Source organism: Neopsephotus bourkii, unplaced genomic scaffold, assembly GCF_033783945.1.
Source record: "Neopsephotus bourkii isolate Nb327-2 ecotype Australia unplaced genomic scaffold, CSIRO-AGI_Nbou_v1 NB_1825, whole genome shotgun sequence".
Lineage (NCBI taxonomy): Eukaryota > Metazoa > Chordata > Aves > Psittaciformes > Psittacidae > Neopsephotus > Neopsephotus bourkii.
Genome location: NW_026902298.1, coordinates 9681950 through 9970307, shown reverse-complemented (window position 1 = coordinate 9970307; position 288358 = coordinate 9681950). Strand labels below are relative to the sequence as shown.

At 39.7% G+C, this 288358-nt stretch overlaps 7 protein-coding genes across 22 annotated transcripts in view; 4 read left to right on the top strand and 3 right to left on the bottom strand.

Moving 5' to 3' along the window:
* The window catches only part of CELF1 (CUGBP Elav-like family member 1), a 64506-nt gene extending 31540 nt beyond the window's left edge, over positions 1-32966 (bottom strand). For 8 of the 14 annotated variants that reach the window (XM_061343641.1, XM_061343640.1, XM_061343642.1 and 5 more), the window contains exon 1: positions 1352-1437. In XM_061343641.1, coding sequence (XP_061199625.1) covers positions 1352-1422 — 71 coding nt within the window. In that variant the 5' untranslated portion in view covers positions 1423-1437. Of the gene's footprint in view, positions 1-1351; positions 1450-5939; positions 6040-14713; positions 14755-32136; positions 32241-32803 lie in introns of those variants that run through there. The other 6 variants (XM_061343651.1, XM_061343652.1, XM_061343650.1 and 3 more) reach the window with 6 other exon arrangements.
* A 109-nt stretch (positions 32967-33075) lies between these two features.
* Positions 33076-35553, top strand: PTPMT1 (protein tyrosine phosphatase mitochondrial 1). The gene is made up of 4 exons (XM_061343665.1): positions 33076-33335; positions 33407-33487; positions 34036-34227; positions 35346-35553. Exons 1-4 carry the CDS (start codon positions 33165-33167, stop codon positions 35484-35486), a joined length of 585 nt encoding a protein of 194 aa, XP_061199649.1. The 5' UTR covers positions 33076-33164; the 3' UTR covers positions 35487-35553.
* Positions 35554-35736: 183 nt separating this feature from the next.
* KBTBD4 (kelch repeat and BTB domain containing 4) lies at positions 35737-43613 on the bottom strand. The gene is made up of 4 exons (XM_061343639.1): positions 43457-43613; positions 40569-41189; positions 37957-38063; positions 35737-37376 (listed from the first exon to the last, which is right to left on the bottom strand). The coding sequence occupies exons 1-4, from the start codon at positions 43473-43475 to the stop codon at positions 36516-36518; spliced, it is 1608 nt and encodes a 535-aa protein (XP_061199623.1). The 5' UTR covers positions 43476-43613; the 3' UTR covers positions 35737-36515.
* On the top strand, positions 43569-48858 carry NDUFS3 (NADH:ubiquinone oxidoreductase core subunit S3). Its single transcript, XM_061343664.1, has 7 exons — positions 43569-43701; positions 43797-43862; positions 44994-45091; positions 45359-45508; positions 47158-47283; positions 47575-47694; positions 48613-48858. Exons 1-7 carry the CDS (start codon positions 43656-43658, stop codon positions 48778-48780), a joined length of 774 nt encoding a protein of 257 aa, XP_061199648.1. The 5' UTR covers positions 43569-43655; the 3' UTR covers positions 48781-48858.
* Positions 48859-53697: 4839 nt separating this feature from the next.
* FAM180B (family with sequence similarity 180 member B) lies at positions 53698-58473 on the top strand. Its single transcript, XM_061343320.1, has 3 exons — positions 53698-54242; positions 56441-56520; positions 57100-58473. The coding sequence occupies exons 1-3, from the start codon at positions 54155-54157 to the stop codon at positions 57541-57543; spliced, it is 612 nt and encodes a 203-aa protein (XP_061199304.1). The 5' UTR covers positions 53698-54154; the 3' UTR covers positions 57544-58473.
* A 1790-nt stretch (positions 58474-60263) lies between these two features.
* C1QTNF4 (C1q and TNF related 4) lies at positions 60264-80264 on the bottom strand. Of its 2 annotated transcripts, none has more exons than XM_061343317.1 (2): positions 79967-80264; positions 60264-61801 (listed from the first exon to the last, which is right to left on the bottom strand). In XM_061343317.1, the coding sequence occupies exon 2, from the start codon at positions 61794-61796 to the stop codon at positions 60705-60707; it is 1092 nt and encodes a 363-aa protein (XP_061199301.1). In that variant the 5' UTR covers positions 61797-61801; positions 79967-80264; the 3' UTR covers positions 60264-60704. The 2 variants fall into 2 exon arrangements, with proteins under 2 accessions (XP_061199301.1, XP_061199300.1); XM_061343316.1 differs by having other exon boundaries at positions 80024-80261.
* Positions 80265-167813: 87549 nt separating this feature from the next.
* FUT8 (fucosyltransferase 8) lies at positions 167814-287352 on the top strand. Of its 2 annotated transcripts, none has more exons than XM_061343785.1 (11): positions 167814-168054; positions 192128-192204; positions 227104-227528; positions 234706-234821; positions 234954-235119; positions 241983-242097; positions 249116-249353; positions 272653-272899; positions 274093-274269; positions 281704-281854; positions 286304-287352. In XM_061343785.1, exons 3-11 carry the CDS (start codon positions 227326-227328, stop codon positions 286619-286621), a joined length of 1731 nt encoding a protein of 576 aa, XP_061199769.1. In that variant the 5' UTR covers positions 167814-168054; positions 192128-192204; positions 227104-227325; the 3' UTR covers positions 286622-287352. The 2 variants fall into 2 exon arrangements, with proteins under 2 accessions (XP_061199769.1, XP_061199768.1); XM_061343784.1 differs by having other exon boundaries at positions 234951-235119.
* Positions 287353-288358: the final 1006 nt, after the last annotated feature.

Genomic DNA, 288358 nt, shown 5'->3' with positions numbered 1-288358 from the left:
GTGGGGCAAGCAGAACAGTATCCACACAATGATCCCCACTGCCCCTAGTCTCTTTGTTGAAGAATACAGGTGGCCGCCTTCTACAGCAGTCAGCTCTCTCCATCACTGCTTTTTCAACTTTAAAGACAGGTTTTGACCAGCTTATTAACACATTAAACAGCGTTCTGCTCAGTGTCCATCTGCAATCATATTCCCCCCTTGAACAGAATTTTAAAAATTCAGTAAAACAGGATTTCCAAACCAGGTAACATTTAGTTAATTTCCCCGTCAATATGCTGATGTTCAGAGCCTAAGGAAGGACTGATGCCAGGGAAAGCTCATGATTTTGTAGCTGTAACAACAGACATGGAATCACAGAATGGTTTGGGTTTGAAGGGACCTTAAACTCATCCAGTTCCAACCCCCTGCCATGGGCAGGGACACCTTCCGCTAGAGCAGGTTGCTCCAAGCCCTGTTCAACCTGGCCTTGAACACTGCCAGGGATGGAGCAGCCACAGCTTCTCTGGGCAACCTGTGCCAGTGCCTCAGCACCCTCATAGGGAAGATTTTTTCCCAATATCTAATCTAAATCTATCTTTTTTTCAGCTTGAAGCCCTTCCTCCCTGTCCTGTCCCTACAGGCCCTTGCAAAAAGTCCCTCTCCAGATTTCTTGTAGGCCCCCTTTAGGTACTTGAAGACTTGTAAGGTCTCCCCTGAGATCAAAAGCAACAAAGCTTCTTACTAGAAGGAAAGGAAATAATCATAAATCCTTTTACCCCTCTCTACCTTTGCACTCAGAAGGGGTGAGCACATCTCCAAATAGTGAAGGCAACCAATACCTTTTACAAAGAAAACCAACTGGAAACATTTACCCTCTTCCAGCAATAATCTTCAGCCCTGCCTTCTATGCCATGGGTAGCTGCAAGAGCTTAGCATGGCTCTTATTAATTGGGCAACTCTTAACATGATCTCTACAGTACTGAAGGAATCTTTCATTCCTAGTTAAAAGGTCTAGTCTGGAATCATTAATAGGGAAGCACAGAAGTTGTTCTCCCAACGACTGATTTAAATAACTAACTTTATAACATCAGCACCTGTAGCATACTATAAGCAATACTGCCAAATAGCTTTATTCCTCCTTAGCCCTCATCCCCAAACTTGTAAAGATCATTTTTTCCTCTTGTGCAGGATCCAACATCAACTGTCAACACCCAGTGGGATTTCTTCAAGAAAACAAGCTGCAGGCTCTCCTATCTCTTTCCCCCATGTCGTTCCCCACAAGGGGAGCTCATCCGACAACACAGGCTTCAGAGACAGCAATTCCAACTATCACTTCAGTTATAAACTTAGACATGAAGACAGAAATACTTACACAGGGCTGGCATTCAATGAGCAATGGTCCACCATCATCTCTGGGAGAAAATCCAACTTAAACGCAGCCATCACCTCAGTCTGTGACAAACTACTAACACTAAATCAGTGTACTGCCTAACCCCCAAACAATGCCACTTCCAAAAGTCCTGCAGGTCTTAACACTCAGTCACACAAAAAACACTCAAACCACAGAAACAGAAGCTTGGGGAGACCAGCAATAGACACCACAGAAACAAGGCTGGACTGGGAAAGGGACATGGAATCCCAGATTAAAAAGGGGATGTGACCATGTGAAGGGAGGCTCAGCTTAATACACAATGAAAGTGCTGATGCATTGGGCTTGTTTTGTGCAATTTTCCCTGGCGAAGCAGTACTGAGTGCACTGTCAGATAAACAGAGTGTCAGATCCATGAAGATAGCAATGGGTAACAGAGCAGAAAGAATACAAACTACAATCTTTCCATCCCAAACTAACTCCTTGTCTCCCAAAGAGGCAGTCCAAGGCCCTGAAATTTAGACTGATGCTTTCTGTCACTGCCAATATTAAGGTATGAAGCCAAAAAGTTTCTTCACCATCATTTCCAATGTCCAATTTTACTCTTTTTACCTTGTGCACTGTTTTTGATACTCTCCTAACTTCTAGGGAGAACGCTACCTGGTTCTCTGAACCTGCCAAAACAATCACAGCTAAGAAAATTTGATTATTGAAAACTACCACAGAGCATCAAAACCTACTCCTTTATAAAAGCAAAACATACATTGTTCTGGAAATAATGCTTTGCCTATCATTCATCTATAAATCCAGAGATATACAGAGGCTATAGGTGATAAAGGGGAAAAAACTCGGTCATTTGTTGAAAACTTATAATCTTTGAAAACACTGATCAGCACATGTTCTGGTGTCCTCAGCATAAGAAGGACATGGAGCTCCTGGAACAAGTCCAGAGGAGGCCATGAGGATGATCAGGGGACTGGAGCATCTCCTGTATGAACACAGGCTGAGAAAGTTGGGGCTGTTCAGCCTCGAGAAGCTGTGTGTAGACCTCATAGCAGCCTTCCAGTATCTGAAGAGGGCCTATAAGGATGCTGGGGAGGGGCTCTTCATAACGGACTGCAGTGACAGGACAAGGGGTGGTGGGTTCAAACTTAAGGGAAGTTCAGGTTAGATATAAGGAAGAAGTTCTTTACTGTGAGGGTGAGGCATTGGCACAGGCTACCCAGAGAAGTAGCAAATGTTCCATCCCCAGCAGTGTTCAAGGCCAGGTTGGACAGGGCTTGGAGCAACCTGCTCTAGTGTGAGGCCTCCTTGCCCATGGTAGGAGGTTTGGAACTGGATGATTTTACGGTCCTTTTCAACCCTAGCTATTCTACGATTCTACATCAGCTGCTTCATCTTATAAAAGGAGTAACATGTTGTTCAAGGAACTGTGAGATGTATTTACATTACACACCTCTTGTTAACTCTCCAATACCAAATGACTGGGGAGATAATCTGACTAATACAGGAATCATTAGGAGATGCAGAAATATTTGACTGCAGGGATCAAGTGTTGCAGAGGCAGCTGGGTGTGCCTGAACACTCCAGGAGGGATCAGTAATTCAAGTCCAACATGAATCCAGATGAGTTTTACATATACAGTTAATATACCCACAAAATAAACTCTTAAAAGCATCAAGGAATGCATGCTGACGTGGGTGTGATTGCTTCTTTCTTTTCTGTCCATGACTGCAACATGTACCTGCAGCTAGGCTGGCCAGTACATACAGCTTGCTTTACACTTGCACAGTTACAGCATGTCAGTTACTTTCATAAAGAACTGTTTCCAGCCTCTGAAAAGGAACAAAATAAACCCAAAACAGAAACATTTCTGATCTTCTGCCTATAGTGGGTTTGATTAAAAGCTTATTAAAAGGAGTTAGGCCTGGTAATATAAAAAGATCTGCATGTTACTGCAAAATAAGAGAAGACATGAATTTAACACACATCACAGAATTATAGAATGGTTTGGTTTGGAAGGGAGCTTAAGGCCATCGTTTCTCTGTATTCCTCCCAGGTTACCTGTTCTTGCTTCCACAGTCTTCCACAAAAAAGGAAATAGGCTTCCATTTTGGTCTGGAATTTGTCCAGGAGCTACTTGTTCATCCACACAGGTCTCCTGGCGTTCTTCCCCAGCTTCCTCTTTATTGGGATGCATTATTCCTAAGCTTGGCAGAGATGACTGTTGAATATCACCCAGCTTTCCTGGGCCCATCTTCCCTCTAGGGCTTTAATCTGTGGTACTCTACCAAGCAGCTAGGGCCAAAGTCTGCTCTCCTGAAGTCTTGGGTACCAAGCTTGCTTTATACCCTCCTTACTGCCCTAAGGATCTTGAACTCAACCATTTCATGGTCACTGCAGACAAGGCTGTTCTCGAGCTTCACATTCCTCACCAGCCCCTCCTTTCTGGTGAGAGCAAGGTGCAGCACAGCCCTTCTCCTTGGTGGCTCCTCTACTGCTTGGAGAATGAAGTTATTATCAACACATTCCAGAAACCTCTTGGATTATTTATGCCCTGCTGTGCTGTCCCCCATGATTACCAGGGCTTATGAACATGAGGCCTCCATCCACTCAGTCTTCCTGGTTGGGTGGCCTGTAGCAGATCCCCACTATGTCACCTGTCCCTTCAATCCTGACACATAAGCTTTTGATTGGCTCCGCATCCATCCCTAGGCAGAGCTCCATTCACTTCAGCTTGCCACTGACACAGAGGGTGACACCCCCTCCTCATCTTTCCTGGCTGTCCTTCCTGAAGAGCCTCTATTCTTCCATCTCAACACTCCAGTCATAATACATCAGATATTCAATAGTAACTGATTTATGCATGCTCTTACCATGTTTTAAATACAAGAAACTTTAATGAAAAAAGTGTGAGCTGTCTGCTAAGCACCACTGTTAAGAGCATGCAAATAAACACTAAGGAACAGAGGTCAAATTACTAGCTTTTGGGAAATTACTCATATCTACCTTCAGACATATCTTACATCCTTCTCACTTGAAAAATGCCATGTTGGGTAGTGCACATCATATTCAAATGTTAAACTAAGCCTAGAGCCCACTTGGTGGATTTGTCTCAGATGAGCCCACAAAGAGAAACGCTTCAGATTTACATTATTAGGACAGCAGAAGATGCAGTGGTGTTCTTGCCACTGCTCATGTAGATCTGCAGACCAACACCCTAAATTCTGAACCTAGCTGTGAAGACCAGAATTTATTCCTTCTGGTCATCTTTAGTTTTTTAAGCAGCCAGTAAAATACCCCAGCAGCCATGCCCACTGTAGGTCTGATGAAAGATGATGCTGGCTCAGATGTCAAATTCCTGCTGGCTTCCAGATCCATTCTTTGACTGTTTCTATTCAAAGGATAATAGAAACAAGTCTGAAATTCCAAGATCTATGGACTGTAGCTACACATTTAAACATGGTGCTAATTTGACAACATGAACATTAAAAACTTCTACATACTACAGATTAAATCTTTCTTTTCATGCTTCTGAAGTCCTAAATTAAGCTGCAGAATCTATTGCTATATATGCTCCTCAGACTGTAGAGTATAAATGCTAAAAGTTTTGCTTTTAAGTTTACAGAATTACACCCCATCCTAGCGCATAAAATCTAAAAAAGAGAACCCAAACCAAAAAACAAACCACAAACCCCAAAATCCTGTGTTGTATCTTCTTTCCTAAGTAAGCCTTGGTCATTTCAATGAGAACATATCTCTGAAAGCTAAAGATAACACCACTTTTTATTTGATACAGTCTGAACCTCAGACAACATACACAAATCTGAAGCTGAGGGACTACTGGGATGGTGAGAGCAAGCGATGGGAAAGGATGCAGGCTACGGGGAAATCAGACACTGTGAAGCTCTGAAGGAGACAGGTCCTAGAATAAACTTCCCCTTGGATTATCTATGCATATCCAGATCCCTACAGTGTTGCTGAATTGCAGTTTTGGTTTAGAACAGATAACCCCTAAGTTACATGCATCAAAATCCAGTATTTGTCAATATTCTGTTGTTTGTCTGCTGATCAAGCAAGCCAGTGGTCAGAACACTTTCTGCACATGTTGAAAACCAAACTGTCTCCCCATGTCTCACTGGGTACAAAAAGCCTCCACCTAATTGCCAAATGGCAATTTCTTCCTTTGCCAACCTTCATGACAGTTATGCATTGTGGGTACACAAATCTGGCACATTCAGAATGCTGAATTTATCATTAAGATACATGAATTTTGGGGCTCTCTGCAATCTGGACTGAATTAACCGAAACCCATTTTTATTTATATGAAGTTTTTGTAGAAGTACCCAGGTGAAGAAAAAGGACAGAAGGGGATGACACTTGCCTTTTACCTCAGAAATAGCAAAGTTCTACAGTGTTCTCTCTTACGCATTTATTTGAGAGCATTTAATCCCTCCAGACCTAGATGGATTTTCACAAATCAGGTAAGTAAATTTTATTCTAAAAATAGCTTATACTCAGCTTTTTTCCTCCCCTTCCTCAAAATGTTTCTGCAACAAGAATGAGGTTTAACAATGTATTTTTGACCTACTTTGCTGGCCTACAGGGTGTAACTTCTACTCCAATTTATCCTTTGAAATCTCAAAAGGAATGAATTCCCACCTGGAGAATCCCAAGACTCCCAGACAGCAGATGAAGCAGCAAGTCACCTCTCCCTCTGGCTTACAGGATGAAGTTTTCTCTGCCTAAGCACTCTAAGAAAGGCAAAAAATAAAATAGCAGCTAAGTGTACCCTTTTATTTAATAGTAAAGACAAATGATTAAAAATAAGTTATAGAAAACCTATTTTATAAAATGAGGGAATTAAGATATTTTCTAGAAAAGGAGATAAAACTTTGCACCAAAGTTTGCAAAAAATAACAATTTTGAGCTTATAAAAAGATTGCTATATGCATCAAAATACTGCACATAAGAACTACCACCTTCTAGCTAACATTAGAAAGGAACATTAGGAAGTAACCTGAGCTTTAAATACAGATTAATCAATAATTATTAAGATTTTAGACCCATCTGTCTAATGTACATAGTACTAGGCATTATCAGAAGGAAACCACAAACCAGACTGTGTCTGCTATGGCAGCTCTCAAGTTCTTTAGTCAGAACTTTCTACTTTTCTAAATCAAGATAACCAGTGCCAAAACTTCATGTTAAAATATATATGGAAGACATAATATGAAGGGGTTCTTAACTAAGCTGGTCAGAAAAGACCTACTGTTTGAACATGCTCTTTCAGAGGCTGTATGTACCATGGCCAATAGGCAGAGCGTTTCAGAGCTACCTGGATACCAATGGACAAGGGCAAGACTCGAATGTTCTGTTTTGACCATGACCTGACTTAATGCAAAATGATTAGGATTTTAATGCCTTGACACATTTACTGCTCTGATAAATTCATCTGAATAGGAACAGTGGATTAAAAAGTTTTCAGGAAAGAATGCCAGTATAAGTCTCGTGTGTTGTTTCCTTTAAAAACAAGCCAATAAAAATCCAACTGAGCTCTCCGTAGCAGATATCTACTATTTCTATTCATGAAAATACTTCTACATTAGAGCACAGACTGCACAAAGGCACCCAGTTCCTCTTATTTTTTCCCCATGCTGCGTTCATTAGTGCAAAGGCACTTCAAAGGGCACCAAAGTAGTCTAGAGCACCAGGTCTTTAGATAGGCCCAGTGACCTTAAGCAGTCAGTTTGCTGGAAGAGCAAAAGTAAAGTCCAGGAATCAGCTAATCTTTGACCTTAATGTAACACACAAACAAGTAAGGAAGACTCCTATCCACAGCATTATCCACATACCAACACGATGCCAAACATTTCTGCTTTGACTGCCACGTTTATTTATCTGACCAGTTTAGGTGTCCCTCCTGCTTCTGTTTCAAACAACAAGCAAAGAAGTGAATGCACAAATCAACTGTAAAAGGTTGTGTAGCTATTACCTTCTTAAGCAGCTAGCATTGTGAATCTCACTTTTCAAATGACAGCTAAAACCCCAGAATCTTAATGATTGATACAACAGCATTCCTCTGAGGAGGAAAATACATGTTATTTCAAAATACATGTTATTTCACACTGAGAGTTGATTTTTGGAACTCCTTGTTGGCAGGATAGAGCAGATACAACAAACTTAAACGAGTGCAAGAACATACTGGACAAGTACTTGGAAGAGACTCATCAGAGGCTACCAGACAAATCACAAGTTTGGTTCTCCTTAGCTGAAAACAGAGAGGCTGAGAGACCACTGAGTCAGTTTTGTGGTGAAAACAAACACCACAGATTAACAGCCTTCATAACTGGCAAAGATAGGTCTGGAACAAGCCAAAGAGCATGCATTTGTGTTGGGACAAAACAAAAAGCATTAGGGAAAAAAGGAGATGTCCTGTTAAAAGTACTCAAGAACTGACCTGTACACTTACTAGGTAAATGCTAATTAGAAACACTCCGCTGTTATCAACACTATATTCAATTGCTTTAGTAAGTAACAGCAAACCCACCACCCTCCCAAAAGTACATAACAAAAAACCCCAAACCCACACCCCTGGACTTGTTACAGGAAATGCCACACCACAGAGAGAAACCACTTTCCCCTCTTTTTAAAATGCCTTGCAATTGCTTTTAATATGCCACTATATAGCTGACAGACAAATTCCATATCTTATATACACAATATCTGGCTCACTCCTGAGGAAAACTTACACCAAATGGCAGACAGTAGCTCTGCAATACAAGAGCTCACCTACTACCTACCAGAAAATACATTGTAACATCTCCTCAAATCTGAGAAGTCGCAAGAAGATCCTGCTCTGCCAGTAACTTCTAGTAACAGGATGAATAACAAGAACTCAGGAGCAGCTGATTTATCAATTTTATAGCAGACTTATCTCTCTCTTACAGCAGATGAATGAAGTTCACAAACCTTAGGACACTGGCATCCAAACTTCCTCAGTTTTCCTCACCTCTCTGACATACTGTCCATTCTTATGCTTTCCTGAGAGGGGACACATGAATATGCTAATGGGGCTGTGGGCACTGGAATTCTGCAATATGATGACCCACAGCTCTGCAGACAATGATCTGCTTCTCTAGGGCAGAACAGCTGCATGATGCCCCCCTGAGTTTCACTGTCTCAGTGCATAGCTGTCAGCTAACAGAGCAGGCAGGAGGCTGCTCACCCGGGGCTTCACCCACTGCAGCTGTGGCTGCTACTTCAGTGATGATACCACAAAGACTTGCACAGGCATTACCAAAGAAATGGAGCAGACTGGCAGTGAAACCACCTCCTGAAGATAACCTCAGATACCCTTCTCCATCCATAAAATTTCTCATTACCCTATGACAAGGAATAAGGAAGCTGACAGCCTCCAAAGCCCTAAGTTTGAGGTTACTTAAATATTTTTGCATTACTCTGAGATATATCACAACTATTATTCCCTGTACCTATTTAATTCTTTTTTACACAGAGTCAGAAACTCCAAAGAACTTCAAATATTAGAGTTTGCAGTAGTGCCATTTACAAAGCGACAGACAATGTTAGTAAGTATTTACCTGGGTTTTTCCAAAGGCAGCCAGTATTCACCTACCCTGTTTTCAAGTACAAACATTAGCACCAGAAATCAGCTAATGCTCTGGTAGGAACATCTTTGACCTGCACAGCATTAGGATAGCAGTCCACTACATCAGCACAGTGAAATAAGTAAGAGATGCTCATGTAAGTAAACTCTTCAAATTATAATATTTTCTTAGAAAGCCCATCTTTTCTTTGGTATTTAATTCTCTTTTCCTTATGCCTGTTCTTAATAATACATGAAACACTTCCATTAATCTTCACAGAAATCTAACATAAAAGGTACCTGGATTGTTGTCTTTCCCTTACTGTGACAGACAGTTTCTCTTGCTAGCTTTAAACTTCAGTTGTGTATTTAAAGTTCTCAACTGTGACCTTCAGAATAGTGATCTGAAATGCACGTTAAATACTTGTGTTTCCCAGCTAAACTTTCTTTATCTCGCATATTTCCATAGCTTTATTCAGATGAAGGGAATGGAGAGGGAGATGAAAATCAGCATTATCAGCTATTTCTTGGTAGCAATGGTAGCAATAGTGAATTAAAAATAAAACCAAAACCCCACGACACAGTAAAACTTCCTGTGATGCAAAAATGACAGCGGAAGCCTGGCTGAGAAGATACTGTATGGAAGTTACTAGACATGAAGCAAATAAGTAGATGAACAAATTGCCAAAAGATCAAATAATGAATCTGGAACAATAAATGCATGACAACCTATTAGAGCATCTGCACTTGTAGAACAGATAAGAACAAGCCTTAATGCAGGCTCCCTAGAATAATTCATTTCAGCTACTCACAGACGAGGAATCATCACATGTTTTTCCCTCTTTGCAAGACATTTTACAATTAATAATTGATATGAAGAAGCAGCATTGATGTATGAATCCCAGGACAACTGCTTTTAAAGCAGAAGCATATAGGTTTCTTTCCCTCAATCTATGAAGACATAAGCTTTAAAACTAACAAAACAACCTATAGAAGATTTAATCCTTTTACCCTATCTGTAGGATGCGCAGGTTTGTAAATAGGTATGAAATGTGTATTTGGGGTACTGCTTAAGCTCTATGGGAAAGTTTGCAACCAAAAGTATCAGTTAAAAATTACTATTTTCTGTAAACATCTGCCAATATTCCAGCATAATTTGAGAAGCATTTTGGGTTTTTCTTATCGTAGTGCTAGAACACACCACCACTTATGTCACGCAAGAGCAAATCTTAGGCACCCAAAAGAGATCTGAAAGACCAGCAGACACTTTAGCACTGTAGATAGAAAAAAGTTCCTGAGGAGGAAAAGTGGCTTTGTCACAACAATAGTAAGAGGAAATAATGGCAGCAGTGTGACACAGAACAGGAGACAAGGCAGGAAATGAGAGTACAAGAAGTAAGGACATGCATTTCTATCCTGTGAAAGTACAGAGAGCTACTAAAAGCAGACAGGATGGAACAGTTCAGGAGCAGCAAGGTTTGAGGTTTCCCCTGCCCCCTCCCTACTTCCTTTTTTGTTTATTGCCTGAATTCAGACCACCGGACACAGAAACTATGGATGACAAATCATATTTGCACTTCAACACTTAAATCTACAGTAGATGAGAATAATAATACTAATGCTTGCAAGTTATCATGCCCTGAAAGCAGAGGTACAATGTGCTTACACAGCCTTTCCCCTCCTCTCTCCCCAAATACTGTCTCTCAGCTTACAAAAATTACGGGGTTTACAACTGGCCCAAAGCTTACCTTCAGCTATTTGAGCTTCTTGTTAAGAAACAACCCTGCAAGCAATTATATGGAACAGAATACTGTGTAAATACAAGCACAAGACCTAGAATTGTGGTTTCAAATAGGCCTGTATTTTGCTTTCTTTTCCTACGCTATGGGAAAACACAGATCTGTACTTAGTCTGAAAGATGCACTCAGAACAAGCATTTTGTCACCTCAGCAGTATTTGCCTGAGAGGTTTTTAAAGAACCAACTATATATTTTAGGTTAGTTTTCTGCCATTGAAACAGACCCAGAAGTTATTCTGCTAAGGAGCTGGAAATTCACTGGGTCCTGGAAAGCTCTGAACAGTCTGCTTGTCTGCAAGCCAAACATGCCACAAAGCACTACCATGAGCAAAACAACTACATTTACACAGAGAATTGCTGTGTGGTTGCATATTGGACCCAGGAGAGACTACATATTCTGTATAGCTATTCGCTATACAATTCCAGAACAATACCACATATGAAGATTGTTGCATTACTACAGTGAATCAAAAATGCCTTTAAGGTTTATTGCAAACGAACACCTCATGCATATATAAAGTAAACCCTAAGAATTGGACAGTTAGTTTTTGGTTTTTTTTTACTTAAAAAATGTAACACGCCACCTTAACTTGAAGGAACAAATGTCATATTATGAAATTATTTTAAAGCCTCTCCTTACTGCAATGCCTTAGAATAGCAGTCAGACATGCTCATAAATCTTCCTAAAGTATAATAGTCTTTTTTTTCCTTCCCCTGTTAAGTTTCAGGGGAACTTTGGGACTAAACAAAGCACCAAGCCTCAAGTGTTATTGTTCCTTGCAGCCATCAGAACAGCTATGCAAGCCATTTTAAGGCGTCCTTTAACCTCAAATTGTTTCTAATAGTAACAGACACAAATAAGAATCAGTTAATATAATAGTACAATAAAAAAAAAAATCACTATTTTTCTTTCCTTTTATCCAGATGAAAACTTTTTGTTGCATGTTACCTTCAGAGAGTTCAAATGCAGCCAAGACAGCTCCAGGAGAGCACACTTTGCAGTTAAAAATAGCAATCACTGCAGTAATAATTTCCACATAGTGCATCAATGCAGAACATGATTTCCCCTAGCTCTTGGCACAAGGCTGCAAAGGTATAGCTCCAGTACTGTCCATGATATAGAATGGGTTGTAGTATCCCTGGTAAGGGAAACAATTCCATCTACCACATACATTGTGGGGTAGAAAAGACTAGCAGAAGAAACAAGCTAGCTTTTAAGCTACACATGCAGGACCATAATCAAAATATCAGAGTATGTCTCAGATATATATCTAAGCATTCCTAGCCCCTAGAGACAAAAGAAAACCAGTCTGAAAGATGTACCTCAGTATCCCCCATCAGCTAAGAAAATACAGCTATGCCTACTAAAAATTTCCTCTTCAATAAAGTCTAAATAACCATTAGATTAGATAATATAGTAGATTTCAACTTCAGGAAGAGCTAAGCCCAGAAAGAATGAAGAACACTACTCTGATCCGGAACAGTCCCTCCAAACAAACAAATCTACTTTCCTACAATACAAATGGCTTTAGAAGTATTGAGAAAGACTTAACTTATGGCAGAACACTCAATTTCCTTCTAAGACAAATCTACAAGTGTTTTAATGATCATTTTCATTTCCATTTCCATTCCACTCCTTTCCATGTTAGAAAGGGCTCAGACCTACAGAAATTGTTATTTGAACACGGACATCTTCCAGGTAAAACCAGGTAATTGCTATTCTTCATAACATTCCTGCAGATCTGACTCAGTGGTGTTTTCATTAGACCTTACCTTCAGGAAAACAACAGGATCACCTTAAAGGAGGGGCAAGGCAGTAAGAACAATATGAAAACTAGAGTGCTCTCTATTCACAGGGCATTTAAGCAGTATAAAGGCATTTTTGTCCTCCAGTAGAGTATAAGCATAAGGATATGACAAGAGGTACATACACACAGAGGTAGGAGTTCCTCAGTCTTGAACCCCACAATTCTCATAAAGCACTTCAAATACTTGACAGAAGAGTAACATTTAATCTGTTCTGGCAAAGTGTGACATACAAATATCCAAATCCAAAAAGCAATCCTGAGCCTCAGAGCAAACAAAAAACTTGTTTGCTTAAAGACAGCAGCTATCAGAAAAGTGGGGAATGAAACCAAGTGCTCTTTCAAAGGCTGATTTCTTAACTCAAAGCAAAGCTGACTCCTCAATTTTACTCCCTATACCAGACCAGAAATGGAATGCCATCAGTTTTATTCTGAAATACCTTTGTGGAATTAATTTATGGAATTAATCACTATAAGAGGCATTTCATACTGGGATGCATACATATTTATACACTGTTATCGGATGTTCAAGAAAACAATCTGCTTTCGTTTGGACACCTTCCTATGTTCACATTAAAGCAGATGAATTAAACTTCTTGTTGCTCTTAAGATGAGAAAACACAGCTCTTTCACCTAATGGAAGTGTTTTTGTGACTTATTTTCAGCAACCGTAAGAACTTTATTATTTTGCTATGTAAATAATCTGATTATTTTGTTAAGTAATCCAAACCTATTGGTTTGGACCTGTGTTTTGTAATTGGCAGGATCCCATCAGTTTGAAAACTAGGTCTAATCACAGATTAGTCTGTCTCAAAAGATAAAAACTCTTCAGACAAAAATACAAACATAATGACCAGTATTCTTTTTCCTGTCTTCTGTGTGGTCCTAACTGAGCAGCAAAGGAGTAGGAAGGGCAAAGTACCTATCACCAGTCATTCAAGACAGAAATTGAGTGTTTTGTAACACCCTCAATGCATCAAGACCAACGCCCTCAAACCAGTACTTCCAAACACAAGAGATCTATCACCAGTTCCCTAAAAATCCACTGAAAAGGAAGATGTTCCTGGATTTCTTAATCTAACTTTAGCTCTTTCTACCCTGATGAGTAACATATGGAGAGACAGGATATCCTGCACTTTAAAGACAAATTTGATTTACTTTCTGACATAGGCATGCCTATATTCTTTCCAATGTATTTATGAAAAACGTAGAATGTTTTACCACAGAAGAAAACAAGCGTTTCCACAAGACGGCATCAAACTCTACTCTCCCTGGTTGTGTACAGATTAAAGCACACCTTAAATATTTCTGCCATAGCAGAGATGAATCATCAGACCAGCAACAATCACCCCATTTCGAGCATGGTAGTGTTACTTAACACAGCAGTTACAGGTCATTTGGCCTCAGAAGTGAACACAGGCGCTTCAGGTGCACAACTACAAACAGTCTGATCTATTCTTTTGGTACTCCTGTGACCACACACCAACTCGTTTCAACTTGCTAAACCACAGAAATAACAACTTAATCACAAAAGAGCTTTTTATTGTATTGTCAAGTTGATTTTGTCTACCATGCAAACTACTGCAAGAAGCAGCATAAGCAAAGAAAACAGGACTACTCACAGTTAGTTGGAAACCAAGTAAGAGTAAGGGGGACTTGTCTCATCTGTCCTATGAAATCACAACCTTCCTGGACTTCAGGCATTAAGAAAATTACACCATAAGACCCCCACATTTGGCTCCAAGGATTCTCACATCAGACTAGATTCATAATCAATTCTGTCCCAGATGAAAAGAGGAATTACACACACTTTCAATGTTTCATGTTCTACAGAGTACTTCAGAGTTGCTCTGGTCCAGAAATTGCTAAGACAACACACATTTCTACTCTGTAGTTAGCAACGTTTCTAGAACTATTATATTATATTAGAAATGGAGCTAAAGCAGCCTATTGTCTTGGTACCTGCAGTCTTAAGTTAACACTCCCAACCTCTTTCAGCAGTACAAAGGCAAGAAAGTGTGAAGAGTTTCAGGTTGAGGGAGCACTGCTCACTGCAGTGGAAAATGACTGCTTTCATCACTGAAAGTAAAAGCACCTTCTCGAAACCTCTGAAATGAAGCTCCAGTACATGACTGAGGGATACAAACTGTTCGTACCTGCAGCTATGCACTTTCCTCTAGCCGTTCCAGTCTTCAGTCTAAAACAGAGAAGGAAAAAACAGACACTGAGTACTCTGGAGTTGAAATTAGATAGTAACAATCATTGCAACATGAACTCCACCTAGTAAAATGCTGAAGACTGTGAAAGTAAAGCATATTTCTAATAAAATAAGTCATCAAAAGGTAGTAAAAACCCTCATTAGACTGAAAAATGAAGTTACACGTTTCAAAAATATAAAGAAAACATGAAAGGGCTTAAAGGAAAAGAACTGTAAACATGACATGGCTGAAAACAGAAGCCTCATAGCTTCCTAGTAAGATTCAGTAGACTTATCCTACCTGTCTGGCTTTTTGGCTGCCATGACAGAAGCAGAGTTACCAACAGCAATCCCCACAACCCTAAACTCCTGTATTACATTCTTCTGACAGCAGCAGCACCAACAGATGACAGACAGGTACTCTTATGCAAGACAAAAACTTATGAGAAAGCTCTTAATTAGGGACCACAAAGAACTAACACCACAAGGGAAAAGGTGTTATTTCTACATCTTAAGCAAATCATCAACCAGGAACATCACAGATTTTCTGTACAAAGACCTCGTAAGTAGGTGACACTACTCTCTGCTTCAGACTTCTCTTTGCAGATTCAAACGGCCCCACAACACAAAATAGCAGATATTTAAATACAAACTTTGGATTTTTAATTATCTTTCAAAGAATTTCTTCTCTGCTTTCTGCTAGGTTAGTTTGCAAAGCTAACCTCATGGTTGTCTAGCAGCATTTTACAGAAAATCCACATCCGTTCACTTATCAATAGCTACCAAACCAAAAACTGCATCTGTCTGCAAGAAGTGCTATACAAGGCTGAGCTCCCACAATTTCACTGCATTGCAGGCCCCTTCGTAACCTCTGTCCTGTCTTCTTTGAGAAGTGTGGATAAGTGATCAATATCCTCATCTAACTTTTATTGCAATATACTTGGATATTTATCATGTGTACTAATGCACTCTTTTCCACAGGGAATCCTCTTGAGGATCTTTCATTGCTATTTTGTAGTAATTTTCAATTGTTCTAATTTCTTCCTGATTGGAGAGTTCAGGTTAGATATAAGGAAGTCCTTTACTGTGAGGGTGCTGAGGCATTGAACAGGTTGCTCAGAGAAGTGGTAAATCATAGAATAGTTAGGGTTGGAAAGGACCTTAAGATCACCAAGTTCCACCCCCCCTGCCATGGGCAGGAACACCTCGCTCTAAACCGTTATCACCCAAGGCCTCGTCCAGCCTGGCCTTGAACACAGCCAGGGATGGAGCATTCACAACCTCCTTGGGCAGTGTTCAAAGGCCAGGCTGGACAGAGCCTTGGGAAACCTAGTCTAGGGCGAGGCATACCTGCCCATGGCAGGGTGATTGGAACAAGATGATCTTAAGGTCCTTTCCAACCCTAACTATTCTATGATATGATTCTACACTTTAATAAAGTGTTATACCCTCTAAAGGAACAAGGAATTCTAATCACAACAGGTATTTTTTTCTTATAATACTTAATAAGAAAAAAAAAATTCAATCCATGAATCCTGAGAAAAATAACTTCATTATCTAAAATATAAATTTTCAAAGTTATGGATTCCTCTTCTCTAGAATATTAGTGCAAACTGACTACTGGCCAGGGAACACTACAAGCTTATTTTTTCCTTTTCACAATAGCACTCTGGATTAAGAAGCTCCTAGTAGGGATTGAAGCAAACATGTAACCTGAGGACACCTCCTTCCACCTCACCCACATTCCTTTGCCTTTTTGAAGTTTAATTAAAGAATATTTGTTTATGGCCAAAAAATGGTCTCAGATTCCTGCTAACAGACCTGGCTTCAAAACAACACGTAACACAAAATTGTTGTTTTCTTCCTTTTAAACCCCATCTTTGCCAGGTATTTTAGCCCTATGGAAGTTGCCATAAATGCCAAGTTGTATTTCTTTGATAATCAGCTTTCAGAAAAAGCTGATCTTGTAAATGCTTAGGAATATACTGGTAAACAACTTCTTAACATTAAAAAGAATATGCCCTTTGCACATGTAACTATGGAACACTCTAGAGAATTAATTCAAAAACTTCAAAGGAACCAGAAGTACAGCTCAACATAGCCAGAGGAACACATAACTCTTGGATACCTTTGGCAAAAAATACACACCTCATTGAATCAAAGGCAAAATCCAGGACAATAAAAACTTTTAAAATGCAAGCAGCAAATCTGACAACCACCTCTAGAAAGCCTGGGAGAATGCTCTTAAATCATAAACGTTTCTCAAAACAAAACCGGTTTAGCATGGCTCATTTCACTGCATGCAGAACATAAATATACCGAATACTTTATCTAAGTTGATACATCAGGCAAACCTGTCCCAAAGGCCAAAAGCCTGAAATCTGTATTTCTTCTGAGAAGAAACCAGGATTTGGATACCTCAGACCAAGGTATATATAGCTGGCATGCTGCTAGCAATGTGTGTAGCATATAATCACAGAACAGTTTGGGTTGGAAAGGACCTTAAGATTATCTAGTTCCAACCCCTGCACAGGCAGGAATGCCTCACACTAGACCATGTCACCCAAGGCTCTGTCCAGGCTGGCCTTGAACACAGGGATGGAGCATTTACCACTTCTTTGGGCAACCAGTGCCAATGCCTCAGCACCCTCGCAGTAAAGAACTTCTTCCTTATATGTAACCTGAACTCCCCCTGTTTAAGTTTAAACCCATCACCCTTGTCCTATCGCTACAGTCCATGATGGAGAGTCTCTCTCCGACATCCTTATAAGTCCCCTTCAGATACTGGAAGGCTGCTGCGAGGTCTTCACACAGCTTCTCTTCTTGCAGGCTGAACAGCCTGAACTTTCTTGAACAGCCCAAACTTTCTCAGCCTGTCTTCATATGAGAGGTCCTCCAACGTGAATTTCTTCAAACAGCAGATTCACCTCACTCCAACATTAGATGCTGACACTGAACTTTTTCATACATGAGCATAGGTTCTTAGTGGGGACAGTAAAACAATTTACAAGTGTGAACTGGAACACCTCATCACAGCGTCTGCAAAGAAGATCCTTCCTGAAGTTGCCTACACCTAAAATGTTGTATCTGAATAGAGATGTCACTTCCAGATTCTTCTGTACAGAGCTGAGAGGAGCTATGACACCACCCAACAATTCTATGTAGAAAAACAAAGGTTTACCATGTAGATTTAACACTTAGACCTGCCAGATCTAAGAGGGATAAAATACACTCTCACTGATGAGCAAACAGTTGTAACTTCTGGTATGCAATATAATATAAATAGAAGTGCAGCTGGCAATGAAGGCAAGTGCCTCTAGCCACTAAGTACTTGACAATGGATATAAGCCCTATAAATCCAGTCTCACCAGCACCCAGGACCATCTGTAAGAGAACACTGGATCATTTAATGGATTCTGATCAATGAAATTACTGCCGTAGTCAGCACTTGTCTAGATCAGTTAGTTCTGATTTCTCATTACACTTTCCAGGAATTCATGTTTGTGGGATGTCAAGATTACCACTGACAATTAAGGAGGCTAACAGATAAAACAGACCACATAGCTCTCAACCTGATATATCCTGGCGTCTGCAGTCTCTCATATAAATCAACATTCGGTCCGGACTCACTGAGGATTTACACAGTTTAATTTAAAATACCACTATGGACAATAATAAAAAGCTGGAAATATAAAAGTAACTATTTCTGTGAAAGAATCCGTAAAAGGGAGGTAACAGTGCATCAGAGAGTGAAGGAGCAAGCGCACTACAGAAGTCAGATTTCAACTAGAGAAGCCTGTTCAAATCAGATACATTCCAATTACTGCAGGGGCTCAGGCCACAGCCCACAAAAACTACGTCGATTTCTTCTGTCATTTACTTATGAGACAGCAAGGCAAAAAGAAACTCCTTTAGTGCCAAAAAACTTATCAAGGAAGCAGCCATACTTCCTTATCTAAGAAATATGCTGCTTCTACTGCAATGTTTGCATCACCCAAACTTCTCTCAGCACCAGAAGCTACTCACTCAATGCAAGCAACAGCTGCCAGTCACTGCAACTGCTCACTTCACTTGAGCGAACAAGCTAGAACACTAGCTTTCGAACAGTGTTCTCCTCAGTGCTGCCAACACAAGCACTGATGTGCATACATATTAGCAGACAATCTGTGCAGTTAATAAGTAGATTGGTTGAATTACAACAGCATGTTCAACTATCAGAATGTAAGTTTGTTCAACTTAAGACACAGTAAGAACAGAATGAATAGAAGAGGTGCACATTTTGGGACCACTGCAGATTAAGACAATAACAAGAGAGGAAAACATTGCAAGTGCCATGCTACAACTTACTGTAACCAGGATATCATAAAATACTTCAGATTTGGGAGGTAGACCATATCTGCAATGTCTCTTCCATGCCCGTCAGTAATTATACTTAAACATTTCCAAGATCCATCATTAGTCTTACAATCCACAATGAAAGTGTCAAGAGACACACACTATGAGAACGCAAAACAATCCTATGGTCTACTATCGAAAACATGAGACTGGAGCTTAGAAGCCATCAATTCTCTCACTAACTATGGGACTGAATAGCATTGGACAAGTCACCTGATGGTCCTAGGAGTTTTTGGTTTTACAGTTTTATCATTTATTTATTTTCTTTATGAAAAGGTGTTCTGAGAACTAGTGACCAAATGTATTCGATATGAGCCAGAGTATAATCACATTGTTACAGCTGCATCTCAGCTGAAAACCTAATAAAAAAACTTCATTAAAAATTTCCACAAAACATTTGGCTGTTAATGACAAATTATGGCATCAAGGGACTCTCAAAAGACCTCAAGAGTTGCAAATATAGGAGGAAGATACCAACACAACATTTCATTTACTTTCTGAATGAGGATCCAAAATACTCAGGAAACACACATTCATGTTTTGCTTTATGGATACTGTACACGCCACAGGAAGACTTACCAAATGTAGCACAGATGTTTTTGTCTTCTTTTGGGGTAAGAGATTGAGGTGTAGAGAACAAAACCAATACCCTCAGCTTAACTGCTAAGCTTAGTTCTAGACTTGAACTTTAACAACCTCATTCATCCCAGCCACAAGATTCAAACACTAACACCTTCACTTACCCATCATTAAAGGCAAAGTAAAAAAAAGTCAATGGGAAAATCATCCCTGTGCAGACAGTTTACACAGTGTTAGAGTAAGTCTTTTTTAATGATATCAAGGTACTTCTTTCTTTTCACTGTGCAAAAGAGAGTAAAATCAAATCCAAAAGGAGAAAGATGTATTGCAGGTCTCCTCACAAAAATCCTCAAATGTAATTGCTATTCTGTATTATTACACCTAAAATACCAGAAGTGGATACAGGGCATATGATAATTTCCAGCATCTGCTGCCAGTGTCAGAGGGAACATCTTTTCGAGGTGTCCCAATTTTGAAAGATCAAACTGCACACAAAATCCTGAGTAGGTCTGAAATCCTGTATTTTCAAAATGTTTAAGTATAAACATCTGTAGTTTATTTCAGAAGCACAACTAAGAAAGACTGATTTACAATAAGCTTGTATGTGCCTCTTGCTTGGCTCATTATTAGGCAAATACTTGCCATGAACTCTACCATTGCTAAGCCTGCAAACCAAAGAGTAAAAATATACTCAATTACTTTTATTTTGAGTTTGTTGTTTTTTTGTGGGTTTTTTTTTTAATAGGCACATGGACAAATCCTTTGCAGAAGTAAATGGATACAAATCTCAAATTACACTCATTTACTTCTGCAGAGAACTGGAGTCAAAGCCCTGTTTTAAGGAATGAATATTGATTCAAATCACTTCCAACAGCAAATAACTTTCATTAACGCTTCAAGAGATTTAATATTGGGTGTGTAGAGCTGAAGCTTTAAAAAATATTCTGTGCTATTTTTTTCTTCAAATACTGGCATTGCTGTGGGAACGTTCACTTAGGAATGTCCTGACTTTGTTCAAAAACCCAAATGAAAGAAAATCCAACCATTTCACTGCAAAACAGTTCTTCCTAAGCTTCTATTTGTCACCATTTGCAGCATCATTTAATATATGCTTTAGTTTCTTTATTTTGCAGTATTTACCCATAACATCTTTGTGTAGAATCCGAGTCATACAAACCACTGTAAATACAGAAAACCCCAGAAAATATGATCTGCATTACTTTACAAGCTAATACCTACTGAAAACACATCAATGCCTAAGCACAGTGAGCACCTTGAAGCACCATTTCTCCCTGAATACCATTCACAAATGTAATGCCATCCTTACCATGAACTCTTCTGTCTGAAGAAGCTTAACAATTTCCTAGTTAGAAACATCTAAAGATGACTATTAGAATGTCTTTCCTTTTACTCCACAAACTACCCTCATGGCCCATTTTGAGACACTGAGACACTCCCTCCAGGCTGCTTGCCTGTAGTGATTAATGCTCACTGACTTCTGCCAGCTCAACTTTGCTTGCTCCTCTCTCTTCCCAAAGCCTCAGAAACCCTTGCTGCTGTACAAGGCTGGATCAGTCACCCGATCTTAGACTTCAGCTGGGTGGAGGGAGAAGGGGGTGGGAAGGATCAGGAGTGTCAGTACACTTTGCCAAGAACTAGAGGCTCAGTACTTGCTTATAGTTTTATGCACGTAGTTTCAGACGTTCCTCACTTACACACTTCCCCATCAATTCTTTCCATTCACTGTTCCTGGAAGGCACAGTGTGACATCAGCTGGTTTCCACTGCTAGCAGGAGAAGACTCCAGAAACTTTATGACAGAAACAAGTGCTATAAATACAGTTTTGGCTGCATGAGGGCTGAAAATAGACAAAATCCTCTAGCATACCTTGCTGGAGTCCCAGTGTTTCTATACCTCTTATCTAGATTCTGGAGATACCTTACACTTCCTGAATCAAAACCTCACATTAACTAAGTAGCACATTACCTTCTCTCTGCCTCACATCAGAAAAGTTCACCAATTTCTTTCCAAACGAACAGCAGGCTTCTCTGTACAGCAGCATCGAACACAGTACGTATCAAATACCACATTCATAAAGAAATGTTATGACAACATTCAGTACCTCCCTAAGAAGCAAATGATACGTGCCACAACAGGTAACACATGCAAACAATTCTTACTTCATTTTTTGGGGCTGTATTACTAGATGGGACTGGCTATAAGGTCTCCATAAAGATTACATAGAAATGAGGTAGAAATACAAAGGAATATATCAAGGCATTTCTAGTATAGATCCAGTTTAAGCCAATGCTCTTGCCTAAGGAACAGAACACAACTCTGATCACCAGCTGTCCATCCCCGCCTCTGTATAACAAGCCTGAGAGAGGAAATGATCCAGGTTGGATGTAGCCTACCAACAACAGGAAAATGGTAGTTTTAACCCAGACATGCTCCCTGATTCAATTCACTGCACAACCACACAAATGCTCTTGGCAGTGTAAAGGAAAGGGGAAACACACAAAAGATAGAACAAGTCTCTTTCAGAGCCATACTGGCATATGCTCATTCAAATCACTCATGAAACAACATTATGAGATTTAGGTGCTGAATTTCACATCATTAATTCTCTGCTTAATCCCTTTTAAAGGCCTCAAATTATAAGGCTTCTACTTTTGTTTGGAAAACACTATACTTGTAAGAAACATATGAATCTATCACCTTTACAGTTGTAAGTTTACCTAACTTCAAATGACACCGGACTCGATTCCAAATACCCATCACCTTGCCACACCTAACCTAACTTAATTTTTCATTGCATGATTATGACATTAAAAAAAAGGAATGCTTCTCATAAAAAAAAAAGCAGTGAGGTAAGAATAAAACAAAAAATTATCCCTTCCTGTGGGATTTCAGCACCTTCAGAGGATGTCAGACAAAAGTTAATTTCTCACTTGCCTCCAACAATGACGAAACCTTTCCTGCAAACAGGGTAACAACACAGTCCATCCTTACAAAATAAAAGATTTAAAACCCCTAGTGCCATTCTACAGCCTGGCTTTATCTGTCATCTATTCCATGCACTTCATGAAAATATTTCCTTAGTGTTCTACCTATTTATTATGACATCTTTCACAGAATGCACAAACTATTTTCTAAACATGCAATAGTTCACATACAAGAGGCCTTTGAAATTGCCTAATCATATTCCTGCCACAAGACTACAAGCAACAGTTAAGACTTAATAGTTAAGTATGCTACCAGAAAACACTTTAGAGGAACTGATGACCCCAATCACTGGCACCAAACGGTACAAAAATTTGCTTTTAACTGGTACTGTAAACTCAGAAACAGTTTAGATTATGTTTTGTCACTTTGCTCTGGCTAGTATTGAGAGGATGTCAACTGGAGAGTCAGGAAGTGGAATAGTGGGAAGAAAGGCAGGTAGAGGCTTTAAGAGGATGTGAGAATTGGGAAACGTATCAGGGCAATGAAGACAAAAATCTTAAGACCTCAGAAAACTGCATATTCACAATGAATTCCATAGGTTTTCTGGATGAAGGACAGCTACCACAGCATGTCCCTGTTAAACCAAGAAGGATCAGAAAACAGCCATACAACAAAGTTGCTTGAGTTAAAGCAGTTCAAGAATGAGATGACCCTCTGTCACACATCCATCACAGTTCCCTGCCTGCACACACAGTGCAATACAGATACTGCCAGCAGCTGAAATTCCCCCATTTGCCTCCAAAACTTGCTTCTTCCAAATTCAAGATACACAGCTTTCTTGGGAGGAAAGACACTGAAGACACTGCAGTGGTACAAAAGAAACACTGAGTTTATGGAACATGGTCCTCAAGAATGATTTTAGCAAGATGCTGCCTTCTGTTTCTATTTCACAAGTGAAATCATGTTTTCCTTGTTCAAATTTAAAAAGCAAAAAGTGAGATGCCTATTGGCTTAGATATTCAAAAGGGAGCAGAATTCGTAAGCAGACAGCATCATCTGAAAGACATAAAAAGTACCCTATATAACCTCTTTCCCTTTTCTTCCCTCTCATCAAATGTATTGCCAATGCTAATGGTGGATACAGTTGCTGCCACTATTTAGAGCACCTTTCTACTACTCAAAGAACATCAGATCAACAGTTAACTACAGTGTCAGCAGCTAACAGACTTCCTTATCTGTTTGTCCAGCTGATCTATTACTTAAGAAAAGCAATTGTGAGTAGTCATCCCAATGTGTGCAGAGCTTTAACACAAAGTTTATGCAAATGACCAGTCAGGGAAGCCTCAGTTACAGTTTCCAGCTCTCCCTAACAAGGCATTTCCTACAACCTCATCCCTCAACACTAGCTCCTTATTCCAAACAAGGCTGGCCAGGGTCTGGCTCCTTATTAATTCCCCTTGCCCATAACAAGCAAAGACAGCACTCAGTTCTTCCAGGACAGGATCTAGCTTTCATTAATCTTCATGGCAGACAGTAACAACAGACCTTTTATGGAAAGCTACTGGCTTATCACTTCCCAAAGCAGGCAGGGGCATTAAAATCCTCATCCCAGCAGACAGCAGCTCTTCTGCAGGTTCAAACTGTATCTGAAGCGAATGCCACCCACTCCATAACTTTCTCTGCAAGACAAATGCCTTCCCTCCTCCACTCCCAAGCTCTAAACTCCCAGCCTGGCTGAACTTCGTTTCACAAAAATAAGGAAAACATCCACAAATAGATCACCTTTCACTTGGAATGCCAGTCCTGCCCAGAGACACAGACAGACGCAACAACGGAAACTGCAAGCCCTGGCTCTCAATTGTGCTCAGCCAATACAGCATGCACACACGGCTGGCCACACTGCCTGGTTAGCTAGCGTGCTGTGCTGTACAAATATAGAAAGCAGAAAGCGGAACAACCATTTCAGCAGAAGAGATTCTGCTCAGCTCTTAAGAGGGAGGAGCAGGGCGCTGAACTGGCTGAACTGCTTTACCCATACATGGTCTCTGGAGGAGACCACTGCTAAGACACGTTCCTTTACACATGCACCCTCTCATGCACTGTAACACTGTGCAGGAGATGAATAAGTGTACAGACTTACAGGAGTAACTGTTTTGAAATGAGTTCCAAGTCCATTTTGCTTGAGCCCACCTTAACAATGCAGGAACATCCAATACACTTCATTCAACAGAATCTGGGCAGCAACTCAGACACAAGATAAAAATCTCCCTTCCAGGGAGTCCCCGCATAGAATAGTTAGGGTTGGAAAGGACCTTAAGATCATCTAGTTCCAACCCCTCTGCCATGGGCAGGGAAACCCCACACTAAACCATGCCACGCAAGGCTTTGTCCAACCTGGCCTTGAACACCACCAGGAACGGAGCATTCACAACCTCCCTGAGCAACCCATTCCAGTGCCTCACCACCCTTACAGTAAAGAACTTCTTCCTTATATCAAGCCTAAACTTCCCCTGTTTAAGTTTTAACCCGTTACCCCTTGTCCTGTCACTACAGTCCCTAATGAACAGTCCATCCCCAGCATCCCTATAGGCCCCCTTCAGATACTGGAAGGCTGCTCTGAGGTTTCCTCGTAGCCTTCTCCACACTGAAAAGCCCCAACCTTCTCAGTCTATCTTCATATGGGAGGTGCTCCAGTCCCCTGATTATGCTCGTGGCCCTGCACTGGCATTTCAAGAACTACTGAACAGGCCAGGTCTTCCTTGTTGCTTTTGGGGGACATCCACATACTAAGCTCTTGGTTTGACCTTGCCTCTGGACCCAAATGGAATTAGAGCAAACTTTATAAACCCTTCTTCCTTTTTAAGTATTTTCCTAAACCAGCAAGAATGACCTTTCCAATTAGCTGATACACACTATGATGGTGACCTGCTGCTTTCCCAGTAATTCTTTTGTATTTAAACACTGGCAAAACTAAACCTTTTTCTACTTAAGAAACAGAAGAAACCCACTTCTATGCAGCATCCTATTCTCTTCCTTCCTTCCCCTCCCCTTTTCATGTTCTGGCACAGAAAGAGAGAACTGAAAGAAAACCCAAATCCCCAGGTATTACAAACGGAAAAAAAAAAAAAAAAAGGTAAAGGCACACTCCCTGATTTTTTCTAGTACACATGTATGAAAGTCAGCAAACTTGAAAGCAGTTTTGTTCATACATAAAAGCCTAATTTTTCACAGGATTTATTACTGTGTCCTCCTGCCTGTATCTTATACTTAGTGTATCTCACATTTATGTGATGATATGAAACAATCATACAGAAGCTACCAGAAAAATTCTCTCATACAAATAAGTGGAAGTTGTAACTTTCAGCTGTATTGCTAATGTAGTAATCAATTCAGAACTCAGAAGTGCACTAGTCAGGTAGTTCTGTTAATGTGACTTGCAAGTACATATAAACATGCTGGTAATTTAACCAACAATCAATCTATCAATCTTCCTTAATTTCTCATGACTTGAGATAATGGTTTAGACTCCCTGCAAATTCTAAGCATACTCAGAAACAGCTGCATGCCAAGGCATATTCTGAATTATTCTCCTCACAAAACAGGCTCAACAACGGCATCCTAGTCAGCTCTCCTGAAAGCAGTCATGAAATGCCTATTAAACTTAACCTTGAATTAAATGAAAAACACTTTAAAACCCCAAAAAGTTCTAAAGCAAATTCTACATCAGAGAAGCTTCCACACTGAAATACAGAGAACACCACCTAGATAGTGATCAAATTCTGGCATCGAATCACAGAACAGTTTGGGTTGGAAATGACCTTAAAACTCATGCAGTTCCAACTCCCTGCCACTTGCACGTACACCTTCCACTAGACCATGTTGCTCTAAGCTCCGTCCAACCTGGACTTGAACATTGCCAGGGATGGAGCAGCCACAGCTTCTCTCGGCAATCTGTGCCAGTGTCTCACCACCCCCATGATGAGGAATTTTTATATCTAATCTAAATCTATCATCTTTCTTCTTGAAGCCATTCCCCCTTGCCCTACATGTCCCTGTTAGAAGTACCTCCCCAGAATGTAATATAGGTGCTTTACTCCATGAATATCAGAATATTCTCACATATTTTTCTTTAGTCACCAAGCATATGATCAGATTTCTGAGCAGTCAAACCTACATCAGGAAAGTAACTATACAATCTTTTTTTCCCCCAAAAAAGATTTTGCATATTGATAATTTTCAATGGTAATATAATTTCTAACATCACTTACAACCGTGAAAGGAATCTTTACTGCTTTGCTCATGAATTGTACTAGACATTGCGCGGTCATAATGACAAGCAAGACAAAAAAAAAAAACCAGCAAAAATACAATTCTTCTCTGAGCTGACATATCATCAAGATGTACGGGGGTTTTTTATTTAGCAGTTTAAATGAAAACCAGGAATTTTTGGAAGGTAAATAACAGGAATGCACAGGTGAGTTTGCAACAAGATTTTGAGATGATGCTCTGCTTAGGAATCTAGGACTATAAATGAGAAAATTACTTTTACATTGTGTTGCGCCTATAGGAAACAGGAGCTAGATGTGACATTCAAAATGTATTCTTCCCGAAAGACCTGTATTTCATTGCCCTCTGAAGAATCATTCATCAACGCTCTGTCTTTTAAGGTTTTGCAGAGATATTAAGATGCCTGGTGCTCATCCTGCAAATCTCTACATATAGTAAACTAAGGAAGATGCTATCATTTTTGTATGTAGCCTTGTCTGCCAAGTACTTCATTCAAACTACAGTCTTCATAAAAAAACAGCTCCTCTGCTTTGGAAAGACCAAACATGAATGTTCCTTTTCCAAAAGATTCTGAAGGATCTGTGGATAAAGTGTATATGTGGGAATATCTTTTGAACTGCATAGTTTGAGGCAAAAATAGCAGAGAATATTCCTGTATTCAGTGAAAACCTGAATTCTAAATGATAAGGTGCTTGAAGAATGATAGTTTTACTTTGACATGTGAAATACTGAAATCTAGTGGATAAGAACTACATTACTTTTGTGAAAGGTGCAGTACAAAACAGCCTTTAGACAGAAGTGAAAGAAAGGATAATTATAATGAAGGGGGGGGGGGGGGGAAGCCAAGGTCCTGAAAAGCTCTAATTAATTTCAAGTAAAAAGAATGTAAGACATCACAGAACTTCACCTGAGTTCTTGTAAGAATTGGGAGAGCAGTCAGTTCTGAGAAAACACAGAGCATACAGCCATAAAAAACCAAAACTGTCTGCAAAGGAAAGCCTGACAGGTATCATACTGCCATGACACTGCATAGTCAGTGAACACTCATCCTTTTATCCACATGCTCATTCCAGGTCTCCTTGAGGTGTGCTGCTGAAAAGGGCAAAGTACCCGAAGTGCCTGATCATTTGGCACGAATTTCAGCAGTATCTAAGCCAGTTATTCCAAGTTACATTTACAAGTAATTTAGTTAAACCAGTGTGAAAATCCCCCAGAGATATGATTTTAAGACCAGTTTATATAATCCTGGTCTTCCTCAAACTTCACCACTGCAATCCACATCATTAGATCAGTTATAAATCCACTCTAAATCGACAGACTCATTACCAAAACATGCAGTTTGTCAGTTTTCCACCAGTACCCTGCCTCTTAACAGAGCAGCCACTTAACCAGCATATCTTTCCTAAAAATGAAACAAAGAAACAGACCATGAGATACCAAGAAGATGGAAGACAGGAGGACAATATGCATACAGAGACAGAGAAGACAGCATGTGGAGGATGATTCTGGCATAAAGCTTTCACACATGTATACCTGTGCCACAGACTGTATCACCTAAACTGAAATTCTTCACTAAGAGTTCAAGACTTCTGTTCAGTTATCTAATTGCTCACTGTTCATCCTGAATTCAGTTAGCAACAATTCTCTTTTAAAATGCACAGAGCTAAGATGGCTGGAAGTTTTATGCTACTCAAGATGTCAGGCAGAAGACTTCCTCTACCTGGGATGATGACTGTGCTGTACTACACTGCTGTCAAACAAATAAGCCTGCTCTGTTTATCACAATTCAGACTTCTGAGCTATTCATCCCTACAGCAAAGCCTCTGCAGACTAATTTGCACTGCAGCTTTAAAGTAGTTTACATTTTCTCCCTTGCTGTATCCACATTTCCTGCTTTGACCTAACACATATTTCAGCTTTACATGCTTGAATGTCACATCAGGTACAAACAGGATGATGCTCAGCTGACGTTTGGGAGATCTCCTCTTGAAAATGTGAATGCTAAAGCGCTTTCTTTTCAGTGTTAAACATAAAGTATCTGGACAGGACAATCTAAAGTACGTGTAGACAGAAACAGCAGAAAAGGTGGTATCCTGCATTTTTTTTCATGTAACACAAGGATCTCTAATGACAGGAGGAAGGACAGTAAAACCACTGGTCACTTTTCTCCAATCAATATCATCTCTCTTGCCTCAAGAAATCTTGTTACAAGATCACAACTCAAGATATAGTGTTGTGATACTTTAGGAGAAATACCTATTAGAGGACATAGATAAACTGAGAAAAGTCACAACTCCCATTCTAATAAACCCTGAAGTGTTTTGCTTTGCTTTTATACTGTTTTTCTTTTTTCCTGCCAAATAACTGATCAATGGATAAACATTATACTTTCTTGCCTGAAGGCAGTTACCAAGGCAGTGAATAACCGCACACAGTCTCGGGGAATGATAAACTAAAGGACAAGAAGCAATACTTGAACATGCCTACACTGAAATAAAACATTTAAGACATTCATGGGAAGACTGATACATAAGAATGCAGATATAGAAATCTGAGTCCATTGGATGATTGATGCTGTGCAAAACTCATGACTTGGAAAACTGGCTGCCTCATGGACATACCTGCTGAACAACAGTATTTCAACAGCTAGAGCTCTGGGTTCTTTATAGATACCAGAGTTAGAGACTAATAATCAGGAAATCTCAAAACCAGGGAGAAAGTGTATCACTTCCCACCCTGCTTAAAGAAACATGGAAGAAAAAATTTAGAGCAGCCCCTCTGATGCAAATTGTGGCAGGAGACCCAGAAAACAAACAGACGAAATAAAGCAGCATAGTAACTGATAACTGCATTTCAGAAAAAGACGCAAGAAATAGTTAACATCCAACCTGCTCATAATAAAGTTTCTTAAGTTCAGTTGGACACTGGATTAACTCAATGCAAGTCTAAATATTAAGATTCACATAAACATCTATATTTTTTATGAAATGCAACAAAATATTTCAAAAGGAAAGTTACACAGTATTATAAATATTTCTCTTATGTCCAAGTGCCACAATTTCTTGTGCCTTCAACATAAAAAGGACATGGAGCCCTTGGAACAAGTCCAGAGGAGGGCCATGAGGATGATAAGGGGGCTAGAGCACCTCCCGTATAAAGACAGGCTGAGAAAGTTGGGGCTGTTCAGCCTGGAGAAGAGAAGCTGTGCGCAGACCCCACAGCAGATCCCCCTAAACATGGGAAGTTCAGGTTAGGTATCAGGAAGAAGAATGATTCTATGAATTTAGAATTGTAGTATAGTTAGGGCTGGAAAGGTTCTTAAGATCATCGAGCTGCAACTCCCCCGCCATGGGCAGGAACACCTCACACTAAACCATGTCATCCAAGCCTCTGTTCAACCTGGCCTTGAACACTGCCAGGGATGGAGCATTCACAACTTCCCTAGGCAACTCATTCCAGTGCCTCACTACCCTTAAAAAACTTCCTGCTTATATCCAATCTAAACTTCCCCTGTTTAAGTTTTAACCTGTAACCCCTTGTCCTATCACTATACTCCACAATGAACAGTCTCTCTCCAGCATCCTTATAGGCCTTCAGATACTAGAAGGTTCCTATGAGGTCTCCACGCAGCCTTCTCCAGGCTGAACAGCCCCAACTTTCTCAGCCTATCTTCAAACGGGAGGTGCTCCAGTCCCCTGATCATCCTCGTGGCCTCCTCTGGACTCGTTCCAACAGCTCCATGTCCTTTTTATGTTAAGGACACCAGAACTGTACACAATACTCCAAGTGAGGTCTCGTAAGAGCAGAGTAGAGGGGCAGAATCACCTCCTTCAACCTGCTGAATTTGTTTCATGTGATTCTTCAAATGATGTAAACAGTATTTGCAAGGAATCTCACAAATTATGGATTACTGATGAGATATAAAATTATTGCATATCCTTATGCATATTAACACAACTTTCTAAGCCTGAATCTATTATTTTGTTTCATATTAAAAAAGAAGCAAATATGTAAGGGAAAGCACATAACTAAGGAGGAAGTATCCAGGATTTATTTTTCTCTAATGTAATATTAGAAACTTTGAGAGGGAAAGGAAGAACACAGTGATGACTCAGAAGGGGTGAACGCACTCCACAAACAGCATATACTTTCCAAGAATAAATATCAGCAATAATATTGAAAGTGAGCATATGCTGAAAGAGAACACTAATCATCTTCAAAAATAAAAATAATCCTTCATCTCACTGTATTTTTAAATTCCTGTTTAGGAATTTTACTTGTATACACACCTGCACCTATGTCCCTGAGCAGATACAAGAATACTGAGATCTGTGCTCCTGCCCTGGGGACTTTTCATCTGCAGGAATGCAACTGAACATACTAAAGTTGGAGGATTCACGTTACACCAACCTTCATATTTCCTATCTCAGTGTAATGATGTAAGCAGAATTTTTAAGCATCTACCACAGCAGTAGTATTTCCACAATGCTGCTTCTTAAAGGCTTAGGTCCAGACACAACTCTAGGAAGTACACAGTACTTCATGTAGAGCTGCCAACAACATAGCTGAGGGTAAAGAAAAAGAATCTGATGGATTTATTATAGATATGCAATGCCAAGTCAGTGCAGCAAAATCTATCTCGTGAACTAATCTGCATAAAAGGATACAGAAGAAAGCAAAAGGCACCAGGACATAATATAACAACTATCACCAGTACAAAGACTGGAAGAACACACAGAGAAATGAAATTCAGAATAAATAAATACACGATACTCAGAAAGTCCAAGCTCTTGCAAACCAGAAGCAAAACATACTTCAAACATATAAATCCCCCGCCCCAATTTTTCTGACTCAAATAAACTTCCCGTGAAACACACCTGATGGCCACACTCAAGCAGGACATACAAGAAAGCTGCAACATTTGATAAATGCTCCCTGACAACTTCTGGCAGAAGGGAATGTCTCTGTCTTAAGGGTGAAAACGGCTGGGCTGCAATTCTTTAGGCATTTATAGGAATTAAGGTTTAATGCTTTATTATAATGCTGCCTCTCAACTACCTATTCATGAGCAGCCCTATAAAAATCTCATGCTGCTATCAGCCTTTCCTGCTTCTTCACGTATTTATCATTCATTTTACGTTCTGTCTGTCCTGGTTTATGCATTTCTCTTCTTACTTTATTCCCATGGGGTCCGTCACGCCTTCTCACGCTTGAGACTGCAAATCCTTACACTGTGCTCAAATTCAATCCCCCTGCTTGTGCTTCTCGCACGCCCGAATTGCCTCGCATGCCATCAAACGTTTCACTAGCCCAAAAGACAGACCTCTAATGTGCCCCCAACACGTAACCGCACTGGAGATTAAACCCCCGACCGCTCCCCAGCGCCCGAACCGCCCAGCTCGGCGGGCTAACGGCGGCCGTAGCCCGGGGGAGCCTCTCCCCTGCCCCAAGGCCCGCTAGGGCCCGCCACAGCACCCGCCCCCCCCCCGCCCAATGGCGACACCACCTCGGACTGCGCTCGTACCTACAGCGCCCCCCGCCGCCGCCCCGAGGCCCGGCGGCGCCCGAGGCGCTGTCAGCGCTGGGATCAGATACAACCGGAGGCCTCCGGTTCCGGGCCCTGGAGGGGGCTCCCGAGGGGGCGGCCACCACCCCACTCGGGGTGGCACACACACAGGGCGGCGGCGCCCCACCGGGCCTCTTCCCTTCCGAATCAGGGGTAGGGGAGAGGCGAGCGGGCGGGAACGAGGCGCCCGCCGCAGAGGCTGCCACTGCGGCCCGGCACGAGTGGCCTCACGGCGGGAGCCCCGGGGAACGAGGTGAGAAGGAAAAGAGCCGTTACCTGCGCGATGGAATCGCAGTCTCCGCGGGCTCGGCTGGGCTCGGCTGAGCGCTGTCCCTGCCCGGCCCGGCCCGAGCTCCTCCTGGCGGCCGCCGCCCTCACCTGCCCCCGGGAATCCACCCGCGTCCCGCTCCGCTCCCTGCGCCGCCTCAGGCCGGCTCCGCAAGATGGCGGCGCTTCCGGGAGAGACCACAGCTGGATGGAGGTGGAGGGGCCGGAGCTGTGAGCCCGCCCCCCTCCTACCGACCTTGTACTCCGCGCCCCGCCCGACACCGCCTCACTGCGGCTGCAGGCTCCCCCGCCTCCTCACGCTCAGTGCGCTCGCCCGCCCCTCAGCCGGCGCGGCGCGGCGCTGCCCGCGATGGGGCTGGCGGAGGCGCTGGGCGCCGGCGCGGCGCGGCTGCTCTTTTACCCAACGCTGCTGTACACGGCGGTGCGGGCGCAGCTGCCCGGGTCCCGCCGGCCCTGGTTCCACCGCATCGACGGCGCCGTGCTGCTGGGGGCGCTGCCGCTGCGGGGACGCAGCCGCAGGGTAAGGCGGGAGCGGCGGGGCGGGGCGGGCCGCGTGGGACCGGCAGAGCTTGACGGTGACTGTGCCCGTAGCTGGTGGCGGAGGAGAACGTGCGCGCCGTAGTCACCCTCAATGAGGAGTACGAGACCCGCTTCCTCTGCTGCTCCGCCCAGGTGAGCCCGGGAGCTGCCGGTGCCCCTCAGGGTCTCTTGCCGGTCCGCCCGTCCCGGAGCTGGCGAGGCTTTAGCCGGGATCCTGACAGCGAAGACGCGGTTTTTTCGTACCTAAGCCAACTTCTAACACTGTGCGAGAGGCCGGTAAAAAGTGAGGATGGAAGGGAAGTACTAGAGCTGCAGCGGCGGAGAGGGAAGGGGAGCATTGCATCTATGTACATCACTGTGCACGTACAAGAACACCTTTTGCCTCGGGACGAGATCCCAGCTCCCCTCATTTCCTTCAGCTGAACCACACCTTTTAAGTTCCCTTTAACTTCTCCTTTCTGATAGCCCGCACTGAAGTTTTCATACATCTGGTTTAAAAGAGCCATACACAGAGTGGTTCTATTCTATGGAATGGTTTATATTGACATTAAAAGTCTGCTTACAACCCCACTGAATTTCCCAACTGTCTCAACGGGTTCCAGGTTTTCTTTCTGGAACTAAAAACAACCAACCCCCCCACCCCCCCAATTAACTGATCAAATCTGCTATGTCCATTTCAGGAATGGGAGGCAATGGGAGTGGAGCAACTGCGTCTCAGCACCGTGGATCTAACTGGCGTCCCCACCTTGGAAAACCTCCACAAGGGTGTTGAATTCATTCTGAAACACCGAGCCTGTGGTCACAGTGTCTATGTGCACTGCAAGGCAGGACGCTCCCGCAGTGCCACCATGGTGGCAGCGTATTTAATTCAAGTAAGAAGTATTCAGTGCTAAATGGGGTTTATTTTTGTACAGTCTCAGCAAATACATCCAACCATTACAGTTTGCTTTTGCTTAATAAGCCTGACCATTAATAAGCAGGCGCATTAATGTTCTGTGGAATCATAGAACAGTTTGGGTTGGAAGGGACTTTCAAAGGTCATCTAGTTCCAGCCCCCCTGCAATGAGCAAGGACATCTTCATCTATATCCGGTTGCCCAGAACCACATCCAGCCTGGCCTTGGATGTCTCCAGGCATGGCACATCCGCCATCTCTCTGTGCAGCCTGTGCCAGGATTGTACCACCCTCATTGTGAAGAATGTCTTCTTCACATCCAGCCTGAATCTCCTCTCTTTTAGTTTCAAACGATCATCCCTTATCCTAACAGCAGCTGCTAACAAAGTCTCTCCCCACCTTTCTTATAGGCCCCTTTTAAGAACTGAAAGGCTGCAATAAGATCTCCCCAGAGTCTTGTCTTCTCCAGGCTGAACAACCTCAACTTTCTCAGCCTTTCCTCGTAAGAGAGGTGCTCAATTACATGTATACACAGACACACAGGCACATGTGTATCTACAGCTCTATACATACTACATTTCTTCCCTCCCCTCTAGGTACCTTGATTTTATAGAGTTTGGACTGGAGCCCCAGTTTAGGAGATATCCAGACTCGGACTGATGGTTTGTAGAATGTGACAAATGGAGGTTTTGAATGGTACTTCTGTTCCTAATTCTATGGAGAAACAGATTGAGATGAGAATAGCAATTCACTTGTGAGGGTAGGTTCACTAAGCACATAAACATCAATTTTTGTTCAGATTTTCTCCTTGGTTAGCTGAAATGGTGAACCTTTCTAAGCTTTTCAGTAAATAGAAATCAGGATTAAGAGAAGTGAATTTGGTTTTCTGAGTTCCTGTATGGTCTCTTTTTAACTGACTTATTTCATGAACTTGCATTGATGTTCAGTCCCCGCTGTGAGGAACATGAAGTAAACAAAAGGGGTAAAGCAGCAACTTTTCTAACAACTCTAGTGTTGCCTGTAGCCTCCAGAAAAGCTCCATTAACTCACGCAGGGAGGGAGTGTATTTTCACTTGCAGGGTTTCTGCCTTTTCAGCTGCATCACTGGAGCCCTCAGGAAGCAGTAGAGGCTATTGCCAAGATCCGTCCCCACATCCTCATTCGGCACAAGCAAGTCCAGGTCCTGGAGGCATTTCACAGGAATGTGATTGCTGGGACAACTTCAGAGTGTCAGTAAGATCTACCAAAATCTCTGGTTTGACTGCTTTAAAAGAAACTTACATTTTAATGATTTATGCATTGAACCTTTTGACCACCAATAAAATTTTTACGTATATTACAGTAAAGTTTCATGAAAGCCTTCTTTCCTTATGGCAAATACCTTCATTCTCTTGGAGCCCCACAGTTCTCTCCCACACACAGTATCAGTGCTGAGCTGACCTGCAATCCACAGAAAGTTCTATATTTGCAGCAAAGGAATAGGAAACTCTCAGCAGAGACTTTAATTCCTACCCAAAGGGTTACAGTGCCAACAGAGGGGTACGAGGAAGTGGTCTTAATTCTGTCTTTAATCAACACTACATTATCATTAGATGTTGGGATTCCCTGTACAACAAAGGACGCCAGTGCTCATAAAAACCATCTGTGTCTTTATGCTAGGTGATGACAGAGCAGTAAGCAAGTTGCCAGTTTGTTACCATTCCTCTAGGAGAAGTGCTGAATAATGAAACCTACTTGGGGTCAGCTCTGGTATCTGCTGTAAATATTTCTGCAGTCCCTCCTTCTGAAATAGGGAGGAATGCTTAAATGGATGTCCTCCCTGGAGGACACAGTGGACATCTAACTGTGACTGACATGGCAGCAACACGCAGTCTCCCAGGCAGTTAAAACCAGCAGTTTGGGCCAAGGAAGACATTGTCCGTATGCCATAGGATTTGTTACTGGCAGATTGGTTCCTGGCTAAAAAGGCCACTTGCTGCCGTTTGGGCCTCAAACACAAGCGGCTTGTCATCAAAGGATCAAAGTAATAGCATTTAGTCCACCTGAAATCTAAGATGCAGCCGTTCAACTTTAACAGTGCTATGTAACAGAAGAGGCCCACAGCCAGAAAGCCTGTACTTACTCTGCACAGTATAGAGGATGGGGTCTTTACTGGATGTTGTGAGCTCATAGTAATCGGGACTGGTGCTGAGTGTGGTAGGTGCCTCTGAGCTGCCCAGCAGAATACCATTGCTGCCCTTTCTGTCACTGGGCCTGTTTTTCCTGCTCAGGCCAAGACAAACTGCAGGTTAGTGAGCAGCACTTTGATGCCACTTGTGACTGTTACAACAGAGGTGGCTGGGTTGAGTTTAAAAGTATTTGCGTCACCCTTTTTATAGCGATCACGAAAGACATAGATGCTGCCATTGCAGCTGGCGATTTTCCAGAGGGATGGTACTGAGCTCCAGGCATCTGGCAGGCATAGCCGGGTAAAGCTATCCAGAAGGGGATTATAGCACAGCAGTGAATCCCCCTCGGCTACAATGAACACCACATCCTTGTGTACAGCAGCATGCATGCGGCCTGCAAAAGGCAGTACATATGGCTTCACATGGCATTTCTCTGTGTTGGTATCATAGCACTGAATTAGCCGAGAGGGCTTGGTGAAGAAGTCCAAGTCATTTTCCTCCCCACCCAGCAGGTAAATGACACCATTAAGGTTTACACCTGCAGCTCCAGAAACTGCCACTTCCAACTGGCTGGTCTCTGTCCAGACATTGTCTCGTACTCTGTAATATATGACAGCATTAGAGAGAGTGTCCTGCAGAGTTTTCCCCCCCAGTGAATATATTGCATCCTTGCTTGGCACAGAGACGAGGGTGTGTTGGAGCCTGTCACGAGGCAGAGGAGCACACCATTCCCAGTCTATGGTCGCATTGTTGCATTTCCACATGCGTCGTGGAATGGAGCCACCGACGACATACAGGTCACTACCGTGTTTGCAGGCTGCGGTGATCTGGTGACACAAGCTGTTCTGGCCACTCACGCTTATGGAGTCATCATCAGCACAATGCAGAGAGACGGCCAGTGAATGTGTACGTGATGACTCCTTTCCAATCAGGTAGATGTGAACATTTTCTCCTATCACCTGAGAGAAAGAAGGAGTGTGTCAGCAAAACTTGAGCTGTTTACACAAACAGCAGCGATGCTCAAGACACAAGTTTTCAGCTTAGGACCCACCTGTGGGCCTGAGGTGTGTGATCTGCTTCCCAAGTCCTGCCACCCAACAGCTTTGGAATTCAGATCCACAAAGTCTTTTCAGTATACCAGTCATATCTGACATAGCAGAACAGCAACAGACTTCACTGGAACTCAAAGGTCTGTGGTTTAGGTAAGGCCCGGTTACATCAGTGAGGGAGTAGAGTTATGAGGGGAATGCTCAATTAGGATTTCTGAATGGTCCCTCTGGTAACTGAGCATCTGGTGAAATACGTTATCTGTGGCATTGCTCCAATCACTACTGAAAGCAGCCTCAGGTTACATTAAAAAAGCTGTCAGTGGGGTTACTATCTGTGACAATGAAAGTCTTCCTCACACAGCACCACAAACTTCAATGACATTTGTATTTTGGTTCTTTCAAGTCACACCTGTGAGCAGAATACCCTGCCTTGGGAAGTGTGAAACCAGTAAGTGCTACACCAACACCGGAACAGAAGGGCTTTTTATACCTTCAGACTCGATCGCAGTGTCTCCGAAAAGCCCGCTCGCTCCTCCTTGTTGAAGTTGATCCAGGTTTCTATGGCAACTGTTGGATTCTGAGAACATGGAACGCCATCTGCGGTTTGGGGACAGAAAGGCATTTATTGTAACTAGACAAAGGTGTATGTACTCAGGAACATCCTTTTCCTGTGACTCCCTTCCCCCACTCCCACCTCAAACCCTGCTTTCTAGAGAGGGAAAAAGGATATAGAGACCTATAGATTTTGTCAAGTGTGATCTGCACTGCTAGCCTGATGTCTACATGAAATTAGTTTGGATAAGTATCAGAAGATGGAGCCGCCAGATCTTAACCACTTTGGATGAGTTTCAACAAAAGAACCTGTGTCCAAGAGGAAGAGCAGGAAAGAGAACTTAAATGCTTTGGGATAATGAAAAATACTTTCTTATTTAAGCATTTAGGCAAAATTTCTCTTATTTGAGAATCTCAGCAGCTGCCTTTCTTTCTGGCTGGTCCTAGAAACCCAACTAGCAAGTCATCTGCAGAAATTTTCCTTCTCTGAGCAGTCAGACAGCTGACCCTCAAGACTGACCATCTGCTGTTGCTGCTATCCTCTTAACGTTTGGAAATCCCCAATGAGCTACTGTAGCTTTCCTTAGCAGCATGACTGTAGGAAACACACAACAGACTGCATCAGATTTCAGTGTTTCCAGACATAACTGGAAACTTTGGTCATGCCACAAACTATTGCATCATTGTCATCAGTATGTTACCTAGAACATTTTAGGTATTTACTTCCAGCTTGAAAGCCAGCAATTACGTTTTATGCATTGAAAGGTTTCCTTATGAAGGCTTTCTGATTTTGCAATCTGCTCTCACAACAAACCTTGAATTCAATGATGCTGAAGGCATCAGACAAATTCCAACACTTTTCTTTATACTGGAGGGAAGAGAACAGAGTGTGGAACAAAAGCAGGTATTTCAACTCTATTAGTAAAGGGGATTTCCATAAGCTATCCATTACACATAGCGGCTAAATGGAAAAACTGATTTTGAAATAGGTCCTAGAGTGCAACAAAAGCTTAATAAATTACTACTTCATTAATTTTAATCCTTGCCACTAATAGCTTCCTCTATTTAGTTCACCATTAACTAAACAAAGATGCAGGAACTGTGAAAGAAAAATTTTCCTTACCAGCAGTAGGAGTATATTTCAGATTTCAATCCATTTTATGAGCTAAGTTTTGGCATAAATAGTGAGTAATGTTATTCTACATATGGAAATAGCTGATGCATGAAAAAAAGTTTTATTGAGCAATTATTTTAAGTTAGGACCACAAAAACTGAAGGCCATAGTCCTAAAAACTACAGTTGCTACATGGAATTCCTAGGAAGTTAAAGGTTACTGACCACTATAGCTTTATTTCATGATTTTAGGAATTTAGTTTTTCTTAACAAACTCACAACATTGTTTAAAAAATTCAGCTAGTCATCAAAACTACTCTAATTTTATAATAGTTTTCTTGAGCTATCAGTACGTGTTCTCAGTAGGCTTCTGACTGTGAATTTCTTTAAATGCAATAGAGATAATACAATGCTGTATCTGTAAAGACTCTCATCAACTTTAGAGGCTACTTGAAATCTTGCAGACAGATTTGCCAGTATTCCAAAGCAGCCAGTCATGGCAGGTTTATTGCCATAACAACATATAAAACACATGATACACAAACTGTTTACTCATTTACAAAGTTATTTAATTTAAGCAAGAAAGGAGCAACCTCTCTGCTCCCAAATCCATCACATTTGAATGTCTGAGCTTCTTCTACATCCTTGCTTCCTCTATCAATGATACATAAATGCACAAAAATGAAGTTGTGACTGTAGCATCATAAAGAGTTTTTCAAGCACTTGCTGTACCTGCTGTGGCAGCAGAGAAACTTTAAGGATTGGTGGCAGTTGGACTAAGTTTTTGATGTATTAAAGCATCCTTCACAGCACTGAGTCACTGCATTATTACTGGGGAAGGCTATTACCTTGACAAGAAGGGTAATTACTGTATTACCTAAGATGTTACAATGCCTCTATTTCAGGCAGCTGACTGCCTAGCCTGAAGAATCCTAACAATTATATACAATTGCTAACAACACTAACATAAGTCTTAAAAATATAGCTTGTCCTCAAGCCTTCTTACAAATGCTGAGTTGTTGCATTATTATGTTAAATGATTACAAACTAAAGAATGATACTTTAATAAAATGTCCATTTCTGGTAATGCTTCTTTGGTTTACTTTTAATGCAAACCAAAATACAACAAATTGTTGAAAGTCACTAAGTTATGTTTAAAAAGCCTGTAATTTATCTGACCTGTTGACTCAGGAACTACTGGGAATTACCAGCATCCTCTGTGCCCCTTTTCTATAGTTTAGATGCTTCATGTCCAGTAACAATGAATAGTTTTTTTTTTCTCATCAGGTTATCCAGAATGTTTTGCTTTGCTTAGCTTAGCCAAGCCTCTGAATAGACAGTGATTATGAAAGCTTGGATCTTTCCATCTATTTTGTTCAACCCCTAATACACTCTCTTTCTACATCCACATGATGGCTAGTCCCAAGCACTCCTTACCTGTAAGGATGTCTGTCAGTAGGCGGAGAGGCAGGTGTAGGAACTCCTCTGTGTCTTGCAGTTGAGACAAATGTGACTTTGCACAGTGTTTGGCAGCTGTGTAGAGCTCCATGTCACTGTGTTGATCTGCCAACCACATGACCTGCAGACAGTTCCTAACCTGCACCGTACGGGCCAGAAAACGGGAGCACTCTTCAAAAAGGGCAGTCAGCTGGTACATGTCTGCCACTTCGTAGGTTTCCTGCAACTCCTCTGCCCTCAGCTTTACAGTCCCATGGTAAATATAGTCCACAAGGAGCTGAAAGACACTCTCACTAACATCCTGCAGCTCAATCACCCGGTTGTGGGCCTCCTTTAAGTTGGAAGTAAACATAGAACGAAAAAAGCAGCTCTGAGCAGAGAGGACCAAGCGGTGCAGCTGGAATTCTTTGCCTTCCACTGATATTGTAACATCAGCAAAGAGCTCATCCTCCAAGCATAATTTCATAATACCCTGGGCCACACGGCCTGAGTGAGAGCGGTCGGTGAAGGTGTAGTTCACAAAGTAGTTTTCTTCTGCAGAGGAGCCTCCAGTCTCTTCTGATGAATCCATGGTGCTGCACAGATCAGACCTCCAGCAATCTGTAAAATCACAATAATTACATGTCTTTCTCCACTAACAAGATTATGCAGGGTACAGGGAAAAATCAAACATATTGGTAAGAGGCCAGCATATTTATGCTGAATATAAATAGTGCAGGCAGAAACTTCTGCTTGAACTTCAGAATCTCAAACAACAAATGAGAAGTTGGCATGATTAAAATTATAATATATACCAAACTTCCAGTACAGTGAGCATCATGTCCCAGCAGAACTGGGAGACGTGCATAGCTTTTCACAACCCATTTCACTAACACAATGAAATGCAGCAACAGTTATTCAAGTGGAAAGACCAGCAACCATCCTAGGCAACTTGGGAAGCCAAAAAAAAAAACGTGGCAGCACTATAGCTGGGCTAGATGGAAAAAGGATTACAGTATCATACTAACAGAGAGCACAGACAGCAGTTCATATCATCAGGAGTTAATTACCATCCAGAACCAACACAATGCAGTGGTATTAATAAGTGAACTTGGTTTTACCCAAATGATGCATGAGAAGTCTGCCGGACATAACCACCAATCCTTCAAGCTAACCAAATGAGATAACTGATGGTTACACCCATTTCGTTAATGTGCCAGACACCTTTAGCATGCAAAATAAGCTGTCAGATGTTCTTAGCCACTTTTTCCCAAGGGGCAAGAACTCAGTTTAAAACATAACACCTCTTACTAGGTACCAGAGATTGTTGCAGAGCTCCAAGAAGACTGTGGGTTGAAAAACCTTCTGAATCAGAGAAGGACTCCTGTAAAGAGCTGCTTTTTGACATGGGTCTTGAAAGTATTATGAGCAAATACGTGCCTGCCTTCATTCACTTTATTTTAACACCTCAACTGTCAGCCATGGTGACTCATAGCACAAACTTCTTCAATTAATACTGAACATGATTTCCAGTACAGTGGTTCCCAAACATGGGATTCTTCTCCAGGAGATTTACAGTTATTCTTCCAGGCTTTATTTGTCAAACATGCAACTTTTTACAATAGCTGTGCTTAATACAGGAAGGCTCCTCCTTCTTTGCTTGACTTCTGTTCACAGAAGTCTACAACCCTAGAAGTCCATCCCATCCCTGACGATTGCCTGCCTTAATCATACCTTTAGTGTGAATTTACAACAATTCTGGTCTGTCTGAAAAGTACCTGTATATTAGCCTGTAAGAGACTGGGGAACTGCAATTAGCACAGAACACACAGGTACTAAGTACGAGCTTATGCTGCAGATGGGCTCCCACTTCAGTTAAGACTCTCAATCCCAGGAAATCAAGGTGCTTTGCAGCCTAGCATGCCAAAGTGACCACTCAGAGCATCAGGATATGGATGGATGAACCACTCTTTCCTCTTGACATAGCAGAGTCAGCTGCCTCCACCACCCCGTGCAATTTCCAGAGGGCTAGTGCCAAGTCACTAAGGAAATGCCAACAACAGCTAAAGACTACTGTAAACCTCACACCCTTCTTTGTAAACACAAAGCTGCCCTTTGCATCCATGGCATCTCCACTACAGAGAGGTGTAGGAACAGTAAAGTGTCCCATGAATCAAAATCTTACACTCCATCGGGAGTCACCACTTCCCTGGGGAGATTATTCCAATGGCTGATTATTATCATATTATGAAAAATTTTCCTCATGCCCAACCAGAATCTCCCCAGGAGTAACTTGTGCCCATCACTCCTTGTCTTTTCCATCTAACTCCTTGTAAAAAGTGAGTCTCCACTTTCTTTATAGCCACCCTCTAAATACTGGGACGTGGTGATAAGGTCTCTCCTAAGCCTTCTTTTCTCTAGGCTGACAAGCCCTGCTCTCTCAGCCCTTCCTCATGTGGCTTCCCACTCCTTGCATCATCTCTGTGGCCACTCTGTGACCCTCTCCAGCCTGTCCACACCTTTTTTGCATAGTGGGGACCAAAACTTAACACAGTATTCCAGATACGGCCTGACTAGAGCACAGCAGTGTGATAATGACGGTGTAACCAACAGCAGGCACACCTACTGCTTTTCCTCCTTGCTCCTAACAGCGCCCGGGATCAGCGAACCCACATACACAACCGACAGCGGCTTCGCGCTTGGAAGGCTGGGGCGAGGGGGTCTGCTTGAAATGCCAATTCCCAGGAAAGCAAAGCCCCCCGTTACGGCCACATTAACGCCATGGAAACCGCTGGCGAGCCGCCTCGACCCCGCAGCTCTGCTCCAGCCCGGGGCCATTCGCACCCTCCGGCGGCCGCACCCCCACAGAGTTCCCCGCGCTCACCCACCTGCGGCGCCTCCCTTCATGCCGCCGACACGGGAGCCTGATCCGCGCTCCGCACCCCTCGCCCTGCGCCAGGCGCCGCCAGCCACCCCCCGCTTCCGCCCACCGAGCCGGAAGCGTCCCCGAGAGGTTCCTGGCGCGCTTCCGCCCCGCGGCGCTTTCCGCTTCCGGTCCGTGTCCTTGCCCGTCCGTGTCACGGCGGGATGCTGGTGGCGGCGGCGCGGGGCTTGGCAAGGGCCGCGCTGCGAGGTGAGGGCTCCCGGGGGGTAGCTGCGGGGCCAGGGCAGCCCAATGGCCGCGGGGCGGTCGGTCGGTGAGTGAGACGTGTCCGTTTCTCTCTGCAGCTGGCGCAGGCCCGGCGGCGGCGGTCCAGGCCCGGCTGACGGGGAGCTCCGCCACAGAGACTCGCCGTGAGTGAGGGGGAGCGAGGCGAGGGCCTTGCGGTTGGAGCCGTTGGTTGGGTTGGGAGCAGTGAAAGAGACCATGTCATGGCGCTGTTACCTCCCGGCTGCTCGTCTTTGGGGTGCTTGTCTGCCCTCAGGACGTTCTTGTGTGGTGGAACCTTTTTGATTGTTCTCACTGGGAAAAATGAGCCCTTGGGGAAAAGCTTATAGCAGTGTTGCGACAGGATGAGGGGTAGAGGTTTTAAAAGAGAAGAGATTCAGGCTGGACATGAGGAAGAAATTCTCCACAATGAGGATGGTAAAGCACTGGCACAGGTTGCCCAGAGAGGTGGTGGATGCACCATCCCTGGAGGCATTCAGGGCCAGGCTGGATGTGGTTCTGGGCAACCTGATCTAGATGAAGGTGTCCCTGCTCATTGTAGGGGGTTGGACTGGATGACCTTTGAAAGTCCCTTCCAACCTAAACTGTTCTATGACTCCTCTTGTGTCCAGTTAGAATCTCCTCAGGAATAATTTGTGCCCATCACCTCTTGTCTTTTCCGTGTGATTCCTTGTAAAAAGGGAGTCTCTGTCTTGTTTGTAATCCTGCAAGTTCTGCCAGCCTTAAGTGGTGAAGCTAGAACTGGAACACTTGATAAAATCTGCACTTTTAAATGGCTAAAAGACCACAATCTTCCCCTTAGGTACTGTGGTATCTTCTGTTATCCTCTTGAAAGGTTTTGATTTTAGTAGGTCTTCACTCTGAAAATGTATTTTGCAATTGCTGTAAATCCATCATCTTGTGCACCTTTCCTTCTGCTGTAAAGTGCCCAAGGCAAAATTGTTTAGCACTAACAGAAGCTTCCTTCCTTAAAGTCTCTAGTTCCATGCTCTGTGTACCACAACACATATATGTAGCTATAGTCTTGTCTCTGTTGCAGCATCCTGTATATTTTACTATGTTGTTTTTAACTTCAGATTTACCATAAATAAACATTGCAGGGTACCTAAACCTGAAGCTGCCTGGTTTCTGCCAGAATTACTGACAGCTAGACTGCTACAAGGGATTTGTAAGTCAGGGATAGGAGTTGCTGCTCTTCTTTCTGTAGCTTTCTGTATTCCCTGCCATAATTTTGGGAACTTTATTTTTCTCCTTAGCTACTGTCAGACCAAAAAATGAAGTAGAACAGAAGCAGCTGTGTGCTTTTGGGGAATATGTGGCTGAGATTATGCCCAAGTATATCCAGCAAGCACAGGTAGGTGCTGTTCGAGAAGTTATTTTCGTAGGGGGGACAGATCTTGGTGAACATACTACTTTTTTGTTAGCTGTTTTCAGAAGGTGCTCCAGGGAAGAAAAACGGTCAGAATTGTATAAAGTTACTGCCATTATTAAGCCCCTTTATCTGCTGTCGTTGTGTGTCTGCTGTACCATATACTGTCTTTCTTTGGGTGTTCTGCTGGATTCAGCATAATGCTCAATCCTGTTGGTGTTTGTGCTCATGTCCTTTCCACTCTTTCATCAGGTGACCTGTTTCAATGAGCTGGAACTTTTGATCCATCCAGATGGGATCATTCCAGTTCTGACCTTCCTTCGAGACCACACTAATGCCCAGTTCAAATCCTTGGCTGACTTGACTGCAGTTGATGTCCCGTCTCGGCAGTATCGCTTTGAGGTAAGAACTGCTCATAGGTACAGGATTTGGAGAGTTTCACAAATGTTGGTGGTTGTGGGTGCTCTTGCAACTCTGATCACATTGTTTTGCTTCCTGACAATGGAGAAAAAAAATCTACTCTGAAATGCTGGGTTTTGTTTCATCTGTGGATTGTGGAAGCAGTAGCAGAACTTATAACTGCCTGGGTTCTTAGTCTGGTTTTCCTTTTGTGCTCTGCTGAAATTCTCTCTCTTGCTTTGGTTTGGTTTGTTTGTTTTGTGATTTGTTTTGTTTGTTCTGTCTTCTGTTTTGGTTTTACCAAATTGTCTATAGACTTCTTTCTGGCCAGATGTGAACTGGTGCTCGTCCTTCTTCCAGTTAGGCTTCTCAGCTGCTGTTATAGTTTTAATCTTTAAAACAAACCAAAAAAGTATTTAGTTGCTTTAAAAAAACATTGCCTGAAAGTCGGTACCATACAGGACATGAGGCAGATTTTCAGTAACCTATCAGAAGACTTTGGGCACTGAACTTCCAGTTCAGTGACTTTCAATGAATATTGGAGATTTGGTTCCCCCAAATGCTTTTGAATATCTCAATTTACAGCTTTTGAGCTGCAAAAGAATTGCAGCTGCAGATTCTTCTGACTTAGCATATGGTCTTTACACTATTAGAAAACTTTGTTCACATTACTGTAGTTTAACTTAGGAAGATCTTTAAAAAGCAGTGGCACAAAACACCCGGGACTCGTGCTGTAGAGGCTGGCTATGGTTTAGGTAGCCTTATGGACGAAGAGACAGTCTGACTTACTGTGTCTTATCTGGGCAGACTGTCTTTTGGGCAAGAGAAGTAAATTGGTAGACTTTTAGTTTCCAGAAAATAAGGGTAATGAAAAGTAGCTGATTTGTTTCCCTCCTTTGGTTTATCTTGTGGGATTAAATCATTTACAGCTGCTCAGAAAGCGAGGGGTGACAGGTTTGCCTTAGCTATATTAGCTAACCAGATGGCTTTTGTTTTCAGATGTAGCTCCTTCTTGCTTTCCTAATAACAGCTTTGACTTTTGGTAACATATTTTGTGATTAGGCAAAAATCTTGAGAGTTGTAGAGAGAGTTTCTTTAACTCAGAGGCCTCTTCACAGAGGCAGTATCAAACAAGGCTACACAACTTCTTACAAAGGTTTGGGGTTTTTTTCAGTCTGCTTGTAGTAAGTATTCCTGCCCCCCTGCACTGGAGCTTCTAGTAATCTTCCTGAGCAGCCTTTTTATTAGTACTTCATCACCAAAAGAGGTAGAAGTTTTCCTTCATATCCAACTTACCTACTGAAAATTAAGGGTATTTCTTCTTAGCTTTCCCCACTGGATGCTGAGAGTAATTTTTGGCTGTTTTCTTTGTCAAGTGTCTCCCTCCCTTCAGTATTGTCTTTAAGATTTAGTGTCTCTCTTCAGCTCTTCGTCAGTCATGTTTACCAAGTCTCACATGATTTTTGTTGCTCTTCTAAGAACCAAAGTGTAAACTGTTGGAACCGCAGTTGTAATACTGTCTTTTAGTGCCCAGCACTAAATGTGTTTCTGCTGATAAAGAGTATTTGAAATAGTCTTTGTGTGCCTTTTCTTATGGCAAAGAGAGCCATAAATGCCATACAAGACCAGTGTCTTCCCCTACTCTGCTTCAGATTGTGTACAATCTCCTGTCTCTGCGGTTCAACAGTCGGATCCGGGTGAAGACGTACACTGATGAGCTGACACCCATTGACTCAGCAGTGTCTGTGCACAAGGCAGCAAACTGGTATGAAAGAGAGGTGAGTGCCACTGTGCTTGGGAGCAGAGTCTTTGTGGAGAGGGGCTGTGTTTTCCTGATTAAACTGACTCCCAGGGCCCTGATGAAGAAAGAGGGAAGTGTTTCCCTGGCTGCGTTTTCAGAATAGGAGATAAAAGGGTGTTTGATTTGCTTTGGAATGAGTTCCTGCATCAGTTTTGCTGGCACTACGCAAAGCTGGGCATGTAACTAAAGTTTTATGGACGTAATACATGATGGTTTGGGTGTGTTTTTTCTCTAATCTAATTAATTTACTTGGCTCTCTTCCATTTAGGTGTGGGACATGTTTGGTGTTTTCTTTGCCAACCACCCTGACCTAAGGCGAATCCTCACAGACTATGGGTTTGAGGGCCATCCTTTCCGGAAGGACTTTCCACTCTCTGGTTACGTGGAGGTAGGAGAAATGCCCATGTCTAAATTTATCAAATCTCTCCAATACTGTGCTCTCTGCTACTGACCATAGTAATATAAAATCCTTTTCCAAAAAGCACTAGGGATATTTCACTTGTGTGTATGCCATAAAAGTTGTATAGATATCTTACATGCAGATTTGAAGTCATCACAAAGTATCATCTGTAATAATCTGTATCATCTGTCTCAGCCTAAAGCCAGAGACATGGAGCAGATTTCATGTAATGTGTACCAAACACAATTGTCAGGCAGGGGAAGTGCTTCTGCTTCTAGCATGTCTTCTGGAAGATTAAACTTTCCACTGCAAAACTGGAGATTCCCAGAGGAATAAAGGACCGAACTGGTTTTAATGCAGTTTTGAACTCCACTTTGTTGAGTTTTTGTAGGCCCAGATTATAAAACTAGTTGAGGTATCCTCACTGATAAAGCAAGCTGGTCATTACTGTTGGTACTCACCTGTGTTTCACCCTGTTTGCCTTTTTGTCCCATATTCTGAGCATTATGATAAGAAACACAACTGAAACCTAACAGCTCTATTATAAAGATTCATGAGGGTAGTCCCCAGCTATGCCAGGTGGATGGGCCACCTTATTTCAGTGACTCAGGAGAAATTCCTTTGTCATATGACAAACTGAATGTGTTATTCTATGTGGACTCATATGGACTGTAGGCTGGGCTCTCAGGGTCATTAGTCAGGACACCTGAGCTATGTGGTAGCAAAGAGAAGGGTTTTCCTGTAGAGTCCAGAGATCTGTGACAGGGGCCTGTGGCCTATCCATGGCATAAGAAGTAGGATTCCCTTTACTGGAGGGTGGTGTGGATCATTACTGTATACAGCTAATAGCAGAGATGCTGTGGGGACTGTGAAAATGATTGGTCTGTGTCCTTTGCACTATTCTAGGTGCGGTATGACGATGAAGTGAAACGGGTAGTGGCAGAGCCTGTGGAGCTAACTCAGGAGTTTCGCAAATTTGATCTGAATAGTCCTTGGGAGGCATTTCCTGCGTATCGTCCAGCTCCAGAAACCCTGAAAATAGAAGCAGGAGCCAAGAAAGAAGATGCAAAATAGCAGCAGAATGGAGCGGATGCTCTGCACCATCCTTTCTGTTCTTACATAGTATTTATGATAATAAAAATTGATACGAGAGTCCTGCTGTTGTGGTCAGATGAATAATGTTGTTTTCAGTGAAAAGCACAGGGTGAGAGATGCTAATTTACAATCCTGATAATCCAGCTGGTAGATGTTTATCTGCTGCTTCAAGCTGTAAAACACTGGATTTGTCTCTTTTGGTTTGCAAATTGAGTGGAGTCCAGGAATTCCCTGTGGCTAAATGCCTTGTGTGCACTGCTTCTGCTAACTGTCCCTGCAGGCATAAATCATAACCTGAGCCCTGTACTGAAAGCAGCTGTTTAGCTTAAGCAGTGGGACAGCAGTATCTCAGCTCCAAGATGGGTGTTGGGAAGAAGCTAATAATATACCAAACAGGCAAAGCTTTTGTAAGTGATTCTAATACAGTTATTAGGACAACACAAGACGTACCTGGATACAGAGCAAAACAGTTGCGGAAATCTCTGTGTTGTTTCCATGGGAGTAAGGTCAGTGCTTGTTCTGGCAGAATGAAGAGTTGCAGGTAACTTCTCACATGCCACTTCTCATCCTGGCTTTTTCTTCACAACTGGGAGTCCTTCTCCAGCATCTTCAAACTGCTTTTTCCTGCAGTCAAAAAAACCTCTCTTCCCTTGTGCCATAGATGAGAGTATGCCTTTTTTATCACTACTCCAGTTATTTTGAGCTGTATGATATAATAGCATTACCACTATCTTCGCTGTTGTGGAAAATCTCAGCTGTCTCCAAAAAAAGTTGGAAAAACACTGTCTCAGTCCACCCACCACCTGTTTGAATGGGATAACATTACAGCAGTCGTCAATTAATAATGTCCCTTGTCCTTAGTCCAGAAAATGCATAACTCAGTTCTGTGTTAGGAAGCTGAGTGACTTCATTAAGATCTCAAAACTATTGTATAAGAGATTCATAAAATCATTCACAAGCTGTTTGTAGAGATTCCCTGCATCATTACTTAAGCTTTTAACTTCTAAAAGCACTAACTAAAAAAGGGGTTTTGGGGAGGCTAGAGTATGGGATGGAGCAAGGTGTAGGACAATAGTCACTTCAATTAAGGAAAAAGAAGGGACAAGTACTCATTGTAACTAGAATGTGATCAGTTTTCAAGAACAAAGAGCTGAACTGTATGGTAAGAATTGGGTCTCATGTTTGTCTCTTTCCACCCCAGCCTTGTAAGCATGGACTCCTTAAATTCCTTTCTTGTTGTTTCTCTAATTTGCTTCAGGCTGCAGTGGCAGGCAGCATTTGGCATGTGACTCACAACAGTGGTCTCTAGTTAAAGTTAATAGCATTTGCCACTCACCTTCAAAGTTAAAGCTCTACAGGAAAGAGAGAGGAACACAGATCAGCAGAAGTTTGGGGGTTTATACAATTCTCAGCTTCGCTTTGGATCTGACATCAATTGAGCTGATTAAATAGGAAACGTACTTTTAGTCCTTGCTGCGACATGTTCCACAGCTGGTTCTGTTTTCTGGTGCGGTGGCTCTTTTTGCATGCTGATGCCTATTGCACAAGACAGAAAATTCCTGGCACCACTTCTGTTGCTGTGAAAATTCTTTTTAAAGCACATTTCCTCCCATGTTCTCCCTCCCTCATCCCAGGTTTTCTGAGGCACCGTGCCAAGTCTCATGGTCTGTATCATGTAAAAAATATGTGTTTCCCAGTATGTTAGGTCAGAAGACTGATGGTGGCAGGAACAGAAGGAAAACTAACATTTAAACATGATGTTTGTGCAGAAGGAGAATTTGACATCAAAAAATGTTAGACACAATGCCCTGTCAAGTTAAACAGCATGTAAGCTTTGCTGAAGAATGTGTGCACTGGAGAACTAGCTAGCCCTGTGGGGACAGGCATGGCTCCAGCAGGTCTTTATTATGTGGCATAGTTGCTAATGGACCCAAATCTCTTCTCATTAGAGAAGCCTGGGAGATTACGGAGAGTGCAATTTACTCACCCAGATGCATTATCTCTGGGCACAAGAGGTTGCACGGCCTTGCAAAGTACTGCCAATGCTGGCACGCTACCTCCTCCACTGCTCCACAGTGTTATAAGGCATTCTTGCCTATAAATCCTGCTTTCTTTAGGTTCCTTGTGGCTGGTGGGCATTTGCTTTATGCTAGGCAAGGCTGTGGTCAGCTTGGTCAAGCACAGAACTGTCTTCCAAATCCTTTATGTGCATGGCCAGTTTTGCCTGGGCTGGATTTCCCAGCTGTAGGATGTTGGATGAGATGTAAGTCAGATGTAGCGGGTTTACAGACACACTATTCAGAAGAGAGATTTTCTGGTACTGTGGGGACTTCAGGAGATGACTCACAGTCACCATGTTGAGCTTCCCCAGCTGAGTAGGTTTTGCTGGTGTTTTCCAGAACTCTGGCATTTCTCCCTCCAGCCAGGCGAGCAGTCTCTCCTTCCTGAGGATGTGGCTATTGATGGTGTCAGGGTATCTACCTCCATCACAGCTACACAGTCTGTATGGGCCCTTATAACTGATCTCTAGTCAAAACCCAGGTGGGGATGTCAGCTGGGCCTTGCACTCCTGCAGAACAGAGCTTATGGGACTACTGAGGGACAGGCTGGGTGACAGCATGCTGCATACCACCCATCCCACTGTATCCCATGATCTTTCCAAGTTGTGTGAGGCCTCTGGGGAGCTCCTTTTGTGCAGTAGGTGCAGTGGGATGAGGCCTTCCCTGTCACTGACACACAGCCTATTACTCCTTCAAGCAGTGGATGCCACTCATAAACTGAAAGAAGTCAGGGAAAGCGTTTGCATAAGAACCAGGAGCACCAGATCTGGAAAATAACAGTGGAGGTCATGTCTGTTTTATTGTCAGTGCTTCACTCCTGCTTTCCTCAAGGTTTTCTTCCCTTTTCCCTGCCAGTGACTCAAATCTCACCTTCTCTGCTAGTCATGTATGTCCTTCCTCCTTCCCTTCTTTCCTCAACCATCTTCTCCCCTGAGCACCTGCCAGACAGAACCAGGCTGGGGGCCATGGTCTTCCCTAAGTTCTGGGCAAGAGGTTAGAAGCAAGAGATTTCTCCCATTCTTTTATTTCCCTTTTGTGAAGATGCTGCCCATCTCCCTGCAGTCCAATCTCAAAGAAACCTTCCCAAAGAGGCTTTTTAGGTACTGTACTAACCACACCTCGTGTCTCAACCAGCATCCAGACAGCTCCTGCGGTTTACAATCCTTCGTATCTTGTTCCCCTTTCCCATCTCCTTACTTCAGGAGGTTATGGTGGAAAGAATGGAACCAGTCAAGGTGCCCCTGCAGAAACCTAGCTTGATGTGATGTGTTGAAACTGTGTCTACAACAGATGGTATGGGCAGGTGGGGTGCAGAGGGGCAGGGTTGTGCACACTCAGCTGTGAATACCTGGCAAGGACAGGATCCATCAGGAGGAGCAGGCTCACTGCCATTGCAATAGTACATGCAGGGACCATGTGCAGCTGTCAGAAACCCTGCTTGTTTCTGTGTACCATGTAACTTCTGCTGCTTGCAAATAACTAAGGGATATCTTTGCACTCTGCAAGTGCTTTTTGATGTGGGATAGTGAGGAAATTCTGCAAAATTCCCCTAGATCAAGGCAGCATCTACCACTGATTCTTGTCCCCTGTCTGTCTCTGTATCAGTCCGCTAAGCAGAGCCTCTGAACCTCCTCTCTAATCTCTCCCACCATCATGGTCATCCTCCTCTAGGCACTTCAGCTGCAAGCTGTTCCTAGGAAATGATCCTGCTGACAAAATCATATATGGCCTTTGCAGATGCTGGCCAAAATCCTGGACTCCTCCTTGTGCATGCTAAAGGGAAGCGATTTTATGGTCTATGAGGTGCAGGGGCTTTTTGCACAGTGACTTCTGGACAAAGGCATGTGTACGCTGCAGATCGTAAGGGATTCTAGCACAAAACAGAAGGCACATCCATCTCACTGCACAGATGGGTCACCACTATCTGCCTCTTGAGTAGCACGTGATTCACAGCTTAATGAAAGATACTCATCCCAGAGGAAAGGGATGCAACTAAAGCATAGGCAGGAGAAAATGAGGAAAACTGAAAGTGTAGCCTGATCTGAAGGTAGCCAAGGTTATGACAGAAACATGTCTTATTTTCATCCAAATTGAGGGTAAGAATGGCTCTGAGTATTGAGGGCTCTGGGTATGTGAGTCAAATCTGGGACTCTTCCTTTATGTGCTGCATTTCTTCACAGCTGGTGTGGGTCCACATCTTGCCAGGTACAGCTGCAGACCCAGGAAGGTTCAGAAGACAAGCTGCCTTGCAGGCTGCCAGCTTACCAACTGGAACATCATCCCTACCTTCAGTAAAATATGTGGTGACAGTAGTCACTACAAACTGACACCCTGTAATTTGCTGAGAAAGGTGTGAGTATCAGTTTCACCCCCTCTCTTTTCTGGGTTGACTTCTTTCCCCCTTTAACCTCAGGGAGATGGTACTGTTACTTCTTTATACATATCTATTTGTATAACACTGGCATCCCAGAAACTGTTGGGGAAGCCAGGACCATACTGTGCCATGCAGAAGAGAAATATAGAACAGCTTGACTGGGGATTGGGCCCTAAGAAAAGTGCAAAGATGTGTAGAGAACATCGATCTGCTGTGAAGGGAATCAGATGTAGTTTCAGCCTTGTAATTCACAACATCTAAGGAAAACTGTTCTTATCATAACCCCCAAGTCTTGTCACAGGAAAGGACGACGAAGCGCTAAAGCCTTCCTGGCTCTGATCCGTACTGTTTGCTATACCAAGTTCTCCCTCTGGGAGGTTTGATACAGAACTGAGCAAATGACGTTTCTGCTGCCTGTTTGTATGTTTTGGCTGCTATTGCGCTTCCATGAATCATGGATAAGCCTGCTGGCCTTATCTGTTTGTGACAGTTTGGGGCAGGTTGCAGAGTCTCAAACTCAGGAAAAAGGAGAACTGAAAATGAAGCCAAAGAGCCTAGCAGAAGTGTCACACAGATGTGACAGAGGTGGAGTGCGGATATGGAATGGACCTCCCTTCTTCGAAGTCATTTGTGTAGTGCAAATGATAGCTTCCTACAATACACTGCAGTGGGAAGGCAGTCTTTGGAAAAGAAGCTTAAACGATTCTGCCAAAAACTTCACAACAAAGTCTTCCAAGTTTCCAAAATACGATGGAAAATATCCTTCGGGGTCAGCAAGTTGAACTGCAAGCCCTTCCCAGGACTGTAACCAGGAACACAGAAAGATGGATCCGTTCCAACAGAGGCTGCTGGGACCAGAAGCAGCAAGGGAGGACACCGCTGCAAACAGCCTTCACTCCACGCAGGGCACTGTCTGTGCATGGGTGGGAGCAGGGCTGCTATGGCCCCGGAGCAGGTCAATGCCTGGCTGATCCTGTGCGTGTTTGCTGGATCCCAGAGGCTCACAGGTAGGAAATGCACCTGCTCGGGATGTGGCTTCTTGGCTTGGGGAATGTTCCTGCAATGCCAATGGTGTGAGACTGCCTGCTTCTTCAGGCTTTTTGACAAGGGCAGGTAGGGACAGGGCAAAGGGGAATGCTTTAAACTGACAGAAGGGAGATTTAGATTAGACATTAGGGAGAAATCCTTCACTGTGAAGGTGCTGAGGCGCTGGCACAGGGTGCCCAGAGAAGCTGTGGCTGCCCCATCCCTGGCAGTGTTCAAGGCCAGGTTGGACACAGGGGCTTGGAGTAAGCTGTTCTAGTGGAAGGTGTCCCTGCCCATGGCAGGGGTTGGAAATGGATGAGCTTTAAGGTCCCTTCAACCCAAACCAGTCTGGGATTCAATGATTCTAAATATGGTCAAATCCTACAGCTGGCTGTGCTGACATGGGAGAGATCTGGAGTCCCAGATCACCGGGGGAGGCACTTGTACCTACTTGTAGGGTAAAGCCCTGCTGCGATGTTCAGTGGCAGGGGGAAGGTTTTCTTGGGTCTGCACTGAAAAAAAATCTGCTTCTGCAAGAATTTTTGTGGATTTTCCAGATGCTTTTTGGGAAAAACAAGCAAACAAACAAACTAACAAACAATTGTTGGATGCTCAAGTGAACGAAGGACATTTTTTTCCCATCTCCAGAGGATATTTATGTTATTATTTCAATACATTATTTGTTATGATTTGTTTGATGTTTGTTTTGCTCTACTCAGGGATCTAACAGTGCACATACTGACGAGACCGTTACTAAGAACAGCATTTTGGCAGCTAGTCACCAAATACACTGACTTTGAATCCAATTGTATGTAGAGGATTCAATAGAGAGATCTGTGAACCTAGAGGATCAGTTAGCAGAGAGAAGCCCTGCAAAGAAAGAATCAGATGATGCAGTATTTTTACCTGAGCTAAAAGCCTTCCTGGCTCATCCACGGAGGAGTAGGAAAGAGCAGCTACATCTCTGCTTGCATTCCAAAGCCACGGCTGGCTTGGATCAGGGAGCCTGCAGCTGTGCAGAGAAACAAATCTCTGCAGCTCTGGGGGTGGCAGTGCGCTTCTTCAGGCAGCTTGTGCATCTCCCTGGTAAGCTTTAATCAAGGGTGGAAAGTTGGAAGTGCAGTTTGTTAGTGGTCATCACACACACATGGTGTTCAGTGATTTTTCTGCTCTCTATAAGCACCTGCTGACCTTAACTCTGCAGTCTTCCATATAAACTATCCCTCTTTTTTATATAAAAAAGCTTTAATCCATACAAAAATATTTTTAAAAAAGGTGTCTGACAGCTTATATTTTATATGAGCCTCTTCCATTTCATGTTTCTTGACCTTAAGGATGAGTCTGTAGGGTCTTGGCTACATTACTATGCTGAGCAACAGAGAAGGGAGGGGATGCAGCCTCCCTGTCACAGTCCTGGACTGAGGCTGCTTGTGTCTCCTTTTTCACCAAGAAGGAAATAATAAAGGCAAAATAAATGCAAAAGCTAAAGCACTAAAAGTGTTATTTGATGAAAACTTAAGAATTCTTAGGATTAACGTAACTTTCATATTAGTAAACCCCCATTGCTCTCGCCTTGTATATTTTTTCCCCTTTTAAATGATGTGGGGTGGCCCAGCAAGGAATTATCTGGACATAAGAGCCATAATGCATCTGACCAGGTTTCTTTGCCCCCCACACTTTGCCTGTGCTGGCAGCAGATGCTCAGGGAAGTATAAAACCAGGATAAGCATCAGGGTATGTCTCCACCAGCAGGTTGAGGATCCTCCCAGCACCCTCCTTCCATTGGGAAGTGTTGCTTTCTCCAGCAAAAGCTGCCAAGCAACCAAGCCCCATCAGTTCAAAACCCACCCATTCTCAGTGTGAAAGCTTCCTTCCTGCCTGTCAAAGCAAATTCCTTTGCTGCCATTGCCTTAGCTCTGTTGGCAGGATTAAGGGCTGTCATATCCAAAAGTTACACTTGCCTCCCTTAAACACTTCTGCTTGTCCTAAAAGAAGTGTGTTTTTTTTCTCTTAAAAAGCTTGTTTTGCTTATCAAAATCCCATGGTCAGCATCTGTCATGTTTGGCAAGCTGTGAGTGACAGCTCAGAAACATTGAAGATGTTATTGCGAACCAAATGACAAACATAAACAGGAAGGGCCTTGATCGTGCGCTACCAAACTCTGCCTGATGTCTTCCAGATGAACATCCTTACAGCAGGGATGGTGCCGGCGCCAACACTCCCCATCGCAGCCCAGAGGATGCGGACATCGTGTTAGAGGTCTCCGGGGTGGGGGGCCCCTGGGCCATGGCACTGTTAGTGCCCATGGTCCCACCTTCCTGTATGTAAAAACTCACACGTTCTGCTTGTTCTCATCCCTCCTGGATTTCGGGAATGCCTGGAGAACACCTCAGTGATGCCCTAATGCGTTTGTGTTCCCTTCCATTGTGGGGTGCAGCTGAGGGGGGCTCTTATCCCCTCCATGGCACCTCAAACCTCTGGGGTGGGACAAGGACCATCCCCATGGGATGGGTGACTTCCCCAAGTGGCCAAGCCCCCCTCCCAAGGCAGCTGTGCTTGGGAGCTGCTGTGGGTGGGAATACATCAGGAGATGCGGCAGGGCGGGAGAGAGCTGATTGGGTCCCACAGGGACACTGAAGTGTGGGGCGGTCAGAAAAAGGGTGTGGGGCTGGCAGAGAAGGACATGGAGTGGGATGAGGCGGGCCGTGGGCAGCGAGTCAGGGAGCAGCCGCCTGTCGGTGTGGCCTGAGATTTAGCAGCGTTGCAGATGGCTTTACAGCTGGGTTATAACTGGCGGAGGGTTTGTGCTGGGCTTCACGTGCTGCTCTTCTCTTCCAGATGCTGTGGGGAGGGCTGGATGTTCAGGCCAATGGGACAGTCCGGCTGCGGGATGAAGAGCTGGCCTCCCTGCGCCCGGCACGGTGGTTCATGCATGTTTTAGAGGAGGAAGTTCCCAAAACACCGGCAGAGATTGAGCAGCACCTGAGCTACTATTCACTGACTGATACCCCCTTGCCTCCAGTGGGGTTTGACCGCCTGCTTTTCACCAGTGTTTACTGCGCCTATCAGGTTCGCTCCACGCAGGGTCTGGATAAAAATCTCTGGATTCGTTTTTTCTCTCAGCTGGTGGATGAAATCTTTCGTGACCTGTGCAAGGGGCTCTGCCCTGCAAATACCACCCTGCTCCTGGCTTCCTGGCCCTGGAAGGAGAAGCCTTCTCATTTAGCATCCCTGAAACATCTCTATCGCTCTAACCTGGCCAGGACCAAGAGAAACACTTAGTAAAGGAAACTACCATAGGAAAGGACACACCTGACTTCAGCTGCATCCTTGGTTATGTTGGTTTCCACATTATTCAGGACTTTGTGCAAATACACCATACCTTTTTGTCCTGCTCTCTGCGATGCGCTGCCAACTCTAAAAGGATTTCTGCACAAGCTTTTAATTTTAAGTTAAATAGGACAAAACCATAAAGTACATTTCACTCTCTCCTTCTAAAGTGCATTTCACTCCTTTTTGCTTTTGTTCTGCTTGTGTTTTGGGTTTGAGTGGGCTGTGCTGAAGGGGGCAGTGCTATTCAGATGTGTTATCTGTCTTCATCTCTGATGCTTACTGGAGAGGTGCCCTGGCAGTGTTTTTCCAGGAAGTCACACTCCTGTCCTAGCTGACTTCATTTCAGATCAGTCAGTTCAGCCTCTTTATATTCCTGCTGTGGTCTCAGCCAAATACAGCATCTTTTCTCCTTTCTTTTAACCAGCAAAGCAGATTTTGTTGTGTTTCATGATATAGGTCACCTATTTAATTTCCACTTTCTGCCCATGTGGCATCACATTTTATGTGTCCATAATAATTTCCCATCTCAACTATTCAATTTTATTTAAAAAGAAACCTGAAAATATATGTATTCCGTGAAGCATTCTAGCATTTGCATATCATATTTACACATGTAGTCTGCTTTGTGTCAGTTATTGGGAATATATCTGGAATATACTTCCTTAGGGCTCATTTAAATTCCTGAGGATTGTGACCTAGTTATTTCTGGAGCAGATTTTACCTCTTCTATGAAGTTTATTTTGTACAGCTATGGCATTTTACAAGCCGAACATAATAAATATGTGATTTCCATCCTCAAAATGAGAAATACAATCATTTTATAGAAAGAGATCATTAACTTTTCTCTGTCTAACACACTGCAATGTGGAATTAAATAAACATAATAAGGGGTTTGATTTTTTTTGTTTGTTTCTACTAGGTTTCCTGCTGCCATTGTAGGTACATTAATTTTGCACATTCATTGCACGTGCTTAGGTGATGGCATCCATAATTCTCTTTCTAGCAATATACTCTTAACTTTCCATGCTCAGCAAAGGAGGCATGTGCGAAATTCAAAGTGGGAATTGCTGGCTTTTGCCTTCATTAATCTTTCTCCAAGCCATTGTTGCCCAACAGATGGAGAGGAGAAGTGGCGAGGCAGGAATAAGAAGCCTGGAAGCAAGATGTTACAGAGCATAGTTTTAGAGGTCAGGTTAGGGCTCTGACAGGAGGAGACAGATTTACACAGTCCATAAAGCAGGTTGGCTGTCGTTTTGTTGTTGGGTTTTTTTCCCAAAGGATGTAGCATTTTATTTGAAGTATAACCTCCAGTAAACCAGTGTCCCACCTAATGTTCTTCTATTCTTATGCTGTTTTTCACATACCTCCAACCACTACCCTTCATCCTTTTCCCATGTATGCCCCCAGTCTTTAGTGTCTAGGGTACGTACATAGTGATAAAGGCAGGGAGTGGCTGCAGACGAGTTCAGTTTGAGCAGAGAGTATCATCAAAAAGCCAAGAAGGGATGGCACTGGAATAAAGGAATATTGTCTGGTTGGAGAATGTATTGTCTGAGCTATGTGAATGTGTGAGTAAAAGCTGAGAGGGTTGGCTTGGTGACCCAGATGCAAACACACCCTTTTGAATTCAGGATATTGTTAGGATCAGTCTAAGAGCATTGCTATGTGTTGAGCAGATTATAAATTAAACTTGAGTTTAATAAGTTTTATGCATGCTCAAGATGATAGAATGCTTTGGGTTGAAGGGGACCTTAAAGGTTATCTAGTTCCAACCTCCCTACTATGGCAGAGACACGTTCCATTAAACCAGGTTGCTCCAAGCCTCATCCAACCTGGCACTTTGCAGTTTATGTATTTGGGGAGACAAACCAGGGTTTGGCTCGATGGCAACAGCATCAGTCACACTGTGATGAAGCCTCCAGCCTCCTGCTTTCCTACTTCCCTCCTGGATCCTGCTGTCAGTCCTTACTGCCCTGTGGGAACATGCCAGGGGTCTCCAGAGCCACAGTCCCTCTGCACAGCACTATGGTTTGGCAAACACATTGTGTAAGAAACCACTGAATACAGATGCTGAAAGTACCACCTGATGGTGCCTTTGATCCTGTTTGCACTAGGTTACCAGTACAGCAGACAGCAGATCAGCCATATCCTTGTGTTCTTGTGTTCAAGGAGCTAATTTATGGGGAATATAATGCCCCAGCAGTCAACATTGACATTGCTTATCACACTTATTATTCTGAGCCTGCTTCTGACCCAAATATGAAGGGATTTAAAGATACATATTTTATTCTTCTTACTTACCTTGTTTCTGAGCTTTCAGAGGATGCTCCATTCGTAGATTTGAGCCCTCATCCTTTACTACAAGAGCTAGAAGCCCACTTCTTGGTTTGTTTCTAAATGTATTATTTTCATTAAATGGAAGCTGAGATTCTCAAAGAGCTTCTTGACTCAACTGATGTCAGATTAAGAAAAGCACCAAATATTGGGACATTTGTGTTAATATTGTAAGAGGTACCAACACTTCACACACATGGATGATAAAAAAGTGTGCACGCAGACTGGCTCAGTAGCACATACTGCAGCTGGTACAATCACCATGCTGCCTTCTCTCCTGAGCTGGTACCTCAGCTGGTGACAAGCACACAAGTAAAAAAAATTCCAATCTGAGAAAATTTTACATATTTTGTCTTTTTATTACATTCATTTTCGTTACATTTATTCCCTCCCCAGATATGCAAGGAAAGTGACCGTATCCTTTGCTTTCCGGATGCTGGGGATCTGCAGGAACATTACTGCAGTTGTTCTTTGATCCTTGGCATTTCACTACACTGGCCCACCCCTGCCCCAGAAAACTACCTCATGCTTTATGCTTAAATCAAACACTAACACAGGACACACACATACAAACTATAAAGACCTCTCTGTGGATGAATGGCAGACACAGCAGTGACCCTGCAGAGAGGGAACAAGCGTGCAGCATAAGGGAAGCACTGGACACATGATAGCATGCTCAAAGTAGAGGACGATAGTTGAAGAGGAGCTATACCCAAGTTCATGGCACCTTTGCTTTTCTTGTGCTCCTTTCACATCTGTAATTAATTATTTGACCCTTAATTATTTGAGCTGAAACCTGGAAGCTGCTTTGGCTGAGCCTCTGAATAGATCAGGAAGCCTGTGAAGGTAATGTACTTGCCATGGTTGCTGTAGGCACCATAGCCATCGTGCTGGTGGCTGTAGAGCCAAACCGTGTCCCCATATTGCAGTGGCAGCATAATACTCTGGCTCTGCATCTCGCGCCTCTTGGAGTGGTTGTCATCATAGATCATGGCCTGCACCTCATTGTGGTTCTTCATCAGTTTCACTGACATGGTCTTAAAGGGCATTTTGCCGATGGTGAAGGAGAAATAGTAAGCACCGGGTATACGGCATGTGAAGATGCCAGTGGAGGAGTTGAAATCTTTCCCAATGTTCACAAACTCCGTGTCAAATGTGATGGGCTCATGCTGGGTTTGCTTGTCATCTGTCCCCAGGAGACTCTGTGAGCGGGCAACAGAGAATGCAGAGCGGGGGTCTTGTTCCCTGCTTGGTTGATCAGATAACATGCGTGGCTGTGAAACTTCATTCTGCTCCCTGGGAAGTTGCTGAACAGTGTGATGGTGTGGCCCTACTTCTTGAGAGCTAAGAGCATTCTGGAAGAAGGCAGAAGTGTCTGGGTAGATTAGGTAGCCGTTGAAAGTTGTATAGGGACCCACATTGCTGTAAAGAGCATACTTGGGATCTCCATGTAAACGCAGCCAAACAGTGTCACCGTAGTCAAGCTGCAGCATAGCGCTCTGACTTGCTACCTTCCGTTCCTTGCGGTGATGTTCATCATACACAATCACTTGCACCTCATTCTTGTTTCTCATCAGCATGACCGACAGATTCTTCTTTGGGTATTTCCCAACAGTGAAGGAGAAGTAGTAGGCTCCAGGGATCCGACAGCGGAACAATCCGGACTTGGGATCAAAGTCATTGCCAATGTTCACATACACTTTGTCGAAGGTAATGACCATCTCAGAGCTCCCTTCCATGCTGCTGGTTCTGGCCACAGAGAAGGCAGAGCGAAATTCTGTACTGGTGTCTGCTGGGAAGCCATCTGTAGGCAGAAAAATCATGCAGCAAAGGAAGCCAAAGAGAACCTGGACCTTCAGTGCCATCATTGTATCTGAAAGGAAAAAGAAGCATATTTTATCAGGAATCCCATTAATTTAAAGCTCATTCTCCAGTTTAAACCCAGACCTGAAGTTTGATAAACAACGTGAAGTTCTATGTCCAGATACTGAGGAAGATTCCTGTGCATTCCCTGATCAGTGTGTAGGACCATACCTCAGTTCAGATCCAAGCACCGTTCTGATATTTTCCTAGCAAGAGCTGGACCTTTATTCCCTGTACTTGTAGGAAGAAAAACAATCTTCTCATTTGAAAGCCTAGCTATCCTACAGCTTGTCTGCAAAACACTGTGCTGCTCACAATGCAGAGGGATCTCAGAGTGTGCTGGGGCTTTGCCAAAGCTTCTTTTTGTAGTGCTTTTATTCATAAGACCAAGGATGAAACAAAGCCCTACACAGACCCTCTATTATACAACTGAGATACAGCTGAAGGGCAGGAGGAGAAGACATATGCTCTAGAGATTCCCATGCAGATGCCATTGCCTAGCACTGCACTGGCTGTTTTCATAGGATGTGGAAGCTGGAAGCCAAGTAAATTGGTAGGGCCCATTATTCAGGCAGACTTTACCATGAATCTGCAAAGATTTACACTGTGAAGAGTGTAAAGAAACCAGAAGAAAAGAGAATGTTTAGGGAAGGAAGGAAAGAAGACAATGGAGAAAATGAATGAAATGGGAAAAAAAAAGAAGGAAAAGAAAAGATAAATACATGGCAAGTCTCTTGAAGTATAGAATCCCTGAGAGAGCTAAAATCCCCCAAACGGGAACTATCTGTATCTGGAGAATAGACCAGAAAGAAGAAACTTTGACCCTTAAAACAGAGGGGTAAATAAGAAGCTAATGGGATTTTCTGCTTCCAGTTTCTGGGATTTTTTTTGTTTCTGGACTGAGGCCAAAATCCTCTATTAGTGCTTTCAGGATGAAAACAAACCTGCCAGTCATTCCAGTGAGAAGCTCCTCTTCCTGTCACCTCTCTGTGCTTATTAAAATATCATTCAGGCTGGGAGGCAACTGCCTGGTTTGCAGTCTGCTCCATCTGTCACCCCAGAACTGGGGGCTTGCCAGCCTGCAAACAATGAATCCACAGACCAGCAGAACAGGAGCAAAACGTGCTACTCATTGGGAGGAGGGGTGAAGGCAAATCCTGAATTAAAAAGGATAAATGGGTAAAAACCTGAATCAGATGGGTTGGGCTAGGAATAAAGTAAAGCCGATGGAATCCACATAGACTGTGAGGTGGTAATGATGTCCTCTTTTGACAAGATCTGATACCTAGAATCACTCATCAAGCCAACATGAATCCAGCTTGACCTAAAGTCCCTGCTCTTTCACGCTTGGGAATAAAATCGAAATGCAGCTCCAATAGATATGAACTCAAGAACTAATTAGATTCTCACTTAATTACATGAAAGGGACACATTAGCAAAGACAAAAAGAACTATTCATCCATGTGCCAATTTTGCATTAGATTACTTCACTCACAAATATCTCAGTATTTTCCTCCATGCCCCAGATTTCTTTTTCCTGACTTAACCTGCTTCTCCTGAACATCTGTGAGACCCCTTGGGCTGCACTGAAGGGTGCTGAGACAGTTGACTCATGTCATATGGAGGCCACTCTCCATCTTTGAAAGGTCATGGAGATCAAAGGAGGTACCTGGTGACAGGAGAAAGGCAAATGTTGCACTCATCTTCAGAAAGGACAAGTGAGATGACTTGTGGAAATACAGGCCAGCTGGCCAGTCAGCCCCTCACCTTGTTCCCTGGGGAACTCATGGACCCTACTTCTTGGAATATATTTCTAGGCAAAGGACGTGACATCTAGTGTGCATCGATCAACTTAGGATAGATTGTGTCTAATAAAGCTGATTGCCTTCTTGTGAGAATAGACAAGTGGATGTCACCCACCTTTTAGCAAGGCTTTTGTTACAGTCTCCCAGAGCATTCCTGTATCCAAGTTGTGATGTTACAATCTAGATAACTGGACTGCTAAATAGGTGAGAAACCGGCTGGGTTGATGGGCTCAAGGGCTAATGTTTCATCCTCTTCAGTATTTTTTGGCAATGACCTGGAGGAAACAGAATGCCCACTCATCAACATTGCAGACAGCCCTAAAACAGAGGGTTTGTCAATACACTTGAAGTCACAGCTGCTATTCAGAGGGACCTAGGCAGGCTGGAAGAACAGGGTGAATGGAAATTCAGCATGGATGAATGCAAACCCCTGTACCTAGGGTGGATTAACCACGTGTGTTGGTACAAGCTGGTGATTAACACTGGGAAGCAATGTTACTGAAAAGGATGTGGAAGTTCTGGAGAACAATAATTTGTGCCTGACTTAGTGCTGTGCCCTACAAGTGATGAAGGCTAACAGAGCACTGGGCTGTATCAGCAGAATGTAGCTGGTAATCAAAGGCAGTGATTGAAGAGTGCAAACTCCCGAAGAGACTATCCAAGATGACTGAGGTCTGGAGCACCTGCCGTATGAGGAAAGGCTGAAGGAACTGGGCTTGTTTAACCTGGAGAAAGGAAAGCTTTGGGTGGATCTACTAGTAGAATTCCAGTACCTATGAAGAGGTTACTGAGATGACAGAGCTCAGTTCATTGCTGATGTGCATGGTGAGAGAGTAACAGAGAATGGTCCTAAAATACAAAGGGCTCTGGTTCAGACCAGAAATAGCAAAATAATTTGATGCTGAGGGCAATTAATAATGGAACACTCTGCCCAGAGAGATTGTGAAATCTTCATGCTTTGGAGTTTTCAGGACCAGTATTTATTAAGCTTTGAGCAATGTGGTCTGCATTCAGTGTTGGCCCTGCTTTCAGCAGGTCAGAATAGAGACCTACTGAATCATGATTCTTGATTCTATAACTGATTCCTATAGCTACTGCCTTCTCACAATTGAAAATTTGCTTCCTACTAACCCTAGTCATGACACTTGCATGGGACAAACCAGCTAACAACAGGTCTGACAGACTTATCTTTCACACAGAAATTAATTTAAGAGAGCATTTTCAATAGAACTATTAAGCCACAGATAATTGCCATGTGTCTGCTTCCATGCTGTCTTTATTTTCCCTCACTTGGCCATTTAGCTTGTGTGCTCCTCAGGGCAAAGACTCCCTCTCTTCCCATGTCAGTAGAGCATTTGGCTATTTATTGCTGCCATTTAAGCAATACTAAAAGGCCTGAACATCTCACCAAGAACTAAACCCCAAACTGTCACATTGCGAGCTCAGCCTCTGGTTCAGCAGTATTGTTTTTACAGAGAGCAGAGTGCTACATTTAGCACAGCAGGCTCATTTCAGCTTCCAGCACAGAAAACCTAGCCCTAAAGGCAAACTTATAAGGGCTATTAGATGTTACTGATTCATACTCATCCATTGCTATTCCAGTGATCACAGTGGTGTGGCTGCATGGAGAACCAGGATGACTGTGACATGGCTGCACACTCTTGAGGCAAGAAAAGACAAGAAAGGATTTGGCATTTGCATTTTTAGCCACAGTATCAAGCCTGGTTCTAAAGCACTGCCTGTGCTCCACAGCTCTCAGTGTATCCCGCAATCAGTGAATATACTGCAAGCACATCACCGCAGGCCAAAAAAAAGCACAAAAAGAGTTTAAAACCAAGGAAGAGTTAATAAGCTCTGTAGTGAATCTGGCCTTATGTTTCTTCAAATGACCACTATCCTTGTTTCTGTGCTAAAGCTAGTTTCTCTGTAATAAGGTCATTTAATAAAAGTTGGGTCACTCAGTTACAAGACTCTCTGCTGCTGCATTCTCTTATTTATCAATTCTTCCCAGTAACTTACTGGCAAGTCATTTAAATAAGGCAGTACGATGTTCTTCCATTAGCAAGTTGTTTCCTTGACAGCTCCCACTCACCACTTTCAGGACTATTTAAATTCTTTATCTTTTTTAAATAATTCAGAAAGTATCTAAGAACTGCCTTTCACAGTAAACTAGCCTAAGAATAATTTGCCAGTCATTAGGAAGACTCAGCTAGCACAGGGCTACCATAAACAAGAGGCAGCTCATGACAACTCTTGGACTTGGGTATTAGTGCATTAAGTCTGAAAGATAAAGCTTGCAAAATGCTTTCTTGCTGCCCCTGCAAACGCTTCTGATGCTCAAGTCTTTTACTGAAATAGCTTTCTTCCAGCAGGGAAGAGAGCACCAGGAATGCGAGGCTTGCCATGGACACTGTGGGATCAGCACTCAGTTCATGCTATGGCATAAGTGTTGAAACTTCAGAGTGAGGTGAAAGACGCAGGTTAGAGGTGAAAAGTGGGTCTTCAGCATGGGCCACACATTGCCATACATAATAACACAACTGTGTTATTCTTATTACATTTATGTATGAATCAGGACCCTTTGACCCCTAGCTTACCATTTCTTATTGTTCTAACACCACAGAAGGATGCACTGAAGCTAAGCAGACCCAAGGGACAAACAAAGTATGTTACTGCCTTTATACTAGGCAGTACCAACAGGGACAGCAGCCCATAGGGAAGAAGTCAAGGAACCAATTTTGGAATAGAGGGCACAAAACACGTAATGGAGGTAAACAGCTCTCAAATGCACTGATATTAAATTTATGACCTGAAAAGAAGGGGCTAAAATGTCAGCAACTGACATAGCAGAACACGAGTTGCAAACCTATTTTGAAAAGAAAGAGGAAGAATTCACCATATGCATGACCCAGGAAACTTTAATAGCGTTGTGCTTGCTGGAGGTGGTTTTTCTGTCCTGGAACACAATCAATCCACCAGTGGAAAGACCTTTACTCTTCTACTGAAATCCATGGGTTTACAAAAGGCCTTTCAATAACAGAAAGGTCACCCCATTTCTGCACTTGTAGGCCAGATCTTCCTGCAAAACTCACAGGGGTTTTCTTTTTGTTCCAAAATATTAATGAGCTAGATTCCCTAGTCCTACCTTAGGCAAGAGTTCTTTAATTTCAGTGGGAGCTTTACCCAGAAGAATGAAGTATGAAACAGAAGCGAAGCAGTGCAGTTGGATGAACTGTTAGTAACAGTTCTTAGAATCCTGTAAGCTGCCAGAGCAAAGCCCTGCTCTTCCTAGCTCTAACTCTAATATTTAAGGACAGCTGCAGATGTTTCTATTATTTGAATCAGTGAAAGCCTGTGTAATGAACAGCTTTCTTGGACTACAGTTAGCAAGACTTTTTTCCCCAGATACCACATACTGCCTGTTCCACTCATCCGGTACAGATTGAAAGCATCAGATAATGATGCGAATGCACCACTTCTTCCAACATCAAGCAGAAATTAATTGTAGCAGATCCTCAAAAGCACAATCTGTATAAAGAGACTGTGTGACAAAATGAGGGATTCATGTGCAGATGTGTCTGCTCTCTGCTTTTGATGAATGTGGGGTTTTTGAACTCTGGAACAGTCCTGAGAGGTAAAACATTGTCTGAAGTGTTTAGAGTGCTTTTTGGAAACTAAGCCATACTTTGAATGACAGAACTGTATGGTATTAATATAGAAAGTACTTAATGTAAAATGTTTTCTTAAGCCAAGGCAGTCCTTTAACATAATAAACCAGCTTCTGTGAACTCAAAGATCTGTGGAGAGATAAAAATCTTTTGAAGTGCCTCAACTCCAACCATAATCAGGCAAAGGAAATGGAGAGGCTTAATTCTGGCACAAACCTCTAATGTTCGCCTGCACTTCAGACTATTAATTAAACCTGCTGTATTTCAACTGAAGCTCTAACAACTCTGTTTAAGCTAAAATGATGACACATGGCAGGATGTATATTCACTGATCAAAATGGAAACACAATGGTTCTGACATTAAGATTTTTCTTCCTGTAGCATCATTGAAGGAAATCTGTTATGCACAGATGAAGTGCCAAGCTGACACACCGCATCTTCTGTTTTGGCTACTGTGTGTGTTAAAAAATACATTGATTTAGTCAAAGTGGTGTTTTAGTAGAGAAGATGAATGAATAAACCCTACATGGGAGAAAAGAGTTATTCTAACAGACTAATGCTTTAATATGTAATAGAATTTTTTACATCCTTTTCTAAATGAGCAAATTGCACATGTCCAACTCTCCACCACGTACGAACTCCTCAAGAAAACAAGACTGCAGAGCAAAGAAGCATGCTCTAATACTGAGCAAGAACAGGAAACATTGCTAGGAATTTTGAGTTTAAACTGTGGCTCATAAAATGCGTTTAATACTAGAAAGGTGTTCTTCGCATGCAGTTAAACCAACTGTTGATAAGCTGTCAGTGAAATCACACCTGAAATAAGTAGTGAAAAGTGCTAGCCATTGCTGGGAATTTCAGCAATAAATGTGTTTTGTGAAAGCAGAGGCCAGAGAAGACTGTACATCACAGCTTCAGAAAGCCAGAAGTCTGTTGCTGTGCAGTGTTTAACACAGTTACCTTTAGACATAAAACAGAGACCATTTCAAAAGCAGGAATTTTTGCATGGATTCAGTTACAGTAATGTCAAAGTTAAACCATCCCTTTTCCCACCCCCAACCTAATTTCCTTTTTTAGCCTGATTTATATGTGCATTTCTTTCTCCTGCTGTGCACAAGAGATGCTGAGCCTGTGGAACAAGGCTTTGTTGAAGCATCCTATCTCTCCGGAGGAACCACACTGCTGCACCAGAAGGCAAATTACACTGGCATAAGGGATTAACAGAGACAGTTTGGCCTGGATTACCAGGAGGTATTTTGACAGGTAAAAGAAAGTAACTGACACTTTGGCAGCATATGCCATAAGGATCTCAAGACAGAGACAGAGGCCCAAAAGGCAGGCTGGTCAGTGAAAAAGCTAGCTCTAAAGAGAAAGGCACAGAGAATGGATCAGAGAGCACTTTCATTGTTCTGAGTGGCGGGGCTGGAAGCCATGTAGCAGGAGGACTTATTCACAGAAGTCCTGGGGTATTTTTGTTTTGGCTGTGCAGGTAAAACCATAGGAAGTGCAGGACACTGCCAGACAGACAGCCCCAGCAACAGACCTACTGGAGTGACAGACACCTTCGGAGGAAGGATGCTGAGCACAAGCAGCGCAATTCAGGCTATTCCAAAGGCAAATGGGAAATTATTGGTTTAAAATTAATAACAATTAATTACAGGGGTGAATTAATTTTAAAATTTTCACCTGCCTTAAGACATTTAAACTATGGCAGTCTGCAAAGAAGCTGGTAGGCTGCTGAACTGCACATTGCTGGGCTCTGTAGAGGAGCTTTTAAAAGATGCTTACAGCCTAGAAGACATCAGATAGAGACATGGGTAATAACAAGCAAATGTAGCATAAGGTTTCTTATTTTTACTTTCCTATTATAAAGTCTGGGGAAAAAGAAAACCCAACAAGCCCTGCAGGACTAAAGGTGCTAAAATGAAAGAGTCAGCAAATAAAACAATACCATTTCATTATGATATAGTTCATTTCTGATCAGCTGGAATCAATAACTGAGATTCAGTTGTATCACAGTACACAAAGTACCACAGTAACACGAATACCACAGTAGCACAAAAGGAGAATGTGAAGAGGATGGTAATGGCTATACAGATCATGTGAGACTCTATTAAGAGTCAATGAGGGAGAAAGTTTAGAAGTGTTTGCAGATGTAAGCAGGGTTGGACACAAAAACTGGGAGCCTAAGGAGTATGCAGATGGGTTCGGCATCACAGGCTACTCATGCAGTTTTTCTCTTTCAGTAAGAGTTTGGGCAGGAAAAAGATAAAGATTTTTTCCCAAGAGCAGGTGAAGCATGGGGACTTTAAAGGGCTGGTAAAGAATGAAAAGGCTGTCTAGACAGCCCCACTGAACACAAGCTTGTTCTTAGGTTTTCCTGAAGTGATGGTGTAGCTCACATCCTTAGGGACGTGTTTTTTTTCCCCAAATACATCTCTGCATTATAGTCAGTAGTGTGAACTGAGCTGTGAGTGACAATGGAAACAACAGGTTGGCAGAAAGACGCTAGAATCACTACTCTGGAATCAGCTCAGGTTCTAACCCCTTTATTCTTTCTGTTTCATTGTTACATACTGTAGCTCATTTTTTCTACCCCGCTTCCTTCCAGTGAAGGGAAATTTAGATCTCAGGATATTCCCTAATCCTTCTGCTAAAAAAATGAAAGTCTAGCAACACTTCAGAGACTATTGGTAGTTATTCACAGTATTTACTCTAGGTAGGTATCTACAGTATAGGTAGTTCTTGGTTGGTTGGGGTTTTTTAAAACCATACTTTATGTATCTAGGCAGCAGCTTCCTTTAATGCAGCTGAATGAATATTTCCATCCTTCAACCATGCAGACTAGATAAGAAAGTTCTTATGCTGTTTTCAGAGTCGATGCCCTAGTTGTCAGTTTTCTTTTAATCCTTAGTTGTAATGAATACTTATAGACATTGAAGGAAATTTCACCAGGATGAGAGTAAGTGTTCCAGTTAAACACAGGCTATACTGCCTTTCCTCCCTGTTCCATACTGCCATTCACATGTCCAGTTGTTCAGCAGACCTGTCAGATACAGCACAATCAGTTGGGAAATATCCTGCAGTGATCCTTTCATGTTCTCCTTCCATCCCCTCATTAAGAATGAAAACATCAGTTTAAAGTAGTTTTGTCAAGGAATTCATAGGAATCTGTGGAACCTCACACCCATGAAGGTGCACTAAATGGGAAAGTCATTTTGACTGTCTATACATTACAGGTACATTACAGGAATTGCAACTTTGGTCCTGTCGAAGACTGTTTTACACATGATTGTGGAGATCTTATAAGAGGTAATGGAACTTGTGGTGTACTCTGAAAGTGTGTCCATTGTCTTCTCTGTAAATAGCTTTATATCCTCAATTTCCTTTCTCTGAATCTGTGCTCCTGCACTTTTTATGAGCCAATGTATGAGTTCTATTTAACTGTTACATAAGGTCCTAATAAAGAAAAAGGAACAAAGTTTATATCTTTCATGTCTGTTTTCTTCTCTAGCTGCATATCCACACCTACTCTTCCCCTCTCTCACCTGAGTGGTCGCATAATTCTCACCTTCCTTGGAAGTCTGTGCCTGCAGTTGTTGCTTCTAACCCGTTCCCCCACTCTCTGGAATGCTGCCCTCCAGTCATTACTCTAAGACCTGCTGCATTACCAACCTGGGTAAAAGACAGAGGGGATATGCTGGTTCTTGCTTGTTGATCATCAAATCACAAGCATAAGCCTGTGGAGTCCAGTAGTCATCCCCTAAGGGGATTAATGGATAGCTGAATGCCAGCTGGGAGTACAAACATTTTCATTTGCGAGTCATGTCTGAGCTCACTAAGAGTTGATTGAGGAGTGCAACCAAAGATGTTCACAAGTTGGGTATCTCTGGTCCCCCTCTTGATTACCTGCAGTTAACAGAAAATCTGCAGAAAGGGTGAGATTCAGCCCCCTTTGCTCGACAGATCAACTTGTAACATTATGTTTTTTCAATGGAGACATAATTGCTTTGGTCTTTTTGCCCATCAAAGGCTGCACTACAACATACTCAGAAAATGTCACTTGCTATTGACTGGTATTCCTGACAGTAGGCTTTGTGAATCCATCGGAATAAAACCTCTATTGGTACTGGGGCATTTCCCTACAGGAATGCTGCTTTCATTGGGGGTTTTGTTTTCGTCTTGACAGGTAAGGCAGGAAGGCATGCTGTCTTTTAACACCTGCCACCACACTCACCCAAAAAATCACATTAATTTCTTTTCATGTCCTGCTGTTTTATTACTGTGAAGATGTTCAGAGAACACTGTGAATTGCACTGCAGTGCTGCTCTACACTGCCAACATGCTGCAACATCTCAATTTGGAAATTCACTGAGCTCTGCTTTAGGGAAGAAGGTGATTAAAGGCATTAAGATCTGTGCATCTTCTGTCTCTGCTTTGACATCTTCCTTTCTACTCCTCCTCTTTCTGGGTCAGAACACAGGCCTGGAGCTGGAGAACTGGGGAGAAACAAGCATCATGCACTCAGCACCAAAGCAGAGGCCAGTATTATTCCAGAATGAAAACTCTGCCAATCTCTCTCTGGGGAAAGGAAGGTGTCAAACTCCACATAAACTAATGAGTCTTTTTTCTGGTCCTGTCCTTTAATTGTCCAATCAGGTTGGGCAGAGAAGAGATTCAGAGCAGCCCTGTGGAGAAGGACTTGGGGGTGTTGGTTGATGAGAAAATGAACATGAGCCGGCTTCAGTGTGTGCTTGCAGCCCAGAAAGCCAACCGTATCCTGGGCTGCATCAAAAGGAGCGTGACCAGCAGGTCAAAGGAGGTGATCCTGCCCCTCTACTCTGCTCTTGCGAGACCTCACCTGGAGTATTGTGTGCAGTTCTGGTGTCCTCAACATAAAAAGGACATGGAGCTGTTGGAACAAGTCCAGAGGAGGGCCACAAGAATGATCAGGGGACTGGAGCACCTCCTGTATGAAGGTAGGCTGAGAAAGTTGGGGCTGTTCAGCCTGAGAAGAGAAGGCTGCGTGGAGACCTCATAGCAGCCTTCCAGTATCTGAAGGGGGCCTATAAGGATGCTGGAGAGGAACTCTTCATTAGGGACTGTAGTGACAGGACAAGGAGTAGCGGGTTAAAACTTCAACAGGGGAAGTTTAGATTGGATCTAAGGAAGAAGTTCTTTACTGTGAGGGTGATGAGGCACTGGAATGGGTTGCCCAGGGAAGCTGTGAATCCTCCATCCCTGGCAGTGTTTAAGTCCAGGCTGGACAGAGCCTTGGGTGAGATGGTTTAGTGTGAGGCATCCCTGCCCATGGCTGGGGGGTTGGAACTGGATAATCTTAAGGTCCTTTCCAACCCTAACTATTCTATGATTCTATGATTGCCGGACAATATGAGTTGGTAGACAGATCAAGAAACAATCATACAAAGAATAATCATTGTATGTGACCACCCCAATATTTGTCACCAGTCTCTTGAGACCCAGACTTCCTCTGGGTGATACATTAAGTTCTCAATTAACAATGAAATTCTGCAATATAAATAGTGCTCTTCAATATTGATTGCTTGTCACGAATCAGACACAGCAAATTGTCATCCCAGTGGCATGCTTTCTTTTATGTCTACAGATACACTGTTAAAGGTAGAAAAGTAAGTTAGCAAAGTTATTCATTGTCACAGGATCACAGAATTGGTAGGGTTGAAAGGGACCTCTGGAGACCGTCTAGTCTAACCTCCGTGTTTGTTAAGTCTGACCCTTCACAATCATCAATGTGCAGTGGTCTTTCCTGACAAATCCCTTGTAATGAGACCTTTCTAAGGAATGCCTATAGCAGTTGGAACCTGGGCTCATGCAATTTTTTAGCCTCCTTTAAGCCCTGTACAAATCAAGGTTTCACAGCTGTGCTTTTGAACTTGGATTTTTCTGTGACAATCTGACAGAGAGGTGATGCTCTCCCTAGTGCAGAATCTACTGCCCTGGCTGGGGGGACAGAAAGAAGCACTTGCTTCTCCTCCATGCACACACAGTTTTGCAGAGTTTTCCCGTATCTGCTTTCTGGCTCTATATTGTTTCCAATACTGAAAAAACCTCCAGCCCCCTCATAATGGCAGTAGAAATCCTCGTGTGACTATTTCTGTAAAACTCCATCTGCACTGGGAAGCTGCTGGTAAAAGGCTCTGGCATTACCATCAAAAAGCGCTGCTGGACACTGCTCTTCACTCATCAGCTCCTCATTCACAGTGAGAAACTGCTCAGAGCCTGTCAAGTGTTCACAGATTTCAAGCTCATCTGCGTGACCAGCCAGTTTCCTCCTAGGCAAAATTGCCTTTGACAGCTTGAAGCTGCTGCCTCTGATTTTTGCTTATAGGAACAGAATTTTTCCAACATATTGAAGTGATGAGTGCAGGAACCCACTGGCAGGATTTATGGGACTTTTAGACTCTAGCTGGACATAACAGAAATGAAGAAAAAAGAAGAAATGAAGGATACAGCTGCTCTGAACACTACCGTGAAGATGCTTTTTTTAAAGCAGGCTTAGATATCATTACATTGCATTAAATATGCAGCTCACACTGACAGAAGTGCCATTTGCAGTAGCCTACACAATTTCCTCACAGCCACACCGACAAATTTCAGCCAGGCACCTTAACGTTCACATTCGGTTTATATTTCAAACCAGTGCTCCCTCTACTCAAATACCTTCCTTCTGGCTACTTCTTTCAAACACCTTTCCTTTTCAAGACAATTATCAACAGCTTCCAAAAGGAGATGAATATCTACAGAATCCCCTCCAGCATCTTCAGTAGTTTTCTGCCTAGGCTGCCTCGCATTTCCTCCCAAGTTTCCTAGAGAACAACCCTCCATCTTGTTGCTTCTTCCCACTAGTAAAAGGGAGAGCTTTTTTTACATTATCTCCTTCCAGAACCATGTTGTTCCAAATCTGAACCTTCTTTAGCACTGGGTCACAGTAAGCCTTCTTTTAGATGCCCTGTCTCCCAAATAAAAGCTGAGTTTCATACACTCATATGATAAGTAAAGAAAGCAAAGAGAAGGATGGGAGAAGGAGCAATCGAACTCCGTCAAAGAAATACAAGCTAATGTGAAGCACTGGGTGGAGGGGATGTGAATTTACTTTAGAATATCTGGGGCACCAGCTTTCCAAGCAAATTGTTTCTTTTCCTAAAGTGTTCAAGCAGCAATGGAAGATGTGGGCAGGGAAAAAAAAACAATCAGAGCTTATATAGTGTCACAGTTTGTGCTCACATGTCTCAGAGTAAATCAAAGTATGAGGATTTCCATGTATTTATGGGTAATTCCAGTGTACGAGTGTTTAAATGACACCAGATTATAATGTTAATACACAACAGATCGCTGAGCAATAGCTCCATGAAAGCAGCCTTCTAAAAATCACAGCCTGATTCTTCATTTTCTCTTTGTACTGTTCATTCAAAACAGATTCTTTCTAACAGTTGCTTTGCAGCTTTGCAATCCCAGAGTACCTGTTTCCAAAGAAAAAAAATCCCGTTACTGTTGGTATAAAACCCACTTCCACTCCTCCCAGTATGTCTTTAGCTTCTCCAAGACCTTTTCCTTTTGCCTGCGTGGATAGATCTAAAGCTTGGGGAGAGAGGAAAATCCTTCTCCCTTTAAAGGATATTTCTTTGGTTGGACTCAAAATGTGCTCTGTTCAGGATCTTATGTGCAGCTTTCCACTGCAGCATCCAAAAGAAATGATTACTGCTCTCATTTCTACCTGTCTCCTCACAGAGATCCATCACTTTTTCACTATGCACAGGGGACTGTCTGTTCCATTTATATTAAACAATATATGCTATACCATGAATACTACAGGGCCTAGGTTTTCTCTTCCTGGAGAAATGCCTAAAAACATCAGTTGTAGACTATGCTTTATTTTAATCCTATTTTGATTTCAGTATTTTATTTCACTTTATCTCTAAAAAAAGGTATTTTTGGACTACAGTCATTTAAGGAGTAAAATACTAGAAGATTTTGTATTTTCAGCTCAGATCATTTTCCTAACTGCTAATCCTCATTCATTTTTCTTCTTCCATATAATTGTTTTCAGCATTTATAGACTCAGCCAAGCAGAATGTCCTGTTCTCTATGTCTTCTCCTAAAAGAGAGACCTTTTTTAACCATCTTCTACTAAGCTTTTGCTTTTCTTTCAGGCTCTCTTTAGAAAGAGCTACACTAAGTTCTTGGTGCTGTGCTACCCCTGGATAACAGAAAAAGACCAAAACAGGGCCAGCAGACAGCTTTTATTTCATTTACATGAAATGAGGATGTTGCCTTCATGAAATGATAGACGTATGGTCTAGAAGAGAATTTCAGATGTCAGATAGTTCAAGGTGCATTCCCATGACACATCTAGCCTAATTTCATTCTTCACAGGTAATTGTCTAATTTACTCTTATAATTGTCTAACTTACTCTTTACAACCTCTCCAGACCAAATATTCAACAGTTTTTATTATCTTATGTCCTAGAAAATTATTCCTGCATTCTAAAATAATCTTTCTTTCTGCTCCTTCTTGCTTTCTGCTCCATTTACCATAAGCCCAAGGAAACGATCATTCCCTCCTCTATTTTGTGTCTGAAGACTGAAATATTCCCCTGCAGCTTTCTGGTCTTTGGGCTAAATGCTTTCAGTTATTTCAAATCATCTCACAGGTCATGTTTTTCTGACCTGTGATGCCCTTTTCTGGACTCTCCAATGAATCACACCTATCTCAAAGTGTAATAACCCAAACCTCACACAGCTTCCAAGCTGAGGCTTTAGCAATGCTCAACAGAGCAGGAGGATTGCTTCACGTGTCTTCCAGGCTATATGTCTTTTATACATCCTAGCAAGATGTTTGTCTTCATTTCAACAGCATGACATTGACTCATGTTCAGCTTGTGATCTATCATAACACTCGAATCCTTTTCTGCAGAGTTGCAAGCTCGTAATTTACTTCTGTCTCGTGCTTATGCAGTTGATTATTCCTGCCTTATTGTAGTACCTCACATTTATCCCTACTGAATTTCACCCAGTTCTTTTCCTAGCAATTCTTCCAATTTGTTGGAATAATTTTGGATTCTCATCTTTCCTCCAGCACATTTCAAATCTCACAGTTTGATGTCTCTGGCAAATGTGATACACCCACTCTTTATATTTACCATCCAGGTCACCTAAGAGAACACTGAAGAAAAGCAGATCCAAGTCACACTGACACAGCTATCGTATCAGTTTTAAGCAGCTTGAGGTTTCTCTGAGGGGCTGGCACATGGATTATGAGCTCTGAACCTTCTGATATTATTTAAAGAAGATCTTTCTGTTCATAAAATCATGTTTACCCAGTTTATAGTCTCCTTCACTGCTATGCCTCATGCCTCACCAAAGCAAATATTTAAACTAATGTGCAACCACAGTCAAGAATCCTAACTTTTACTTAAAAAAAAAACCCCAAACAAACCCAAATTAAATCTCTTACTCAAATATCTTTTAATAGGTAAAATGAAAAAAAGCCGATTCTGTTAGAACCTGCTGGAATACGGAAATAAAGAATGGGAAAAATGTGACCAGCTCTCTTCATAGACTTAGGGATATATTAGGAATGTCATAATTTATTACATTCACTGCAGCTACACCAGCAGCACACACTGGAAGGGATGCACCCAATCAGTTAGTTGGTTAAGTGGACTAAATCTCTTCTTTGCATTTGCCCTTGACTAAAGGACTCCAGGTTCCTTTCCTCTGAGCTCAAATGCCAGCTGTGGTGGTCACAAGCAGGCACATAAGCAATAGAAAGCCTTTGTGTGCATAGGAATAAAGATGATGTAGTATTCCTCCTGACAACAGTGGCTTCACTGTCTCATCTGCCTCTGGCTCTCATTCCAGTAACCATTACTCTAGTCTTCCCAGATTCCTTAACCCAATACGGATGATTTCCCTGGCACTGTGGCTGAGGCTGTTGCACAGTAGAAAACATGCATGGGACGAATTAAGCAGCTGGAGGCTAAAGAAGGAGAAATAGGACTTTGTGAATTCATACTGTTTCCCAGTGGGACCCTAGTAATCAATTATTAGCCTCTGGAGTAGCCACTTACTGCTTGCTCTGTGATCATCTCCTGATTCTGGCAGTGTTACCTCTGCCGGAAACCTCAGACCTTTGATTAGGTGCAGCAGGAATTCCTCCTTTGTTCTCTAACCTGTATGGAGGAAATATGCAACCAGAGAGAGGCTTTACAAGGACAAGAAAGCATTCAGGGGGAGACAAGGGATTGACAAAACAGCCACCAACACAGCAGTTGTGTATTACTGGCTTATCTCATTGAACATCAGGCAAATTTCCTTTCCTGGGATAGGAGCAAAGGAAAAGATAAAGGAAAACTGAGAGGAAAAATAAAGTCCTGACTTCAGCTTGAATCTGCTGGGCCATGGGATGTATACTAAATTTCCGGGTGTCATTCAACAAGTAAAAGAAGCTTTTAATCTTTACTGGGTGAAAATCAGAGCCAGTCTTTCAAATATTGTATGATGAACTATCAAACTGCCAAGCCTTAACGTGTCTTTGAAGGCTGTAAAAAGAACCTCACCCATACAGACTAGTCAGTAAGCTGTAATTCTAAGGCAAGTGGAACATCAGCTCCCTTAACTGTGCACCTTGGAATGGAGCATACACTTCATACTTTGAGCATTTAAAAAGATGGGTGAATGGAAGAGCTCAGGAGTAAAACCCACCACATCCTAACGTATGACCTTAGATGCTGGTAATGAAGACCTAGACTTCAACACTTTAAAGCCTCTAGCAATTTTAATCCCTGTTTTTTTGCTCTTTTCTCATGCCTTATAGTCTATGTAGAGGTAAGCATCTCTTGGAGGGAGACATTTCTTGGCTGTTAATATTATATTCTCAGAGGTACTCCCCACCTTGGAAATCTTATCAAATTAGTTCATTTCAGTGCTTTCTGCCTATAACTAACCATAGGAATGTGGAAATTCTAACACAATGACAGTCATCACTTGAAGGCTGACTGATGTTCTTCTTCCACTAGCTCTTGCCTTGTTGTATTCTGGTCTTCATATTACTGGTTGCTAAGCACAGAAGGTTCAAACTATCTTGGCTCTTTACACCTTAGGCATGCCTCTATGTGCCTGTGTTAATCCAGGTTAATATTTGATACAAGAGTGAGTGTTCCAAAACCAGTAAACTTGGCTGCCCTTTGGAAGTATATCTATTATTAAAATGGAGACTATAAAAGCTATCATGCACCTACCTGACTACAGGTCACAGTATAGTTATCTTGTATTTTCATAAGTATAGTTGCTGCCATTGTGCATCCACCCAGCCTCCTATGGGAAATATCAATGGTACTGAGTGTATCAATGAACACTCTTTGGAGAGCACAGCACAATGGACAGATGATCACACTTGCAAAACATAAATAACAACAAATGAGATTCCAAGTGTTGCTGCCAAATCTCTTGTTCCAATGTATTTCATTTCTCTACCTGTTTCTTTACCCACAAAATAAGAAACATTGATGACACTGACAAATAATCAGATTTAAATCAATTCCATGTCAAAGCCATAGGTTCAACACACGTACTTAGCAGGCATTTTGTACATGGAGAAGAAATGTACTTTGAAGGCATTGCTTCTTCCAGATGGAAAATACAAAACTCAAGTGTAGAGCCTAGTCCACTAACCATTCAGTACTCTGAATTATAGCTTTTTAGAGAGAAACAGAAGGAAGGTAGAGGATAATGCTGCCCTACTGGGGATCCTCATTCTTAATGTGCCTTTTACTGCTATAAATTAACCCTTAAGAACAATTAGAAAGCAAACAGCTGCCATATGCCTCGATAGGACTGCAGCCTCATTGGCAAAGCATTTCAAAGTCTTGTTACACATCATGTCCCTGGAGAAGAGAAACTGCAGAAGGTTGCAATAGCATCAGAATGAATAATTCAAGCATGGCTCATTCAGTGTGTGCATAAACCAAAGGGTCACAATGCTGCCTTCTAGTCAGCCAGCAGTGCAGAAACTCAAGAGTGCCTGACAGAAACATCACCTGGAGATGCTGAACCGCTTCCCTGGGAGCTCTTAGGGAGTGGGTTGAGGAGATGACTGGGAATGCCAAGTACACAGAGAAGGATTAAGCTGCATTATCTGACAGAAAATCGCACATTATAGTCAGTCGCCTACACGACTCTTGGGAAAACCCCTGGGACTCAGTTCCCGCAGGAAACTGAAGATTAATGCTATTTCCCACCTGAGAAACTGCCCCTGTGAGAATTCTGCACTATGCCCTTGCTCACGGCCGGCCCCGGGAGGTTCTCCAACCCCGGCTCCATCCTAAGCGGGGCCAAAATCTCATACCCTTTCCCACATAAACTCTATTGGAAATCGCAGAGGTGGTGGGACCCCCTATTGTCCAGCCTCTCCTGGGAACGGAGCGGGAGCGCACCCCACCCGGACGACCCCGCTCCCTGCCGCCGCTCCCGAGGGCCACGGGCTCGGACACCGCAGCGCGTCCCGAGCGCCCTTCTTCGCCACGGCCCGCGGCCGCCGCCGTGAGAACCCCCCCGACGACCCTTGTGCGGCGGCCGGGGCTCCGCTCCGCACCGCCGGGGACAGGCCCGCCCGCGGCCCCGCTCCCACCGCCCCTTGTCCTGCCGGGGAACCGCGATCCTCACCCCCGGCCCCGCAGGTGCAGCCCGGCTCCGGCAGCGCCCGCTCCCCGCGCACGGTACCTGCGGCCGCCCCGCGGTGGCGGCTCCGCGGCTGCGGTTGGCGGCGGTTGGCAGCGCGGGGCTGCGCACTGACAGCTCGGGAGCCGCGGTGAGGGCCGGGGCTGGGGAGGGGGTTCGGGCACCCGGGGCTCCGGCGCCGAATCAGTGACGGGAGGAGGGCCCGGAGGCGGGCGGGAGAGGGGAAGGGGAGGGGGGGCTCGGAGCCCCTGTCACAGGTCGGTGATGGGAGGCGGCGGCGCTGGAGTGAGACAAGCGGGCCCGGCTCCCGCCGCCTTGCTGGGAGCCGGCGTGGTGGGATAAGCACAAGCAGCGGCGGAGGGAGGCGGGAGGGGAGCCCTGCGCTGCTCCCCGCCCGCGGCTGGCACTGACCAGGGGAGCGCGCAGTGAAGGGGGGACGGCTACACGCGGTAGCTATGGGGGACCGGCTGGGCCGCGGTGGGATCATGGGCGAAGCCACCCTCGGGGCAGCGCTCCCAGCCCCGGTGGTCCACGGGCAGGTTGATGGGGAGAGGTAAGGGTGCTCGTTAGACTTGCTTTTGTCTGCCCAAGACCGTGTTCATCTCTGACCTGCTCCTGCTCTGGAAATTTGTGAGTCCAAAAGCCTGTCTATAGACCAGCTGTGTTATTTGGTCCAACAAAAGCTCGTATCTCTCTCTAGAAAGCTTGGCTTGATCATCACTCAACGACAAGGCTATTCCTTTGAAGCTTGGCATTGATTTTTGCTGACAGCAAAATAGCAGGCTTTTCACATCGCCGTTCTATGCTGAAGAGCAAATTTGAGGGTTTGTAAAGCATGTTTTTTGTTAGCCCTGTAAAATCTTATGCTGACTTTCAAGAAGAAGATGTAGAGATCTGAATGTTAAAAGAAGTTCCAGTTCTCCAACACCAAAGGTCTTTCATTCTCTTATACCCACCTGCTATGTAAGGAATCTAGATGCCACTGTGCTCCCCTCTGAGTATAGATGGGGCACTTCGAGATGGAGCTTCTGGAGGATGGTCCAGCTTTTGTTGCCCTGTGTTGGCATGTTCTGCTTTCCAACCTCCGCCTCCATTTATCGCCTTGTAGGATGCACCGTGGCCTGCAGGGGACTGTTGCAGCAAGTGCTGTACTTGTATACTGAGTGTTTGAATCTGTTTTCACATAACCCATTTCCAGTCCCATCCCTTCCTCATGAGGTGTCAGAGCTCAGCTGCACTCCTGTATCAGTCACTAGGCTAATCCCCACAATAGACAGGGGAGAATGAACAAAAGGAAGAAGGAATAGCTTTTCTCAGAAGAACAAGTCCAACAGATGGAATGGCCAGAAAGTGATTTGCTTTTTAGTGCAGGGATGCAATTTATGGCATAAGAAGAACTTCCTTCCACTCTTTTCCCCAAATAGCTTGTGTAATGTGATGTGTACATCATATTAAATACTTGCCACCATGCAAATCCTGCCTAGCTCTCTACCCACCAATGTCTGCATTGTCCCTATGTTATATCTTCCTCCTTCTCCCCTCCTACAGAGCAAGGATGATAAACAGAATGAGACATGAGAGAGTTGGAGACTAACACTCATGTGGTTCTAGCAACAGCTGTCAACTGAACAGTGTATCCCGGATGGGCTCACATCCAGCTGGTGCTGCTGGCTAAACATATTTTGTGCTCCCTTAACAGCTTCTTTGCACATTTCAAAGGACAGATTACTCAGTACCTAATGTACCGCTGCTGGAGGAATGAATGGACCACTGATTCCCAGGAGATGAGAACGCTCATCCTGAGCATAGCCTAGACAAATGCATTGCTTTTAGTCATCTAGCAGCAATGAGTAATTTGACAACAGTATGATACAATTGCCCTTCTAAATATCTATGTTGCCACTGGGGTAACATATGTGTTTGGATTGAGTACTAAAATACTACAGGATTACAAACTAGCCATATGTTTTGCATTGTTCTGCGTAATCCGGATGAGCTGTGCTCTGCTCTTCCTGTATCAGATGTGCCTCTGCCAGTTGCTGAGGCTATAGTGCTGCATACACCTTCTCTGCCCCAGCTGATAGGAGGCAGAGGGCTCTACCTGGTAGCAGCCAGTGGTTTTACTCCTTGTCCTTGGAAAAGTGTTGAAACAGAGCAGAGCTGCTTTATCTGTGAGCTCCTAGGATGGGGCAGGAGAAGAGGTTTTGTGAGGGGAAAGGACTACATTTCCCAAAAATGAAGAAAGAAGGAAAAGTGCTGGACCTCCTGGTGCCTTCACTGCAGGTGGAAATCTTCCTCACCAGGACACATCCCTGGAAGCCCCATGAATATCCTGGAATGCTTTTTTTAGTGCTAGGATAATGAAAATTCTCCTCGCATAACACATTAATAAATGGTAGCCTTGGAATTGTAAGAATCAGTGTTACAAACCACGGTTCAAGACTCCATGGAAGTGAATGCTGATATTTAAATGAAACTGATTTTGGCTTTGTTTTCTCATTCTGGGTATCTTTACTGCTGCCTTCCTAATCAGAGAAAAGAAATAGCCCATGTGACATATTTAAACCTTGTTCCCATCCTACTGCTATCAGACTGGAGGCTTTCTGCTGCTAAGCTGTCTCTGATGTGGCCTTATTGGAGAGCAGACCTTCTGGTCTTGATGCATGCATATTCCTTATTAAGAGTTTTATTGCTGGTAATCAATATGTGCCATATTTTTAGTCCTTGATTTGTATTTATCAACATGAGAAATGTCAAAGCGGGAAGTGATTCAAACAAGCCTCAGGATTAAAAAGAATACACTAAGAATATATGAAGACTCACTAATAGGTAAAACAACTTGTAGCGGGACAGTATAAGTGTAAAGGAAACAAGTCTATGGTTCATTATTGATGTGGCAACAGCAGTGAGATGCCTCAAAATTCTGTATTAGGCTGCTGCTGGTTTATGTATTTGTTACTAAGTTGGAATAATCAGCTGTTAGCAGATGGCATCACTTGACTTACAGTGAAGTGTCACCAGCAGAGAAAAGACATCATCAATGACTATTGGGGGCAAATAACTAAAAGGATTTTCTGAGAGCCCACCTGCAAATCCTGTTCTTGGAAATGAAGGGATTTGGTGAGCTTTCATTTGGTTTGCTTCTTTTCATGGTCGGGGATTCTGGGATTCTGTATAGTCTGCTTCAGAGATCTGCATTCAAAGCTTGAGCCTTGGGGTCATTGATCATATCAGGTACCTGGAGTGTGTTGGAATGGCAGAAAGCCAAGAGGGAAGATATTCTGGGTTTGCTGACATCTGGAGTAGATCCACCTAGAAAGGCAGATCAGAGGGAAACTATGGCTACATCTGCAGAGGAGTTGACCTATGCCATGTGCATGAACGAGAAGGGAACAACAGTTGTGACCAGTGCTGGATATGCCATTTTCCTTCTTTTGCTAATTGAAAGAGATTTTGGATGCATGTGATACAAGACAGAAGAAGTTCTGTTCATGTGATTGAAGTGTAATCCTGGGTACAGTAGGAACAAATTAATATTCCTTGAATGATTAGTTTTGGAATCGCCTGCAGGGGTCACAGCCAAATGGTCAGCAGCAGAAATCCATGCAGCTGACTGGCAACTTATCACATGAGGTGAAAAAACACCTGGAAAGCATTCAACTTATCGAACAGGTGTTAGACCCTCAGCAAGTTACCTACGGAGGAACTTGTCTGGCAAAATGTAAGGGAAAATTGCTGGAGATATCTGATGGGAGCTCTTGCAAGAGGGTGAGCAATAGCTGCTGGTGACTCCATGACAAAAAAGGCAGATGAAGCCAACAGCACAGTGATAAAAGAGCAGCATGCTGCAACTTTGCTGTATTTGAGAAACACTAATGCTGGTCTTTCTCACCAGAGCAGCAGCCAGGAAAACACAAAATTGACAACGGAAGAAAGAGGTAGAAAACAATACTGTTTGAACTCAGTGTATGGCGCATATAAAGTGTCAAAGAATTAAAGGAGAGGAAATATTTCACTTGTTTATCTTCTAATGCTAGAGCCTGAGAAACAAGGGTAAAAAAAAGACAATTTTTGATGATAAAAAGGAATTTGATATAACTGACAACACCAAAATGTCAAAACGCTTCTGACTGGAATGTTGAGCGCTCACATAACCTGTGTAGGAAGGAGGGTGTGGTATAATTCCATGAAATTTGAAGTTCTGTCAAGCTTTTCAATTGGAGAAAATGTGAAAAGAATGGAAAAAAAACCCCTTCTCTCCTGAAAGGAATCAAGTATTTTCCCTTATATTTGAAGAAGTTAACACGTCTGAAAGGTGTACAGCTCTGAATTCCACTGGGACACCTACAGACACATGGACAGGCCTTGTATATACCGAACAACAGATAAACTGACACCAAACCCAAATCTATCTAACTCAGTTGGGAGAAATAAGCAAGCAAGCAAGAAAACAAAGCACCAAACATCAATTGTTTTAAAACAGTTTGCTTAACACCTAATTCTTATCCAGCTTCCAAACAAGAAAAGAAAACCTTTCCGGGTATTTGCTTTCCCCTTTCTTTTTCAGCCTTTGTCTCTTTTGCTTACAAATGTTCTGGATAATTTAATCCTTTTCCATATTAATAGGATACAAGCGAATATCATAACCAAATCTTAAATGCTTATATTTTACAGCATTGTCTCAGTATCAGCTGGACTCATAGATCTTTTTACAAAACTATCTTCTGTATCCAAATGAAGACATAATTCTGTATTTTAGGCATACCATCAAACCATATTGAAGTTATCCTGTCCTCAGTGCGTACTTATATATATATATGTACCTATATATGTGTACCTATATATATATGTCCCTATATTTAAATGTACATATATATATGTCCCTTCAGTTTTTCTGCAAGTCTCTTGTATTAAATTAGATTCTGAATTATGTGTGTATTGACCCACAACAGCTAAAATTACTTTTCAACTCTGAGCTGTTTTCCTGAGGATCTCAATATTAAACTCTTCATCCTCGCTCCAAGAGACTAACTGGAACATGAGTGAAAGAAGCTGAGACGAGAGCAATCTTTTCAGTAACTAAGTTCTTCAATATTTTAATTTGACGATTTGCATATTATCAGAACTCCACCATATTCCTCCCACCTCTGTGGGGTTAAGATTTCATTTTCCATGTTTTTTAAATTCTGTGGATGGATGAATTTTTATTCCTACCAACTCTGCTTTAGGCATCATTGGGATTCAGGATCTCTCCTTACTAGTTGAAATTCTAAAATAAACACCCTGCCAAGCTACTTTTGCTCATAAAAAAGGCTTTCTGAGCCTCTGCAAATAATAGCTGAACAAAAGGAAGCAGTGCTGGTCTGAGCAGTAAACTCTCATCTTTTGCAATGTTTTCTTGTCCCTCGCATGTATTCTTGAATGTTTCAGGATGAATATTTAGGCTGTCATGTGGCAACTCACATTAGGAAATGTATTTGTCTGGAAAATAGTCCAAGAAAAGAAAAAGAATTCAATTCATCGCCTGGATGAGTTCCCTGGTCCTCTTCATTGTGCATTTTCACAAGCTGTTGTCCTGGCATCTGTCAGAAATTAGGCATGGACAAGGACAGCCTGCGGCAGTGTTGCCAATAGAAGACATAGCTCTCAACCAGCATCCTCCAACACATGCACAGCCCCCTGCAAATACGCTTTTAGGTCATTGTAAGGCTTATACAATCCTTCTGGATGTGCTTAGGTAGCTCCTTCAACTGTCTTACATGGCTGCAAAACTCCCCTTTACCTAAACCTGATCACAGGCCGGTGATCAGCAGGCATAAACACTCCAGCTCTTCAAGATAGCCTGTTCCACTTCCACAGTTCCCAATTTAGCACTTAACTGTGTCTGTTGAAATAAGCTACCAGTCTGCATGTGTGATAATCACATTATTTTGAGTGAATAATGACACAACAGAAGTGTCTGCAATAAATCAGCCCTCTACACTACCCTGCCCACTCAACAGAACACAGCCATAAGGTCTCATTTCTTGAGTGATGATTTCTTCATTATTTTTGGTTTCAAACAGTGCTGTGAAATTGCAGACTCCTCTTTCCCTTCTTTGTTAAAGCTAAATTTGATTGGACTGCAGATCTTTGTAACAATGTCCCAGGCATTCACTACATGTATGTTTCTGAAGAGTTGGAGATCAGAGGGCAGCATCATCCTCAACTCATCAAAAAAGAAGAACATATTTTTTGAAGAGACCTACATATGGAAACCACCTTCTCTGTCATTCTTGAGACTTTGGTGCTATGCAAGATGGCTCCAAGTAGGCTTTATCACTCAAAAAAAGAGTTTTCCTTCAAAAGGTTTCCTGCACAGCTACTATCTTGGGTAAATTATATGTATTTAGAATCATAGAATCATAGAATAGTTAGGGTTGGAAAGGACCTTAAGATCATCCAGTTCCAACCCCTCTGCCATGGGCAGGGACACCTCACACTAAACCATGTCACTCAAGGCTCTGTCCAGCCTGGACTTGAACACTGCCAGGGATGTAGCATTCACAGCTTCCCTGGGCAACCCATTCCAGTGCCTCACCACCCTCACAGTAAAGAACTTCTTCCTCATATCCAATATAAACTTCCCCTGTTTAAGTTTTAACCCATTACCCCTTGTCCTGTCACTACCATCCCTAATGAAGAGTCCCTCCCCAGCATCCTTATATGCCCCATTCAGATACTGGAAGGCTGCTATGAGGTCTCCACGCAGCCTTCTCTTCTCCAGGCTGAACAGCCCCAACTTTCTCAGCCTACCTTCATACAGGAGGTACTCCAGTCCCCTGATCATCCTCATGGCCTCCTCTGGACTTGTTCCAACAGTTCCATGTCCTTTTTATGTTGAGGACACCAGAACTACACACAATACTCCAAGTGAGGTCTCACGAGAGCAGAATAAAGGGGCAGGATCACCTCCTTGGACCTGCTGGTCACACTCCTTTTGATGCAGCCCAGGATACGGTTGGCTTTCTGGGCTGTGAGGGCACACTGAAGCTGGCTCATGTTCATTTTCTCATCAACCAGCACCCCCAAGTCCTTCTCCGCAGGGCTGCTCTGAATCTCTTCTCTGCCCAACCTGTAGCTGTGTCTGGGATTACTCCAACAAAACTTGTTATTTATCTCAAAAGGCACAAGCAGGTACTTTTGTCTTTCCATCTGTGCCAGCTCCTCTGTGTGCAAACAACAAGCTTCACTTTCTGAATGAAAATATATTCCTGATTTTCAGATCTCTAACTGTACTCATAGGATGAACTTAACACACATTCCATTCATTACAATTCATGAATAACTTTCTTTTCTTGTTAACCATTGAAAAAAAATATTGAATTACAAACTGTATTCCATTTTCTTACAAAAACCCTATGTAATTGGACAGAAACCATCATCATGCCCAGATTCCTTTGCAGTTCTGTTCCTGCCCCTTGCAAAAGACCACAACGTTTTTGATTTGCTTCTCCACTGGTAAAGGAAGCTTTATCGTATTTCTTGTATGTGATAATTTCTAGCTCTGTACATAGTATTTCCTTGTGTTAAGCTGTTTAGAACATTTACTGGTCTTGTTGTGGTCCCAAATCCTTACATTCAAATGTTTGATGCCTTACACAGTATTCTCCAATCTCACATGTAAATCATGCAGCCTCAGGTTGTCAACTATACAATTTTCTAAGCAATTGAGACATACAGAGGTTGCATATGAAGAAGTGATAGAAATTAAAGTGTGTGTATTTTCACTGTGCACTGCCTAAAATGACAATGAACACGGTATTCCCTCAGAATGCTAAGTGCTTAATATTCAATGAACTGGATGTGTATTGTAACCCTTTTTCTCAGTAAAAAAATCAGTTTCTCTCAAAGAAACAACTAATATCTGGAGAGAAACTTCTTTCCCATTATGGCTATTCTAGATGGCATCTCTTGGACATGTTCACTCCTGTTAATTGTTTGAAAATTAATTTCATCCCCGTTATCTACCTTCTTTGGATATGTCTTTATTATACATAAGATTTCTCCAGACCAAAGCATTGAGCTCAGAAATTCATGTTTGTATACCTTAAAGCTAAATGATTTTAAGACAAATCTGTTCTACTAAACTAAAAAACACTCATCTTGATGTGTACAATGCAGCGCACCTGCAGAGCTGTGCATACTACACTGACTAAAGTTTTACACAGGCTGATTTCAGTGTTTCTTTTGATCACCAAAATATCCTAAACCTAGTTTCTCCTATAATGCTTGAAACTATTGTTCCAAATTACTTACATACAATGGCCCATAAAGCTCAGCCTCCCAATCCAAATGTCTCCAATGAATTAAAAATAGCCTGCGCAGTAGCAATTGAATGTCTCCTGTGCCTACTCCTCACAGGAAGCAAAGCCATTCTTGATGAATTCTATCAAGTTAAGCTGCAGCAAACAGCAGCTTCTTTCTCATCATCCAGCTGTACTGCTATGTTAAAATTCCTGCCAGCTACATAAAAAGTCTGTCCCTCTCCAGGGTGTATCGAAGTTCAAAATAAACCAAAACACATCAGTTCTGCAATATTTGTCTCTCCAGTTCCATGGCCAAAGGCAACCTCCCTGTAAGGTCTGTGTTTTCTCAATAATTTCCCTTTCTTTAAGACTTCTGTAAAATGCTTTTCCCTCTCTTGCTTCACAGAGGCAATTGCTGAGCAGAGGAACCCGGGTACTACTTCTGTTAAGCCCTGCAGCTCTCTATATAACTGTGGGGAAAAGCACGTATTTCATGTGGTAGGACCTTACTTGGATTGTTAAAGATAGGTGTTCGACACTTACCAATACACACTATTATGTACTTCAAGGCCAGGCTGGATGGGGCTTTGAGCAACCTGATCTAGTGGAAGGTGTCCCTGCCCATGGCAGGCGTCTGGAACTGGCTGATCTTTAGGGTCCTTTCTAACCCAAATAATTCTATGATTGTATGATCTATCTCTAACATTAATATAGCGTTTTCTGATACACTCGCATAAAGTTTACATTCAACGGCGTTTACACATCACAAAACCAGGTTTGAGGCAGGCCAGGCAAGATGTTTCTTTTTAAGTGAAAGGACATGCATTGTTGGCTAAAGTGCTTTCTTATTACCTCTTACCCTCCCTCTCCATCCCCTTTCTCCGTGCGCACAGTGACAACGGTGTGTTTGTTGGTGACTGATGCCAGGGAAACAGAAAAGCATCGGATGACTCCTCTCTGTTCTCTGTTCAAACCATTTGCCAAATCCACTGATTTCTTGTTTGTCTTTGCTTTAAGGACTACACAACAGCTAACCACACAACTATGTATGACTTACATGGCTAAATATGCTTCTGCTGAAGTGTTCAGTGCTGATTTACTTGTAAGTTCTGCAACTTTTTCCTCAGCCCTTAGCTTAAGGCACACAAGCCCTAGGGCCTATACTTTAAATCCTGCATGTCCTGTCTAGTTCATGTCCCAGCTGCCAGCAGGGCAGCCTATTCTTAGATCTGCTCTATGCTGCCAACACTTGCAATACAATTATCAGTAATGGGTTTTGCCTGTCCTTGAGCCTGCTGCAGAGTGACACTAGAAGCTTCAACTTTCTCATATAACTCATCCCTCCTGGGGGGAAAAATAGTATAAGGAAAGCCAAACGGTCTAATTAGCCTCAGCCTCACGGTCTGGAAAGGACAGACATCAGACCTGCTTGCTGCAGGAAGCAAAACGGTTCTTTCTCCATCTCCTCAGGGTCTCATACTTTTCCCAAGGGAGTGGAGGTAAAAAAAAGAGAGAAAGAAAGAAAGGACAAAGAAAAGCAGATCAGTGTCTCCTTTTGTACTTCTTTTCTCCTCAGAAACTGGGAGTTGTTTCTCTTGGCTTGTCTCCTCGTAGTGCAGCAATGCAGCAAGCAGGTAACAGATGCAACAGGATGGCTGGAAGGCCTGCAAGTGCTTATCTGTTAACACAGGAGACTCAGTTACCAGCTGCCAAGCTTCTGGAGAGGGCTGGCTATGATTCTATGATCACACCATAAAGAATGAGGTCAAGACTGAGGCAAGCAGAGAAAAGTCAAGATTTTTCTACATCCACCTTGGAAAATCTGTTCTTTATATCCCGCTTTCCTTTCCTCAGCAAAACATAAATGCTGTTTATAAGTGGCATGCAGGAGCTGTCACTGAAAAGTCTTGGACTCTGATATATGGGATTAGTAGAATGCTCATCGTGCAAGTAATTCCAAAGGCCTCTGTGGAGGCTTCTGGTGGAATTAGGAGCAAGCCTTCCTAAGTAAGAAAATCAGAATCCATTCCAAAGTAGAAATGATTATAAAGCTTCCTTTCATAGTCTATAACTAAGGTATGATTACACTAGAGAAAGAGATTAAAAAGCTGAGGATGCTGGAAGTTTCATGGAAAGTCAGTTCTGCCTTTTTCTTTACATATGCGAATAGTACATATTATTTCCCCTTCTAGCTTTTGTCTTTTTAGTGCAAGGATTTGGCTTTACATATTTACTGCAGACTTGAAACAGGAACAAATGCTTGACACAGCACAAAACCTAATGTTGTGTGTCAGAAAGTATGAGCGAATAGATGGTAAATACAGCCAAAGGACTTCTGGAAATGGACAAACTTACATCTCAAACTCAATGGAATGTCAGAGGCTTATGAAAGTTTACTAGGTAGACACTTGAAAGCTCAACCTTTGGTAACAAAACTGCTTCAGAAAGAACACCACATTCTGAGACTCAGAATCACACATATTAGAAAAGAGAAGAATTAGGAGGGCAATTGGAAGTTTTAAGAATGTCTGGAATGTGACAGAACTACACCTTTTAGCTGGCCTTTCCTCTGACTGAAATTGAACGGAGAATAGTTTGTAATACATTAGCATCATCTGCTGGATAGCCCAGGGAATACAGTTTGGATGCTGCAAGACTAAATGTGATACAGAGCATTACAGTATTTGACAAGCCACCCAGAACAGGCAGAACAGCTCAAACTCCTTGTTATTTTTTAAACATCTCACATTTGCTTTTCTTTCTGGGACTTTTTCTCTCTAAAACATTAGGATGGAATAGGGACTTTCTGCCTAAAAAGCCCTAACTTCATGTAGTGTAAAGTGCTGTGCTGTAACTAGGAACAGGAGACATTCTGAAATTACAATATTGGCATTTACAAAGGTAGCACTTACTAAAAGGGGCTTGATTGCTTCAGCTGCAGAACAATTTGAGCATCTTTACAAAGAAACCGAGAAAAACAGTTCAGAGTAAGAAGGCAGCAGTCCAAGTCACCTTACAGAGGAAAAGAGAAATTGGATCGTGCCAGAAAACATAAAGCATGGTGGGAAATAGAAGTCTTGAATGTCTTGGCTGTGAGGGATGTCAGACATTAACCTGGCAGATTGAAAGAGGGATGCACTCCATGTGTGTGGAAAGCTCATTAAAAAATAACACCAGCAGAACTCTACAAGGTTTGTCCTGAATCTCTCCACAACTGAACAGATGTTGAGAGTCATAAACAGCTGTAACAGACACAGAGCAGTGAATGTTTTATTACTGGGTGTAATTGTTTGCAGGGTCAGTGCTTTGTTCTCAGCAGCAGGCCCTGTGCCTCACAGAGGGGCAGTGATGCTGTGGACTGAACAAGTTACCACACTCGGGTAACTCGGGTACCACACTGAGCCTGCTGCAGCATGAGGCACTTCTGATGTTACAGAGGAGCCATCGAAGCTTCAGTGCTGCTGATTCTTGTAAGAAGAACTCTCATTTTTGGGGATTTGCATTAATCACTTGTCTAAAATTGGGTAATTCTGAGGGATGGGCATTTTCTTCTTCATGCATAGAGAGATGCTCAGAATAAGGATGCTTATCCTTTGACTTTTCCTTATACCAGTACAGTTATGGCTCATGGAGGTTCAGAGAGAGTTAAAATGTCATTTCAGATAGCTAGATGCTACCACAGAACAGATGAGGACATCTTAGTCTACTATCATCTGTGTCAGAAAACAATTATTATTACTGTATTTTATACTGTGATTGCATTGGGTATAAAAATCCCAGAAAGTATTTATTTGAAGTACTTTACTTTCTAAACACAGGAAAAAGCAAGCCCATAAATGCTGGAGAGGAAAATGATGTCTTACAAAGTCATAAACTTGCATTATATAACACTGCACCACAGCCCCAGCTACTGATCAGCTGTGTCTTGAGATGAAGCACTGTGGTCTTCAATGCTCATGAATATACATAAACAAATACAGAGCCATTTTCTGTATCTTGCAGCAGAAAGCTTAACTTTATAAATATATTAAGCTTTAATAAAATTATTTTTATGTATGTCTTAAACTTTTGATTTCTATGAATGCTTCCTTATTTTTTATGTGTTTATTTGTATGTACGTATGCTGACATTAGCAGCTAAGACTAAAATCTGTAGGAGCTGAGAATGGGAGGCATCCAAGTTCTGGTCCTTTGTTATGTCACCCCAAGATCCTTGTAAGCCTCCCCAGCCACAGCTCACTTAAAGAATTGCTCTTTCTCAGCATTTTTGCTACTCTTTCCATTTATGCCTTCCTTCCAAAGTTCACAGAAGCTTCACAGCCTCATTTCATTTGAGCCATTTATATATGGCAATATAGCAGGCAGAGAGTCTCAGCCTTTAAACACTTACAGCACTATTAACCATACGGAATGACAATACAGAAGTGAATTCAACAAACAAATGGTTAGAAGTGAAGAGTAAGGGGGGTCAAGTAATAATAGCATGAGCACTTTCTGAGCCTGTGATTGTGTAGTTTTCTAGTTGCCTAATGTACTTAGATGCTACTTTTTCATATAAGGTGGCAAAGGTGAATTGTAAAAAGGGAGCTAAAGGAGATGCTCTTTACATTTTCCATGAGCCATCTATCATGTATCAAGTTCAATGTACAAAGTAGTGAGACAGCAGTACAATCTGTGGAATAAAACAAGAGTTGGAGACAATGGTAAAGTGAAGGGGCTGATCAGTGATGGTGTATGATAAATGCATCATTACGGAGAAGGGCACTTAGTTCAAAGTCCTGAGTAACAGAAGCAGAACCTGGCATAGCAGAGGAAGAATAGCAGGAGATTAGCAGTTGAAGAAGCGAACTGTGAAGAACATAAAGTCATCAACATTTTGAATGACTCTGAGCATGTGTGGCCCAGGAGCAGAGATTCTATTTGTAGTGGAAAAAGAGAAGGACTTGTATGACAGGTTTTGAGATTTGGTTAAAGAATAGGAGGGCAGATCTTAGAGATACTATCAAGGTAAATACGGCATGGTAGCTTGAATGTCAGAGCCATATGAAATCGTGACTACATACCTGAATGGCTAGGAAAGTGACTGAATCAGTGTGATTGACAGTGAAAGGATATTTAAGTCTTGATCAGCTCAGGTTATGAGCAAGCCACAGAGAAGCCAAAGAGAGGACTGCACAGGATTGGGGTCAGGAGATGGGAGCTAGATTTTTGATTCTCTGGGTTGAAACCATGTCACAAAGAAAAGAGCTGATGTTATGGTTAATAATCGTGTTGGATAATAGCTGAAAAAGAAAGGGAAAGATTATTCTAACAGTTCAGATTGTGAACAAGTGGGGAGAAGCATTACAGGAGGAAATTAAGGTGGACAGAGGATGGAAGGTTTTCAGGAAGCAGGGAACAGTGGTCTTCTTGGAAGCTTAAGAAAAGATGAATTGGGTAGGAGTTGGGACCCTAAGATTTCCTTAGGATGGTTGATCTTTTGAGGTTAGAACACAAAAGTTCCCCTTAAGCACCAACTGACACCTCTCTATCATTTTTGAGGGTGTGACCTAACCATTCAGTCCTTCCCTTTTTCTTCAGAAAGGCAATTAGCATGAGAGAACAAAAGGAAAAATAGCTAAAAATATAGAGCGAATCATGGAACATCATATCTACCAAATTTCACAGTGTACTGCTATTGCCATAGCAACCCTGGTTGCTACATTACTGCAAGCTGTTTCTTTGCTAAATTTTCCTGGAAGCTTTGCCAATTTTCAGTTTGGTTTCAACATAGATGACGTTTAACAAAGAGCAACTCTGAGAAGTCACATTTTGCCTCCTTCTATTTCTTTTTTGCCACCTCTTTTTATTCCCCTTTCTAAGGGATAAATTCATTAGGGAAGAGTTTTAGGATTATAGTTAGAACCAGTCCATATTTTAGATTTTGGAAATATACAGATGATCACTTGTCCATCTGACATAGCTCCGTAGAATGTAAAACCAGAATGCCTCTCATTTTTCTTTTAAGAGGAGAGATAGGATGATTATGGGCATCTAGAAGGGCCAATAATGCACTCATGTGGAAGATCAAAACCATTGATTGATTGAGAACTCAATCAATGTGTGACAATTGAAATACAAGCTTGTTAGAGACAAGAAGAAAAAGTTATTGTTTGGCTTGATCCTTGGGCATGTCAAGCCAAAGTCTCACCAGTCAAAGAAACAACTGTATGAGTTACCGGATGCAGAAAGAAACTTTCATGCTTGCCATCAGCATACACAGAAATGAAAAAAAGGATGTACAATTGATGTGTAATCTCTTTGGCTTTGAGAGAATAAAAATACCAAGTTAAAAATAGAGCTGAAGGCAGTGCTTCTGGTACACAGAGATGCTGGAGTCAAAGCTCTTAACCTCTTAAAATATGACTCAGTCATTTACATAAACTTATCTTGGGCAATACAAATTTAATTCTTGCTGCTACATCACACCTCCGAAGAGCCTGTGGTTAAATCATAAAAAAAGGGGTCAGTAATTTCCTTTCTCCTTTTTTTGCTACTCCCTTCTTCTGGATCATAAAGAGGAACTCTGAAAGATGTATTTTCTCCTTAATAAGCAAACACACAAACAGGTACAGAAATGAGAGCAGCTATACAAAATGTATGCATAGCATCCCTTGAAAGAGTTTCTATATGAGTGTATCTTTTGGTGAGGGAATCTGGTATCACAATACAGGTAGGCGTACAGTAGTAGACTGAGAGAAACTATGGAGTGACTCAGCGACTGAGATCAGAGACTGAGTGAGTTCTGGGATAGGTTACAAAAAATCATAATACTGGAAAGGTCTAAAAAAAGAAAGATCTCCAAAGCTGTAAACAAGAAGCATATTCAAATATGAGCTCTTTTAAAAGAAAATTATGTATACACCCACAAGCAGGTCAGCTCTGAATTACTAACTTCATTTTCAGCATCAGGTTAGGAAAAAATATGAATATCTTTCATATTTACAAATCCCCTCTAAACATATTAAATCAGTTTGGGGCAAGCTGTCTCAAAGTTCCTCACATCTATTCTCAAAGGAAGTTCAGTTGCCCTTGAGCAGCTGATATACAATGGCTTATTGTCCCAGTGCCTACACACATGCTGTTTCCTAGGAATAAAGTCTAAGAAGCATCTCCTCAAGACAGATATCTAAACCGAACATTGGATTCCCGTTCCTGAAGGGTGAAGGAGAGGTCATTTTGCATTTAAATTCATCTCTCCAACTCCCTCGCACAATGAGCAGGATTAATGCTGTGGGATGATGAGCTGTCAGGCAAAATTAGAAATCCCCCAATACCTTCCAGGCTTACAGCACATGATGCAAGACCTGTTCAGGATTATTAGGAAGGGATCCTGGGGTGAAACTTCTGTTGTGACTACCTTTTCCTAATGAAACATATAAGGAAACTGGAGAAACATGTCAGGTGTTAATATTTCAAAGTGTATTAGAAGTGAAAGGCGAAGATTCTCACAGGCTCAGACAGTTTGTGCCTTCTTCTTACCCCGTGCAGCCATATGAAATTGTCGCAATCCCTCCCACATATTGTCTGCCTCAGTGAATATTTCTTGTCAAACTATACGGCCAGATGACAGTGCGATGTAAAAGAAAAGGAAGGCTTCCAGGAGAATTATCCAGCCAATATATAGGTGCTTTTCCTTTGTCTTTTAGAATTGTGGCAACTTTGAGGGGGAAATCCTATTTATGTAAATGTTAGTCAGTATAACATATCTCAAGTCACACATTATGAGTGTTCTGAAGGACAGAAATGAAGGTTTCATAGAATCATAGAGTAGTTAGGGTTGGAAAGGACCTTAAGACCATCCAGTTCCACCCCCTGCTATGGGCAGGGACACCTCACACTAAACCATCTCATCCAAGGCTCTGTCCAACCTGGCCTTGAACACTGACAGGGATGGAGCATTCACAGCTTCCCTGGACAGCCCATTTCAGTGCCTCACCACCCTTACAGCAAAGAACTTCTTCCTTATATCCAGTCTAAACTTCCCCTGTTTAAGTTTTAACCCATTACCCCTTGTCCTATCACTACAGTCCCTGATGAGGAGTCCCTCTCCAGCATCCTTGTAGGTCCCTTCAGACACTGGATGCTGATCTGAGGTCTCCACACAGTTTCTCTTCTTGAAGCTAAACAGCCCCAACTTTCTCAGCCTATCTTCATACAGGAGGTGCTCCAGACCCTGACCATCCTCATGGCCTCCTCTGGACTTGTTCCAACAGTTCCATGTCCTTTTTTATGCTTAGGACACCAGAACTGTACACAGTACTCCAAGTGAGGTCCAAGTGTGGTTTGTCTCACTGGAATTCTCCCCAGCACACCCTTATCTAAAACCGTGGTGATTTTCCCTTTAACTGAAATAGGAACTAGAAGGTTTCTCCATTTGACCCAAAAGGGCCAAATTCCAGGTAGAGTAATTCAGAGGTCTCCAAATCACTGACTGCTCTTGTTCTTTTAATCTGTTTTTCTTACACAACGATCACATGGCATGAGAAAAGAGCATCCCCTTACCCATTAAGAGGTAGTAGCTGGCTAGGGAGTCAGCCTGGAGGTCCTTAGCAGGGGGAGAGGAATGAATGTAATTGCAAACTACTAAGCCAGCAAACCACAGTGCTCTTTGTTCAGCTAAGCAAGTAGAAACCGGGAGAGCAATCTATCTAGAAGTAAAGGGAGTGGAAGAAAGGAGGAAAATCAGGGGCACAACTCTGTAGGTCACAGGCCCCATTATTTCTGCTACTGGTAAAACAACTCATTTGCTGAAAAGATAGCAAGCCAAAGCCTCTTCTTGGTGCTTCCCTCACATTTTGGAGTTCTTTGATGTAGAGAAGTGAGTAGAAATGCAAAGAATGTTCTGCACTTAATGGATGGCCCTTACTGACCTCCAGAAACATATAGAAAATCCAAAGCAATCAATCAGATTACCTCTTGAACTGGAGGACAATTACTGTGATCTCCCTTTGACATTGCAACTTGTGTTTTGTGCCTTTCAGTCCTCCAGTTCTTTGGGTAAATAGGTTGAAAATACATGAGACTTGATCTCCCATCATTAGAGGACCGCAATACATTCATGTAGGCGGATTTGCACAGACACACACACGCTACTGCAGCACTAACAAATCTATAGTGCTTGAAGTTGTTCTTGTTTGAATTTAATACACTGAATCAAAGCAGTAGCTAACTTCTGAGTTAAATTGCATTTTTTACCATACTGGTGAGTTTTAAACTGATTTTCCTAATAGTGACTGGTTCCCAATTATATACAACTGTATAATTTTGTATACTTGTAGATTTAATAAATATATAAAATTGATCAATAGGTTTTAAGACAAACTACAGCAATGCTTCTTGAACTGCTGGTAATTTTAAGCAGTTACAGAACTTATGGAGTTTATAGTCTGATTAAATACTTGAAATGCTGACATTTTAAGAGCAGTATACAAAAGGAACTTATTACTAGTTTCCCCTAACAACTTTTAACCTGGAGGGGTCCCTGCAGGTTTGGAAGTTAGAAAAGATTCAGTATTAGATTTCTCATTTAGAAACTCACTTAGCAAAGGTGTGCTGTTAATCAACTACTTAAAATTTAGTTTACAATGCCATTGCATGGCAAAAAAGAAGTCAAAATATAGAGGAAATCAGGAGGTGTCAAATTCTAATCTCTCCCTCTTCCTTAGTTTTGAGAGACCTAGTTGATTTATGTGATTTTTCTGACAAGGCTAATAGAAAACACTTGATGAGATTATTGTCCTCTTTTGTTCTATGTTCATAGGGGTCTAATTCTGCCAGAGCCAGGGGACAATACGGAGCCTTCAACAGAGTCTAATCTCTGCCTAAGGAGAACCTCGATGATACTTGTTCCCAGACTGTAGCCCTTCCTAACTGAATCTGGTGTCTAGGGGATAGAGTCAGCCAAAATATTTCACTATTTCATCCAAAGAGAGGAAATTTTTGGAGGAGGTACCTACAGCAGAACAGTTGGTGTTAACGGGGGGCATCATCACTGAGCATTTCCATCATGCGTAACGTAGTTTAACAAAAGGTTAGGTGTGAATTCTCTGAGCTCCAAGCTGAGGAAATCAAGGTTCACTTCTTTCTTTGAACTTTAAAAGGGAGACGCTGGTTTCTCTCATCCCTGTAACTGTTTCCTGGCTGAAATGGGCAGAGGAGCTTGGCCCAGCAGTTTCCGAGGACCTGTGCAACCCAGCAAGGCTGACCCAGACCCAGTGGAGCAGCCATGGGACACGGACAAGGCACAGACCCATGGGGCAGAGTCTTCACCAGCCAGAGCCCAGCCCCACAGCCCTCAAGCCAAGCAGGCAAGGCAGAGCCAAGGGAAACAGCCCAGATCCGAGTCAGATCTTGAGATCTGAGAGCACAGAGCACCGGGCAAGCTCACAGAGACAAGAGAGTTTCCAAAGCTGAGCTGGAAAGTCTGTCTGCAGGGTCAGGGCCAGGAACAATGGCACCTGTAGACACAGCTATGGCAAAACTGGGAAGAGACGCATTTATAACAAAGCCCAGGCCAGGACTGAAAGCCCAAACTTGAGATCAAATGCAAACCCAGACCTGCAGAGCTCTGGGTCTAATAGCACACTGGCCCTGCCAACTCAAAACTAACCTCATCAACACAGGAGTCATATAGTGTCCCTGGAAACAAGTGTCCTTTTATCAGCACTTTGCATGCAGGCAACAGAGGTTCTATTGCATCCTTCTGCATGTGCGTGTGGTTATCAGTCTACCAGCCTTGGGAGCTATCTTCTGTCTTTGACACTATCAGTTAAAGCTGGTTGGAGGTGAGTGGATGTCACATAAGGACTATTATGGAAAGGCTGCTTACAAAAAGGGTATTAGACTGGATCACCCTTATCTAGGTTACTAAAAATTGTTAAATTGAATCTTGGATGCCTAAGGCAAACACCACTTGTTTTGCTAGTGCGGGCCTAGATAGCACACAAGGTGTTGCCTTCTTCCCTAAAACTGGAATTCACCAGGGCAATAGCTTCCTGAACAAAGGAAATTTAACTGATTTTACAGATGTGTCCTTTAATAATTGATGCATTTCTAAGACAGATCATGTGCAGCATGAGAGCTTGCTTAGAACCTAATTTCTGGAATTAAACTTTGTCAGCTTGCTGAACAAAAGAAGTGAACTCCTTCCCCTGCATGCTCTGTCTCCAGCGGCACAAAGAAGAGATGTGGCTCTAAGCGGCCTCACTACACCAAAGGCTCTCTATGTTCTGCTTTCAAGATAGCTTTATCCAGGCTACATTGTTAAGTCAGAGTGGGACCAGACCAAGTGCAGTCAGTCTGAACCATGAGCATAATCTGAAATTACTGCTGTTCTCCTCAGGACGTGCGTAGACAGTTTCTTACCATTCCTCAGCCTTTACATGGTTTTACTGAACTGTACCTCACATAGAACCATAGAATAGTTAGGGTTGGAAAGGACCTTAAGATCATCCAGTTCCAACCCCCTGCTATGGTCAGGGACACCTCACACTAGACCATGTCACCCAAAGCTCTGCCCAACTTGGTACCAGAGTGACTCTGATGCACTGAATGGATGAGACACTGGAAAGCTATTTTCCGAATCCACAGAGATGGGGCGATGTAGGGTATTTAAACTTTGGGAGTGTTAGAAAATACGGACTTTTTGTGTTATGCAGGGCTGTCAGCAAGTGCACTTGACATGGTTTTCACATTGCTATGCTGCATTTCCTGTACCATGCAGTAGATGGCAGGAGCCAATCAAAAAATTTCACTACAATTTACATAGAAGGAAATAAGTTGCTCATACTTTGTTAGATTTTCATATTTAATTTAAAACAATTTTACAGCTGCCTTTTTACATTTTGGGGTATTCTTAATGCACATAATATTTCTTCTGTAAAGTTTTATTTCTTTTTAATGTAACTTGTATTATTAAAAGATTAGTCTTTCAAACTTGTGTTGATGCTTTTTTTGACGAGTTCTGAGATTCATGAGACAAGCTTCACAGTTTTCTTAACTTAAACTACGCTTAAGGTTTTGGTGCTATGATGTGAAACATTTACTTCCATGTTATTTGCATTTGATTCCATCACTCACACTACAAACAGCAGAAGAGAAACATGCTAAGGCATTACAAGAAAAGAAATAAAGAACATATCAGAGCTAACCATAGCAAGCACAAGTCCAAATACTTGGTTGCAAAGGATTAAGCTGCCCCCATTTAATAAAAAGAAAATGTTTTATTTCCTGTAATCCAGATTCCTAATGAAAGACTTATTTAAGTGATGTGCAAACCTGTAACTATGAAGAGTGTAACAGTTCATTCTCAGAATTAGCTGTCCCTTACATCTTGCAACCCAAAGGGATCCAGCAGAGAAACATAAACAAGGATTATAAGAAGTTCTTTGAGTTCAGCTGGCAGCCTATGGTTCAGCTGGCAGCCCATGGACTGTGCAATACACCCAGCTCCTCTCTGCCTCCTGACAGGAGATGAGTGTGTGTTTGATAGGGTGAGCTGTTTGCCCAACCAGCTGAACATCTCAGCTTATCCTTGCAGAGGTCAGGGGCTTTAAGACTGAGTATCCATAGGAAAAGAGAGCGAGGATGCTTAGAACCCCTGTGTAGCCTGTGAAACTGCCATCTGTGTTGCTTGGGGAATTGAACAGTGGTGCTTAAAATATGAAAGAACAGGCAGTTAAATGTGTAGGTACAGAACCAGGCAAGGATTAAAATTAGTGCTATTTTCACTGAATCTGGAAGTCCTGTAATGCCATTATTTCTAGTTTATCACGAGTTTATCAGTTATCTCAGGTGTGACTCACATAAACATCTGGCTAAAAGGAAGAGCTGTCATGGCCCCTTTTTTGCTGTGAATAAACAGAAGTTCCCATCAAGTGGATTACCTGGGGATTGACTATTACTGTAAATTTGCCAATGCAAACTTAACTGATGAATTTAGTTTAATGTGAATAAGGAGCTCAAAAGAAACCATTTCCACCTCGAAGTACAAAGTTCTAAAACATGCTTTATGTTAAACACCCTTGCAGCCTTGTAGATAAGCCAGCCCGCTCTATCAGCTCCCAAGACACAGCCTTTGCCCCCTGCAAAGGCTTTGGCTGCCTGCGCCCATGCCCTTGGTAGCAGCTGTAACCTTGCGTTACAGACAGTGCATCATCTATGTTGTGGCTATGTAGCCTGGCCATGTACCTTCCTGAGCCAGATCCACTTATCTGAATCCCTGGGTTACCTTTGATCTGTTACATCCCTGAAGTCTTGTTTAGCAGCCATTTGATTGTTGGCTCATTCTTCTTAATGTCACCAGACCTGCTTGGGTAGAGGGCATTGCCCTGAATGCCTTGCTGTCACCCTCAGCTCCCAGATCACCTTCCCTTGTGGAGCAGCTCTCTTCTGCTGCTCCCTTACATCAGGTCACTGTAGCCAATTCCTAAGGGTCTTTTCTAGGGGGACAGTGAAATGCAAATATAATCCTGATTACAGGAAGTGTAGTTACTTGTACCTAATAACCTACATACTTTCAGCAGTGTACCAGAGCAAATCAGAGTTAATAAAACACTTGAGAAGCTGCTACAAGTGCTCATCTTAGACTGAGTCTGATAAATCTCCATGATAAACTGAATAATCCTGGACGGCACTGTTTTCCAGCCAGGATCCCAATACTGTTTTGGTTATTTTGTAGCTCAGCTGCTGAAGGCAGAAACATATTTCATTCATATTCTTTGTCACATAGGAAGGTACCTGTTCTCATTCTTACGCTACAAAGAAGCTGTAATGTATTTCATCTAGGCAAAGGGGAACAAAAGATGAATGCTTAAAGCTGTGATTACTCCTCCTCTAACCTTTTTGGGGATGGGGAGAAGAGGAGATATTTATTTAAATCCCATATGATAAATTTATTAGAGCTTCAGTGTATTATTAGCATTATTAGCTTTAGCAAGAGAATGCAGGTTTTGGAAGATGAGAGAACAGTTGTTAACATGATACAATGGAGTAGAGCTGAGGGCAGACCTCAAAAGCTTCTGATACATAGGGATGGTATTTCTCCTGGGAGGTGTAATCAGTGACAGTCACATTTATTACACTATTGAATTTCTATTAATGATTGAATGACTTATTAGCTCAGTAAGGTGCTGGTCACCATCTGGTACACTGAGTTGTACAATCAGGCACTACTGCTACAGTGAGTTTACAGGTGAAAATGTACTTCTTTCAGCTCCTCAGGTCCTCTGTTCCAATGAGGTTGTACAGGTCTCTGGCCATAGCCCTTTCAAACTCTAAAGCTTGTCTGTCAAAATCAACCAAATATACACAGATTCCCTCACAATCTCTTTAAATATGGGAGCCATCTTCCCCCAAACCTCACAATTCTTATCTGTTGCTACATGTAATTGAGGCCACTACGATTGGAGCACCTGTGAGACCAAGATACTGTGAAGTCTCAGAACTAAAACTGGCTCATCTGTTAACAAGTGAAGTTCAAGCCCTTATCAGACCTGTTAGATAAGTCTACAGAATACAGTACTGCAAATATGATGTGATTTTGGCTTGGAGGCTACTGTCTTGGTTCTTATTTTGCAGGATTAAGAGCATGGATTGAGAGCTGCTTGGTGACCAACAGGGGGAAAGCTGGTGAGGAATGCAAGCCTTAAGGACAACCTTGGCTGCAGTGACCATGAAATGGTGCAATTCAAGATCCTTAGGGTGGCAGGAGGGTTGGAACTATGTGGTCTTTAAGGTCCCTTCCAACCCAAACCATAATAAGATTCTCCGATTCTCTGACGCTACGATGAGGAAGGCTGGAAATGAAGTGGATATCTTGTCCTCACTTCCAGCTTCTTCTGTATCACTGCTGTTTCCATGCCCTTCAGCATGGGCCAGGACAAGTGTGGTTCGAAGGATTACTTCTTTTCATTGGTGAAAGTCATCTCATCTGGGCCTGACCAGATGAATGTAACCTATTTGCAGACATGGTTCCAGTCATCTCATTCCTTCTAATATTTGCAGACCAGGTACCATAATCCCAGTTTTACTATTTTGATACAACTATATCAGACAACCAGATATTACAAAACCTTTTATTTCTTGAGCTAAATCGAATGGTCTTGTGGTACAACCATGTGTGAGGCAAGTAAAATGTTCCACAAATAGGCCTTTACGCTACAGATCCTTCCCCAAAACCCTTACATACATATTTAATTCCCTTCCTTTGGCACTATGTGAAATACCCTCTACTCCACAGTTTCTTCTTCTACCACTTTCTCAAAACTACAGTTTGCCTGGATACAAGATGCATATTTAACAAGCTTTTTCAGAACACATAGCTTTCTAAAGGTCTAATGGAAGTGGGGAAAACTGTTTAATGAGACCTGAAGGTAGCCTAGAGGCTGCACTGACCAAAACATCACATTTTTAAAAGAACTTGCTTCCTTTGTCTAGTTGTGATCTTTCTCTCCAGCCTTAACCTTCCTCACCTATACTTAGATTCTCTCCTTTTCTCCCCACCTGGGTCGACCTACATAACTCCATCGATTTCAATTGCAAAACAGTTGTTACTGATTTAGCCAGATAGCTACAATTTTGTCTTTAGCAGCCTATTATAACTGCTTTGTGTCAGACTTACAGCATTTCTAACCTTATATCACGAGGTCTATGGGAAAACCTTTCAAATTCAGGCAGACATCATTCTGGGGGTTAATGGGTCATTAAGTCTGGCTCAGACTGTGTGAACTTGGGGGGAAAAAACTGCAGAAGAAAGCAGGGCCATTTGCAATGTATTTGTATCACCCGTTATAGGTATTTGTAGAAGCAGAAGTAAAACTCACTATATTATTTTCAGATAAAAACTATTTCTGATTAAAAATAGTTTCTTTATGTCTACAAAACTGAAGGGCTAATGGATGAATTTCACCTTATGCTTCCATCGGGACTGCTATCCACAGAGCAAAAGAATGAATAGAAGACTATCTCTACTTCAGATTTTTTTGTATCTCTAAACCAGCATTAAAATGTCACAATCCCACTGCAGTCCTGTTCACTTCAGAGTTTTCCCTTTTATCGCAGCAGTCCGTAGGTTTGGGATCTTTGCTTTTCTTGCCATTGTGCACAATTTAACACCACCATCAGAGGAGGACAATGATTGCGCATTACAGAAAGTTTTTCTGTTTCCAGCTTCTTATGCCAGAGTGCAACTGAATATGTCAGTGTTTTAAATGACTCACTTGACTTTTTGAGGTTTCAAAAAGCTGTCTGCTCTTCCTCTGGTAATAATTACAGGCTGTGGCAAAAGGGCTCACTTCCTCTGAGGGGACTATATTTACAGACAAATGCAAGAGAGGAAGGACTGATAAATTTCTGTTTCATTTTCACACCCCTGACAGGTCACTGCCCAGTTTCTAAGCTCAAGGTTGGTGTTATTTAGACATACATCAGCCCCTGGCACAGGCCAGAGGTTTAACAGATCTTGGAGAAAAAAAATTGTTTCATGCTTTTATGGGTGATCTCTCCAAATCAGGGCAAAGGCTGAAGAAGACGGGATGTGTGCTGCACCACCCTGAGGGGCAGAGTCACCTGAGGGAAAGCTGAGATTCAAGCTAGCTCCTTTGGGAGAACCCGGAGGAGCAGCCAGAATAACTGGCTGGGAGGCATTTGCTTTGATATTCTGTATGCCATTATCTTGTCTTAGAACTCAGAAGACATGAACAACCCTTCCCAATGCCAAGGTGGAAGGGAGGATCCACAAGGCATCAGTACTTCTTATAAGAGTCATAGGTGCTGTCTTTACCCTGTGAGAAAAGAATCTCCCAGTTGCTTCTCTGCCCTTTGGAGGAAATGGGAAGTCCTCCCTGCATCACAGGAGTATGACAGGGAGGCAGCAGCTCAGGAGTCCTGTTCTCTAATTCAGTGGCAGGGAAAGCCTGAGGATTTCCTGGTGGGGCACCCTGGAGATGCCATTCCCTATTCTTTTCAAAGCCTTGGAACACTTCTGTCCATGTCTGTGGTGGAGAAACATAGGAAAACAGCGGAGTGTGAACAGCTTGCAGGAGGGTACTGTTCTGCAACTGGCTGTCATAGCTGTACAAAGGCAGCAAAGTGCACCAGAGACCAGAGGTATGGGTATCTTTGGGGCAAAGAAATCCACAGTGCACCTGAGAGTTTTTTTGAGCAGTAAATGGACTTTCTGTGTCTGTGCACTTAATGTATCCATGGCTAAGACTAAATATGGCTCACGAGTAGTTTCCTGTCTCTGACACAAGGAAGCATGCTGTGATATTTCTTGTCTTGTATCTACAGTACAGATACCTGAAAAGCAAAGAACTCCAAGGCTTTCTAGCTGTGACCTTTTTTGACACTAACTTACTTCTAAATGGTATAGCCTTGAAATCATTGGGAATTATTTTTAGAAGCTTAACAGGAATAAGAAGCTCTATCTCTGGACAGGAGCTCGGACAGCGACTCCTGATTGTGCACTCAACTCTGGCTTACTTGGAATCCATGAGCTCATAATGTTTTCTATCTCTATTTTATAGTAATTTTATGTTTCTTTGTGAGTGTACAAAATATTACTTGGCTAGTGCTTGAAAGCTTTGTTCCCTGTGTTGTCAGGTTGTCTTCCCTCCACTTCTAAAACTGCCCCATTTATTTGCTTCCCAGGATTTCTTCTTCTGTAATCCTTTCTTTCCGTTCCCCCTAGCAAGCAGATCATTTCTATAGCTAAATTCACTGCTGCCAGAAGACCTTTTCAGAGCTCATCTCCAGTTCTGTTATGATAAATGCAAGGTGCAGGTTTACTTTCATTTATATTCTTTTTATGTTTTATTTCCAATTCCAAGCTCTTCCAATGCCTGTTTATATGCAAACCACCTCTGTTTGTTTGCTGATACAAAGCTACGCATTATCATGTAGATTATTCTTGGGGGTCTGGTTAATGGAAGGAACCCTCCATTCGTTTACAACATTCACTATCCCCAACCTAGACTGTGACTCCTCTGCAGTGAACGCCTGTCATATGGAGGTGAAGTGACCTCTAGCAAGTTCACGCTTGTTTCCTGTAAGCTTGAACCCTGATTACTGAAAAAGCCCTTGTATGCTTTCCACCCTCATCAAACACTCCTCTCACGTCAGATAAGTTCATTTATATCCATTATAGATGAAAGCCCCAGCTATTTGAGGATCTTCTTCAACAAACTCTTTTTCTAGCATTTTTTTATCCACTGGGTTTGTTATAAATGTTGCACTACGATAGATGCTGTCCTCTTTTCTCTTCCTCCCCTTGTAGCAACTTGCCAAAATGGTAACTCAACCTCTTGCTGTACACTTTTTTCTCCTTGCTTCCTACTTATGTAGAAATATAGGGCCATTTAATTTTTATGCATGTATTTATGGACACATTAGCTTTCTTAATTAAGCTATTATTTTATTTTAAGAGGATACCATCACTATAAAAATCACACTAAAATGTTAAAGTTACCAGCTAGCACTAAAAGAATGACAATTATTTACTTCTCATCATTAGCAGTGTTTCTTTTTTCACCCATCTTTGGGTGTCCATGCTGAAAATAGACCACTGAGTTTCACTTCTGCTTAAGACTTTACTTCTTTATTCTTTTGCATTAGGACAAGGTCACTTAGGACAGGCTGCAAACACAGTGGAAAATTATATCCACATTAGATTTTCCATGGAATTACAGAGTAAGTTCCCAAACACTGTTCTATGCATTTCAGGTTTTACGGAACCAAAGTCTTGGCATTTTACCAGAACATTAAGCTTTATATTATCATCCAGAAGGTGTGGCCGGCTGCCTGTAGCTATTATATTTCATTGCACCAGAGGAAAGAAAACAAAGGTAAAGTGAAATCTATTTTAACATTATCTCTGACTTCCTGTGTGTGTCTGAGTTGTAACATTGAGTGACTACATGAGAAGTTCCACTTCCTTTGGATACTACTGAGTACAAGCTTGTATCTCATCCAGAATAATCTCCGCCTCAATACAGGTTGGTATTAATTATATCTTCAATCTTTCTTGCATTTGCTAAACTTTGGATAGCAACTTGGCTGCGTAGTAGGGGCTTATTCAGCCAAGGAAACCAACATGGCAAAAAACACCCGCACAGTTTGAGCTATTACAACTGGCTTACTAAATCTCTGTGTTGAAATGCATGGGACATATAGGCTGGTGTCATAGATATAGACTTGATCTAAAGCTAAGTCAGGGGCTTCCTTGATCAGCATCTCTTTGCTTAGGTCTGCTGGTTGCTTTCTACATGATGTGAAGGAAAAATAAAGAGCTGCAGATGAGAGGGAGTGATTGCTCTTGAAATTTTCTCCTCTGATTTGTTAGTTTAGCATATCTCCTCACTCTCTTCCCCGCCTGTCCTGCAGCTGGCCTTGACGTCTTTGTAACTGAGTTGGTTCTCACCACAACAGCAGCACCAGAGAAACTGTTTTGAATCATCTCCATTTGATGACAGTCACCCTGTCCATGGAATTCAAGGAGACAAAGTACCTTTAGAAGCTTCTGTGTAGTTCAGCAGCACCTAAAACCTCCTGGTGTTCAAAGACTTTTGCTTATGGAAGTAAAAATTACACAAAAGTAATACTGAAGCACATTTGTCTGTGCACGGGCAGTCTTTAGTCTTAGCAAGAGTAACACTCTCACATGGCCTGTAAACGAGTGATGGAAGTGCTGACAAGAACATATATTTGCCCTGCCATACAGGCTACTGGAAGGGTAAGTTTCACTTATCTGATTCATCTCATGTGCTTATATTAAGCACATTTAATAAAGTAATTCTTCATATGTTTGAATAGAATGGAGGCACCATAGTGTATTTGGAACTTTGTTGATATTGGGAAGACAGATGGAGGATTTGCATAACCCATTAGCAAACATCAAAGGCGGCGAAGGACCTGCCCCTGCCAGGTATACTTTCAGCAAAGGCATCTTCCAGAAATGCAGATCTGAGTGTTCTCACTCAGAGTATATTCCCCGAGATCTCTTTTGCTGTGGAAGGAGCTCTTTCAAGTTTGAAAAGGAATTAGTAAGAACTGATTCCTGTTTGCTGGTTTGATATGTACCAACCAAGCCTGCAAGAATTCCAGATTTGCTCACACTGAAGCAACTTTTTCGTTTACCACCAGCTATAGTTGTATGGATGATGCTGAAGCTACAGAGGAATGCTTTTTCTGTAGAATATAAATAAGGGGGGAAATATGGATTTCTTGAGTAGGGTGATAAACAGATCAATACTACATGAAAGAGATATTGATGGGTATGAAATTTATGTAGTGAAGCATGCTTCTTTTATAATTTCAAGATTAACAGAATTTCACATTGGAACTTATATAGGGAGATTTTATTTAGTATAAAGAGAAATTTTACAAGGGTGGTCAAAAGAAAGCAGAGATTTAGAGCACAAACTGGAATGATGTCAGCACCTTAAGGAAGAAATAATTAAGTGGGCATATTACTAAAAGAAGAGTGAGCAATTATCCTACAGCACAGAGAAAAGAAGTAACTGCTGAGGTATAAACTAGCCATCTAGGAAAAGAAAAATGTAATGAAATGCGAAGCAGCATTTCATTCCAATTGGAAGGAGCAATCAGGTAAGATACAAGGCAATTCAGTATGATACACATAATTGCTTCTGAAAAGAATAAACAAAGAACTGATCTATAGTGATGAATACCTGCACAAATCAGAGCAAAATCTGGAGGGGGGCTTGTTTTGAGGATGACAGAAAAATGCATTTATGGCTAACTGAATTATATTGTAAAGTCATAAAGCTGGTAGAACTATTGAATGCTGTTAGAACTATTGAGTGCTGATTTCTGAGATAAAATCAGAGTCTGCATGACTCTAATACAAAATTCAGATTTCCTGATTGTGTAGATCTGCAAGATGAATATGGATTTTATTTTTCAGGAGACCTCCAAATACTAGATGTGTACATAAAAATGGTAGAAAAAGAAGTCCTGCAAGTCTTATCTGGCAGATACAACAAACCTTTTAAGAAAACACAATGGTAGAACCAGTTTTTCCAAGAGCTACAGAATAAGTAGAATAAGTAGAACAAATCTGATTTCTCATGAATTATACACTTTATACTTCTAGGTACTACCTTTTCCTCCCAGCAATAGCCCTAGCTTTGTGTCTCGTTCAGAGTGGATGGCTTTGAGTGATTTGCTGACAAAGAGAATGTGTAATAGTTCAGTTCTTCCTGCCTCTCCCTTGGGTTTCTCCTGCCTAGCACGGGACATGCATAAATATAATTACCCTTGATACTTCCACCAGTCTTTGAAATTTAGATGACACCAAACCTAAGTCCCAACTTATATAATGAAAGACAAACAAACAGCTTAAGGGAGAAGTTGGAAAAAATCTTTGATCATCATAAATATTGTAATATCAGCTATTGCTCCTGTTGTTAATTGGGAACGTCAAGGATTATTAGGTACATGGGGAATAAGAATTGATTCCTCAGATTCCTGGCTGTAGGAAAAACCCCAACAGCCTACTTTGCAAATTCCTGAGATTCTTGGAACAGATTGTAGGAACAGCAGTGAAAGTGCTTACTATAAAACTGCATAACAATATGAAAAGCCGTAAGTGCCAATGGTTTGTGTTTGTCTTTTCGCATTCTTGCCAAAGATCATTTTTCACTCCAAGGACATTACTGAAAAATGCTGACTATGAATGCTAAGTCCCTACAGCTACTGCTCAGAAGAACAGGCAGAGGAGAAAAGAAAGAGTTTAACGTAATCAGTTAATGCCTTGGCTGGTCCTCCTACAGAAATGTAAGGAATTTTGTAGTGGGATGTATCCTCCTATCACCCTTTCACAACATTGCTTGACTGACCAAGAACTTGTACTAAGAAGATTTTATGTTGCTTACCTTCCAGTTATACCAAGGATGGTTACAATTTACATGAATTTTCTGGATGTCAAATATCACATTAATAAATTACCACTCTACAGCCCACGGGTCAGTACTTCTGAATTTCTTACAGCTGATTCAGTTTCTTACGTTAGTTAACTGAAGAAGCCGTTTCTATTGCTCCTGAATGCTCCAAAAGGAAAAAGATTCAGGATTTGCCAGATGAGTCACCAATGAAAACAAAGGAAGTTCACAACTGGTTAACATTATACAATGGAGAGCAAACCCTATTTAAAACTTCAGCCATTAGTAGTTTGTATTAATGAAGGGCCCTGATACCTAAGTTGATTAAGGACTGGTCCATGGCAGCTCTTGCAGAGGTGATAAATGTACTTTTAGATATCTTGTTGTATATCACAGAGCTAAGCCTTTCAAGAGCTGGAATTTGACACTGCAATTGTACAGGTGTTAGTAAATCATTGCATGTCATCGCCAGAGAGAAGTAAAGATGACAGCCACCATGGGATAGGAAACAGCCTACCTTACATTATATATAGTGAACTCAAACTGCATTGAAAACTGATTGAGTAGTGCAAGGGATACTTTTCATTTTCCTCTTTTATGAAGAACAGTAAATCTATAGGAGAATTGTCATGAGATGTTCAAATCTACAATATTAGCAGTTAGAGCAGGGTATCCATGTGCCCTGTATAACAAACCTAAAAGTCATTTGGAGCATCCTGAGTCTGCACAGAAGGATGCCAGGCTGACATGGCATAGCAGGGGCTGGCTGGGGAGAGACTCCCCTTGGAAATGAAGGCCACTGCGTCGCTCAGAAATTGAAAATGGGATTTCTGCACCCATGGGAAATAATTGCATAGTAAAAACCCCACAAAAGTAGATCTCAAATGGTGATAAAGAGTTGCTATTGTGTGATCTTTTGTGTAACAGAGAGTTCTGAAAAGTCTCCACACACAAACACTGAATCAAGTCACAGGGTGTGACCTGGCCTGATGGTGAGCTACATCTCTATGGAGTTTAACTCATGTCTCCTTGGTGAAACACAGGACAAGGGTCCTCTTCTGCAAACATCACCTTCCTACCCTCATGATCAGTTCAGCATAAAACCCTCAGGCACCTACATCAGCGAAGCCAGTCCACAGGGGAACATAAAAGTGAGACCCAGGAGGGAAATTTTTCACTGGAACAGTGCAATTTGGAGCACACTGGTGAGGGATGAGTGCCAGGGTGCTACTCTCAGAAGAAACACAGCAACTAATGTAGTGTCAGCCCCTCCCATGAGCCTGTCTGAGACCAAGCCATGCCACTGCCTCATAGCAGGCCTTTCATACTGCTCCCAGCTCTCCAAATTATGTGGTGCTATTCCCACATCCCACGGCTCACTCAGCACAGCCATTCATGATGTGCTGCCAAGCCAAAGCACATTTTTGCCTCTCTTCTCCCCATCATCTGCTTCAGTGTCCATGGTGTGGTTGGAGCAGGAGAGAAATAGGGAGGGAGGGGAGAGCAGATGCTCCATCTTGTCTCAGTCATGTGGCAGTGCATGGGGAGGAAGATGAGAGGATGAAGAGGAAGAGGGCAATGATAGGGAGAGAAGAGCCAACCACTCAATCCACACAAGGGATTGAGAGTGGAGTGGTCCCCTGAAGCAATGGGGCAGTTTCTGCTCCCCTTCCCTCACCACTGGGTAGAAAAGCTCATCTACCCCATGGACACCATCTAGGGGGATGGGGAGGCAGGGCAAGGCTGGAGCAGGGTGGCAATGTTAATACCACTGTCTAGTTTATGGTGAGATCCAACAGCGTGAGTGTATGCACTATGTGCCCCTTCCCTCAAGGGTCTGGTGTGGCAAAAGGGGAGAGAGCTCTTCCTGGGCCTTCCATCCAGGCCCCCTGCCTTGTTGCACCTCCTGACCCCTTCCCAGTGGATCTGAAATCACCTTTTCCCTTTGCAAAAATCACAGAGAAAGATGGGGACAGATGTAATGCTTAGTTGCTGGCTGGGTTTAAACCACAATAAAACCACGGCTGAAGTTTCATTACTGTTCCTCCTCTCTTTGTGATGCTGGAGCAGGTTTCTCTAAGGAAAAAACTTCCTGGAGCAGGTTTCTCTAAGGAAAACCTGAAACAAGATGTGCCTGGCCACCCTCCTGCCTTTCTGAGTGGCTTGCAGATTACTTCTGGGTGCTGGGATATTCACTTCACAAATCCTAAGGACATGTCTTTTCATTGCTAACCCTGTAACAATGCAATCAAAATAGTGCCACTGCTTCTGCTGCCCTTGTGGCAGGCTAGCAGTGTCTGACTGAAACAGGTCAACCTCCCCCAGCTGCTGCTGAGTGCACTGGGCAGGGATTAAATGAGCTACATTGATTTGGTGTGGCAGGCATCCCTTCTCCAGCTATGAGAATAGGAGCACAATTAGAGAGACACTACAGAAAGTGTACTATAATAATCTGTGCTAAGAAGGACACACTTTGAATGTCCAAGAGCGGATAGATATTTTGAGATGGACTTAGTTAAGCTATTGCAAATCTGTGCATAAAACCCTAGCAAAAGAGTAGTTCCAAATAATGGGAGATTAGGAGAGGTAGCTGCTTCCTATTAAATGAGTTTCTATAAAAAAAATAGTTGTCATCTGTTTTCTGCTGCTTTCCTACAGAGAGAAAACATGGCAGTGTTATGGTACAAAGCAAAAACGTTTCTAGACTGAGCTGAAGGTTTGATTGCAAGCTTTGTGCAGTTGATTGGCACTGACAAGCAAAAACATGCTCAGCACGGCATTGGCAAAACCATGCAATTGATGATTTACAATACAGATTCAGCCTTTCAGCACAATTTACTTGGCTTGCAACCCCATCCCTAACGTTTCCTTCCTGACGACTCCTTGGATATGGGCATGTGCCCCACATTATGCTGTGGAGGTGTGTACCCACTTGTCAAAACCACATAAGGACGTGGACACAAATGTTAGCCATGTGAATGGGATATGTTTGGACTGTGTTCAGTGGGAAGGAGATGTCCATGCTGTAGGAAGACTGGCTTCTAGCCAGCGGTGGGAGAGCTTCATACTGATTTCCATTGGTAGATGCTGGTAATTTCACTGTTTTAGCAAAAAGACCTGATACAGTTACAGCTTCTTGTGTCTGGATGTATAGTGTGAGCCTACATTTATCTTTGGGTTTCAGCTCTCCTGCCAGCCCAGCTGCAGACACGTAGTTAATTATTTGTGAGGGAGAAGGAGAAATTAAAGTTGATTGGACAAACTGGTGGCTAAAATGGTCCCTTCTGTGCTGCTGGCTGTAAAAACTAGTGTGTGTCAGCCATTGCACTGCTTAGCCACAACATGTGCCTCCAAAGAGCAAGAACGAGTAGATTGTGACCTCATTCGAGCTTCAGCTGATAGAAATTCATGTCTTACATGCCTGATAATTTAGTCCAATATTCAGAATTATCTCAAGAAAAGTCTTTGAGGCACCATAGAGAGTGGATGGCTTTATTGCCTCTGAAGCTAGTCATGCCAAATGACAGGTGGGCTTCTCAATGGGGGGCAAACGTAGACTCCTGTAGGTCCTGCTTTGTGTAGAAACCTGCAATCTCAATTATTTTATTCCTGTGTTGTTGATAGCAATGAGGGTGCTCTATGTGCAGGCAGGAAGGCTTCAGTTGCCTTTACTCTCTGTGCTGGTTTAGGCTGGGATAGAGTTAATTTTCATCACAGTAGCTGGTATGGGGCTCTGTTTTGGAATTGCGCTGCAAACAGTGTTGGTAATACAGGGATGTTTTGTTACTGCTGAGCAGTGTTTACACAGAGTCAAGGCCTTTTCTGCTCCTCTCCCCATCAGGGAGCAGGCACATCAGGGACACAGCCAGGATCACTCACCCCAACTGACCAAAGGGATATTCCACACCATATGGCATCATGCGTAGTGTATGAAGCTGGGGGAAGAAGAAGGAAAGGTGGGATGTTCGCAGCTATGGCGTTTTGTCTTCCAAAATAATCATTGCACATGATGGAGCTCTGCTTTCCTGGAAATGGCTTGAACACTTAGTTGCCTGCTGATGGGCAGTGGTGAATGAATTCTCTGTTTTGCTTTGCATCCATACACAGCTTTTACTTTACTTGTTAAACCCACAAGTTTCCTCACTTTTACTCTTCTGGTTCTCTCACCTGTCCCACTGTGGGGGAACCTGTGAGCGGCTGTGTGGTGCTTAGCTGCTGATTGGGGTTAAACCAAGATACCTCCATAGATACAAGTAAGTACTGCTTTGAGGCTGCTGTCACCCACACTAAGCTTTCTGCAGGCCTGCAGGAAGAGGCAATTGCTGTAATACTCTCTTCTCTAACCTTGGCCACATTCTGCCTCCCAATTTAGGTCAAGGGAGCTGGTGAAGATTTAGCAGGCCGGGCTTACACTGGTTATAGAGGCTTTTAATGCAGAAAGCATTTCTGTGGCTTTTTTTTCCACCCATCATTGTGGTCCCACCAAAGACGAGCTGCAGCAATCAGCAGGTCCCAAAGCTTGAAGAGTAATACTTTCCACCCATTCCAAGTCTCAGCATGGAAAAGTTTAGAAAAGCAGTGTGGCCTCCTCATCTTACCATGATATCTGGGAGGCATGCATTAGTTTTCTGACTTTGTTTTCAGTTAAGGCAAAATCCGTCTGTGAGATTTTGATCCTGCTCCATGTGTCAAAGACTTTTCCTGTAACACTTGAAAAGCTGATACCAGTGTAATGGAATGTCTATCAGCTGAAAGGGATCTTTATCTCTCTTCTGCTTTTTGTATTTTCAGGCATATATGATTGTTTTCCTAATTTGTATGAAGAGACCCCCTCCGTGCTTAGCTGAAGTAAGACACGAGCACACATTTACCTGGTCATGCCCACCTTAGGGTGGCACTCAGGCCTCTGACTCTGGTACCTGGTAGCCAGGGAAGCAGCACGTACAGCTAATAGATGGCTTGTGGCACCCTGCTGACATGGTGATCTAATGCATTGGAGACAGGCATCCTTTTGCAGTATTTACTTTCTATAAGGTGAGTGTGGCAACGGAAGTGTGATCGTTGTTCTTTGCCTAATTCTCATCTCCGTGTGTCAGCAGCCTGTCCTTCACCCATTCTGACACAAGCCTGAATCACTATTTCCAGAACTTTATCAAATGTGTTTCTTACGGGTGAATAAGGCTGTCATTCACCATTCTGATACCTGCCTGTTGGGTGATAAAAAAAATGCATCCACATATTTGTGCTAGAAAATAATACGTTGAGCAAATCAGAGCTCAGCTGGGCTGACATATATCACTTGGGAAATCTCTGCTGATGGAGTTCTCCATGTACGTATCAGGCATTTTGGCTTCGCACTGCAGTATTGCTTCCCTTGCATCAGTCCCTTGCCCTGAATTTTTCAAGGGCTCAGAAGATGCTAAGCAGTCGAGAAGGCATTAGAGGATAGAACAGTCTAGAAATGCTAGCCAAATAATTGTAAAAATCTGAATATGTTTGGTTGAAAATCCACATGGAATTCATATTCCTTGCCCTTGCCTTCAAGGCTGTAAACAACTCTGCCCACACATCTTTCTGCCCACAAGCCCACATGCTGTTTTTGCCAAACTTGTCTTTCAGCTGCTCCTTTTGTGTCTCTCCCACACAAGACTTTTTGTGCTGGGATTTCTCCCCACCCCAGGGTTCCCAACGTCTGTGTTATATATGTATGTATATATATTACATATGGTTATATTTTATATATTCATGTATTATCATATGCACATATGAAATGTGATCTTTCAATTATTCCTTAAAATTGACATATTTCCCCAAGGTGAAGGCTTCACTACTCCCTTCATTTGTGATACATGAAGTTATACCTGAACAAGAATTTCACGTGTGTGCTTTGTAACTCTGGAGAAAGGATTGCATTTATGTTTTTCTAAATTACCACATATGCTTAAAGTGACATATACATGATAAGGCATAATAACAGATGCAAGCGAGTTACTCACAGTCCCTGAACTTGGAAGGATGACTAGCAGCAGCCTGAAGCTAAAACCCAAAATGCTTAGGATACTTGTCAGGGAAAGTCCTTAGCAGATGTTTCAGTGCTGCGGGTAACGTTCTGGTAGCACAGGGAACATGCTGGCAAGTGCTCCAGGAGAAATTTATAGAATAAGAACCTTGAGTGCAAGAATCTGTGCTGTGCTTTGCCAGTGACATGCTGCTGATGCCAATCCTGATGGGGGACACTGGCAGGGATACTACGAAGAGGTTATCTGTGTATCATCATTTCCCCACATACAGCTCTGCTCTGAAACTGGAAGATCTGCTGACTACTCATTAGGGTTTTTTATGGTGTGTGGGAGCGCACTGATCTGGGGTTTCCCACTGCAAGAACATCTGGCTATACAATTCTACCTGAACGCTTTCACCTGGTGCTAAAAGTAATGCACAAACTGAATGGGAGATTATTACTAAAATATACTTCCTCTCACCAATCCTTTCCTTGTCCAGTTTGGCAACACTTGAAATACAATTAGCCTTACTGTTTGGTCTATGCAGTTGTTCGTGACTTGAAAAAGTCACATTTATGTAAGCCTCTTCAAAGTACCGAGAAGAATGACCATAAAGCCAGAAGGCAGACAAAAATACTGAGGAACCAGTGAAGTAGCTGTCATGTATCTGGTCTTGCGACATGAAGTTGACTGTTCAGGGTGACCACAGAATCATAGAATCATAGAATAGTTAGGGTTCGAAAGGACCTTAAGATCATCAAGTTCCAACTCCCCTGCCATGGGCAGAGACACCTCGCTCTAAATCATATTACCCAAGGCCTCGTGCAACCTAGCCTTGAACACTGCCAGGGATGAAGCATTCACAACCTCCTTGGGCAACCTATTCCAGTGCCTCACTAACCTAACAGGAAAGAATTTCCTCCTTATATCCAATCTAAACTTCCCCTGTTTAAGTTTTAACCCACTACCCCTTGTCCTACCACTACAGTCCCTAATGAAGAGTGCCTCCCCAGCACCCTTATATGCCCCCTTCAGATACTGGAAGGCTGCTATGAGGTCTCCACGCAGCCTTCTTTTCTCCAGGCTGAACAGCCCCAACTTTCTCAGCCGATCTTCATATGGGAGGTGCTCCAGACCCTGATCATTCTTGTGGCCCTCCTCTGGACTTGTTCTAACAGATCCATGTCCTTTTTATGTTGAGGACACCAGAACTGCACACAATACTCCAAGTGAGGTCTCACGAGAGCAGAATAAAGGGGCAGGATCACCTCCTTCGACCTGCTGGTCACGCTCCTTTTGATGCAGCCCAGGATACGGTTGGCTTTCTGGGCTGCAAGCGCACACTGAAGCTGGCTCATGTTCATTTTCTCATTGACCAGCACCCCCAAGTCCTTCTCTGCAGGGCTGCTCTGAATCTCTTCTCTGCCCAGCCTGTAGCTGTGCCTGGGATTGCTCCGAACCATCTCCCTTTAAGGGCTTTAAGAAATTTTTCAAACACTTTGCGTTAGAAAGGATATTGTGGTTTTGGTTTCTGCAGAACCGTAATTGGATTTATTTTTTTGTGAAATTAAAACCATGTGAAAATTTGGAGCTGAGCAACTTTGCATCAGTGCCCTCAAGATTTCTGGTAGACTATTTTAAAACTACAGTTTGGTTTTGGACCCTTTAATTTACATTTTTCCCCTGCCATCACACTTTACTACAGTTTCATGAGCATGTCTGTGAGTATGCAATCTTTGTTTTAATGTCCATTTTCCATAAATAGTAACTTCAGAATTGCAACGCTAAGCATTCAGAATTAGAAAACCTAAGATCAAATCAACAAATTTCTTTTTCCAGAATATGAATCTCCTTTTGCTGACCCTGTTTACACTCTCAAGGTCTCTTGCCTTTAAATTATGTCTGAAGCATGCTCTGACTCCGTGGGGAAAGATGTGCATCCCTGTGGAGCTGCAGTGAGTCACTGTCAAGAAAACTGTGTACAGGTCTCTCAAAAACATGAGGTCTATTTTTGTATAGGGTACAGAAATTAAAATGAACTGAAAATGTTAATGTGAGATCATGGAAGCTGTGTCCTTCTTTTTGGGAAGTTAGAGGAAATTTTGGTAAAATGATCCTCTGCAGTGTTGCATGCTGCATTTCTGGCACACGATGGTTTCTGTAGTGACGTAACAGACTGCAGCTTGGTCTAGTTCAGCCACAGTGGTACACATTGCAGTAGCTGTGTTTTGTGGCAAGGCATCAGTTCTCTGCCCTGCTGCATTCAAGTGGAATGTTTCACGTTTCATTGTGGTTTAAGAACAGTTTCACTTAAACCAGCTGCCATATGCACTGAAAAGCAGTAAGACAGAAAATGTAAAGGATAGTTACCCAACAGCAGCCAGGCTGCTGAATTGGCATATTGCGAAGGTTGGTTCCCTTGCACGTTACAAAAAGAATAATAGATAATCCTCTGAGATACTAAACAGTATTATTATTTGATTTGAAAGGACTTAAATTTGCTGCAGTCCCAGGCAATGGAAAAAGGAAACCCAGAACCCACCTGATCAGAGCCACCAGGTGTATCAGTTTCTGCAAGGGTCCTCAGAAGAGATTGAAATTTGACTTTTTGCACTATCTCTTAATGTATAAATTTGCCTGCAGCTTGTGGGTGGAAAGAGAAGAGTGGAGCTGAGCTTCAGTAATCTCATCAAGAGGTTTCCACAATTTGAAATGCTGACACCTTAGCAGCAGATACTAATGTACGTATTTCACCCTGGTGCAGAGCAGAAAGCAGCCTGTCAAGTGATGCGTGGCTTGTTGTACTGCTCTGGAAGTAGTGCAGGAAAAATATACAGGTTCTCATAAGAACATTTGTTGTCTCCCTTTTCTTGTTCTCTGAGCTAATCAGGGGTTGCCTGTAAGGCTCCATATTTCAGTGACATTTCTGTAGCTAACCAAGTATCAATTCAGGGCCTGCCTTTGGGGAAAGCATAAAGATTGGATCATAAAGTTGCTTTGCATGCCTCACAGATAATGCTTCCTTGCCTGTATTCGAAATGTTAAGACTGAAAGGTGGCAGACGAGATGAGCCATGAAGCCTGTCCACCCAAAACCTGCAACAGCCAGTGGTGGCAACTGCCACGTGATTGCTACTGGTGCTAAATCTGACAGTAAAGATTTTACATTTGGGTATAGATCGGTAACCCACATGATGCTACTACTTTATTATGTGGTTACAGACACTAATGCTCTGTGGCTCTGTTTTCCAGCTGTGCAATAAGGTTGTTTTGTACTTTATCAGCTTGTGGTGAACTGTAACTCATTCTTCGTGCGCAGAACTTTGATGGCCTCTTGAAATAACTGAAGAAATGCCAGGTATTAGAAATACTTAGGTGAATAACTTTATCACACCATTGCCCTGCCAATTTGGTCTTTAGCTGTGGTCTCTGCCTAATGCTTTAGAGAACAAGATATAATATCCCTGTTAAATGGAAATGGAGAACAGTGTGCAATATAATGTCCCTGTTAAATGGAAATGGAGAACAGTGTGATATCTACATGCTTCTGTTGCTCAAAATATGTCTGGAAATTATTTAGTTAGTTGATGAATGGTATTGTCAGCTTGCTTTTATGCTAATGTACCTTAAAGACTTCATTTTTGATACTCCTTCTTTTCCATCTATAATAAGCATTGTCTTAAATGCATTCCCTGCTTCTTACTTGAGATGCCATTTGCCTGCTTATTTCTGACACTGAGGTAAAGGTGAGGTGTCTCAGCTGTGAAGTCAGGATGCTCCTGTGTAATGTGTTTCCTGACTTGGTCAGAAAGCCTGGACTTTGGTGATATATAAGCTGTGGTTACACAGTCAGTTCAATCTAGCACAGGTCCATGCTTGTCACAGAGAGTGGTAGTCCCCCTATTTCCTTTGCTTCTGGAAGTGTTTCTCTGTCCCCCTCAATAAGGCACTAGCACTTGTGTGGCCACATAAACCAAATCAGGAAAGTTATCTTGTTAAAGTCTTTCCCCTTTCAACCCTTGCCCACTCCTCTTCTCTTCTCTTCTCTTCTCTTCTCTTCTCTTCTCTTCTCTTCTCTTCTCTTCTCTTCTCTTCTCTTCTCTTCTCTTCTCTTCTCTTCTCTTCTCTTCTCTTCTCTTCTCTTCTCTTCTCTTCTCTTCTCTTCTCTTCTCTTCTCTTCTCTTCTCTTCTCTTCTCTTCTCTTCTCTTCTCTTCTCTTCTCTTCTCTTCTCTTCTCTTCTCTTCTCTTCTCTTCTCTTCTCTTCTCTTCTCTTCTCTTCTCTTCTCTTTCTCTTCTCTTCTCTTCTCTTCTCTTCTCTTCTTCCCCTTCCTTCCTTCCCTCCCTTCCCTCCCTTCCTCCTCCCTTCCCCTTCTCCTCCTCTTCCTTCCCTCCTCCTTCCTTCCCTTCTTCCTTCCTTCCTTCCTCCTTCCCTTCTTCCTTCCTTCCCTTCCCTCCTTCCTTCCTTCCCTTCCCTTCCTTCCCTTCCTTCCCTCCCTCCCCTCCCTCTCTCCTCCCCTCCCTCCCTCCCTCCCTCCCTCCTCCCTCCCCTCCCTCCTCCTCCTCCCTCCCTCCTCTCCTTCCTTCCCTTCCTTCCTTCTTCTTTTTTTTTTTTTTTTTTTTTTTTTTTTTTTTTTTTTTTTTTTTTTTTTTTTTTTTTTTTTTTTTTTTTTTTTTTTTTTTTTTTTCCCTTCTCTCCCTCTTCCTTCCTTCCTTCCTTCCTTCTTCTTCTTCTTCTTCTTCCTTCCTTCCTCTTCCTTCCTTCCTTCCTTCCTTCCTTCCTTCTCCTCTCTCCTCCTCCTCTCCTCTCCTCCTCCTCCTCCTTCCCTTCCCTTCCCTTCCCTTCCCTTCTCTCCTTTCTTTTCCCTTGTTTTGCCTTGCCATGACTTTTTCTGCTGCACCAGGTACTTGATATAACTCACTGTGTACTTTCTTGGGCTCTTATAACAAAACAAGGGACATGGTGGGAGTGTTTAGTGATAATGGAGGTAGGCAAGACCATCCCATTCAGCACTGGCATGGATTTAGGTTATATTAACGTGACTGTGTAATCACAGACAGAATCATTATCGGGTTGATGCTTTCCATCCCTGATCTTTGTAGAAGAAGCAGAAAGCTGTAGGAAATGCTGTTGCTGGGGACAGGAATCAAGACATTCTTGCTTTTGATCCAGGAGTTTCCAGGATGCTGTTGAATATCCGTATTGATTTAGCCCTGAATTTAGTTAAACTGCAAAGACAAGCCTGAAAGGATGGTCCCTAGACTCAGCTGGGATGATTGCGATGGTGTGAGGGTGAGCAGCTATTTTAAAACATGATAATTCAATGTATCCAATGTGCATTAACGGGCTTCTTCAGATTTCTATATTGAATTTCCAGATTTCCAGAATTTTCAGATTCAAATGAACAGATTTCCAGTTTGAAAAGCAAAGTTGCCTCGCTCCAGGACAAGGCAATGACAAAGACTCACGTTACATAGGAAAACATTAAGAACACTTAGAAGAATTGTTTGGAGCCTAATTGTAGCTTTGAAGGATGGCACTGAGGATCTGAACCTTCTTATTCCCTTTTACTGATTTGGGTTTATTTATTAAATCTTCATAGCTGTGTGGGTTGTAGGTAGGTGTTCATATGCTGTCAAAGAAGTAGCCAAGGACAGAGAAAAAATGAGGGGACTATCAGAACAGTCATTAAGGGAAACCATGACCAGTTGCAGATCTTGTCCATGAAATGCTGAAATGTTTCATGCCCCTAAACTGGAGCACGCAGGGTTATAGTGGAGCTGATGGAGTAATTAAGAGCTAAGCATGTTGAGGGTGTTTACATACCAGAATGATATGTATATACAGCTCAGAAGACTAGAACTATTTCCAGAGCAGTAGACACATAAAGGAGAAGCTAGACTCAATTAAGAAGAGTAATACTTCGGCTGGGTGTCTTTCTTGATGAGCTCTGCTGTGTTGAAAGCAGCCTTCGAATGGAGCCATTGTTCATTATATATAGGACTTAAAAGGCTTCAGTGGTCTGGAGGGATCAATTGGAAACATACAATAGAGAACAATCTCACAATAGCAGGGAGCTGGAAAGCGTCAGCAAATGACTGTTTTCTCACTCCAAAATTACAAGCTGCTCACAAATTCTGGGAGAGACTGTTAAATGGTCCCTAATAGAGCAGTTGCTCCTGTAGCTAGTCAGTTTGCTCATCTAATCATGATAAAGGCATGCAGAAATTGCAATTGGTTACATGTCTTAATTTCTCCCAGCTAGCACACAGCAGCATAGGTTTTTGCTTCAGAAGTACTGCTGCTACAAGAACTGTCGTGACAGGGAGAAGTTTAACACTTGAGGTACTAGTCTCCAGATATTTAAACGGACACTTAAAAACAGAACATGTCCAACCCGCCTTACTTTTTGTTCCCCAATCAACATTTATACTCTATAATTAGAAACAAATACTTGAAATTCTACATAATGCTTAAACAACTAATTGACCTGACACTCTGGACTTCCTGTGTGCTTTCCCGAGCTATGCTTTTAAATTATTTACCAAAAAAATGGTAATAAACCATAAAATATTAAGCAGACTTTCTACAGAACATAAGTTAGAGCGTTTTATTTAAGTTGAAAGTGTATTAATTTCTCAGACAATCAGTATAACTGCCAACATGACCAAACCCGCTTTGTGAGTCTGCTGTGTTTCCTCTCAAAGAGGCTTTTTTGCTGCTGTAGTGTATTACAGCATTCCAGCTTTAATGTTGGTCCTTCTTCACTGGGACGTATCCTGCTGTGCCTGACTATAAAACGTTGAGCCTAATAATGTAAATGTAAGAACATAAAACCAGTCATACTTGCTCAGACCAAGAGTCCGCATAGGTCAACGTCCTGTTTTCAACAGTGGTCACAAGTAAGTGCTGCTTAGGACAAAAGACAAGGCCAGTGAGCTTGGAGGAAGCTGGTGACCATAAGTGGCTTTAAAAGATGCTTTCCTCTTTGGAGAACTATGTTTGGTAGAGGAGCTGGGCATCTTTTAATGTGTTTTCCTATTAGAGAAAAAAACCCCACAACTTTTCATTGTGATCCCAAATGAACTGATCATTGAAAACCCGTACCAATGGTAGTTTACTGGAATGGCCCCCTTTAATTCTTAAATGCATGTGTAGCTCCCATTTTATCGAAAGATAATAGTCAGCTTCTGTGGTTTGAAATAGAGGTTGGAGGCTAAGAGCATTTTCTAAGTAATCAGTGAATATTCAGGGTGGGAAAATGTGCCTTGTAATTCCAGCCTCTCAGTGGCCTGGTTTTGTCCAAAAGTATTAATGATAGATCTTCTTCTTGAATTTACTTTCTGTGTGAATTCCCAAGAACACCTACTGTATGAGAAATGCTTGTGTATGTTTAGCTAGAAGATAATGCTATCTAAAGAAGTCTGACTGACTTTTTGTCTTCCCCCTATCTTGTGAATTTTGAGAGCAGCAACTATTTATTCTCTTTCTCAGCAAGGTAATGGATCTTACGGGTGGCAGACATGATAACCTCAAAAATTACTACTGTTTTTAGAAGGCTGAATCAACAATCCTTAGTAGGCATTTATAGGGCTCTTAAAATTGCATGATACTGAAGAATGTTGAAAGTAATGTTGCTTTTATTTAGTTGGTTTGTTATCCATGTCCTTTACCTATGTTTGCTTTCACCTTTCATTTTAGATCGTTGCCTACATTGTCTCTGTTGTGTTCCCTGCTCATTCTTTCACAGGCTCCATAGGATCAGAGCTACAGTTGCAATACTATACTGATTCTGAGCTTTAAACTTATAACCAATACAATTTTTCCCTCTTTTTGTACACGTAGCCTGAAAGTGTTCCTTCTCTATCAATCAGTATGTGTACAGGGACATCAGGAAAGGTGATGAGAGTTGAAGTCCCAGTATCCTCTGGGTGACACCCCATTCTAGGTGTACAAAAATTTGCAAGAGGGGAAGACTGGTTAACTGGGCTGTTTATCCAATAAAATTAAGACTAAAAGTTATTGTGATGGAAGAATCAGCTTAAAAAGAAGTTAGTGATAGAGCTTCGGAAGGATCAGTTCTGGAATCTATCTGATTTAAAAGATTCTCTAAGATACTGACACAAACCCAAAATTATGCTTATAAAATTATTGGTAGCCTTAAGTAGGGAGATGCCATCCAGGGAGGTTGTGAATGCTCCATCCCTGGCAGTGTTCAAGGCCAGGTTGGACGAGGCCTTGGGTGAGATGGTTTAGTGTGAGGTGTCCCTGCCCATGCCAGGGGGTTGGAACTCGATGATCTTAAGGTCCTTTCCAGCCCTAACTATTCTATGATTCTATGATCAGGTGACAAACTAGGATATGGTACAGAAAGAATCAAATGACTTCAAGTATCTGTGTCTGAGGAACAGGTTGATTTTGACTTTATTTCAAAGTATTATGTATAGAATTAAGAACCGGAAATTTTGGGACACCCTCAGAGCTCATGTGTTGGAAATAATAAAGAGGGAGAAGGATGGAAGACATCTGTGAGTTGTCAGTATAATACAACCATAAAAAGAGTAAGTGGAATTTTAGAACTTGTCTCAAGCAAGTGAAAGAAGAAATAAAGTATTAGCAGTAGGGTACAAGGCATGACTTTGATGACTACTGAACAAGCATGTTCAGGAGACAAGAATTAAAGCAGAGCATGATGAGGAGAATGGAGAGTTTATAATACAAAGGGGATTAACAGAGTTTGGTTTAGCCTCAGTAAGCCAAGGACAAGAGGATGGAGCTTCTGGAAACCCACAGTGGAGTATGGGAAAGGTAGATATGAGAGAAAGGGTCTTCCAATTAAAGGGTTATTGTTGACTTTAGAGCTGGTAATACAAACTTGCCAAGGAAAACTGAACTTCTAATTTCCAAACCTCTGACAATCAGAGCAGTGACATTTTGCTGCAGTCTTTCAAATGGACTTGTGGGACGAGAAAAACAAATGGTTTTACGATGAACTGTGATCAGTTTGGAGGAAGGCTGTATTATACGGTTATTGCAATAACACGGACCATTAACAACATCTTTATCTTTCACCTGACATTAAAGCGTCAAATAAGTGTTTCCAGCAGCAATGGAATCAATGAAACCTGGTTTCCCAGAGGTTTTTGTCTTGGGGTAGGACTCTCCTGCAGACCCTTTGATGTCTGAAAAGAGGCTACTCGCTGCCTATCCCCCAGCAGGGGCATCCCTGAATTTCTCTACCTGGCTGCCTGGTTTCACAATGCTTGTAAGAAATCTGTACCCTCTGATGAATTTGGTTGGAACTCGGTAACAGGTTTTTGGAAGAGATGGGTATGAAGATTTTGACTCATTTCCTTTGAAAACCAGGCCAAAACCCCAGAGCTGTTGTGGGAATAGTTTTCTTATGTTAGAGGTGATTCAGCTGGAAGGCTTAAGCATCATCAGACACAATTTGCTTTCCAGTAGAATAAACACTTCACTGCTGATAGACTTACAAGTAATGGGAAATTGCGTAAGCAACCTACTGCTCCCCACCGGAGTTCTTGCTCTGACAACCTGGTGTGCTCTTCAGATGCACAGGAAGAAGCAAATGATTCCATAACAAAGCTGGGTAGCTTACCTTCTTGACAGAGGAAGTGTGGTACTGGTTGTTCTTTGGCTCATGATTCATCTTCAGGGCTAAGAAACACAAAATCCAGAAAATACAAGGTGGGAGGAGAAGGAATTGACAAGTCACTGTACTTGACTAGAGTTATTACTTAAGAAAAGGCTCATGAATGAAGCCTTAAGGCTGAAAGAGTTGTGATTGTTCAGCCTGGAGAAGATTCTGGGGAGACCCTATTGCAGCATTTCAGTTCTTAAAAGGGCTTATAAGAAAGATAGGGAGAGACGTTTTAGCTGGACTTATTGTGATAGGACAAGGGGTGATAGTTTTAAACTAAAAGAGGGAAGATTCAGGCTGGATGTGAGGAAGAAATTCTTTACAATGAGGGTGGTAAAACACTGGCACAGGTTGCCCAGAGAGGTGTTGGATGCGCCATCCCTGGAGACATTCAAGGTCAGGCTGGATGTAGTTCTGGGTAACCTGATCTGGTTGAAGATGTCCCTGCTCATTGCAGGGGGGTTGGACTAGGTGAGCTTTGATGGTCCCTTCAGATTCTCCTATGATTCTATAAGCTGCCCAGAAGCTGGCTGCCTTTTTATTGTGAATGAAAAATAACTCCTTTAAAAGAATCACTTCTGGCTTTGTTTTCTCTTACTGCCTTTTAATTTACAAATGCCTGGTTACAGTTCATGTTCACATGGTCCTATCCTAAACCACAGAAGCTCATTGTCATTTTTAGTGCTTTTAAATGAAGCCTCTGTTATTTTTCAAATCTCCTGGACTTTACACCAAGAGAAACAGATGGAGAAAGCATTACTTCAAAAGCACTGATATCCAGCACAGACACTGGAATGCTGAAACCTGAAGACATTCCCATTTGTGCTTTTTCATCTTGCTGCCCAACCTGTCTTCCTGCCTCCTTATATCCCTGTGGCAAACACTCTCAACAGTAAACTCATAAATGCATGACTGTTATGTGTGAAAGAGAGTATGGAAGGAAGGAGTCATGAAAGGAAGTATTTGAAGGGACCTAAATTTATTCTTTGGTAGATGAATGTCAAATTATAGCCTGAAGAATGTAGGTGGAAAAGCAAATGGGTTTGGTAGGAATAGTTATGAATACAGGCTGTATGTTCCTGGCTTGGAGATTGCCAAGCATCCTGAAGTCTTTTTTGGTCAGGGATCAAATGATGTGGGAATGCAACTGATTACCTGTACCCAGAGTAGGCACTGACAATGCACAAAGTGCACGGAAATGCTTTGTGCATGACAACTTTTTGGTGCTGGTTGAGAGTTAATGCAAAAGAAGTATTTCTGCTCACACACAGCAGAGGTACTATGTACATGGAGATGATACGCCTGTTTTGCACTGCAGCTTCAAAGCCTTTATTAAGACCTGTTCCTGCTCCCAGTGCAGTTGTGGTAAAAACTCCACTGACTTCATTGCTGCAGGAGCAAGGAATAACAGCTTCTTTCTGGGGACAACAAGAATTAGTAGTAAATTTGCACTCAAACCAATATAAGCAGATATTATTAATGTTTAATGCTGCATGTCTTGTATACACAGTAGTCCAAACAATTTTGAGATGCTAAGCAGCAACAACAAGCCTTTTAATTATTCTTTCCTGTCATCCACTTAGAATCATGTGGGAGTGCAGCTGTCTAGTTATAGAAGACCTTCTAGGAGATACTGAATACTTTACAGACACAACAGACTACACTGGCTCCAGTTGGTGTCAGAGTCTGATGCTGTCTGAATTTCTCTATCTAAGGCTTCCTCAAGCAACTTCATTCTAGTGCCTTTAATAGCAGCTCCAGCTCTTGAATCAGCTTTGTATCCACATTCCATCCTTGCATATCTGCTCCCCCAGAAATGTGTTTTAATCAAAGCCTCTTCTCACACAAAAAAAAAGTGGTCATTTTCTTTCAAAGATAATTGCCTACACATAGGCTGTAAAATGTCACATTACCATACAAAGACCCTTTAAGAAAACACTGAGCCCTGCTGAAAGCACATTGTGTGCTGAGAAGACTCAGCTGTCTTCTGTATTTAATAACGTTTAAACCTAGTTCTGGGAGTCTGAAAATGCTTTAGCAGTGCTCAGCTTATAAGCCCTGTCTTGACACAGAAACAGACCACCCTTGTCAGGAGTACTTTGTCCCTCTTTTGCAGCCAAAAAGCCTGAGATAAGGCAGTTAAATGGCTTGGTCAAAGCGCTGTGACAATGCTGGGTAGACAGATCTGGGATACTGCCTGCAAATTCTGTTGTTTTGTTGGAAAGAATTTCCCTCCTGCTGATTTCTCAGCATCCTCTGTCTTTCTAGAAGGACTCTGTATGGAAATAAACCATTATTTTCATTCCTGCCATTGGGCCGTACCCGCTGCCAGAACCTTCCTGGTCACATAACTACCCCTGCAGTGTGTTTCAAAGGATTATACAGCAGGGGTAGACAAAGTGCTAAACAGATTCTATTTTCCTATAGACAGTATCAGAAAGGAAGAAGGACAATGAGAAAAGCAGGGGAATATCATGAAGACAGGCACAGCAGCTCGTGAGATGAAATGTCTTTTGCTGGACTTGAGTTCATCGCTGCAATGCTGCAGATGCAGCTCAGAATTGGAGTTAACTCTCCAGAGCTGTAAATGAACATTAATTAGAGCTCCTTTGCAATAAAATGGGATCTCCTCATCCATTTTAAAACTGGATGAGTCAAACTCCAGAAAAAGGAATGAAGAAAATAATCCCTGCTTTGGCAGACATATAGGCGGGATGTTAATTAATAGGTATTGTAAATTTCATGACTATTTGACAGTGTCCTTCAAGCCCCTGCAGGATTAATCAGTGAAAAGCCTGTAGTCCTATTGCTTGGGCGTCTAGAGAATACTTCTATACAGTAGCCAGGAGGAAATGTCCAGACATGAATACTTCATCAGACGTGAATACTGCACTCTTCGTTTTGATTCTGCCCCTGACTTTTCAGTCTAAGGTCAATATATTTCAAGTCAGAAACTAACATTAAGCAACCTACATTCATATTTGGAGAAGTCTGCTGCATGGAAATCTTGCTACTTTTATATAGAAGCCTTTCACATAGATTTAAATACCACCACTAGGTACCAAGATTTTGTTGTTATTGGCAAAAATAATTTTTTTCTCCACAATCCACTCAGATTAATGATGACAATACTTGAATAATTGCCATTTGGGCAGATTTAGGACTGCAGAAATAACTTGCTATGCTGGCATAGACAACTCAAGGACACTGGGGGCTCAAAGGTGACTCTCTGAACAAATATACAGCCCACCAGGGATACTAGCAGCCCATATACTGTGTAAGGCCCTGTTTAATAAGCTTCTAAGGATATGTACGTACTCAAAAGACTGTGGTGCAGAGATCCCCAGTTCTTAGAATTATAGAATGATTTGAGTTGGAAGGGACCTTAAAGCCCATCCAGTTCCAACCCCCTGTCAAGTGCATGGACATCTTCCACTAGAGCAGGTTGCTCAAAGCCCTATCCAACCTGGCCTTGAACACTGCCACGGTTCATAACAACAACCGTACTAACCTTGGAACTGGAAGTGGTATAGCTCCGTGCCCTGCCTAATCAAGCCTGCTAAGGTAAAAGCTTGCAAGGCTCCCCAGTCTCAGAGATACTTCTCTGCAAACATATGAGGAAAACCTAACTTTCCAGACATACTTGGGCTAGAGCTCTGTCGTACAGGGTAAGTGATGTGCAGTGATCAGGAGGAGCCACAAGTGGAAGGAAGATGGAAATGTCTCAAATCACATATGCATCTGATTGTGTGACGGGGAAAAAGTGAAGTCTTTTCATACCTCAGCCAGGACACATCTACACTGCCCTCAAACCAGTGGCATGTTCATGGAGACTTTCTAGCTAGGTTTAAACCACCTCATTTTGCCGTTGCTCCAATGCAGCACAGAGCCTAGTATAAGCTCATTTTCTTCAGCTCCTTAACTGAGTTTCTCTCCCATTCCGACTGCTCTGTGAGATCAATATTGCATGCTGTACCCAGCATAGCTAATTTTAAACCTGGATGTATCTCTGTGCTAAACATTAGTCAGTGGGATAGCTGTATCAGTGTGGCAAGAACACCTTCCTGTTGTCGCTTGTAGTGCTCAAGTCTCTCCATGAGAACAGAATCTGCCACAAACAGGAGGCAACAAGAGCTCTGTTATGGTTCATTAGGAACAACGAGCCTGCCCACATCCCGTCTGATATGTTGCTGTTGTATTTTTGTTGCTTCCTGTCTTATTTCCTCCCCACTGATTCCTGCATCTTTGCTATACCTGATGTGGTACACAGCTGAAACCTCTGGTGCACAGGGTCACTACTTTAAGATGCCCAGCACAGTTTGGAGCATGATCAGATACTGTGCTTGAGCTAAGCCCTTCTTATGGTAAGAAGCTCTTCTTCTGATCCCTGTTTGTTTGATCACAGCAATGTGAAGGTTGATCTAGGTAAGAAATCTTTCCACTGGGAAATACTGTATTTCAAATGTGAATTACACCTGAAAATGAACGACCAGATTTTCAGTCCCTAGCAAAATCCCTTTGAACAAGAGCAGTGACATGGAAGTGCTCTCCACACCAGCTTCGCACCAGCCAGCTGCTGTTCCTGTGCCATCATTGCTTGAATAAGCACAATAGACTTAATTTCTGATTTCTGCCTTTGGCTTGAGGAATACATTGAAGATAGTAGTGAGGGGAGCTAGGACAAACGGCAGTCTAGCAGCCTAAGGTTAGAAGAGCGATCTGAAAGGAATCTGTGGATGGAGTGCCCTGAAGCTTTTTGAACAGGAGCTGACCCCTGCCCACTCCAGGGTTAAAAGCTAGGAAAGGCGTTACCTGCCTTTGATTCCTGTGCCAAAGTGAAAGCTGATGCACTCAGCCAGAGCCTTTAATTTCAGAACCAGTTCCTATTTTGCACAGAACAGCACCTGCAGAGTCAATAGTTCGGCTAAAATGGCAGAGACTCATTGCTGTACTTGGCTATAAATGTATCATCAACTAGAACCAGGTTATTTCCTAAACGGTATTTTCCTATTACAGCACTTAAAGGGCCTAGTGGGTGGAAGTGATTGTTTAAAAACTGATTCTGACAGGCGACAGCTCGTTGTTTTATATGCTTTAAAAACATCAGGCTTAATAACAACTGACATCTGCTACCAATGAAACAAACCCACAGACCTCTTCTTCTGAGCTTTCTCTCTAATAGAAGCCAGTGTGTTCTTCTTTTGTATACCATTTCTTCAGTGAGATAATTCCTTTTATTTTTTTTCCTTTCTTTGTATCTGGACTGAGAGCTGAGATGAAGGTTTCTGACTAAGTTATGCTAAAACTCATAATGTTTGCTAGTGTCTTCTGCAATCTAGATTCAGCAGTGAATGGGAATAGCATCCTGAAGAGAACAGTATGTTCAGAAACACTGTATCTGTTACACTGCTATCAGGGAGTTTAAATGAACATGTAAATCTTGAATTCACTTTACAGGTGAAGATCATCCAGACATACATGAAGATGAATGAAGATACAACCACTCTTCGCGTGACAGTATCAGCCATTTAAAGACTCAAAAAAGATGATGGTGTGGGAAGCTAGTGTCTGAGAACTTCCCTTTTCTCTACCTTTTCCCAGACTGGCAGACAGCATATATGTTAATATTTTAATTTCCAAGAATTAGTACTTTTAATAAAAATAAAGCAGATGGCAAGATCCACCGTGTTTATGAAGTGCAGTTTGCAAGAACAACAGTTAGCAGTAAGTGGCATCACATACATGTTGAAGTGGAGGATCCTTAGAGTATAACTGAGCAGGAGCAGCCACATGCACCACACATTAAGTACAAAAGCATGTTTTCAACAGCCCCAATGGAAGCTTGCATGTTGGTTTCCAAATTAGTATGTGAGGCCTTACTATTCTGTGTGCCAATAGCTTGATGTATTCATAAAGCAGAATTCCTCTCTGTCCTGTCCTGTCCCCCAGCTGTTCTGACAGCTTAGCTGTTAAGGCCCTTATCTAAATAGGTTTTATACAACATAAGGTAGAAATAACAAAATTTATTTTGCTTGGAATAAGCAAATAAATCTAGGACTCCAATAGGAAGTCTAAATGAAACGCCTGATGGAGAAAGAATTTTTCCGCCAAACTTACTTGCTATGAGTTTCTTTTTGCAGACAGCTTTCATTGAGGGGAAAAAAGCAAATGGCTGAACATTTTTTCAAGCAATAAAATGGATTTAGAAAGTTATTTTTGGTCCATGGATTTGTCTGTCAAACTTGACGGTACCTGCACTGTGCAAAAGGGCAAGAAGGGAGGTCACCATGTCTCAAAGAAGGTGTAGGCTAATGGAAAGCCCAGCCTCCAGGGGAAAATGGGGGAATGAAGCATCTGCTAGTCTGGGGAATTGTGGTCTGGTATTGTGCTAAGACAAAGCAAAATACTCCGCTTCAGCTTCATGTTTTTGAATCTCAGATTTCACTTGGGGAACACTGAAATGCTTCATATTCTCATCTCTAAGGAGAAAGAAGCAGGAATGTTCATAGTCCGGCAATTCTGAAAGCCCCAGTTCTCCATGAAAAAAAACCCCAAACCCCCAGTATGTTTGTAGAAAATTATCCGAAGAGGGAACAATATTCTGTCCAGCCTTTATTCCAGTAGGAGAGTGTTAAGTTAGCTTGTGTTCAAGTAAGTGATGAGCTAAAGGATTTACAGCCTTCAGAAAGTGTTTCTCCAACTTGGACAAAGCACTGTGGGGAATCCTGTAGAACTAATAGGCAGGTCTCAGAAAAAAGTCTGGAAACTTTTCATTCCCCCTTTCCTCCCCCCCCCCCCCCAAAGAATAAAAAAGATGAAAGGAAAAAGGAGGTCTGTAATCGGGTTTTGCTGTCTTTGCATGGGATGAAATCTTGTAGACACCAATGGAGCGCCAGCGCAGGAACCCAAACCCGGTGGGGCTGTTTTTCTCAGGACAAAGCTTCTTTCAGAGAGCTATTATTTCTGTTTGGGAGTGTTGTGCTCTGTCAGTGAAATCTTCATGTGCTTTATGCATTCTGCTGTTTGTCAGCGAAACTGCTTCATCCCATGCTTGTCACCCGGCAGGACTCAGGCCCAGCTCTCCCCTAATGCTATCACCTTTCAGTCTGTGACTGACAAACTGACAATCACGTATTACTGTCAGCATTGTGGCTATGCTGAAGTATTAAAAGCTCTTTCTTGTTCCATCAAAGGAAGAATTAACCTTTTGATCTATTTTACAGCATTCTGAACCCTGGGTTGTTTGTTTCATGTTAATGAAATTCAATCTTTGTGCAACAGCAGAGGCTTCTTAAGTCTTACAATTCCTCAGCAGAGGCTGGGAATGGAAACCCGATCTCACAAGTATGGTCTGAAGCCTTGTTGTCAAGGTCAGTCAGCCACAGGAAAAAGAATAGAAATGGTTTTCTGTTTCATTTTTGACTGTTTATTGGATAGAAGGGATTTCTTTCCCCTCATATTAATCACCTTAATATTAGGTTTATAGCAGTCTTATATGCAGCCTCTTGTCAAACAGTTGTCTCAAAGCAATCCTCTGAAAAGGTCTTCTACTGTTAACTTGCATGGGAGTATAGCTGGGAGGTTTGTGCTGAATTAATTAAATTAGGGATTAGTCTAGATATTTCTAAAATGTGCATGTATTTGGTTTAGCTCTGTATATCAAGAACACGTGTAGAACAGGATTACTGGTACCTTTCTTGAACGATGCTGATAGATGGGCTTTAGCCCAAGAGTTGAGGATGACACAGTGGAAGAGTGATAATAGCATTAGATTCCTTCACTGATCATTAAAATAGTAGAGCTGGGCATGAAAGATGCTGGCATACTCCAGCTGGTGGTGCACGGTTGTTTTCCAAAGCATAGTTTGCAGTGTTATACCATTCAGTGTAACATGTGAGGACCCTGATTTGCTGTTTGCAGCAATTTTCCTCAGCCCTTTCCCATGTTCACATCCCTTGTGTGGGAGACATGCAATTTCCATGATGTCAGAGCACGCCTCGTGGCTTGCACAGATCAGTTCTGTGCTTAGGTGGGAATGTGCTATGCTTGCAGGATAGTGATTTCATAAACCTTTTTGATTCCTTTTTTGTTTTTGATAGGCTGTGTCGCAGGCAACTTGGCAGTTTATGCACTCATAAATCCTTGTGCTTGTAATAAAACTATTGAAACCAAGCTTTCACAAAATATGGTTCAGATAAGCCCAGAAGCATTTGTAAGCTTTTTTGGAACTTCTTTTGGCTGCCAGACTGGTGCAGACAGGTGGCTTACTGTGCAAGCATGTGAAAGGGAGAGAAGGAAAGAGAAGAACAGAGTTTCTAATATGATTCTAGGTATCATCTAGTTCTAGACAGGCTGGCAATGCTGAGAGATTAGCTTTCATCCCAGTATATTGGCACTTGGAGTTCAGGCTCTAAGCACAAATACGGAGGCACAAGCAGCGTAGCAGCAAGACGAAAATAGGACTGGTTTTGTGCCTACATGAATAAGCAGCAAGACTTAGTCTCTGCTTTACAATTTAAAAAGTAATAAATTGTATGAAGCTGGGTATGGCTGTCATATTACCCCTTGTGTACAGATGGAAATTGAGGCCACAGAATGGGGAAGTGACTTGCTCAAGATGATACAGCAGTTCTTCAGCAGAGGCTGGGAATGGAAACCTGATCTCACAAATATAGTTTGGAGTCTTAATGTCAAGGTCATTTGGCCTTGTCTAAGCAGAAAGGAACTGCGGAAAATATAACATAAACTATAACATAAATAGTTATAACACAAATATAACAAAAATATAACCAAAAAACCCCCCAAATAACAAAAATATAACAAAATATAACAAAAATATAACATAAACTATAACATAAACAGTTATAAATATAACAAAATAAACCAAAAATATAACAAAGTATACCATAAACAGTTGTAACATAACAAAAATATAACAAAATATAACAAAATATAACATAAACTATAACATAAACAGTTATAACATAAATATAACAAAATAAACAAAAAATATAACAAAGTATACCATAAACAGTTATAACATAACAAAAATATAACAAAATATAACAAGAATATAACATAAACAGTTTAATTCTGAACTGTTTATTGGGCAGAATCGCATTTTTTGCCTTACCATTAATACTGCTCCATCAACAATGCTTTGAAACAAAATACTTCAAGACTGTCTGAAATTGATAAATATTTTGTTGGCTCGTCCCATACTGTACTGCTATTTTTTCCTTCTTCTCAGTTTCTTTCAGTGTGAAAAGAGACATTTAAAAGCTGGTATCGAAGCTTGATTTGTAGACTGTAAAAGCAGGAGGCATTTGGAAGGTTACATCGATACTGTGTGGGATTGTTATTCCCAGCGCAGTTCATTCTTGTACAGAAAACTAAACTCTAAATGTGCAGAGGATACCAATTCCTTGTTTCACTAGTGACAAGATTTTGCAGCCATCCTAGTAGCATGGCCTTTAGTCTGCATGGACCAGAGCCGCAGGTCAGAGGTGCCTCACCTGTTTTAATACTTCTTCGTGCCTCTGCAAAGCAAATTCACAGGTAGAGAGACTGAATGTGGTATAATGGGCTTCCACTCATCTCTGCTTTCATTCCAACCCAGGTCTGGACTTTTGCCTCTCTTAATCCAAACAGGCAAAATCACTGCTGGGGAAGGTCAGCTCTAAAGTGAGAATTTCAATAAAAGTTAACAAAAGTTTTTGTAAAATGTGTTTTCAAATGACAGAACTTAGAGCCCTTTTTCTCCTGGCATGTCTCTAGCTTTTTGGCCCAGACTATGTTTGATTCTCTATTTTCATTTAACATATCAATTTCTTAAATAATTACAGAACTTATACTGACTTGGAGTACTCTGTGCAGTTCTGGTGTACTCAACATAGGAAGGACAGGAAGCTGCTAGAAAAAGTCCAGAGGAGGCCACGAGGATGATCAGAGGACTGGAACACTTCCTGTATGAAGATAGGCTGAGAAAGTTGGGGCTGTTCAGCCTGGAGAAGAGAAGGCTGCGTGGAGACCTCATAGCAGCCTTCCAGTACCTGAAGGGGGCATATAGGGATGCTGGGGAGGGACTCTTCATTAGGGACTGTAGTGATAGGACAAGGGGCAATGGGTTAAAACTTCAACAGTGAGATTTATGTTAGATATAAGGAAGAAGTTCTTTAGTGTAAGGGTGCTGAGGCACTGGAATGGATTGCCCAAAGAAGTGGCAAATGCTCCATCCCTGTCAGTGTTCAAGGCCAGGTTGGACAGAGCCTTGGGTGACACAGTCTAGTATGAGTCACCCCTGCCCATGGTGGAACTGGATGATCTTAAGGTCCTTTCTAACCCAAACCATTCTATGATTCTATTACTTCACTTGTAGTAGCTACTTTGAAAGCATATCTACAACTGCAATTTACACCTGCAAACCTCAGAATAAATAAGGATGTCGTGCCTCTGAACAGTTTCACCCATGTGATAACACAGTCCTAAATTAATCTGAGTAACCAGGGTAATGAAGGGAGTTGGTTTAGATCTGCCCCACTAAGCTCATTTTTCTTCGCATCGCTTTGCATTTTAACTGCAAATTGAAGCACTTGAGTGGGAAAAAGAAACAGAGATACCAAGTAAAAAATGCTTTAGTTGAGAAACGAAAAGAAAATGTTTTTAAAATAAAAGTATATCTTTTTAGTCATTTCCAATAAAACATTTCTGTTGTAGTTACTATGATAGGCATTAAAACAGCTTTCTACATGATTAAGACTACACATTTGTATATTAAATATATCTGTCCTCTGTTTCAAATCATATGAATACTAACATAAATTGGTATGAGTATTTAACCTTTTTTTTAAGCTTTCTGAGACCTTTATTATGGAACAGACCATTTGCTAGTATGGAGGAGGTGAAAATGCTTTGGAAGGGAGGCAGTATAGATGATTAAAGAAGGGCTACCCAATTCAGTTATTTTTCCCTTGGAATGTTCTTTGCTTCTTTTTGTTTGATACAATCTCTATCAAAGCTTTTCCACAAGTTTAGTGTTTCTGCTGCCTTGTCTTTTCTTTGCAAGTTATACTACCATTTTTGACCATTTTGGAGAGTTTGCTTGGCACTGTTCTCACAGAATATGTCAAGTCTTCCTCTATTAGATGCTGTCCTAATATTTTTTCCAGCAATATACAGTGGGAGCTGTTGCCTGGGTCCATGGTTTTAAGATTGCTTTTTTGTTTTTTTTTCCTACAAAGAGCAACAAAAAGAGTAGCTTCATGATGCCCATCTTAAATCTCCTGAATGGGCTGAATCCCAATACACACGTCTATAAGTCCTGTTCAAGTTCTGTCTCGAGCAATTTTATATTGCTTTCAAGATGGATTTTCAAAATATTTTTACCAGCTAGTATTCCCATATCGTATGTAAGAAGGAAAACCAGACTGTTTTGCATTTCATATAGACATCTGGGGCAATATTATGTATTTTGTGAAATAACGATGGAGACATGCACATTCTGTAAACTAGATAGTGCTGAATCCTGTGTGACGGTTAGTTTGGAAGCAAGTATTCATCATCTGCATGATCTCATCTCAGTCTTTTGCTGTTATTTCATATTTACAGTCTAGACTAAATAACTTAATAGTTTTTATGCAGTTTGTCTTTTAAAACCAGCTATGAATCATATGTTCTAGACATAATCTTGATCATGGAAGCTTCAGCCCTTGCATTATACTTTCTAATGAAGCTAGCCTGGTTTGTTTCTTGTCTGGAAATATTATAAATAACGTAAGCAAACAGTATACATTTATATTGAATGCCACCCTTTCTCTTTCCCTTGCCTTTCCCTTCTCTCCTGATAAGAAACCATCTGTTTCATACAGTTTCTTTCAGTCAATATATAAAAGTATTTTTATATAGATATATATATTTTTACTCAATAGCTTTTCTCTTCTGTAACCAATTAGTGAATACAGTTTTAATTACCAGGTGATATTTCAGGGGTGCCAGAATATTGGAGGAAAAGCCTTGTAATTGCTATAATGAGAATCAGTTTGCTATTTTATGATCCAGTCATAACTGGCTCTTAACGCCTCATCCCACAGAGATCAGATACTCAGGACCATAATGCATTATTAGAAATCTGTTATCACTGGGTTTTCCATCCTATCCTCCCTGCTTTTACATGCTCTAGGTTATTGTGGTTTATTCTTGGCCATTGGAATATTTCTGAACCATTTCTTTTCCTTTTTGGCTCAGTTTATTTCCTTTCACCAGAGAGGGACAAGAAGTTCATTTTAAAGTCTCTGGATTTTAGCAGGTAATTCCACCCACTTGAGCTTCTGCACAGGGTTCTAATGAATGCCTTAATATTTCATTGAAGTTATTCTTGATTCTAAACAGTGAACTGCTGCTAAAATATTTCATTTTATTATTGACTACATTCAGCAAGTGTTCAATCTGTTTTTAAGTGTTTCACGGGCCCAACATTAGAGCACTGCAATATACATCTGATGAGGGTTTTTTTTGCTCAACAATTACTTACAACCTTTTAAGAACGATTTCTGTGTTTATGGTGCTTATTTCATAATTTTATTCAGTATCTCTGAATGTTAATGATAATGGTGGGGTAACTAAGTCAAACCATGGAGATAGTAAGGATCATTTTTACCTTGTTCTCCTGCGCAATGATTTTTATTTAGCTTTTCAGCTTTTTTCCCCTCCAGGATAAGTTTTTTGTAGTTAATTTTGATCCTCATTTGAAAATGTCTCCTCAAATAATTTCTCCAAAATATAAAGCACCTAGCACTGATAGCTAAACAGTTTTCTTCTTCATCTTCTAGGTGTGCCATTCCATATGGAGAAATAAGAGACTGTAGTGATAGGACAAAGGGTAATGGATTGAAACTTCAACACGGGAAGTTTAGATTGGATATAAGGAGGAAATTCTTCCTGTTAGGGCGGTGAAGCACTGGAATGGGTTGCCCAAGGAAGTTGTGAATGCTCCATCCCTGGCAGTGTTCAAGGCCAGGTTGGACGAGGCCTTGGGTGACATGGTTTAGTGTGAGGTGTCCCTGCTCATGGCAGGGGGGTTGGAACTTGATGATCTTAAGGTCCTTTCCAACCCAAACTATTCTATGGTTCTATGATTCTAAATCCGCTTTTATACTAACCAAAAAGCTTCTTTCTTTCATAAAGCCTTTCAGGTGCTGTTTCACCCATGTAAGTATTATTATGTATAATTCTCAATCACGGCATTTTAGACTTTCTCATTTACATTGAAGGAGGAGGTCTATAAAACTCCATTAAAAAATCCATGTTTGGTTTAAGTTTAAAAATAGCATCTTTGTGACAAGCTGATGATCAGCAAACCTTCTGTCACCAAAGAGTGAATTGTTCTTACAACCAGGGAGCTGATTGTATCTCAGACATTTTATAGCATTTACCAACATATTCATTTGTTCAAGAGTCTCCTCTCTTTTGTTTTTACCAGTTTCATTGTCTTGCTGAGGTTCACCTAATGCCTCTTTAATTATACTAGAATCAGGGCATTCTGAAATCTGCTTCATACTACCCCTTGCAGCCTAACAAACCTTGATTTGCTTGTTCATTTTATTTCCTAAAATAGTCTAGAGCTGTGAATATCCTTACTATAGTCTGAGGACTGTGAGGTCCTCAGAAGCACTCTTTCCCCAGCCAGAGAAACAAAATCATAGCATCACAAACTGGTTTGTGTTGGAAGGGACCTTAAAGATCACCCAGTTCAAACCCTCTTGCCATGGGCAGGTAAATGGGATATGACCAAAAAAGCAATACAAAATGCAACTATATGTGATGTTAAAATTCAGCCCTACTGCTTACCTGAGAAAATACTGATCTTATATACAGATAATGAAATTATTTTTCTGAAGCATTGTATATGATGCTGTGGTTAAGGTTTGTTTAAGTTGGATTTGTGAGCACCAACAAGGAAAAGAAAGTATTTATGAATGGGAAACACTTGACTTCATTGGTATCCGGTATCTTGCAACAAATACCTGGTTAATATTGACAACTGACACAGTTAATTGTCAATTGTCCCAGTCAATTGTCACAACTGACAAAGATCCAAAATGATCTAGAAGGCTGAAATGAAAATATTTTAACACTAATCATTAGTCACTGTAGAGATGATTCCATCTTCAAGTGACAGTTGAATGGTTATGTGGCAAAAGCTATCCATGATTTTCTTTGTATTAGCTTTTCTATACCTCTTTAAGATAGCTCATATGAATGAACAATTTGCTTTTCTTACCTAAGTATGATTTCAAATAGAACGTGCAAGCTGCTTTGGTACGCAGCTCTGGGCTTGTCAGTCTTTACTGTCAGATTTCTTTGGGAAGTTCAAACATGAAGCACATTAAGCTTCTAGTAAAGACCAAATCTAGGTAATCAGTTTGGGTAAATCACAAGAACTCATTTGACTTCAGTTAAAAATCTTGGTGTCTAGGTCTGATTCTCTTGATGCCCTTGTATTTACATATTTCAAAACTGGGAGTTGCAGAATCCCACCTTATCATGATAGTAGCTTCTTTTTTTCCTTGTGAAATGCAAAGCAGTGGAGAATTAGGTCCCAGCTTCCAGTCAAATTTGGAAAGAGGGAACAGCAGTGGGAGACAGCTTTTAAATATATTGCAAAGTAAAATAACTATAATGCACTCTTCATTTATTTTTCATCACCTTCCTTGCATGTGTGAATAGTCATACTGAGGCATAACTATATTTAAGCCTTGGTTAAGTCAGCTTCTGTCAACATAAGCTGTAGAACCAGGCAAAGACAGTTAAACCTCACGCAGGAATGGAAGTGGTTGTAGCATGAATTACATCAACCCCCTGCCTTTCATGGCATAAAAACAAGACCAGTGCTGCAGTGCCTGGGATCTGACCAGGGCCAGGGCTGGGGCAACCAAGGAGGGCATTCTCCAGTGGGCTTTTGGTTCATAAGGTGATATCCTCTCCCAGCAGGAAGTCAGGTAACAAAGCAACCTCTCACTCTTGTGAGGGCAAAACCCTGTGGACGAACAAGGGCACTGTTGACTGAAGGAAGCCTGACTCATATTTTTACTGCAGTAAACTGGAATACCAACAGGGTGACTCTGTGGTTGTATTACTGCTGTTCCTACCACTGCAAAGGCTCGAAATGTCAGGAACTGGCAGTCCATCTAGGTCTTAGTAACATTTCTATCTTCATACACTTGTAAATTTAATAGTGATGTTATGAACTGAAAGTCAGTTAATTCTTAACCCAAATAAAGGAATGATAAATTATGTTGGTACGGAAGCAGTGTAATAGATTCTTAATCTGCATACAGTTATTAAGAGATATATAAAGAATAATTGACAGGCTTAAAATTGTGGCTTGTTTCTTCCCATTCTCCTACATGAAATAGCATGGAAAACAATTACTTGGTGAATGAGAAATTAGCAAAAAGAAAATCTCATAGATCTGAGAGGGATGTTTGAGTTGCTGGCCTAATGTTGCTGTGTTTATACAGAGCCTCTCACAAATCCTGACCGATGTCATTAAATGACCTCATAGTGGAACACCACACAAAGCTATTTTAAATGTAAAATTGCAGACTAGTAGTGCACTAACTGAGAATAAAGCCCCAGGGCAACCAGTCATTTTTTTATCACAGACTTCCTGTGGAAAAGTTCCCTTCAGTGCTGTTTGTGACTGTATATTCCTCTTCTCACAGTGAGGATAAAGTTTTCCCTAGCCCACCATGACCTGGCAAAAATGTTACTTAGCACATTAACACAGTTCTGAGGACACAGAATGCTAATATTACATATTATATAATATATACTTTATATATTATCTGTTATGTATTTTATATATTATATATATATTATGTATTTTATCTATTATATTATATATTGTAATATGCTAATACTACTTTGCATCATCTTACTCTTTAATTTCCAGATCGGTGAGTTTGTCTATTACAAGACTCTCCCAGAATGGTTAAAAGCAAAAATGTCTCTGTGCCCTTATGCAATTCCACCATTGTTTCTGTAAAGGTCACTACATTAAATAGAAGCTGCAGTGATCTTTACGAAGGCAAGGGAACCTGCCTAAAAATGGTAAAAGAGCAGCCACACACACAGGGTTTGGTAACTGTCATCCAGTGAATGAGTTCCTTGACCTCTTAGGATACTTCAGTATAATGTCACCTTGGAGTGGGACTTGGGTTTAAACCAAGTAGTAGTTACTCAAAAGGTACAAAAATTCAGAGACATAACCCAGTCAAAGAAGCAGGGCCTCTGAAAACCTTCATAGTGATAAACTTCTCTGTATGGGACTAGGATGCCAGTTCTACTCAGCTACTGCTAAGGCTGCTGAGACTGTGTTTGTCTTCCCTAAAAACAGCCCACAGCTTAAAACCACCAGACTCCCCTTCTTGTTCATACGGCTCCTCAGATACCCAGCCTGCAGACTCCTGGTCTATATCTCTGGTCTGCTCTGTGAGACTGCTGTGAGACCTAAGACCTTGACCTGTGGCCTCAAGCTATGCCTGGTTGTTGCTTCCATACCTGTGAATCTGGGAGCATTGAGGCCACTTGAAGACCTCCAAGAGTCCAAACATTAATCGTAGAGCCTAAAATGTTTAAAATCCACTATTTGGGGATCTATGAATGGTAATTTTTCAATTTAAATGTTGTTTTGTAAAGAAAATGCTGCCCTGCTGAAGGGACAGTCAGTCAGACTGCTAGCATTAGGAACTTGAGTTGTCCCATGCTGGAGACAGTGTTTAGACCTCACATTTGACTGGAGCTTGTTTACTTCATATTGACCAGATATTAAAGGGCGAGAAGATAGATACGAGTAGGCAGGAGTAGGTCTCTTGAATCCCACATTGTCTGCCACATGTCCTGATATTTAGGCTCTTGTTTGCCATTTTTGTGCACTTTTTAGAGAAGATACAAAGATCGCATCTCTATTCTAGCTGCAAGGGATAGCAAATTTGGAAATCTTCATCCAGAAAGAACATTAATATTAAACTTCTGGAATTCCAGGGTATTGTTTACCACCTAAGAAGGATAAATACTCCGTGCTTCAGTTTACCTCCAGTACAGGTTGCCTTCCTCTAAGATGGGTACTAATGGGAGTGTGGAGGCATACTTCAAATGGTACACAGCAGAGCTGCTGCAGGACCAGGGGCTGGGCGCTTCACCACCTTCAGAGAAGTGTCTGTAGACAGTAGGTGCTTCCCAGTACTTGGATTTGAACCTGGCATGAGACAAGAGCTGCTACTGATGATTTGCCTTTAAGGGGCAAAAATGCTGCTGAGCTTCTAGTGAACTGCCTAACCTATAAGTTTGGGACAGCTGATTTCATAGAATCATAGAATAGTTAGGGTTGGAAAGGACCTTAAGATCATCAAGTTCCAACCCCCCTGCCATGGGCAGGGACACCTCCCACTAAACCATCTCAACCAAGGCCTCATCCAACCTGGCCTTGAACACTGCCAGGGATGGAGCATTCACAACCTCCCTGGGCAACCTATTCCAGTGCCTCACCACCCTAACAGGAAAGAATTTCCTCCTTATATCCAATCTAAACTTCCCCTGTTTAAGTTTTAACCCATTACCCCTTGTCCTATCACTACAGTCCCTAATGAAGAGTCCCTCCCCAGCATCCTTCTAGGCCCCCTTCAGATACTGGAAGGCTGCTCTGAGGTCTCCATGCAGCCTTCTCTTCTCCACGCTGAACAGCCCCAACTTTCTCAGCCTATTTCATTACAATAGAAACCTAAATGAGGATTTCTTCACATACATATCTGTGAAGTAACATGCCAGAGAATCCTACAGTATAGAATTGGGCAGAAAGTGTAATTAAAACAGCTTGCCAGAAACATGTTTCAAAAGAACACTTTTTGTGACTGTACAAGTTTCAGTAAATATTCCCCAGGAAAACTGAATACAATAAAAACTAGTTTGGAATAACTTAATTGCAGAATTTTGACTACTAATGAACGTCTTCTGTTACTACTGCCATGTGCTGTGATCTGATAAAAGAGCTGCGTTTATTTCAGAAGTAATGAATTGAGGTTGCTGCTTTGTAATGGCTGAAATATTTTATCTGCTTTCTAGATCAGTGTATCTTCTGTGTGCATCATAATGAAAGTAGTAATAAAACCAGACAACACTTTGATCTATAGAAAGTACTTGTTGCAACGAGTAACAACGTACTGTTCTTATAGGTTTTTAAAATGAAGGAGTATCTGTGCTTCTCCAGGAAACTTTTCCTGACTTCCTTTAGAATTAAACTGTAAAATAAATACAACTTTCTTTCTAGCACAGCATAATGTCAATGAGACAAAGGTTAAGAAGAATTCTGCACCAGCACAAACGCTGCGTTTGCAGCTCATCTCAGCGTTCCTGCAGGAGGCAGGTAGCAGGGAGATTAAATGTTGGTACCTTTTCCTGATCAGATGCATGTAACCAAAGCCCCAGCATCTTGTATTGACAGCTTGCCTGCTGTTATGAGACACAGTGTGCTACATGCCGGACCCAGATGGTACTGCCCAGCTCTCCTCAGCCCCATGGCAGGGCTGTGGAGGGGTGGACGTTGTTTCTGTTTATGAATGAGCACAACTTGGCACTTTTTACCACTCTGTTGGGTGAAAAAGATTTTCTTCAAAGGCTGCTGCAGAGTGCAGCAGGTCAAGAATTGCTTGCCCTGTGCTACAGGACTCTGAATGCAACCTGCTGCAATACTGGAAAGAGAACAAGAGGGTTAAACAGGGTAGGAAGGAGAAAGAGAGGATGGATTTCTGAACTGCTTCAAACTGGGATAAGAGGCAAATGTTATTGTTTTGATGAAGGAGAAAGTCAATCCTGAGGCATCAGCCAGCTGAAATGCAAACCAAGCCTCTTGTGTGATTCTGGGAAAGAGAATAATGTTGCTAAGGAGAAACTTAGCTGCAAACAGGTTCGTACATTCTGACAATGATGGCTATGGGAGAATGATTAGGGTTTCTTGTGGTGGAGCTGAATCTAAGACCCAATTAAGCAGAATAATCACAGAAACTGCAGATAGAGATGATATGCATGAGGTGAAAGTAAACGTTGCTTTTTTTCTGAGTGATTTTTGCCAGTTGTTGGGAGTGGCTCCCTGTCCCTGCTGGAATGTATTTCAGTAAGCTCTCAAGTGCTTCATTTTGCTCTCAAGGTTAGATTACTTGAGGGCATATATTTGTCTGGTGTATGATTAGGCAATGCATTTTCTAGTGGCTAGAAACTAGAAGTAATATCAAGATCACATTTGGTAACCAAGGGAAGAAGATGGCAAAGTTTATAGGTATATCTGTCACCTGCAGCTTTATCTCATGCACATCAACGTAGAGGAACAAGAATAGCAAAGTCTGGTGACAAGCTTGTACCACTGCTGTCACAGGTCTCTGGTTACATGGAAGTTTCAGCCTCAGCAACCACCAACCGTCACCAACATCCTCTCCACCATTGCACAATCATCTTTCCTTTTGTTCAGACCAGCACGAGCGAGGTGCTTTTTGCAGAATCATGTGTGTACTATTTGTAGGTAAAGGACTTCTACAGTTTATTTATAGGTAATACAGTTAATGCCATTTTGAAAACAAGGAGAAAAGCAATATAGACAGTAGCAGGTGTGACACTAATATATTATACTTAGCGATTGCATTCTCTTTTAGCATAATGTTTATTAAATGTCATGCTTGCACACAGTTACTCACTTTTTTGCTATTGGCTTGTGGTCATCTATGCCCTGTTTGATTTTGTGGACTTGTTAATAGTTACTTGAGACTTTCTTCAGGGAGCTTAATTCGGTTTATTCAAATACCCATAGTTCTGACTGTGTTTAGGTGGGGATTTTATATTGTTCCACCTCCATTTCCTGCACAGCTGTACGTGCTTCTTGCAGACCAAAGATCTGTACAGTCCTATCTGTTTATTGATTACAAGGTTTACACTGCTTGGGAACAGGAAGAAAAACAGCAGAGTCACTGGCAGGAGGAACACTTTTGTCCAATTACAGTTGAAAAGTCTTTGTCATTCGTCCAGTTATACCCATCACATCTTTCTTTCTCTTAGAGTATTCTGGACTGATGAGCCAATATAGCTTCCTTGGTAAGTTACCCCATTGAAGGCCATGTACTGAACACAATGTCAAGACTCCGTTAAGCACTGTGTGTTCTTCTGAGCTATCTAACTGCTGGTAAATACTGTTTTTTTTTCTGTGTTAAACACCTGTCTCCTATATATATGAAACCTAGAGCTGCCAATTCATTACGAGAATTGAGTGTGAGACCCATGAGACAAAGCACATGTGGTTATTTCAGCACACAGATCTCTTTCAGATAGCTCTGAGCAAGCAACTGTATACTTGATCCTTTATTTCTGTTTTCTCATAGACCAGAATCTTGCTATAAAACCCTTGTCAGAAAGCTCAATATATAACACTATACACATAAATAATATAGGGAAAGTGTTTTTATCTAGAAGAATGATTATATCTATTTATAGATACCTGAAATGTGCGATAATAATGGTAGGCACTAGATGGTAGTAGCAAAGATAAGCTTACAGTTCCACAGTACTCACAGTTCAGGGTTGAATATCTTTTCTGTATTTTCCATTTTGTGCTTATAGCCTAAAAAAAAAAGATAAGGCCCCCCCCCTTTTTTTTTCTTGTAATAGAAATATTTCTTTCTAAACTACAACGTGATACGATAAGACGACATTGTAGACGTGGTCTATGTGAGACAGATACTGAAAGCAATTAAGAGACACTGTGTTATATCAGCTAACTTCTTTCTGCAAAGTAACACAAGGGCAGCTCCTGCCAGCTTGTCACTACAAGAAACAAACCCTATGATCTTAAACAGCTTTCAGCATCTGTGTTTCAGTGGTGCCTGACAGAGAAGTGAATCTGGCTTTTATCATCCTTGTGCAGGCTGCTGTAGCGTCACTGTGGCTAACCTCAGATGGTGTCAAGGACAGGACATTCCAGTAACCTCAGGACAGAGAAACGTGACAGAGCAAGTCAAGAAACGGGATACTATAAATAGGGAAAGGGAGGACAAATTAACTGAAGAAAGCTTTTGGAAGAAAAGTAACTCTTTTTTCATTTTGTATTGACTTTTGCATGTTCAGAAAGTTTGGGTTTTAGTGAGGCTGTGTCCAAACAACGAAGGATTTTTCTCCTCCCTGCTGTTTCCAAGAAAAGGCATTTTCTGGTCTATGCATATGTTAAAATAATTGGCACTGCCTCTCAGAGCTTGTCCCTCATTTACAGATGGTGAAATGGAAGTGCAGTAAGGTGTAGGTTAAAACTTTCAAAACTTCTATTGAATTGAGGAACAAATATTCAGTCATTAGATAACAGTGATGAATATTTGCAGCTTACTGACTCAGTTTGCAGCTGTGTCTGTTCTGCACTTTTGCTGATATGGCCCAGAGTCAGGCAGAAGGTCCTTTCCCCTTCACATGAACTTCATTTCAGAAGACTCAAGTCATGGTAGAAAGATTTTATGTCCATTATCAAATCAGTGAAGTGTATGGGAGGATGATGCACAAATTGCCAAGTGCAAAAACCTTTCAACAATTCAAGATGATTAGGGAACCTATGATCCTGCAAGTAGCAAATTTATGTGGCAAGCCAAGGTGGTCAAATCTTAGAAATACATATATGTTTTATTCAGACTCTGAAAGGCACCGTTTTCTGATGATTCCTTTAAGCTGGAAGTCATGTTGAAAAGATGGGTCTGCAAATATCAACACATGGGACTTCTGAAATGAAGTATGATCCTTGGCAGCTGCTGACTGAAATTGGTATGGGGCTTATTGGGCCCAGCACTGCCCACATCCTGAACAAGCAGCTGTGACCTTCACTTTGCCCAGTGTCTGCTCCCTTCCCAGGTCTCGATTGCTGGGATGGGTCTGCCTTCTGGATTGCCCTGTGGTTCCAGAGTTTCTGGGCCTCTGAGCCAGCTGGCTGCCTTGTTTGCAGTGGCTCAATGCCTGGCAGTCCCCTGGAATCCCACTCCATGATTCATCAAAGATGCTGATCCTGGTGCTGGTACCAGCCTGCTCTGGAGAAGCCATGTCTTGGAGAGTTCACAACCAGCTTTGACTGATGATTAATCAATAATCCCAGGAACACTGATGCACAGACACATCATTATCTCTAGTTCCCTTGCTGTATAATTGCCAGACATAATTCAGGATTTCTCTTATGAACAAAGCATTTACCAGTTAAGCTCCACCTGCCCCTTTGGCAGTATCCGCAACACAGAATAGCTGAGTAGGCTTGCCAGCCCTTTCCAGCCTTCCTGCTCAAGCCCTGGCACACAGTTGTAAGGCAAAAGTGATCTAATGCCCATTACTCAATTTTCTTCACACAGTTCATCCTTATGTCAGTTTATCCTCTCCCCATATCCACATCTCTGTCCTTGGCTGCCTGTGCCTGCTGCCTTCTGTCCCTTCAGTCAGATGGCACTGCTGTTTTTCCCACTGCTGCATATGCTCACTTTTCTTCCCATCTCTTAACTTTCTCCTTCAGCTCACTGAGCTCTCACCTGCCTTCAAGCCTCTTTTCTGTATTGCCTGTCATTGGGAAGCAATAGCTTCCTTTTCCCCTTCCTTCTTCAGAACCTGCCAGCCACAGTCTTTGCACATCCTATCCCTTACTCTCCTGTTTTTCAATAGATCGCTTTCTTCTGCCTTCTTCCCAATTCTCTATTAGATGCTGTCTCAATCTATCTTACCTCTTCTTTCCCTGTTTGTCCTGAAGCCATAATGAAGTCAGTTTTCTCTTTGTCTTGCCTCATTTCCACTCAATAACCACAACTCGTCTTCCTCTGGGATTTGTTCCACTCAATTTGTCTTATTTCTTAAGGCTTATTTGATTCAGCTATGTGTATGTTTATGTGAGCATCTAAATCCAATGACCCATTTTTGAAGCCATTGGTAAGCTGAAACCTCAGTGATAACAGAGTGAAGGCCTTAAAAATACCAACTGCCTACAGTTTTCATGAAGATTGATGATGGGGTGAAGAAGATCTGCACCTGCCTTTACTGCTGGGAAGGCTGCAGCTTTTGCTCCATCCAGTGACTGCACAATTATGAATTATTATTAATGCCCAACACCTGGAAAAACTTCACTCAGAAGTCACATTTTCTTGGACAACATAAAATAAAATCACAGACACAGATTTGTAGGTAACCAGATATCAGGAACTCTGTTGCTCACAGAACAGAGCCGCATGCATTTTTACTCTTTCTTGTGACATTATACTCAGCGTTCCGTTATTTAACTTTGAGGTCTGTCTTTCCTTTTTATTTCAAATTTACTTTTATCTTGGTTGACTTCCTTAATCAAAATGTCTCATACCAATTTTCAGTCACTCAGGTTTCTGGTTTGACCTCCATTTGTGAACCCATTCTTTCTGCATCTTGACTTCATCTTCTCCAAGGTATCAATCTTCGTGTCTCCAAGTTCTCATTTATACAGTGTCTCCTCCCTTAATGCTTCTTCCTTTTCTCTTGTTTTCTACCTGATCACTCTTCACACAAACACCAGTTCTTTAGATTTGTAGCTGCTGGTGATGCCATCATCCCTGAGCACTCCCGATTTTTCCAGGAGGGAAGGGAAGGATAGAGCATGTTTCTGAAACTTCATAAAACTAATTCATAGCCACAGTGAAAATTCAGCTGCCCTTTTATCACCCTCGATAAATTTTCATGTAAATGTTCACATTTCTGTCACAGGTACAAGAAATCTTTCTCTTGATACAGGTTGAGATGCAAATTTATTGCTAAGCCATGTAAAGTTATTCTGCACCAGAGTTTGTGCAATGAAAAGGCTGTATGCCTAACAAGTCATGCAAATGTGATTTTGCTTGTTTTATTCTCAATGATGTTTCATTAGCAGCTAATACAAAAAGAATGGTGGGCAATGATGTTGGGACCTTCTGAATAAAAGAATATCAACACTTGGCATGGAAATACTTCTAGTAAAAAACAAGAATAGAAGTTAAAAAAGAAGCAGGATACACTGCTCTTTCACCCTAGAAATTGTTTCAGAAATACCAACAATGAATTCAAGTCAGCATTTCAGAAGTAAGATCCTAAACCACTTGCAGTGAGAATTTCTTACATCCCTAAATAAAAACACAACTGATGGAAGAAATCAAAGATAGAAGTCTTTTATAATTGAGTGACAGATGAGAGGCAGCAGAGAAGCAAAGTGTTCTCTAGTGGGCCTGGTTATGAGGGATGCTCCTTATTTTCAGTCCAGGAGCACATAGAGCATTCTCTCCAGCAGTTTTCAGTCACTGTATTTCATAAATCCCAGAGACCACACACAACTGTCTGCATAGGATTAAAATTAAGATCCGGTACTAAGTGAGAATTTGATTTTGCCCTAAACAATTTCTGCAGAAAATGCTGTTAGTAATTTTCAGCCTGTGAAATATTGCAGCTATAGCAATACTGCAACAGACAGCTTCATTTCCACAGCCAGTAACAGCTCCTGAGTGACAGCAGGTACAGCTCCGTTTCAGACCTTAATCGAGCAAAAAGAAATCAAGCAAATAGGAATAAGGAAATTGCAGCTTACATGTGTACTATCAGAACAGATCTTGACTCTTCCACTAACATGAGAGAAATGCACACATCTTACTTGACAGGCAGTAACCCCAGTTATGACCAACAGGTGGAGAGATCTGAAGTACTCTTTTTGTTACCTGGATTTTAGTCTTCATGTCATAGCTAGGCTAGAACAAGAAAGCTTCTCAAAACATGTCATTTAATGTATGTGTCAAAGCCTATTGTGCAGATAGCTTTAAATTTGTAATACATGTCTGCCTTGTAGTGTAATACTGTTCATGTAATTGCCATCAAACTTTAGTGTTTTGGTCAAACAGTTGTTTGTTAAGTTGTAATCTACTTATGCAGTACTTGTAGGGAACTATGAGATTCTCAATCTATAACAGAATAGCTTATGGCAGTGGATTGCAATTGGGGATAATATCAATAGTTATATAATTGCAATGAAGTCTAGAGACCTTCCTCAGGTCACTGTTTTCTAGGGACTCTACAGACAAGTAGCTAAAAACTGCCTATTTCAGTTACAAGAAACATTAATTGTATGAAACATGCAGGAGAAAGAAAAAGCAATTATGGCTACATTTCAACACAGTTTTAAAACCCCTAAAACAACACAAACCAAGCAGGTCAAAAAGGTCTACCTATTCTGTCAGTGAGAATCTTCCAAATACGAACATTTCAAGCAAAAACCATCAGAAATTGCAGACAGCCCAAATCAGCTACTGGGAAGAAAGTGTAAATTGCTTTGTATCATCTCAATAGCATTGATTTTGCACCTGAGTTATCACAATGTTCGTATTTTCCTCCAGATTACTCCAGTGAAAACACTTCAGAAGCACACTTGCCTTATTACCTTAAATTCTTAGGTCTCCCCAAAACCTTCCCTGCCCTGGGTTAAATGCCAAACCTTCCTTTCACTTGATCCATTTTGCTTTTCTCCAGTTGTCTTTCTGTTGTTGATTCCAATTTGCTAACATTTCTGTTTAAGTAGGTGGGATTTTATTCAATAAAAGGTCTCCTGGAAATCAAGTGAAATGCAATCACTTAGGTGGAATATTCCCCCCCAGATCTTCAGTAGCAGAAAATAAAGCAGTGTAAACCTCTGCCATTATCTCATTAAAATCTGTTTCTGCTTTCAGCTTATAACCTCACTAAATTAGCATTAGAGGAACAGACCTTTATGTTAAATTCATTGCAGAGTTGTGCCAGTGGACTAGCTGCTTTTTAGTGGTCCCTCATTGCCTGTTTGCACAAAATTATAGCAAAACCCTGAACGGTAAATTAAAATGGAGCACAACCTTTTTATGTTGAACTTAAAGCAGTTGAAAACTTAAGCTTCCGTAGCACTCCATTATTATTGCATAAAGCGTGTTTTCCAGATTTAAAACTCAGAATGATTGATTAATTAAAAACAGTTGCAGTAATTAATGTGCATGTTAGAGGAAGCCAGGAATTATTTATACAAAATTGCTTATGGTTTATTTTAGGGTGCATATAAGAAAACTTGATATACTGACTCTCTTCCAGAGCTTCCAACTGCACAAACTAACGCTGTCTGGGTGTCTGAGTCTAAATTACTCCCTGCAGTAGGTTTTCCTGTTACATGCAGCTCTGTTTCTTCCAGTAAAGTTCTGCCTTGTGTGTATTTCATCTCTATTTGTGACCCAGCAGTTTATGACCATGTTATCCTCTTGCTTACTACTTCTATCCTTTTTGGCAATGAGCCCCCCTTTGTCTCCATGCATATTAATATATTAATATAATATAACACATTGAGACACTGTAGGAAATGGAATCTCTGTCTAATAACTATTGCTACAGACTACTGTGCAACCCATGCTGCAAAGTGTGGTGAATTCAATGGCACTTCACAGTATTTAAGCCACAGTTTTTGCCCTTTGCATGCCATGTACTTTTTCACAAGGGCTCTCTGGGTGATAATCCTACAAAAGGCCATAATAAGACAAAGTGTCTATACATAATTTAGGACTAAAAATTGGTAAGAGGATTTATAAAATAATAAGTTTTATAGCACTTCAGCTCTTGCCAGTTCCTGTTTTACCTGACATTCCATGCAAAACCAAGGGTTACCCAAGCCCATTTGAACAGTTACAATATAGTGCTAGTTTGCACAGTCTTTTAACAGGATCTGCTCTGTAAAACTGATGTTATTTGACAGCTAACCTGCAAATGGACACTGACTTGAAGGTGAAATGACTGAAATTACTTTTGTTGGGGTTTTTTCTTATCATTATAAATAAAATTATGGTCCATATCAGGTTGTACCAGAAGGACAAAGATTTTAAATCACAGTTTCTTTTGTTCTTGCTTGTGTCTGGACTGTTCAGGAACATATGATTGTGTGGAGGTCAAGCAGACCACTGAATCTACTTCACTATCACCACTTTGTGTGAGTAACATCTCTTTGTGCAAGCTCCGTTTTGAGCTGATGAGTTGATGTTGATGATACCTGCAAGAGACACTGTAGATTCTGTGGGAGATCCGTTTAATCAGAACACATATGTGTCTGAGCACGGATGCTGAATGGAAATTGTCCATCTCATTTGCAGGAAGGCAAATCCCGAGCCTGCAGCTTCCCTGAAGACTCACCCAGAGTTGCAGAGGCAAGTTCACCCACAAAGACTGACTTCATAGATCTGGCCTTTCTACCTGTTCCTAGTGATGCAAATTCAGCGTGCTGCTGCTACTAGATATTCTTGTTATTCTCCTTCCTCAGATTGCTAGCCAAGGAAACACTGTGTTTGTGCATGGATATACTCCTTGTGGAAGGACAGTCTATGAAGACAAGCTTGATGACTTTTAAAGATGTGTGCGTTCTTCCACTTCAACGCAGCACGGCCCTCACAACTTTAAAATTAGTAGTTGCATATGTATTTCAAAGAAGAAATGCTTCTTTATACGCAGAATTTCTTCTTAAATTTATCTTTGCCCAATGCCTCATATAGGCAACTACAGTCTTTTCCCTGTGTGAAGATGGAAAGACTTTACGTGATGAAAGGTGATTTTTAGGCAGTAGAGATAAGGTCTTCAGCAGTTGGAAAGGAGAAATTATGATGTCTGTGATTTACTTAAAACTGAGGAAAAGTCATTCTCAGCACAAGATACTGTGACATTAGTTTCTGCATGTGGAAATAGACCATAATAGCTACTGTAAGCTGGTTAGCATGTTTTGCGTTTATCTCCTGCTTTATTGTGCACTAATTACCCCTTGTGGACAATCCCATTAGTCTCCCTTAGTGTGCTTATGGTTTCTCCAGAGCACTGTGCTGATGTGCTGATGGACTCACCTCACTTTATAAGTGAAGCACTTTGAAGAATCAGCCTCAGGGCACTTAAAAAGCCAAACTAACCCCAAACTTTCCTAGAATTACTTATCCCTCCTCTTTTCTCCTGGCAGCACATGAAGATGGTTTTATACCACACCACCAGGTAAGATTTTGTCAATGTTTGTATAATCGCATAACTTGGTCACAAAATAATGTAACCAAGATGAACCCAAGGTGATGACACCTTTCATTACTGAGCTTTAATGTATTCTGTGTATCATATAAAGTGTGATTAACTCTGGATTACACAGAAATCAATTAGCCATACTGCAAAGGTGGGAGACTGCTGGCTAGGTATTTGCTGGTACTTCCAATTGGCGATAAAGATCATTTATTTGATTAAAAAAATTAGCATTTCCAAATTTTGCCATGTTGTGATTGTGAGAGCAGATACAGTCAAAAACTGAAAAACAGGTTTATCTGGTAGCATGATGCTGTAGAACAGGCAGGAAAGAGATAGTTAAGCTTAATATTACATGGAGTGGAAGAGGTAAGGCTTAATTTACTCTGAGATGCATCACTGATGTTTTTCTTTCACCTAAGAACCCGTATTGGGTGTACTGGGTCAGACAAAAGGCCCAGCTACCTCAGTGCTCCATGACCAATGCTGGCCGTACAGAGATGCCTAGGGAAGAATAAGCACAGGACAGGAAGGAATGATACTTCCCCCTAACACATTGCTGCTCTCCAGCTGTTTTCAGCTCTGGCACTCCTCGGGCTGGATTTGGTTTTGAGGTGATTAGCAACAATTAAAGACCTTGAGCACACGTGAGGCTTATTATCTACAATGTCTCTGTGGCAAGAAGTTATACAGGTCCACCATCTGTTACATGAAAAACCACCTTGTTTGCTTTGAACCTGCCTGCTGCTGGTTTCTTCTCTTCTCCAGACCTCAGAGTCCTACCTAAATTATATCATTCTATGAATGGAAATCTTTCCTATTATCTTTCAACATTCCTGCTGTACTAGACCCTTTTGCCCTTTGATTATAGAAATTATGTACTAGCTTTTTGAACAGTTAACCCCACGATTTCTGTTGCACGGGAACATTTCATTTCTGTATATTCCTGTATACCTGCCACGTTCTGAACTGGTACAAATCTGTAAGTTTTCTGATTTCAAAGAAGCTCTGTTTAGACCAAAAGAAGCTGTGATCCAGGATCTGTCTTTCTGTTTACTGCCAGTGATTTAAATTTAGCTGCTGTTTGAGGGTTTTTTTTTTTTGGTAGCTGGTGCAGGGCTGTGTTTTGACTTTCAGCTGGGAACAGAGCTGAAAAACAATGATGTTTTGGTTTGGCCAAGGACTTTGTGGGCCTCATGCCTGCCAGGGAGGAGGGGAGCCGGGAGGAAGCAGGACAGGCACCTGACCCAAACTGACCAAAGAGGTATTCCATACCACAGCACGTATGCCCGGATGTAACTGGGAGTTACCGGAAGGGCGAGTGGACTGCAGGGTTGGAGGAGGTATCGGTGGTGCTTGTCGGCTGGGGGGCAGTTATCGGTCCTGGTGATGGGTGTTGTATTCTCTTCCCTTGTTATTTCCTTTATCATTCTATTATTGGTGGTAGCAGTAGTGATTGTGTTATCCTTAGTTACTAAACTGTTCTTATCTCAACCCGTGGGAGTTGCATTTCTTTTTGATTCTCCTCTCCGTTCCCCCAGGAGTAGGGGGAGGGCAAGAAGGGGGGGAGTGGGTAACAAGCTGTCTGGCTGTGGGTTAAACCACGACACTGCTGTTTGAAGATTTTTACAACCTCTGTAGCCTACCTTAAAAATAATCAATTATTTAAATGTTCAGAATAGTCTCTCCACAGAATTAAATTCTGAAGAGAAGTTTGTAAAGCAAAGTTGAGCTGTGTTTTTCCCTTTTGAATTTAGGCCTACTTCCCAATTGAATTTGCTCTGATATTACTGCTTTGGTTAGAACTGGGATAATGATAACATTATATGTCCTAAAAGTGCCTTATATAGTTTATTCCATGGATCGTATGAGAACATGGAATATTTCAGTAGTGAATACTTCAGTGTGAGAATGACAGCAGTGGCTAGGGTGGACAAGTAACCTCTATAAATGAGAAGTCCTTTAAATAGTGCACATTTAGGAGGCACATTCAGTAGCATTCCAAGTAAACATGAACTTTTATGAACTGAAACAAAGAAAGATTGTAAAATAAGAAGAGGGAAGCTAACTAAATGCTTTATACAAAGAGTCTGTAGGAGAAACAGGAAAAGGAGTAGGCGCAGCCTGCCTTTTCAACTAAGCCGTGTTAAAAATCAACATGAAAATTGTTTATGCAGAAGTCAAAACTAAACCAAGCAAACTACCTCAGAGCTGGGCAGCATTCCACCCACACAAGACTTGTTACATCATGCTTTAAAACTGCCAGCAGGAGCTTCAGGGGATAATAGCATTGCAAAACGTTGCCGCAATCCAAGCACCAGCTAACGAACCAAGGCATGGAGCATGTAGATGGGCTTACTTTGCTTTGTAGAGGTGGTCACACTCGTATTGCTTGTGTGCAGACTATAAATATTAACTCTGATCTACACATGTGCACTTTTTGAGTAGTTTGATGAGTCATCTGAGGCAATCATGCAATAAAGAACGCTTACAAAGTCCAAGCAAGATAGCATTTAACCGGAAGCAAGCCACATAGCTGACTTTTACATTCAAACCTGTCAGAAAACAAACTATATTTCCCATTTAAGATGTTAAACAACTCTGTCATTCCTGGTTGCCTCTTGAGTCAAATTTTGTGCCTTCCTGAGAGTGGATTTTAGCTTCTTTTTGGCCTAGTAAACTTTGGGCAGAAAGTGGCAGACTGAGGAATTTGCTGGCATACTACAGTTTCCTCTCCTTTGGAGATCCAGAGGTCCAGTTTCAACCAGCTGATTTTGTCAAAGCAATGAAATTAAGGGTCGATCAGGGATATGGACTCTCATCCTTCACTGATTAAATGCCTTTGATTACTGAAAATAGAATGGAGACTCTGTGGGAGGCAGTTTATTTGGTAACTGCAGGTTGCAGAAACTTCTTAGGCTGTGTACAATTCCTGTGCTCCTTAGAAATATGAAATATATGGAGCTGAACTAGTATGCTTCTTTGCAATAGCTTTATTAGTCTCAGAATACAGGGAACCACAGAGCAGGGTTTTCAGCACTGTTTTCAGCAGACACAAGGGATGCTGAGGGGCCACAGCAATCACTGGGTGCTGGATAACATGCCTCAAGAATAGCTGCACTACTTCTGTGCTAATTCACAGCGCCGGCTTTGGACATTGGTGCCTATGCTGCTGTCCGCTAGTTATTTAAACAGCTGATTTATCAAATAACCACTTTCTACCAGTCTCCCTGCATGGTTACAGGGTGCCAAACTTCTCTAAACTGTCACTCACACCCCTCAGTGTGGACTCTGGGCTGTATTTTCCTCTCGATGTCAAGGAATAGGACCAGTTCTTTACAGAAGTGCTACCAATAGCACACCACTAGCTGAAAGTAAGCTGGGTAGCCTCCTGCCTTATGATCCTTTCAGTTGTGAGACCTTGTATTAAACCACACATGGTGTGCCAGGTGAAAGCAGCTACATGAAGTTCAGTGCCATTCACACTTAATGAACACTTGGATTACAGTTGCCTTGTTTTGCATCTGCATTTCTGCCATTTTCCTTAAGAAAACCAGTAGCCAGGGAGTTTTCCCTTGGTGTGTACACAGCAGCACTTGGGTAAGTGTAGCCTTGTATTCCCTTTCAACTTCTAAACCGATTCAGTAGTACCTGAGGTCTATGAGGCAACGCCATCTGTGTCACAGCCAATATTTTCAGCTGTTTGCCCTGCAGGATCCCAGATCGTTTTCCAAAATAATATACAAATGTCATTTACTGAGCTCTGTATGAGGCTTATTAAATAAGTAACATCTGAAACTTACAGCTGAGTAAATATTCCACCCATTCAATAACATCTGAAGTCACACCCTCCATAGGGTGAGCCTCAGTAAGAGTGGAAAAGAAATTTCAACAGGAGCCAAAAAACGAATCTAAAATCTGTCCAGAGTAAGTTGGAGAAGAGTGGATTGACAAAAAGGATCAGGACAGGAGATGCAGATCAGGTAGGCACTCTAGCCAAAGCGAGCTGTTTGTCTTATCGAAAGGCAGATTGCATGATTATGTCACAAAAAGAGCAAAAGCCACTTCACATGTTTATCTTTCAGCCACTTCACTATTTCCTGTAGGAAGGACACTACTGACATGTAAAGTAACAAAATAGCATGAAGGTTTCCCTCCACTAGCCACCAATAATAAATTCTGGCAATAGCAGCTATTTAATTCATGTCAGTGGACATTCTGAAACACATAAAACTATTGCAGTAGAGATTCAAATGGTTTTTCTACATGTGCATGTTCTGATTAAGAAAACTGAGAAAGCTGTCTGTTTGTGGCAACAGCCCTACCATTTCTAGAGGTGAAATGGTCAAAGGTTTTGTATACATTTTTATAGCTGTATTGATGTTGGAGAGTGAGGTATGGCTGGCTGCCACACCGAGCTCAGAGAAATCATTGAGATGAGACATGACCTGCATTGTTTGTTTAGGTGGGGACATAAGCTCCTTGCCTCTTCCTGAACCTGCAGAACACAATGTCAGTCCAATGGGCAAACACATTTGTTTGCAAGATGGGATGGTGATCACCCTCTAGGACTCTGCCTCCAGAAAACACTCCTTAGTTGCTTATGCCTCCAAATATATTCCAGGTTTTGTCTGATATGTTTTCAGTATGTAGAAATAAATGTATATGTACTTCATAACAATCCAATTTACTGTTTAATTCTCTAATCACATTATTTCATCTGTGTTGGTTTGTGTTACATAAGTATGAAAGAGAGAATTAAAAAAATAAAGCTTATCATAATTTTCACATTTTGAAGCCATCCTGAATAGTGGCTGTCCTTTATGGAGTGGCTATAAGGGGTACCCTGGAATGACTAAAACCTGCTGTATAAATCCAGCTCTGTGTTGCCATTAACATGCTTCTGACTTTGCAGTGGTTAAGCTGTACCTACATACATTAGTTTTCACCAGTGCTCTCTCATGGCACTCCTGTTTCTGTTATCACATATGAACTGCGCTGTAGGATCAACAGGAAACAGAAACATCAAAAGGAAACAACAATTTGTTTTAAAACATGTTTGCAAAATTATGTAAACTTTTCACCCTTGATGTCTCCAATGACACAGGAGCTGTCTTCGACCCTTCCCTGGGGGCAGCTCAGAGTTCAAACAAGCAGCAAGTCTCATTTGAACATGATATAAATAAATACCATGTAGACTGTGTAAGATAGCTTTGCTGCACTAACCGTGAGAAAGTGTAGTGTAAAATACATTGCCATCCATCAGCTCTTCTGTGGCCACTCTGCAAAGGTGAATTCAGTTAGGTGGAATTAGTATAGAATTCTGGTTTACCTTTGATAATATAGAACTATATTGGTGTTGGACTAGATGACCTTTGAGGCTCACTTCCAACCCAGGCTATCTGATGATTCTATACAGATTAAATACGTTTCAAGCTCAGGCTATCTGCCACTTGCAGTGTACATGAGAAGTGAAGAGCAGAAAAAGAGGCTCACCCATTTTGAGTCCTTATGAGACAGGAATCCACACTTACTACATGCTTTTGGGTGTAACTCTCATATTAATAAAACACTTCTCCCTAGATCCCTTGTGCAAGTTAGAATTTTGTGCTATCATTTTAGATAGGATGAATTTTAATGTCACACATGAATCAGCTTCATATCCAAGTTTCATTTCAGAACTGAAAAAAGCTTGCATATAGTAGGTAGCTTATTAGCTGTAGAAATAAAACACTACTGCAGTAATCAGACACAGATCTGCTTTGAAAGCAAAAGTGGGTCTTTTAGCCCTCTTTCATCAGTGATCAAAATCAGTAACTGCCTTTTGTTAGCAGGTCCTAAACTGGACAGTGCTCTGCTGCTTTTTGTGTTGGTAAAAGGCAGAGCAGCAAGACAGCTTAATATGGCACAACTGGCAGAAGGAGAGCCACTTTAAACAAACCCATGACTGCACATTACCAAAGTACCAAAAAAATCTGGCTGATTGTCAGAGATACTGCGAAATCATCACCTGAATATTAATTCAAGGAAGGTGAGAGGTTAGTGATGAAAGTGTTTCAATCTTTCATATCACGTGACATAACATTTTTCAAGATCACTAGAGAAGTCTGAATAATTTGGCTTTTCTACCTATATTTAACCTTGTTTTCCTTCTTTAAGGTTAGAATAATTGATTACCAAAGAATCCAGAGAAAATTAATGATATCCCGTTCTGAAACCCAGAAACAGCGAAGCGACTCCAAGTGTTACTGACAAAAGCCTTTTTTCTCCCAACTAGCTGACAGTTTCCTGGTTACAGTGGGACACCAAGGGAGTTGCCACCAAGTGGGAATGCTGGATGTTAGCAGCAAAACCTTGAACAACCTTGGCATTTGGCAGAGAACCAATGCAGGCAAGCAGCCTGCTCGCAACAGCCCTTCGTTCCCAACAGCCCCGTGTTCCCAGCAAAGTGTCTGGTATGTTTTGAACCAGCTGGAGTTTCTTCCATGGATAATGGAGTTTGGTAAGTAAGAAAGAATGGCCTGAGTACATCTATTACTGTAGCAAGACCCATTTCCACAGCTGCAAGTAGGTGTTTTACCTCAGTTGTAGGAGAAAGGCTACTTCTGGTTCTTGCTGGTGGAAGTGAAGGCTGTATTTCATTTCTGATAGATATTTTATGACTGCAGGAAGGTTATTTTATTTTATGAGATACAAAGTCATGCTTCATACTTGTTTGTTGTCTTTGCTTTGTGCTGATGCTGCTAGAAACAGGTATGAAATTCAACTGAAGGCCCTGCATGTAACTTTTTAATTTCCAGGCAGGATACAGTATCTGGTTTATCTGGCACTTGCTGGGGGGTAGATCCTTTCTCTCAATGTACTTGCTAATGAAAGGAAAAACTGGTCATTCAAGTTACATGTGATTTGAGAACAGGCTGATAAGTAAATGGTACCAATAAATTGATTTTACTTGCTCATTAGCTGTTTTTCCATTTGCGCCAAATACTGGTAGACGCAATAACAATGAAATGCCCTTGGGACATTTAAGAACTATTCCAGTTGTAGCTACTGATGTAATAACAAATTCAAAGAAATTAGTCAACAGCATAATGAAATAATTAAGCTTAATGAAAGCTTCATTGAATAAAACGTGTTTGGTTTTGTCTGGTTTTGGTTTACAGAAGTATTTATGCCCAGAACTCAATAGAGTTTCATGTGATATGCCAGGCTGCTGCTACAGACTCTTTCTCTGGCAGGTCTTCTATTAGCTGATCATCCTTTGACAGTGTATGCATAAACCTTTTGCAAAGACAATGCTGAGAAAGAAGACAGCTGGAGTCATTATTTGAAAAGATGATAGTATTTTCCCTATAAGCCTCAGATAAAGTGTTCCATGTTTCTATTTCAGGCTGTAAACCAGACCGGGCTGTTCTTGAGTACAACTTTACCTTCACAGGAAATCCATTGTTTGGAAAGCTAATGGAGACACCACACCCCTTTGCACGCACAGATGGGGCTCTCTGATAAGTTCTTGCTCTCCAAGGGACATGAATACCTAGAAATTATCTGATAATGCTATTGTTGAAGTTTCAATATTGAAAATCCTACAAGACATGATAAATTTATTTACATAGATTTATTGAGGTGGGGAACTCGATCTGAGCAAGGAAGCAAATTAGCATGTAGGAATTACAGTGTCTGAGCAAATTAGCATGCAAGAATTACAAGGTCCAGTCCAATGCAAAGATAAACCATCAGTCTGGAATAAATTACTCATAGTCTGCAAGAATCCCAAATCCAGGGGCCAAGTTCTTCTAAAACGCAAACAGTGACCTGGTGTATAAATGTACCGCCCATCCAGTAGCTTTGTTTATTTGCCTGTGGGTGTATAAAAACCAAAGCACACTCTGAAGAAACACAGTTGCAAAGTCAAGCATTCAATAACAATCACCACTTTCCCTTTCCCTCTTGCGGCAGAAATAGGAGGTGAGTAAAGCTAAGGAATTTTCATGTAAAAATATGGTGAGAATGAATAAGCACATCTCCTTCATAGAGGGAAATGGCGTCCAGAAGAGCAATACTGTAGCAATTAACATTTTAGTAATACCACATTAACACATTAAATGTTCACAATCACTAATCAGCTCTAGAAATGCTGCCTCTCCTACTCTTTTAGTGGGAAAATGATGAGTTTCTCTGTCTGTAAGGATGCGTTAGCTTTCTCAGGAGTAAGAAGTGCATGGAGATGATCCGAAACATAAGACTTCCTTCTTTTATTCTTCATGTACACTTAGACCATAAATTCAGTTTCAGATTAGGTCGTACTGTGAAATAGTAGATAGTATGCAATACATTTAGCATCTTTGGGAAATTCAGTTGGAAAACACAGTTGCAAAACTTGATTTGTTTATGTGACAGTTCTGACGGTGTGAAAAATCTGTTTTTTAAGGTCATAGACTCCCCCTGCTCCTTATACAAATAGCCTGGCTAAATACGAGTGGATTTTGAGAAGAAAAGCTAAAGGAACATTCTTATCACCAGCATAAATCTGCCAAATCTGAAACTCTTACTTCAAAACTTGAGGCATGTGAAAGAAAGGGGATGGAGCTTTGAAAATGCTGATGAAGTTGGGGAGAGGCTTTTCAGCAGGGCTTGTTGTGACAGGACGAGGGGTGATGCTTTCAAACTAAAAGAGGGAAGATTCAGGCTGGGTATGAGGAAAAAAAATCTCTACAATGAGGGTGGTAAAATCCTGGCACAGGTTGCTCAGAGAGGTGATGGATGCACCATCCCTGGAGACATTCCAGGCCAGTCTGGATGTGGTTCTGGGCAACCTGATCTAGATGAAGATGTCCCTGCTCATTAGAAGCGAGTTGGACTAGGTGATCTTTGAAGGTCCCTTCCAATCTGAACTATTCTATGATTCTATGATTCTAAATCGAGTATTTCCAATAGGAGCTGCTGAAATGGGATCTTAATGTGGGAAGTGCTTGGCCGACTTCAGGTGGCAGTGTCCGCGCTGTAGCTAGCCCAGCTTGTAATGCACGTTGCATTGTTAGATTGTAATCCTGAGGCAGTTTTTTACTGTGCATCTATTTGGATGATTCCAAACATACTTTTAGGATAATTTGTATTTTATTTACCAATCTGCAGGGACAAGTGATTGTGTTTACATAGCTGTGCTACTTGCAGCTGGAGTTTAAAATACATGCATGGAAAGGATCCTTTTGTCTTTGCATTTGCAGTGCTGCCTTTCCAATATTAGGAATGCAGCACCTCTGTTCTGCTGAGATGCATAACTGCTGCTGTGATGGTGAAGCTGTCCCTGCTTCATTCACCCAGAACAGATACCACTGTGCAGCAATATTTTCCCCATAACCACAGGAACCTCTGTCTTTTATTGAACATCCACAGTGAGATTTTTTGATTATGTGACCTGCCCAGCTCATTTTAATAGTATTTGAACTTCACTCCTTTTGACCTTTAAGTCTTTGCTTGCTATAAAACCAGTATGTGGACAGAATCAGAATGGTACGCCACATCAAACCCAGTCAGGTTTCAAAGTGAAGCGTTGTAAAAGTGGAAGTGTCAAGGAAGACTGGGTTTACACTGATTTATATAAACACTTTATTCAAATGCTTTGGGTACAGATAAACAGCCCTTGTGCAATGTTTGTTATGGTTTCACCTGCTTTAAGCTGGAAACTGAAAGTGTTTTAATAAACAGGACAGAAAAGTGTGTTGGGTTGCTTTGCAGCTGCAAGTACTTCTGTGTGCTATGCTGAAGCACTATCGTACATCTTGTAAAAGCAATACCTCTCAGTAATTCAGGTTTTTTACTTTTCTTTTATCTACAGAGAGGAAACCATTACCTTGTACTGCACTTACAATGACTGCCTGTACACATAGCATTTCCTGGAAAATGGAAAATACAGGTTTTGGTGATACTCTTTAGTGGACACAGACTTAAGACTTGGTCAAAATGTCTTAAGAAGTTTCTTATAATATTACGGACTCATATTTGGGTTTTTATTTCAATTATTTGAAACTAAGTTTTACCTGAAACTGAGACTTAACAAATGCAAGATCAGATTTTAAACTTTCAGAAAAAAGCAGAAAAAACTCTGAGGGCCAGAAAGGAAAAATTTGATGGATCCTTTAAAACATCCTTTAGAATTTGAGAAATTTGATTTTATATTAAGTAATTGGTAATGTTCTTAGGCATATGTAAAAAAAGTTGTATTTAACATTGGCAGTTTCTGTAATCTCCCTGCTGGTTGTGGATTCATTTCCCTTTAACCCTCACGACATACTTTAATTCTTATGTTCTGGTTGCTTTTCTGCAGATAAAAGCATACAGCTTTCCTGACTGGATTGAAGAAATCAACTATTTTTATAGGAGTTGGTGGTATCCATTAAGACTTCTTCATGACACTGGGTTTGGAGCTAATGAAGAACAGGAGAGAGCTAGCATTGCACAGAGAAACAAAAAGGGCACAAAAGCAGAGTTTTGTTTCCTGTGAGGGTTAAATGTGGACTCCAGTATGCACTCATTTGGAGGCAGAGTTAAAATACCTTTACTTTTCATTTTAACTCATTTTGCTACTTAGAGTAACTTCTGAGACAGGTGTCAGGATGTCTCATTAAAGTGCAACTAGAGTTGCCCTGCTGAGATTCCACCTGCTATGTAAAAGTGCTACCACCTTCTTGCCAAATGGAAGGAATCACCTGACTTCAGCAGATTGGTTTGCATCAGTTAAAAGCGATTCATTAGGCTTGTGAGATTAAGCATGAGAAAACGTACACTGGACAATTGGAACTAGAAGCCTCCACCTTAAAACTGCAGAATTCTTTAACATAATTTGTTTCCTAATCATAGGAGTGAGTGTCCTATGGTCTAGTGTAAATTTCCCTTCCCAGTGGTCTTAGAGCATCCACAAACCAGGGCTCTGACCTTTGGTCACCCGATGAAGGAGTTGTTGTAGTCACAAGTGAGGTTCTACACTTAAAAATGAGCTTTTTGAGGTGGAAAAAGAAATAATTAGCTACTGGCCTTTTAGTCTGGTTTGGGAAATGTACTTCTAAAGGTATATACCTGCTGCATTTAGCATGCAGAAAAAGTTAGCACTCTGTAAGAGCACTCCCCTCAGTAGCTTTTCATCTCTCTCACTAGTCATTTAATTTTCTTATTCCCATTATATCATGGTTTAGCACTGCTCAGGTCACCAGTTCCTCAAAATAAAAATGAGGCCGATAGCAGGTACTGCTATAGCACAGTTAGAACTAGAATACAAATAAAAATAACCTATAACTGTACAAGTTATGTGCAGATTGATCACATTTCATCCATTGGTATCTCCAGTGGATACTGGGTCAGCCCTATTACTATATTGTTTTCCTTGATTTAAGATAATATGCCTAAAGCACAGAATATCATGGACTTGAAAGCAAATAAGCCAGCAGTAGTACGCTCATTGCATTAAGCAATCACTTGAAATGAATTTAATTTCACACCATAGTAAGTACAACTGAAATCACCACATGCATATTAATGAAACAGCTCGTTTATTTAAGCCCTGCTTTTTGCTCAGTTTGTGGACACAGTATCTCAGAACTGTTTGTATTGGAAGTACCCTAATATTTTGTGGGTCAGTAGCTGGATTTATGTCTATAAAACTTTATTTTCTCACTAGACAGGGAAGACCTACCAGGAGAAGCTCCCTGGACAATTTTGTTTTCTTTTGGGATCTTTCTTTACATGAGATCCTCCAAGCAAACGCAACATGCAGTTGCCCTTGTCATTTGGAAAACTGTGCCTCAGTTTCTGGATCATCTTGAAGCAGCTTAGAAGCATAGAATGATTTGGGTTGGAAGAGACATCTAAAGGTCAAGTCCAACGCTCTGCAATGAGTAGGTAAAAATTCCACTAGATCAGGTTGCTCAGAGTCCCGTCCAACCTTGAGTGTTTCCATGGATGAAGTTTCCTTCCCATACCTGCACTTCATGCACTTTTGGCCTTTTTTTGCATATATTTAGACTTTTTAAATGTTTGGATTTGTAGCACTGGTTTTTGGGTTTGTTTTGGGATGATTTTTTTTTTTTTATGAAGGGATGGTAGGATACCAAGTGTAAGATTATTAATGATAGTTTTTCTTATGCATGCCTGAGCAAGAGTTCCCTAGGGGATCTCCACCACAAATGGAAAATGTATCTAAGCTCTTTTGAAACAGTAATTTTGTTCTTTTACCAGTGTCAACATTGTACCTAACCCAATACGCTTTGGAAGCCAGATCCCTGGCTAAATTTGTAGGCATTATCTTAATATAATTATTAGTAATACTTGTAACTACCGCAGTAATAGGGGCTAGCAGCAGCAACTCAATACCTAGCAGCCATTGGCAATGTGCTTACGATTTCAATTTGTAAACTAATCTCTAGTGTTGTCAGCTGGAAATTAAAACCTTAGGGAAAACAGATATATTAATTATGTTTGCATTTCCAGATCTCTCTAGAAGGTTGCTATGGGCACAGAATATTATAACTCTCTGTGTCCCCTAGACAGTGCCCTAAGCTCCGTGTTAGCAGGCAGCTGACCCATAATGTATGATGTCAAAAGAGGAAAACCAAGAGAAACTTCCACAGACCTTATAAGCACATTTGTAAATGTTTACTAGTTCTGGGAAGGAAAAACGAAAAGAGAGAAAAAAACAACAGGGTTTGTGGAACAAGCTAGAGAAGATAAGTGTGAACAAGTACATGGCAGAGCACTGATATGCTGCAGGACAGCCTATATCAGAATTCTAACACTGGTAGAGGGTGTGAAAACGATGTGATGGTTACAAAAAAAATCTATCCTTACCAGCTCTGCCTTTTACACAAATCACAGCTTACTCCTACTGTGATTCCCACTGCACTTGCTGCCTTCCCATTGTGGCCACCGAATCTCCCAAGAACACCAAAACACTCCCTGGGCACATTATGAACTTTGAAGACGTGTTCAGCTTTCCCATGTGCATGCTTAGGAAATCACAGTTCCCTTAAATGCTCTGAAATCCTACATCTCCCTGAGCTCACATGTGTTTTATGTGTACTTTAGGGATGCGTTTTGATGCCCCACAGAAGCAGAACATGCTAAAGCCAGTCAGCAAGGCACAGCAGGCCTTCCCCGTGTCGTGCCCTAACCCAGCACACGGAGCACTTCCACTCTCTTAACACAAAATCCTGTCACATTCCTGCCCTTTGTGGAGATCATTATGTCAAAACCAATAATCAAACCACGTTGAGCTTCATCCTTGGGCAAGACGCCACAGCACTGCAGGCAGACAACAAGTGCCTGTTGCGGACAGCAGCCCTGGCGGGAGCTCCTGCAGCGCCTCCGAGCTCTCGCCGTGCGCTGACCGGCTGCTGCGGCCGCACCAGTACCGGGATCTCCCCCCCCCGGGGAGATGTCTCCCCGGCGGGCCTGAGCGCCGGTTAAGGACTGCCCTGCAGCCCGCTGCCGGTACCTCACCTTCCCGGATCCCCTCACAGGAGGGAAGCCGTTTGCGGGGTGACGGCCACGCAAGGAAACGGGAAGAACAGCACCAGTACCCGAGCCCCCGCGTGCGTGTTTGTGCGGAGGGTGAGGGTGGGAACGTCCCCGCCGCGCCTGCGCGCCACGCGCGCTCCATCCCTCTGTGACGCGAGCACGCCGCCGGCAGCACCGGGCTCTCTCATAGGCCGGTTTACCCCGGCAGGCGCGCTCCCGGGCAGGCGCCGCTCTTCCGAGTGCTCCCTGGGCGGCGGGGACGCGCGCGCGCGCTCCGTGGGTTTGCTCGCTGTCAGCGCCGCTCGCGCGCTGCGCTCCCCGCCCTCGCCTCGCCTCGCCTCGCCTCGCCTCTGGCGCGCGCTCGCCGCCCGCGTCTCCTCGCGCTGTACCGCGTCTCGCGCCCGGTCCCTTCACAGTCCGGCGGCGGCTCCGTTCCGCCGCGGCCGGTTCCCGTTTCCGTCTCCTCACCGCGGGGTGCCCCCCGCGATCCTTCCTACACCCCCCCCACCCCCGCCGCACCCCGCAGCTCGCCACGGCCTCTCCCCGCACCCTCGGCGAAGGCAGCGCGGGCCCCGCCAGCGGCACTCGGGTAAGGGGGTGATGCGGGCGGCTGAGCGGGAGCCGCGGCGGCAGGGGAGAGGGTACGGAGCCGAGACCGGGCTGCTCCAAGCAGGCGCTCCCCATCCCTTCTCCCGGGCCTGACGCCGCCGCTGTTGCGACTCCGGCGCTGCTCAGCAACCGCTGCCGCCGCCGGGGTGATGGTGGCGGGGAAGGCGCCGGTTCCCCGCTGTCTGCTGGGGTGCCCGTGGGCTACTCCCGGCGGAGGGGCGCTGGTGGGGCCGGGGAGCGCGGCGGGGGCTCTGCTCCCGGCGGGGGAAGCGGGAGGCCGGGACTCGGCGGGCGGCTGGGGCATCACCGTGGGCAGCGGGGCCGGGCCGGGCCCAGGACGTTGCTGCGTGCGGGAGAGCCCCGGGCAGCTGCGTTGCCCCTAGAGCGGCGCGGGCAGCGGGGGTCCTGCGACTGAAAGCGCGGCCGCGGGGGACGGCCTCCAACTTTGCTTGTCCCGGGAACTGCGGCCGCCCGAGGGGACGCCTGGGTTTGGCAGGGAGAGGCACACGGGAAACGTGGGCTTGATGGACGGACCTTACGCCCTCGGGCCGCCCGGGAGGTTGAGGAAGTGCTTGTCTTGCAAGGGTGCAGAGCCACCGGGTGCTGCCTGGGGTTTTTCCCACGGCCACCTTTACCGTATTTCGGCAGGTTTAACTGCTTTGGTCTTGGATTCTTGTTACTTATCTTGTCACTGATAAGGCTCCGGCGATTTTTCCTGCAGTCAGGTTTGTGCTTAATGCATGGTCAGGTCTTCCATACATGTGTGCGAGCCTGTCTCTGCTGTGTTCTAGGCGCTCTCCAAAGACCTGGCTGTGCCCTGTGCTTTCAGAAGCTTGTGGTTGGGGGTGCAAGAGTAGGTAGAGACTATAATGCCGTGGTGCAGGTTGTTCTAAAAAGCCTATGGGCATAGACATCAGCTGAAAAATTACTTCTTGAGAGACTGCAAGTTGCCGGGAGGCAGTATCTGCTGTCCTTGCGTCCTCAACGCACACATGGTACACTGTGAGCCACTGGATGTGGGAAACAACCATGTGTTCAGAGCATTCTTCACTTTGAGATCTTGTATTAACACTTAGAGCCTTTTTGTGTGTATACTGAAACTTACACATCAGCTGGAATGTCTGTGTTTCACTATGCATGTGTACGTTTATGTATCTACTCCCTTTATGCTAAAATATGCTAGTATGTTAATGTCTGGGCATTAACTGAAAGCTAATGGATGAAGTACTACAGAAGGACTGTTTAAGCATGAACAGGTTTTTTATTTTAAAGTATTAATCTTTTTTTCTTCTAATCATTCTCCACTGTAAATGGTCTAAAACTTGAGAGAAGTCTGAACTGCAAAAGCAAAGAACTGGCCAGCTGCCTGTGCTGCTTCTGCTTGGGGTGGTTTTACAAAAGGCTCTGTTACAATTCCTTCCATTATTAAAGAAAGCTGGTTGTTAGGATTTGGTGACTATGCTTTGATGTAGTTCCAGTAATGTCTGTTTTGCTGGCTATTAACGGGTATGCTTACTGCCAAATACTTATTGGTACTTGTTGGTGATTCATATGTGTACGTACCTTATGCTGATAGATCGGTGTATTTCAAAGTTTACTTATTTTCCCAACAACACATAATGAGACAATCTTTCTTCAGTGTTGGAAGTATAATTAAACTGCTTGCTCAGAAAATATGAATAATTAATAATGAGAGAAGGGTAGAAATCAACCTGAAGTGTTGAATCATGCAAATTCACTCATTCAGTGATGTAGGTGCTAGGGCATTTGACAACTGGGAAATGCAGAGGGTCAGATTGGAGCTTGTAGCCTTCTTGTTCTTTCACTCTTGTGTCTTTGTTTCATTACCTGAGCAACTGAAAAGATCTTTGTTCCAGAAAAATGTGAGCTGTACTTGCTGGAGTAGGAATGGAGCCAGTTCACCTTAAGTGAATTAGTAAAGGTAGTACTAAACCACATAGGGTCTTCATTTTGTTTTGTCATCTGTGGTTTATGATCACTTCATTGGGACTGCAAACAGAGGCTTGATTGTATAATGGAATGTTTATGTATTACAAATGTTGCAAAGCATTCAGAGGATTAATATGAACAATTGTAGTTTGGTGCTTTCCTGTCTGTAGCTGTACAGAATTGCTGCTTTATCTGTCAGATCTGTTCTAAACCAAATGATTTTCCCAAGCCTGGGTATTTATGTACAGGAAAAAAATAATAAATGACTATTTTATGTATAAATTATGTGATCAGTCTGTTCATTGACATTTAAGGGGATAAAGATGAAGAAGATTTGGACCTGAGTATTTAAATACTGTTGCAGAGTCAGAATTTAAAATAAAAAAGTAATTACTATAATCTTAGGCTGGTCTAGAGGGGGAGCTAGTGTCAAAGCAAAATGCGGCTGGATTTTTATCTAGACTCATTTGAAAGCTTGCTGTTTGGTCATGGAATATGCTTCTAATACAATAAGGAAAACAAATGTATGTGATGCATACTGTGTATGATTGCATTAATATGCATCTCTTATGTGATGAATATAATCTTCAACTGAAGTGTGTGTTTTTTTAGGGAAATTGCTTGTATGTTTTGCTATTACGCAACAAAAACTACCTTCAAAGAACTTTGAAGTTGGAAGATCAAGCTCTCCTAAATCATGAAATGCCAGGATTAGGGATTCTTGTAAGAAGTGTCATTTGGCCTGTAAACATAGGCTAAATGTTACACTTTTTTCCTACGATATTGCTTTCAGTATGTAGCATAGGATGGCATGGATTGTGTTCAGTGAGCAACACTGAATCTTTTTTCTTGGTATCAGATAACATGGAGCATTATTATTTGTTATGTGCTGTTCATACTGTACCTTCTTAATTTCCTCTCTTGTTATTTCATTGCTTTCAGTCTCTAGTGCCTGCATGTTTCACTAGTAGTACTTTTACAGAGGTCTCTGGAGATGTGTTACGTGTCCCTTCATGTTGAATATCCCATTTAATGCCTTTATGGTATGATATTTCAAAATAATCTACCAGTGTGTTGATTATTTGCATGTTCTAGAATGTTTTCTCACAAAGATCTGTCTCCCTGTGTGATTAACTAACAATAACCTGGCTTTTCTTCATTGTTTTTAATAGATCCCTTAACAGGGATTCTTGAATGCATACGCTAGAAAAGACCTCACTGCTTGTTTTGTTGTTTGGTGACTGTTGATTTAGACTGCAAGTATAAATACTTAGATCTGCTGCAGCATTAACCTCCAGGTACTAGTCCAAAATGTTGGTGAAGAGTGGTGGATTTCCCGTTGAAAGCTGGTTCTTTCTTACTTCTTTTAAGATACTTCGCTTGCAAGGAACAAGAGGAAAATCAGTTTCTGCAGGACAGTATTCATTCCCTCTCTTTTCCTGCAATACCTATATTATTAAAAGTACATTGACCACATTGACCAACATTTGCAATGAGTGTGGCAAGTTCCTTTTGTAAGATAGTTTTATTTAGTGGGGTTTTTTTTACATCTTGTTCAGTAATACAGCAACAATACCTTGTGCACAAGGGCACGTAGAACAGGATCAAATAACCTTTGATTGTTGTGATGTGACTATAATATGGTATGGTTTTTTTTAAACTGAGAGATTTTTGGTACTTACCTGTTGAAAATAAAATTCATTGCACATAAACAAAATGTTCAACATGCTAGATTAAAAATGGCAGCAACCCTGATGGACAGGAGGAAACCTTCTATCATGCGGGATTGCATTATAGCATGGAAGTCTTCAGAAAGGCTGAAATCTGTGTCTTTTGCCGTGAGACTTATGCCACTTGAGGTAGCAGAGAATGTGATACTAGTAATTTTTAATTAAGGTGTGGTCCAAATGATATGGCCTGTGACTGGTTTTCTGTGATTTTTAAGCATTTCAAAATAGTGATGAAACTCCAGAATCTTGGGTTCTGTTCCAGGCTCTGGGAATAAGCATGTTCCGGTGAAAGCTGATTTTTTTCGTGCGTATTCCTTCTGTGATATCTACTTAAATATCTTCTTGTCCTTATCTGTTTTGCCTTATTCTGAAATTTTTATCACAGTCCTATTTTCCTACTGTAAACACTTAATTTCTTGCTAAAGGGCTTCTTATCTGAGATCCAGAAGTGCTGCGCGGGGAGATTCATAGAACCATCACAGAATGATAGAATGGTGTGGGTTGGAAGGGACCTTAAAGATCATCTAGATCCCACCCCCTGGCATGGGTGGGAACACATTTTACTACTAAAGTATTAGAAGAAACAATTCTTGCATCCCTTCATGTAGGAATGTTTAAGTCACAGATTATCGAGAGCTCAAATCATACAAGACGATGGGGCCAGATAGACTGAGATGTTGGAAGAGCTGGCCACAGTCACATTGAGGTCCCTCCCCATCATCTTTGAAACATACTCGTTATCAGGAGAGCTTCCTGATGACTGGAGAAAGGCATACATTGCACCGTTCAAAAAAGGCCAAAACACAGTCCAACTTGCTACAGAGCTGGCTGGCTTCCTTGTTGTCCCAGGGAAAATAGGTCATTGGTGTTCTTGGAACGTATTTCTGGGCACAAGAAGAAGGGAATGATTGGGAACAATTGGCATGGATTTATCAAAGGTAAATCATGCATGACTAGCCTGATTGCCTTCCACGTAAGATGGCTGAAGTTTCAGATGAGGGAAGAGCAGTGGGTTTCATTTAACTTGTAAGGCTGTCAGCTCTGTCTCCAACAGTACTCTTGTGTCCAGATTTGGTTATTAGTCTGTGTGGATGGAGAACTAGATAAACAAAAGACTGGCTGGATGGTTGGACTCAGAAAGTAGTGGTTAATGTGTCATTTAGGGAGGCTGGTAACAGTGGGGTACTGCAGGGGTTCATCTTGAGAAGATGATAGAATGTGCTCTTATGCTTGCACCAGATTGGGGTTAATAGTTGATATGTATGAGAATGGGGCTGCCATTCACAGGGACTGGGGCTGGGAATACAAGACCCATCTGGAGCCTTACGAAATTCGAGGACAAACGGTCTATGAAATGTACCACTGCAGTGAAGCAGGCTGGGCATGACTATGTTGGAAGCAGCTCTGCTGGAGAAATATGGGGTCTTGGTGAACTAGGGGTGATCTGGCCACCAGCCAGCAGCAGCATGCCCCTGCAATAACATGTTTGGCTGTATTAACAGGAATGTAGCTAGTAGATGGAGGTAAGTGATTATCCTTCTTTATTTGGTGCTTATTAGACTGCATCTAGAGTACTGCACCCAGTTTTGGGACCCTCCATACAGGAAGGTCATTGATAAACAGAAATTAATTCAGTGGAGGGCTGTCAAGATGGTTAGGGAGCAGGAGCACTTGCCCTGTGAAGAGAGTTGCGTTTGTTAGCTGGAGAAGAGATAGCTTCAGGGGGATCTAACAATAACCTGCTGGAATCTTTGAGGAGATGACTGAGAAGATGGAGTCAGGCTCTTGACTGAGAAGTGTGGTGGGAGGACACGAGGCAATGGTCATAAATTGAAACAAAGAAGGTTCAGACTGGATATAAAGAAAAGCTTTCCATAAGGGTAGGCAAACTGTGGAAGTGGTTGCCCAGAGAAGCTGTGTGAGCTCTGTCTTAGAGGTTTCAAGACCCAAATGTATAAAGCTGAGCAACCTGGTCTGATCTCATAGCTGACTCCGAGGGAGGAGGTAGGATGAGAAACATCCAGTGGTCCCTGCCAACCTGTGTTATCCTATGAGTTTAGAGCTGCTGATGCTTAGCTCCCAGAAGCCTGGAATTGTTTCCAGAATACTGGAATGCAGTCAATACAGACAGAATGTGTAGGTGACTCAGCTATAACATATTGGAGCAAAATCAATAACAATAACGTTACAGTGAGCTTGACAAAAGCATCATTTGTGTGTCAAGATACGCATTTTGCTGTCCCTTAGGAAGATGCATATGGAGCTAAAAGCATGCAAGTGCTTAAACTTTGTCAAGAAAAAATAGTCTTTTTTAATGGGGCAAAAGTGTATTTTTTTGTAATTTTCCTTGGAAAGGGGAAAAATGGTTTGCATACAGTGAAAGTGTTGAGGTAGCTCAGCTTTGACATGGATGCCTGGCACAGAGTGGGTCATCTTGTAAAGTCTTTGGCACATTAAAAGAAACTGGAAAATGAATCTTCTACAAGGATGTATCTGTCAGCCTTAAAAATAGGTGATCTTTCTGGATCATTTGTCAGGGTATGTGTGTAAATTCATATTATGTAGCTCATAATGCATCATTTCAAGGTGGTGATTTTCTGACTATCTGTTAAATGAGTTGCAATCAATTCTGATTCTACCCCGCTGCCCCCAAATACATGATAGTTCCCTCACATGATTGTTTCTTCCTGAATTTTTTGTTATTTCCCTCCCTCCTCGACACATTTTCAGAGTGCAGGTGGGTAACAAATAAAGACAGAGAAGCAGCTCTAAGGTACAATAAGCCCAGTAACTGTTTTGGCAGACTTTTGGTTACCATTCTTCATAAAATGGTTTGGGTAGGAAGGGACATTAAAGATCATCCAGTTCCAACCCCATGCCACTAGATCAGGTTGCTGAAAGCACTGTCCAACCTGGCCTTGAACACTGCCAGGGATGGGGCATCCACAGTGTCTCTGGGCAGCCTGTGGCAGCGCCTCAGCACACTCACAGCAAAGAACTTCTTGATACCTAATGTAAATCTATTGTCTTTCAGTTTAAAGCCATTACTCCTTGCCCTATCGCTACATGCCTCTGTAAAAAGTCCCTCACCAAATTTCTTGTGGGCCCCTTTAGGTACTGGAAGCTACTCTAAGGTCTCCTCAGCACTTTCTACAGACTGAACAAGCCCAACTCCCCCAGCCTGTCTTCACAGGAGAGGTGCTCCAGCCCTCTGGTCATCTTCATGGCTCTCTTCTAGGCTTTCTCCAACAGGTCTACATCCTTCTATTGGGGGCCCCAGAGGTGGATGCCATGCTCCAGGTGGGGTCTTATGAGAGTGGAGTAGAGGGGGAGACTCACCTCCCTTGATCACACTCCTTTTAATGAAGCTCAGGACATGGTTGGTTTTCTGGGTTGCAAGAGCACGCTGTTAAGTCATGTTGAGCTTATCATTGACGAACACCCCCAAGTCCTCAGGGCTGCTGTCAATCCAGTCTCTGCTCAGCCTGTGTTTGTGCTTGGGCTTGTCCCAGACCAGGTGCAAGACCTTGTACTTGGCCTTGTTGAATTTCATGAGGTTTGTGTTGGCCACCTCTCAAGCCTGTCTAGGTCCCTCTGGATGTCATCCTTTCCATCCAGCTTGCTGACCACACCACATATAGTGTCATCAGCAAACTTCCTGAGGATGCACTTGATCCCACTGTCCATGTTGCTGACAAAGATGTTGAAGAGTGCCAATTCCAATACTGGCCCCTGAGGAACACCACTTGTCACTGGTCTCCGCTTGGACATCCAGCTGTTGACTGCAAAACTTTCAGTGTGACCATCCAGCCAATTCCTTATTCACTGAGGGATGGAGACATCAATTCATGTCTCTCTAGTTTATAGACAAGGATGTCATGCAGGACAGTGTCAAATGCTTTGCACAAGTCCGAATAGACGATGTCAGTTGCGCTTCCCTTATCCACCAGTGCTGTCTCCCTGTTGTAGAAGGCCACCGAATTTGTTACGCATGATTTGTCCTTAGTGAAGCCATGTTGGCTGTCACCGGTCATCTCCTTCAAATCAGAAGAGTTGCCTGCAGCAAAAAGCTACTGTTAAATGACAGGCTGGGAATATAAATGTATATTTAATTAATTTTTGTTACTGAAGCATGAGATGCTACCTGAGGAAATCTTTGAGTAACCCTTTTCTGAGGATTTTCCTCTTTATTTGTATTTGCTAACCTGTAGTCTTTAGGGATCTTTCCTAAGACAAGCGGTGATTTCTGTAGCAAAGAGTAGCTTCCAGTGAATCAACCATTTTATTTGGTTTCTTCAAATACTAGATATTATTAAGTATAAATTATATCATTTATCTTCAGGTATAATGCATTTAAAATAAAATGAAACACTTCAGGTATTGGTCATTCTAGAATTTTATGAAGTTTGTGCTGCAACAGTTGCTTTATGGTAGCAATATTCCGAATGTAGATGCTTTTTAGGAGTCTGTTTTCATTATATGTTTGCTTCATAACGTTGTAGTGGTAAGGTGAGTAATTTTCTGTAATATTAGAATTTCTTTTGGGAGACAGTTAATAGCAATGAATATCACCACGACATTATTAATTCTGCAAGGTAAAGAATGTTATTAGAAATCTGTGGAACAGCGCTGTGAATGTCTTACAGAAGTTAATTCTTACTTGCTGTGTGTTAAATTCTTTCTTCAAAGCATTGCTCTTCCTAAAGGTTTTGTAAAAGAACAGTAAGAATTCTGTTCCAACAGCCTCCTAATGTTCATCTTTCTTTAGTTTATTAGATTACTTATTGAACTTCACTAGAATTTGCTTAGAACTTGCACAGCGTCATAACTTTTTTACAGTACATCTGATTTGTATGGGTAGAAATACATCTGTCAAACTTTGGAGGTTTTGTTTAGTGTTTTGGAGGTGTTTATGGGCATGTATGTGATAAATATTAATGTAAGCATTTATCTGACATGCTGTTCATTGAACAGTTCATAAAGATTCTTTTTTTAAAACCAATTTTTAAAGTATTAGTGCAGCTAATTACATAAATTTATTCTTTAATCTCTTAGCCTATAAGGAGATTTCTGTTCACCAAGGGACCTGTTTCAAAATATGAGCTTCCAGATTGCCTGGAACTTTAGTTTTTAGCTCTGTGCCTGTATTTACGATCATAAAATACGTAACATACCTGAAACATGTATACAGGTTTCTGATATGCTGTACTTAGCTACATCTTGTCTCTTTTTGGGTGTTTGCCAAGCAGCTCCCTCTGTTTGATGCTCAGTGTGGATATTTACACATTAGATAATTATATACTTGACACTGAACAGTTTTTGCTGTTGCAATGTATGTAGCGTGTTGATGGTCTCTCTTTTCTCCCTATCTGGTTTTTGTCTCACCCCAAGTTGTATAAGACCATTCATGACAGTGCACGTTACGGCTTTAGTTTATCTCAGGTGCCTAGGCAAGCATTGCCCCTTATTTACGGCAAGGTTTGAATTCATGGAAGAAAAGTATGTGTAAAAAATAAATCAATTGTTTCCCCTACTTATGCTTTTGTTTCAGTGAGACAGCTTTGTGGTATTGTACCATGTCTTGGTATGCTTAGGTAGCCTTTGCACTTCCTTTTTCCATTGCCTGTGTTTTTTAGCTTTTTTAAAGGTTTGGAAAGACTTACCCGCAGTTCACAATCTTCTGATAGATGTCTTTGCATTTCTGTTCATTAAATATGCCTTTTTCACGGTTCTGTTGGGATTTTTTTTTAACAGTACAACATCTTACTTTTTGATATCTCTGTTGTTTGGGGTGTTTTCAAGTTACAGTTATTAGGATAGTATGAATTACACCTCTTGCCTGACATGACCCACTGCATAGGACACAATGGCATTGGAAGATGTTCTCCCTGAGTTGTTCTTCATCGCAGATGCCAATTCAACACTGGATTTTGGGCTGAACTGCTAGACATTCTGTCTGCAATTTTTGTTTCCTTAACTTCAGTGAGATTATGCTACACTAGGTAGCAATACTATCTAGGTAACCTGGGTAATATGACAGCTTACATTACACCCTGTGACAGCATCTTCAAACTGCAGATGTGAGTGTGCTTTGTGTATTTCCTAGGGAGCAGAGGATGATCTCCCTTAGCAGGTTGTTGATAATTTCTTCTGATGTAATTTTCCTTCTGTAACAGCAAGAACTTTGGGATTAATATGAGAAAGCCCTTTTACTCTTCTCCACTCGATTACAATGGATAGTGCTCTTACAGGGTGAGGGATTCAGTATAACCTAGAGCAGAGAAATGTTGGTCTCTTGAGGAGCTACACAGACATACCAGATACAGAGTTCAGCATAATTTAAAATGCTTGTTTGATTTTTCCTGTACAACGTATTGCAGTGTCATGCATAGTAATGATAGATGGTAATTCTGCAGATTCTGTGTGCAGAGAAGTGCTGAGAGAACATTGTTTCTGTTGAGCTGATTGCTCCTCAGATCTCTGTGAGTGTGTGCACATAATCACTTGCTTGGAGTTTATTCTCAGACATGCTGAACATGTGTTTCTGGTATATCCTTAGCTGCGTCAAGGAATTTGGCCAAGAATAGGTAATATCCCAAGTACTGAAATCTGGCAGAAAGATCATAAACCCATGTCTTGAGCTTAACAGGATATGCTGGTGTCCATCAGCCAGAGATGTTCTGATCCTAGACTATCCACAGAATGACTTATAACATTTTACAAAATACTGATTTTTGCTTACTTCCAAGTCCATTGTTTTCTGAAGTAGGTAGGATCCTGCTGCCTCTGATTTGCAGAGACAGTTAGTTTTGTGACCAACTATACTTTCAGTCAGGACTTCCAGGACTCTACCTTTCATGGCACATTTTCTTATGTAGATTGTGAGTACATCTACTATTCCACCTGTATCCATCTCATGTTCCCTGTTTGAATGTTGTGGCTATTTATGGTGGGCTTGCTCAATCATCAGGAGTATAGAAGGGAAACTGTCAGATTTGTATGCCTGCCTAAGTGCGTTAGTTAGCCAGATGCATGTCTCCAGTGTTGGTCTAGATTTTTTGCTATGAGGCAATATTTTCTCTCTAGAGTTCTCTCTCACTCTACAGTTCTGGTATTTAAGCAGACCATACTCATGCTGTTTTCCTCAGAAAATGCTTCATATTGTGGGGATACCTGAGTCTACTGCCCTTTATAGAGGCATTTTTTGAATTTTGGCAACTTGCTCTCTTTCTTATATAAGTTATTTTCTTGGCTATGTCTAGACAGTATATGGAGGGTCAGTCATTGTGAGACAGCTCTCAATAATCTTTGAATGATCATATCAGTTGGGAGAAGTATCTAAGGACTGGAGGAAAGCAAATGTCACTCCTATCTTCAAGAAGGGCAAGAAGGAGGACACAGGGAGCTACAAGCCAGTCAGCCTCACTTTGATCCCAGGAAGGTGATAGAACTAATCCTGTAAGCCGCTTCTAGGCACATGAAGGACAAAAAAGTAATCAGGAGTGGTCACCATAGGTCCACCAAGGGGGAGTGATGCTTGACCAACTTTGATACCCTTCTAGCATAGGTTGTCCTGACCGGTCGTAGAGTCACCATCTTTGGGGACACTCAGAAGCCACCTGGAGACACTCAAAAGCCATCTGGAGACACTCAAAAGCTGTTTGGACATGTTCCTGGTAAACTGACTTTAGGTGGCTGTGCTTGAGCAGGGGTTGGACAAGATAACCTCCAGAGATCCCTTTTAATCTCACCCATTCTGTGATTCATTGCAGCGTTGTGGTTGGATGTTTGTTTTCTCAAAGGAGGGTACTCTTCTGTTGGCATTGAGCACTTTTCCTTGTAGTTGAGACTGGGTTCAAAAAAGATAGAGTTGTGCCAAAACCAATAGTGAGACTACTCATCTCATAAGCATGCAGGTCACTAGAGTTCAAGCTGCGTATGGCTCTTAATTGCAGAATGACTTCCTTCATCTCAGTCAAGCTTTCTACAAGTGTTTTTTTATTTATAGCATAATCACTAGGAATTATCTGTATGTAATTGAATGGTCCTCTGATACTGAACACCTTCTTCTGGTACTTAACAACTTCTTTCCATTGCCCTGTCTCTGTCACAGCTTTGTGCTTTTATTCTTTTTTTTTTTAATTTACAGAAAGAATCTAAGGATGTATGATGTTCTTATGTCAGATGCAGGGTGGAAAATAGTAGACCTGACAAAGGGTTAAATGAGTTATGAAGACAGAGGGAGCACGAAACTATTAGCCTAAATGCCTGAGGCATGTAATTGTTGAAGGTCTGAATGTGTAACAGAATTCTGATTATTGGTTGGCAATTTTTGCAATTATGGCTAGCTCTTGTTGAAATAATGCTTTATAAATACGTTAACATGTAATAGGATGTGATTTTCCTATGCTTTTGTCATCAGCTGTAATAGCTGTAAAGGAATGTTAATGCTAGGTTAGACCTATTTGCTATACGTAAGTGAATTGTGTGAGAGCTAGTGACAGCTTTGCAAAAAGTAGGGAACTGGTAGGCAGCACTACAGCATTTCTATAGGAATGACATAAAACCTCGTTCAAGTAAGTAGAATGAGTGAAATTAAATTTTTAAATGAAGGAGTTTCATTAATTTACCTAAAGACATAATTGCAGAGTTTTCTGTATGTTCACTTGGAAAAGTTGTTTAGTTTTTGAGGGAGTTATAACTGAATTCTCAGGTTAAGTGCATGTGGGTTTATGCTGAATTCCTGCAATTAACTTGCACTCAGTCCTTAAGGGTAATATTCCTTTTACTTCTGGACTGTAATGTAGGCAACTCAATATTTTGAGTTTCACCTGTTATTAAGATACATTTTTATCCAACTTTTTGGAAGAGATTAAATATAAATCCATTTTACTTGCAGTTTTTTATTGATGTGATGTGTATTCCCCCTTTCCCCTCCCCCCCAACTGATCTTTGCTTGGTCCTTCAGTATAAAGTAAATTTTACTGTTTTTCCTGACTTTGGGGATCCCTTCTGTAGTACTTTCATATGGCAGAGTCCAAGTTTGCTCTTGGTTAAATAACATCTTGCTTTTTGAGGCAGAGAGTCCTTTCCTTCAAGTAGAGATTAGTGGAAGAATTATGTGTTTTAGAAGACAAGCATAAAATTGGCTATGATACAATGTGGTAAAGGTTTTCAGGTATTGTCAAGTCATGCCGTGTTGGTTAAGGCATCCATTTGATATTTGAATGTGTTTTGCTAGAGACTCTTTAGGAAAATAAAATGATTCATCTTGATGGCTTTTTGGTTTTATGAGCTCATGACTAAATTTTTATGTTTCTAAAAATCAGAGCTTCTCTATGGAGCTATGGTTTAGTGTCCCATCAGAAATGTTTACCAAGGCATCAATGACAAGGCTCTTTTTGAAAATCAGTGTGAAAAGTAGGAAGCAGAATTGTACCTTGTTAATTTCAGAGTTCTATCTCCAAAGTGCATGCAGATTCTGAACAGCCCTCCTGTCTGTCTTGAAGCGTATATAACTAAACACAGAAACGGCTTTAAGTATTTATTGAAATACATTTCTGATGGCACTGATGTGAAATGTTGCAATATGCTTATGCTGTGTTAGACAGCGAAGGAGCATCTTGGGAGTTCCTGAAGATTATTGCTTCCTGCTGAGAAGTTGGTAAATAGTGGGTGTAATTCAGTGGCACCTGCAGTCAAACAGTACATTTTTTCATTTATTAAGGAGGTTTCCATCGATTTGACTTCTAGGACAGCAAAAAACTGCTTTTCTACTTAATGTTTCCCTCTGTCATTCCTGTTATTCAAGTACTCTCGAAGTTATAACCTAACAGGGAATCTTTAGATTGATAACCTTTGTTAGTGGCTTTTCTCCTGAAGTCTCTTACAAATGTGTAGTATTGTTGCTGAAATGCCTTACCTTCTCTGGCAGCAACCACAAGAAGATTGATCATTTCTTTATCTGGCTTCAGCATATCTTAGCAAAAGAGGTGATGGCTCTAACTGCGCTTTTTGACATCGTAAGTGCTTTGGAATGGAAGCACAGAGGATGCTCCTTTGGACAGTTCTTTTACTGGTTATTGCTTGAAAGTGTTGCATCACCTAGTATCTAGAGCACAGAGCACTTCGATTATGGATTTTTTTTTAGATTTTATTTATATGTTATGGCAAATGTGATTATAGAGAAATAAGTACTGGGAACTCTACATTCCCATCTGAGCATTCTTCAGCTGTGTTTGGATGTGCTGTGTGGAGATTCACTGTTATTTTGGAGGTGGATAGTCCCAGGTGTGTGCAGTTAGTATGTACTAGTGTTACAACACACCCTTCCATCCCCCAGATACAGTGTGACAGTATTTAAGAATAGTAAGTGTAAATACTTTCTGGGGTGTATTGGTATCCTGTGTATTAGTGTGACATATTTCTGCTGGAATATGTTATATCAAAATGGAATATTGTCAAGCTGTGATTTCTAATGGCATTTATACTGTTGCAGGGGCCTGTCTTCCCTAAGCTGCACTTATTACATATGTGTATTTGGTGACAGTTACTCAGGCAGAATGTGTAGCGTGTAGAACAAATGTATTTGGAAGGAAGAGTCCTGAGTTCTTGAGGGTGCAGTTGGAGCCTCAACGAAACATTTTGTCTCTCGGCTATCTTATCTTGCTTGTTTTCATCTTTTGACTTTCTGTTTCCTGGTGGAGATGTATGAAGTGCAGTGACAATTTTTTTCTTCTTTATCTAGTAGGCTCTTTAATGAGTTCAGTGATGGCCAGAGCTGATGTCAAACTGTATCTGGGTAAAACTATGCATATTGTGAAAGCTACTGCAAAACATGCTTTTCCATCAGGCTTAAGGCTACATCTCAATGTTTTTTGATATTGTCACAATATCTTCTGTTTCATGCTTCCTGAGGTTCTTCCATATAATGCATTTTCCCTTCCTATTGTACTCTTACTGGGATCAGGATTTAGCAGAAAACTCAATTTCACAATTCTGTATCCCTTGGTGTTTGAGCACTGCCTTGTCATCTTTGCATGTCGACTGTCAGCACCTCTTTACTGGTGTGGGAAAGGGTGATCTATGGCTAAGTGAAGCTGTTACGAAGGAAAATGGAAGTGATGCTTGGTATAATTTATGAAGTTCTTTGCTGTATGAAAACTAGGTTATACTTATCCATGTTATACATACATAGATATGCATATATACAAAACTATATAATTATACTAGATTATATTAATACTGGTCATGTAAGGTAGCTTGTACCATAATTCAAGTGTAGGGAAACCTGAATTACTACCAATATGTACATGTTTTGGGAATGAATGAAGAACTCTCAGTTGCGGAGCCTTTAACCCACTGTAAATGCATTGCAGTGAGTCTGTTTGCTTTATTTCATACTTTATAGATGGAAAAAGATGAAAAGAGGAAATTCAGCTTGATTAAACTCAACATGTAACTTTTTAAAAGGATATTTGCTTTTCATCTCTGTGTAGGGAAGAACATATGTATAATTTTCTAAAAATTTTCTTCATAAATTAAGCATCAGAGGAATCAGAGAGGGATGCACGATTGCCTAATGGATAGTAAAAGAAGAAGATAGGAAAGTAACAGAATCACTTCAGGAGGAACCTTCATGTGTACATTAAGAGATAGTCTCTTCTAAATATCATGCTATTTTAGGAAAATGTGTCAAAAACGTTTGTGAGCAACTTAAAAGACCTGAAATCTCTTTGAATTGAAATATACCATATAGTATTTGTATGTGGCTTTCCCCTGCATTTACGCTCTGTAAAGCTTGATGTGTATTACTGAGGAGTAGTTTTGAAGGCATTTTGTGGTCTACTGAAATATATAACTTGCATGTTTTTTTTGTAATATGAATGCTAATGGAATTATATTCAATACACGTTTTCAGCTTCCTTCATTATCAGGCATCATCCGCCTAAAAGACAAATTTCTTAAAGGTCTTTCAGATTTTTCTCACTGAAAATCTCTGACCACTTCTTTGATCTTAATTGCTGGAATCTCAGCTTCGATAGCCTTTTTGGCCTCTGTTTGATGATCTACCTTTAATTAGCCTGTGCATGATAAACATGAAGCTGCAGTGCTGTCTTGCCTCAAGGGAAGCAATGTTGTGTTTTCCTTCTTTTTTCAGCTTCCTGGATGCTGAATGCTGCTTGCATCTGTTCACAGCCTTCCCATGGAGCAGCAATGGCAGCAGTATGAAATTGATACCATCTTTGAAATCTTCACAGCTGCTGGTCTGCTTCTGAATCAAAGCAGTGAAGTTGACCACAGTCTTATTAGTGTCACCTTACTGCTATTTGACCAATAAAAAAAAGCAGAGTCACTCAAGGTGTTTTGAGGATAGACTTTGCAATAAAGTGCTATAAATTTTACTGGTTCTTGTTTGGAAAAGCTTAAAATGAAAGACAAAATTAATGTATGAATTCCTAGTATAATTTCCATAGCAATATCAAACTGTGTGCTCACTGTGGGCAGGTTTGGAGAACTTACCTTTTCAAGAAAGAAGGGAAAACAGAAAGAGGAAGGAGCAGGGTAGGCATCAAAAGCACAATAGAAGATGCTGTTTCTTTCTTTTAGTCTGCTACTACATGAATTGTTTCCATTAATACATACAGGGTTCTTAGTAATTCTGTTGGTGTTGGTATTTCTTGTGTGTGTTCACTTTTCTTTCAATATAAATTTTGCTGACTTTAAAGGACTGAGTAATTGTATTTGTAGGGTTAGCGGGTATGTGTAGTGGGTAGTAAGGTGTATAGTTTAAAATTCTTTCTCTCTTTTATATCTGAAGTTTGACAGGCTGAATTAAATCCCACAGTTTAAAATAATCCCTCATAATTTCTAGGAAGGCCTTCTAGCTTTTTCATGTAAATTTGAACTAGAAACAAAGTGCTTTTTGTTTTGCCTTACAGCCATGTTCCTTTTTGTCGTGTTTTCAACATCGCAATTGTTTTTCAGTGACATGCGTGGTGTTGTCTCTCTTCTGTGAAGCTTGTGGATTTAGATCTTCTTTCACTGGGACTGTCAGACATTGTATTCATAGCCTTGTCTTTGGATAGGATAGGCTTTCTCTTTTGAACTAATTACTGTAACCCATAACAAATAATCATGAAGCTGTACAGCACAAACTATTTCCTTCCTCAAATTCAAACAGGTTTGTTTCCTGCTGAGTTTCTTGATGTTATTTCAAGAGAGTAAATTTTGCCAGCATTTCAGCCTTTATTTCTCCTTCGTGTTGTCTGTATTCTCACTTAACAACATTCTCAACTGGGCTTTCCTGACAGCTTTTTTTCAGTCTTTTCTTTCAGTAGCCTGTCTGCCTTTAAAGAGAGTTTTGTCTCTGTGTGATCTCCTTGTCTCTAGATTTCCTCATTCTTTTGGTTAAATTTCTAAAGACGGTTACTACTTTCCCCTTTTCTTAGTTTTGTATACTTTGCCAGATTTTATCTGCACTTAGTTTTTGTTTCCTCAAGATGGTTTGAGTTCAAATCCCTTTTGGCTGTATCAATGCTAATAAAGTGGACCATTGTCTGGTGTTGAGGACAGCTGACGTTTTCCTTTCTGTTGATCACACAGCCTTCAACAGAGGTAGCTGCATGCACAGTACCATTCCAAAGTTTTCCAGGCTTATGTGGTAATCCTCAGCCTGTTCTCAGAGGCTGGAAGAGTGCAGTTGGCCTTTATCAAAAGTAATTTAGAGCTTATTCTAACATGATGATTGCATTTCAGTGTCTGGGAAAGTTTCATGCATTAGTATATTGATGTATATGATGTTCTGAGTTAACTTTTGTAAAGCCAATAGCCAAGCCAGTTACTAACTGGAGGTTAACTCAGTTATATCTGTGAACTGCTTCCTTAAAGGCCTATCCTGTGCATCATTAATATGCATGTTAAGTCTTGTGCTTTGAATGATTCTTCTGGCTGTGTATGAAAAAGCCCGCAACTCATAACCCAAACCAAAAGAACCTAAAATAAACAACAAGACTCTCTCATCAGTCCCTCCAGACCCTCATCCACTTGAATTTTCTTATGGTAATTTATAGGGTATCTACACTTTCCTTTGTACTGTAACTTTCTCATTTTAATATTATGTGGAGTGTTTGGCTTCTGTTGTATCCTGGATCTCGGAACGAGTATACAAACCTTAGATACTAAGATTTCCTGCTCTACCATCTATATCTGTTCTTCCTGAGCCAAGTATACCCTCTAACTTTATGTAGTATCTGAGTAAATAACGCTAAATATGTTCTCAGTTAAGTCATATTTTTGTTTGCTTTCTGAGATTTTCAGCTACTTTTGTTTTATTCCCCATAGTTTTTATATCGATCTCTGTTAGTTTACAGAGATTAAGCAAGCTGTGAAGACAGTTTACTGTTTGCCACCTTTTTCTTCTTGTGACCCTTTGACTAACCACGCTTGCCATTCATCACTTTGGAGCTGTGATCTGGATTGCCATTTGTAAGCCTTGTTATTTTATTAAAGAGGACAGTCTTTGCCTTTAATTTGCTCACTGGTTAGATGAATGACAGCAGATTTTTAGCTTGCCTAGGCTGGGAAGCACAGATGGCACTTCACATGGCTGAGAAGTAGTGGAACTCTGGGGAAAAGAAACATAACGTTTTCCTGGATTGAAGAGAGCTAAGGGAGGTGCAGTGCTTGCCGTGTTTTCCCAAATTTCCCCCAAGTTTGCTCTACACATCCAAGTGTGTACTGTATTAGCAGTGTCCCTGCAGCGTATGTGAAACATTGTGAAGTGAAAAATATGGGGCTGGGGGCACTGAACAGTAGTGACCTGTCTTCTGGGAATATTGGGATGTGTCAGCTAGGGTCATGTGTCTTTTTAACCAAAAGGGGAAAATGAGGCATCTGGTTGGGCCAATGTGTCTTGAAGGAGGGGAGTAGGGAAGAACTTGAGAACTGCACAGTGTCACATTGGTTTATTACATTATAGAATCATAGAATCATAGAATAGTAAGGGTTGGAAAGAACCTTAAGATCATCAAGTTCCAACCCCCCTGCCATGGGCAGGGACACGTTGCACTAAACCATGTCACCCAAGGCCTTGTCCAGCCTGGCCTTGAACACTGCCAGGGATGGAGCATTCACAGCCTCCCTGGGCAACCTATTCCAGTGCCTCGCCACCCTAACAGGAAAGAACTTCCTCCTTATATCCAATCTAACTTCCCCTGTTTCAGTTTCTTCCCGTCAAGAGAATAGGTTGAAAATGTGCTTAGATGTTATTTAATAATTTAATTCTTAGGCTGGCCATTTAATATACCCATTATGTTTGAGAATTTCAGTATCATGAAGGGACTTTACACCTTATAGTCACCGTTTTATGTTTTTGTTCTGGTAAGGATAATGATACTGAGTTTTGCTTCTAATTATTATTTGTGTTATGAAAACTGGTGTACTCTTAGAATGAGGTCAAAGTGGCAAAGTCCTACCTGATAAAGAAAAACAAGCATAAGAAAATCTCTCTTGGGCTTGTTTTGAGGGATTTTGAGAAATAATGCTTCCAAATCTGTATCTTGTTTGATTAACATAGAATTTCATTGAATGATTGTATGTTCTTCTCAAACCTGTGGTAGTCAAGGCTTGTTTGAAGGGGAACCTTCTCTACAAAGTTGAACTGCAGAAAGAATCCTGTGCATTTCACTGCAAACTAGGTAATTCCTGAGAGCCTTTCTCCTGCGTGCAGTAGAAGTTAGATGATTCGGCTTTGATCCTTTTATATTATGGATTGAGTATATGCCAGCTTTTTTTTTTAACTCTTAGCAGAAAGGGATCTTCAACTAAAGAAGATGATCTTTATATATATCTTTATATAAGACCTTTTGTATATATTTATGGTTATAAATAGATATAGTATATACTGATTATCATATGTATCTCTTTTAAAATAAATGTATTAATAAGGTTACCTTTCCCTGGGATGTTTGTTTTTTTCCGTATTTGTTAGGGAAACTTGCTTAGTATCAGCACCTAACCATGATGCTAGGCATATGAATTGATGGGTATAATGGAGATGAAGCTCAGTTTTGAAGCTAAATTAACTGTTTCTTTATTAGTAAACCACATTGTCTTTTAACAGCAGAAAACACGTGTTCTGAGCTTCACTTGGCTTACAGAAGGGGTGATTTTTCATTTGTTTTTCTTTGCCAGACATGAAGAAACATTCAGTGTAGCATTGTAGCCGAATTTGTTGTTTATTTGAAGTGGTTTTGTTGTTTAAATTATTTTCTTATAATATTTGCCTTAACATAGGTTCAGTCACTTCTCTGTCAGCTAGTGGAAACCTTAGAGCCAGGACTGAAATAAGCAAGTGACTTTGCTAAAGAGCTGGTCTATGGGCTTCTGAAATTGCTGATACTAGAGAGAGCAGGAGTGTAGTACTTAGAGGATGATTTAGGTGTTTGGAGTATTAGGAAATGATTTAAGTTTAATTAAAAAAATAATAATTGAAAATTCACATACATGAGTGCTGATGAGAAATCCTGGTATAACTAGGCTGCAACGGTTATAGCAGAGGTAGACTGTTGCATGATTCTGATCTGTTTTCTTGACAGATGATACGGGTTTGGGAGAGTAACATGATTCTAAGACACACTAGCTGTTTTCTAGATTGTTAGGACCAGCCAAGAAAGCATTGGTTGATTTACGTTTAGGATGGTACCTAGCTCTGATCACAGTTGTACTCAGAAAAGATGGAGTCATTTGGAAACAAAAGGACTGTTAGTGTGATTATGCTGAAGCTGAACTTACTTCAGTAAGAAGTAGAATAGTCTTTATTGGGTGTGAGTGCATATATGGGAGAGAAGCAACTGAAAATAAATACATCTGAGGGCTAAACTTAGTAACAAATCTTGTTTCAAAATCAGAAGGTGAGGTCTGGTTTTACAAAATCAGTAATGGAGAGAGAAACTTGGTGGTTCAAGGTAATGCTTTACATATTTATGGAAAAAGACTATGTAAGATTAGAAGGTTGATTGTGGAATCAGAAATTAAAAATGAGACGTATAAAAATAAAGCATATGAAATTTCTTAGTGATGGAATGACAGAAATCTCTGAGAAAGGGGATAAAGCAGCCAAGAAAACATTTGATTGTTGTTTTTCATAAAGTTTCCAGTTTTACAAATTCTGTTCTTCATGACTGTCACTTGTACTATGTAGAGATCAGAAGGAAATCTTTATTTACTTATTTTATCTTCTTGGTGCATAGTTTATCTTTGGATGCAGAGGTGATTTGCCATTGACTAAAGGTGGGATTTTGAGCGAGGTGTCTGATTCTTCCTGTGGCATTGGGAAGGTAAACATGTGCTGCCATATAGGTCTAGCGTCTGCCCAAAGTGAAATCAGTTTGCCCCAGTGAAATGGGGAAGTGTGTCGTATTCTCCAACCATATTCCTGAGGTCATGTAGGCATATTTATCTTACTCTTCTGTAGTTGCAGGCACTTACAGTGTGTCTGGCACCCTTGAATTCTGTTCTCTTGCTGTTGTACAGTCAAATTTTGCATCTTTTTAAAACTCAAATCACATTGGAAGTCTTGATGAAATGTATTTGGACTTCGTTTTGAATGGGTTCTTGTAATGGAGGAGACTGGATTAAACACTCCAGGTGATACTGAGCCCTTTATAAGGATATATTTTTAATAAATAGATCAATTTTTGTAAAAATAAAAGGTTATGACTAGTCCCATGTACATGCAGCATTTCAATGTCAGGATTTGGCATATAACTGAAATTTCCTTATCTGCAAAGTTACTTCATGGCGTTCATCTCCAAACAGATCACTGCAATAGGGGCAGACTTACCTGGAAGGCACCATTGTCTTGTTGGTGATATTTGTAAATACTGTTGAGTTGACTGAAAAACAGATGCAAAGATTTTTTTTAAAGTAGTTGTGGTTTTAAATAGAATTTCATTTTCAGGGATATATTAATATTAGGCTGGAGAATTGTAAGCTTTTTGGCAATTGAATGACTTGGAGTGGGTTGATTTTATAGACACATTAGTTGTGATCTTAAAGGGCTTTATTTTTTTCCTCTTAGTAATAGGTGTAGGGATGGAAAAGAAAAATTAGTGGTTGCCTGCATCTTGATTTCAGTACAGAATTTGCACCCTCTTTGTGAGTTACTCTGAACAGACTATGGAAAACATTCTAAAACCAGTGCATAGTTGGTTGAAAAACAACCAGCTGGAACTCAGGTTAATATTTCTTTGTTGTACAGGTAGCATCTGTTAAGTGGAACTTCAAATGACTTGGCAAGGTTTGGCTGGACTGTTTTATGTTAAATTAACTCAATGTATTTCATTGTTTTGTAATGATTATTTTTGTTAATCATATGTGTTGTGGGCAAATTTTCCTGGAGCAGAGGTAGCAACTACATTGGGGCTGTGTTTATTTCCCCCTGTACTTTGTGAATGGCTGTTAAGTAGCTGCTTCACTCTGATGGTATGTTGGTGTGGGGAAAAAAAAAAAACAAATTATCATGCTTTCTTTCTATTGTTCTGTGTGGTTTTATATATTTTAGGTTAACTAAGTGTGAAATTTTGGGGAGCTTTTTGTAGGGCAGGGTGAATTGCCCAGTCTGGTAGGACTCTGGCCTTTTGGTACTGCCTGTAATGCTGTTGCCTCAAGCTAAATCAAGTTGTAAATTTAGTAGTAGTTCTTTTCATTATGTGAAATATAAACATGTCCACTTTATGTTTACTGTGAGCCAAGCTGTCTAAAACTATTTTTCCATACATATGGCTCACATAATACACTCTTTTCTGCCTGCGATTGGGGTTGCAAATACGGACTCCTAAGATGATAGAGCATAGTGTTTCGCATAAAATTAAAAGTACACATCATTCCAGAGTGTGCTGTGATAGGTTCACTGTAGGCCTATCTCTTGGAAAGGTGGACTCCGTATTCAGTTTTGCTTGGCTTCCTGACTCACATTCAGCTGGTACTTTCATCTCCCCATTTCTGTGAAATGGGTAGTGTAATTGATTTGATGAAAGGTGCAATAAAGTAACTAGTTTAGTTTTTGAACAGCTAAAAATTTGTTGTTACATTTTATACATGGGGTAACAGTGCTGAATTTTTTCTTTTTTTGTTTGGATTTCTGAAATCCTTTATCACAGGAAAGGCTATAGCCTTTTTATTGAGTGCTGCCTTAGCTGATGTATAACCAAGCTATCAATCTCAAATGGAACTGAAAACAGGCTATCTCACTCTTTCCTCCAGGCATTCCATTTTTGGAAGTTCATGGGCCCTGACCTTGTAGGTACTGATTATTTTGAATAATTTATTACATGAAAAAGAAAATAAAAAAATCCAGCCTTTTTTATTTAATTATTTTTTTGTCACTTCTGCTGCTTTTGAGATTTTTAGAGTTGCCAGTTTGCCTTGTTCATTTTACAGTGCAGCTGCTGAAGCTTCTCTTTTGGCAGAATCCTTATTGTAGTAAAAGACAATTATCTGACGCATTTATCGTTTTCTCTTCACTCCCATTCCTGGTGCTATTGTTGCTTTAAGTCGTTTCATATTTATTTTCCTTCCCTAGTTTTATCCCTTTCCTTGAAGTCAGGTTCACAAATTAGCTTTTTCAACATCCAATTTATTGCTGTTGCAGAGTCTGATAGGTGCAGCTTTGATTGCTTTTCTGTTATATGGCCAAGAATGAACACTTAGTTCAGTGGCATGCAGCCATTATGAATTAGTGAGACCACTGTTATAAAATGTAGTAACTCCATGCCGTGATAACCCAAAAGTAAGATTTTGTTTAAAACTACCTGCTGCATTATGGTCTACTAGGTTTGTTACGTGTAAACATAAACAAGTGGTACAAAACATTTGCTTACATCTGTTTTAAAGGCAGAGCCTATTCTTTTCCATGTGGCAACTATTTCAGTTTGAGGAGTTTACTGTTTTAATTTTGGGCATCTGGTTTTAGGATCTTATTTTTCTCAGTGTTTTTTTGTCCTAAAGCCTGGCTATATATATCCCAAGAATGAATCCACTGCTTTTTTCCTCTCTCGCTTTCTTAATTTGTTTCACAGATGCCTTGGGGGTCTCTACTTAACCTTTGTTGGGCTTTTTTTGGCAATGAAGCGAACAGTTTCTGGTTTTTTTGGACCTCAGTATAAATAGAGGTTGTTTATATGTATAAATTTCTGCTTTCATAAGAGTTTTGCTGCAGATCATCTAATCATAAATGATGAAATTCTTCTCTTTTTATGAGTGTTTGCATGCGTCTCTTGAAAGCTGCATGTAATTGTCAAAGGATAAAAACACAGATAAAAGTAAAAATGGATAAAAACTAATGATCCTCTTTTCCTTTTCTACTTTCAGAGAATTACCTAGGTTTCAAAATGAAAGTGAGGAAGAAGAGTCCCCCAGAGCATTAATTTGAACAATAACTATTGCTGGTAAGTAAGTACTTCTGTTCCTTTGTGATGTTGCCTCCACTAGGACAAAAACTAGATATGCACAAACTAGATGAAGACCTATGCTACTTAAACAGCGACTGAAAACTGCCCTTCTGTTGATAAATCCTTGTCTGCTGGAAGAAGCAAACTTTGCAAAAGAGAGGTCAGGTCTTTTGCTTTTATGCCAGATCACTGACAAAATTGGGTCAGACACCTATTTCATCTTTCTTTTCTCCTTATGCCCATTTCTCTCCGTTCTCCTCTTTGTTTCTCACCTCAAAAAAGATAAATTCTTTGATAGGTTCATTATGTATCCTCTGTCTTACGTACAAAGCCCTTATTCTTTGGCAGCATTTTGGGTCCTTTCATCTCTGTGGCAGATACTACATGTATTTCTTAAAGATCACGAGTACTGTAGAAGTTGGGCACAGGCCCTATTCTATGAAGTTTATCTGAGAGTTATAAGTAACTAAGGTGTTGTGGCTGTAAACCATTGTGTGCTCTGGGATATTCTAGGTCCAGTGCTAGATTTTCTCAAATGATGATGCGTATTAAAACCTTAATACTGCAGATTCTTATGTTTTTGAAGGTCTAAGGAAGTACCATAATACTTATTTAAATAAATAAATGTATCATAAGAAATAAATCATAGAAGAATAGTAACTTTCTTCTTTTTGAGAAGCTGATGAAAGAATTGAACTTCACTGAAGCATGAATTCAGATGTGAACATGAAAACCAAGCATGTTACGAGGTTATTCTTTTTAGATGCAACTGTAGAAAAAGATTGTTAGGATCAGTATCATTGGTTGTGGTAAAGATAAGAAGGTTGTGAAAGTTTCTTGAATTAGACTAGCAGCTCAAGCAAATTTATTGCAGATGAAATGGTTTTACTGTTCACCCAACTGCAATAATGGTTGTCAAGTTGTAGACACATAAAGTACTCTCAATTATTATGACTTATTTATTATACAGTTACAACTCTTGAAGTACTTTTTCAGCTTAAGAATGTAATGAATAGTTTAATAGAAAAAAATAAAAGTGGGATTTCAAATGATGTGCTGAGGACTTCATGGTCAGGACAAAACAAAGAATAAGGTGGTAGCTTTCCAAACATCCAGTTTCTACTTAGTTTTCTTGAAACTGGGTTGGCTGTTGTAACTGCTTATTTCTACTGAAAGAGGTGGTTTCCATTTCGTGAACCCTATTCTCTCCCATATCTGACTCCTGCTGAAACCAGTTAACTTGTTTTATCTCACAAATTCAGCAAAAAGGTGGTTAGTTTTGTTTGTTGGTTTGTGGGTTGGATCAGCTAAGATAAGCATGCAGAAATGTGTTAAAGTGGTGCAAAGGGAGAAATGAGAATCTGAAGGCAGGAACAAAGAGTGGGAAAACAGCAACCAGGCAGTGGATCAGTCCATCAGTTTGTGGTTATCACTTGTGTTACTACAGTGTTAGACTGGAAATAGATGATTTGGCTTTGGAGAAGAACAGATTTGGTTTCTGTGAGAGGTATAGACTAGAACTGGCTAATCTTGCCGCAGCCCTCCCAGCCCTTGCTATTAGTAGGAGCGACCGGTTGCTACAGAATATAAACAGTGATTCAGAGGGAAGAAATTTGAGCAGATAACTAGAAAACCTGTAATAATCTTCCTATCCACCCTCTGCCAAGCCCCATGTGAAATACCTGTGTGCTTCAGGCCCTGGGAATGAATGATCAGTATGTGTGAAGAACTTGCATGACTTGTCTAAACCTCACTTCTTTCCAGAATTGGCTGGTTGAACTGTGAGCCTGGATGCATGCATATACTTTATACTTAGTGTTTATACTTCATTTTGGACTGTGTTCACACTACCTTGATTTGTCCATAAACTGTGGTGATGGTTGGGTCTGTTGTAGGGATGCCGTCCTTCCTTTAGCAAGGGCAGATCGCAATGAAACCTCTTTTTACCTTTTCTGTTTAATTTGTGCAAGAGGATCATTAAGAGGATTTGTGCGTAGGATAAATTGCAGTGTCTGAAGCAGTACTTAAGCCTGTGGTTTTGTATGCATTGCTCAACTCCTAAAGGAGATTGAGCACAGGGGTAAGCTGATTGGAGCTTACTATCTAGGTAAAATCTAGGTAGTGCTCACAGGTTGAGGGAGGTAACTGAGTAATAGAGAGGAGGTGATACCTTTTCCGTATTACTTTGTTACGCAGTCTATAGATTGCGTTGGATTCCTGCTTCCTGTCAGATTGTATAACAAACTCTGTTCAGAACTATTTTCTGCTATGAGAGTCCGGCTGGGAAAACTCCTGTTTATTCCATTTACCTATTTAATATTTCCTTGATACTTCTCACATGTAAAAACATTCCCATGGTAGTCTATACCGTCTTTTTTTAATTCCTAATCATATTTCACACTTGATCTAATACATTCCATCTGTGGACTACAGTTTTGTCATTTATTAAAAAGAAAGACCAACAATTACTTTCTAAACTACTTTCTTATCCTTTCTTGAATATACTGCAAGTTATATTTGTATGAGATAGGCTTTTGACGATAAACTTATCTCTTCAAAAAGCCTTTATATTGCAAGTTTTAAGGTTTATTGTAGGGGCACTTGAGATCTTGGATAGATTTTATGTATTTCTACGTATCTAAATAGATAAACATATGATTCCTGATGGAACAGGAAAATATCTTCAGAAGGGTATGTTGCTGATTTAGTCCTGTCCTTTTTATCATTATCCATTAACCATCCTTCTATGTTTCTGGAGTGCCTACTGTGTTTCTTGTTTACTACTTTCCCCCACATCTGAGGATCAACAAAATCTGTTTTTTGCTCTAACATTCAGCTTCAGTTCACCATTTTATTCTGATAGTCATTTAGCTTGGTTTCTTGTTTAAAAGCTGGCTTACTGCTAGACCGGCTTTCTGAAATGTGTTCTTTTTTAAAAGTGCGTTCTATATAAGTCAGTTGTGATGCAGCAGCACAAACAGCAGTCTTTCATGTCTTTTTCCTTCTTAAGAAAAGACATTACTAATGTATCCATTGACTTGCATGTTTACCGCAGTGAAAAATGGTAGTAGCTACGAGACTGCAGGGACATTGGAAGATTGGATTAGAATTTAACATGAACCAACAAATTAGAATGATCTATGAAAAATGGGATACAAGTCATTAAGGGCAAGTTTAAAATACTGCTTTTAAATTAAAGAAAAAAAGGCAAATACAGAATAAGAAATGGCTGGGAGTTCTGAAGTAAAATATTAAGAGTTAAGAGCTGACCTTAAGACAACAGCATCATACACAGAAAAACGTTCTAAAAATGTAACATCACAGCAGGATAAATAAGTGGAAGCACTGTCATAAAACACTGTGTAAATCCCTCTGCTCAATTTAGGGTAGAAATGAAGTCAACAAGCTCATTGTGTCAGGTTTGGAGCTGTGCACTTAATACGTGAGCACAAATTTAAGTTACTTTACCAAGTTGGAGACTCCGGGAGACAGTAGTACTGATGATCATGACACTGGATCCAAGACCTATGAGGAGAGGTTGAAAAAGTCATGGCTAATCTAATAACGAGAGTATGTGCTGCTGCTCGAGGTCTTTTGGAACACCACAAACCTAATAAGCTTATGTTTTTACCAGTGGAGATTGATGCAGTGTGGCTAGTGAAACTCTGCAACAGACTGGGAAGAGCAGTCTCTGGAAGTTCCAAAAATGTCGTAAGACACACAAGTATGTGTGATCTCATCTTAGAGGAGAGGTGTGGTCTAATAAACTTCTGATAACCTCATTACATTTTATGATTTAATGTCTAGTTTGTAGTTAGTTTTTTTCCTTCCTTCCCCACTCCGCATTGGCTCTCTCTTGTGAGCGGAGCATGAAGGGAACAGCTTTTTGCAAAAGATGCTCAGAAACAGCATAGAATCTCTTTCTGCATATTACAGTAAGTTTATTATTTTTACAAGTTTTTAGCTGAAATATTTTTCCAGTTGACCAAATTACTGTTGATGTTGAATACACCTAATTTTAAGCTTAAATAGTCCAAATGTAAGAGAAGGCTGTGTGGAGACTTCATAGCACCCTTCCAGTATCTGAAGGGCAGCTATAAGGATGCTGGGGAGCTACTCTTCATTAGGGACTGAAGTGATAGGGCAAGGGGTAATGGGTTAAAAATGAAACAGGGGAAGTTCAGGTTAGATATAAGGAGGAAGTTCTTTACTGTGGTGCTGGTGCAACACTGGCTCAGGTTTCCCAAGGAAGTTGCGAATGCTCCATCCCTGGCAGTATTCAAGGCCAGGTTGGACAGAGCTTGGGTGACATGGTTTAGTGCGAGGTGTCGCTGCTCAGGGGTTTGGAACTAGATGATCTTAAGATCCTTTCCAACCCTAAGTATTCTATGATTCTAAATCTAAAACAGTGGCTGTAAATCTGGCAGAATTACAGATGGTAACCTGCTGGGTATGATTTGGATATAAATTAGTACTATTTTTATAATCCCTGGAAAATCAAATTTCAGATGTCATTGATAATCTATTTTTAATGTCTGAGATTAGACTTTTAGACTAAACAAAACCTAAGTGTTGACAAATTATTTAAGGAGACAATATCAGAGGAAATAGCCAGACAAGGTGTGTATTTGGAATACATTTCCTGCTTCACAAGTTCCTGCAGTTAAATAGGCAAGGAACTATGTCACAGGTTTTTTTTTTAATATGGAATACAGAGAGTTGGTATAGCCAATTTTGATGAAAGTATCTGTGAGTTACAGTTTTTTATCTAATAGTTTCATTTTAGATAAAATAGTCTGAAGGTGTAAGTCTTGCCCGGTATTTGTTTTTGATTGGAAGAAATTGTAGCTGTCAAGGAGAAGAGCAGGATGTGGCTCAATGCCAAGGCTACATCTACAATACAGATGTATTCCACAGTTGTTTTGACTTTGCTTTTTTTAGATGATGTAATCACATTACACTGATACTTTGGTACTCTGTTGTGTCTATGTTTGGATTATGTTAAATGGTGTCTAAAAACACTGTTTTAGAATATAACTAACTGATAGGAGGGATGTAGGGGAGGTGATGTTACTGCTGTATGCAATTGTAATGGACTATAGTGAGTATATTGTGGGCAGGTTGGATGTCTAGTCTTCAGAAATAACCTTAGGAATTAGGAAAGGATTTAGAAAAGAGCTGTAAGAATCATTCACATTCTGGGAAAGTGAATGTTGTTTTAGAGATTTAAGAAGCCTGTTTCTACATTTGCTTTTTTAGCCACTCAACAGTTCATTCTGCAGTTTTTTTGGTATCTGTAAGCTATGATGAATGGTATATAGTTCTCTTGAGGGTGGTGACAGACCACTCCTGAGTTTGGAGAGATTCTCATACGAAAAATGTAATAGTACGTGTGTTCCCCTCACTCACTTCATCTTGTTTAATATGAAAAAAGAAATCTGTGCTTTCTGTCATTGCCCTTTGGTTGAGGTATCAGATACCTGGAAGAATGATTTTGATTAGGGGAAGGGAAGACAAAGCTTAAGAAATTATTTTCTGAGCTTCTGTGGTGGTAAAAAGGCTACTTGGCAAACAGAGACGGGAGGCAAGATTTGTTAGAGGCAGTGCATTCAGTAGATGTCTACATTAGATGGAAAAAAGGAAGGAGGATTGCCATTGGCTTTGAAGATGGAACTGAGACCACATTGTATTTTGCAGGGAACAAACATGTTATAGTATTACATGGGAATCCCAGTTCCATTCTGGCACCAAACTCCCCTGCCAGCAGGTTACCAGCATACCCTTACCAAAGTCAGCATATTACTGGTAACATTTCTGTCACAAATACTTTATGCAATGTGCAACAATAACAGGAATTTTAAACTCTGTGAAATCCATCCTTGTCTCAAAGCATTACCAGCTCCTTTTCAGCCAGTCAACTGCATATTCAGTCTTCTTATGCAGTCTTTGTGTCAATCCTTTCTCCTCTTTAAACAGAGTAGAATTTTACCTGTCGTGCTAATGGTAGAATCCTTCTGAATGATTATTGGCATTGCATTTCTGCCACTGAATATGTGCCTTTCCAAGAAAAAAAGGTTAATGTTTTCACAAAGTCCTGTATTTAAACGACTGCTTTTTGCACCTTTCTGACAAACCATGTTAATAATGATTCTGTTATTTAACCATAGAAAAGTACTCCTTTCACTTCTATGCTTAAGATTGGCTTAGGAAGACAGAACTGCTATATGTCTCTTTCCTCTTGATTGAACACATTTTAGAAATGTCATTGTCAAAGTGTTCTTTCCTGCATGTTACGGTTGCAGTGTTGTGCAGAAGGTCATGTTTTTAGTGGCTCTTTATATGTAATGGTAGCTATTTACTCTGTATTTCCCTTCAAGTCGATGATGTGCTGACTGATAGTAGTCTGGGATTGCAAACTTCCGGAGAGCAATCATTCCATTTTGTGCCATTGTCAAATCACTTTGATTTTGGTGTTACGTGATAGTTGCTTGGTATTAATGTAACCTGAAGGGTGTGAGGAGATTGCTGATTGTCCTGTAACTGTAAAAGAATGATCTTATAACTTGGTGCTTGTTTTTTCACAGACCCAAAAGTACCACTCAGCACTATGCAGCTGGTCAATGAATACTTGCAGCAGTTGGTGATTTTTGTGCACCATCTGTATTGTGTAGCTCTTCTTCTCGATTATTTTGTCTTCGTTTCAGTGTAATTTGGTAATTGTTGAGGTCAAACAAATACGGAAAAATTATGTATGCTATTGTTGCGTGTGCATAACTCATCTGGGAAGAAGAAGTGGTGTGGTGAGCCACAGGTATTTGAAAACGGGGATGCTAAAAAGCCACAAATTGAGTTGTGGGAAGTGGACTCCTGACTTTCCGTAACTCCTTGAATGCTGTGATTAGCATCCCAGAGAACATTGTAAAGCAATACATTAATCATATCTTAGGCAATCATAAAGAAGGCTCTGGAATGTCAACAGTGTTGTGGACCATTCTGTGGTTACAAGACTTTCTGAACAGCAGCCAGAATATTTAGAAAACAATTGTGTGTGTGTGTGCTCTGATGTGCCCTTATTTGCAGCAGCATGACAACTGCTGCTTTCTGCAAGAAAACTTTTTCTACTATAACAATATTATTAGAATAGGTTCTTAAGTTGTTTTGCTCTAAGTATTTTAAGATGTTTGAATTTCTCTGTTGCTAAGTCATTTAGGTTTGTCTTAACATCCAGATTAAAGATGCTAACACTAATTTTGTCTCACTGGTTCTGTTCAAACAATTTATCTATTTGTTTTCAGCCTGCTGTTCTCCATACTTTCATACCATTTATAATGTGGCTTCCTGTTTTTTCTGGAATATCCCACAAAACTAATTTGCCTATACCTGGAATTTCTGTTTTTCAATCCATAATTATTGCTATTAACTAATACATAATTCTTACAAATCATTTTGTAGCCTAACAATTTTTGTGATGAATCTGAATTATTAAGCTCTGTTGGAGGGTAAAAGTTAATTAATGCTGATACTTCTGAAGTTGTTTTGCAAAACCTGAAAATTCATTCTACATCAGTGCTTTACAATATATTTGAAGTGGTGCATTGCTGAAAACTGCTTCTGTTCTGAAGCCTACCCTTTAGATAAAAAATCAGTGTCATTGCATGTGTTCTGAGCATACTACAAAATCACTAAGTTGGGAAAATTAAACTCATCCCTAGATTTTTCAACTAGTGGCTTATATTTAGTTTTGGCTGTTGAGTGTAACAGCATTATTCCAGGGCATGTTGCCAAAATGACTGATGTAAAATAATCTCTGAGTTTGGGAGCATTTTACAACAAGCTATATTAGAGTGGATTATTATTTTGATGCCTTACTACAGCAGGGAGCATAACACAAGGCAAGGACAAGTAGTTTAGTGGGATGCAGTCCACACATTCTAATGGCTTCAGACAGTAGCTTAATAGCATACACTCTCCACCCTTCACTCTGCTTTTATTTCTCAAACGTGCCTTTTTTGAAGAGTGATCTTTCAGGCCAGAACTCTGCAAATCCCTCAAATATGGCAGTTCTTGAGGGCTTTCCCTGTTTGCCTTATATCGGAGGATTGCTTATTGCCTGCATTTAATTTGTTTAGGTTAGGTTCAGGTTAGATGCAAGGACGGGGTTCTTTACTGTGAGGGTAATGAGGCACTGTAACAGGTTGCCCAAGGCAGTGATAAATGCTCCATTCCTGGGCAGTGTTCAAGGCCAAGCTGGGCAGAGCCCTGGATGACATGGTCTAGTGTGAGGTGTCCCTGCTCATGGCAGGGGTTGGAGCTAAATGATCTTATGGTCCTTCCAACCCTAACTATTATATGATTCTAGCATTCTATTCCGTTGCGTCAACATCTTCATAATATAGTAATGGTTGTAAACATCCCATCCAGAGATGGAGCTGATGGCAGAGAGCATGAGATCTTTCCAAGTGTATGCCAAATATAATCAGTAGGTTCTATGTGATTTCCTGAAATATATGGGTTTTCTCCAGCTCTGCATGTACTGAGGTTCAAAACAGGCTGTAAGGAAACATCAGAAGTTAAGTGGTAATTGATACAAAAATAATCATACCTTTGGTGCAATTTAGTTCTTCCATGCATGTGTGCTTCTTCCAAGTCTCCTTTCACTGTATGCACTAAGTCATTGCCAGACATTTCTGTCAGTGTTTTGTATTTCAACAGAATCTTAAATCTGGCCATTTCTTTAGTGACCTTAAAAGCATGTAATGTGTCCATATGCATGCAGGAAAGGCGTATGTTGGTTTTTTAACTTACATTTTTAATCTATATTCTTTCAGCAGGGATATTTACAAACACCTTTTCCTGTTTTCTTTTTTCTACACACCTTTGTTTTTGTTTTTTTCTGAAATGCAATTTATTCTTCTTAATGCTGTAACTTCCTTTGAATTTAATCTAATTCCTGGCCTGTTGCGGTGAGTAATCAAGTGTTTCTTTCATGTCGAAAGATTGTTGTGTTTATGAATTGATTATCTCTCTCCAGCAGCTAAGTTGCTCAGTGTGTGTGCTCGTTCAGAGTTCTTCAAGGCAGGAAGAGTTTTGCCATTTTGTTGCCCCCATTCCTCTGGACCAGTTCACGCAGTCAAAGTGTAGGAAGAGTTTTAGGTTTTTCTGTGGCATGTGGTTTGTTTTGTTTTTCATCTTTCCCTACGTCTCATTTAGTTACACAGGATTAAGAAATGAAATTCCTTATATATTCTTTTATAATGAATAAAACATACATTTTTCCTAAGCAAGCAGGGAAAACCAGTTATTTTGTAATAAGCTAAAAACGAGGTCATTGGTATAATTTTATTTTATCTTATTTTTGATATCACATAAGAGAATTATCTTGGAATCGTTTTTGGTAGAACTGGTTGCAGTGCAAAGTGTTTGGGGGAACCTAGTTTTTCTTTCTTTATTGTCAGAAAAAGTTGATCCCCAATCCTTAATTTTATTACTGATAATGGTCTCCTGAACATTTTTAAATGATCTTCCTTTCTAGAATCATAAGAACTATGAATATGGAAAGAATGTTTTGATGGTTTGTGGTTGTAAGTATTTCTTGGGTTTCATGCGTTTTTATTTGCATCCTAATGGTTAGTGGGTTTGGTCTATAATATACTTTTTTGTCAAGCAGAGAAAACCTGGGAGAATGGGGCAGGAGAAGAGAGAAACCGTAAGATTTTAAACAGTAAAATGCCCCAAACCAACAAGCTAAAAAAGAAGCAAACTGTCAAAAATCCCCAACAGAACCAAAGCCAAATGAAATTGAAAGAAGCTTCTGCTAAACTGCTCCTAAAGCTTCTATTGCATGTGGGAAAACTTTCTCAACAGAACTGTGAAGTGATGGCCTTCGCTGCTCCCTGGTAATGTGCTTCTTTCATAGGATATAGCTTTATCTCAGTTGGCTATAGTTCTATAACAGGACCGAATCCTATTCATATGTATAAACAGAACTGACTTTGTTGTGTTACTATTGCTTATATTGCTTTCTGTCCAGAAAAATAGAACGTGATTTATTCAATAGAACCTTATTTTAAAAGAATTTCAAAGTTGGTCTTTGAGGCAAAACATCTGTAATTTAACTTCTGTACCAAGCAAATCTGGAGAAACTAAAGAGAAAGAGTTATTGAATATGTGTTTAAGTATGGGATATTGAAGAAGAGCCATTGTAGGCATGACCTGATCAATAAACTATAATTGAATTGCCTGGTTTGGGCAAAGCTCTTGAACAATCGCTTTTAGAAAAATACAAGCCTTCTGGGAGAAGAGAAACAGTCTTTTTTGTCAATTTGTAACTTTGTAAAGTAATAGAAAAACAGGAATATGTGGTTATTTTTCATCATAGAAACAGCTCGGTGCAAGGATTCATTTTTCCTGCTCAAGGGTCTGTGTTGGCTCATGTAGTTCATCAAAGAATAAATTATCTGGAAAGCAGAGTCTTGTGCTCTGCTGAATAGAATCTCTATAGGAAACTTTAGGATTATATTTGGTTCTAAATAATTTTGACATAATGGTTACATTTAAAGTGTCATTTTTTGTGCACTTCTCTAATGTAGATTAGGAGTGAAGAAAGTTAGAAATGATACAGGTTGAGACTTGGGATGAGGTCTTCCTATGGTCTTCCTGTGGTCATTGTATGCAGTGACCTGTGCCGGTAACATTTAATGAAGATACAGGTTTGTGTAACTCAGTACAAGCCTTTTTGAATTCTGTGTGAAAAGATTAAAAGAATTATTTTGCAGTCCATAAATATATAACTGCATTTGGTAGTAGAGACGTTTTTGCACACACCTTCTCCCTTCCTCCTCAGTTGTGTATTTGACAGATTCTGTTTTATATGCATTTAAATAGCAACAAGCAAATTTTAGTTCCATTTGCTCTGGTTTAGGTTTGACATATATCAAAATACTGCTTTAGGTTCATTTCTGGTTCATGGAAAACTTAAGATTTTGTGGTGAGTTTTTTAGATGGAGATAAATTCAACTCACTGCATTAAAGGCATAACTCAAAAGAATGGCCTTGAATGTTTCCATTTTCTTGGTTATGATCTTAATATGCATTGCTTAAATAAAAGAACTGTAATGCACAATTTTTGTTGTTGCTGTTCATTGCATGTGTAATTTCTATTTATGTATTATAATACAAATATTCTAATAATATTTTTTAGAGCCAGTTCTCGCTTTTGATAACACATAAACGTTTTTATACTTGTGCATAACTGAGTTTCTATAAAACCTTACCATTATTTAGTAATCTGAAACAAATGAAAACTTCCTATTTGTAAATCTGGCTGTCAGTACACCACTGTTTTTGCTGTCATCAGGAACTCCTTTTCAGTTTGGAAAATGTTAACAGATCCATTAAAAGCAAATCAGGGCAGTGGGTTTTTGAAAATTACTGGAGTTGAATTTTTTATTACTAAATGTTAAGTTTTGTCTACCATCACCACTATAAAAAGCATGGTATACTGGTCTGTTTAAAATACAGATTCTTGTATATGCCTGAAATAAAGATCCCCAGACTCGGGGTTTTCTGGATTTGTAAGAACTGGATCTAAAACCTTTTATTTCTCTCTGGAGGCATCTATGCAAATCACAGTCAGGTAAACTCAGTATATGTAGTTTCTCTTCCATCCATTATTGCATAGAGCATTTTTCCTAGAGAAACTTTTACGGTTTAAAAAGAAGCAGCCAAGAAATAGCGACATTGAAAGAAATTCAGTGTGAGTGTTCTTTTTGCCGTACAGTGTGCTTAAGTAGATAAAGGGAAAGGCTAAGATTCTATTCCAAATAAATGCAATGGCAGCTACTAACAGTCATGAAGTCATTTATGTGGTATTAATTTACACCTGAAAAGGTGGCATAAGAAACTATAAAACTCTTTTTTGCAGAACAAATTATTCAAATTAGCATTCCATTTCTTTTCAAGTTGGTGCCTTTATGAAAACAGGAGATGTATGTGGTCCAGGTTTATTCAAGTTTGAATAAACGACGAGCAAAAGAGGCAGAATTGGAATTGCATCTGAGATACTGTAACAAAACGCATAGATATTTTGATTCTGATATCTTTACAAGTTGATGTTTACAACATTAGGAGACTGAGAACAAGAAGGACATAAAATACGATTCAGTTAGAATTTTGATTGAGTCTTTATAAAGTCTGTATCTGCAGAGGGCAAAAGCTGTTGGAGAGCTGGTATATCTGAAAATTTCAATCTTTAGAAAGGATCCCAGTGCTTGTTATGTTGGTAGTATTGTTAAAATTGCAGAGATGCACGAAGAGTGGGGAGAAAATCAGTTACCACTTTGTCAGTGTTATTTGTGTACTGAACAGTTTCTGTTTGTTTATGTACTGCGCTGCTGGGATATTTAAACAGCAGACATTAAGAATTTTTAGAATCTAAAGCTTATAGTGTTCCCTGAACTTTGAAAACAAGTTTTAGTGTCTTAATCTATTTATTCTCCCCTGACAGACTTGAAATGTAATGCTTTATGATTACTGAAATTCTGAATGAAGCCTGTGGGTTTTGATGTTTTGGCAATCTCAATCTTTTACTCTATATAACATGATTACAAAACTCAGGCACTATTGCACTGAGAATGTGATGTTTGTAATCTGTGGTTCCTGCCCCTGGTAAGTGAATTTAATAAATAGTTTATTTATTGACATCACTTACACAAAAACATTTTAATACAAAAGGAAATATGAATAGGTCTTCTGCAAATTGGTGACTGAATATCATTCTGAAAAGAAATAACTCAGACCAGTTAAAATGTGTGAAATCACATTTCATAGGTAGTCAGGGATTCTGCTTTGTTAGTTTCTGAGAATACTTGTATAGTAATTGAAGCTGACACTTCAGTTATGAGTGGATGCTTCTGTGAATGCCAGTTGCAGGATTGGGATCTAAGTTGGGGGTGCAAAGCGGGAACAATAAATCCTTTGAATACAGAAGGACTGAATGATACCAGTAGCAGCATGTGACACCCTGTGAGCACAGTTTTATTTATTACATCATTTTGAAAAGTGCAGTCTGCCTATGCAGGCTTTACTATTAAAGAATAGGAAATGTACACATGAAATGTTGTGATTTGTAAATTAAGGCATGAACACATAGCGCTCACATGCACAGGTCACATTAGGATATAAAAATCACATAAAAAGAAGTTTAGCTCTTGTAAGTCAAGAGGCCAGCTAATCCACCCTTCGTGCTCAAACATGACATCAGTTTGAATGTATGCTGATTTTATTGTGATGAACAGAAGTGTTTGATGTATCTGCAAGGGACTGCATGCCTACAGAAAGGACATTTTACAGCTGACCACTGTTTAGGAAGAAATGGCAATGTCTCAAGCACTCAGTATATTTTCTGTAGTACTTTAATGTTCTCAGATTGTTTCTGTGTTTCAAATGATACAATTTTTTTGGAAACTACTAATTGGAAATAAACAATTACAAATTTTCTTTGATTTTGCTTCCTGAATAGCCTGCTTTTTGGAGCCCTTAAGTGTGTTTGTCCCAGTAATGCCCTATTATTTCATAGAAGAGCATAGTAATTTCATGGTATTTGCAAAATGAATCATTGAGATTTTTCAATCAATTTGCTATGATGAATCTCTAATTAGAGCAAAGTTGTCAGACAAAATGTTTCTTCTAAGTACCAGGGCTTACAAGAAACAAACTATTACAAATAAGCCATTTTGTAACTACAGGTAAGTTATGTTTTGTGTTTTATTTTACCATCCAAACAACTTTCATGTTTCTTCTGTGGAAATGCTTAGGCTGTAGGATGTCCCCTCATCTTCATCTGTTTTTACAAAGCTGCGTTCTGGCTTCTTGCTTTCTATGGTTTGCTGCTGCTTTTATGAAAAAGAATAATGTGAAAGAAATTGTTACAATTCCTAACTTTGGTGAAGTTCGTGATCATTGTATTTGCTATCTTAAAGACTTAAGAATTGTACCAAAACTGTATCAAAATGGGCTGAATTCTATGGCAGTGTTGTTTTACTGTAATTTGCTGCAATTTCCTTCGCTTTTGTTTTCCACTTGTCTGGATAGATTTTTTCAGCAATGACTATGGCTATGTAAGATCTAAACAGAAAAAGTCAGTTGTAAAATAAACTTAATCTCAGGTTTTGTCTGAAACACTTTCCTGTCCTGAAATGCCAGTAGCAGTTATCTGTGGAAGGAGTGGAAGCAAGCTGCCATGCTCCTTCTAGCTTACTCTCTGAGCTTCCAGAACCTGGGTCCTTCTAACACAGTGAGAGTATAATATCCATGGGTGTATATTTCTAGCAAGAATTTTTAAGTCTATTTTTTAACACACCCATTAAAAAAACCCTAGACAACAAAAAAACCCACCACATTTTAATGACAGTTTCACAATGTAATAGTGCCTTCTGAGAATCCAAATATGTGACATCAACCAGGTCTTCCTTAATTTCATGCTAATTTAACTGTTCATAAAATTTAGTCACCTTCTGCGTCATGAATTCCCTCACAAAACCAATGCTGATCACTTCCCAGTACCTGGTGTTGATCCATGCCCCTGTTACTTCTGGTGTGTATTGTGGTTTCTATTATTAACCTGATACAGCAGTTGTGTTTACTGATCTGTTGTTTCTCAGGTCTTAGAGCTGTTTTGAAAAACTGATGGTCATACTCTCTTTCCTTGTTATGGAACCATAAGTGATAAGATACTGTGAAACTCTTAATGGTTTTGTGTTACTTGAGTTCCATTAGAATAGGTATGTGGACAAAGTTTTCACAGTTTACTCCTCATTATTTGTTTTTGGTCGTTTTACTGTCATTTTAATTTTCAAAAAATTCTTTGGTAATCTTTGTGAAGATTTCAACATATGGATCAATTTCAGTTCCTTTCTAGTAACTGCTAATGTATGTACTTAATTTAGCTTTCCTGCTGTGGTCCTGTATTTAAGTTGTGCTGTTAAAACTGAAAATTCATTTGGCCCTACAGAATCTCTGTCAAGTCTTTTAGTTCTGTTGTCCTTTTAAAAAGTTTTGCTGTAGCTTTTATGCATGTAAGAATTTGCTTCTCAAGGATTTCATGCTACCAATTTAGTATCTTCCAATTAAGCTTCACAGTTACCTCTCTGCTTGGTTTAATACGTGTCACTGAGAGCAAAATATGGGTCATTATAATCTTTTAGAAAGCAGTTTAAGTTGTACTCCAAGGAGTTCTTTTCTGCTATGTTCTGTGTTGTTTCTGGGAGTGGGTGTGGAGTTGAAGTCACCAGCTCCTTCCCTGCATTTTCTCAAAGGCTTTCTAGCTTCCTTATAAAATCCTCTGTCTTTGCACTTAGCAGTCAGGTCACCATAGAGCCTTCAATAGCGTTAAACAGCTTGTTATCTTAAAAGGGTGGTATTTTAATGCCTCATGGTTATAACTTGCCTTCTTCTGTCCTTTAGAATCCCTGTCATAAAAAACTTAATCCCCATTTAAGAATGATGTTGGTATCATCTACTATCAGATTTATGGAACCATTTCTGTCTCAAAATTTTCCTCCTTCTTATTGCCCCTTGACTTGTGAGCGGAAGATGGAGTTGCTTGAGGTCTTTAGAAGTCTGTTCAGTGCATCTCTCTGTCTGAAATCTTCTGATAATGGCAAAACCAACTTCAAAAACTAGTACTTCACCTGATTGCCTCAGGGTAGATAATCATAGAATTATAGAAAGTTAGGGTTAGAAAGGACCTTAAGATCATCTAGTTTCAACGCCTCCTGCCTTGGGCAGGGGTGCCTCACCCCTAGACCATTTCCCACTTCTTTGGGCAACCTGTGCTAGTGCCTCACCCTCACAGTAAAGAACTTCCTTATATCTGACCTGAACTTCCCCTTTTTCAATTTTAAACCATTGCCCCTTGTCGTGGTTTAAGCCCAGCCAGACAGCTCGTTCACTCACTCCCCCCCTTTTCCTCCCTCTTTCTTTCCCCCCTTTCCCCACTCCTGCAGGCATGGGGAGGAGAATCGAAAGGATGTAACTCCCACGGGTTGAGATAAGAGCAGTCCAGTAACTAAGGTATAACACAGATCACTACTGCTACTACCAGTGATAATAATGATAAGGGAAATAACAAGGGAAGAGAATACAATATCACCCACCGAAAATGAGTCCAACCCCAAAGGCTCCGTGTCCTTCCGGGTAACTCCCATTTGCCCCCCCCCCTCCCCCCCCAGCATGACGTGCTGTGGTATGGAATACCTCTTCGGCTAGCTTGGGTCAGGTGTCCTGTCTCTGCTTCCTCCCGGCTTCCCCTCCTCCCTGGCAGAGCATGAGACTCACAAAGTCCTTGGTCAGACTAAACATTACTGAGCAACAACTGAAAACATCAATGTTATCAGTGTTGTTCCCAGGCTGAAAGTTAAAACACAGCACTGCACCAGCTACCAAGAAGGAGAAAAATTGACTGCTACTGCTAAACCCAGAACACCCCTTCTCTTACTGCTACCGTCCCTGATGAAGAGTATGTACATAATGTTTGAGACATTAGTTTTAATTGTAAGTCTGTAATTTTCAAATGGAGGTAGTAAACTTATTTCATTGTTTCCTTGATTGATAGTTGTAGGGGATTTTTCCCTTCCTGTGGACTCCCCTTTACCTTTTTCAGTTGTTCTTTTCTGAGGTTCCCTTTGCTGAAACAAGAATCCGTCAGACTGGTGCTGGGTTTATTATGTGGCTGGGCTTTTGCCAGACTCTTTCAAGAGTGAGAGTTAGCAGGGCTGTGACTTCCACAGGAGGCTGCTCAGGACCACGGAGAGCTCTACCTCATGATATAGTTGCTAGACTTAGACTGAACTATTCAGGGATAAAGGAAGTTTAGGCGAAGGGCTAAAATCCCCCTTACACTGAAATTATGAACAAGAAGATAATAGCTGGTATAAAAGGGAGTTGATGGGAAAAGCCGAACTTGCAAGTTCAAGGAATTGTGATACTAATAGAGGACTGCTAAGCATAGGAGCAGCTGGCCGTGGTATAGTCACATCCTTATTAAAGTGTTCACTGCAACAGAAAATACTGTTTTTCTCCCAAATATATGCAATAATTCTATGAAATTAAAGGCTTTGTGGCTAGTATTGCAAGCTTGCCTAGGAAATAGGAAGAAAACCACGTGATTTTAGTTTTTTTCTAGTGTTTGGCTTTTCAAAAAAGAATATTTCAAACCCTGCATTATATTTCTTATTACTAATCTGAAATACAGGAATGGGATTTCACTAGAATTACATGTGAGAAAATATGCAAATTTAGCCTTTAATTCCTTTTTTACTATGTGGTATTCATGTTGTTTTAAGAATTATGAACTTTATATGAAAAAGTTATAAAGTGAACATTCTAAAAGTACGATCAATTAAAATATTCTTTGTTAAAAAATTCAAGCAACTTCCTTTTGTTTCTATTGATAAATAGAAACACACATGAATACTCCTACAGACACACACACAACCCCGATCTTGCATAATAAAGAAAATAGCTCACAGTGAAGACTGATAAACACACCATGGTTTGACATCAAATTTATGAATTAGTGATACTTATAAATAAATATAGAAATTATGATCAACAGTGTAATCTTAACACTTGACATAAAAGGAGTTAAACAGAAAGCTAATGCATTTAAAGATGGTTTAAACTCAGTAAATTTTAAACTTGTCAGTCATTTTTCTTAATATGTCGTACCAGTTTTAAGAGGAAAAGCTGTTGGCAGCTTTATGCGAGGTTTTGTCTTGCAACTTTCACAATCCTGTTTTATTCATAGCCTTAGTACTGTACAAAGCACTTAGAGTTTTTCAGTTCCTTCATTTTTAAGTAAAAGAATAGATCTTGGATCAGCAGTTCACGTGAGCCGTGGTGATGGTGAAGATCAGATACAGGAAGCAATCAAGTTTTGGTGGCATGGAGCTCTGTGAAAGCTGTAAATTGGTGTAAATTAGACAGCATGAACCTGTATGCTAATGCACATAAATTGGTTCCCATACTTGAATTAGCCTATTAGATCTCTTTATCGTGCTTTGTAGTATGTAAAGTAGAAAGTGCCGAAGTGTCTTAAAGTAGAAGGGTTTTATCTATGAAAACAGAATAGTGTATAAAAGAAAATTAAATTGCCAAGGGGAATTTTTACAGGTTATGATATTTATATATTGTGGCACAGTGGAATTAAAATTAACGCAGATACCTCCTCATCGTATGGCAATATTAGTATTTACAATCTTCAGTAAAATTTGTCTTGTTCTAATAAAAGCACTGCAGAAAACACAGTTCAATTTAAATTAGAAAATGGTGATACAAAGCGAGTATGATTATTTAGATAATGAATACTTCAGACATTCTTTCTCTAATGGGGCCCACTCAAAACTGTATTCTGGCATTTCTGTTACTAGGTTGTCAAATCACCCAGTCTCCAAGCCTCCCATGTGTGAAAAGGAAGGCTTTTAGTTCAGTTCTGTGACACTATTTTTTGTTCCCCAGCTACTGAATACTATAGCCTTGACTATGCTTTGTGTTTGCAAATAACATAATCCTGTTTGCAAATAGCATTCCAGTTTTCTTATGGCTGCAAAGTGTCATACATTTTTTTGTAACTATTACAAACTCAGCAGTTCTCTCCTGCTGGTTTTTCATCTTGATTTATAAAGATCCAGCTGAGTGGTGAGCGGGTTGATGGTATCTTCTTGGTTATTAGATTTTGAATGTTGCTTTGATGCCAGCCAGAAGAAAGACCTGATCTTGCTTCTGATGTTTGCAGCCATTAAGGAATGACATGGGTAAGCTGGTTGAAAAGAAGATTTAGTGGAGAGCTTCAGCACCAAGAAGAATGGAAAGATCAAATGTTAGCTGGAGGTTGTCCATCTTTTTTTGCCCCATTCAGAAGTGGCAGCCATGCTTTGGTCCCAGAAAAGCAGAGAAACAAAACCACTTGTATGTCTGATTCTAATAAATTTGGATTCTGATGCAGAACTATGGAACAAAGTAACATCCTAGCCTGTGGGAGTGGAAACATTTCTACTTTGTGAATTTCTGGGCTCTGCAACCACATGAAGTAGAAAAGTTGTTAACTTTATGTGTTCTAAGTGACGTTAACAAATTAGCAGTTTCCTTCTTTAAGCTTCTAGTAAGTTCAGCTTAATTTAAAGAGAAATATCTGATAAAATTTGGAAAGCTTCATTTTAAATCAGCCTTTTTTGTGGGTTTAAGGGAAAAAAGAAGTTTGGCCATTGTATCTGAAAGGTTGTCTGAATGATTAGCAAGATCAGTAAGTATGTTTGAATACATTTTAACTAGGTCGTGCCAAAATGCTTTGGTGTGCATTCTTCTAGAGAAGTGATGGTAAATCTATAGCTTACATGCACTTTAAATGTAACTCACATTTTAGAATCACAGTGTGTCCAGTAGTGGGGTCACGCTGATGCAGTGACTGTTGGTTAATATAAAACCCCAGCTCCTGAACCAAGTCAGCCAGCAGCAGTGAATTTTGGCTGGATATTCCACCAAGTTTTGTTCAGGGAGGATTCTGAGCACTTTGTCTTTTCAGGGTATGTGATATGCTGTGTGGATACTGACCATGTTAAGATTTTAGTATGTGGCTTGAAGAACTAAGAAGATGAGTCTTCTCTGTTCTTTATTACTGATCTCCAGAAGTATTCCACAGAATTAGGGGTATTAAGTTTGGTGCTCTAATAAGGTCATAATAAGTTCTAAATTCTTTTAAGAAAAGGACAGGCTATTTCTGTTCATCAGCTCTCATCTAATGCAGGGCAGAAAGCGCAATTCTTTTCAACCTCTTGATTGAACTACTACTTCTTGTAAGAGTGTGCAACCGAGAATCCATTACCTCATTAAATCGTCTGTCTCAATGGCCGATTCCTTTAGCTGTTAGACACTTAACAGGTTTAAGAATTCCTTTCCCTTTCCTCATGAGCTGAATTTATCTAGGTTAAACTCCTAATCGCTGGATTTTGTTATGCCTTGCAAGTGTAAGAAGCAATGCAATGTCAGAAATCCTTTCTTTTTTAACGTGTTATGTCCTGCTATCTTCCATACTCTGTTCTTTTACTGCATTGCTTCTGCAGGTTTCCACTCTTCTGTTTTCTTTCGGAATGAGGTTTCTGCAAGGGCTAGCAGTAGATAATTAACTTACTACTCTGGGGGAAGATCATGCTTGATGTTAGAGTTGATGCTTGAATTTGTATTATTTGTTCTCGACTGTGGCTATATTAGATTAGGATTGCATGGAGTCAATACAGTAAGTAAATGAGGATAAATAAACCTTCACTCTTATATAATTGTCCTGTTCATTTGCCAAGGTAATTTTTCTCTTTTGATTAGTCTGTATAAGACAAAAGGTGATATCACTTTACTGTGTTTCTGGTTAATATCTTAATAGTTAAAAGGAACTATAAAGCTGAAGACTATTTTATCCATTGCTTATTAAAATGAGTCCATGTAGTCCATGGAGGAGTATATTGTTTTTGCAGTTAATTCTTTTATCTTTCCAAAACTAAAAATCACCAGTCACTTTTTGTCTAAGTGTTTGACAGGAAAGCTTGCATGTATTTGACAAGTAAGCTGCTCTTTGCCTTTCAAGGTACAATTCCCTCTTTTGTTTAAAATTGCTTCAGATGTCAAAAAAATAGAAAATATTGTATCTTTTTTTAAGCTTTGTAATGTAATGCTACAAAAATTATAAGCACTTGTATTTATTGCCCTATATCTAAAACAAAGGAGTGCTTAGTATTTTTATATTATGTATAATTACCATATGTTTGTATTGTTGAAGTCAAAATGTTATCAGTTTAAAAAAGTTCTAACTTCTGATTAGGTCTGTGTTAGTTTTCACTCCTGTGAAAGTGTTCCAAGGTCAGTGCTCTGTGTTTATCTTCAGTAAAAACCCAAGTGCTGTGGGTTTGGATCTCTCTGAACCACTGGATGTTTGTTCATCATTTTGAGCGTGTCTGGTCTGTGATATTTGAATCACTTAAGTTGTGGGTGTTTTTTGGTCTTTTTTTTTTTTCCCTCTGGTCTCTCACCAGAAGCTATATGGTTAAAGTATGATCAGTAGTAATACTTAACTTTGTAACTTTGTTCTGCAGTGCTCTTTTTTTTAATAGAAGTAAATTTAATAACTGCGGGGGCATGGGACCGTTCATTGGCCATTATTTTGATGTGTTTCTGCCTAGGCTTTTTCCTTATAAAATAGCTCCTGAAAGGAGACTAAACGTTCTTTTTTTTTTTTTTTTTTTTTTTTTTTAATTAAAAAAGTGCCAAGTTTTATTAGGCTAACACTTATGATAATTAACATTTTAAGTATTGCAACCTCAGTGAATAGGGAAGACAGAGAAAAACATTTTTTCCTAACACCTTTTTTCCTACCACATTGTTATTGTGAGTATACTGTTACTTCCACTGATTACTTCCAGTGGTTACTATTAATTCAGTGATTTAAGCTGAGAAGTGCACAGTGCCCTGTGATCTGCTGGAAGCTTTCCCTGTTATGTATAAGGTCAGGTAGTCCACTCCCTACTCCTTACTGCAATTTGTGTGCTTGAGCTGCAAGCTCTTGTACTGGGATTTTCTTGCCTGCCATACTTTATAGTTTCTTGAACCTCCCAGACCTGATCATGGTCAGGATATCTCCAAGGAATGCCGATTTTTCTCTTTCTCTGCCTGACCTATTCAACTTAAAGAAGCATTAAAATGATTCTGAACAAACAAGCAGAATGCTTCCTGCCCCCCAGTACTGTAAAAAGGAATGGAAGGTACCTCTAAAAAATACGAAGCTATACGTATCTGAAGGTGTCACTAGATTTCACAAAAGGCAAGGCTTGGAACAGTATGTGTGTTGTCTCTAAGAAATACTAAAATGAACATAGAAGAATTTTGTTAGGAGAGCTGGATTACTTTTTTAGGTCAAGAATAGATGAAGAGAGCTGATCTTTATTTGCAAGATTGCAAGATTTTTTTTGAAAGTTGGAGAATGGTATTCTTCAGCTATGGAACTAATTTAAAAGGCTATTCCACTTATTTGGGTTATGTTGTCTCAATATCTCTAGATATAATATTATAGATATAATATCTATTATATATAATAAAATAATACTGATAAATATTCTTAATTTTAAAAAGTGTTAAAAATAAGTATTCCATCCCTGATATTTTTCCCCCCATTTCAAAGTTTTGACTGGTGTTTTGTACAAGGGTAATGCTTAGAGATGGGGAAAGAATTATTTGACAAAAGTGCTAAAAACCTGAATTGCTTTAATTGATTATGCAGATTTATACCTTGCATTCCAAATATATAGCATGTTTCATCTGCAAGTGTGATAGTATCTGCAAATATTAATAAATTCTACTTCAAACATTATTTTGGGGTTGACAAATATCAGTAAAACTAGCGTCTGGTGAGACTGCCTTGTACAAGTTACTAGATCAATACAGGGCCTAAAATAGTCTTTAATTCTTTGATTGCACATTAGATTACCTTCTATCTAATCTAAGTATAATGAAAGATGTTAGTTAAAAATACTCTGTTTAAGTAATTGATCTTTGTGGAAAATCCATAATGAGTTAAATAAAATGTAGAAAATGTGATATTTTAAGATGAATTAGATTCTTTCTCAGTGTTAGGATGCAAGGGAAAAATCAAAAGGAAGATGTTCTTATAGAATGTGAAGCACTTCTGTTTGAATATGAAACTAAAGAGACCTTCATTTTTCTTTTAAACAGTTACTAATTTCACTGGTTGCTGGACTAGTGGAATTACTTGTTAACCTCCAAGCCAATGATGCAACTGTGTTTTGTTTCCTGCAGTCACGGAGAGGGTAAGCTGTTCTTGAGATTTGTTGTGAGGTTATGATACTTAAAATGTATCCCTATTTCTGTGAAAGATAATATACATTGTATAGTTGGATGTTAACGCATTTTAGATTTTTGCTTTTCTATTCCCCACAGCAAAAGCTGTCAGAAGTGCTGTTTAAATTAAATTCTTGAGGAGTTCTCTTATTTCAGAGTCACAAAATAGCTGATACTTTGGAATGTATCTCTGGAGATGGTCTAGTCCAACCCCATTGCTTAAAGCAGGGTCAGCTGGAGCAGGTTGCTCAGGTCTGTATCCAGTCTCCAGAGATGGAGACTTCACTAACCTGCCTAGACTGTTCTAGTTTATAATCTACATGTATTCATCTTCTCTTGCTGACTTTATTTTGGTTGCAATCACTACCTACGATTGTAGGGTAAAATTAGTTATAAAGAGCAACTACCTCTGTACAAGCAATCCTTGTGTTTTGACTTCCTAAAAGAACAATAATTTGGCACAAGATTGCTTCCTGGACATTCTCAATGTTCATCTATTTCTTCCTCTTCTTTTCTCTCTGAAGCTGTTTTCTTCTTAAAACTCTGGAAAGGTATTTTCAGCTATGTTTTTAATGCAGTTACGTTGGAAAAAGTCTTTGCATTGCTCAGCTGAGCATTTTGAATACACACTAGAAACTCAGAAATAATCCCAGGATCTTTTAGGGTTCATTTTTTCCCTGTTTTGAATTTCTTTTCTGTATTTATAATACGCATTCTGCTGTTACTTCTAAATGAATTCTAAATTGACTCTTCTCAAGTTGATAATCTTTCTCTTAGAATCTAGCTTTAGTTCCTCACTGCTGGCAATTTACCTTCTTCATAAGCTTTGTAAGTGTGAAAAATCATCAGGCTTCCACATTCAGTAACAGTCTCTCTAACCACATTTCAGGAAGGATAAATAACATTGCATCTGTCTCCTAAGTTTGTTCTTATTGGTTTCATTTTGTTTCCTAACCAAACGAAGTGAGTGGGCCTGTAGCTTGTGCATAGTGAAGGAAGTCCCCTAGTACTGTCTCTTCCTGCCAGGGAGTTTTCTGTGATGAAGAGCCAAAATTATAGTATATGAAGGCTTCAGTACTGAATAAATCTCCACTTGCAATGAAATTGAAAAGGGTGGCAAATTCTATTAAGAGAATGTTTAATTTGAGAATAATCTGCTGATTATATCAGATGAGGAGATCATATTTATTTATGTAAAATTATATGAAGTATATGAAGAGAAAAATCACCCAAATTGCTCTGATCAATCCATACAGACAAAAAATTAAGCTCTTGGAGTAACAGTAGTGAAGATGGAGGTGTGGATGTAGGAGTAAATAGTAAGCAAGTCTCATGATTATGTATCTCACATTTTGTAATACATGTGAACAGAAGTTAAGAAAAAGTAAGTTGGCACAATAGTTAAATATACCTGTGGAATACTACAAAATTTATGTCCTTGTTCCAGAAAAACTGGGGAATTGATAGTTTTTATGGATAGAAAAATGAAACTATATATCTGAAAACAGCGAACTCAAATAGAAAACTAAAGGAACTTCAGTTTGGATACTTCCATAACACAAACATTAATACATGTTCCATGAATGAATTTCAGTTCTCTGGTTGAAGAAAATAATGTATATAATTTGTATATTAATAAAGGTAATTAAAAAGTTATGGATGAATGGAATGCTTTCTAAATTGTTTACCATCAATATTCTAAAAGCTTTGGAACTAAATTGGATGGAGTCTCTTGGGATTAGCGTAGATGAATGCTAGAATTAGAAATAATTACTAGCTGTGGCTTGAACACAATAGTATGCAAAGCATGGGGACAAATATTGAAAGAAAAGACAATTAACAAAATAGAGCTAGATGAAAAAGGAAGATGAGATAAATGCAACATGGGTTTGCCAAAGATTGTTCGCTTAGTCTAGGTTTGCTTATTAACTGTTTCAGTGAAGGGAAGTAAATTTCCTAATGGAATGTAGTCTGGGAAGAAACTCTGTTCCCAGACTTCCTTTCAGCATTTTCTTGGCACATAGAAAATTGTATATTGAGTTAGAGAAAATATGGGCAACAAGTAGAGCCATTCATTAGAAAAGGAAGTAGCTGAAGGGATGAAGTGGTGGGAAATTGCGATGTGAGGAAGAGTTTTAGGCTGCAGTAGAGACACCATTAGTGCAGTGGATTACATCTGTTATTCATCTTGGGCATTTTCAGTAGTGACAATGTCATAAAAAGATAATAGATTATAACAAAATTTAGGTCACGAAGTAGTGTTATAATGGGGGTCAGAAAAAATGTGGAAGAGCTTTTTACTTGGGATGCTGGAGCGGTAGAATGGGATAAAGTATAATAACACTAAAGGATTAAAATCAGAATTTCTGTATATAAGATGGGAGCATATCAGTTTGAAGAGATGAAGGTGCAAAAAGAACTGGAGCTATTATGTCCTTGCAAAATGGTTGCTGGACTGCCAGAGTAATGTGATTAAGAAAAAGACACATCCAGTCCTAGAAACCCAGTCCTATCATAGAAAGCGGGTCCAAGAGAGAAAAACAAGTCTTTGTTTCAGACCAGACACCGGCAGCACCTTGTGTGTTATGTACATTATTCTGATTCATGATTTTCCTAAAAGACTTAATCAGAATGGGAGCTGGTGCAAGATACGGAGAATTTGTAAGCCTCTCACAGTCAAGTGCTTCTAAGTTAGCATATAAGACTCAGACTAGCATGAAAGTGTGGGAAGGTGCAAGGCTGCTTTCTGTATTCTGACAAAATAGGGCAGTAACCGGGCTCTCTAAACTGAGTTTATACTAGTTCAAGAAAACACAAGTATAAATTAGCAACGTATGAATTTAATTTTTAAGCATTGAAATGGTGAGTTTTTAAGCAGCTTTTCAATAATTGGGAAAAAAGGAAATCCATCTTTTTTTGTTGTTGTTAGGTGAAGCTTAGAGGGTTCTATGGCACAGTTACCTGAAATAATAGGACATAGCATTTGACTGAAGAAATCTTGCACATATGACCTAGTTCAGATTATGAATCACAGAATGGTTTAGGTTGGAAAGGACCTTAAGATCATCCAGTTCCAAGTGTGTGTTCAATTAATCAAATAATGTATAAGCTTTCGTAAAGAATGCCTTGTGTACACTGTTAATAATATCTGCAAGTTCTGCTTATTTGCATCAAATGCTACTGTTATTGTAAAAGTTGGTCAGAGAAACTCTCTAAGACTCAGTTTGGAGTTTTAGAAAGCAGCATTCTTTATGGCAGCGCCGGGCATACAAATGAATCATTTTGCAAAGGTGAGCGCATGCAATACTTGTTGACAGTGGCTATATATTTAGCATATTCATGCATATTCATAGCTTTCCCAGGAACTGATTATAATATTTGCATCCTAATTATGCATGTGCTTTCTTGCTAAGTGGGGGTCTTTGGTGGTCGTCGATAGTCTTCCTCACTGTGTTTACTGAATGACCTCAGTGCTTGTGCAAGCATGCAAGGTCCTAATGCCGAGTTAGCAGTTGGTATGTCCTTGCTTCTGTTCTGTTCCAGTCTCACTCGACACTAGGCACCACTCTGCTGTCTTGAAGGCTGGCATCCTTGGTCTTATTTACTGTCTCCTTAGTTGTTCTTAGTCCCGTGATGTTCCTACCCCCATCAACCAAACGTTCCTGTCTCTGTCTCAACCAAAACATTCCATTCTTTCCTAATGCTGAGTTAGCAGTTGGTATATCCTTGCTTCTGTTCTGTTCCAGTCTCACTGCATTCTGGATGCCACTCTGCTGTCTTGAAGGCTGGCATCCTTGATCTTATTTACTGTCTCCTTAGTTGTTATCAGTCCCATGATGTTTCTATCCCCATCAACCAAACATGCCTTTCTCTCTGTGTTGGTAAGTTAGAACAGTTTGGTTTATTCTACTATGTTAAAGGCGCACACGCTATTGTTAGTTTAAGGTTTCACTACAGAGACATTTAGTTGTTGTGGGTTGTTTTGTTTTTTTTTTTGTCCTTTTGTCCTAATTTTTATTTTCGTATTCTAAAAGCATTATTTCTTCAAGCTCTAATCCTTTGTCAAGAGGATGAGATCACTGTTACATGGGACCTGGAATTGTGGAAGTTATTTTTTTTCGTTTGGGTTTTTATTCTAGCACAGCAGGTTAACATTCCTTACAGTAGCGTGCTTTCCTGAGAAGATCATTGTAGTAAGTGAAATCTTAAAAATACTAACTTAAGTTCCTTACTTTTAATCAAAACTGATGGTGATGGGAAGGTTCAATCCAAGTTGTACATCCAGTGTAACTTGCTTTTTGGGTGGTCCACACTTAACGATAAGTCATTGTGATAGCCTTTGACAGTGGAGTGAATTTCATGTTTCATACTATGAAAAAAGAATTGTAGGTGATATAAATGCCATTAAATATAATGCTGTTTATATTAGCTATATTGATGTATGAAAGTCATACATCGCTACTGCTAAAGACTCCTTCATGAGTAATTTGTTTTCTTTTTGGCTTACATAAGGTACACTTTGTTTTTTGAGTGAATCTAGGTCAGTAGGTGGTTGAGCCAAAAGTAGACTTGCTTAGCTTGCTTTGAACTGAATCTTGAACTGAAAATAACTTGAAACTGTACATTGCCAAGAAAAACCATAACACTATTCTGGGGCCATAATTCTGAACAGCATGCTGAAATAGACACTGAGAAATTCTCCATTCCATCACTGAATTTGTTACTGAAAGCATGGTGGGAATAATAATTTAATAAGGAACTTACTTAAGTCATGCAAGATGTCCTTGAAATGATGGTATTCGCCTGTTCAAGTTTCTGATTTGTGAGTATATTTTAAAGCTTTAAAATAACCAGAAGGCATTATGGAACAAGGTGAGGAAAGATAGTGAATATTCATTTTTTCATTGATTCATTCCTATAGCAAAGTAACTTCAACATGGATGCACATTATTTCTCCTGATGAATTTGGAGTTATACTTCAGTCTCTTTTTTTAATTACAATTTTAATTAAGTTAATGTTCTCTTTACGGTTTCTTTTAGTCATTTTGTAAACACTGCATTGTGTTGCATCTAAGCTATGGTTTTTAACCAAATCTTCCCTGTTAATTTGACAACAAAACATTTTTGTGTGCTTCCAATCAGTTGTGGCGTGCATGTGTAGTATGCACAATTTGATTTCCTGATTAAGGCATTGAAGCAGATCCTTATTTTTATGTAAATATTCTGTCTTCTCTTTAATGGGGTCTAAATAAATAAGTGAAATGAAACATATTTTCTGTGCTATGCATTTAGCAGCAAATAAATTTTAATTTGACTTCCTTTCTCACAGCATTATTTTCTGTTCAACTGAAGCATTAGGGATTGTGTATTCCTAATGATTTATAACAGCAAGTACCTATCAGAACTTTTTTTGCTTCATTGAATGATACTGCATATTTTGTATTGACCTTTTATAGAAGAGCTACAGGATTAAATTAAACCTGAAAAATAGCTTACTTTGCATTCAGTTTAGCATTTGCTTTTAACATTACTTTGTTGTTATTCTACGCAACTTTTTTCTGATGCCGGTTTAATTTCTTTAGTAGCTGAAACAGGAGTTTAAAATAACAAATCAATTTATAAGGAGTGCCAGAAAACTCCTACGTTTAAATACGAAAAGCCTTGGTGTGGATTGCCATCAATATATATTTGTTTCTCATTATTTTGAGATGGCTTCACAGCTGTGTATAGTCTCCTCATCTTCAGTCTCATATGGAACCAGGAGACCCTTTGCATTCATATGTGGAAGATTTTCTCCTGCTTATGCAAGTCCAAACTGCTTTATTTCACAATGGCTAAACACTGTGTCTTTACAATCGTCATTCGGGAATCCCTGAAGTTTACCAATTTCACTGTGGCATCTCCAGCCCCATACTGATGGTCTCAAGCCCCATACTAATACTGGCATTAAAGCTTCTTATGCCACTGTCCTGTTGTATGCTGTTGCTTCTGCTGAGCTTTGTCTTTAACACTTAGCACCTACATCAGTGCTGTGACAGGGATTTATGTGGGTAGCTGGGTACTTATTCATAAGAGGTGATTTCCCTGAGAGATCAGATTGAAGTCCTCTGAAAATTAAAATTAGCTTGAAAGATGGCTGTAAAGATAATTCTACGAGCTGTTGGGAAGAACAGAGGAATACAGTCCTGTTCACCCCAAACACCCAGGGTATGCTCTTTCAAAGAGATAAAAGAGATACCATATTAAGATTTTTTAGAAGGTGATGTTTTAATCATTCTCAGAATCCCCTAGAATAGAGGCAAACACTAATCTAAAATTACAGGGAAAAAAATGCTGGTTAGCTAGATGTCAATATATTATGTTTTGATGTGCTTATGCACTGGAAAATGCAAGGTTATGGGTAAATCCAGTAAATGTATGACAAGAAATCATGGTAAATCTCAGGAGATAACTAGTAAATTAAAAAAGATGGCTTCCTTTGGTAGAGGAAATGTAACACAGTAGACTTAGATAAAGGATCTTCACTGTATAATACCATAATTTAATAACAACACTGTTGCTCAGATATTTTCCTATTTCCTGCTTAGTAAATTATATTTATTGGTACTGCTCTCTCCACACCTTTAGGTTTGGTGGGCTCTTATTTTGATATTCAGTTATCTAGTGTGAGCCTGGAACTAGATGATCTTAAGGTCCTTTCCAACCTCAACTGTTCTGTGATTCTATAATCCTATGATCGGAAGATGCTAATGACTATATATGTAATGCTTAATCTCAGGTTTGAATTACTGGGTTTGTGGATTGCTGCTGCTCTTTTTTCTTAACTTCAGACTTGTACTTTCAGTCTTGCAGTCCTGAGCTTAGATTACAATATGAAAACTCATGAAGAGCTATAAAATCAAAAAAGGATAAATATTGACATTAAATCTTGACTTTCTGTCAGGCAGGTATCTGTGGTATACATCTGCATGTGGAGGTCTTTCAGAAATCTGATACAAGCTGTAGAAATTGAACAGTTTTAAAAATGTGATAGTTTTTCATTTTTGTTTCCCTATTTGTTCTTTGATTTTTGCTACTGTTTTATTTATTATAGTTCAATTTATTTAAAAGTCTTGTAAGGACCTTGAAATACTGAAATACTTTGACATTTTGCATTCCCTGATCAGTATGAAATGGAAGAAAAAGTACAAAAGGCACATTACAGTACAAAGCCAGTAGTTAAGATCAGCTAGAACTCATGTATAATTAGACACACCACATTTGACATACAGGCTGACTGTGCAATGTTAGTTCAGAATGTTCTTCCTATTTATTCTGATAGTTTGGCACAGCTATACTGTGTCCTAACATATAAAAAGAACAGTGATATCATCAGAGCTTCATAGGAATCAGATCTTTTGCATACTATAAAATATTCTTCAGAGCAGTTGTAGAACTCTGTGTTCTTTAAAATAGTAAGATCATTAACTGATTTAGACATAATATTATTTATTATCAGGAAGTATGAACAGGTTTGCTATTAAAGAATGTTAAATTCGAACTGTCAGTACTTTGCAGTCATATATATAAAAGCAGAATGAAGGTGCTACAAGAACAATGTACTTGAAAATAATCACACCATTAATTGTTCAGGATGTACAGGGACATAAATAACAAAGGTTTTTCCTCCCTATATGCACTTGCAAATTTTATAAGCTCTTGAGAGCCAGAAGTACTTAACCAATCTTATCCTCAAACACAGTCAAGTACTTGATGGAGTTATCATTCCATTTTCTTCCTTTGAAAGACTGTCTGGTATTTCTTCTGCCTGAGTTTCTGTGTATCCTTTTAAACCGAACACTCAAAAAGTTACTTTTTTATTAATAATGAGTTCTAAAATGTCTTTTTATAAAGTAAATGTAGGATTGTTAGCCCTTTTAAAATGTGGTCTCTTTGTGTTTGATAGCATAAAATCTTTAATAACTCTTAAAATAGTGTTTGTTTAACATTTTAAATTCGTAGAAATATTTGCACCGTATCAGATCAAAGGCTTATCTAGCCCAATGTATATCCAAGACTTACTTGTATTAGATGTCTAGGGAAAACTGCAAGAACCAGGAAACTATGGTAATACTACCCTGGTACATCCTCCAGTTTCTAACAATATGTGACTTGGGATTCTGAGAATGTTGGGTGCTATCTTTGTGGGTAGCCTTTGATGAAAATTTTAATCTTCTTTGAAATGTAAACTTCTGACACCTATAGTGTTTGATCAAAATGAGCTTCATGCTGGAATTGCATGTTTTGAGAGATAGATACCTGATTTTGTTTTGAAACTCTTCAATCCAGGAAGTTTTACTTGTTGTTCCCATGTACTAGAAGTAATAACAGATGATTGATTGTGCCATTTATTTTCTTATGCCATTAATGATTTTTGCGATTTTTTTGTTGTTTAAACCTGAGAGGACCTGGTTGCTTTTTGCCCAATGCTGAGCTGACGTTTTATCAAATTATCTATGACAGCTGAAGTCCATTCCTGATGGGTAATGGTTCAAAAGTCATCTATACACAACTCCACACTGATATAAAGTGAATTTTAATCTTACATTTCATTTCTTCATTAGGCAGTGTCTTGATGTCCTTCAGTTCATTGCTATCAGCTTTTATTCTCTGTATGCAAAGCTTATTACCTTACTTTTCACCTTGTTTTCCAAATCAGTTATGAATATATTAAACTGTATGAGCTCTGTGATGAGTCCCAGTGAAGTCCATGATCATTCTTTCCACTTCAACTGATTGCTTAGTCTTATTGTAAGCTTCTTCTAATGGAGTGGTGACTCACATGATGAACTTTCTTCTTCCATGCATCTTAGTTTCTTTGAAATACTTTGAGGACCTTGTTGAATGCCATTTGGAAATCCACACTCAACTAGGTCAACTGCGTAGCATTGGAACTGGTTCTGTCTTGCCTGTGTGTTTGTTCACATCTTCAAAAGAACTTTAATAAGTTTATGAGACACAGTTTCTCTTTCCAAGAGCCGTGGTAGTACTTTTTTTGATTTTGATTACATTCATCCTTATGTCTGCAGTTTTATTTCATCTGATTATTTCTGCCAGTGTGCCTGACAGGAATATTATTTCTGTCTGGCCTGTAGTTGCAGGGATCCCTGTTGTAGCCCTTGCAGAGAATTCAGTTTGCAGTTTTCATTTTCTCTTCCTTTGCTACAAGGTGATTATAAGTGAGAGGTTACATGCTACTCTTAATAATTAAACTATTGCATTAACTTCTTTAGAACTGTTGGAAGAATACCATCTGTTCCTGACAATTTGTTATATTAATTTAGTGGATTTGTTTGATAGCCTGTTCTACTAATGCTGTTTGAGACACACCGATGCTTCCTCTTATAAAGAAGGCACCTGATCTGTGAGTCTACCTAAGTGCCTGTGTTATGAAAAACAGATTGAAAAAATGGAAGTCAGTATTTTGCTTGCAAAGTATTCTAAACAGTTCTCACATACTCTTCTCATTTGTTGACCCTGGAGTCTCCAGTATTTTTTCTCTTTGATATACCGGAATTTATCTAATCATTTGAGCATGCTTATAACTTTTTGAAAGAATACTTTCTTTGCTAATTGTAATAGTTGTTTGAATTAAGACCATTATCTTTCCAGGTTGCATGAAGTCCCCTTCTCTTTTAAAACAGTTCCTCTTCTTGAAATTAATCACAGTCATAGAGAGCTTTTTTACTTTGTTGCTCCTTGAAGGAAATCATGTCTGTGTATATTATGCAGACTGCTATAAAGTGGTCCTGTAGCAGAAACTCTCTGATCTAGGCTCTGCAAACTGCTTAAGTCAAAAGTTTTTTCATAGTAGCTTTTCTCTTAAGCAGTAATTTTATGATGTCTGTAGCATCTGTTTATTCTCATTACATTTACCAGTATAATATTTAGCTAATCAGTAGAGGAATATTTGAAGACACCTTCTATATTTTATTTCTCCTGCCTTCAGAGACTTGTGATTTCACTTAGCATGTTGCAACCACATCAACCATTTTCTGGGTGATGGTAGCAGAGATGTTAAGAATACTTAAATCTTAAATGTCAGTCCATGGGGTTTTTTATGTTAATCATTTCTTCAAGTAACTAGGCTTGCTTCTCTTAGAGCAGCAGTTCTCTGGGGGGGTTGGCAGTGGTTTAGTCTGTCTCATATAATATGGATTCTTTTAACTTGTACTGAGATCTGCAAAGGTTGATGAAGAAACCACTGTCTTCCTGAAGGCAATCCCACACTTTTGCCAAGCTAAAGCAAAAGCTATATGTAGCTTTCCTAGAGATCTGTAGAAAATGGCATACTCCTTGTGTGGGATTCTGCCATTACTTTCAAAGAAAATTGATCTGCTTATGCTTGCCTTGTCACAGATACGTTAGATGGAAAAGCCTGAGAGTTACTACAAATGTTTTCCATTTAATTAGTAATACTCAATTTCAAATAGTTTATCTTGTGTACCCTGTTGCTAATCCTAAGTGGAATTTTTCTGCCTCTTTCAAACATACAAAAGCCCTTCTGAAAGATAACAAGAGATGTTTTCAGTATTTTAATACTATGTTAGAATTTTCCTATCTGGAAGTGCATGCACCAGGCATATCTCCATGACTGGGTGAATTTGGAAGCTATTGCAAGTTGGAAACTCTATTCTCTAAACTTGAAATGAGTTGGAACAGAATAAAAAGCCTAACTGAAATGAAAAAGAAGATGAAAAAAGGATTAAACAGAGAATAATAATTTGGGAGAAGGTGGATGTGGATAGAATCTCAGAGAAAAAAAATGGTGGATTTACAGATTTGAGAATTGGAAATATAGGTTATTTTGGAAATGGAGTGTAAAGAGCACATATGTGCCTTTTACAAAAGGTAGAAAAGTTACAGAGAAAGAGGAAAAGAGGTGAGAAGTACTTAAGATTTTGGATATGCTGATCAGTTAGATCTTCACATCAGTTCTAAATGAGGATGTTCTTTCACTCATTAAATGATGTTTTGCCAGGTACAAAATGAGGTGTGGTGAGGTGATTTTGCAATTTTTTTAAATGGTGCAGTATCTTTAGATGAGAGAAGATTTTGCCTTTTGAGTATTTTTTTGCATTTATATAGTTTTAGTAATCACACTTGTCAAGATGGGATTGATGGTTTTAAAGGGGAAGAAGAATGTTCCTGAAAACCAGGTTTCTAAACTCATGCCTCAATTTCAAATATATACCAGAATGCTATACATTCTACTTGAAAGCTCCCTCTTTTCTACCTCTTCAGTTTTTAGTCTTCTAATCTGTTTTAGCAAATGCAATGGAACAGTAAAGAGTGAAGTGTTGTCTTGCAATTTTAAGCAAGAAATACAATTTTGGGTTTATTTTTAAATGGGCATTTCAGAGGTGACTGTAAATTTAAGGGTAGGCTATAAATGGATTTGTTTAGAAATTACTGCTTGCACTCTGCAGTGCTTGCACATTGCTTAATTGATATTACAGCTGCTGTTAGGCCAATCTACTTGCAAACAGTAGAATATATTGTCAGAATGGCCATAACTCTTCTGTTATAGGGTGGGAGCCATGATAAAAATGGAGAAGAAAGTTCATAAAAGTGGAAAAAAACGAAGATGTATTTGTAATTGAATGAAAGCTCGGTGGTGATTCTAAAGGAGACTATTAAGTTTATCACAAAATGTTTTTTAAATTGTTTTAATGTGTGAAATGAAACTCAAATTGGTCAATATTTGTCTTATAAAACGTAACATTTCTTCTGGCCATTTCAAACACAGAATTAATTGCATATTCTTTATACGGTTCATTCATGAACTCCGCATATTTTTTGTGGAAAGCTAAAAGCTTTATTCTTTTTCCACTTGACAGAAAGTAGTAGCATTGTTTAGCATTATTCCTGATTGTTAATGGCAAGACTTTTGTCTTAGTTGCAGTTCAATATATTTTTATATATCAGAATTGTCATTTCTTTTTTTCATTCTTTTCACAGAATATAAGTGAAGAATGATGTGATATTAATGCTTTCTATGTGCAGACCCATAAGGATCATCTCTAAGGAGTTGCAGTAAGGCAAAGACTGAGAGTAATTTTTCTCTGGTACAATGTGGTGAAGCAAGGAACTGGAATTGTCCACTTTTGTACAGTATAAGGACTTAAAATGTTCGTCATTTTGTGAGCAGAAGCAGTTCTGGAGTGAATTGAACTTCTGAAAATGCGGCCATGGACTGGTTCCTGGCGTTGGATCATGCTCATCCTCTTTGCTTGGGGAACTTTACTCTTTTATATTGGTGGACACCTGGTACGAGACAGTGAGCACCCAGATCACTCTAGTCGTGAATTATCCAAGATACTTGCTAAACTTGAACGGTTAAAGCAGCAAAATGAAGACTTAAGGCGGATGGCAGAATCTCTCAGGTAGGATCCAAAAGTAATTAAAACTTTACAGAAAAGGATTGCTATATGTAACATGCTTGTGATTTTTTTTTTTGTAAAATCATGCTTAACATTTAAAAATACACAAAAGCATTTTAATCAGTTTTGTAACTGAAAATATACTGCAAAACCTTTAAACGGATAATACACATTTACTTTTGGTCTAATCTAGTCATTAATTAAGAGTCATTATTTAATGGTGTCCAAGTGTCACTGCCACAATAGCAGAGTTCGTTGGTGATTAACTCCTCAATGGCAACTTCAAGTGCAATAATTATGATGCTCAAGCCAATTAGAACAGCTCATGACTTTTCGACACTTCTGCATGCAGTATCTGATAGAGCTCATTTTAGAAGTGTTGAAAACATTCATGCAGCTTGCTGAAGATGAGCTGCAGCAGACTGCGGTACTATATGAATTCTTTTAACTAAGTTTTTTTCCATGGTTTAGTGCTAATCTTGTAGCAGTAATTGTAAAATGATAGGATCATCTGCCTTGTTACAATTATTTGTTACATTATAGGTGGGTACAATTACAACTGAAAGTGTTTTCTTTCATCTTTTCAGACAGGCAGGTTTTAACATACACTTATGATATCTCCTTTCTTAAGACATTATAAGGAAAAGCTTCTTAGGCAGGGTGTGTGCCAGAGTCAGATTGGACCCCTAAGTATTTGGACATCATCACATGCAACGTAAAAGTCCTGATGGATGATGTGAACAAGTGCAGAGGCTTCATGTGTTATTCAAGCTGTAAAAGAGCAAAGCTCAATACAAGATTTTACAGAGTGGGAGGGTGATGTTTATTTTTACTTACTCTCTCTTTCATAACGATATACTCACAAGCACCAAGACAAATCTGTAGCAGTGGTCTGGCCAGGAATTACTGTGTAGAACATGGAGAGAAAGAGGCACTGTGAGCTGAGTGTTCATGTCTCTTGGGTTGTTCTTGCTTGGCAAGGAGATACTGATTTTGGACTTGCTTTTTAATACCCTTTAGGAGCAGATGCCATTTTGGATTTTATACCTTGCTGTTTTGCCTCTTAAATCATAGGAAAAAATAGCAAGTTGCACAAATCTCTTTGTTTTCCTTTCTAGCATGTTTTGTGGTTCTAGTCCTGTTCTTGTTAACTTACCTTGAAGTCAGTTTGTTTCTCCCCTTCATTTGAATTAAATCACACATATGGATTCTATAGCAGTGAAATCAATACCTTTCCCCTGAATCCTGTTCGGATGTTTCTTCTCGTGCATTCTCTCCTTTTCACACGTAGCCAGGGCTCTTTGATCTGGTAGGCTGGGTAGACTTACTGAAGTTTCTTTTCACTGCACTGTTCCTGGTTTCTATAGATACAGCCGCATGCTGATGAGACTTCTTAGCCTAGAAAAACAAATATCTTAGTTTTGCACATCTCAACTCTGAAGAAGTAGCTTGGCATTTATCTGGTGCTGCACAGAGGCAGAGAAATGCTGTTGACTAGGTACCCTCCGCATTAAGCATAGACAGTCTTCACCTTAAGTAGTATGGGCATGAGTGGGCTGTAGTTTTCTACACTGAATTTATTAAATTATGGTAACAACTGCATTGGCAAAAAGTTTAATATATTTTTGTTGACAAAATAGTGTAATGTAGAGTTTGCTGCTATGAAGAAACTTAAGTAAGATTGTGTATTTGAATATATACAATACCTTTAATTTACTTTACTATTAGACAGGAATAGTCAACCTAAGGGTTTCTTGCCTCTGAGGGGGAAACAGTTGGCATTGACTGTAAAGACTAGTACCTTCCATGCTTTCAGCCACCCATATTTGGCTGACTTGAATAAATGATAATGTGGTGTTTTGCAGTCATTGAAATACAACCATTTCAAATTACAGTCACTAGAAGAGAGTGAATATTCTCGATTTTACTGATGAAAAGGTGCTTTTTTCTTCTTAAGAAGAAGGCATATGAATGCATGTGTTGTCCCTGATACACAGGCTAAGCTATATTTTTAGTTTTTTTGCTGGAGCTCATCTGAGATGTTGCAGTACTAGACTTTGAGGGAAGTGATGTATCCCGATGTAGAGCCTTTTCATTATTTTTATTGAGTAAAATCCATGATACTGTTTAAAATGTATTTGTGAAGGTTATTTCTGTAAAGAAATACCCTGGTCAACCTGCAGCATAAAAGTATTAAATCATAAATATAATAGAGAATTTCAGTTTCTCATTTCTTTGTTTGACAGGTAGAACAAGTGGTGTTCAAAATAACTTAGCTTTAAAATGGTCCCATTAGAGTTTTATAGCAATATGGCTATTTAAAATGAGGTATTAGCCAACAGCCTATGGATTCAGTATCTATGTCCTGGAACAGTTCACTGCTGCTACGAACATCCATTAAAGAAACAAAACACCTCTTAACTTCAGAAATTGAATTAACATTAGACAGAAAAGATTACTTTTGCTCCAGTTAACATCTTAAAGCGAAGACATAATTTGTTTTAGGCTGGACTGATCAAAGGCAGAAAGTTTGGAACTATCACTTGAATTTGATTTATTTGCTAGAATTTTGGGGTTTGTACCGAACACTGTAATTACTGATAATGGCTGTGAAATCCGAGTGGTTAATGCGATGGTCTTTAAATCATTGTAGCTTGTGAAGGTAAATCCTATTGTGAAATTGTATTTTATTACACTGAGGTAAAAACTTGGTTCTGCTGCCCTTCTCCACTAAGATTTTATACCTAGGGAATTAGAGAGTTTGTTGTTGTTTTTTTTTATTCTAACAGAAAAGAAGCACGCTCTTTGTAATAAGTGAAGATATGGAAGGGACCTTAATTATAGAATCATAGAATAGTTAGGGTTGAAAAGGACCTTAAGGTCATCTAGTTCCAATGCCCCTGCCATGGGCATGGACACCTTCCGCTGGACCAGGTTGCTCAAAATCCCATCCAATCTAGCTTTAGTTAGAGTTGTTATTTAAATGATAACTCTTAAGGTTACTTTGAGAGGAGTTTAATTGAGACCAGAGTGCCTGCCTGAATAATCGTAGCAATAAACAGGCATCTGATTAACTAGACTGAAGTATTTTGACAATTAGATAAAACTGCTGGATCGTAAAAAGCTCCAAGTTAACAAAAATTATCTCAGTGGGAAGAGAGGCTTTGGGAATGGTAGGAAGTTACCATAATACATAGTTGTGCCATTAATAATAGCTAGTTATGGCAGAGAGGAAGAGATAGAAAACAGGTATGGTTACAAGAATTCAGTAGTTTAGTAAAAGTGGAAGTTGTAACAATTTCCATTTTGAAGTTAAAGAAAATTGGCATTTCATCTTGAATTACATTGAGACCTTAGTTATATGCTAACATATGTTTCAATACATTTCCGTTGCCTAGTATTTCCCATTATAATGGGTTCTTGGGACTTCTCTGACTTCCTCCTCACCTGACATAAGTGCCAGTCCTCTGGGATGGTTGAAAACAGGAGCTGTGCTGTGCTTAGTTTCATCCAGCCAACCATGAATGCCAGCACACGACAAGAAGTGATCTTTCCACCCTGAGATTTGAATGCTCTTTTGCTGCCAATTTAAGTAGCAGCTCCTCATCCCCAAAGACAGCAACAACAGCAGAACAACAAACCAAAAATACGTCTTATGAAACACACCTTATGTGCATGCAGCGTCAACCATGCAAAAGCTGAGAAATGTCGTATCTGAGACAAAGCTTTGTAAGATGTTGCTTAGCCCTTTTTTGCTGTAGGATGCTTAAATCATATGTGATTTTGCAGTTTTCCTTAATCTTTCTAAGGAGTTTTCCTTAATCTTTTTAACAAAGGATGCGTGAGGAGTAGAATTCAGGTTTTAGGGCAGTTAAGATGTTTGGGGTTTTTGGAGGGGTGTTTTTCCTTTCCCCTGCAAGGTCTGTATGTTTGATGTCACAAGCTACAGCATGTTCTTCTGATTTATTTTTTAATAGTTGTAATTTATCTTCCATATTGCTTAAGAATAGTTTATGTTTTTATAAGGATTTTTGGTGAGGTTATTTTTTATTAATATGCACTTCCGCAATAGTGCAAGATGGAACAGTCACTTGTTCTTGAAAATCGCCTGAAATAAGAATATTCCCTTAGGAAGTAAGTACACTTTGTGGTGCAGTTCGGATGACTTGAAATGACTTCAGGCACCACTTAGTTTTTACTGTGCATTTGAAATGCCTTCGGTGGGAAGTCACTGTAGTTTTTCTTGCGCAACTATGATGCTTTGTAAAAACCTTCCTGTGGGCTATAAAGAGGCACAGATATATGTTAGTGATGCAGGAGATAAATGGAAGTAAAGGTGTTTTGTATTGCCTGAGTTTTAGAAATTATGTGCATGAATACTGTTTATTTACAACTCAATTTACAATGTTGTCATAGCAATAAGTGAAGGATATTCTGTGCTAGATGCTTATTGACATTCTTTTATTGTTGATCAGAATCATCATAGTTTATCTAAACTTAGTTTAAACTCTCAAATTTTAAGGAGGGGTGTTGTCAGGACTTGTTATGAAAACTTCTGTATGTTTTTTAACAGGAATTCTTATTCATGAGTATGCATTATTACTAGGATATTCTGCACTAGAAGCTACCTACATAGATGATGCAATGAGTATAGATGAGGATTTTGATTCCAACACTTTTCCCTCAAATGTTGCCTTATCTCCAGCTCAGTTGATGTACTTGTAGAGGGCAGTAACAAGCAAGCTGTGCTGGGTGCAGAGAAGAACCTTTTCCTTAATTTTGAGACTGGATGAAAGTGAGGAAGACAGCAATTCCAAGTCTGATGAGGTAACAGATGCAGAGACAAAACTGTAGAAAGAATAAATAATTTTAGTTCTATCCTTAAATGATGTAATTTTTGCAAATCCATAGAACTAGCTTAGGATAACGCCCCCCACTCCCATCCCAGCTCCTTTTATCTAACAACTAAAGTATAGTAAATGTCTTTATTGCAGTATGCCAACGCAAATTGGATATTAAATGGGATGTACATTTCTTTTTAAAAATCTTAGTTATATCAGTTGATCAGAATGAATTGAGGTCCTTTTGTATCATGCACAGCTGGCCTTCCACAGGGGTCTGCACTTGGTACTTTTAACAGACTTTCCTTATGTTTAGAGGATCCATGTGTTGTCTGAAGATTTCTTATGGTAATGATTTTGTATGCTTTTACCTTATTGTTCTTCACAAATTCTACCTTTAGTTAATGTGATTTCTAGAGGAGAAGCCACTCCATTTTTCCTGGTAATTCTGTGGTTAGTTGTCCTGTCACAATTGTGATACCAAGTTGGCAAACCACAAATATGTTTCAACCTTGTGGTTTTAAACTAGTACAAGAGCTTAAATGTGTTTCAGTATTCTTTTTAAAGGTTTGTGTTGTCTTGTACATGGCCATACAATACCATATGTCAGTATGATATAATACTGTACATCTGTTGTTGGAACAAATTCACAAATGGATTGTTCATACAGAGCGAGTATATTTAGGGAGTGCACATGCTTAAGGTTAGACTGTTTTCCTCAGTTTTGTCATGTTTGTTCCCTCAGTGCATAAAAAAGCAGGTATACGAGCAGTTATTGATAATTCCTTTTCATTTACTACAGTAACTTTAAACCATAAATACATATTTTGCAATAATTATCCCTAATTTGCTTTCCATGGGAGCTTTAAGAGAGCAAAATTTTTCACTAAACTCGTCAGGCTACAGAGCTGCTTCTTTTACCTCTCCTACCCCTGCTGGAAAAAAGGGGTTTAAGTGTTATTCTTAGTGTGATACGCTTTTCTGATGCTTGCATTAGGTTTTTATTCCCTTCAAATACTCCAGTGAAAATGGAGTTTTCATCAGTTCCTGATTTTTTGTTGATATTTAAATATCCAGATCTGGGAGACATTAAATTTAATGACATCCCAGTAGGATCTTTAGACTGCTGTCATTTCTGGTTTAGGGTGAAGATACTCCTTCTAACTGCTATTTTCTCTATGCTAGAAGCATTTTTCATCTGGCAAGGGGTCTTTCCATATGGTGCTTTGAAACTGTATGTGTGTGTGGAGAGAATATCCCTTTCTTTTTATGCTCATATTCCTTTATGAATGGAGAATCATCTTTATGTTCTATATTCTTTACAGTTCTCAAGACTTTTAGACATCTGTTTCCTCTTCTCCTTTTCAGGGTTGTCTTTTACAAAAGTCTTATAAAAGGTGCAATAATTTTTAACCCTTGAATCCAGCAGAAATGTTATTCTCTAAAGATAAAAGGAGGTTTTATTTTCCCTCCATTAATTTTTATTTTTGGGGGCAAACAGAAGTTAGCATCTAATTTCTGTGCTTTTATAGTTTCAGTTTATTTATATGTGGATCCAAGTTGAGATGATGAGCAAGCCTCAGTAATACCCTTAGGGTGGACATAGGGCTCATAGATTTCAGGATACTTATTTCTGTACTTCTGTGCTCACACATCAGAGGTTTCACAAATGGGTATTACAGTTGCTGTTGTTGTATTAGGTGACCAGCGGTTTAGAATACCAGAGTTGTCATAAAAAATTACCATGAGGGTGCATTTAAGAAGCAAGGATCTTGTTCTGAATCCAGAAAATGTTGAAATCATCTTGTGCCAGTATGTAGGAAAACTTAACTTAAAAGCAGAGTTACAGTGCTGCAGCTCTGGTCCTCTAAGAATATTTGGCCAGCATTCAAGACCAGAATGTATTTCATGTGTGAATATAGAAAGCAGCCAAAACTTGAATCTTGTGAAGGCACATACCTCAATTAGGCTTTGCTCGTGTGCCAGTCAGTCCAACAAATGGCCTGAGTTAAGCTGCTGCAAATACTGTTTTCACAAGTAGAGCCTAGGATTGGTCTTGTCAGTGAGTGAAAGTGTTGTAAACACCACAGTTTAACACTGTGTTAAATCTGTGTGCTGCAGCTCTGATATGCACTGTTTTCCTCTTACAGGATTGAGGTTTAAAAATCTTTATTTATGTTAGTATGTTTAATTTCTTCTGGTTTTAAGAAAATGCCAAGAAGGCTTATCAGCAAAAGAGTATGAAACAAAAAGAGAGAGATGAACGGTTAGTGCAAATAATTTGTCAAATAACGATTATACATATAAATCATATAATTTCTTTATTTTCTATATCCTAGGATACCAGATGGCCCTATTGATCAGGGACCAGCTGCAGGAAAGGTACATGCTTTAGAGGAGCAACTTTTAAAGGCCAAAGAACAGATAGAAAACTATAAGAAGCGGACAGGAGATGGTTGGTAGATAAGTTTTATTTTACTTCTAAACAAAGTTTTGGTATTCCATATCAGAAATGTATTGGTTTCTTAACAAATAATTCAGCTACAAGTGCTGATGTTTTTATGCCTTTTTTTTCTTTTTAAAGTAGGAGGCCTTGGAAAAGACCATGAAATATTGAGGAGGAGGATTGAAAATGGGGCTAAGGAACTTTGGTTTTTCCTCCAGAGTGAATTGAAGAAGCTGAAAAATCTAGAAGGAAATGAACTGCAAGGACGCATTGATGAATTTCTGTCTGATTTGGGTCATCAGGAAAGGTACTTTTGATTCTGCATATAAGTTTTAAAGATTATGGGTTGATTTAAGTTAACTACTGATATACTGCTTAAAAATCATTTAGGATAAATTATTGGTATGTGGGCTGAAATATATCTGAAGCATGAATATAAAATTATTACTTTTATTTCATGGGACATGAAGTATATATCCAGCTTATGTCATTATAGCTTAAAGTATGACCCTTTAAATTGATATAATATCATAATTTTTATCAGAAGACCTGGGTCCTGGATGACAGTTGTTGCTTTTCAGTTGCATCTGTCTATATATGTGCATATGTGCATATTCGCACATATAACTAAACCATTTAAAAACTTTAGAATATTTTAAGAATATGATTGTGCCTGTCGTAAATACTAGAATATATTTGTTACATTGATCATTGGGATATTTTATAATTGGAATTATTTTAAAATTGGGTAATATCTTAATTTCAGGAATAACTGTCATTCTGACAATTATTTTGACAGCATCTTTTTGTAATCAGAATTTAGCAGAGTATTTCAGATAGAAATGACCTTTAATTGCAGTTGCTGTGTTGGAATTAAGTTTCATTTGTTGTTGATCTTCTGGCCTTCCCATTGCTGAAATACTTTTTGTATTATGCTAAAACATTCTGTGTGAGTTTTTTTCATGCTGAACAAAATTGATCCAGAAAGTGTGAAAAATTTACTGGAATATATCTGTAAAGCTATTATCTTTTATAATTCTGTTCCCAACATGACCACAATAGCAATTTTTGTCTCTTTAGTAAACAGTCTTAAGAAAATTGTTGAATTAACTAAATATGCTACCTTAAACAAGTATCCTTTTCATAAAAAGCTGAAATCTTCAAGAGTGAGCCAAGTAGTAAAGCATGAACCTTTGGTAATAAAACTGTAGTAAAAGTTAAAAATAATGAGAATTTTTGATTCTGTGGAAAGAATGTAAATACTATTTAAATTGTAGTTCTGGAATAATATGAATTTGATTATTAATGTGTGCAAATAATATCATCCATTAAATTTTGTAATTTAATGTTCTGCAATTTCAAACCCCAATTTGTCGCAGATTGATGGAGTTTAAAGTGAGAAGGAGGGAGTATTCAATTATCGAGAGTTATTATCTATGTAAAATAAGCCATTAGATTTCATCCAATTATTTCTCTGCTGAGTGCTATTATGTATGTTTGACTGAAATAAAAGTAGTGCTTGGCTAAAACAGGATTTTACAAAAGGCTGGAGATCTTCAGTCAAACGGTCAACTCCTCAGTCACTCCTTGGCCACTTCCCCGGGTATTTTGTTTCAACAGCTGCTTCCACTCAGAAATATTTGTTCCCCAGAGAAGTTATTTCTGTTTGGGTTTCTTGGACTTCAGGTCATTGATTCTTGATTCTTTTAAACTCTCTACTAAAACTGAGGCACGTAGTCTAATACCAACCGTACTGATGTCCATCAATGGAACCAAATCACCTGAACACACGTGACTGCTCTGTTTATATAGCCAGGATCACATCAGGCAGTTGCCACAGTGGAACTCTGAATAATGTCTGTTTCATGCCAGAAGGGTTTTTTTGTGTGTCCTTCTCCCAGGATGCATCATTTTCTTACTCCTTTCTTTCCTGCATGAATGACTACTAAATAATTAAGACCAACTTGCAAGTTCTGTATTTCTGACAGCCTTGTCTTCACGTCTCTGTACTTCAGGATGAGGCAAAACCCATACTAAAAATGCATAGTCTTTAGCATTGAATAATAAAAGTCTGCCTTTTAGACCTCTGGAAGTTAGGAGATGAATTCCACTGTGGAAGTCTTGAAAACAATGTGGTACTGGAAGAAGATTGTCTACGATGGAAGCAGTCACAGCTGCTCTGTTTTTTCTTTTCTTAAGAATTTTCTTGTTGAATAAAAGTGTTCTTTAGACTCACACAGTAGTTATCAATAGCAGAATATGCTAGAGTCTGTTGAGTCTTAGTAGTAGTGTAGATCTTCCTGTGTGGTGAGGTCTTCAGAGAAGACTAAAGTTGTTTGAGCTAAAACCAAACAGCCAGAAACTAGGTTTTATTAAAATAAAATGTAGACTTTTTTTTTTTTTTACAATGTAGAAATTCAAAGCAGTTGCATAAGAGGAAACAGATACAAAAGTGTTTCTACAATACTTACAACATTGGCTTCCCGCAATATAATTGTCTTGTGTTACAGAATGCTTGGTTGCCTCTAGTCTTGAAGAAGTTAATTCTTTTACCTTTGAAGTTAGGCTGTCTTCTTCTTTCCCTTGAGTACATGAGTTGCAGGAAAACTCCCAGCTCCTTGTGTGCACATCCTTTGGCCTGTGATACACTGGAGTTTCTGGGGTGTTCTGTTCCCTTAGGATGCACAGTAGCTCCCCAGGGAAACAACAGTCTCTTTATCTCCACAAAGTCCATCCGGTCTCTTGAAGAGAGCATAAATTTAGAGTGAGCAAATCAGATGCTCTCATTTGGTCTGAGGATCATGGCTTTTTGGTGAGGTTTTTTGTTGTGTGTTTTTATTTGTTTTGTATGTAAGTACATGTGCACTTGTTTATTTCTTTTTTAAGGCTTTTAACTAGCTGCTGCATGCCCTTTTTGACAGTGATGTCATAGAAAGTTGTTACTTATGGATCTTACATAACTGGAACACTACATGTAAAGCTGGTATTACTTATTTTTATATATAAATATAAACGTATCTTAGACATTTCAATATATTTTATAATCTAATATTTGGATTAGAAATATTAATTATGAGTGTTTAAAGCAGCTTTTAATGCCCTCATGGGAAAGCAAATACAGGGGTGTGCAGTAATCCAATGATGGGGTAAGTATGTAAAGCAAGTAGTTAATTGTTTTTGTTTGTGAGGAAAGCCTGTTGTGTTACAGGGAAGACTTGCTTTTTAAGAGATGATAAAGACAGTTTCTGTGATTCTGCATAAATAGTATTGTTTGTTAATCTTGGTGCTGTTATGCACATGGTCTGCTAATATGATAGCACTTCTTTTGTTGGGTGCCTTAATCGCTATTTCTTAGCTGTGTCCTAGGGGTTGTGTAGATTTTCTCCTGGAGATTGGCGATCTTGGCAGATGTTTTTTGTCCAGTATTTCATCGCTGATTCTGTTCAAGAAACAAAGTAGCCCAGTGCAGTTTCCTGCATTATGGAATGTGTAATTGTGTTCTAGTTGCCATAGGGAAGATGGCTGTTGAAAGTAAGTTCATCTTAACAGTGGAAAGGCTATTTGACATAGTTAATAAAAAAGAACAGATGAATCCTCTAGTTGTCATGGTTGTTTCCTGTGTTGGCATCATCTTGTTTGCAGGGTGGCTGTTACTGAGTTAGTTTCATTCCTTTTTTCTCCTGGGGACCAGCTGTCACCACGGCTTCTGTGGTAGCTGGCCAAGGTTTGATGCATAGTGTTTGGGCATATTTTCACATTATTTCCTTTGAATTTGTTGGAACATATCACTTTTTTTTTCCTCTTTGAGTTTTTATTTGTTGATGTAAATCTTCCAGGAGGTTTAAATGTAATTTTGTCATACGGCTAGAATAAATGTCTAGACTGATCTTTCAAAATGTGTTAAAAATGCCAGCCCTCCCCCTTTATTTGTGACAATCAAATGGAGATGAAATATATAGCCAGATTCTTCATTCTGCTTTCCAGAAGCAAAATGCTTTTAAGAGCAGCTCCAAGATTTAATTTATGATCCGAAATAAAAATAACAACAAATTGATATTGTTGGTTAGTAACACAATGAAAGACCAAGTTTGACATTAAATATCTGCAATGCCACAGCCTGACATTCTTGCTGCCATTTTACCATCCGCATACCCTCTACTAATCCTGTGCAGGCTCATTTTTTGTCTGCACTTAGCCATATTGGGCTCATGGATCACTGGTCCATCTACAGTTTAGTATCTACATGGCGCCTAGCTCTGGTCTTTGCTATTAGTCTGTGTCTCTTGTAAATCTGTATTAATAAGCCATCATGATGGTCTGTCATGCTCAAAAGAACCTAGGAGATGGAAACCTAAAGAATGCACATTTCCCTGCAATAGAAATCAAAGAAAGCAAGCGACTGAAGGTGTGTGTGGTAGGTTGACCCTGGCTCACACCAGGTACTCACCAAAGCTGTCTTATTACTCTGCCTCATCCTCTGCACAGGGGAGAGAAAATACAACAAAAGGCTTGTGGGTTGAGATAAGGGCAGGGGGAGATGACTCATCAATTACTGTTATGGGCAAAACGGACTTAATTTGGGAACTCAGCTTAATTTATTACCAAACAAATCAAAAGTAGGATAATGAGAAATAAAATCAAATCTTAAAACACTTTCCCCCCATCCTTTCTCTTCTTTCCAGGCTTTACTCCTGAATTCTCTGCCTCCTCCCCTACAGTGGCACAGGGGGACAGGGAATGAGGGCTCTGGTCAGTGCATCACATGTTGTCTCTGTTGCTCCTTCCTCCTCAGGGAGAGGACTCCTCACACTCTTCCCCTTTTCCAGTGTGGGGTCCCTTCCACAGGAGGCAGTCATTCACAAAGTACTCCTTCCCACAGGCTGCAGTTGTTCTTGAGCTGCTCCAGTGTGATTCTCTTCCATAGGGTGCAGCCCTTCATGAATAGACTTCCCCAGTGTGGGTCCCCTGCGGGGTCACAAGTCCTGCCAGCACTATAATCATTTCTGTGTGATAACATCTGTGAATTTTCCAGTTCCTGGTTTGCTTCGGAGTCTTCTAAGAGTAAAGGTTGTTTTTTCAACTATTGTGGATACTGTCTGAAAAGTCTTGCACTAACTCATAGTTTTTTCCACAGATTATTATATGTTCTTTATGATTTGTCCTGAGCAAAGCTATCTTTCCCTAAAGGGTTGAGTCACTGAGGCTGTGTAAGGACTCTCTCATAATTTCTTTTGCCTTAGGGATGGTGGAAAATAATTATATTTCATCTGTACAGCTAATTATTTATACCTTCCTAATGTCTTTGTTTTGTCATGGTCACCATGGCCAATAATGTAAAAAATAAAAGTTGGACAACAGGTGTTTTTCCTTAGAAACAGGAAAAATTACCTAACTGCTGAGAGTTGTTTTTTGGTTGTTTTTTTTTAATTGGCTTTGTATTTTCAGCTATTTTATGCCAATATTTCATAGAAATATATTTCTATTAAATAAAAGATTGTTTTTAATGGTAGTGGAAGATTTTTTATTATTATCCTTTTTAATGTTTATATCTGAATTTTATATATTCTTGTTAAACATCCGCCATAGTTGCATCCTGATTGGGAAGAACGATATAGTTAAACTCCCAAGAAAATGCATGGGTTTCATTTTTTAAGTTGCCTACTACCCTATAATGCTTTCTATACATTGGAAAACACTGCTTTAAGAGGAACAGATTCTTTATTTCTTCAGTTATTTGTATATAATCCATTGTATTAGATCTACTGCATCATTAATTCTTTTCTGATTGTTCGTAAACTGTGTTTACATGTTTCTCTGCATAGTGTCTTTAATAGCGATTTGAAGCTAGTTATGTGATGATACTTGGAATTTCCAAGTTTAGTTACCTTCTAAAAGAAAATCCATTTTACATGATTTGAGATTAGAATGTAAATATGGTGCTTCCAATTGATTGACAAAAGGTGAACATCACTGCTGCTGAACAAGATGGATATAATGTTTAGTACAGCAAGAGTAGATCATGTACTGTTATCCTGTGCAGAAGTATGGGTATGAAAGCCAGTATGAGTGTATAAGAATGGAAATATACAGATCCATAAATCCAGTTATTGTCAAGAGAAGGTTGTCGATAACTCTGCTGATAAAGATATCTGTGACCCAGTTTGATTTATATCGGAATTTACTGCTTAAATATTGTGTTACTGGAAACAGTTACCTAATGGAGATATGTCGTTCACTCCTTTCTCACTTGCTAGGCTTATTTACAAGGGGGATACCCTCAGCTAGCTAGATTTGTGGTTCCAGTACTAATAAGTGCTGCTGGCAATGGTCATGTATTACTTCACTGACAACACCACTTGAAAGGTCATTAGGAAATATGCTTGTCTTCCTCTCACTGTTTTTTTTGTCCCTTTGCCAAATTTCTGTGCCTTTGTTCAGTTGCATCTCCTCCTAATGATCAAACTTATGGCTTCTCAAGAATTTCAGGCAAAGAATTGTAACATCTGAAGTTCAGATAAACAAATTGAGAAAACCAATTTAAAGTTAAACCTTTGTCATTGTCATGGAAATGTTTATCAACTTTAAACATTCTCAGTCTGTCAAGCCAACTCTGAAGTTACTGGTTCTGAATTGGGCTGCCTGTTGCTTGTAGATCAGCCATTAATGTTTTTACATATATTTTGAATAGTTTGCCCTGGTTTTGTATTTTTTTTCCCCAGAAAATTATCAAAATTCACTTTGTGTAGTCTAGACTTGTAATTTGGCCATATGAGTACTAGTAGGATACAGTCATTCCAAGCAGGCAGAGTGCTTACTTTCTTCCAGAGTCAGGAGCTCTGTGCCGTAGAAGGTACTGTTTGCTAAACCTTGTAATAATATTTTGTAGTTAGTTTTCACTAATTAAAATAGAAGGATTACTATTGTAGCTGTGGTAAAGACATTTGTGATATTATGTTCTATACAGGCATAGCACTATAATTACTCATATGCATGAAACATACATTAAATGGAGGACAGTATTTCTTTGCTGCTGTTGGAATTGCGGGGTAGGAGGTGGCACGAACAAATTGTTTTTGAGGCTGTATTTGAAAGATCTGTTTAATTTGTCTTTGATTTCATCTAATCCTCCAATTTAGTAATGGTGAGATTGTTTTCCATGGTTGTTCACAGATCGATAATGACCGACTTGTACTACCTCAGTCAAACAGATGGAGCAGGAGATTGGCGAGAAAAAGAGGCCAAAGATCTAACAGATTTGGTACAGAGGAGAATAACTTATCTACAGGTAAGAGGATAGAGCTTTTAAATCAAGGTAAACGTTTAAGTTTATCAAAATATATATATAGCACTTAGCTATATCCTGGTAGTAGACTAATTACATGACAGGTTTAAGTGTATGTTTATATATAAATGAATTACATACAAAAGAAACAAGAATGTTTGGATTCTTTGTTTTATTGTAAAAGATAAGTCCGTGGTTTCTATTTTTTGTTCTTTAGCATGTCAGAATGCATACATATGTTTGCACAGTGTTAAAAATAGAAAAATTGAAGTTCTTGTATGAAACTTCCAAAAAAGCAGCCTGTTTTAAAAAACATGAGCATGAAAAACTGAAGTGCTTGTATAGTATATTGCTCATATCTACACTGCTTCAACATATGTGTAATACTTCTCATAGATGCCCATATTTGTGACTGTATAAAGCCTTTTTAATGTATATGCTTGTATCTGTCTATAAAATTTAAATAAAACTTGATCTGAAGGTTTTGAGACCTGAGTTCATATAAGAAAGCACGCAGCTATTTACATAGTGATCAAAAAGATATTTGATATAGCTTGTTTTATTTGTACTTGGTTTGATTTTCCTTGCATGTGTGTACCTCACTGCTCTGTTTTGTATGGTCAGCCTGAATGTCTTTTCTTTGTGTAAACAGCCAAATTTGTTTCTCAGATGTTCATTATTTCACATTTCACAGTTCAGCTACTGGAACCTTCTCTCTATGACCAAGCTATGCATTTTTTGCTTATTAAATGGAAACCAGACACCCTTCTATGGAAAAACCCTTCAAGTAAATTAGGCAGGAGACATTATTGTCTTCCTTCAAGTGCTTCTTGAGAACTGTTCCTCATTCTTTCCTTTGGCATGTCACTGTTTGGCAATGGTGTACCGTAACTACTTTTCATTCTGTTAAATATGACTGTTGTCTACCTTTTCCTTTTTTTTTTTCTGTACCCATCTGTCGTTTTACCTAAGCTTGTATGTGTTTCTGAAGAGTGCTTGTCTCCCTGTAGAATGTTTTACAGTGTTAAGGACTTTACTTCAACATAAGGACCTCCGAGTGCTTACAATGAGTAACAAAAGTCAGCACTGATTATGGAAATTAAAAGATATATAAAGGTATTAATACTGCACATTGAATTCAGTATGACTTTTACAGGGAAGGATCTAGAAACTATACAGAAGGGATGTGTGTTTCCTTAGTAATGGCCTTTGAGCTTTTAAGTTGAAGAATGGTGATACGTGTTTTCCAAAAAGATGTAATTCTAGCTTTGATAAATATTTTTAGCATTGTAACTCTGCAGGTCACCAAAAATAGCACTGAATTCTTCAGTTTTGCAGATGTGCAGCAATATACAAAGAGTTATTTGGGTATTATACAAACAGATAATATAACCCTGTTTATTCTGTATGTCTTCGGTTATTTGAAACATATTAGCTGCACTGTATACTCAGTTTTTGTCCTAAAATGTGAAACAGAAATGTGATGAGGCTTCTCTCGCTAAACTGTTCTTTCTTTCTTATACTTACTGTATTTCTTTTCATTAATCGCTTTTCAGGCTGAACCTACCTAAAATTTTTGATCATTCTTTATGTGTGAGAATTTATAATCCTTTATTTTTTTCTTCCTCATGTCTTCCCTTGACACTAATTCCTCACCAGGCCATTAGAAGCGAACATCCACTAGCAGATAAATGACAATAGGCTATTGATTTATACAATAGCACCACAATATATTATTTTTCTTATCTTGCTTTTTATGCAGTCTAATGTGTTACTTAGCTAATAATCTGTCTCCCTTGAGTTCATGTCACTATGGAGCTATTGAAAATGATGCCCGAGATTTTTACTTCAGCTGAATTTTGAAACTTTAGTAATTTTCTTTCACTATGCTTACTTGAAATTTAGTTATCAATACTAAATTTCACTTATCAGGAGTCATGCTTATTTTGGTTAGGTTCTTGACAAGTCAAGTTATGAATTCCAAGTCAAGTCTTTATGCTTGACTGATTTAAAATTCCTTAGACATTTAATTTAATGGCTTTGTCTTTTACCAGTTCTTCCATATTTCATGCATGAAAGTACTAGTCCCGCTAAGATAACTAGAGGCCATTTCTCTGTGTGTTTGCCATTTCTTGCTCCTTTTTATAATCTGTTTTGATTTTTGACTGCACTTTGTCCCCTATTTCATGACTGCTTTGTTTGATTCATTCTTATGAGTAGTTACAGTCTTTGAGATGGGCCATTCACATATTACAGTTGCTGCCATCTCTCTTTTCTTTTTTATTCCCATTTTTTCTGTCTGGAAAAAAATGAGGATCCTATCTCTTGTTTACATGCTTATGAGACAGATATAAGCTTTTGGAGCTCTGATTGTTGCAAGTAATCATCCAAAACACGAATATGTCTGTGACTATACATTTGGGAGTCAAGTTGACTTATTTTACAGCGTGGGTTTCAGGATTTCGAAGAGTACAGGGCTGACTGTGAGTATGCAATGTAAAGCAGTCCATGTCTGAAATAACATATATACACACCACTATTCATAATGTAAGTGTGTTAAAAAAGAAAATAAAAAAATTCAACAATCCTTCCCCCCAACTCCATGAAAAAAATGAAATATGAGGAACATATTTTTTTCTGTTTTTTTTTTTTTTTTTTGTTGTGAAGACTAGAAGTACTGAATAGTTTCCTTTCTGATACATGTTGAACAGTGACAGCTGCATTATTTTGGGACATCTCCCTGGGAAATCATTTAGCTGAATGATTGTGAGTAGTGATGACTGCTACTTCATTTGGATGGCATTACCATAAATTTGATTTAATGAGGCTACATTTAGCTAGTTCCCTGTAGTTAGAGCAACACTTAAAAAGCTAGGAGCTTAGATTTAAGCCACAGACCTTATTTTCAGCGATGCTCATTATCAAACAATTGAAGAGAATGTGCAAGAGAAGGCAGGCAGGGGCTCCTATGGTACGAGAGCTATATATTTTGGAAGTGGTAGAGAGAGTAAATGATTGTGTGATGATTTCCTTTTGTGCTTATTTTTGCACTATTTTATTTTAGAAAGTTAGTGATTCAGCAGCATGCAGTGTCCCAATAGCAATAGAATATTTTTGCCTCCAATTGTAAAAAAACTCAAAATATTTTATTCATTTTTGAAGGTTAAAAATATCAACAGGTGAGAGAGATTGCCAAGTACTCAGCATCATCATCAAATACTTACGGTTTGCCATATTCACGCTATTTACTTGGGGTTGTGTATGTATGCAAAGAAAAGAAAGTTGGTTATAAGACTTTATTCTGAGGTTTCTGGATTTCTCAGTATTTTTGGTGACCTAACACGTCGCTTTTTTCAGCCTTAAAGGATCTCTCCTTCCCATTAAAATCAATGATATATACTTTTAATAAAAGTGCTCATCCTAAAATGACAACAAAAAAGGCTCTGGGCATTGGAGACGACAGCAGTTTGCACTTATCCTTCTTTAGCAGTGAAGAATCCACACAGGAGGGATCTGCTAGTTAAAAATGCATAGGAAACTTCTTTGATTAGTTTTGGTACTTCCAGAATGACTCAAATTGTCCTGGGAAATTATGTCATTTAAATAGTTAATAAAAATTTAAACTGTGTTTAAAGCACATTTTGTCAAGTAATTTTTCTATAACTGGCCTACTTCAGGCTTGAACTAAAAATTTCTTACAACCCCCAGGAGCTCTCCTCACTGGTTGCAGGATTATGCCCAACCGTTCACCCTCCCATGCAACCCAAACCCTACTCATTGAGAGGTTTAGTTACACTTTTGGTGTGTTCTCAGGAATGTCTGTATTTTAATATGCATTTCTTTCTTTTTCTGTTTTACTACTGTATGCATTTCAGTAGTTCTGAATTACCTACTGAAAGTCTTTGGTGGATTGAAATTTAAATGTATCTGTAATTTGAATATTTTGTCCAGTGGATTTTTTTCTCTGGCTCTTTTGGTTTGTATGAACAGATTCGTTCATTGTGTATTGAACCATCTTTACTGTAAATTCAGGATCTGAAAGTATGGTGTTAGGATGGTAACCCCTTAATAAAGTGTGATCACTGCTGATGTCTATATGAGGTTTTCTCTAGAATTTTTATATAGTGGATTGAGGAGCATAGAATGGTTAGTCCAGCTACATGCTGGGATGTGTTCCTAAAGCTGAAGCTTGTGTACTGTAGGAGGCTAGGTGCAAGCTAGAGGAATTAACATTAGAGGCAGGTAAAGCTTCATGCCTCTCAAAGCAAATACGCAGTATTTCTGGCTAGGCAAGGAAGAAAATTTTCTTCCAGCAGCTGTAAGAAATTATTCCTCCCCTCACCAAATATTGAGAGGAACCATTACAAGTAGCATCACAAATAGATGGCGTGAATTACGTTTGTGATAAGTAGGACGAAAACCACTTTTCCTTGACATTATTCTCTCTAAAAAAAAAAGAGGAATTTTCCACAGAATTTGGATGTGACTGTCTTCTCCAGTGCACTGTGTAGCATTAAGGAATGAATTCTTATTGAAAATATGAAAAAGAACACTTTTGTTCATGAGCATCATCTTGCGTTTATGAGATTTCTTTGCAATTTGTGGCAGTTTGCTTGCCCACTCCACTCAAATCTGTCTTGATTCATTGGATGAGAGTACATTTCTCTATACTTTTTAAAATCTACAAACAGTACAGTAATTTCTCTTATAGTAAGATGCATGTTAAGCAGCAGAGTTTACTTTTACCAGATTGTCATGTGTTTTGATGGCTAACTGCACACTTAAAAGCAGTGGAAGTTGGTGAGGCGTTGAAATGGTGCTTCTGACATTTTCCTATCTGATCCTACTAACTCTGTGAATAGGCTAGCCAAGAGCCCTGGAGAAGAAGGTTCTTTGAGCACCAAAAGAAGTGGAAGATGGGGACCAAGGAATAGTCCTAAACTACTTTTATTTTAGTTGAACAATGACAGGGAATGTTCCCAGGCACTGGAACATGATATTCTAAATGTTAAATTATTAGAGCAGTTCCTGGCATGTTTTTGACTCACATCGTAGCTTTCTCCCAAGCAATTCTTCAGCTATGTTTGAGCCTTACCACAAGACACTCTTCATAAATCTACTGCTTGCAGCAGCCCTGTTTTAAGAGGTTTAGAAAGTTTACTAGCATGGATGCAGTCTTTTCTGTACCAGCTAAAATAAGTCTTAGACATATTTTGCTAATGATTTCCTTTTGGCCATAATAATTCTTTTTACAATCTAGTTACAGTACGTCACACAATGGTATTAAAACTCTTCTAAGATAGTCTGTATGAATTATTATCATTAACCAGAAGTTAAAACATGTAGACACATCTTTCAAAAATGGAAGTAAACCAGATAAGCAAAAACCCTCAACTGAACACTTGTGTCTGCTGCTGACAATTCTCTGTGGCAGAAAGAAGCTTCTTACATTTTGTTATTAGCCTAATATTTCAGTGAAAAAAATCCCAACATAACAATGTACCTTATTGTCCCTTTTGAGCTTAAATCTTTTCTACCCATTTACAGTTAACAACAGGAAAAGGTTCTTCTTGCACTGCTTATTAATGCACTTCATTGAGTGGTGTAAATGTCTCTGTAGATTTAGGGAAGAGATGCTTTTTCATGGAATTCTGTCTTTGTGAACTTGCAAACCATACTAGAAAAACCTTTGTCTCCTAAACGACTGTGGGAAGTAGATTTCTAATAGCCTTCAAGATACCTGTTAGATTTAGGCTCAAGTTATTCATTAGGTTGTGATAGCAGGAGTATGGGTCTGAGGAACAAAAATTAAGAATAGAAATTTTATTTCATTTGTTGGGTTTCATTGCTATCTGGGCTTTGAATCAGATGTTTTTTCCTTAAAGTGGAAAAAAGAAATGCTGAAGTAACATGTTGCGAGGCTTGTTGTTTTATTTTTATTTCTTCTTTTTTTCATCCAGATCTGAACTATTCTTCCCTTCTTTTCAGAATTGAATGCGCACATTAAAGTTTTTATTAAGTATTTTAGGACTCCGAATATTTAGATTATGTCTAAGATCACTTGATGAAGAGATCTCAGCTCTCCAGATGGTGATTGTCGGGTTTTGAAGAAACCTGATTTGTTGCAAATGTACAGAAAATGGTATTTAAAGTTGTTTAGATGGGAGAGGAACGAGTTTATACCAATGCTCAAATATCAGTATTCTTGCAGCTTAACTGAAATCTAACTTCTCATCCTAGAGATTTTATAAATAACCTTTTTGGAATGTGGAAGTATGCCTAGAGACATCGAGACTGTGTACGGTCAAGTAGTATATTTTACAGAAAGAAAAACTTCTGTGTGTTACGTTATGTTGTCCACAAAGCTAAAATATTTATTAGTTTGTACTTTTAAACACAGCATTCACATCATGTAGACATTTGCCTCCTTTGTTGTTGTTTCCAAGACTCTGGAAGAGCAGTATATTATTTTATTAAGAGTACATGCAGATTAAAATACTGCCTTTTATTACTCTGTTTAGGTATGTGTTCTGTATTTGGTATGTAGTCAGTCTGGGGAAGCAGTTCATTAATAAGCATTGGTTTTATTCTGAATCCTGTAGACAGGTGGAAATTTCCTTTCGTTGTATGACATGCATGCTCATTGAAAGAGAACTAACAAACCTGGGGAAATGCTAAATGAAAAAAGCATTCCAACAGTGGGAATCATGTTGATGAAATGTGAACTCTGAGCACAAATGTTAGCTTATTCTGACAGATTTACAAATGAGAAAGTAATTTAAAATCTTGAAGGTATTCTATTCTACATTAGGATAGTGAAGTATGTTCAATAACTGTTCATGTGCACAGTGAAGAATTCACATAAAATTTTAATGGAGCTGAAGCCTACTCATCCATTTGAATATGAGATGTATTATAGCAGGATGGCTTCTGTGATTTATGACGTGTCAGTTTGTCACCAAAAAAGTATGCTTTTGTGTATATCTTCTCTTCAGCTTCATTTTTTCATCCATGCTTACAGAACCCGAAGGATTGCAGCAAAGCTAAGAAACTTGTGTGTAATATCAACAAAGGCTGTGGCTATGGTTGTCAACTTCATCATGTAGTCTACTGCTTCATGATTGCTTATGGCACTCAGAGAACACTCATTTTGGAGTCTCAGAACTGGCGCTATGCTACCGGTGGCTGGGAGACTGTATTTAGGCCTGTAAGTGAGACATGTACTGACAGATCAGGTGCCACCACTGGCCACTGGTCAGGTAAGATTTAATAACTCAAATAATACCATCTTCTTTTTGCAGCTTCATTCATGTAGAATTATATTGATACCTCTTTCTTTAATGTTATGTGAAGCATAATAACTATGACTCCAACTGTATATGTAAGCATCTTTTAAGTCTTATTTTTGCATTGTATTGAAATAAAATTAATATTCTTATTAAGATATCTGCTTTGGCAGAGATTTTTTAGTACAAAATTTTTGTATTTCAGATTTAAATTGTAATCCCTTAGCAGACTGCTGCTATGTTATGTGCCAGTTATGAATCCCATTTTTATGGGAAGAGAACATTAAATAGAGGCTGTTGTTGGTAAAAATTAAAAGAATATTGAATGTTTCAAACATAAAGCAAGAGAAATATAATGAAAATGGTATCAAAGTCATTCACACACCAAAAAAAATAATTAAAGGATTAAAATAGTTTTTAATATAAAGTGAACTGACTCAAAATTCAGGCTGTGAAAACAGTGGCAATCATAAATATCGTTTTATTTGTAGATCAGTAAGTTAATTTTTATGCTAGGCTGAAGAATTTTGCTACAATAACTAGGTGGACATTCATGTTTGGAGGATCAGATAGCTTTGTCTCAGAGTAAACAGCATCAATTTTAATGGAATTCTTGCAGTCAGTGTCTTGAAGAGTTATTAACATCTGCATGGGGTTTTTTTTATAGTTTTTTTCTATATATTTATAATATTTTCATATAGTTGTCAAAACGGAGTAGGTATACAGCACACTTGGAGATGGCTGGCAATATGCTAACTTTTTTTCTCTCAGTTTATGTTAAATAATAGGAAGAATTTTAGAAAGTTAAATTTCTATACAGATATTTTTTTATGTGAACAATTGTCAACTTTTTAAAACAGATTTTATTGACTCTTCCTCTTTTGTTCAGCATACCTGTTTTTTCTAGGTCTGTAACTGGTGGAAGGTTATAAATCTTACAATAAATGCTAGAAAGACACAGTTGATCAAAAGAAATACAAAACAAGATAAATTGAGGTGTCTCCATTGATAAAAGGGTGGGAAAAGCACAATTAAAAAATAGGGTGTGAGAGAGATGGAATGTTAATTTTAATAATATTTTGTATTATTGACAATTACAGCCCACACAATAACTACTGGGTGACTAGGTAAGCTAACATTGGGTAGAAAACAGGCTATGCCATGCACAAAACCAATTTAGAGTGGGAAACAGCAAGGGAAATATTGTGCCACTTTCCAGGCTATAGCTGTTTTATTTATCAGCACTGATGCAAATTTTGATTGTTAGCATGTGGCACATTAATCTTATCCCAGAAATGAATTTTGGCTCAGTTACTTTCTGCTTAAGGATAGATAAGAAGGACTGATACTTTTTATTATTTATGTTAGTTGTCCCTACAGACTCAAGAACAGACTCAAGAATTTCTTTCCCGTGTGTCCTGAAGGATGCATTTGGCAGCAACAGCTGTGACTTGGTTTTCACTGGGACATTTAAAAGATTTGTAGGGATTTTCAATAGGTGATTTTGTAGATTACACTCATCAGTAAGACACAGTGCACTGAGTTGTTATTTTAGCATAGTGTTCTCATTAGAACTATGGGAGCTACAGCATGACTTTTGCAGACCAGTACTACCCCAGTGCCATTGAGGCAATAAACAGTTTGTCAGTTTGGATAGTAAACAGGGCTTTTCAGTTCTGGGTTGACAGAAACTGGTTCCCCGCTGCCAATCTTCATTCTTCCTCTTCTGCTGGCGACCTCTGATTCACAGATTTTTGGATGATGTGTGAAGTTTGAGGCATGGAAGAACAGCCAGATCTTATAAGTCATCAGAGACTGCCCTAGAGTCACAGCAATATTGCCCTTCCTTCATTTCTGCAGAACTCTCAGCTGGTCACTGGGCTTTGAAACTAACATCAATGCTGAGAAATGAAAATGTAGATGTTCATTCCTTCATCTGTTTTCTGTCTTTGGCCAGTCCCATACCTGTTTCTAGACAGGGAAAAACTGCCTGTTCTGACAAGTGTTTCAGGTTTCACTTGTCATTCTGTAGTCATTGTGCCTCTCACAGTTTCTTAAATTATAGAATCACAGAATGGTTTGGCTTGGAAAGGACCTTAAGATCATCCAGCTCCAACCCCCTGCCACTGGCAGGGATACCTTTCACTAGAGCAGGTTGCTCAAGGCCCTGTCCAACCTGGCTTTGAATACTGCCAAAATTAGTTAAGCTCTCAAATAGGCAGAACTCATACCATTCAAGAATTTCTAGTTACATGTAGTAGAAGTGTTTGTATCTTCAACTATTGTACTACCTGGAATGATTGCTTTTTAGCTATTTTACTTCCTATTGCAAATTCTTGGGAGTTGTGTTGTATGATAGTGTTTGTTGAGGTGCTTTTTTGACAGCAGTGTGTTATTTGTTTCATTTGTTTCATTCCTTTTTTTCCCAGAGAATCAGTAGCATTTCTTACTCATGTTGGATGCAGTTGTACTTGAGGATCTTTGTTATCTGGCTGATCAGCAGTTTAGTGGGGAAGTGTGCCCTGGAGGGTAGGTAAAGGAAGAAGAATTACTTATGCAGCGGACAGTTCAGTCCAGGGCCTGTTGTAGTCCAGTCATAACAAGAGTTAAACTTGACAGAAATTTCCTTGCGCCAACATACTGTATATGTGTGCCAGGCAGATCTCAGTTTGCACTGCTGTCTCTTCGAAAAAGGTTTAACAAGTATTTTTTCCACTTCACAATATACCTTCAATTAACTTTTGTGCCTTGTTAGAAGGTTCAGATACAGTAATCTTGTTGAATTTAGAGGAAGGCAGGGCAGGGTAAAGTGTTGTAGGGAACTGTAGGTTAGGATAAAATGCAGAATCAGCACTTGCCTTTCCCAAGCAAGCACACATCTATACTTCAGTAAGCTAGTACTTTGTCTTCTGTGGATGTAAAGACCATTTCCAAGTCATTGTTTAGATATTACACTAAGAACATTGCTGATTAAAACCAAAACCTTTTAATGATGAATATAGCCAAACAAGTTCCCTAGAGTGTGTGTGCAGTCTCCATCTTTGGGGCTTTCAAGATGTATCTGGCTGAAGCCCTGTTCTGATCTTATGGCTGACCCTATTTTGAGCAGAAGTTTGAAGCAGATGTCCTCCTGACCTGTAAACTGTGTGATTCGGACAAACTCAGTAAATGAGTTCAACTGTGCAAAGTGTTGATTATGACTAATAATAACCTGGTCTTATCCTAATGAGCTGGCATTGTCCAGAACTACAGGGTGGAAGTACAAAAGCAGCCGGCAAATAATGGGTAAGCAGTGGCAAAGAGAAATTCCTACAAGGGGTCAGTTCGTCCTGTTCTGGTTACACATATGAATCCTCATACATGGTGATGAATCTTGCATCTCTCTGTGTGGTTGATAGAACCTATCAGAATCTTATGTATTTTCTATAGGACTCTGCATACCCAATGTGTCCGGTATCTTAAATAATTTAACTCTTAAAGTCTTAGAGATCTCAAATTAGCTTTTTCAGATTTACAAAATCCAATTTACAGATTGCTGTGCAAGCATTCTTGTGTGCATATGCATTGAAACAGTGTTTGCACATTGAAGTAACATCAGTTCTTCAAAACTTTTAAGATGCTACAAAACTTTCATTTGAAAATTCTAGCAAGTTTTATGAATGAGAATTTTAAAATTTTTTTTTTAAATGGTTGAATGTTTTTTAAAGATAAGTAGAAATTGAAAACAGACATTGAAAACTTCAGCTGAAGTTGCATTCATGTTTGGCAAAGTTAGCAACTGAAACGGCCATCTGGGCATGGTTCTGGGCAGACTGCTCTATGTGACCACAGAATTTAGTTGCAGGCAGTTTTGTGAGCCTTGCATTTAGCATAATAAGCTGTTACAAGAGTGTTCTGGAGCAGTTCTGCACACATGGCTTAAAAAGACTGTATTTTCCTAAAAATCTGTTAAAATAGATCATGATTTCCTGCAATATGGGCTCTTGCTGATGAAAGTACAAATATTTCCTTCTGGCTCCCTACAGTTGTGGGGTTTTGGAGGGGTTGGGTTTTTTTTTTATTGGTTTCTAATTCAGGAATTAGGCTGAATGCATGAAAAATTTTGATGTGATCAAGTTTTTGAATTAATGAATGCCGCTAATTTGAGTTTTGATGTTCTAGAGATAGAAGATATTCAGCTGCAAAAACCAGTCTTTCTATGGTTAGCCTACAGGGTAGCCACTCAGTATAAGCCGTGTTAAATTCTGATCTTCTGCAACGCCATGATCACTAAAGAAGAATGAAATTAACAGTCAATCTCTGTTACTAGCTTCACTGTGACTTCAGTGCGAATCTTTACTGGATACTTAATTGCCAGTAAATTTGAAAGACATTCTGTCCCATTGAAGATTTCTATATGTTTTTTATGTCTTTCTAAATTTCCATATATTTTTTTATTCCCTGTACCTTTACAGACAGAAATAAGTCTGAAATTCTTAACTGTAACTAGGAACAGTTTGTCTGCAAACCCACACTTTTGGTTTTTATCTGCAACATCTGAAATTATCATGGTATTTTCTAGATTTTTAAAATGAACATAAAATTGCATTAAGATTTATAATTTTCCATTTCTCATAAACAAAATCTTACTACTACACAGTTTAATGAAAGTTGGTTTTAATTATGTATCAAAAATACTCATGCAAGCAAATACTTATAACAAGATACCAGTGTAAATTACAGAAATAGGCCCAAAAGTCAGAAAATTATATAATTTAAAAAAAATTACTTAATTTGTAGACCTGCAGAGATAGTAAATTAGTAAATCATGTTACCTGGAAAAAATCGTTTGAATCTGTACGCTTACTTTCTTCTTAATAAGCTGCCTCTGCTTGACACTTCTATTTTAGTTGTATTAGCAATGTAAAAGTTTGAGGTGTTGGAAGTCTGTCTTCTGTAAAACAATTTAGATATTTATGTCTTCTACAAAGGATTAAGGGGCTTATATGAGCTGAAAATATATGTATATTTAAACTATTATTGGTCCAGTCATCTCTTAACTAGTCATAAAAGCTAAGCTTGTCTGTTTCAGAAAAAATCAGCATGTTTTGGGGATTTCAGAAGTAGGTGAATTTTAATAAGGAATCCTAGAATCATAGAATAGTTAGGGTTGGAAAGGACTTTAAGATCATCAAGTTCCAACCCCCCTGCCATGGGCAGGGACACCTCGCACTAAACCATATCACCCAAGGACTCGTCCAACCTGGCCTTGAACACTGCGAGGGATGGAGCATTCACAACCTCCCTGGGCAACCCATTCCAGTGCCTCACCACCCTAACAGGAAAGAATTTCCTCCTTATATCCAAAAACTTCCCCTGTTTAAGTTTTAACCCATTACCCCTTGTCCTGTCACTGTAGTCCCTAATGAAGAGTCCCTCTCCAGCATCCCTATAGGTCCCCTTCAGATACTGGAAGGCTGCTCTGAGGTCTCCACGCAGCCTTCTCTTCTCTTCTCCAGGCTTCTCCCCAACTTTCTCAGCCTATCTTCATACAGGAGGTGCTCCAGTCCTCTGATCATCCTCGTGGCCCTCCTCTGGACTTGTTCCAACAGTTCCATGTCCTTTTTATGTTGAGGACACCAGAACTGCACACAATACTCCAAGTGAGGTCTCACGAGAGCAGAGTAGAGGGTCAGGATCACCTTCTTCGACCTGCTGGTCACACTCCTTTTGATGCCACCCAGGATACAGTTGGCTTTCTGGGCTGTGAGCTCACAAAGGAAGCTAATATTAATCTAGTAGTGAAAGATCAGTAAGCATGTTCCCATCTGCGTGGAGTATTAGAGGTCAACTCATCCCTTGTCATCTCTGGCAGTTGTTCTTTGTGTTTTACATGGTACTCCTACTAGTCAAGTTCTGGTTTTCTAGCTTAAATGTATTAAAAGATTTAGAATTTTATTGCAGGGTTTTTCAAATAAAGCAGTTATTTTACACTGTGGCATGATTTTTCATTTTCTTTTGTTTCACTCCCTTTCATACTGTCATTCTAGAGACAAAAAATCGTAGTAAGAGATGGTTGTATGCATGTTCCTTTCAATTTTACAATTATATCATGCCTGCATTGTCATTTACTTGTTAATTTTTCTTTGATACCTTTGGCCAAATTATTCATTTATAATCTAGGTAAGAATTATTATAACAAGCATGTATGGCTTTCTAGTAATAACCAAAATACAGAGAAGTTGTGAAGACACATTTATCATTAAATTAATTTTCTTTTAAATAGCTATGTCAAGCATGAATATTTTTAATTGCCAGGTCGTAATGTTCTGTTATCATTGCAACATGCTAAAGCAGTGTAGGCCTCTTTGTGTCTTTATTCACTTGCTGATTTATGATGTCCTGGTGGCATTCCCCAATAATACACTGAAGGAAGACTATAAAACAGCTAGATAAAAAAAACCTGAACCAGTTAATAAATGGAAAAAACAAAACAGATCAGGAGAAAGGACAGATTAATATATGGTTAGAAGTCATATCTGTATTTCATGATGGGCAATGAAGGGATGTGGTGGTAAAGAAGCCATCTATGTGTTTTATGTAAGTGTGCACCTTCCCCATAGTCATGCAAACCAGGAAGATGAAAGATAAGTCAAAAAAGAAACCTGAAACAGTTTCCTGCAGTTGCTTTGCATGCTTTGCTGCCTCTAGCCATGTAGAGGCAACTTTGCTGCCTCTAGCCATGGTTTCATGAATAAATGCTTTTAGGGCAGGGGTGCCCAGAGGGTTAAAAATGACAGAGCTCTTCATTTGGTGGTAGCGCTAGCTTTTAAGTGTTCATTAAACTATAATCTTAAAATATGAACTGTTTATATGTATAATTAAAGAAACAATACTATGGGTACACAATCTAAATTTTTAATTTATTAAAGCCAATCAGGCAACAGTAATCAGGACTAAATCAAAACTCCACATTCAAGCCATAAAGAGTTCTGCAGAATTAACTGCAATAAATAAGTTTCATTCCATGAACTAGATCTTCCTTGACAGTGTTTTTCCTTTTATGTAAATCACATGAATATTTAGTATGAGCATAAAACCCCCTTTAGCTTTCATGTAATTGTATGAATGTTTTGGTCTTGTATCTCACTCTTCTGTATAAAACCTTGCAGAAAAAATGGATTCATTTCTACTTCTGATTTTTAATTTATTTTTTTTTATATGCTGACTTTCATTATTTAAATTTTAATTCAAGCAAATTTCGGTTACTATGAAGCATAATGGGGAATAATGATTTGAGAGAACAGTACAAAATTTGGCTTGTGTTTTCGCTTTGTTTCAGTTCTGTTAATCTTGAAATCAAGCTACTAATACTGTGTAGACCTTTTTCTGTGAAGGTGCTTTGTAAGATGCTCTGTATGAAGACATGAAAAGAATATTTAGAAAATGATAACTGATAGCTCTTAAAAAGACATTAGAATTCTAATGGCATAAGTCTTGGTTTTGAGAGCAAAGTGTGATCCTTATTTGTATCTAAGTGGTGGGTTATTAAAAGTATCAGAAAGTTTATTTCACCTTGCAGAGCAATGGCCAGGCAGCAGCACACTGTTTAGTTTCATTATCTGGCCTTCAGAATGGGTATTGGTAAGCATGAAAGGGTTCTCAGAAAGGACTACACTGATTCAAGGCCAGAAAAGTCTAGTTTACAGTAACAAATTAAAGAGCATAATTCAATTTAGAAATGAAGCAAGTTTAAAAAGCTAGTTCTGGCACATTTTATAGGCATTTCTATATGGCAAAAAGTCCTACTTTTAGACAAAAGCAGGTAGCTGAACAGTTAAGATTGGAGATAAGGTCTGTTTTTATACAGAAAGATTGGCTGACTACTGTAACAGTTTATTCAGGGAATATGATGGATTCTCCTTCATCAAGATTACACGTGTTCATGAAAACTGTGGTTTATCTCCCTTTTAATATTTTTCACATGTGGTATGGAAAGTTATCGTGGTTTCAGTAACCCAGTTGAAGCTGCAGTTTGGTATACAGTGAGTAGGCTAGGATAGGAAGGGTGAATAGAGCCATCAGCAGCGGAGTGGCTATTCCTTGTATGAGCACAAGCAGAGCCATTTATGTTAAACAGTCGTTTACCCACTGTTGCTCAAGAGATTGGAACAGCAGAAAAACAAAAGGAAAAATAAGTAAACTTTTTTTTTACATATATTTTACTTTTTTGAGTGAGGTGAGTCAATCCATGGAAAGAAACACAAGGTGTAACTAAAGAGCCAGATGTTGTCTTTGAGCACATGGCAATCCTTTTTAGCTTTCAGCTATTAGATCAGTGCTTAACTTCATGCACAAAACCGTTAGTGGAATAAAAGAAGCTAAGTCGTACAGACAAATGGAAATCAAATTCATTTAAGCAGCTGATCTTTCACTTTACATAAAGAGATAGGATGAAGAGGGAGAGAGATTGATTTGTGTTATTGAGCCTACTTTGAGGTCATTGCAAATCTGTCATGAGTTAGAGATGGTTATAAATTCTGAAAAAGATCTTTTCTAATGGCTAAAAATTAATTTTCAAGTCAAGGTGCTTTGGAACATTTTGAAATCCACTTCTGATTAGAAGTCTTTGAGTAAAAAATATTCTGCTTGCAAAATACTCTAATAAAAATTAAACGGATAGAGGTGAATTCAAAAGCACACAGAGGGTAATGGGGCAAAGGTTTCAGTATATTCCAAAAGTAATTACATCCTTTCCTGTTAGGAGTTATGCACCATGAGACATATGTAAAAGAAATTGATTTCTTTTAATTTATAATTTTTTTTTATTGTCCCATGTTTATGCTAATGTTATCACCAGGAGCCCAGATGTACAGCACTGTACGTCTTTCCCAGCTTTACCACTTCTTAGATCAAGTGGTAGGTACACAACATTTTTTTATCATTTTAAGTGAGAATTTAGTGTTGCTTTCTGTGGAATTTGCATTCTTTATGAAATATAAGTTGATGCTTTCTGGATCTCAGAGAAACTGAACAGCATCCTTTGGGGTAGCTTTATATGTAGGTTAAAACACCCATTGTGATCCTGTTTTGAACTGTGGATAGAGAATGTAGGTTTTTTCCCCTTCTGTGGACTGATAAACTTTTATTCACATAGAAAATAGTTTCTGCAAAGGTAAGTTCCTTTCATATATGTAAAAAAAAATACCAAACTGTAAAGAAAGTTGTGTTTAGAAAATACCTGGTGATGTAATTGAACTCAGTTCCAATATTTATGTGTAATAAGCAGAAAACTGTTAAATATATCCCTGTGGTTTTTTCCCCCCTTTGTCCTTCTTTAAGAATGATAAACTTCTATAGATAATCTACCCACTGGAGTAGCAGTGAGGCATCCAGACTTCCTCTAGTCCGAAAGTAAATTAAATTGTAGCCCCAAACTACGTTGTGTTTTTTTTAACTATTTTACAATTCTTGCAATAGCTTTTTGATAGTTATAAAAATGTCTGTCAAAAATCAGAAAAGAAATATTTAGAGTTCACCTTAATAATTTATTAGTTACTGTTATAGCTACATTTCTATGATCATAGAATCATAGAATAGTTAGGGTTGGAAAGGACCTTAAGATCATCTAGTTCCAATCCCCTGCCATGGGCAGGGATGCCTCACACTAGACTATGTAGCCCAAGACTGTCCAGTATGGCCTTACTGCCTGAAAATTGGAAAATGGTGTCTTCTGTAATTGTCTGTTAGAGAAGCTCCTAAAAGCCTTGTTGCGACAAGTATTTTCAAGGGAGATAGTATTATAGGTTGTAAAATCTTGCAGAATTAGGACCAATAAGAGACACAGCAGAAGATATTAGCAGGGTGAGCAATTTTATAGCTAGTGAAACATGCATGAAGACATTTAATTCTTGGCTTGATTTTTAAATACAGTATACAGCAAAGATATTCAGTTACAATCCCATCCTGCTGCTTAATAGCCTGGCATTTATTGCAGACATAGCAGAGAAATGAAGATACTTGCGAAAGTCATTTCTGTACCTGGTGGGAAGTAGGATCAAGTAGTAAAATACAGAAGTAGGTTTTTGAAAAAGAACAGCATTGTTCCATTCAGAGATCTGAGAAGAAAAAAGAAATCTTGAAGGACTTCTGGTTTGAAGGGACTACAGGCAAAAGAAGTGTTAGAAAATGCCTAGATGATACCATAACATTAAATTAAATGCTGTATCAACATACAGGTTTTAGCTATCTCCTTAACAGTGCATAATTAACTTGGTGTTACTCATTCTTTGTATGTTATAATATTATTTGCAGTGTCAGCCTTGTATATGTTTCCATGCATTAAAAACATCACGCTATATCAAAAATGAACAAGAGACTGAAAACTGAAAAACATACAGCAAGGTGCTTCTGTGGTGTGAATTTCTTACCACTGCTGGGAAGATAATGTTGTGGCAAAGAAGTCTTATCCCTGTCCTTTTTTTGGTTATGAATCTAGTATGAATTTCAAGAATACATACCTTATAAAGAAAACATAAAAAGTTAGCTTTTTTATTATTATAGATGGTATATTTGGTTGTTGAAACCTGCATTACAGTAGCAGCACTTCATTTCCTGCTATCTTTCTTTTTTTAGGCTCAGTCATCTAGATTGTTGCAGTAATTAGCCATTGTTCAGCATTAATTTTTATGTTAAAATACACTTTGTGCACTTCTGTGACCTTAAGACTGAGGATCACTTTCCAGCGAATTTAATGGCCAGCATCGCAATTAGGATTATCCCATCTTAAAACACCACCCTCATTTTCCCCTATTTCTGGGATGAAACACTAGAAGGATAAAGGAGAAAATAAGATTAGAATGGAAACATTCTTTACTCCATAATAGCACTGTCTGGCAGCATATTGCTGAATAATAATTCAACAGAATTACAAGAATTTTAAAGTTATGTAACACCCATTTATTAGCATAAGCTTGAGACGTAATGAATATTTCCAGCTGTAGTTGTGGATAGTAATAGCTGTTGCAAGATTTTGGTGTTAGCTATGGATCGAAAATGTAAGTGCTTAAGAAGTCAAGTTAGAAAATGCGTTTTACTGAAGAATGCAATTTTTTAACTGCTATTATTGTTTACACCATTAACTTTTATGAAAATTGCTTAAACCCTCTTCAAACAATGCAAAACGTAAGAGATAAGTGCAGGATTTACCTTTATTAAAATATTGTCTGAATCAATAATCATAGAATCATAGAACACTTAGGGTTGGAAAGGACCTTAAGATCATCCAGTTCCAACCCCCCTGCCTTGGGCTGGGGTACCTCCCACTAAACCATATCACCCAAGGCTCTGTCCAACCTGGCCTTGAACACTGCCAGGGATGGAGCAGTCACAACTTCCCTGGGCAACCCATTCCAGTGCCTCACCACCCTTACAGTAAAGAACTTCTTCCTTATATCCAATCTAAACTTCCCCTGTTTAAGCCTTAACCCGTTACCCCTTGTCCTGTCACTATAGTCCCTAATGAAGAGTCCCTCTCCACTATACTTACAGGTCCCTTTCAGATACTGGAAGGCTGCTATGAGGTCTCTGCGCAGCCTTCTCTTCTCCAGGGTGAATGGCCCCAACTTTCTCAGCCTATATCTCCATAAGGGAGGTGCTCCAGTCCCCTGATCATCCTTGTGGCTTTGTTCCAACAGTTCCATGTCCTTTTTATGTTGAGGACACCAAACTACACAATACTCTAAGTGAGGTCTCACAATAATGATTTAGTGTTCAAAGAATCTTTCTCACATAGTCTTATATTTCTTGTCATTACATATCTGTGAATGCCATCTCAACATGTTAAATTGCAGTTCCTTATGCAAGTGAAGATACTGAATTTTAACTTCTTGGATGCAACTCACTCCTATGATTGTGTTACTTTCCATCTGACATGTTCCAGGGGAAATGTGTTAGGACATTTGGCTGGCTTAATTGGTATACCAGTCTTCAACACTTTCTAGCTCCAGTGGAAGTTTATTTAGATGGGAAGACTAAATCAGAGAAACCAGATAAATGAACTTAGAGGAAAAAAATCTAAAATGTCCATCCATTTATCTAAGAGAAAATAGAAAAGTTATCTTTTCATCTTAGAAATCATAGTAAGAAGAATTTAAATAAATCAAATTTAGCTTGCATGAGGGTAGGGAGTTCTCAGTTTAGGACACTGTGTATCATTTATAAGGTTATATGCTGTGTGTGCATTCCACAGGCCTCAGAAACAAAGAACTCTCTTCCAGACAGAGAGGTGAAACTGAGAAAAAATGGGAGGGAAACAAAACTGCATCTTTCACTGATAGTATAGATTTTTTCTGCCTTCAGCTTGAAGTTCTGCTCTTGTTGTGGAGCAGCATTTTCTCCTAGGGGTGTAAGAACATGCCAGAAACAGAAGTCTGTAAATAGCATGGGAGGCCAAAATTCCTGATTGGAAGTGTGTGTAGCCAGATCAGTATATCAGAAACTTACAGGATGCTTGAGTACTCACAGGAATTTGTGTAAGAAGAGATGATGTCATGCAGCAAGGTATAGCCATGTCTGCTTAAAATAACAAATATTTTGATAAATGAAAGGAATTCAAACAATCCCTTACAATTTTTTGTGTTAAAAAGTGAGCTACTTAGGCTGCTTGTAAAAAGGGACTAAATGCTTGCACACAGCATGGAGATTACATAACACACAGACAAACTCATACCCCCCCCATATTCTTTAAAGGCAAACTTCATGAAGTTGCTTGCTACTGTTAAAATGCCTTTAAAACAAACAAACAAAATAATAAGACCACAAAACCCCACAAAACCCCAAATAAATTTTGTATAAATGAGAAAAAGAATAAAATTCCTAGCAAATTAAATCGTAAGGAAGGTGAAAAGAGATTTTTGAGGAAAAGCTTGCTAAAGGCAAAAAGACTGATAATAAATCCTTTTTCAGGCACATCAGAATAAGGAAGCCTGCCAGAAAATCTGGAGGGCCAAGAGATGATCAAGACATGAAATGAGCGCTAAAAGAAGACATGACTGTAGTACAACCTATAAAAATCTTTCATATCTGTGTTCATTATAAAACATCTTTGGGAGGCTCCCATGCTGGAATCTTTCTTCATAAGGGACACTTTGGATGCTCTTTCTCAAACAAGTGTTACTGAAAGCATTTGGCAACAAAGCATTTTGTTTATATTTGTTACTTGTTTATAATTGCTGTTCTACAGAATAATGGAATGGGGCTGAAGGAATATCAATTTTCAGAAAGGGTTCCAGCAAATCACAGGCTCGGTATTGGACAAATTGACAGAAATAATAATAAAGAATCAATTTAGGAGATAACCATTACAATATGTTGCAGTGGAGAAGAGCAAACGAGAGTTTTATAGAAGGAAATTACATCTCATTCATTTTGTGGATTTATTTGAGAGACAAAAAATACGTGGGTAGGGAAGACTGAGTTCATTTAATATTTTGCTTTTCAAGACAGCACTTCAGAAGGCTTCCCCTGATATAAACTACCATCAGATAGAAGCTCCTGATGTATATAAAATTGGGTTAAAACAGACTTCAGAGGGAAAGAGTAGAAATTAATGAGTAATACTCATTAAAGTAAGTCAGCAGCAGAGAATGATGCAAACTTTGGGCTTCAACATATTCACGTATGATTTGGCAAAGAGATAGAATGTGTTTAGTGAAGGTGAAGATTCCTTATGAAGAGCTACAGAAGGCTCTTGCAGTAGTGACTGCAAATAAGATGCAGATAAAGGTCTGTGTTGATAAAGACCAAATAATGGGAAAGAACAACTCTGAACTGTGTGGAAGCACATCCAGCAGTCATTACAGTATTAACATGTTGGCCTAAAAACTTGTGCTTAAACTTAGAGTATGATTAACATCTGCTTTTCAGGATTTCAGTTTCAGTATTAGAGAGTGCCTGTTTAAATGGTGATACTAAAAGAACTGGGTAGGTCAATTTATGTACAGTGAGAATAAGGTTTTTCCTTTCCATGTTTGTGGTTCAAAACCAGTCTGACTGGGTGTTTGGTTACATCTCTGAAATAAGGATATGGACTTCTTGACCTGTATTTTGGCAGCCTTTCCAAAAGCAGAAAAGTTTGCATGAACAAAGCAAGTTGAATTCTATTGCCCACTCTCACAAGTTCAGGGTAAAACCCCATTGTTGATGTGGTTGTTTTGCCGATATTTTGCATTTTTAGTGTGTAAGGAGAAAACTACGTGGGTCACTTTTCTGCACAGCTGTTTTCACATTATTTCTTTTAGAAAAATATGAAGTATATAAGTAGCGGTAACTTTTTCACATAGAATGCTAAATGTGATCAGTATTGAAGTCAGGTAGCTGTATACTGTCATTCTGCTTATGCGTGAAAGATCTAACGATCTGAAATCAGATCTGAAATTGGAGATGCAGTAATTTCTTGTAACTAGCTTTATTTTTTTTTGTTTTTACATAGAAGAATGTTTGCTTTTGGTCTTTCAATAGGTTTGGGTTTTTGTGTTTGTTGGGTTTTTTTCCTCTTTTGTAGCAATACTTTCAATATCATTTTACAACTTGTGACACAAAGTTGCAATTAGTAATCTGCCAAACTAAACTGTTTGTACATATAATAATAAGTTATTCATAAAATACATGTCTGCTCTTTCACAAAATAATCAAGCCCCCAATATTGAATGTTGATTCTGATTAAGCCATTCATATCGGCTAAGCATACTATTGGTTCTTATTTAATTGTATAAGGAGTTCCATTAAATCTGGTCTTCATAAAGGAATGCTGTTCTTAAAGGTTGCTTTCAATGTCGGAAGCATGTTTTAATAGGATGGGAGATAAATATGGAATAAATTGCTTTTAATTGAATCCATTGTTAAGTAAATTTTCCAGAGGTAGAGATAAGAACCTATATATTTCTTTAAAGTTTGGTATATATAATTGCAATATCTATCCAATAATGTTCAAAAATCTTAACATTTTACAGACTGAATTCTCCTTATGTTGTTGTTAATTTAGAGTAATATTTGATGTCTGTATAAAATGCAGTTGACTGCTGATAATAGTTCCATGCATGGCCAGGACCATAAGCAGAATAGCATATGCATTGTTCAGTGAGAATTGTTTAAGTATGTTCAAGTGAATGAAGGTAACCTAGAACAAGGGATTTTTATTCATTAATAAATCTGTCCACTGAAATAATTATTTTCAAAATAGTAGGGACTTACTTCCCTACATTTCTTGATTAGAGAAAGTTGAAGCACTGCTACTATTTTGTAAACTTAGAATGTCATACTGAAAAGATCTTTTATTGCTAGATATTTTGTTAGATGTGAAGAATCAACTAAGTAGGCAAATGTATGCCTATTTCCATATGAAATAACTGAAAGCTATACCAAGACTTTTAGGGCAGAAATAATTTCTTCCATTTTATATTTCTATTTCTCAATCTTTAAGCCCTCAGACCACTGATTCCTTCCTAATGTTGTGAAGAGATAAGAAATTAGAAAACCTGCATTTTCTTACGTTGGTCTTCTACCTACTTCGGAGGACATGCATGTATTTTGTTAACCTTTAATATGAAACAATAAATATTTAGTATTCCAAGAAAAAAAAAAAAACCTTTACTATAGCATCACATTTTTGACATTACATGTCCATGAGTACCATCTAACATGTTTTGTACAGAAATCATTAGAACCCGTTTTCCTTTATCTGCCATTACATAAATCTGGGGACAAATCTCAAAAACACAGGTATTTTGTTTGCAAGTGCCCATAACTCCTGTAAGAAACAGCAGTAGTCTGAAGTTTCTAACAGTGTGCAAATTAATAATATTTTATTACTACGATAGTTGTGGACAAAACTGTTATGTTTATATATGAGTTGGTTTTTATTGATTCTTCTGTTAAATTTTCCCCTTATTTGCTTTGGAAAATACAAAATTCTGTCTTCAGATGACAGGTATACCACTTGGAAAGGGGCATATATGGTATGGCTGAAGATCAGAAAAATTTCCTTTTCCATTACTGCAGGGTTACACTTGTTCTTCCCCTTTCATATTAATAGACCACATGAAGTAGAATGTGTCCCTGTTTCTCTTAGTTTCTTTTTGATGCACTGTTAAGGTGAGGTGTGCATCACTGCTATGTATTTCCAACAGCATAGCAGGTTTAATCTCTGCTGTTTTATTCATGGCTAATTAAAATGTCTTTGTCTACATGCACCTTGAGGGTTGTGTTCCAGCTGGACTTGCATATGAAGGAGTTTTTACTAATTCATTGAAAGAAGAGTATTCCAAGCATTCGAATTAGGACAAGACAAGATTGGGAGCTCGAGTTATAAACTTGAGTTATAAAGATCAGAAAGACAGTAAATGTCTTGTCTAACCTGGGAGCCCTTTTACAAGATGCCTGGGCAGCCAGCTCTGAAAATTAAACTCCATTCTCATGACCCATTGGAAACTTTTAGGTGTCCAAAAATACCATATTTAAGTGGTCCTGGCTTTTTGCATGCTTATACATGCTTGTTACGGGTTCATACATATGTTCATCTAGCGTATGCATGCCAGAGATCAGTCCCTGCAGATAAGTCCCTGCAGCTGTAGAGGGTTTATTATAAAAGCAAGCTGTTTATCTTCTGTTCTAGAAAAGACAACCTAATATTCAAAGCAAGTATTTGGAAGTATTTTCAGGTGTGCAGTATTTAATATTAGACCGAAATACAGATTAACCTTTGTTAGAATTATTTCAAGTATAATAAGAAAAAACTACATTTTCTTTAGTATTGCTGTAAAGTTATTTTCTGTACATTTTCCTATGTTACTTCAGCTATCCTTACATAAGGATACCCCTAAACCATCAACTCTGGCTACTCTTTTCATGAATGACTAAACTGGTATATCATTGCAAAACTCCTTTGCATTTATAATTGCCTTTGCAACTGGTAGCCAGGGAGCTGGAGCTCTTCTTAGACATGTACCCCTTTCATACAGACTGTTCAGATTAAATGGGGCATTGTTCAAAAGCAGTTTGAATATTAAAGCAAAAAATCAATTACTAGTAACCTCCCTGATTTCTACTTGGTTTAACAGTCTGCTGAAAATGCCTTCACTAACTTACATGGAGTCAGTTTGTGCAATCACACTTCATTGGTAAACTTTCCAGCTGGCATGCTGGGTATCTAAACAATTGAGCATGGGAAAAATCATTACTTTTTAATGTTCTTTTAAAGTGAGGTGACAATTGCCCTAAAAAGCTTCTAGTAAGTGATGGGTTTCCAATAGAATGAAACAGAAATGTAGGTCTTTATAATGCCGCTCATCTGAGCTTATTTAAAAAGGTTTCAAGGCCCTAAATGCATCAGTGGATGCTACTGTTTTAGTCTGATAGAGATGTAGCTATTTCAAATTCAGAAATCAATAAACTCAGTTCATGCTTTCATTAGGTCCAAGAGGGAGAACATTCATGGTAATCTTATTACTTATTGGGACAATAAAGCACTGTTTATCTTTACATTGTGGTTTTGATTATGTGTAGGCTTTTCAAAGAGCCAGAGTGATATGGGAAAATAAATACTATTGAAAATCAGTGGATCTTGTGTTAGAAAGACATGTTGGTAGTTCAGGAGCTCTGAAAGTTAGGAGTTTTGCTGGAGCAGAAATAAGACTATCGTCAAGTTTTATTTCTTGGAGGGGGAAGCTGATAAAACAATATCTCTGGCAGAAAATTATTTTAGCCATGTTTCTTGTGAGAGCAAGATTTTGTCATCATGCTGTACCTTTCTGTTTGCTCCTTTTGTTATCTTAACTCGGTACAAGTTCTGAAGATTAGATAAATGTTGGCTGAATTTGACCAAAGCCATCAAGAATCAGCCTCTTGGGATGACAAATGGGACACTACCTATATTTTCAGTTTCTTTTAGACTGAATTGCACCAAATTTACTAGTTCTGTTTTACATTGACTACTTTAAAAGAAAAATAGGATTCTTTATCTCATTTTAATTCCATTTTGTAAAGTCCTTACGTGGATACTTTAATAATGTTTGGAACTTTCCAAAATATAGTAGGAAATAAGGAAATGCAGTCTGCAGCAGAGAACAGATAAAGGCATACTTTTTCTTTCTTATGAACTAGTTGACAATTCATGAATAGCATAACACACCATAGCTTTGCATAGTTTCCACTTTTTGTCTGCTTTGAAAAGCATTAAAATATAATTTAATTTAAACTATGAGCCTGTTGTCTTTGCAATACATAACAGTAGCCAGCAGCACAATGAGGAGCCTTGTGAGAATTCAGCACAGCCCCTCTCACCATATACAGTGCTAATCTAACAGCGTTCCTGGCACTCTGAGATAGCTTGTGTGATTGAATTTAGAATTGTTCACTCAGTTGGCTGAGTAACTGAGCTGACAGTCTTTCAGGTTGTAGTGCTTAGTTTAGTAGTGTGGTGATTAGTCTATGCAAGTTGATACCAGCTTAAAGAAGTCTATATTATAGAAACAGAAAAGTGGTGAAGCTATTCCATTTTCATTTGAGTTTATTGTTATATTTCTAGCAACACAAACAGAAATTAAATTGAAGTTCTCATTTTCACAACAGGAATGTCCTTAGCTTAATGTTCCTTGGCATACTTTGAAGGACAACTTCTTGAAATAATACTTTGAAATTAGATGGTGAATTTTGAAATTATAGTATGAATTATGTTCTTAAACAGGCTCTTCAGTTAACATTAACTAATAGTATTGACTGTTACTTGAAACAAAGCTGACATTTTGCTGTGCAAAGTAGTAAACACCCATCCAAATGCAGATCTGATCCAATGTTCAGAAGGTAGGAAGTAAGGTAAGGCAAAATGACAAATTCCAGAGATCATTTTAAGCCAAAAAGCGTTTTTCAGGCTTCAAAGAAGTCGATATGAAAGATATAAATAGAAAAAGTTTCTAAATGGGCTTTGAATTAGGAGGACAATGATAATATTTGAGAAATAGGCAGTAAGATTATGCCAAATCATGAAAAATTACCTACGTCCTGTGAGCTTCCGAGTACATTGGGATACTGCAGGGAGGCTAAATTACAGCTTTTATAACACGGTATTTAAAAAGTAATCATTAGGACACTTGGAAATTGAAACTGTATTACTGGTCTGTTAGTGATGAACATAGTCAGAAAATGGTGATGAGTAAGAGCTACGTGGTGCAACTGGCATGGGTCATCTAAGTAAAAATAAACTTGTTTACAGCCTGTGATTTTTCCCTCCAGAGTATGTTGTGATCAAGGAGTGAGTGTTATCAATATTGCAGTACATTGACTGTTAAAAAAAAAACATGCAGTGAAGGGAAAATGGATAAAGTTGCAGAACTTTGGAGGACAATTATTTAGGTAAATCCAAACTGAGAAATAGCACCTGGAATAGTATGCCAGTTAAAACAAGCTGTAAATAGAATTATAGAGGCAAATGCTGGCAACTGTAGAGGCAAAGTAAATCACATTGGAAGAAGTAGTTTAAAGTATTGCTGAAATGTAAGCGACCTATAGCAGTGTAGGTAAATGGCTCTAGAGGTATCTTCCAACCTAAATAATTCTGTGATCAAATGTCAAAGTTGGACTTACTGCAAGCAGGGTATTGGACCTCATTGACATGGTGATACCGTGTTTTGAACTACCAGTGTGAGAAAGAGATACAAGCATTAGTACGGATTAGTACCTTCTATGGCTTATCTATTATTTAACAAAATGCAGTGGAAGAGCTGAACTATTTTAAAATTTAGAGAATACATAGCTAAAACTGAAGAAATGTCTGGATAAAAAGATAATTCTGTATTTTTAACCCAACTTCATTATCTTCAGTTGAACAGCTACAATTCGTACCAGTGAAGAACATGACTTAATGTTTTTGCCTATCAATCTGCCCCGAGGTTTGGGTATCGAATGTATCATTGATTTTAATTACAACTTACTTCTGAGTAACTAAACCAAAACCCTGCTATCCAAGATTTCCATGAAAGTTTTTTAAACTGTATCTGTTGAAAATAGGACAAGATCATTGCCTAGTAGGAATGTTAAAACGAAAACTGGAAAAAAGGTCAGTAGGGTAAGAAAGCTGTCACTTGCCTATGTGGCGGTTGCAGCGGGTTGTTTACTCCATCGGGTTACTAGAGAGTCACTCTTCACTGGTTTTGTCCAGTACAAAAGCAAACAGTTGCTGTAAGTCTTCCTTTTACTGCATCTGCTAGCTCATACATTTTAAAGTGAGTGAAGACTTACAGCATTTTCTTTCTTTGTTGTTCAGGACAATAATAAAGGTAATAAAGGCTGGAAAGTTGTGAGAACGTTTCCTAGCATTGTTCACATATCTGCACGATTGCTTGCACAGATGTTCTCAGCAGTAGTGTCATATTGCTGTGCTTTATCAGAAGTTTGTATGTTTGCATTAAGTGCTTACACCTTTTTCCATCTTCTAATTTTATATCAACTGATAACAAAATAGAATATTGTTGAAAATAGCTATGACCATATTGATAGTTGTTTGGTTGGGTTTTTGTAATTATATGCATATTTTCAGCACAACACTCTGTGTGTCAGAACTATTTTGTCAACAATAACAGGCAAAGGTTCTGAAGCATGAGGGGCTTCTGTAACCATTTCATATGTTTTAGTTGTATTAACAGCACATTCTTTGCTCTGTATTTGTGAATATTTCATTTTATGACTTACTATTTGTAACCCATACTTTCAGTAACAGTCCCCATATTGGGTCTCTCACTGTGTAGATTTACAAAGTAAGAAGCTCTTAATCTGCTCTGTGAAGTAACCATATGATGTTTTGAGTTCCTTCTCAGGAAGTAGCTTTTCCTATCTCAAAGTGCACTCATTAACACTTGACCTGGTAGGTAGTTTTACACAACCAAATTACTTGTTTTGTCTCAATGAAGTATATTTTGTTTGTTCCTGATTTTGATTCACAGCAAGTATTGCAGCTTCATTACTATTCAAACAACATATCACATACAGCTGAAAGCTAAAACATTTGTTTTGATTTGGTTTGTTCTCCCTCCCCCATAGTCTTTGGTATTCTTGTGATTTTGGTGTATTTCAGTGTAGTTTGCTGTATGCTACGAGCTTTTCTAGTTATTGCTGTCCAACCTTGTTTTCTTCAAAGCCTTAAGACAGACTATGGAAATTGATAGTATGGATCTATGTATAGGGTGCTTTTCAGGGCCAGAATGCCAAATAGTGGGTTAGGTCCCTCAATCAGCTTCATCAACGGCAAGACTTTCCAAACGGCTGTTTTCACACAACATAGTTTTCCAGTGATAGAATGAAGTTTAAGAAATTGCCAGTAATACCAGACTTGATAAAAATTCATCTTTTTATATGCACCTTTGCATCTCTGCTTTTTCTTCTCAGAACTGCAGCAAATTTCTTCCTCTAATTTAGGATTGGAGTCTTTTTTTTCTTTTCTTGGCTAAGGTTGCTCTTGCTTCTTTTACCATCTTGTTCCTTCCCCCACTCTCAGTTGAGGGTGATGGAACCTTGTCCTGGTTTCAGCTGTAACAGCTGGGTTTTCTTTCCTTCCTAGCATTCTTTCATGCAATATCAAGCTGAATGTTTCTTGACTTGACACCTACACCAGGTTTAGCACTTTCTGGTTTCAGGGTTCTTTTCTTAATTGCAGCTTTCTTAAGAAATGCTGATAAAATATTATCCATCTTATTATAAGAAAACTTAAATGCTCAGTATTTTTACTAGGTTTATGAGTTTTTACTAAATCTTTTCCTGTAGGTGCACTATAGTAGATGGTAAAAATATGAATTGGCTTCTTGAATGAAAAAGTATCATCCATACCTGCAGTACATATTCTATGGAAAATTATTCTAAAAGATCCCTCTGCAGTGTTATATAGTGCAGTGATGACATATCAACATATAGATACAGCTGTGGGGACAGATATTCCAAATCTGTTAAAAATTAATTGAAAATATTCCCGATCACAGCAAACATTCCTTATTTAAATAGCCATTTCTTAGAGAGTTACTGATGAAATTTGACTAGTTCAGTAGGCTCACTGGTGTTAATGTAGTATTCTGGCAATGTATGACTGCAGCATATGCTTGTCAAATTTCTAGGACTTTGCCATAACTATATTGAAATTGTTTTTAGTGCATGTAAAAGTGTTTTAACCCTAGGGATTTTTAACTGTTCTTAAAATAAGAATCATTATTCTTGCTCTGGTTTGATTTTTTCATTCTTTAGGTTTAACTGGTAATCAAAAGTTATATGAGTTTCATTTGCAGATATTTAAAACAGGTTATTGTCGTGGCTGGTGAGCACTCAACAGACAACTAGCTATCTTTGCCAATAAACACTGCAGACAATGAAAATACGCTTTTGGAAGAAATGAGCACACTAGAAGTCTCACCTGAAATGTTTGATGTTTCAAAACTGCAGTGCTTTGTATTATGTTGTCAATCTATCAGAATTTATTACAGTATATGAAACTAGCTTTGAATTATCAACTATGTAGACACTTACGTTCATGTAATTTGTAAGAACTCTTATAAAGACTGTTTAGTGGTTTACTGATCCTTGAAAGTCCCATCTAAAACATCTGTATATTCCACTTCAGTTAGTATTTAACATACCTATATGTAAATCGCATGCTTGTTTAGTGCTTGGCTGTTTTCCTTGATCTATTTAATTTGGTGCTTATCTTCACCTTTTCAAGACAGGAATTGTCTCTTTCTGTCCTTTCTCCTCTTCTGTCACTAGAGAAGCTAATTCAGTGGTCCAAATGATGTCTATGCTGAGATTTACTGCAGTAGAATGTATTCAAAATTGAAGCAGGACTGTATAGTTATTTTTTAACAATTTCTTGTGCCTTGAAATATTTCTTTATTTTTTAAACAAGTAACTGAATTATAAGCATTTTAGATAACAAGTCTTTTCAAGTGAGCCTTAGCACAAAGTAATAATGTAGTTGTATATGAAAAAGTATGAATACATAAACAGGAACACTTCTTATATTTTATTAATAACAAGCTGGTAAAAAATTAAGGATCTTCAGCTTTGTTTTACTGGAGTGGATTGTTAGATACAGTTTGTATGTAAGCCTAGTTAATTTTTTTAATGCTGTTTTGAAAAAGTAGAGCAAGGGTTAGGTACTTCTTTTGAAGATAGTTTAGCTGATATGTTTGGGATGTTGCTTGCCAATGGTAAAGCTTATTAATAAACTCCTTGACTCATCCTAGTGTGTATTTTAAAACAGGTGAGGCTAATGATAAGGATGTTCAGGTGGTGGAACTTCCCATTGTTGACAGCTTACACCCACGGCCACCTTATTTACCGTTGGCTGTCCCTGAAGACCTGGCTGATAGGCTAATTCGTGTACATGGGGATCCTGCTGTGTGGTGGGTCTCGCAGTTTGTGAAATACTTGATACGTCCACAGCCTTGGTTAGAAAAAGAAATAGAGGAAGCCACAAGGAAACTTGGTTTCAAACATCCAGTGATCGGGTGGGTATTTAGTTTTCTTTTTAACTCTCTGTGATATTTAATATATATATATAGTGCTTTGTGTTCAGGACAAACTGTTTTATGATGGTTACTCAAGAGCCTCTAGCATTTTATGGGGAGAAGGTGTGCTTTCTACGTGAAGCTATTATTTTTTAACTGTGCATAATACAAGTTGATTAGAAGTACTTCTTCAGCATACTTGTCCACCTATGATTTGACTGATGTCCTTCTATAGCTACTAGTGTAATACAGAATTTCATTCATGTAATTGCCTTACAGCTTGTATTCCAGACACCTTTCTGTCTGGGTCTTCTTTTCAAGTGCCTGTAGCCTTTACATTTGAGGAAAAAAGGCTAAGCCTGCATTTTATATGCCACAATCCACAACTAATTTTATTGTTGACTGCACCTAAACATGGTATGTGCTTTTCCATTTCCTGCAGATGCTTTCACTATTGCTGTTTCTTATCAGTAACTATGTATTGGAAAGGTCCATATGGGGAGAAGAAAGGAAAGCATCTATAGGCAATAAAGAACAGCTTGTGGAAGAAAAGTTTTATTGTCATATAACATGAAAAATGTTGTTGTTACTTCTACTAGAGTCTGCAAACACTGCTTCCTTTGCCAGAATTTGCCTTCAATGCTTAATCTTTCTTTCTGTAGGAGTACAAAACAGGTCTGTCCAAGAGTTAGTTGGCTTTTGACCATTGAGTCAGTAAGCCACTTCACCATTGAAGACATGTTAGATTTCAAGCAAATGGGGAAGATGCATTTAACTTCCTTCATTCAAACCCTGCGTTGCAGGTTGTGTCACAATATATCCATGATGCAAATACTCCTATTTTGCTTTTGGACTGTATTTATGAAGCATTATCTAATGACACCAGATAACCTTCTGCATAAACAGAATATCTTGTATGCTATAATTATCTCTCCTTCATTCTTTTCTTTCAGTTACCCTTTGCCTTCCTTGCAAGATTATTATATTGCTTTCAAGAACAGACTGACAGCTAACTTCATGTTGTCAGTGTGTCTTGATGGACATCAATGAATCTAATCCTTTCTTGTTTTATGTAGGGATTCATTTTAATATGCATTCTAGAAGTGCACGCATGAAATGTAAAGTTAAAATTTCAGTTGCTCAATTATTAATTGTATTTATAAATTGAAATCTGAGTTTCTGCCTTTTTCCAGTGTTCATGTTCGAAGGACAGACAAAGTAGGAACAGAAGCAGCATTTCATCCCATTGAAGAATATATGGTACACGTTGAGGAACGGTTTGAACTTCTTGCTCGCAGAATGCATGTTGATAAAAAAAGAGTGTATTTGGCTACTGATGACCCTTCACTGTTGCAAGAGGCAAAATCCAAGTAAGATGAACTATGTTTGTGTTACAGTTTGTGCCTTCTGGTTAGCTTTACAATTTCTGACTATTGTGTGCACAATTCTTAAGGTTTTTTTGCTTGTTTTTTTTTTTAAGCTATTAATTTATTTTGGTTATAATTTATATATTAGATTGCATTTCAGCTTCCAGTGATTCTGATTTTTCTCTGAGACATTCTTTTTTATTTTGGATGATTTTTTTTTCTGCAAGTATGCTTTTCAAAGTTTAACGTTAAAAATCCAGAAGAGCAGAGCAAGATACCTGTGACTACTTAAAAACAAACCTGTAATGCTGTAAAGGGCAAATAAAAATAAAAATATAAATAATAAATACACCAAACTTTCTATAGAACATAGATATTAAAAATAATCACAGAATGGATTGAGTTGGAAGGGACCTGTGGATTTCATGGAATCATAGAATAGTTAGGGTTGGAAAGGACCTTAACATCATCTCTTCCAACCCTCTGCTGAAGCAGGTTGCCAGAGAAGGTTTTGTAAGCTGGTTGACAACCTTTTGATGACCTTTTCAGAAAGATTCCTATATAGTGAATTTAGAAGACTTTCACCTTTCATGCTGAATAATTTTAAAGTTTGTCCTTAAATATATGTAGGATTCTCAATCTGTAACACTGTCTCTGTCCCTTATTTGCTTCTTGCCCTCTTCTAGCTCTCCAGAACATGGGTTTACAACCTACCTTAGGTATAGGATATCTCAGCTTGTCACAGAAAATATAGCTGTGTTCAAACTTGGAAATGCACAGTGTGCATTTATTTACTCCTAACATGGCCTGTATTTTTATGTAAAAACTCACTGTTAAGTTGCATGCCTTGCAAGGTGCCACTGAGATGGCAAACCCTTCTGCTTAGTAAAAGAAAGTAAGCACATATGCAAGAATAATGTTCCATATTTAACTGTTTCTTTTTTGGGTTATGGTGCTTATGGTACATAAACGATTTCACAAAAGCTAATTGCCATGACAGTGGAAACTTGGATATCTATATCAGAAGCATTGAATTGAAGTGTATTCATTACTGAGCACAAGTTAGCACATTTTCCTTTTGAGTACTACTTATTTATCTGTCTACTCAATAGCACCTATTTCTGTTTCCAAAATTTTTTCTCCCTTGAACAGAAATGTATGCTTTGGGTGTGTTTTTTTTTTTAATTAAAGCAAGGGAATTAAAATTTTAAAATGAAGGTAACTCCAAAGTAGGAACTTTTTTAACTGTTTTATTCTTGGTAGACATGCTTGGAAAAATATATAAGATTATATTCTGGATTACAAATTGGTTTTGGCATAAGGTAAGTGGAAAATATTATTTTGTAGTAGAGCATTGCAAGCCTGTGTGTTTCGATTGTGCTATTTCTATTTTTCTTTCATATCTACAAATGGCTACTGTTCAAAATGATGGAGTTTTGAAAAAACTAAATGAATACACACAACTCCAGATGATGGCAATCGAATCCTTCCTTTTTTGTATATGTAGAGACAAGAACAATAACAGAAACAATTATGATAACATAACATTTAAAGTGCAAATCTGAAAGTGCAAATCTGAACAATGAAAAGACAAGTAATAAAAAAACGAGGTTACAATATTTAATTAATCTACGTTGCCTGAAATGACTTTAATTACTGTTTGTAACATGACAGATTTCAGTATTGCTGTAGCAAACTTAGTTACGCTTTTTTTTTGTGTTCAGCTTTCAATCCTTAGCACAGTATACTTTAGTGTTGTGAATAATGAGATGTGCTACCTATGTAAACATAGAGTTGCTTGCATGTTGCTTGATCAAGCAGAAGGCATTTGAAACTTCCCATGATTTCATAGATGCAGTTTGATGTTTCAGCACTTAAAGGCATCTAAAGACAGGTTAAGGTCAGGTTTTTAGAATAAAGAACCTTTTCATCCTCTTCTTGTGAAGAAAAATACAAATTAGATTACACTTCTGACAAAAAAAGTTCCAGTCACACTGAACTACCAAGCTTTGACACAGACGGCTGTCACAATGTACCACAGTAGCTTATGTTGCATTCATTATTGGGTGCTGTAATACTAGTGAGTACTAGCTAGATATTATATCTGTCTATACATGAGAATGATTGGCTGTCAAACATTGTTGGCATTTAAAATTTTGCCAACATTCACATGAATAGGCATGTTTCTATTAAGAGAAGTGTTTCAAACTATTCATAGTCATGAAAACAGAAATGTTTTGACTGAAGTTTCAGAAACTTCCCTCGCATTCAGATGTCTACCAACTGCAAGTATGGTGGTGGAGTTAGTACTATCGATGCATAGTGGTTTTTGTTTTCTTTTCCAAAAGGAAGAAAGAAGTGAACGTATTTTCAGAATTAGGAGAGGAGCATGGTAGACAGTTCAACAGCTTTTATAACTATGGGATTAAAGCACTTAATAGAATCATAGATGGTTTGGGTTGGAAGGGACCTTAAACTCACCCAGTTCCAATCCCTTTCCAACAGATCAGGTTGTTCCAAGCCCCGTTCAACCTGACCTTGAACACTTCCAATGATGGGGCAGTCACAGCTTCTCTGGGCAACCTGTGCAGTGTTTCACCACACTCAGAGAGAAGAATTTTTGCCTAATGCCTAAACTAAATCTCCAGTCTGTCAGACTGAATCCATTCCTCCTTGTCCTGTCACTCTCCAGACTTCTTGTAGGCCCCCTTTAGGTACTGGAAGCTACTCTAAGTTCTCCCCAGACCCTTCTCTTCTCTAGGCTGAGCAAGCCCAACTCTCTCAGCATGACTCCATAGCAGAGGTGCTTCAGCCCTCTGATCATCTTTGTGTCTTCTGGACTTGCTTGAGCAGGTTCACGTCCCTCTTGTGTTGGGGCCCCCAGAGCTGAATGCAGGACTGCAGGTGCAGCCCAGGACACGGCTGATTTCTGAACTGCGAGAATACACTGCCAGGTCATGTTGAGTTTTTTGTCAGCCAACATTTGACAATTTCTAGAGCGAGGTGCCCCTGCCCATGGCAGGGGGTTGGAACTTGATGATCTTAAGGTCCTTTCCAACCCTAACTATTCTATGATTCTATGATTTTTCTTAGCTAAGTGATATCTAAGTTAGGGATCGTGTAAATTGCTTGCTCTTTGGCTGATTTAATAGTTTTTTAATATAATTTTTTGAATTTCTAGTATACATGTTTCTAGCATGCATTATATGCAGCATCTCTCTTTAAGGCAAAGTATTGAAAATAATGCAGTTGAACATGTGAACAGATTCTTAAGAAACCACATTTAATACCTTTCTGGTTTATGTATTAATCTGTTTAGGTCTCTGTCATGTAAATAAGCACTCAAATTCAACAAAATACATTCTTCCTTTTAAAATATTTACCTGTCAAGTTATATGTATTTTGCTTCTTCAGTGTTTTTGCAGTAATTTTCCTCCTTTATGAGGTCTTGTTTTTTCTAGCACTTATGAAAACTCCCCCCCCCCCTCAGTATTTCACTATTTACTTCCACAATAGCAAGTTAATGTCTTTTCTCTGTGTGTACTATCTATATTTCAGTTGTTGTAACTGTCCCTGCCCCGAATCATAGTATGTCTGATACATACAATTCAGTAAAGCTTCAAAGTTCTTCAGCCTGGTGAACAGCTCATACATTTTTCAATCCATTGTAGAGCAAGACCTGAACAAACACATTATTTCTTAACCCATCTGTTTACACACATGCTCACACTCTTCCTTTAGAGGGAAGAAAATTTGCATTGCCTGTTCTGGACACTTTCCCAGTTGTAGCAAATTGAGAGCTGGAGCATGGGACTCGACTTGGTTTGTACCTGCTAAACAGTGTAGAGATAAGATATAGTTAACACGGCTAGTTAAACAGCTTCTAAAACCAATTGGAACTTGAAATAGTCTCATAACTGTGTTTGGTTTGTATCTGAGGCTGGTAGTTGCAGGATGGAAAGAAAGATTTTGAACTCTCTCTTCCCTGCCTTGCTCTGATTTCTTCTTTTCCCCTTTTCCTAAGGGGAAAAAGAAAAAAAAAAAATTCCTTTCTGGCCTAAATATGAGTTTCATGAATATATTCGGTAGCTTTAGAAGAATTAGATTTATATTTTTTTTAGATATGTTGAGGATATATGCTATGTATATATAGTCTGATACAGAGAAACCAGCATTATGCTGTTTTGTTTGATCTTCACAGTCTTCTCCTTTCCTGTATATAGAAGAGAGTGTGTGGGTAATTTCTTTGGAAAGCTAGAAGGGATCCTACTCTATTTAGGTAATGCTGTCAGTTAAGAATATGACATCTTGGTATTTATTATTCATTTACAATGCATTCAGGAATCATAGTAATAGGATCATGTCTGTGTTCTGCTTACAAAAAAAAAAAATCCCAAAAGCTTATAACAGATATATTACATTAATCACAACACAAATACAGACAGAAAAGGGAATAGAAGGAAGCAAGAGCTAACTATAGAGCTTTAGGAGTTTCATTTTGTCTGTTCTTTGTAGTCATTGTGTAAGAATAGCTTTAAATAGAATCTAAAGCACTGTAGTGAGTGGGAAGGAAAATTAAACCTCGCCTGATGCGGGAAGTCAGTGGGCCACATAAGGCTAAGCTTGAGAGGAACACAGGTTTGGCCTTTTACTGTATTTTTCTTTATGCTCTGCTTTCAGTCTGTGTTGGAGACAGGATGCTGGACTAGAACTCTTTGGTCACACTGAGTATGGCTGCTATTATACTCCCATTTTAGGATGTTTAAAAGAAACCTCTTTTCCTAAGCATGAATATAGCAGTATGTGCTATATGTGTGTGTGGCTGACCTAGTTTCAGCTGTAACAGTTGTGCCGCAACAGTGGCACAGCATAAAAGTGCTTGTTTGAAAACTTAAAATACGTGAGTAAATAAATGCTAAGCTCGGATCATTGCTTGGAAGAAATGGGTTCTGAAACTGTTGGTTGAGTGAATTTGGCTCAACTTTACAAAATGTCATTGAACACCAAATTTAAAAGCATCTCAAAGACTGCAGAAGAAGGAGAAAAAAATTAAATACGTGCATGCAAAGATGTGTGAATAATTGTTTGAGTTTGAGGGTTTTCAGTTTTGTTTTGTTTTTTTAACAGATTCAGTATGATGCACTTTTTGGTGTGCTGCTTTTGTGAAGCTGTTAGACTGATCTTTTGCTAGTAGGAAATCAGATTCTTCAGGAATGGTTCTTTTGTCTTTACTCAGCATCAGGGTTCTGATTTTCAAAATCTGAAGTTACTAATTTTACCAGTATTCCTTATGCCACAAACTGGCAAAGGGTGTGCAGATATCTTCAGTATATTCACTGTCGATAGAAATGACATCTTCTGTTAAACATTCTTTGTGTTGCTCCCCTCGAACTTGTGTCACTGATGCCCATCTCTGTTCCTCAGCTGTTTACACAGTAGAGTATGACACATTTCCATTTGGCCTGCTCTTTTTTCTTTAAAAACATACTAATATAATTCAAACAATGGAAACAGAATGTATCACAAATCTTGTGTTGTCATCTGTTGTATTTTAAGAGCTGATTAAATATTGATGTTAATTTTAGACCTGCAAAGATAAGAAAGAAAATTATCATTGTGATAGAGTTAATTCTGAAAAAACTATTTCTTATATATGCTTCTATAATTTCGCAAAAGAGGTCAAATCAGTTACTCCAGATGAGTATTTCCACCTTCTCTTCCTTGTGTTTTTGTTTTGTCTTGGTTTTGATGTAACATGAACTTCCCCTGACATTAATGATCAGATGCGCTCTTTAAAGTTGTCATCCTATCTTTAGGAAATTTACCACACATACGTTATTTTTGTTAGAGCAGGTGTTTCTCTGCTCATACATAACCATAAAATAATAATTATTATTTTTACATAATTATTATGTATTTTACATAATTATTTAACAGAACATAAAATTCTCTTAAGATCACTGTAAAGAGAAAGTAAATTCTTCCTGAAATATGGAAGTTTTCCATGTGGGTTCTTGATTCACTCTTGAGATTAAATGTCTTGATTTGGTGGTTGCAGCTAGACAATGTTAAATGAAAGAAACTTGCTATATTTCAATATTAAAGTGGAATAAGCTAGGCATGTTCTTTTAAGAGGTTGTCATAATTATGTCTACTGTATGTCCAGAGCATATGCACACACTGCGTGGTGTACAAGAGCATGCTAACTTCAATATCTTTCCAGTAACTCTTGAGTGTAAACCTTATTCTGAGCTACATTCAGCATAGAATTGTCAAGCTTTGAAGCATGTAGTTACAGGTCTAAGTTACTGTTGCTCCAGCATTAGTGTTATTTAATTCATTAAACAGCGTATGAGTGATTAATTCATAAAATGTAATATTAGCTGCCTTACTATCTTATCTGAGATACTGATTTATAATTGCTATGAAGTGGTATATATGAAAAATAGATTTTATTTGAATTATTTTGTAATTAGCCCTGTAGTTGTAATTTTGTAGTTGGCAGTTACTCATATGAGTTGCACTTCAGGATTGAAATATAATTATTGTGTAGCAGCAATATAATTATCATCTTTGTTACACGTACCTGGAATTTCTCATATAAAACTTACCTTTGGTAGGAGGCTGACTGAAAACTTAATTATTTTTTCTACTTTTCATAATTTATTTCAAATTTCAGTTCCCCAGGAAAGGAATACAAATGTTTTGAGAAAGACCATCCTTTTTCAACACTTTTTAAAAGTACTTTTATTTAATTTTAAAATTCATTGTTTCCTGTTAAAAACTTGTAATGTTATTTGAAAATAACATAAACCAAGGATTCATATTTCAAATAAAAATATTTTGACTGCAAATATCACTATTTTGTTTATAATATTTTCCAAGAAATTTTGCATTTATTTTCTTTTGGTTAGTAAATTGCAGAATTTTTCTCCTAATAACTGTAAAGATATTTTTGTTGTTAGTTGAGATTTGTTTATTTAGCTCATCCCTTTTACAGGTGACTGAGTTTTCTCGCACAGTGTCATGATCATTATCTAACAGAGTATGGTAATAAGATGTAGTCTAGTAAGAACATAATCCCATATTCTATTTAGTAGTAGGGAAATTAAGTTACCTGAGTTTATTTCATTGAAAAATCAGTAAAATTAGCAGAATGTGACATATACTTCCTGACATTTTTTTACTTCTTTTACAGTGTCAGGTCTCAGACTTACAATGTCTATTTATTTATTTATTTATGGATAAAGAGAGGAAATGCTTGGAAGCAGCAGTAACATTCCAGAGTGTTCAGTAAAATTATAATGCATTCCCTGTAAAGCAGAGATGCAAAGCAAATTAACACCCTTATCTTGCAGCATAAATGATGCTTCCTCAGAAAAAATGAAATTAAAAAAACAAAAGACTTTGCAGTTAACATGATTTGTATTTTCACAGGTATCCAAATTATGAATTTATCAGTGATAACTCCATATCCTGGTCAGCAGGACTTCATAACCGTTATACTGAAAATTCCCTAAGAGGTGTTATTCTGGATATTCACTTCTTGTCGCAGGCAGACTTCCTGGTCTGTACGTTTTCATCCCAGGTAAACTGCAATGCAAATACAATATAGAGTGTATGTACCAGTTGTAAATCTTAGTTTTCTTCATGCTCATGTTACCTTATTCTCAGTGGTCTCTCATGAAAACTTCAGGGAAGAATTAAAGGCTCAGTATGGTATGTGAGCATTTAAAGGACTGTAAGTACGGGTTGATTGCTTTTCCACTGAAGTTACTGGCTTAATTAAGACATTGGAAATGAGCAAGAAATTATATTAAACATGTGGAAGAGTTCCTTGTTTTGCATAAAGTTAATGTGTGACTTGTATCCATCCATTTCTATGCAGCTTAGTTAAGGCATTTAAAATAAGTAAACCCAATTTTAAACGTGTTTAACGCTTCATAATTTTGCATAAAGTTAATATATAACTTGTGTCTATCCATTTCTACACATCATTACACTCCACTACTGTTCAAAAATGTCTGCTGTTGCTTTAGTTGACTGTGACAATGAAAAAGAATTAAGAAAGCAGACATTTTTCTTCAGTCAATTACATTTCTAGCAATTTCTAGCATTTATGGCAGCTCCATAAATGTGAATTCTGACCACTGTAATCCGTACAGACTTCCTGTTGCAGATAATTATATCCTACAAGCATATCCTTTCTTGGGCGGTCTGATGAAGCAAGTTGGAGTCCATTAGAAAATGGAGTCATATAGTTGTGATCGTTGGCATTTTCTTGTTTATTATGTCATATTGTATAATAATTTAATATATAATGAAAAGCTGTTGTAAAAGCTGGTTTCAGATTGGAAAACGGTATTTTGGGACTGATACGCTGATCCACCTAATTCAAGTATGGCAAAATACAATTAAAATCAAACAAAGTGTATGTTTTTTAACCTGCCGTTGTCATATATGCTCTTAGGTGACACTCTTGGTTAGGAAAGTATTCAACTATAGATAGTGATAGATTATGATCACGCATGATTACACAGTTACATGGAAGTGAAGACAAAACTGAAAGTAAAAATTTACTTCAAACCCAAATTTTTCCATAACCTCAAATGTAAATTGTCTCTTGCATTGTCATGACAACTTGATAGGTAACAAGCATAATATTAACATTGTTATATGGTTGATACAGTGATGTATTGACCTTGACAGCCAGAATTCTTAATAGCATTACCATAGCAAGAAGACAGCCAAACAGAAAAGTATAGAAAAGCCTCTTATCCCACAGTCGTGCTTGTGGGTAGATTTTTTTTTCATTGTTTATTAAACCCTGTGAAGAAAATGACATTTTATAGCATACTTAGGTTACTATAGCCTAAGTCAGACCAAGACATGAATAAACTCCAAAGTAAAAATCCTCACTAAGAAAAGCTTGTGAGGGGCCATTCACTTTTATAATAATGCTTGATTCAGCTAAAGCATGTCCACTGAATGCGTATCACAGTGAAAAGGGTGATTATCAGCTGATACCTGGGGTTGTCTTACATTCCACACATGCGTTGGCGTAGAGGCAGTTCATATTCTGCAGGAAGAGTTATGCGGTCTTGGATAAAAACCTAACAAGAAATCTAGAACATTTTCTGCTATTATTATATTCACATAACTGTTAAAAATGGTAAATGTTTGCTTTAACTAGAACTCTTCATATAAACATAGGGGGAAAAAAGTGTTTAAATACAGGTACAAATGGCTTGGACAGAATATATTGAAATTGAATTGTACATGTTGGAGTCATGTTTATTGACATAGTTAAGGTGATACTAGTTGATCGTGACCTCTGGGGGTCATCTGGTGCAACCTCCTTTGAGGGTACCTTTGAAGTACGTGGTATCTTTGAGTTTCAGTCTCCTGCGTGTCCCTGCATTTCACACTAGACATGTTTGCTGGATGACGTATTTGGATTTCCAGAGTTGCATTAAGTTCAACTGAAGTCTAGGAAATCCTGTACTAAACCATTACTTTCAATAGCTGGGACTATGAATTTGGTCCGAGCATCTAGTTAATTTATTCTGGGCAATTTCTTCTGCTTTAATAATTCAAACTCTGCAAAAATCTTATAACACCAGTTTTACTGGTCAGGCAACAATGTAATTGATATACATTGGGCTTTTCTAAGGTCTGATGCAAGGTTTCCCACTGTTCATAAAGATTTCTCTTTTATGGTTGTAAAACTTGATCCTCTCATCTCTAACATTTGAACTACTATCCCTGTCCTTTCATCAGTGAAATGAACAATTTGGTAATTACTTTGGCATTGAATGTAAGCAAAATGAGGCTGTTAATGAGTATCTTTTGTCCAGTCTGCATGAAGAGAAAGTAAGGATAAGAATATAGTCTTAATTTCCAGTGTGATTTTGGACTTCAATCGATTGCATGCTGACTTTTTTCCATTTTATTTTCCTTGCCAGACAGAGTCAAAACTTCATTATGAGGTATTAAGAGAAAATTATAGTATATGTGGATAGAATCAGGTGCTTTATGAAGTCCCTTGTATTAAATCTTATTATGCTACCAAAACTAAATGAATACTGATAGAAGCTTAAGGATAGGTATTTCATTACAATACTGTTAAAAGAAATTAGGCCTATCAAGTGATGTGAAGTCAAGGGAAACAACCTACATTGGCACTGCATTTCAGCAAAATCATATTAATTGAGGAGTATAGAAAAACCAGATGGTAGTTACACAAATCGTAACACAGGAGCAGAATTAAGATTGCACATTAAAACAAAAAGCTTTTTTGTCTCTCCAGTCTTCATTTAGATGAAATTGTAGCTCCCTCTGCCTGACATATTTGTCTTCATAATCTCATTTCCTTCCAGAATTTATTAGTCATTGTACGTGTAAGTATACAGGCTGCAAAATAAATGCATGTGTGAATAAAAAAGGGAAGGCTGACTTTAGCTACAATACTGCATGTGGATTCTTTGCCTGCTGCCCTCAGCAGCTTACAGTTTAGTTACCCAGATGAGAGGAGATATTGTACGTTTTATGTCAGATATGCAGGACACTCACCAGAAAAGCATTTCTCCTGCAGTGATTTAAAATCTCTTACAGAAAGTCTGTGTGTATTCTCCTCCTGAAGTACACACACACACAGAGAAGAAAACATCAAAACAGTCACAGAAGCTATAAAATAAATAATCTCTTGCCAGTGTATGGGTAATCAAGTTTATTTCTATATTATGCGGTATAACAAGTACTTCGAAATAATTAACTTTAGCCTGATGTTCTGAGAGGTACTTTTGAAAAGTTATTTCAAAGATCAGATGGAAAGGGATAAAAGGAAATCTATTACATTTTTTTTTTTAAAGTGACTGCCTCTCGCAAAGGTAGGAAGGTACAAATATGTCTTTGTTGACTGATCAAAGTTCTATTCACCATATCTTCAGAGGGAGAAAAGTAAAATCAAGCTTTACTATATTTACGTAGACTGAAAGTTATGAAAAATCTCAAATGCTTCCTCATATTGAAGTCCACTGTATTGTTAGTTTATCAAGCTCTGTCAAGTTTACTTAAAATCAGAAAAAGATTCAGTAATGTAGATTAGAAGTCAGAAAGGTCACAGTGTTCAAATCAGATGCTTGACAAAGAAGAGCTTTTTAGCCAGTTGCTCAAAAGAGCTTTGTTTAATATAGTGGCAGCCTTTTGTGTTTCTAGCAATTCTGAGACACACAACACGATTCTGATGTGGGGACCTGGTTTTCAGTCTGAAGAAAATTCCTTTTGTAGAATGCTATACAATGACATTTCAAAATGCATCTTTCTTCTCACCAACATTGTTATTATCCTGCTGGAATTTAGTTTCACTTAGGTGTCTTCCAAGTTGCCAACAGTCATAATTCTGCAGCAGTTCTAATATTAACAACGTTTTAAAGCCTCGGATTTCTAGAACTGCTCGATTGTGAAAATTGGAGCTTTCCTTAGAAAAGTAAATGCAAAGCCTCATTATTGCAGAATAAATTTTGAAAACATAAGTTCTAAATGTTTAAAGGGAAGTAAAACACAGTTTTTATTAGTAGTAGAAAAGGAAAGCAAATTTGCATCTACATTTGATTTGCTACATATCATTAATTTTATAAAGCAGGGTGGCAAGTGTTAATATAGATGTTTCAAATCTTCAGGAAAAGTAGGCTGTTCTAATTTTTTATCTTTTTATTTAGCTGCTTTATTTATCTACTGAATCTGATCACCAGAGTACTCATGAAAATGCTGCTGCAAGATGTTGTGCTTCTTGTTAGAGATATACAGGGTTTTGGGTGTTTTGGATTATTTTTGTTGCTTGGTTGGGTTTTTTTAGTTGTGTTTTGGAGAGTTTGTGCCTTTTCGTATGTTTGTTTTATTCAGTTTTGGTTTTGTTTTTTAATCTGGACATTCCAAACCTTGATTGTCTTGTGAAATTTGTTACACATTGGTTGCTGACTCCTGTGGTATGTTGCAGGTACAAACAATATTTATGACTTTTCCTTTGTTTCCTAAGGTTTGTCGAGTTGCCTATGAAATTATGCAGACATTGCATCCAGATGCTTCAGCGTATTTCCATTCTTTGGATGATATCTACTACTTTGGGGGACAGAATGCCCACAACCAGATTGCTATTTATGCTCACCATCCTAGAACTGCAGATGAAATTCCTATGGAACCTGGAGATGTAATTGGAGTAGCTGGAAACCACTGGGATGGTTATTCAAAAGGCATCAATCGGAAATTAGGAAGAACAGGCCTCTACCCATCATATAAAGTTAAGGAGAAAATTGAGACAGTCAAGTATCCTACATACCCAGAAGCTGACAAGTAGATTGAAAGGAAGATCATCAGCAGAAATTCTCAATTTTGATTGGTTTGAACCAGTCAACACACTAACTAATGGTTTCTATGGGATTTGAATTTGCATTTTAACATGCAGTTAAAATCAAAGCCTTTAGCAATGAAACTGGATAAGAAGCTGAGAACAAATGGATGGGCTGATATCTGAACTTAAACAGGTTTTGTTATATGCACTCTCACACATGCACACATAAACCCACACACAACAGGGAAACTGTTGTTTTATACTTTTTGTCTCTTTTCAAGATTCGTCCCAGTCATTAGTCTTACGTGAGCTTTGGGCTCTTTTTCTCTGCCATTAATTGACAATAATGTTCAGACTTACAACACTGCCACATTGTGTAATTTGAGTGACATGAACGTATTTTGTATGTACAAAATTTAAAACATGGTGCCTATATTTGAAAAAATTGTGACCTTTTTAGAAGAGCCATGGCTATTTCACAATGGGTAAGAGTCAATCTTCAACTGGTGTTACCATGACCACTGAACTTGCTTCAAACAACAGATTCCGATTTCAGACTAGATTTCTTTTACAAGTTTCTTTTTAGCATTCCATTGATTACTTCTCATCATTAATAAAATAAAGAATACATCCAACAATAAAATAATCACTGTCTGTTAGGAACTTTGTAAAACGATGTCATGAACAGATTCTTTAGTACTGGTAATATTTCTGGACATTGGGTTTTATTGGGGAGGGTGGGGAAAGACAACAAACCACACAACCCACAAAGGAAAAAGTAGCTGGAGTTTCACTGGGTTTTTACACACTCATTAGGCAGTACAGCAGCTGCTCAGTGGCACAGTGCTGCTCCATTCTGTGGATGGTGGGTTTCAGCAGGATGGCTTCACTCGCTCAATTTCTTGCATTTATTGTCCAGCACTGTTCTTTTTACCTTCTGTGTTTCTCTTCTGAAAACATGTTTTTAGAGTATTATTATAGATGGCCATTCATCATTTTGGCATTGAGTGTAGTTACTTCTAAGTAAAATATTTCAGGTTATCCCATTTATAGAACCTGTCAATCTGGAGTGCTCTAAAAAAAACCCTAACAATTTACCCAGAAAAGTAGAATATACACAAGGATAAATTTTTATGCATGACATAAAATTGTTAGTACTTAGTGTTTTGAAATATGTTGCTAGTCTGCTCTCCATTAAGAAAAGAGGTAATTTGCAGAACAATTTTACAAACAGATTTGTAGATTTGGGGGTTGTGTGTGTGTATATATATATATATATATATATATATATAAAAAAATGTACAAGATAGCAAGAGATAATTTCCAAATAGAAAGGATGTTAATAGTGTTATACAGGATCTAGTGCAATCCAGTCTGGAATACTGGAAGCGAAGAAGATGTTTACTATTCACACTGAGAAAATACCACATGAGTAACAATTTAAAAATTATGGCTGCTTGACCTTAACAAAGTAAAATTTAAAAGGCTGTTTAATAATATTTATGAATAGACCAAGGACAGTGTTGACATGATGAATGGATGCACTTGACCATAAATAAATTTTAGACTGAAAAGTAAAAGGAAAATGCTGGTGGTGTGAAGCTTAGCAAAAGTCTTCCAATTGAAATAGCGGTGAGTAAGATGGAACTTCATTGGTATGTAAAGGAATTAACAAAGTAATTCTCTGTGACATTACTTGCACGACTAATCTGCTAGATCCCTTCCAGTTATGTGTTCCTCAAC

Coding starts and splice junctions, on each gene's coding strand:
- PTPMT1 (XM_061343665.1), top strand. CDS start 33,165: ATGGGGCTGGCGGAGGCGCTGGGCGCCGGCGCGGCGCGGCTGCTCTTT. Junction 33,488..34,035: donor TCCTCTGCTGCTCCGCCCAG/GTGAGCCCGGGA, acceptor TGTCCATTTCAG/GAATGGGAGGCAATGGGAGT. Junction 34,228..35,345: donor TGGCAGCGTATTTAATTCAA/GTAAGAAGTATT, acceptor CTGCCTTTTCAG/CTGCATCACTGGAGCCCTCA.
- KBTBD4 (XM_061343639.1), bottom strand. Junction 38,064..40,568: donor ACTGACAGACATCCTTACAG/GTAAGGAGTGCT, acceptor CCCAAACCGCAG/ATGGCGTTCCATGTTCTCAG. Junction 37,377..37,956: donor CACTGCGATCGAGTCTGAAG/GTATAAAAAGCC, acceptor TCTTTCTCTCAG/GTGATAGGAGAAAATGTTCA.
- NDUFS3 (XM_061343664.1), top strand. CDS start 43,656: ATGCTGGTGGCGGCGGCGCGGGGCTTGGCAAGGGCCGCGCTGCGAG. Junction 45,509..47,157: donor CTCGGCAGTATCGCTTTGAG/GTAAGAACTGCT, acceptor ACTCTGCTTCAG/ATTGTGTACAATCTCCTGTC. Junction 47,695..48,612: donor CACTCTCTGGTTACGTGGAG/GTAGGAGAAATG, acceptor GCACTATTCTAG/GTGCGGTATGACGATGAAGT.
- FAM180B (XM_061343320.1), top strand. CDS start 54,155: ATGGGTGGGAGCAGGGCTGCTATGGCCCCGGAGCAGGTCAATGCCTGG. Junction 54,243..56,440: donor TGGATCCCAGAGGCTCACAG/GTAGGAAATGCA, acceptor GATGTCTTCCAG/ATGAACATCCTTACAGCAGG. Junction 56,521..57,099: donor ATGCGGACATCGTGTTAGAG/GTCTCCGGGGTG, acceptor CTTCTCTTCCAG/ATGCTGTGGGGAGGGCTGGA.
- C1QTNF4 (XM_061343317.1), bottom strand. CDS start 61,796: ATGATGGCACTGAAGGTCCAGGTTCTCTTTGGCTTCCTTTGCTGCATG.
- FUT8 (XM_061343784.1), top strand. CDS start 227,326: ATGCGGCCATGGACTGGTTCCTGGCGTTGGATCATGCTCATCCTCTTT. Junction 234,822..234,950: donor TAAGAAGCGGACAGGAGATG/GTTGGTAGATAA, acceptor TTCTTTTTAAAG/TAGGAGGCCTTGGAAAAGAC. Junction 274,270..281,703: donor TTGCAAGAGGCAAAATCCAA/GTAAGATGAACT, acceptor GTATTTTCACAG/GTATCCAAATTATGAATTTA.